This window comes from Rutilus rutilus (genome assembly GCF_951802725.1).
Source record: "Rutilus rutilus genome assembly, chromosome: 24".
Lineage (NCBI taxonomy): Eukaryota > Metazoa > Chordata > Actinopteri > Cypriniformes > Leuciscidae > Rutilus > Rutilus rutilus.
This window is the reverse complement of record NC_140228.1, coordinates 11,839,379-12,083,171: the sequence shown is the minus strand read 5'-3', so window position 1 is coordinate 12,083,171 and position 243,793 is coordinate 11,839,379. Positions and strand designations below refer to the sequence as shown.

Genomic DNA, 243,793 nt, shown 5'->3' with positions numbered 1-243,793 from the left:
AATAATTGGGCTGCGTCTTCTTTAAAATGAAAGCATATTATTCAAGAGTGTTTTCACCTCAACCATTGACCCAATGCTGCCTAAATCATTTTTATACACTAAACCTGTTTGTGACCTTCCCCATCGTCCACCTTATAACTGGAGAACGCCTGAGAAGTGTTTTGCTTATAAAGGAGGTGATGAACATCTGCTCCCTGTTCGATTACCTCTAGTGCAGTCCACCCAGCCACGCGCGAGGGAGACATTATTGAAGTGGAGCAGAAGCGCACTCTCAAGTGGAGGCGCGAGAAGGTCTCTCTCTCTCTCTCTCTCTCTCTCTCTCCAGAATTCAGAGGCGCTCTGCAAAGTGTCAGCCCTGTTCAGTGGAAATCATGTCTTTGAACACTATGAAGAAGAGACTCTGCCAATAAACGTTAAAAAAGGCGCCTGACTGGAACAAGTCTGTGTGAAGTTCACTCCATCATCTACTCCAGTGTAAGACGCGAGGATGCGCGTGGAACTCGGTATCCTTTGTGCTTTGACTTTCCTGGTCTCGTGCACCCATGGCGCGCGAGTTGTGAGCGGTAAGTTTCATTTTTATGTATTATTAAAGCTATTTTTATTCATCTAATTCATTTCCAGAGTTTCAGTCAGTGAGGACAATTGTATCAAAATATTGAGGTTTTTTTTTGTGTGGTAAAATGATGCTCAAAGGATTTGCTGTCTCAATTATTTAAGTTTAAAGGGATAGTTCAGTCTTTGTTTGGCAGAAAGGGGAAGTTAGGCAGAATGACATCCTCAGTCGCCATTCATTTTCACTGTATGGAAAAATTATGCAAAGAAAGTGAATGGTGACTGAAGCTGAACATCTTCTTTTGAATTCCACAAAAGAAAAAAGGCATACAGGTTTGGAACAATATGATATTGAGTAAATGATCACAAGATTTTCATTTTGGATGAGCTGTCCCTTTATAGCCATTGTCACACCAGTAGTCTGAATTAAAAATATTGCTTTCAGGAATATTGATAAAATCTATCAAAAAATATGAATGTGTTTAATTGCTCAAACTGATTTCTGGTGTGGCAGTCCTAAAGAACTGTTAGATGTGGAATGAACTCTAGAGGCTGTCATAAAATTCAAAATGGCATAATTTTTAATCTGTATTTAAGTGTTCATTATTATTCACCTCTACTTTAAAAAAAATTTTTTTATAAATAAAGCATCTCTCAAAAACATAATTGTATTATAAAATCTAACAGATCAGCTCATATTATTCTCTTGCCTAAAGATTATTTTTCCTGAAGATTATTCTTGAAGCTTGTCTCTGACTTTTTTGAAAACCGTTCTCTCTTGATGAAGAGATGGAATGAAAATATTAGATGAAATGAAAATGAAAGAGATGGGTAGAGACAGACTAATAAACAGAAAAAAACAAAACAACAGGTTTGTCATGTGTGAACTAAAAGGATGCACCAAGGGAAATTAAAATCGGTTGTGCAGTTCTTTGTGATGAGATCAGGATTTAACAAAGGTAACTAGAAAGCAGCAGTTTTGGAGAACGGAACTACAAGAACATTCCATGCTGGAAGGAGGAAAACTGCCACACAGAGACAGGAATTGAGGAAGAAAGCTAAGGAAGCTGGTTGAGAAAATGCTGAGTCTAGTTTCCCCCCAGTTAAACCCAGCCCTATTACTGCTCAAACTGATGATATTGCAGATCTGGACCAAGCAATTATTTAAAGTACCTCCCGGGCAGGGAGCTAATGTTATTATTAGACTTTTAACAGTCTGTGTATTAATCACAGTTCTCTTCATTGGGCCCATCAGTGTATCTTAAGTGTTTTCTATAATGCAATATGCTTTGTTTATGATTTCTTTCAAATAATAATTCCATGCATTATCTATCCATCTATCCGTCTATCCGTCTATCCGTCTATCTATCCATCCATCCATCCATCCATCCATCCATCCATCCATCCATCCATCCATCCATCCATCCATCCATCCATCCATCATCTGGAAAGTCATGCTGAACAAGAAATCTCTAAGAATGCAGCATGAATTTTGTGTCTTCAGGTCAGACGGTGTGTCAAGGCAGTTCTGAGCACCCTTGCTATAAGATCGCTTACTTCAGGGACGTGACGAGTCGCGTTGGCTTCTGGGAGGCTCTGCATGCGTGCGAAATGGACGGCGGTTCGTTGCTGAGCATTGAGAACACGGCGGAGCAGAAGCACATCGAACACCTCCTGCGGGAACTCAGCATCTCCACTTCCACTAGTGCTGCCACCGGGTCGGGCATCACAGACGGAGACTTCTGGATCGGCCTGACTCGCGTGGAGGGCGAGAACGCACAGGAGCCTGGCAGCTTCGCCTCATGCCCCAACCTGTACAGGTGGACTGATGGAAGTGTCTCACAGTTCAGGTAAGATGTGACTGATTTGGGGCCTGTTCAAAGCAGAGTTATGGATCAGGGTTATGGATCAAAAACAGTCAAACATTAGGACTTGTGTTCTAGAAACTGGTATGCTGACGAACCATCCTGTGGAGGAGAAGCTTGTGTGGTCATGTATCACCAGCCTACTGCTCTCGCCGGGCCTGGCGGGCCGTATCTCTACCAGTGGAACGATGACCGGTGCAATATGAAGCACAATTTCATCTGCAAGTATGAACCAGGTACTAGGTGATTTGCACTGTGAACTTTTTGAGATGACTGTCAAAAGTTACCTGATCAACCTGAACTCACTGCTTTACAATGCTTGTTATGTTGTTCTGAGCAGAAAGCTACCTGGTAAAGGAGCAGAGCGACAGGCCTGGAGGGCGTGATGTTGGTAAGCAGCCAGGTGTCAAATCCATCATCATTTGACATAAAGATTTAAAGATGTGTTGACACTAATCTGTAAATGTGCCCTCCAGATCTTTCAACAGAAGAACAAGAGGAGAGGAGAACACCTCCCGTCGACCAGGACGAGAGCCCTCAACTTATAATGCCAGGGCCCTCAAGTAACATAAGATTTAAAATTCTGAAAAGAATATTTTGTGCTCAGTACAAGTTAAGCTTATTCAACAGCATTTGTGGTCTAGTGTTGATTACCACAAATAATTTCCACTTGTCCTTTCTTTTAAAACAAACTAGGAACTTACAATGAAAGTGAATGGGGCCAATTTCAATTTCTCAAGTTTCAATAGAAGACTTAAAACTGCAAGCATTTAGCATGATTTGGTCCCACTTTATATTAAGTGGCTTTAACTACTATGCACTATGAAATGAATCATTTGATACAATGGACTTATTGTGTTCACATATGTTTTTACATTGTACTTATATTTAAAAAATACCTGCATGTAATTACAGCTGTAATTAATTTATGTAATTACATTTGTAATTACACTGTTGAACCACCACACCTGTCCCTAACCTTACCCGTATCACATCTCAATAGCAGCAAAAGTGTTTTACAATACAACATGAACACAATAAATACATTGTACTTATCTATCCATGCAAATACATAGTACTTAAAGCCACTACATAGTACTTAAAGCCACAAGTGGGACCCATGATTTTAGTGTAAAAATAGTTACTAATCTTTTCTAAAGTTATATCCACTTTTAAAACTTCTTCAACGGAATGCCTTGTAAACTTAAAACCTCAAAATAACTGTAAAATTATCATTTAAATAGCTTTATAGATCAAATAATACACATTTTAACAAAATAATTAATTTACTGTTCAAAAGTTGTTTTATTTTTATATTATTTATATTTAATATTATATTAATATTATAATTTAATATTATTTAATTTAATAAGGATACATTACATTGAACAAAAGTGACAGTAAATATCACCAAATCAGCATTATTTCTAAAGCATCATGTGACATAGAAGACATGCTGAAAATTCACAGGAATAAATTACATTTAAAAATATATCAAAATAGAAAACAGTTATTTTAAATTGTAATCATATTTCATAAAGGCAGCCTTCAAGGTAGGTGACTTTAAAACATTTGAAAAAATCTTGCCGAACCCAAACATTTGATTGATTGATAAATAATGTGTTTAATGTGCTGTTCATTGAGTTTCACTTGTACTGAACGCAGAATATTCCTCCAAAATAAATGCCTGAATGTTAACAGAAATCAAAGTGTTTTTTCTTTTTTCTTTCCCAGGTATGCTGCTAATCTACGTGATTATCCCTACCATCCCTCTTCTCTTGCTGATCCTGGTGGCTTCAGGGACGTGCTGTTTCCAGATGTTGAGCAAGAGGTGAGCCATTAAGATCAAATCACTGTAAACGCTGTCAGACTAATGCTAATGCGCTGTCCTATTATGCACAGTATCATCCAAATACTGCGACACATCAGGAAGTCAGTGTCTCACCAGCATCTTTATACAGTAACAGCCTTAGCGTCTTGATTAATCAAGGTTTTCTGCTCACTAGCCAAAATCTTTCTTTCACTAACCCAGAGTTTTTACTGTGATTAATTAGATTCTTCTGTTTATAACTGTGCCCGGCAAAACAGCTTAGCCCATACTAATCATCATCAACATACTCATTATAGCATGGATTTGGCATATTTGAAGGGGGAGGGGGTTTCCTGCCGCATTACATCACACTGCGTTGGAGACAGAGTCCAACTTGACTTTTATTCCCATCAATATCCAGATCGGCAGGGAACGGGTCTACAGAACTGCTGAAGCAAGCCATTCCCATACTCCTCTCCCGGCCCTCAACACAAACACAGTTCATCTCCCTTTAACCCTCGGCCCGTGCTTGGCAAGGCATTATATAGTGGCTTACTTGTGTAATTTATTATGTTTATACGCTGACGCTCCCACAAATTGATGTCTTTTTAACATATTTCCAATCACTTGGGCAGACGGGGATCCTCAGACAATACATTTAAATCACCAGCAATGACTGAGTGCGCTTTATTCAGTAAAAGGCTTCCTGGAGCGAGTTCAAAGCTTTTGGATAAATGTCTTAACTCCTTAGCAGATGATGCTTTTATGTTTTACGATGTTTGCCACTTGTTCTCGTGATTAAAAACCATCTTGGAGCATAAAACCAGGAGGAGTCACTTAACGGCTGCTTTGCTTCGGTCTGCTAATCGCGAATACCTTTAAATGTCTTCCATGCATTGTGCTATAAAGCTTTTCCAGTAAAACTCAGCAACAAATTATGAAAATTACAAAACCAAAGGGGAGATTTAAGTGGGGAAATTGAACTTTTACAATGCACACAAAAGCAATACATATTTACTTCCGTGCCCATATCAACAGATTACAGTATAACAGTATGTATTAACAGATAAAACTATAACTTATAAGTTCTCTCATTATTTACTCACCCTCATATCATTCCAAAACTGCATGCATGTCTTCAGTGCAAAACAAAAGATATTTAGAAGAATTGTTTGTGTCCATGCAATGGAATTGCATGTATGGACAATATTGAATTTGATTGCATAGACATAACAAAAAACAATATATTTCTTTTTTAAATATCGTCTGTGTTCCACAGAAGAAACTCATACAGGTTTGGAAAGACATGAGGGAATATTCATACATGATGAGTAATTTAATATACATTTTTGGGTGAATACTTTTATAAGTAAAATCAAAATGGAAGTGTACTCACATATTTTAAAGAAAAGTGACACTGACAGATACACAAACCTGTTATACAGTATATAAATACTGTATAATTGTGTATATAATTATATATTTTTTTTTTTAACAGTAAACCACGGACCAAAACAAGCGTTAACCAATCAACTCTCTGGATCTCCAAGACGCCAAAGACAGACAGTGGCATGGAGGTTTAAAGATCCATCTCCACGATGCAAGCGGCATCCTGGTTCTGTCAAATGGTGGTCAGCGACACGCTCGTCAGGTTGTTAGTTTAGTGTGTGATTTAATAAAAGTGCAGCACCAGAAGAGCAGCTACACACGTTTCGCATTTCTGTACAAATGTCGTGCTTATAGATGCTCCTCAGCCTCTCACAACCACGCAGTTTCTTGACCTTCTTCTCCATTTCATGTTTCATGTCAGATAGTCTGACCTGAGGGTACTGAGGGCTGCATTGGGAGGGTGAATGCTAATTGGCACCAAACACAGTGAGCAATTAAATTACTGTAATTAAAGCAAGTACAAGTGGGAACCACATAAAAAGTGTTCCTTCTAACAGCGAATGTCACACAAACTGAAGCTAGTGACACATTAAAGAACTGAATCACTTTAAGAGCATAAAAAAGCCTGCTTCAAACGGGTTCTGAAGAATTGGGAGTACTTTGTGTCTCATTCAAGAAATAAGAGGCCTATTTAATCTCATACATTACTCATGCAGTGTGATGCATTGCCTATGACGCCATAATATCATTTATAATTACCTGCATACAACTGATAATTTGATAATGATGAGACTTATTTGAAAACATACATGATCGTTACTTAAATTACTGGAACGACTGGCTTAAATAGTGACTGTTTTGCTCTGCAGCTTATAGGACACTGTTATCAAAAAACAGATGAATTAATCAGAAATGTACATATTTTTTTGTATGATGCTATTACAGAGCTGCTTTAAGCTGCCACTTGTATATGCAGTATTTTGCATGAGAATATTTTATCATCACCTTTTACAACACTGCATATAGAAAATATCTACGCTAAAAAGTATTAAACTGGTTTGCATCATTGTGAAATATTGTATCAGATATCGAAGTTAGTCAGTTAGACGTCTGGTTGTACAGGAAGATGCGTTTCTGTGAGTGTGGGTAATATTGTGTGTTTGGATTTAAAATGTGCTGTTAATACTTTTTATATTTTTGAGACAGGAATTGGACGTGTACAAACGGATTAAAAATATTTGATTGTGAAGATGTTTTAGTATGTTTTTATGTCTCTAAATTGATGCCATTTGTTTGTAGTACCACATACAGTAAATGCTTAATCGCCAACAAAAACACCAGTCTTTTGAGTTACTTGACGTCCGAGTTACACGAAATCTGTATTATGTTTTGTGATTCATCACAGATTAAAAAGCTGTATGTAGGTTCTTATCGATAAACAACTTTTAATGTGATTAGCAGATATTAAATATGAATAGGAATCGCGTTCAAAGAATTCACGTCCTTATCTCTGCTCCTCAAACACTCAAGAAAAAGGTTCCTTAGAAACATGGATCAAAGCTGAATATACAGATTACTACTGGCAATTGCACCATTTGTATTTGTTTAAGAGAAACACAGTTATGGCCATGAATTTAAATAGACACGGAGATCAGAAAGCTTTCAGGGGGTCCAGCTGGCAGGCAGAGTTAGAGCCAGACGTAAGACAAATGAACTGGACCGCATTAACACCGAAAAGATGTGGTACTTTGTATGCGATTTACCCTGGTCTGCAATTAGTGACAGCATAGACTTTAAAGCACACTGCTAATTACGGAGCCAATTAAACTAATCAGTCCTATGCTTCGACAGGAGAACTCACGTCACACACTCAGGATCTGGTAATTATAGATATGACTGTAATCACTAGTCTGGAGGCACAGGGTAGAATTAAAGAAACAAACCCTTTCCCATCTGGAGAGGGGGGTGATTTTAGCCTATTAGAGATACAAAACACAAGCATCTCATTCTCCACCCGACCAAGATCCAAAACAGCTCTTCACATCGCTTTATTAGAACTGGAATACGCTTCGTTTATGATGGAAATGGGGAGGTTCTTGTAAAACATCCTCTTAGTTTTATGTACAACAGTGCAAGCTCCAAATCAAATCTAAATGTCAAAGACATTACTATTACTAATCAGTAATGCCAAATACTAATCAATGGGGTTTGGCAATGATAATCAGTGTATGCAATAGCACTCAGGTGGGGTTTTACATATTTGTGATGATGGATGGATTTCATTGACTGTATTGATGGATCATATAGGTCATACAGTTTTATTTAATTCACCTGAAATTGGATGTAAGAGACGTAATCATCATAGACATTTAGAGGGACATGTTTAATATTCAGAGTACTGGTCAATCAATATGGGTTTTCAGTGACAGATTATTCCATTTTTAATAAAAGCAATTTAAATAAAAGCCCAGCATACTATCTAGTAATATCAAACAAACCATCTGTCATAATTTTCTGCTGCATCAGCTTAAGCCAAAAGTGAGACGCAAGCACAACTTTACAATTTGGGAAGATGCTTTAATATACATCTCAAGATCAAGGATACAAATATTACTGATGACAATGCCTTTAAAATCACATCAACCAAGAGTTTAAACTGCATTAGCACATAATCATTGTAGGTAATTAAAGATCCCACAGGCAATCAAGGCCTTATTAGTGCTATTCGCAACCGCTCTCCCAGCGTGTCATCTTACGGCCATTACAGTAACTATCCCAGGTGTCCCTGCAAACACAAAGATCAACATAAACATGTCAAAAACGCACATGCACGACAGATCAATACACTTAGATATGATGCAATATTAGGCAGAGCTTGAGGACAAATCTCTAAAGGAACAAGCAATGTGACAAATAAGCTCTGTCATTTGTGCCCAAGGATGTTTGTAATGAATACTTGCCATGCTTTCAGTCCTCCAGCTTTCACAATGACCTTTGCACATGCAACTGAAGCTTTCAGGTCATCCATAAGCAAATCTAGCAGATGGGAAACATTTATATACAAAATGTTATGATAAAGGACAATCAATATGTTGTTGGTCATATGGAAACCATTTAAAGAAAATAAAAGTACCTGAACAGGGCACATTGCACAAGTTCTGTCCACCCTGAGTGCCATCATCACACCATTTGAAACTGTTTATCTGGAAGATTCCATAGTCTTTCCCGGTATCAGCCGAACGCACTCTGTGGGTCTTAAACTTGCTTTCCCAGAAGGCCGTGCACACATCTATTGAAATTAAGTGAAAGGTTCAAACCAAAGTAATACAATATATTATGGAAGGTTTTTTAATAGCTGGATCTACTAAAAAAATACAATCTACAATCAGATATGCCAAACATTGCAGGTCAGTGATAATGCAAATAAGAAACAAAGTACTCACAATTGCCAACAGAGAATCCCTCAAAGCCATCAAGTCCCTCTGCCTTGAAGATACGGACAACGTCACAACGCCCCAGTCTTTTGCTCTCACAAGAGGACAGCCACATCAGACACAAGACCGCAATAGACACCCTCATATCTGCACTGCTGCTCACAAATTCACTGTCAATATCTGCTATCTGAAGAGGAGTTCAGATGGAGGGTGGAAGCTGTTGAGTGGGACTATTTATAAGTGAAATGAGAGGTTTGTGTCGCAACCAATTTTCACAAGTGCATGCAGTTTGCAGTTGCTCCAGTTATTGCAGCTGAGGCAATAACTGACTTTGGGATGGTATATTTTTACTTCTAGAACCAATTATTTTTTACTTTAATGAGCCGAAGAGCACACATCACACATCTCCTCATAAAATTGCACTGGTTGCCAATTGCATCAAATTCAAGGCACTGATGTTTGCCTACAGAACAACCACTGGCTCTGCACCACTATACCTAAACTCACTATACTTCAGACTTGTGTGCCCTCCAGAAGCTTCCCAAAGAGGCACAAAATCACTTTTATGGACCTTTACCTGGTCGAATGACCTTCCTAACTCAACCTGAGCTGCTGAGTCTTTAGCCATTTTCAAGAAACGGTTTAAGACGCATCTTTTTCAACACTTGACCCATTAATACTAAAACTTACTAATCTATATATGAAGACTTCAGATGCAAAAGCCTCTAAGTCCGTCTAACGTTTTGTCTTTAATATTGAAATTTTTATCAGGCTCCTATGTATAGGTTTCTACCTACACTCTAAAAAATGCCGGGTTGTTTTAACCCAATGTTGGGTTAAAAAATGCAGTTTAAAAATGGACAAATTGCATTTTGGACAAAATCAAAAATGGACAAAAATGCAATTAAAAAATGGACAAATTGCATTGGTTACATTAAAAATGTAACCCAACGGCTGGGTTTGTCCATTTTTAAATTGCATTTTTAACCCAACGTTGGGTTTGTCCATATTTGACCCATCATTGGGTTAAAACAACCCAGCATTTTTTAGAGTGTATAAGTACCGACATTTCTGAATGGGCTGAGGCTGGAATTTAGTGAGTTTGAGGTGAAAGTATTTGATGAACGTATACTATGTGTGGAGAGCATTCACTCAATATTATTATCTCATTTTTGACATAGGTGGCTTTTAGAAGCTTTTGCATCAGAGGTCTTCATATCTAGACTGGGACTAGTCACAGCAATTGCATAATATTGCCCTATTGCTTGATTGCTCTCCTCATTTGTAAGTCGCTTTGGATAAAAGCGTCTGCTAAATAATTAAATGAAAATGTCATGCAGAGGAGCTGGAAAAGATTTAGATAAAGACAACAGTGGACATAATAAGACGAAATACTCAATACAGGGGGAAAACCTCCTGTAGTCATGATGTAGCTAAAAAGAGCAGCATTTAAGAACATAAAAATTAATAAAAACCACATCAAATATATATTGCGTTTTGGATTTTATTCAGGAAATTTTCATATAGGTTTTAATATGCTATAAAAAAAAAGATGTAAACCTTAATAAACTACACTCTTGGTGAAACAACTGTCACCTGAAATGACCAGACCAAAGCACGAAAGGAAAGATATGGAGACAGTTACAATGTGGAAAATTGTTGTGAAAAAACCCCCAGCATCATAATGCAACCTAATGTGCAAATAACTGACAATAACTGCAAAGGAAATGGACACGAGGAGAATGTGTCAACAAACATCTCAAACGGCCAGTGTGCATAACCTCAAACAGCCCTTAGAAGGAAAAAAAAACTATAAGACCTGCTGTTGCTTATTATTTATCATATTGCTGGTTTAATTTTCAGTAACTCTTTATTGTACAGTGTCCTTAATACACGTTACATGTAGTTACTATAATGATAACTATAAATTGTGCATAATTACATGCAACTAACCCTAAACCAAAACCTAATCCTATAGTAAGTACATGTTAATTATTATTACTCTGTACCTATGTGTATAATTACACTGTAACACGGACACCTTAAAATAACGTGTAACCTAATTTTCATATGCATATTGTACTGCATTGTAAAACACTGACATAAGAGTATCAAAAGTGTGAAAAATATAATTTTGTTATAAATGATCAACTCTGATCTGACATCAGCTGAAATAAAACATCCTATAAAATTCAGTGAAAACAGCCCTTAGGTATCTAAGGAATTGTGAAACTTAAGTTAACATTAAATGTAAACTGGCATGTTTGTGTGCTTATGTGTGAAATTAAATATTTGTTTTAATTAAGTGGCAGAAAAAGCTACAGATATTATTGTAATACATTAATAAACATTCAATTATCAAAATAAATAATACATTACAAAAAAAAAAAAATAGAAAAAAAAAAAAAAAAAAAAAGAATAATTTAAATACATTTAAAATAACCCCCACAATTCACTATAATATTTCAAAGTCTGTTTGTGTTCCACCTGTCACTTATTTAACATTTTATTCAGTATATTCTGTCCAAAGGCATATGAAACATCAATTAGATTCAATAAACTGTGCTTTAGGGAAACTAATGTATGATGTGAAATTTATGTGAAACTTATTATTATATAAATAATAATTGTATTATTTACATTTTAGTCAGCAAAGAAACGAAAAGAATAAATGTTAACAATAGTTGGATGTACTGTAAGAGCAAGAGGTCTCATCTTATTGACTGAACAGTGGTCCCTGCTGGAAGACAGTGGAAGGGGCGTCAAACTTCACAGCTTGTCCATTATTCAAAACCAGCACCCTGAAGGAGTGACAACAGATCAGAAATGCCTTACTTGAATACTTGACATTTAAATGACAGGATGAGTCACAGGTTAAATAAAGAACTGTAGCTCCTGACCTGTCAGTGTGCATGACAGTCAGCGGGTTCTGAGCGAGCCACAGTACGGTGCAGTCTTTAAACTCTGTGTGGATCAACTGTCGGACAAGGCCCTCTGTTTCTATGTCCACACAAGGAAGAGCCTCTTCCACAAGCAGGATTTTGACCCTTGCAAGCAAGGCTCTGGCTAAACACAGCAACCTCCTCTGGCCAAAGCTTACATAACACACAAAAAAAAACTGAAATATTTAACCCATAACAACCAATTGTTTGTTGTCCCAGTACATAAAGGTTGCCATAGAGAAACCTATAATGTTTCATGCAGCAATAAACCAGAGTCACAGTCTAGATCTGGACTCATGATTGGTTCCAGCTAGACCGTGAATCTTTTCTCACTGTAGTTTGTTTTACACACAAAATGAGCAGCCTTTATACCAAATTGTGGGAAACAATGAATTAGCTCAGTTATTTCGGTTTGCCCAAACTGCAAATTCCAGTTAATGGAATTTGATTTTTAATATTCAACTGAGAAGCTTCTAAAAGCTTTTTTTCTAATAGATTTTATTTAAAAATTTTAATTTAGTATTTAATTTTTATGATCCTGTTTTTTGTGAATTGGATTAAATAACTGTATAATTCAATTATAATTCTATAATTATAATTAAATAAATAATATACTATTAATACTACATCAACCATTTATATAATAACTGTATGATGTTATACTCTGAATATTACATAAACATGTCAAATTGGCATCCAAAGATTTGCCATGATTCCCACACACCTGAAAGTGAGAGACGTTCTTTGAACAGGGTGCAGCAGCTGAGCAGGCAATTGTTGAACACGTTCCTTGAGGTGGCAGAGCTCCAAAGCCAGCCACACCTGCGCGTCAGTATGCTGAGCGAATGGGTCCAGGTTAGCCCTCAGGGGTCCCGAGAACAGTACAGGAACCTGTAACACATGGGACACCATAACTCATTAAAGAAAACAATATATAATAATGCTTGTTACTGGTGCAGCCTGGGTAAGGCAAGTTTAACATTATACACATTATTCGACAGCATTCCTTCAACCACACCCAGGAAAATAGTTCTGTTACCTGTCAACACTCCTTCCCCTCCAGACTTTGACTGATTTTGCTCTGGCTGGATCGAACTAGTTTGATCTCATTCTCTTGCAAATTGCAAATATAATATTGTTGGTCTAACCTGAGAAATGATTTGCAGACGGCTACGAAGGTCATGTAGACTCATGCGGGTAATGTTTACATCGTCGATCAGCACAGCACCGCTCCTGGCCTCCACTGTCCGGAACAGACAGCTAACCAAGCTATCGGTGTCTGCTTTCCCCCTGCTTATAACTCCAATCTGTGTACACACGCAAACACACCAAAAATCAACCTGAGATTTAAATTAGGGATGGCTTGACACCACTTTCTCATGTCCGATACAGATATTTGACGGCAAGTCACCAACCCAATTTTTTTTTCTTGATCAGTTTATAATATCTATACCTCACTAATTACACATTACTACATTATAAATAAAGAGAAAATTGTGCACGCACACATATACATACATGTATATAAAGAGAGCGAAGATATACTGTGTGCGCAACAGTGAGAGTTCTGCATCTGTCCAGCAGTTTACTGAACCTTTTTCTGTTTTAAATTTCAGTTATTGTGTGAATACTGTCCAATCTCATCCGATAGCGAGTACCATACCATTCAGAATCACTAATAAATAAATTAGTGATTTTTTCATCACTAATTACAGTAGTTTTAAACAGAAGAACACCTTTATGTTCAGATTGGGGTTTCAGATGAAGGTTGACTGACAGCTCGCAGAGGAGGGAAGAATTTCCGTGAAATAATTCAACCAGTTAATTTGGATCGGTCCCGTACTGACAGATACCCGATCTGGCAAAAAAGGTCCGTATAGGACCAATACCGATATTGAGTATTGGATCGCCGCATCCCTAATTTAAATACTGATATATTCAGTATGCAAATAAAATAAATACATTTAAATGTATCATCAGCTAATCTTAAATTATTCAAATTATTATTATAATGAATAGAAAATGAATAATACATGAAAAACAAATACAAACAAATCTATCATTAATATAAATATTAAATTTATTTGTCATTTATAAATAAATGAATAAATATAAAAGAATAAATAGTTAGATAAATGAATTCAGAATACCTTTTCCCCTTTTAAAATGGTGAGATTAATTCCTCTAAGAGCTGGTGTGCAGTTAGAGGAGGCTTCGGACTCATAGTTCCTGAACTTCACCTCTCCATGCCGGGGCCAGTCAAAGGGTGGTCTGTGGGTGACTGTCCATTCTGCCTGAGGTAAAAGGGGGCATTTGGTTACATTCATTTTCATGCAGAGGATATGACATATGAACTAGGTGCAAGGTGTGATTGCTCAAGCACAATGGAAGGAGTTTTTAGGTGTTAAATAAGTATTTTGTTACCCTGTACCTCCTTTTGTACTTTGGCAAATTCGCAAAATCTTTGCATGCTCAGCATGTCAATGTTGATATCAGAGGCGGCCTGAGGGTAACGGCGAAGAGCTTCTTTAATCTGTAACAAAATGTTTTCATAATTGTTATGAATTATTCAAACTCAGATTAGGTATCAGTACAGATAAACTTACATTAAAGGCACAGATCAAAGCCAGAGCCACGAGCCCTGAGTCAGGTTGAGTCTCAAGCAGAATCAGACTGACCAGGAACAGCACAATCCCAGCAACGCCATCAAACTGCAACACAGCCCAACTGCACACAGAAATATTGCTTTTGGTCATAAAGCAATCACATTAATCAAAGCTGTATATGCTGCAATAAACGTGACAGTTATTTGACAGGTTTAGTGGAGAACATTTACATTTAAAACTTAGTTTTACTGCAAAGGTATGTAAAATAATATTTTATTGGCTTGGAAATACAACATACTCAAAAAACAAAAACAGTTGCAAAAGCTAATATATCAGTCACAGATGCATTTTACACGATATTACACTCAAATGGCGCCCCCTAGTGTAGCGTAGTTCTCATTTTTTTTCATTGTGTTTTTCAACACAAATCTCTTTCTGTCCACAGACGAATACACAAAATTCAGCCTGAGATTTACATAAATAAATGTTTATTATCAGTATATCTCAAATAAATTATGTAAATATGATCTATAGACTTTTATAACTAATAATAACAATAAGAAAAAACGTTACAAAAGCTAAAATATCAGCATCAGCACCAGTTGGGACAACAAAAACAGTTAATCAAAATGAACATTAACACAATCAGTTAATTCCTTGTTGATTAATTAGTTGATTTAACTCACTCAGTGTTAAATGGTTTAATTCAATATGCTTTTTGTCAATTATAATTTTTTTTTTTTACTCAGCTAACTGTTAACTTGCAGAGCTTTCCAGAATCCTTCACAAATCACCAGCATAACACAAAATGTATGAAAAAACCTTTTTTAACCTTTCGGTGATGATTCTGTTGTACTTGACCAGCAGGTTTTGATGTGAGGCTTGGAGGCAGTGCGTCAGACACGCCTGCCTGTGTTTTGGCCCAGAAAGTGGAACTTCAACACAATGTGTCACACACTCCAGAGAAGTAATTGAAACAACAGGGTTTGCCTCAATGTGTCTGATTCGTATGTGACCTGAAGAAAAATGAGACTGAAAAGGGGGGCGGGGGGTTAGATGGTGGTTTATGTACTGTACAAACCTTCAGGTCAAACATTCATGGGAAATTGACGTACCTGAATACGGAGGAAGAGCATTATCAGCGGGCACACAGCTAGGCTGAAAACTGGCATGATGAAGATGATCAAAGTGATGGTGCTCAATATGTCCAAAAGACTCCTCAACCAGCTGTGCAAATGTTTGGCCAGTTCTTCATCAACCACTTGCATATCCTGAGCCAACATGAGAACACAATTAGAACAGATCTATGTTGGATTTCCACCATATTTGCTTGTGTCTGTTATTTAATATAATATCTACTTCCCCAAGGACACAACAGTGATGACCTGCTACTTGTGGGAATCAATATTTTCAGGTCACATGCTTTGTCCTCTGCTCTACACCGCCCTCTGGAGGATGACACTCACCTGAGTGAATGATTGCAGTGACCATCTGGCGTCTGTCTTCTGGGAATGTACAGGCAGGTGAAGAACATCTGACAGCAGCTCAGAGTGTAGCGTATGAGAAGCCCTGAGAGAACCGCAGGTCAGACAGTAGGCGGCACAGCACACAAGCAAGGCTGCAATACAAAAGCACATAAATAAGCTAAGAAGAAACACGAACTCTTGTCTATGAAACTACAGGTTGACAACAACCTTGCAGGAGTCCGAGCAGCGCGTACGCAGACAGTCGCGAGTTTCTGAGCTCTCTCCACTCCTCCAGGCCTTGAACTTCTTTGGCTTCACCCGTCCACACGCTCAGGACGGCATCCTGTGCTAAACTAACAGCACACACAGACAGGTAGACCAGCGAGGTAACGGACACCCAGTGCCAGCCAAAAGCCCTCAGATACAGTTTGCAGGCCTCTCCACTGCCCTGGAATTACATAACCACATACACAAACTGTATCATAGAGCCATTATTTACAGAAAATCTTGCTTTTATTTTATAAAAAATTATGTTATAGACATAAGTAGAACAGGGTGAGTAAAACATTTTCATTTTGAATGATTTATTTATTTGACAGACACTTATGACTTATAAATGAGTAATAAAACAAAGCTTATTAAGATTTTTTTTTTTTATATGACTATTTTCTTTAAAAATATTACATTAAGTAAAATAAAAAGAATAATTAAGATTTTTTTTTATTTATTTAAAAAAATTATTAAAATTACCATAAACATAATTTTTGGTACATACTTTTTGGAATAGAGAGTGATCTTGTTTCTCATCAGAATTACTGAGCTTATCTTTACACCTGTAAAAATCAAAACATCAAGAATATTTATACAATGTATAAAGGGTACTCTGCGTTGCATGCATGAACACAACAAAACAGGGTGGGTGGAGAAATAAGGTGTAGCTTGTTGATGATGATGCCACAAGAAGCTCATTAATCTGGAATAAAAAGGGAATGTCGGCGGCCCTGTTCAGTTAGACTAGAGGTTTTCTTTCCCATGAGGTTTTATCAGGCGCCATCATCCTGTGACCAACAATCCCTGTCTGTGATTCTGTGGATATCATCCTTTCTTAATCCACTGAAGGTGAGCTGAGGTGAACCCATGACCAGTTTATTTGCATAATCCAAAGTGAACAAAATAAGACCATGACTGGAACTAAACTAGACTTAGAACATAACGAACATGAATTTGACTTAACTAACATCAGAATACACAAACAACAATACTCGACCAGGAAACATGGCAAACATGAGGGCTTAAATACACGAACAAGGGAAAACACAAGACAACAACAACCAATAGAGTGGTGCAGGTCAGAACCCGGAGGTCTATGGGGTTATATAATGGGGGTTTTCAATTTATGAGTATATTAAAGCTTATGGTAAACATAACTTGACTATACTTTGATGGTTTTTTCTACAATATAAATTACACACACCCATAGCAAAAAAAACTAATTTTGATAATTTTTGAAAACGTACATTTTCTATAAGTAACTACATAAGACAGCTTGGGTCTGAGCAAGTTACAGTATGTTTACCACAGGCTTTATTTTATTCAGAAATTGAAAAACCCCATTGTAAAACCCCATTTTTGGTTCTGAAGTCATACCTGCACCACTTTATGACAAGTTGGAACTAATGAACATGAACCTATTAAATGGCAGAACTGATAACAGGATTGGACAATAAAGCAATGAGAACATGACACATGAACTAAAGAACCAATGACAAGATCACATAAGAGGAACAGGAAATCACATGATATTAACAAATTTCATGCAATGACGAAGCGGGCAGAGCAGGTGGCCACCAAGGTGAAGCAGGCGGAGCTGGACAACACCAAGGCAGTGCTGAAGACCACCAAGGTGGAGCAGGAAACCATTGCAGGGTCATGGAACTATGGCGGTGCATGCTGAGTTGGAGACCATGGCAGAACTGAAACACGGAGCTCAGAGAGTTCAGAAATGGCCTCCGTGGCCGTGACAAGAAGCACAAATAGTTCAATGGCGGCCTCTAAAGGCCAATTCACACTACACAGACAACCACCAACAAACTTCGATTCAGAGTGAGTGAAGTCTGACTGGGGGAAAAAATGGATGGTCCTGTAACCACAATCCAAATTTTACTGTTACAAATGTCTTTGCGTGTCATTCTTCGCCTGAAAAAACGCGAGCAAAACGAAAGAGGCTGTGGGTGAAGCCGTGGCTGCTGCGAAGGGGAAGACGGGGCGCCTTCTCGAAATTATGCAGTGAACTGCAGTCAGAAGATTTACAAAGCTTTAAATGTTTTGCTCGGGTGATCCCTAATCAGTTTCAGCATCTACTTCAGATGATGACACCAATCATTCAATGGCAAAATACAAATTTCAAAGATGCCATTTCACCTGGTGAACGCCTAATGATAACTCTTCGCTTCTTGGCAACAGGTAACGCAATGGCCTATGTTTCATCTTCCATCAATTTAAGTTATTAGCGGTGCTGATATGGTATTTATACAAGATATAGGTTTACATTTTCAATATTGCAATTCTAAAAACATTTCTTTTTTTTTATTCACAGGAATCCAAGTTTTTCGCATTGAATGCTCAACTTTAAGTGAATACTCTCCAAGACGGTCATTTTGACATATTTTTGTGTGCATCTGATCAAACGATCAGCATACAAAAGTATAATTTGCTTGTCTAGTTGTGGTGCGGTTTTCGGAGCACACACACAGAAAGCCGCCTTAAAGTTGGAAATCACATCTCTTTTGATTATTGTGCTTTTAATAGCTCTTTTTATTATCAAACACATCCTGCAATATAGCAACAGCAGAGACTGCATTTCACAATCACAGATTGTGCTGATTCTGACGTTAAGTTTGGGTTTTAGGGAGAAATGACAGCGCACCGCAGTGAAGGGAAGCAAGTTTCACTAGATGGAATGCCGCCTATTTTTTTATAATTTTACCTCAAATATCTTCTTTTTATAGTCTTTGGAAGCTAAAATTGAAATTGAAAATAAAATTAGATTAATTTCACAGGCCTAAAGTGTAACCAAACATTTGAATGTTTGGTTCTCTCGGCCATCGTCACTAGCCCATCGTTAATTACTACCTTGTAACATGCATACTACATCCTGCTGATATTTGCCATATCGCTCTGTGTTATCGACCAGGTAGAACAAGTATCCAAACCTCTATAGATAGATTCACAAATAACCTGCCTGATCTGTCTCAGATGTTCAGTGTACCCAAGCACAGAAATTAACTTGATGAAATGACTAGCAGTATGGGCATTATCTTCTATAGCATCTGTGCCAACCAACCCCATTGCATGTGCCAACTAACCCACATACTGGGGCTGGTTGGCACGAGTGCACAACATGACTTTAATGATGAATAAAACATTTTTAGGAATCATTTGTGAACATTAAATGTATCTATCTGTTGATTAGCTGAGATCTTAACCTTTCAGTTGTTACTGGTTAGATTATTTTAATATATAGCATGACTGAGAAATATGACAGAGTGAAAAGTGTGCCAAACAACCCCGCTCTCCCCTTTTAATAGGTAATTTTATTTGTACATTTTTTATTTATATATTTATTTATGTAGATATTTTTGTGGACCTATTTATTTATTCATTAATTTGCGTATTTATTTATTGGTTTTACAGGTTTCGTCCTCCATATGTAACAGAACTACCACAATAAAAATTACAATTCATAAATGCCGGGCAGCCTAATTCAACACGTAAATAAAACACAGTCATCGGATGTGCGGAGCCAGGACTGTTTGCATTATGCATGATAAATAAGTCCTATTTCACTAGTAAAACTTTCGCAACTCCAATTAAACAATAGGCTAAATAAATTAAATGTTCAATAGGCTAACTAATATCTGCTGAACATTTGGAATAAAAATATGCGGAAAACCCAAACAATAGCATTTGACAAACGAAACACGGCTCATTGGTTTATTATGCTGCTGTTACGAAAATGTAACATTTACAAGAATACAATCTATACCCCAAACCCCCTGCTCTCCCTGGTGCTTGTTTGAAATGCTCCCCAATTGCATTTCTCAAGTCGAACTCTTTTGCCGCCGGGAAGTTGGTCATCACGGCATCTGCCCAAAAAACTCGGTAGCTGAGATCCATAACTGTTGAATATATGATAATTAAAAAATTACATCATAATTTAATGTGCATCACTGTTACCGCTTAAGACATTTTTGACTACTAACATCATATGATTTGAAATTAAAATATATAGTAGATTTCTAATTAACATGATGGTAAAAACAACTTTTATTTTTATTTCATTTTAGTTTTTTTCCTAAATTTTAAGGCATTTATCACTAACCCATTTATGTCTAATGTACATGTAAGTATACTTAAACACGTCACGTTTTTAGCTATCGTGTTGCATTAGAACAACGAGATAGGCAATTGGGAAAGCTGCTTTTATTCCTTTATGTGAGTAATGCGCTGCCTGTAAATTTAAGTGTTATGTTCTGTATATCGTTGTGCTTAGTTGACTATGCTGGATAATTTGCATGAAACAGTGTCTTTAAAACCAAGAAAGTGGATCACATCTCTCCAGTTTTGAGGTCTTTACACCGGCTTCTTGTCTGTAAAAGAATTGATTTCAAAATACTCATGTTGGTTTAAGCACTGAATGGTTAAGGACCAAAGTACATTTCTGATCTTCTGCTTGTCTGCTTTCTGTCCCAGACTCCCTAGAGTCAAAACTAAACAGAAGCAGTGTTCAGTTATGCATCTCATATATCTAGAACAAACTCAACTTATTTAAAGTTAAGGCTAACCTTTAGCTTAGTTCCCTTTCGAGAATGGTCACTTCGTATTGCGTAGATATACGCAGTGGGGAAACTCCTTTTCCTCGAAAATTCTGAAGCCTAAAATGTAAAATGCATTTGCAGCTGCACAGCTAGCACAGTAAGTGTCTGGCTCACTCATTGGCTGTGCTGTGGCAACTGCATATCCAATGGCACGAGCCCGCCAAGGGGCCGTGGCCTAGCCTATATCAGTCCCCGAAAACGCCATTTTAGCAGATTCATCTCCTTCAGCGACACACTTCACGTCTCTGAATCCTCTGCAAAGCCTTCGCTGTCGAATCAAGCATCACACGGTTAGAGCGTGCAGTTCTACAGCGGACTACGCCTTCACCAACCGAAGTCGTCTTCCCCTGTCGCCGTTCTGCTGTCGCTATCTGGCGACCAACGCTATATCCTTTGCATTATTTTTTGCTAATTGCTACTGTGTTCGCCGCCGCGTTTACACAGCTTAAGGAGTGTGAGCGTTGTTACAAACGCCTCGCTCTACATGTGCCATGTGTGGATGCCATCTGCACGAGGCCGACGGGCACACGAAGTGTGTCACATGCCTGGGAACCCCCCATGCTGAAGCTGCACTCTCTGCCCGAGGCTGCTCTCTCTGCGAGAGTATGCCTGTTCTGTGACTGCACAAGCGGCTTGCTCTCTGCAAGATGGCGACAGAGGAAAAAGAAGCGGCGCAGACCGAAAGAATGGAGGTGAGCGAGCCCACGCCGGCCAAGTCCCCGCGTGTCTCATTCTCCCCATCTCAGTCTCACTCGCCGGTCCTGTTCACTCAGGCAGACCTGGGCCCCTCCCTTCGAGCGGCGGGTCTCGTCTCACATGGCGGATCGGCTTATTTACATATGCGCTCGCGGCTAGCTCTCCTTTGGGACGGCAAACCGCCTCTCGCGCTCCCCCCATTTCTTCCCTTGTCGAGTCGAACTTACATATCAACTGCCTGGAAATGAAAGCAGTGTGTTTGGCCCTCAAAGCGTTTCTGCCAAACGTCAGGGGGCACCCGGCGGTGTCAGGCCGGGCAGCCTGTACACCCTGGCGAGGGACCTCCTCATGTGGGCGCAAGCCAACCTGAGCTCTCTGAGAGCAGCACATATCACTGGCATTCAGAACACGGGTGCGGATATGCTGTCACGGGGCAACACTCCCCTAGGCGAGTGGTCCCTGAACCCTCAGACGGTGCGTCTGATATGGAGAATGTTTGGCAAGGCCGAGATCGACCTTTTCGCCTCAAGGGAAAACACTCACTGTGCAGTGTTTTTCTCGAAGGACAGGAATGCGCTGGCCCATCACTGGCCCAGCCTCCCCCTTTATGCATTTCCCCCCGTTTCAGTGATTCCCCAGGTCATCGAATGGGTCAGGAAGAGCGGATGCCCAGTCCTCCTAATAGCACCCCTCTGGAAATCCAGACCGTGGTTTCCAGAGCTGGTTCAAATGACGGGCGAGGTTCCCTGGCCTGTTCCGTTGAGGAAAGATCTCCTCACGCAGGCGAACGGGACGATATGGCATCCGCGACCCGATTTATGGGCACTCCATGTGTGGCCCCTCAATGGGTACACAGGGACATTCCTGACAAGGTCCTAAACACGATCACTGAGGCCAGGGCCCCTTCTACTAGGCGCCTGTATGCTTTGAAGTGGTCAGTGTTCTCCAGCTGGTGCTTGGACAAACACTTTGAACCCATGTCATGCGAGGTACCAGTGGTGCTCTCCTTCCTACAGGAGCTGCTGGACGCGGGCAGGACCCCGTCCACGCTCAAAGTATATGTGGCAGCCGTTGCAGCTTATCATGCTCCGGTGGCTGGCCAATCGTTAGGAAGAAATTACTTGATGGTACGGTTTCTGAAGGGAGCCAGGAGGATTAACCCCTCCAGACCTCCGTCTGTGCCGTCATGGGACCTCTCCAAGGTCCTTCGGGCCCTGAAGGGTCCATTATTTGAACCGCTCTAGTCGGTTGATCTCAAACTACTCTCGCTGAAGACTGCTCTCCTGCTGGCACTGGCATCTATCAAGCGAGTGGGAGATCGATCTGCAGGCACTCTCTGTGAGCCCCTCCTGTTTGGAGTTTGGTGTCGGTGACTCGAAGGTCATCCTCAAACCCAGACATGGTTATGTGCCTAAAGTGCTTTCAACGCCGTTTAGAGCACAGGTTATCACATTATTAGCTCTTCCCCCTTCCACGGAGGTTGGGGAGGCTAATCTACTCTGTCCTGTCAGAGCACTGAGAATATATCTGGAGCGTTCTGCGTCGTTTAAGACATTCATAACAGCTCTTTGTTTGCTTTGGTGGTCGATCCAAGGGGTCCCTTGTCACGAAGCAAAGGCTATCCAGATGGATAGTAGATGCCATTTCTTTGGCATATACCTCAGTGGGTCAGGTTTGCCCTATTGGTACTAGAGCTCATTCGACTAGAGGCATGGCCTCGTCTTGGGCTTGGTCTTATGGGTTTCCTATTCAGGATATTTGTGCGGCGGCCAGCTGGTCCTCGCCTTCTACATTTATGAAATTCTATAATATGTTGGTACCTTCCCTGCAGGCAAAGGTCCTTTCTGTATGATTTAGACCTGACAGGTGTCAGGTCTTATCTACATGTTATGTCAATGTCATAAGCACACATTCATTTCATTATATATATATATTATCAGGCCCGACGGTGTCCGGTCTTTTTCCATATATATTGGGTTCTGGCTTGTTTCTGTGAGCTCAGAGGTCTCGATCCGCAGTAGCAACCAGTTACTTAGTGCGGCATTTTACATGGCGTCTCCACTGCGTATAGCTACGCAATACGAAGTGACCGTTCTCGGAAGGGAACGTACTCAGTTACTATTGTAACCTCGGTTCCCTGAGAGTTAGGGAACGAGTATTGCGTAGCCGGCTGCACTATGGTAACAATAGTTACCATAGTGCAGCCAGCCTATATCAGTCCCGAAAACGGCATTTTAGCAGGTTACATCGACTGAAGCGGCATACTTGCCATGTTACCAAAGAGGCGCCCGTGCCATTGGATATGAAGTTGACGCAGCACAGCCAATGAGTGAGCCAGACACTCACTGTGCAAGCTGTGCAGCTGCAAATGCGTTTTACATTTTAGACTTCAGAATTTTCTAGGAAAAGGAGTTTCCCCACTGCGTATAGCTACGCAATACTCGTTCCCTAACTCTCAGGGAACCGAGGTTACGATAGTAACCGAGTACGTTTTGTTTGCCACTACCTTTTATCAATTGGAAAAAATAATTTCTTACACTGCACTGTAACTTTTACTATTCGGTTTTATTTGTTTTTGTTGAAGTATTTTAAAGTGTTTTTAATTGTTTTCTTATATAGAATTTTTATTTTGCCTTGCTGTTGAAATGTGCCATACAAATAAACTTGCCAAGTTAAAAAGTCCTATTTTCATATCATAATGATCTAAAGAAAAGAGTAAAAGATATTTGTGGCTTTCATAACACATTATAATAGGTTGCACGTGTTTACCCCTTTGAATTCAGATAATTAGAGTTTAAGGGCACATGGAAACGGGTTACAGTTCACTGTACACTGTTACCCACTAAAATGTCACGATTCCAACAACAACAAATCATTTAGATAAAAAAATGAGCACGTCAAAACGAAAACACAGATACTTACAAGACAAAAGTAGGAATGTCTTTTACCGGTTCTCTTTGACCGACAGATAAGTGAATGCAATGCTCCGTCTCGTTTAAAATGTTTCAAAATGGTGGAAATGTTTATCGTGCGATCGCGAGAAGAGTGATCTCTAGCCTACTAATTATCAAGTCTCGCTTGTCAGTAGTCATGTCTCAGTAGGGCTGTTGCCATCTAGCGGTTGAGAAATATTCAAATAATATCATAGATTGCGTATGAATGTTATGTGTGACAGCAAACATGAAGCTGCTTGGGCGAAACACATGTAAACAATTTTAAGACTATTGGCTATACTAATCGCTGGTCTAAATCAGGGCTATTGCCAAGCCGTTAAACGTTGACCACTGATTGCTTCAATTTTGCCGGGTGGGCTAAAAGCAGACTACACATAGCCTGTCCAATTCAGAGCTAAATCTACAGATCGACCATGTCACGAAATGATACTTGCACCTTGTAGATATTATTACCAACTGCTGGGACTCTTTGGTGAGAAGGTTTCCCTGCTTATCCCTGATAGGCCGGCTTGTGGTCTGTTTTTTTCCTCCATGCAGATCTCCTCTAGAGCAGTGATGTTTTGGGGCTGTCGCTGGGCAACACAGACTTTCAACTCCCTCCAAAGAGGAGGCATCTGGAGACTGGCTAGGCCACTCCAGGACCTTGAAATGCTTCGAAGCCACTCCTTCGTTGCCCGGGCGGTGTGTTTGGGATCATTGTCATGCTGAAAGACTCAGCCACGTTTCATCTTCAATGCCCTTGCTGATGGAAGGAGGTTTTCACTCAAAATCTCACGATACATGGCCCCATTCATTCTTTCCTTTACACGGATCAGTCGTCCTGGTCCCTTTGCAGAAAAACAGCCCCAAAGCATGATGTTTCCACCCCCATGCTTCACAGTAGGTGTTCTTTCTCCTCCAAACACGACGAGTTGAGCACTCGTGAAAAATCCTCTCACCGGCCCCCGTTCCCTCTAGTGAAGATATTACTGCGCCGAAGTCGAAGTGCTTCCAAGCACTTGCTATGGTATTCCGCCATACAATTTAGTTATCCATTTTACACGCTTAGAAAAGCACAACGTTTTGTTTTGTGTCACCGTCCTAGGTCGAGTTACACTACGCGAGTAACTGTATTTAAATGGGGAAAACGTGGAGGTGTTTGGTAGCTTCTCTGCTTGGCCCATATTGAATGAACTGGGCTAAGCTAAGTGCTAACAAAGTTTCGCCGCGCGCCAGAGCGATTTAGTGCACGCACTAAGACGAGAGAGGTATGTATCAACTCGTCTTATTTAAGGGAATAACATAGTTTAATATGAAAAAAACGGTGGAGTATCCCTTTAAGCCTTGCCTGTGAAACCGGGGGAATGTGTTTTTGTGATTTCAGTTGTGTTTCAGTTGGAACAGGCTCAACTGAACGGAGATCAGTTACATTCCTGAAATGAAAACTGATTCAGTATCTGTGTGACGCATCACCTACCGTTATAGCAGCATATTTAAGTGCGATGGAGTGGAAAACAAGCACACCCTTTTTTGTCAGCTTTTCCCAGGAAAATGAATCACAAAAATAACATGATACACTTGGATCTCTGTGCATGTATAGAGTAACTGAGTTTGGTCTTAGTTTGGTTTTCTGTGTTTCAAACCAAGTAAACCAAGCAAACCAACTTTTTTTTTTTTTTTACTGAAATGGTGCCCGTTACCCCCTTGTTTCATGTAGTTACAGGGTAAGGACAATAAATATACATACACAGTCTGATTTCCTTGACTTTTAAACCTTCATTTAAAAAAAACCAAACGTATGTGGCAAGGGGGGCGTGGTCTGTGACAGGAGAGAGGATCGAGAGACAGGTGCGGCGTAAAGGCGGGCATACACTGTGCGATGTCTGTGCGATTTCAGCAAGGTACCTACTCACACTGAACGAGTAGATTGCATGCGATGTAAAGCTAAAGATCAGGATTTATGTGCTCACACTATACGGTCCGAACGTCGAGCTGCGACTTCACTGCTCACACTATAGCCTACGTGTGAAATATGCGCGATTCAGCGCGATAAACCTCGTGCCGGGTTGTGCCTATAGACGATATCATGTATCCTATGGGGCGTCGTTTGTAAAGCGGCTCACGCTGAAAATAACAACAACATTTTGTCACATTTAGCTTCAAACAATGTTTAAAAAACAGGTATGAATTTTTGACGGTCACTTTTTAGCACATTTACAACAATATTTGTCAACTTAGAGATTTTTTAAAATAGTTAAATCTAAATATTAAATGTTACACCTAAATGTTAAATGTTAAATCTAAATGCTAAATCTAAATCTAAATGTTAAATCTAAATCTAAATGTTGAATCTAAATGTTTCGGGTGAAACTAAATATTTAACTAATATGCAAATTCAAAATGCCGGTAACCGGAAGTGCCAAAATAAAAGCTGGAGGAGGTCAGTGTGTGTTTATAGCATGGTTTATAGTGTCAAATAACGAATAAAAACCATCTCATCCGAGGAAATGGACTCTTGGACATGGATTATAGTGATAATAACTACCTAAAATAATAAACACGTTTGGAGAAACCGTATTTGAAGAGTAGGCTAGTGTCACTTTTATGAAAAGTGCGGGACTTATGACCTGTAGCCATAATAGTCAGCCACGAGGGGACTCACTTTGACTGAATGTCATGTCATCACTCTGTCATCACTCTCATCACGAAACTCTGCAGTTTCTCCAAACGTGTTTATTATTTTAGGTAGTTATCACGATAATCCATGTCCAAGAGTCCATTTCCTCGGATGAGATGGTTTTTATTCGTTATTATATAAATTCATACCAGTTTTTTAAACATTGTTTGAAGCTAAATGTGACAAAATGTTGCTGTTATTTTCAGCGTGAGCCGCTTTACAAACGGAGCCCCATAGTTTCCAGAGATATTGTCAAAACAAGCATCAGCTATCAATATCAAGATGATTTAGCATTTCCAATTTATGTATTAAATTATTATTAGTATTATTGTATTATTATTAGTATTATTAGGGAAGGCCTAGGCTATAGCCTACTTTTATTATTAAATTGATAGGCTATTATAATTAAATTGCCACGCAATAATTTCATAGCGCGTCGCCGCATAACCAACGCATACAGTGTTGTACGTCACACGCATTACACACATGACCAGTGCCGGCCAATAGTGAGCCTACGTGGTGACGTGTAATACAGACGCGCTGCGCAAAAACACTATGTGAAAAAACTCGAGGCCCAGAGAGAAGGAAATGAATAGTGGAATAAAGTCGTTATTTTTGTTGTTTTTGCGCACAAAAAGTATTCTCATCGCTTGATAAACTTAAGATTGAGCCACTGTAGTCACTTGGACTATATTAACGATCTCTTTAATAACTTTTCTGGGCCAGCAAGTTTCGGTCACCTAGAAGTCTATGGAGGAGTGAGCCAGCTCTCAGATTTCATCAAAAATATCTTAATTTGTGTTCCGAAGATGAACGAAGGTCTTACGGGGTTGGAACAACATGAGGGTGAGTAATTACTGACAGAATTTTCATTTTTGGGTGAACTAACCCTTTAAAGATCTCCTTTTTTGCTGCAGAAGAAACTTCTGTTTTCGCGCAGGCGCAGTGAGGGAAAAAACACTGAGTTTAGGGCAATCGGTTCGTAGCTCTGCTTCAACTGTGCGATATAGTCACGAGGAGCGACCAAAATTTCTAACATGGCAAAAATTCATCCGACCATCCGATTGCCGGTCGGGAGAGGTTAATCGCCTCTCCTTTCCCCCGTGCACTGCACGAACACTGCACGACAAACGACGCACGACAAAGCTGAAAATCGTCCTGACCCGAAAAAGAGTTGCACGAGTCAGAATTCGGCTCAAAAGCGAGATCCTTTGAGTTGTTTTGTTGCAGTGTTGTGTGCGCACCTTTTCTTTGTAATTTTATTTTGTTTTTTAAATAAACCACACAGTCTCCCAAGCCGACCCTGTCCTCTTCCTTCCCTACATATTGAACCGTACTACAACGCAGGGGCGTTACAAGTTAGGATGATTCTAAGGGCCCAGGCACTTTTGGGGGCCCCAGAGATCGATTTTATTAACGGAATGGGTGCGGTAGGGGGCCCAACCTCATATTCTTTCATAGGGCCCAAAATTGTTGGTGGTGCCCCTGCTATTTCAAAACAGATTTATAACACTTTTTCATTTAAACAAACTATTTTGAATCAACGTTTCATTTCAAATGAAAGTCTTGACAAGAAATTTTTTGCTCTTGCTTTTCTTTAAATGGGAGTATAGTTCCTAGGAAACTGCTGTTATTGCATAAATTGGTCTGGTTTTACTGGTTGTGTGACAGTAAATTCTAAATAAACACCAATGAAAAACCTGATAAATATGGCAGCAATTATTTTAGATCTCATTAAACCTGACAGTTGAGGAAACAGCAGTAATATCACAGACCAGAAGATAAGGATGAAGATTAACACAGCTTGGTATATTGCCGGAACCATACTTCTCAACATAGCAGGTAAAATCTATACCATGAAAAAATTTGATTTAAGTTGAATGAAGCATTTAATTAAATTGTTTAATAACTGACAAGCAATTGAATTCCTAAAAAAAATTTGTGCACACACCCACAACAGACTTGACTGAATTGTTATTTCTCATGATACATCTAAAACCTTTGGATCTAAAGACTTGTGGTTAAATGCTTGAAATTGCATTTGTAGGCTAGTTAACTTTTAGAAGCTAAAAGATAGTTTGATATTTTGGTCTTTTTATAAATCCCATACTTTTCAAATAGTGATAATAACAATAAAAATTCATAGTGTCCAAACTTTTGACCGTCTATTATATTACTGTTTTATGATTGTAAGTATACTGTATATTATAATAATTGTAATACTTTGATATTTCAATAATAAATATTGTATTTAACAGTTTAACTAGCTAACAGTTTATAACTAGATTATTTTTTCATAGATTGATTTAAATTGTCTAAAGTCAAGTCACATTTAAAAAAGTTTTTAAAGCATATTTATTTTATGTTTATAGAGCAGAATCAATTATGGAAACTCAACAATAAGGACTGTTCCGATTCTGCTGTAACACAGCACTAAATGACAAGTGTCATTATTTAAAATGATCAAATCTGTCAAATATGATAATATTAATAATTCTTTTTAAATTAAATAATAGAGTTCATGGTTCAAAAGTAATGGCATGATACACAAAACGATTTAATATTTAATACATTTTATACACTGCAAAAATACTTTTTTAGTATTTATATTTCCAGTCTAAATATCTTAAAATTCTTAAATAAAGAAGCATTTACCAGATAAGTAAAATGACATAAGAAATTCTATCTTGTTTTCTGATTAAAATTAAATTTGATTTGATTAAATTAAAATTGATCTAAATTAATTCATCTAAATTTTGCTTAAAACTGTCACAAATGCAGGTTGAAGCAGGGAAGGATGCAGGATCTACTTGCAGCAGCTTTTATTTAAAAAAACTCAAAACTAGACAAATAAAGACTCAGGCAAGGGAACAGGACTCGGGAACAGAACAACCCAACATAACACGACAACGACAGACAAGGAACAGACTAAAACAAAGGGCTTCAATACACAGGGAACAGATCAGGGAAAGGAGACACAGCTGGCACAAATGAACTCAATGACTAATTAACAAGAAAAACTACAAAAGGACAACAAAACATGGCACAGAACAGGGGCCTGTTTCAGAAAGGAGGTTCAACCAACTCTGAGTCAAAACTTAAACTCTGAGTTGACTTACCCTGAGATGAGAAACTCTGAGTTTTTGGTTACAGAACAGCTGAAATGAGTTAGTTCAATCAACTCTGAGTTGACCTACTCTGAGTTAAGCGCGTGCACCACAACTATAAAAAGCCATTATCAATGGAGCGCAGATATTATGAGTCACCATGGCAACAGCACCAGACAAAAAGAGGTCTGCATATTTCTCACCAGTACAAACATTATTACTGTAATTTTACAGTATTAGAACATTAATACTGTAATTTAATGAAAGGGATTACTCTTAATTCTTCTGTAATTTAAAGTAAAATCTGATGTAATTGCATTAGACTATAGAACAATTCTGTATATTTAACACACATTTTTAAAAGGTATATTTTTAATGTAAAATACAAAGATGGTGTGCACATCCCAAACACCCAAATTGGGCGCAGGTGCAGGACAACTAAATGATATAAAAAAAATAAAGAAGTGTGAAGTCCGCACACTGAAAATTACTCCTCCAAAAGAGTTTATTCAAGCTATTCAAGCTCAAGCAACATTTGACCCTCAGGTCTTCATCAGGCTCAGTGTTAATGTAATAGTGAAGTCAACTTTAAATAGATACAGGTGATCACCTTAATCAGGCACACCCAAGAAATCATGTGACAAATACAAGTCTATATTAATATATAATATTATGTGTCTACACATCAAACAATCTACACATTCTGATTATTTCACATTTTTATGTGGAGTAGCCGATATAATCAAAGTTTAAATCTAAGTATAAACAGGTATTCTTATTTGTTTAGAATGTAAATAATCTACTACTGTACTTTCAGTTGCCAGTTAAGGAGTTATATAGACTTCATCTTATTTATTTTTTTAAAACTGCAGTAAAAATAGCAACATTTTATTTATTAATAAAATATTAATTTTATTAATAAAAATGTACTGAAAGAATGAATGAGATGTTTAAACACCACTTCCTCTTTAAAAAAGGGGAGGAGAGTAAAAGAAACTCTGGGTTTACAGAAGAAAACCTGCTCCCGACCAGGTTAGGTTCACAGAGTAAGTTGCCATGGTAACTGACTCTGTGTATAAGTTACCTCTCTTTCAGAAACGGGCTTGACTTACTCTGCTTTCTCAGGTTTGACATACCTCCCATTCTGAAACAGAAAACTCAGACTTTCCCTCATTTCAGGGTTAACATACTCAGAGTTTTCACTTAACCTCCTTTTTGAAACAGGCCCCAGGAAATAACAAAAGTGCACACAAGACAAGAATCATGACAAAAACTAGCAAAATTATCTGCCAATGGGGTACGAAAAATGACCTTGTTTTCCATTTGAATTAAGATTTTATTTTCTTACCCCATTGGGTACTTAACTTCATTTAAATTATATAATTTATTATGTCATTTTACTTATCTAGTAAATGCTTCATGATTTAAGAATTTGTAGATATTTGGACTGGGAAACAAGACAAAAATACAAAGTAAGAAAAGCATTTTTTGCAGTGTAGTCTTTTAAGTTTATACATACATTTTTTTTTTTACTGTATTCATGTTATTACTATGAAATAATTTAACAGGGATTTTGGCTAAAAATCCATAAATACCATTATTCAGGTGAAGGTTTTATCTCGTTTTCATGCCAATGGTACGTGCCAGCACTGATGTTAGAGTTTAACAGTAACACTTTATCAGCTCTGTACAAATGACTGTCTTTGTCTTTGACTACCCACACAGGTTCCCTCTGCCAGTTAGATGGTAAGTTGTCATAATGACCATAAAACTCTTGTTCCACGCAGCATGTGTCTTCTATGTCTGTGAGGCATTTTAAGGAATTCTCATATTACTTTTTCTCTCATTAGTATGTGGCCAAGCCACCCAAAAAACTAGGATTATTGGAGGGGTGGATGCAAAGCGAGGGTCTTGGCCGTGGCAAGTCAGCATTCATCAAAGGTTCATTGGAGGCCATTTCTGTGGTGGGAGTCTAATCAATAAAGACTGGGTTTTATCTGCAGCTCACTGCTTCAATAAGTATGTTGGCATCTTAAATTAAACTTAAAGGGATAGTTCACCCAAAATGTACTCACCCTCAAGTCATCCTAGGTGTATATGACATTCTTCTTTCAGACGAATGCAATCGGAGTTATATTATAAAATATAGGCTACTGGCTCTTCCAAAGAGGCTTTGAAGTCCCTAACCCTAAGCTAGTTATTTTACTTTGTAAAGTTTTAAATATGGATATTTTTCTTACACAAACGCATTGCTTCACTTCGGAAGGCCTTTATAAACTCCATGGAGCCGTGTGGAGCACTTTTATGATGGATGGATGCACTTTTATGATGGATAGATGCAGTTTTGTGGACTTCAAAACAGAAATGGCCATTCACTGCCATTATAAAGCTTGGAAGAGCCAGGACATTTTTTATTATATAACTCCGATTGTATTTGACTGAAAGAAGAATGTCATATAAACTAAGGATGACTTGAAGGCGAGTAATCATCGGCTAATTTTCATTTTTGGGTGAACTATCACACTAAGATACAATTGTAAATTGATAATAGTGGGATTAAAGTAGACTTTCTCTATTTACAGCTACAGTGCGTCTGACATTGTGATGTACTTCGGGCGTCGGAGCCAATCAGGCTCAAACCCTTATGAGACATACAGGACAGCGAGTCAAGTTATCAAGCATCCTGACTATAACAATCTCACGTTTTCCAACGACATAGCACTGGTCCAGCTATCTTCTTCTGTGAATTTCTCTAACATTATTAAGCCAGTCTGTCTGGCGGCTGCTGGTAGTGTATTTGCTGGAGGTGCAGAGAGCTGGGTGACTGGATGGGGAACCCTTCAGTCTGGAGGTGAGTGAATATTTGCTTGCAAAACAACAATACTCTAGCTCAAAAATGTACTGTAAATGGACATTAAAAGCTGCCAAAATTGTCCTCTGATCTGTGTCACAGGCCAGTATCATGACATACTGCAGGAGGTGATGATACCAATTGTCAACAACGATGCCTGTTATAATGCTTATGGAGAGATTATCACAAACGAAGTGATTTGTGCTGGATTTTTAAATGTGGGAGGGAAAAGTCCATGTCTGGTAAGACATCATTCATTTTAACCCATTTTAATCTAAAACAATTTACAAAACTTATCTCCAGTTTCTGGTCACCTGCACACTTCACACTGCCAAACCTAGTTGCTCAGTTAAACTCAGTCTTTACTCCACTGATCATGAACTCATACACTACAACTGCTTTTTACTACACCTGATCTGCAGAGAAAAGTTGCAGTCCCAGACTATTATAACATTTGCTCTTAGTTTACTCACCCTCAGGCAATCTAAGATGTAGGTGACTTTTATTCTTCAGTAGAACAGTTAAAGGGGTCATATAATGGTATGCACTTTTACAAGTTGATTGTACTGAAATGTGTTTTAAAAAAAATCTTCTTATATGTTTTCCCCCATCTCAAATCAAGCCGTTCGATTTTGTGACGTCACAAAATCGACGCCCCTCCCACGATTGTTGATTGACAGCAGCGTTTCAACACAGACCCGCCCTCGCTCGTGAGCGAGCTGTCAATCATAGTCTGCGCGGACCGGCGATACGCTGGAGCACTAAGCAATTTCTAAGTACGCTAAGCGATTGTGGTGTTCTGTTCTTGGGTGTAATAAGGAACACAGCAGTCATTTTGATGTTCCTAAATCCGAACCGCTGAAGACGCAGTGGCTGAGTTTGTTTTCGAAGGGAATATTCCCCACGATCAACGTCAATGCTTTCATGTTTGCACGAATCATTTCACACACCAGACTGCTTTACAAACGAGGTCAGTAACATTATAAAGCTGGTTTTGCTAAGAAGCTGCTCCTGAAAAAAGGATCGGTACCAATTATTCGTGTTCCTGCTGCACCTCCAGAATAACTGAAGTGAGTGTAACGTTTTATTAACCTTTGTATTAATTTTTATATTAATCTTTGCAAATCGCTTGCTGCACGCTTCACGATGAATGCGGCTGTTTACACTCAGGGTACATTACGGCATGTTTTCTATATACGACGTTCTCAATATAATTCATAACCCCACGTTTATAATGAACAACGCGTTATGGTTATTGTGTTATTGTGTTACGGTGTACACACAGAACAGAGGGGCGGGGTGAGCAAAGCTCATTATCATTTAAAGACACATGCACTTAAACGGCGTGCTGAAAACAGAGCTGTTTTTGAACAGGTAAAATTGTCCTTTTCCAAAAAAAAGAGTTTTCTTACAATACTAATGAGAATTTTTAATTAAAGTATATTACAAACTTTTAATTTAGACCCCAAAGATTCATATTAGCTTGTACAAAAATGGCATTATATGACCCCTTTAAGAAGACTTTTAGTTGAAACCGTAGTCCTTGGTGATTCATAAAATGCAAGTCACTGGCTACAGATATTTTGAGAGTCAAACAGCAAATACAGGTATGGCAAAATTGATACCCGTGGCTCCTGACGACACATCAAGGTCTTATGAAGATAAACACTTAGTCTGTGCAATAAAACTAAACATTATTTACAATATTATTACCTGTAATCCATAGCCTCAACTCAGGCAAACGGTCCGGAGCGAGTTTACGAGATTGATGATGCAAAACAATTTGTTATTTTTAAGGAACTGGATGAACTATTTCACCAAATTGGACTGAACCATCTGAAACAGTTAGCAGCTCGAGTCAGCACAGATCTACAAGTTACCCGATCAAAACTCAAATGTATGTTTTTCAAATGTACACAAAATTTATGTTTTTGATGTACTTTGCTGAAAAGCATAAAGTATAAGAAATAAAACGTATTGGAAATATAACAGGTTTTCAAAGGTAGTAGTTCTCGAGTCAATAGAAGTTCGCTGATAATGGTTTCTCATGGTTCTCAGGTAAAAAGTAAGTTGATTAAGACTTGTTTATTGACTTAATATGCTTTAGACATGTAAAATATCTGCGTTTCACATCATTAGTGGGTGCTTTAATTAATCGGTTATTTGAACTTGTTCATTGAAATAAACCATTTCGTCCTATCACATCCTGTCCTCATGTGGCGATGTTTGCATATCTACCTATGCAGCAGCATGAGAAACCTTCCAACTTCCCCAGCTAGTTTTACTACAGGGTTATTTCATGAATGTTACATGTGCAGCAGCAGCATGTCTTATGCTCACAGCAATGTCTGTGAATGTATTGGCAGTAGTGAATCTCTGTATTTGCTCTGCAGCAGCATAGCAGATCTATTCCACTAAGACCAAATACATTAACATTGCCATATCCACCATGCTAATCTCTCCAGGAGTTGTCAAGACAGAAATATCTAAATTAAACCAAACTTATTCGAAAAAGTTACTTTTGAACATATGTCATCATAGTAAGAACTAGCCTACCTAAAATGACAGACCATCTTTGGGGAAAAAATTGGATTTGAAGCGCAATTAGAATTATTTTTTGTTTGGCTCGCGTCCCATTCGTTTACATGGAGAGGACAGGGACCTATACTGCAGCCAGCAACCAGGGGGTGATCAAAATGTTTGGCTTCACTTTTCAGGATGTGTGTGGCACACTTGGTTTTACCCAAAGTCGAACATTTTTAAACTCTTGATGATAACAGAAAAACACTTAGTGCTTCAACTGCAAAAAATAAATAAAAATGGTTAAAAAATCTTTGGTGGACATATGGCTGGCATACTTTTACCATTGGGCTACACTGGTGCATACTTGTGTCTGTAACAATTATTCAGTGTATTGTCAGAAATATAAATGCTGAATGTTTGTCAATAACAGGGAGACTCTGGAGGTCCATTGGTCAGTAGGAACGGCTCCCGGTGGATTCAGTCCGGCATTGTGAATTTTGGTAAAGCACGATGTGATGACCCCAAATATCCCACTGTGTATGCCAGAGTTTCTCAGTTCCAGAACTGGATCATGTCTTCCATGGGCAGCAACCCTCCTGGATTTGTTGTGTTCAACTCCAGTGGATTTAGAAGTTCACTCAACCTCCTTTTGCTTCCCATTTCTCTCACATTCTCCATCATTCCTTTCACCTTCTCCTTGTATCTCTCTTCCTAAAGATAGTTTTAACAGTGATTCTAATGGTTATTTGATGAAGAGGACCATTGTGCTGTACATGCTCTCACACAGAGGTGAAGAGAGCAGTTATATTGTTATTTTTGTCATTTATTCTTTATCTTTTCAAAAATGCACTATTCTTGAAAAGCTATCCTATTGACATTATGAGAGCATTTTTAATGGAGTTCAGCATGCTTGTGTCCTCTAGGATCGACTGATCTTGTTTGTTTTATAACAATACCGGTTATTTGTATGTTTTTATGTCTGATAACAGATATGCATAACTGAAATAGGGTCTGAAGCTCTGCAATGTGATCAGGATACTGGTAGTTGAAAATGTAATCAATTACCACCATGTTTTCCCGTCCTTCGGATGAGACGTTAAACCGAGGTCCTGACTCTCTGTGGTCATTAAAAATCCCAGGATGTCCTTCGAAAAAGAGTAGGGGTGTAACCCCGGCATCCTGGCCAAATTTGCCCCTTGGCCTCTGTCCATCATGGCCTCCTCATCATCCCCATATACTGATTGGCTTCATCACTGTCTCCTCTCCACCAGTATGCTGGTGTGTGGTGGGCGTTCTGGCGCAATATGGCTGCCGTCGCATCATCCAAGTGGATGCTGCACATTGGTGGTGGTTGAGGAGATTCCCCCATCTATGTAAAGCGCTTTGAGGTCTCAGAAAAAGCACTATATAAATGTAACGAATTATTATTATTATTATTATTATTATTATGTTGTAATCACTGTCTTAACAGAATAAATACAACTGGTTCTCTCTCTCTCTTCAAAATCTTTTGTAACAAAAAACTTTACTATCACTTTTGATCAATTTACATCCTTGCTGAATGAACTTATTAATGTCCTCAAACAATATCTTGCTGTCTCCATATTTTTCAGCAGTACTGTTCACAAAAATATTAAGCAGCACAATTGTTCAACATAATAAAAATGTTTCTTGAGCATTAAATCAGCAATTTTAGAATTAATTCTAAAGGATCATGTGACACTGAAGACAGTAATGATGCTGAAAATTCAGCTTTGATAACAGGAATAAATTACATTTTACAATATAAATAGAAACCAACTATTTTAAATTGCAATAATATATCACAAAATAGCTGTTTTTATTGCATTTTTGATCAAAGCATAATAATTATTTCAAAAAATATTTAAAAATCATGTATGTATGTATATATATATTGTGGCAAGCTCCTAGAGCAGTGGTCTCAAACTCAATTCCTGGAGGGCCACAGCTCTGCATAGTTTAGCTCCAACCAGCTCCAACTCACACCTGCAAGGAAGTTTCTAGTAATCCTGAAGACCTTGATTAGCTGGATCAGGTGTGTTTGATTAGGGTTGGAGCAAAACTGTGCAGAGCTGTGGCCCTCCAGGAATTGAGTTTGAGATCACTGTCCTAGAGCATTTGTCAGCGTTGTCATGGAAATGGAGTGGATCCAATTGCCAGGAGGCGGAGTCAGGGAATGAGAGCCACCTGAGAGCCATCAGGAGAAGAGGATTTAAGCACAACAGAAAGAAGCTTAGGGAAGATGAGATCTCCCAAGACCAGACTAACGCTTTCTCTGGTTCTTTTCTCCAGAAGGCTCCAGTGATTGTTAAGGAACCCAGGCTGCTGTTCACCAGCAAGTTGTCACTCTTTCACTTCTGCACTGAAGCCCCAGCTTTCCTGCACCTTGGAGCACTTGCACTAATTCCAATCTTTTGTCACTTAATAAAGATACTACATATAACACACACATATACATAAATGATAGTCCAGAGAAACTGCTAATTTTGCATATGTACAGCGGGAAGAACAAGTATTTGATACACTGCCGATTTTGCAGGTTTTCCCACTTACAAAGCATGTAGAAGTCTGTCATTTTTATCATAGGTACTCTTCAACTGTGAGTGACGGAATCTAAAACAAAAATCCAGAAAATCACATTGTATGATTTTTAAGTAATTAATTTGCATTTTATTGCATGACATAAGTATTTGATACATCAGAAAAGCAGAACTTAATATTTGGTACAGAAACCTTTGTTTGCAATTAGAGATCATACGTTTCCTGTAGTTCTTGACCAGGTTTGCACACACTGCAGCAGGGATACAGACCTTTTAGCGGATATATTTGAATCTAATCTACTTATCAACGCTTTTTTTGTTTAATAGCCAACTTGTCATTACAAGCTAACTTAGCGGCGTAGATCAAACAGCTCAAACAATGTAAACAAATGAATGGTGGGGAGGGGTGTGTTGATGCATTAAAAGGAACGATGGGTGAATGTGTAAATTATTTAATTTATGTACTGCATATTTTTGAAGTTATATTCAGTTCATACTAGGGGTTTATTTAAATGTTTGTATTTACACGTTGTAACGACTGAGACAAGTCAGACACAAGTATTTGTTATAGTTTAACAAATGATATTTAGAACTCACTTTGGGATCTCTGGCCCCATCCCCCCAAACAGGGCAAAAAGGTCTTAGTTACCATGACCACGATCAGATAAGTTGACTCTTAGCAATGTGAACAGGGGCCTCTGCCACAAGACCTACAGATATTAGAACAGACTCTCCTGCATTCATTTATCGATGAACTGATTAACATGAAATTAACATGCATTCCAGAACATTTTGTGAATGATTTACTGTCTTGTGTTGTGTCTTTTAATACTATTATCTCTTTGATACTATGTATTTTATTATAGAACCAACGGTCAATGTAACCTCAGCGATACCATGTTTGGTCTCTATAAATTGGTACTTTGAAGATCGAAATGATTGTGTACATGATATGCCGATAGCTAGTTTCGTCATCAGAAACCAATCCAGCTGCACATGCAAATGAGCATGCTTAGAAACAAAGATTCATAAATCAACCACAGAGGAATCTTCCCACTTGGAAATTCCACCCTTCTCATTGGTCAAGCAAACCCGGAGAGGTGGGGCCTTTCTCAGGCTTTATTAGAGACAAATCCACAGTGACCCTCTCTCTTTTTCTGGCCTCTACTGCTGCTTCTTCAGGTTGATTGTCTGTGGGGACCCCCCCAACTGGGTCCCATGGGCCCCGGCAGGCCGTGACCACCGCCTGCTATGCCTTCACTCTCCCAACAGAGTCAGACTGTATTTTCTTCAATCCAGAAAACTGCAACCTTACCATCACTGAATGGGCAACGATCAACTCTTGGCCTTCTCTGTACGTTCAGGATGCTGTGCTGTCCAGCGTGGCCTCAGCAGGCCCCAGGGCAGCAGGCTTCGACTCACAACAACCATGTGCTCTCTCAGGAGAGAGAGGACTCTCTCAACCACAACAGCATCAAGGACAACCTCAGGAGTTCAACGCCTTCATTCAATGCAGAAGAAGTCCATCGCAACTCCCATCATTTGCCCGGAGTGCTCTCTCCGGCCCAGGGCCGGCAGGCCACAATCTGCCCTCCAGCCATGAGAACAGCGTCAAAATAACCATGCAAGTTCATCATATCTTCTCAATCCAGCGGAGAAGAAAACGATTTCAACTTGTACAGTAATATTTGACACTCACGGATCCATCAACGACTTCCATTTTCGACCGCTTCAAGAATTGTGTCCACTGCACAGACCATGCAAGTATCAATTTTAATGAGGAGCTCTGAAAATGATAAGCTGATGGTTCTTTTCATAGTTAAATGGATCTTTTCCATAGTTCCATTTCCTGCTTCCAGTTCCATTCTATCACTCACCATTTTACCTATGCATGTATGTATGTATGTTTGTTTAGTTTAGTTATGTTTGTGATTTAGTTAATAAAACTTGTGCACAATATGTATTTGGCTCTGATTCTCTGTTTGCAACAAAGTCCATTTTACGATCTTGATCTTGTTACATGCTCTAAGCCCTGTACATGCTAAGAAATAATTATTTTTTGGTGACCATGAAAGATACACTTTTCTTAGAATAAATAAATAATAAAAAGAGTTTGTTGGAACTGATTAATTTATTTGTAATATTAATTTAGCTACCTCAAGTTAATCCAATTAACTGACCCAAATATTAATTATTAATCATAATTGATAATTATGAGTTATTATTAATATTTCCCCTTTGAGCCAACTTGTTACAATGTTTTACAATCTGATTTTGTCTTGTGTTGGAATTGGGGAGGCAATCAAAGACCTTAAAGGGCCCCTATTATAGATTTTTGCAAATGACCTTTCATGTAGGCTAGTGTGTAACATAGCTCTAAGTGAATGAAAACATCCTGCAAAGTTTTAAATCTGAAAGTGCACCGTATATAAAGTTATTGTCTTTTAAACGCAAGAGTCGACTCTGAGTCAATGAAATGAATTGTTTTCAAACGAGTCATAGGCCGTTTCGTTGTGACGTCAAGACGAAACATTAGCATATTGCCCGCCCACTTATTGCTCGTGCAGACACCAGGTCAAACTTGAACCTCAAACCGGCAGCTGATTCCTGTGGATACTGGATAGCATCATGTCGAGAAGATGCTCTGCTCTACAATGTGAAGGTAAAGCCAGTTTTTTTTTTTTCACTGCCCAAGGACGAGCATGTGAAGAATCAGTGGGTAAAGTTCATCTTTACCACAATACCACAGCAGTATAATCCTAAACTTTTTGCTGTTGCACCTGTGCCCTTTATATTACTGACGACTGCTTCTCAAATCTCGGAGTTCAATGCAGGATTCGCAAACCGCTTGCTCTTGAAAGATGGTGTTCAAAATACTTAGTTTTGAGTTTTATATTGTGTAACTTGGGTCTCCTGCTAACTGGCTAACTCATGTTATTACTGTCTTATTGAAATACTTCTGCTAATCAGTTGTGGGCCACGATTACCTATAACTGTGTCTATTAATGCAGATTGTCTGTCGTTCTCACTACTTTGAGCAGGCATGAAAACAGGTCAGGGGTAAAAAAGGTGAGAAGGATGCGGCATATATACCCCCCCCCCCAAAAAAAACAACAACAACAAAAAAACAACTTGTAATCTGCATTGGCATTGTAGTAGGCTACCAGTGTTTCTCACAGGATTTTTGGATCACTGTGATGAGTGGACCTCTGGCACTCTAGGGGGGTTCGGGGGCATGCTCCCCCGTAAGAAAATTTTGTGCTTTTTAATGTGAAATTCATCAATCTGGTGCAAATTAAACAAAGAAAATTTCAAAACTCTTTTAGTTACAGTGTCTGTCTACATTACTACTACAATAATAGTTATAATATTAATCCCATGATAGTAATAGCCATATAGCCTATTGTAAAACAAATGCACTGAAAAATAAAGGAAACTTTCATAATTAGTTTTGTACTAATTTCTATACTTGAAAGAGTATATTTCTATACTTCACATTAAAGATGTGATTGGGCTAGCCCAGTGTCAATCAAGAAAAGAACCAATGGGCCGCTGATCTACGTATTTCATCGGGTCTCAGAGAAAAAAAACTATTTACTACTAGGCTACTATTTATCACGCATTAAAAATGCCCCAAACCAGTCGTCTGTATGATAATCTGAAACAAGCACTGGTGAGCCGTTGTCCTGCTTCACTTCACAGATGCTGAGTGAAAGGAGAATTATAGAATGAAAGGATATTCATTTATATGACACTTTATTAATCAGGAGAACAGCTTGTTCAGCGCGTCATACGTCGTCCTTTCAGTTTCGGTTTTCAATCGATCAAGTTTTTTCACGTTCTCTCGATAAACCACCCCTTTCAATCCGATCGAAATAATTTGTAATAGAGCTGACACTTTGAGTTTTTAACGGGTTATGTTAAAGCGCTACTTGTTATGTTTTTATAAAATATCTATAGTGAATGCATTATCATATCACCGTATTATTTACCGCCATGCAACTGCGAGCCACAAATTAAAGCTTGGCGAGCCGCATGAGGCTCGCGAGCCGCGCAATGAATACTTGTTCCTGCTCGCTCAGCGCTCACGGCGCCCGCGCCCACTCGCGATATTATCTCGCCCACTTCTATGTCAAAATAAAAAATAATGACATTGGCAACATCGCTGTCTGTATCTGACAGGACAGTTAACATTGTAAGCTAACTTACCTCAGGCTTGCTTTCCGACGTGCGGTTCTTTGTTCGGCAGTGTGTCCAGTTCTCAGACTCGCGGTGTAAAAGACTTTGAAAACATTTCTGCCCTAGCGTTACTCTGACTCGTATTGGCTGTCATGTTTCGGCATTCGGAATGATGATTGTTTTTTAAAGCTTATAGTTTTGTAAAGTTTATAGGGGATAAATGCTGGCCTCGACCTCGAACACCCCCCCCCCCCCCCTCCTCCTCTCTAAAATATTTTCTCATCGGATCTGCACAAATCACGTAGGTGACCCTTTTAGGTTTTAAAACGGCGAATTTCGCCGAAAGGTGAGGAGTTTTCATGCCTGTTTGAGGAAATATTTGTTTTACCAACGTTTATGTTACATCAGATCATTCACTCTAGAGCTTGGCTAATGTATATCGTATACATGCACTGTTACTGATACAGTTTCCACGTGTTTACCGCAATATATTAAAAAAATATTCGGTAAATAAATTAGTACAAGTAAAATAATTGGTTTGTTGATTGACATGCACTTGTTAATACTGATGGTGAGAAAATACAGTTGCATCATCTCATATAATGTACCTCAAACTGAGTAGTAGTCCTGCTCGAGTCGTCCTTGCGATGGAGGTTCGGGTTGAATAACAGTTATTTGACTGTTTCATCACCGGACTTGCGCTCGCTTTGATATAGTTTACAGTGTAGGAAGCCTCAGGACAAGCAGAGCTGACGTTGTTATGGCAATGGGCGGTTTTGTTTTTGATGCGCTGTACACGGTAGGCCAATCACAACAGACTGAACTGTCTGGCCAATCAGAGCAGAGTATATTGCGGAAAGGTGGGATTTAGAGAGATTGATTCATTTGACGAGTCGTTTGAGAGTCATTGAAAATGTGATGATGTGCAAATGTATATTATGAGAAAATTAAACAGTTTTTTTTACCTTTGATGCATGTAAACATGTTGTAGGAGACTCCACAACAACATTAGGAAACTTTAAAATAGCATAATAGGGGCCCTTTAGGAATTTACCTTCTCATTCGAAGTGCTCACACGAGTCACACTGATTTTTTTTTGTTTTCTTTTGTAGCCTATAGTACAAAAGCAAAGAAAGGCTAATATTTTCAGTTGTGTATATATTTTTGAAAGCAAAAACATAATTTATGTTTATAATATTTACCGTCTCTTTTTTTGGGGGGTAATGAAACATTCCAAAACTATATATCTTTAAAACTAAAAGCGAGGACGAGGACACACACACACACACACACACACACACACACACACACACACACACACACGGTTTATAAGGACTTTTTTCCCTAAAAAGTTCCAACCTGATTTATGGGGACCCACCTTTCCCTTTGTCATAGAGATTACTAAGAAATATTAAACTGCTCCTTATGGCATGGGCAGTGGCGTAGCACTGGTTTTTACGGGCCACCCTAACCCCCGCCCCCCAAGTACATCGAAGAGACATTTATAGATGTTCACTGTAGTGTATCAAGAAAATACCATACCAAACAATACCATAAAAAAACACTCTACCCAACAACTTTTCACAACCAGAACGGAACAAAAACAAGTATAAAACAACCAGCCAATGTCAATAATAAACTACTGATCTTGGCACGGCGGCCCAAAATGTAAAAACATAAAATTACTCACTCATTTTAGTTGCATTCTCCGGGCCTTTCTTTCGACAAATTCATCCACGATGTCATTGGTGTTTAATTCACGGCTTCGTGCATTCTCGATGGAAAGAATTGCCAGTCCCAATAGTCTGTTTTGCGACATGGTGCTCCGCAAATAATTTTTTATTAGCTTCAGTTTTGAAAATGAGCGCTCCGCTGAAGCAACAGTAACAGGGATGGTAAGAAAGAGAACTAAAATGGTGCACATGTCACTGAAGCTAGATGTGATAGAGTTGTTCTCAACAATCATAAAACTGGCCAGATCTTGAACTGTTGTCATCCCAGAGATTTGTCTTTTAAAGGCTGCACGGAATGCAATCAATTGTTGTGGAAGGGCTGGAGACCAGTCTTGGTTGTATCTCTCCACTAACCTCTGTACCCCTTCGTATATTGCGTTCTTCTCCTCAGTTGCAAGTATACGTGGCTGGACAACTCTAAACAAATCGGCAACTGATCACAAAGCTGAAAATCGCCGACTCAGCTGGGAAATTATACCTTGAAGTAACTTTCAGGTTACCAAACGCTCATCCTGACAGAATTCATCGAAATGGCGCTTTGCCCTTCTAATTCTTTCCTTTTCAAAGGTTTGTTTCACTCCCCACTTCTCAGCCAGTTGCTTTTGCCTCCTTGAAATTTTCCCTGAACCTTGTCAACTCACGATGGCAGTGTCGAGTAATTCTGTAGCTTTAAGAAGATCAGCATCCTTTGCCTGTAGCATTTTTGAAATCACATTGATCTGTTCCAAGACTTCACTTTGAAGAACTATAATAAAAACAAAGTCAAATCTTTCCATCAGCTTTATCAAAGCCATAGACTCGTTGCACTCATCTGCCTTTTTACTGGTAAGTGAAATTTTGGCCAGGGCCTTCAACACGTCAACATATCTGTATCTGATTGCAGACACGGCATCATTGCGCGATGCCCACCTAGTAGCGCACAGTTTTTTCAGTGTGACACCCGCACCCGGAGTGGGTTTTTCAGTAATCTCAACCAATACATTCCACCTCTTTATACTGTGCGCAAAAACCACGTATAATTTTTCCATGGTGTTGTAAAACTTTGTCAGCTCTGTTATTGACTTAATTGAATCATTGAGGACCAGATTTAAGTTATGGGCAGCACAGTGTACATATGTGGCATTTGGTTGTCTCTCCTGTATCCTTGCCTGAACTCCCGTGTATATGCCACTCATGTTCGCAGCCCCATCAAATCCTTGGCCACGGCATTTTGAAATATCAACACCTTTATCCTCAACCGAACGTAAAATTTCATTGGCTATTGTGCCAGCGGACGAGTCAGGCATTTGCTGGAATCCCAGAAAAGACTTGTTGATTTTCACAGCCATTGCAGCACCCTGGCTATCTCTCTCTATGGTTACATACTGAAAGATTTGATTCATCTGATCCACTTTAGATACATCTTGATACAATATCCAGCTTTTGGCTCGTCTGCGACTGCTTCTTCGCTCCCCGACTCTTGGCACTTCATCAAGCTGTCAGCTGCATTGTTGTTCTCATCCTAAGACGTGCAACTGCTAATATTAGCTGACAAAACTCCCCTCTCACCTTCGACATCGTTGTCATTCGCACTAACGTTAGGTCGGCAAAAAAAAGGTCTATTTTGGGTAGTTTTTATGTCGTGACTAACTTCTCCACCTTCTCTTTTCTCTTTAAGGCCCCACTTTTATGTTTGTATTTGTCCATCCTTAATGTTCAAGTAGCTAGCTGCTAGTAACCTCTCACACTGTGTTTTCTTTTTTTTATTTGGCGCGGAGATGCGTCATGTAAAAAATGACGGCGTAGTTCTATGGCAGCCGCGGGGTGCAAAAAATAATAAACGCACACAAGAAATGACGGAGAAATTAGACATTACGGAGAAATAAGAAATTACTACACATGACATGCATGCAAAAATATATTTATTGTGGCCACAAATTAAAAATGAATTCCCTCGTTTTAATTAAAAGGTCCCCACGGGCGGGCCCCCTATCGGCCCGGGCCCATTTGCACGTGCATACCCTGCATGCCCAGACGTAGCGCTACGCCACTGGGCATGGGGTAAAAATATGACTGCTCAGAAATCAATTCTAATGAAACAGTCTGGAAATATGAAGACCTGACAAACTAAAGCACTGTAAGGACAGGGGAGGAGTTTCCTGATTTAATTATGATTTATGAGGACTACCCTGGTTTATCTGGACATCACTCACACACACACACACACACACACACACACACACACACACACACACACACACACACACACACACACACACACACACACACACACACACACACAGACTACCCTGGTTTATCACCTACTAGCACGCACATCATTAAACATGAGCATCATAGTTTAACTTTACCCATGAGAGTACCACATCACTTAAGTTTGTTTCAATGCCAGCATATAGAAAAACAAAACAAAACAAGAAATTATTATACAAGCAATTGTTCGACCTGGCTTAAACTTAAAAGAGATTTCAGAAAACAAACCTGAGTTTGTAATGTGAGATTTAGCAGGTGTGAAGTGAGTGAAGAGCAAAGAGAGGAGATGGGAAGTGAAATATGGAAATATTTTAGCTTTAAAAATTAAGAAATTTTAAAACCAAAAGGAGAGTTTACTATTTAACCATCACTGACAAATGCAGTCACTCCCCCCTTTAACTGGACATCATTAACCATATGAATCATACATACTCACTCAAACACCTAACTAACCCTTGATTAGGAGGACATTCTGGGTTTAACTGTACTTCACTCTCACATACACACTCAAACACCTAACTAACCCTTGATTAGGAGGATATTCTGGGTTTAACTGTACTTCACTCTCACATACACACTCAAACACACACTCAAACAACTAACTAACCCTTGATTACAAGGACATTCTGGGTTTAACTGGACCTCACTCTCTCACACACACTCTCAAACACACACAAACACCTAACTAACCATTGATTACCAGGACATTCTAGGCTTAACTGGACCTCACTCTCACACACACACAAACATCTAACTAACCCTTGATTACCAGGACATTCTGGGTTTGACTGGACCTCACTCTCACATACACACACACACACACACACACTCAAACACACACAAACACCTAACTAACCCTTGATTACGAGGACATTCTGGGTTTAACTGTTCTTCACTCTCACTCTCTCTCACACACACACACACACACTCAAACACACACAAACACCTAACTAAGCCTTGATTACGAGGACATTTTGGGTTTAACTGGACCTCTCACACACACACATGCGCACACACACACACGCGCACACATTCACCCAACTAATCCTTGATTACGAGGACATTTTGGGTTTAACTGGACTTCACTCCCACACACGTCTCAAACACCCAACCAACCCTTGATTACGAGGACAAACTGAGTTTAACTGGACATCACTATTAACGCCACACATATGCAGTACCTGTATTAGAGTTAACCTAACCATACTAAACCAAATCAACTCTTCTACATTAACCTGCATTAACCCTCAGGACTAAACCACACAAGGCTAACCTAGTGCAGAGAACACAGTGTAAGAAAAGCATGATGAATTCTCTCAGGGGGATCAGAAAGATATTAAAATCAGAAGCACTGCTAATGCTCTTAAATGCACGGATGTTTGTCTTGGATTAAAGCAATTTTAATATATTAATGCAGGATCAGTACTGGACAATGAGAGCCTACGGGTCAGGTCACACACTGTGCTTTAAGCATCGTGGACTCAGATTCTGGACTCTGCCAAATCAAATGGCAAAGGACAAGATAACATGAACACAAACATGCTGGAGACATAATATAAAAAATCCTCTAAACATAGTACATAGAAAATTTGGGGTCAGTACTATTATTTTTAAATTAATTTATAATTCATTCTGTAAAGATGCATTAAATTGATCAAAAATTAAATTTATAATGTTATAAAAGGCTTCCATTTCAAATAAAATGCTTTTATTCATCAAAGAATCCTGAAAAAAAAATGTATTACGGTTTCCACAAAGACATTAAGCAAAATAATGGTTTTCAACAATGATAATATTAAGAAATGTTTCTTGAGCACTAAATCAGCCTATTAGAATGATTTCTGAAGAATCATGTGACACTGAAGACTGGCGTAATGATGCTGAAAATTCAGCTTTTGGCATCACAGGAATAAATTACATTAAATTAAATTACATTAAATTAAAATACATTAAATTAAAATACATTAACATTGAAAATAGTTATTTCAAATTGTAATAATATTTCATAATATTACTGTTTTAATGTAAACTTATTTTTAAACAAGGACGTTCACTAGTCTAATTTTACATTATAAAATACAAATAAAAAAAACTACCAACTTACGCATCACATGGCTGTTGAGGGCTGGTAGGTGGAATGTCTTCTGTAGCACCTGAGAGGGTGACACTTTAGTTTTAACAACAATGATAAACATTTCCACTTATAATAATAAAGCAAATTTCTTTGTGCATCTGCGACTTTCAATATATTGTGACTTTACCTTTTGTAGTAACTAACTGAGAGGTGCCCAGGTCCTCTGTGAGAAATATTTTCTCCAGATGGCAAAGAGACTGCTGTGCCTTATTCATTAGAACAAAAATATTAAATCTAAAGATTCTTAGAATTTGATGAAAGGTTTTGATGTTGTCACATGCATGCTACCTGCTTGAGAACACACAAGAGCCCAGGGAGCTCCAGCAGAGGTGGGCGGAGCAATCTGAAGAAACAGAGGCATGTAAAGATCTGAGACGGTGTGAGAACATTCCCATCATCCACCAGGACAAACACACCAAGACTAGAGAAACCAACCTACATGGAAAGACAAAGAGTGTGGGAAATATGGGTCAAAGGAGATATCTAGAACAAACAGTTCATCTAGTCTTTAAAAAACACTGAGCAGAACTCTGGACTATGTCAGAGGTTTTCACTGATGAAAGAGGGCATGGAGCAGACCTCAATGTTCTGACCTCAGGTTGTAATCTATGACAGAGTTTTAATAGATGCTTTGAGTTTTAATCTCAGAGCTCTGTGGATTTGTTAACTTAGTAAGCCCCTGTGCATCTGGAGAAGAGAGACAAAGTCAAAGAGAGGGTAGTACTCTCTCTCCTCTCTCCACCTATAGCTGGTGTGTGGTGAGCGCACTGGCGCCGTTGTACTGTGGCTGCCGTTGCATCATCCAAGTGGATGCTGCACACTGGTGGTGGTTGAGGAGAGATCCCTTGTTATGAGTGTAAAGCGCTTTGGATGTACAGTAGTACATATGAAAGCGCTATATAAATGCCTCATTCTATTCTATTCTAGTTTAGCAGTAGCAAAAGTGAAAACCAGATTTTTAGGTAGGATGTTGAATATCTACACAAACCAGCAAGGCTTATTGACTAGATTAGTCAGCAAGACAAATAGCAAAACCAGAAAATAAACATGTTGGTCAGTCTAGCAAAAAAACAGCCTGGGAATTCATGTCCAGAATATCAAGCACTCACCAGGAAAGGCATACAGATAGAGTCGAGCATAGAGAAGGCTGTCAAATATCCCAGAATTCTTAGCACCTCCAGCTCCCTGGCCCGTGACTCTGTAACTCTCTGATGGAACCAAGACTCCCATGCAAGAAGCTTCAGCGCCTACACAAAGGCAGATTAAAGTTAGCATAAAATTTAAGTTCACCCTATTTTCTGAATGCACATTATTTTGACCAATTCATCCATGCATACGTTTCTTTTTTCCCCGTTTTTTAAACCTTATAATTCTTAAGAAAGAATCTGGCGAAACGCCATGCACCACTTAAATCCTTACAATCGACTGCAAGCTCACATTCAGGTTTGCCTCCATCTAATCAACAACAGTTGAATTGAACCAAGTCCCCTACATTTTTTTCTTTTTTGATAATCAGTTTCACTCTTATGTACATCAAAATAAGGAAGAAAAAGATCCGTCACTAATTCTGTTTCATTGCGACTTAAAACTGAGAAGTTACAAAACTAGTGAAATACAGAAAGAGGTGGTGCCATGCCAGACTACTTTTCCTCAGTGCCTAATCAAAAACGTTGCATTTATGCATTTATATCTCGTTCTAACTAAATCAAAAGAGCTTTTATTAACCAGCTAGCACTATGCAAAACTATAGTAGGCTCAGCTGTCAACTTGCTAACTGAAAATACAAAGAAAGGAAAGTGTTATTTGACACTTTTTAGCTTCTGTAATATAACGTGATGACATAAAAAAGGCATAAAAGTTTTCATTTTCAAAGACATACACACAGTTAAGTAATTTTCTATCATTACTAATCAGGCACTGAATAAAGTACACATTAAAATGCTGTGTTTCTGGACAAACTTTATACTGAAGCACTGACCAAGTGCAAACACAAAAATAATATCATTACTGACATACATCTGCTGTCAAACACATTTGATTGTTTATTGAAAACTGGCGTGAAAGGGAAATTGTAATTGTATTTTCTTCCCTATTGTTATTTATATCCGAGTGAAATGGCTTCACAAACCAGGAGGAGGAATTGACTCCATTGTTGTTGTTTGCTAATTGCGTGGATCTCATATGAGTGACAGGTTGCTGGAGGGGATGGATTATTGTTCCAACCCCGAGGGGTAGGGGAAATGAATGTTTTTAATAAAACAATGATGTGCACAGATAAATCATTTATAAAAAAACATTGCAATGTTCCATAAAAAATAAGAATGGTTAATTCTGATTTCATGTGACTTAAAAAAAAGAAGAAAGAAGTAATTTATGAAAAAACTGAATCTGACCTTTTTGCACTTAAGGCAAGAAATATACCTCCAATCCAAATCATGCTCGGATACATGACTAAGACTGAAATCCTATCACCCGATTGGGGTTAAAACAAATTCAAGAGAGGAAGTACTATATATGACATGATCACATGTAAGGATCAGGAACAGAAAATACCTGGTATTTATGCAACATTTCCTTGATGAGCTGTTCACTCCTTTCCCTGATGATCTGCTGAGTTTTCTGAGGGACAACAAACAAAGATAATGAAACATATCAGCAACAAAACACAGAAGACAGAAATGTACTGAGATGCAATGAACATCCTTCATCTTTATTTTATGCATGCGTTATGCAAGCAAATGCTTGAGCAGCCTGCACTTACTAACCCGAAGCTGTTTGGCTTTGTGCTCCAGTGCGGAGTTGACAGGGATGAGGACTAGTAGCAATACCACCCCCACCAGCACGCCAGGGCCCAATTCTCCCCACAGTAAACCCAGATAGAGACTGACTCTCAATGGGCAGGACCAAAGACAGGTCAAAGTGACCACCAGCTCTGCTACACATTCAACTTCGCCTAATACATCCGTCCACTGAGTGGTGTTGGATTGTCGCTGAGAACTATGGGAAAGAGACAATGTCTTCAATGTAAAGGAGGAGGGGGAAATGGAAGAAACCATGGAGGAAGAAGAGAAACCTTTTAGCATATGAAAAAGTAGAAATGTACTGCTTACTTACAGTGTTTTTGTTAGGACTTAAAAAACACATTAATAGAGCAAATGAGACAGTCAATGATCTTTACCTTCCTGTAGAGGGCACAAGCCAGAACCGCTTGTGCATTGGCTGTAATGATCCTACTATGTTTGTCAAAGTGATGCTGAGAAACAGCGCAGCAGCAAACTGCTCCCAAAACCACCAGAGAATGTGTGTATCCTGCCCAGTCAAACACAGCCTGTCTCTCACAGAACAGGATCACCCATCTGAGGTTAAAAGACATGTACATAAATAGATTATAAATATATATATTATTTTATTGCACTTTATCTATTTGCGTCTGTAGATTTTATTTAAAATACATATCTTTAAAGGCAGTTTTCTCTAAATGAGTTTTATCTAACGGACTGAACCAGAAATCTTCACTTCAGTAGCACTTGCATACACCAAACATTACAGTTCCCTTTCAAAATTAACTATAGTGAGTCTGGGAGAAGTGCCTTTACTCAAGTCAGGGTATGAGCTATGCTCCCCTAGCCACTCCAAGGTTGTTAGAATGGAGTAGAAGCTCCAAAGTAGAAGCTCAAATACTGGTGAGATATGCCTGACATATCTGAAGCTATGTTTGGTATTTTCCCCTTAGAGGCCTGTCCCGCAAGGGAGGGAGGAAGGTGCACAGCCAGGACTTCCCTTGCTGTAGAGCATAGAAACTTGGGGATCTTTCCTTGTATCGGGAAGTATTGGCTTAGGGAGTAGCACCACTATATGAGTCACATGGGATGCACCCATGGGGTTCACATGCTTCTGACTCCAACTGGGTAATCTGAGTCAGTTTATGCTATGCCCACTATGTTTGTGCATATTCACAGCCTAATGAGGCAGGCATTCCCTCAGCATTGCGTATTGGGTATTGGTTTCCCATAGCACCAATACCAAGACGCAGCGTCGAAGTTCCACTTTCGAAAGGGAACGGCTCAGGTTACGACTGTAAGCCTGGTTTCCGGAGAAGGGGAATGAGGTGCTGCGTCTCGTTGCCATACCTCGGGCACTGCCTGTGCGTCTCCTTCAGACAAAAGGCCACTCCGTGTGTGACGTCACAGACTGCCATCTATATTCTGAAGGTATTTACACAGGGTTTTGTTCATATATTATTTGCCTGATTTGATATATTTTATTCCTAAAAACATGGTGATTTTTTTCTAACTGGTGACAGTATTTTCTGATTTATGGAGTGATAACTAGGGATTTCCAAAATCTTTGACTTTAATATGTCAACAAAATGTAACAAGACTTTTGAAACTGGCTTTATCCATTGTTCAGATTTCTGATATGGAAATATATGCAAATGAGTGAATATTTAATTTGATTATTTCTTTCTTTCCAAAAACTTATAATACAAAAAATACATATTCACACAAACACAAACACATTTTTATTAATAGTCATAGTCATACCTGAGTGTCAGAAGACCTAAAATGCTAAAAAGATCAGTTGACAGTCTCAGGAGCACAACTTTGACTAAGGCTGGATGGAATGTCATCCATATCGCATAAAGGAGAGAGTAACCAGCATTGGTTTTCCTGGAGACCAGCAGTAACTCTCTTCCAGAATCTTCTTCTAGGTCTGACCTCTGTATAAAATATTAACATTATTAGCATTACATCTCATAAAAAACATGCTTTTCACAATGAAATGAAACAATAAAAACAAGTCCAACCAGGAGGGTTGTCCCTAACCCTTATTTATATTGTGTATTTTTACAGTTACCTCACTGTAATTCTGTTGTTTTTCCCACTCACGCTCAAACACTGAGCATAGGGTGTGGACAGAATCCTCATTATACAGCTTGCAAAGGTCAGACAAATGCCGTGGTCCCCTGTGACCCATTACAACCACCCTGAAAACAAAAACTGTTAAAGGTTGCTGTGGTTGACATTATAGAATACCTCCCCAGCTATAGACTTACCTAGATTACCTATTTAACCTAAACAGGTTCATACAGATAAGGCTCCCTTTTCACTGTGAGTAGAAATATCAAAACACAGATGTCAGCAAAGACATCTTAGTCAATGGAGAAAGGCAATATACATTTATGAATGGACATATAGAAGGCTAGACAGATAAATCTACTGGTCTGTTCTTATATGAAAAAGAAAAACTTAAATCAAATAAATGTGTACTACTGAATTTTTTTTTTCTTCAAACTAATACATGGCAAATGAATTAATTGTGAAATGTCCACGTTACAATAACGTGAACTTTGCTTGCGTCCTCTTGACATATTAAAAATAGAGACATTAAGTTCATGTAATGTGAAAAAAAGCATCGATTAAAGTTGTGCTTACCTCATTTCACTAAAGCTTACGGCGTCTGAAAACAATATTGTCTTGCAGCGTGTAAATTACATCCTGCAAGACTGCATCTGCGTCTCATACAGCTAGAACAATAGCAGCTTAGAGGAAAACATATAAAGTAGCCCACAATTTATGTTATTAACGCTTGCCGACGAAATTCACGTTTTAAATGTCCTCTGACATGTTTTGGGATCATTAAAGCTGGCTTTCTGTGCTGAATTAAACCGCGTCTGGAGCATAAACAGTGGAGCGTGCAGCGTGCGCACATTGTCCAATCACAGCGGCGATTTCAGCTGGGGGCGTGGCATGTTTCAAAACTGTCAATCATTTTGTTGTGCAATCCATTTCTGTACATTTTGAGAACACAACTGAAAAAGCTTTTAATTGAGCATTTTACTATTTTAATATACTTTGTTTTCATTATACAATATATTTTCAATGCAATCATTTGAGTAAAGGTTTTTGCAAAGCCAGTAAATTTTCTCCAGGTATAATACAATTTTAAATTCCAGATTTTCATGTGATCTTTTGGATTTCACGTTGAAACTTATACTTTCTAAGGTAAAAAATGTCTTGATGTTTTTTTGTGTGTTTTTTTTTGCGGTACAATTATAATAACAAGAGAACATCTTAGTTAGAAGATGTTAATTAATTAATTTATAATAAAAAGTTTAATAATATAACTTAGTGAGAAACATTTATAGCATGTTTGCATATTAAATAGCACCTGAAACAATACTACAATCTGTAAAATCGTATTGTTTCAGATTATTTTGCACACAATAGGATATTATTTTCGTTGTCACAGCAGGTCTTTACTCATATCCAAAAGAAAACATTAAGAATTTAAAAAACAAGTAAAAAAAGAACATTAAAGAACATTGAATAAGAAAATCTAAGATATTACCGGTATAATAAAGACAGAGAGAGATAAAAGATAACTTAATTTAGGCCTTATATTCTATTCAAATACTCTCTGCATTTGAACAAGAAGAAAAACAAAACATTTGTTCATTGCATGTGTAAACAAAAAGAAAATATATGATGATATTTGATAAGGCCTCAAGGAAGGAAGAATGAGCAAACGAGTAATTGACTTTCAGGTTTAACATGAGCTCAGTTTTGTTGCTTAGCAACATGCCATGCAAATTTCCATGTGTTGTGTGTGAAAATGGGCGGTAATGGAAAAAGAGAGCGTATTTAATTCACCTTAAATATCTCACTCAAAGCACATTTTAACAGTACTACAGAAAACAAAAACTGCTAACCATGTCTATAATGCTGTCTTCTCCAAGTGAGATGTCCAGTAACAAAATTGAACCTCCAGCAAATGAAGAGAATGATACAAATTTCCAGTCAGGTTTGCGGAGTTTTTTTCTTCTTCTTCTTCTTTTTAATCATATATTTAATCAGATAATTTTAATGTCGTTGAGAGACTAACTTTTTACCTTGGGTTTAATCAGGCGGTGACCAATCCGGGAACTCTGGGTTCTGCGGATACCTCCTTTCTTTCTTTTCCTTCCTCCTTGTCTTTCTTACTTTTCCTGTCTCTGTGTGGTTTTGTATGAAGGTAAGATAATTACTTAAAACCTACTTAAAAATCACACATACTGTTATCAAAAGAATCAAATCTGACATAAACATTAAGATATTGTAGTTAATCACACAATCAATTCAATATCTGCATTTCATCTTATTAAAAGATTGTCCAGGAATATGAAAGAGCAGTTATTTTTCGCTTGGGACGACTCCTTGGCGGTGCTAAAGGACCTGGTTAGTAATTAGCCTACCGTTATTAAAATCATGAATAATTTGTTAAACATAGTTTAGTGCCAATGCAACAAGCAGTACTTCATCTTGACTGTTTTTGAAGGTTTGTTCTGGATAATTCCATGTGTGGATACATTTCGGAAGGTTGACTTGAGGACAGTGTCTTTTGAAATCCCTCCTCAAGAGGTGAGTGATTCATTTGAATGAAAAATGTCTAAATCTTGTTGGTTATTTTGCTATGAATACCTATTATCTAAATAGCTAACATTTTATTCAAAATTCAAGGTTATGCGTTTAATATAATCTTTATTGAAGAGTTTTATTGTTGTTACACTAAAAAAATGATATTATCAATAAGTTATGACCACATATGTTTTTACACTGCTTTAACTCTTCAAAATAATTTAACAATTTTCAACTTTTTCAACTATCAATTTTCGCCTATACAAGATTCAACTAATTTTTTAAAAGTTACTTCAATGTAATTTAAGTTGAAATGACTTAAACATCCAAGTTGATTGTGCGTAAAATTTAAGGCAGCAACTTTTTTTTTTTTTTTTTTGTATATGTAACATGCATTACATTTTCGACATTTCTCCTCAGGTGCTGACCAAAGATTCTGTGACTATCATGGTGGATGCGGTGGTCTACTATCGTATCTTTAACCCCACTGTCTCCATTACCAAAGTGGAGAATGCTAATCGAGCCACGCAGATGATTGCACAGACTACTTTACGAAACATGCTGGGAACTAAGAGCTTGGCAGACATTTTAAAAGACCGTGAGGAGATGTCAGAACAGATGGAGGTATATGGCAAGCCGTTTTAACTTTTATTCATTTCCAGGATATGAATTGTTGATATCAAGAATTACATTTTTGATATCAACAATTTACTTGTTGATATCAACAATTGAATTCTTGATATCTGTAATTGTATTTTCACTAGTGAAATGTCACCATAGGCTGCCATTCAAGAATTGATTTCTTACTAGTAGGAATATAATTTTTTATATCAATAATTACATTGTTACTATTAAAAATGCAAATTACTGATATCAATAATTCATTTGTCACTAGTTGAAATGTCTATTCTTGATATCAACAATTGAATTGCTACTAGTAATTTTTTTATTTTTGATATCTGAAAATGTATTTCTGATATCAATATAATTTCAGATATCTAAAATGGCTTTCTTACTAGTAACAATCATGATATCAGAAATGAACATTGTCACTAGTGAAAATGGAATTATTGATATAAAAAATGAACATTGTTACTAGTAGTAATTCAATTGTTGATATCAAGAATAGACATTTCAACTAGTGACAACTGAATTCTTGATATAAACAATAAAGGTTTTTACCAGTAAGAATTGTATTTCTGATATATGAAACTGGAATTTCAAAACTGGATTTTGAATGGCAGCCTATGGTGACATTTCACTGGTGAAAATACAATTACAGATATCAAGAATTATAGTTTTTACTAGTTGAAATTAAATTGTTGATATCAAGAATTAGCATTGTTACTAGTGGAAATGTAATTTCTGATATCAAAAATAGTCATTGTTACCAGTAGAAATCGAATACCTGATATCAATAACTATCATTTTAACTAGTGAAAATGTAATTGTTGATATCAAGGATTCATATCCTGGAAATGAGTAAAAGTTAAAACGGCTTGCCATAGGTAAGATAAACCTTTGTAAACACCTCTGAATCTTAAGTTATAGCACTGTTTTAGGTCACTCTTAAAAATAAAGGTTCTTTATTGGCAGTGATGGTTCCATGAAGAACCTTTAACATCCATGGAAACTTTCCATAATAAAGGAAGTATGGGTTCTTTAGATTATAAAAAATGTTCTTCACACTAAGAAAAAATGCACTGTAAAAAAAAGTTGAGCAAACTTGAAAAAGTAAGGCAACTACACTCAACTTTTTCATTTAACTCAACTAATTCGCTCCAGATCTTTTAAGTTAGCTCAATTCTTTTTTTTTACAAGAAAAAGTTCTTTAGGTCTTTTAAGAACTGTTCACTTAAAGGTTTTTTGGGGGAGCCAAAATGGTTCTTCTATGGCATTAGGGCAACTGAAAATCCCCCTTTTTGGAACCTTAAGGGTATTTCCTCCAGAGTCAACATTTACTTCTGGATAGGAGCATATAAATGCCTTAAATATAAATTGTTCATCTTTTCATCATCTTTTGCCTGACAGGCTGTGCTTTATGCTGCATCCAAGAACTGGGGTATCAAAGTGGAACGGGTCGAGCTTAAAGACGTCAAACTGCCCACCTCTTTGCAGAGAGCCATGGCAGCTGAAGCAGAGGCCACCAGAGATGCCCGGGCCAAGGTTGGTGTCTGAGCACTAAAAGACTGTTACATGCTTCACACACACAAACAAACACATGCTACGCTGTCTGTTCTGCCGAGCCTGCCAAGTTTAGTCTTATCAGCTTTGCAGCTTTGTGTTCTGTCTGTCTGGGGAAACACGGTTTTCTATGATTGGATGTGTGGATGAACACCTGCAGCCCCTCACACTCGCTCGGTCAGGGGTGTAGATGAACTGTAACCTTCTTAAGCCAATCAATTTCCAAAACAAAACCAGCTGACCAGCAAAGCACTAACAGGTCAAGACATTAGCCAAGACATACCGCTCACAGAATCTGCAAGATGTTTATACACAGCATGTATAATACCTACATAATTGAATTTAACTATAACTTAATATTAAGTGCCAAAAGTTAGGAAACATGTGCGTGCCTGTATTTTCATCCAGCATTTTAAATAGCCTAGGCAAATCAATGACCTACATGAAAGAAAACTTTCAAAGATTGTTTATTCATTTATCTGCCATTTTTTTCATTAATTTAACCACCCATCCAAAGTTCAGAGAAGTGTTTGCCTTTCAGTGAACACTATACTAATGTCATATTGTTGACTGGAAACCTGAGCCTTTATGTCCTCACACTATGGCACAAGCGCAGTGGAAAAACAAACTGGGATTTGCTCAATGGAAATTTCCGAGTAATTAAAGGTGTGTGCCAGAGCCTAGAATGTGAATTGGGATTGTGCTCATATGAAGAATGAATTGTGTTGAAGTGTTGCCTTTGTAAAATGATCATATTTAAGTGTGTTGTATACTGAACAGGTGATCGCAGCAGACGGAGAAATGAAAGCCTCGCGTGCCCTGAAGGAGGCGGCGGACGTGATGTCAGAGTCTCCGTCAGCACTTCAGCTGCGCTATATGCAGACACTGACTGAGATCGCCACAGAAAAGAACTCAACTATTGTCTTTCCTCTTCCTATAGACCTCATCTCTAGTTTCATGAGAAGATGACCACATATGAGGATTATATCAATAAATATATTCAAATATCTCTGTACAGACATTACAGCTATATATCCCATCTCTTAAAGCACTCATTGCTTTACAAGCAAAAAATATTCTGTTTATATTGTTGATGATTTGACCTTTGCATGTGTCCTACACTCTCTGATGAAAAACATGTTTAATAAAAATGTAATTGTTCAAAATGTTCTTTTGTATTACATTATTAAATCTAACAAATATTATAACTAAGTTCTTCTATTATACTCTGATCGTATAGCTTCTTGGATTATTTTATATTAAAGTAATCTTTTAAGATGTAAATCTCATTGGGTATGCATGTAGCCTGTTAATCTCAAAGACAGAAGAACACGCATAAACAGTGAACATGCAAGAACCATGACAGTATGACTCTTTAAACTCTTAGCGCTGAGAGAAGACTTACAGTTAATCTGTCAGCCCGATGCAGAAAAAAATGGGTACAATGAGCCCTGATCAGTGAGCACCATAATAGGATTGACTGCATCAGATGCAGGAATGGGTGGACAGTTTAGTAGAGTTACTGTAATCTGGCATCTAATCTGTTTCAACCGCGCGTAGACAAAAACAGCTTCTGTTCTGACCCTTAACCCCAAAGACACACTGTCATGATGCTCTCATTTCTAATTTCATGCATGGCATCGTTTTGGAGGAAACAAGGTTTTAAGGCACTCAGCAGGGAAGCAGAGGAACGTTACATGTACTCTGGATCATTGCTTCTCTATGGAGACTATTACAACTATATGCCCCCGATGCTCAACTAGATGGGTGCAATATGAAAATGACGTGTGTATTGGCTGACAGGGTATATTTTGGTAAACCACAGCTTGTGTCTGATGTACTATGAATATCTGTGCTGATGTGGCCCTTTTACTAGAGTTTGGAAGGAGAACCACTCCTCTAATTGTGACCTTTGATGCGGAACAAAACAACTGGAGGGCAAAATAAACCTGACCATAGAGAAAAAAAATCTAAAAAAGATTTTAGTTCACCCACAAATTAAAATTATGTCATCTTTTACTCGCCTTCATGTCGTTTCAAACCTATATGTCTTTCTTCTGTGGAACACAAGAGAAGATATTTTGAAGAACATGGAGGTTCAAACAACACTGGACCCTATTGATTTTCATTGTATTGACATATAAATATGTAGTTCTATAAATTGTTCTCAATATTAAAGAATAGCAGTTCACAGCACAGCTATAACGATGACGGCACAGTGAAACAATATCATTTGAATGACTTTCAAAATGATTTCATCTGGGTGATGATAAATATTGAGAGCTGATCAGAATCCATCCTACTGTAATGAGCTCGAGCCTTTAAGCGACAGACAAGCACGCGCTTAGAATAAACAGAACAATATCGTCCGCTGGCGTGGACGCTAATATTCCGGTAGTTGTCTTTATAGTTAACGTTCTCGGTGTGAACGGACCTTTAGGCATCGTTCAAAATATCTTCAGTATTCTAAGAAAGAAAGAAAGAAAGTCACAACATGAGGGTGAGTAAATGACTGTAATTTTATTTTTGGGCGAACTATCCCTGTAAGGTTGTTTGGTCATCACTAAATGTTTCTTTTCTGTAAACTTCTGGAAGTCCTAAGCTGGCCTGCTGACTTAACCACATTGTGACACTAACCACAGGGTGAGCATGTGTGATTTCATCCAATCTCCTTCGCCCCACCCACAACTCCTCCTCCATGGGCTCTTTTCTTTACTACACATTCTCTAATGTTGTTTCTTAGTCTTCTTGATGTTCCTCGAGTCTATCTCTCTCACATCTTGTGTTAAGGATGTCAATGTGGAGTTTCCTGACTTTAATGAGCATCTTTATGCTTTGTAAAGGTAAGAGATAGGACATGACTCTACAGATTACACCAATTTAATTTGGTTAAACGTTTGATCCGGTGACTTTGATTGGGAACTTGGAAAATTAGTTTTGAGAAAGATTTAGTTTTAGTTTGTTTTTTTACAAAAAAATTGAGGCATATTTAACCTGGGATGTTTTTCATTTCTGATTTAACATTTTGTGAGTCTTCTTTTATTCAACTGTGTGATGAGCTTCAATATGGGGTTTAATCTTCATGTTGTGTCTGTCTGGGGTCTGAAAGAGATTACCTTAGAATAATTATTGTGTCTAGGACCAGAAAACAGCAGAATCCAAGGACTTGAGGATTCATTTGTGGCCTATATTTACCAATGTTATCTCAGTAACGTAGTCATTAACTCTAGATGGCAGAAATAGCAGATCAGTGTGAAAGAGGGTTAAATACAACAATCCCCCATCCAGCTCATGTGACTGACACCTGTAATCATCTCAGATCTTTCTATTGGGGAAAGGGGAGAGGGCAGAGAAACATGTGGAAGGAGAGGTGGGATGATCTGCTTTTTTATAGAAGCATGATCCAATTGTGACTTACTTGCAGGCTAATTACAGAGCAAAGATGACCTCTATGGTCGGAAATCTACAAGGAAAACATGAGAGGTTACATGCCTTACATATGTGGTGGACAGTGACACATCATATGATCTACAGGATGACCAAAAGGATGTAGTGCAGATTGACGAAAAAAATGGAAGCATGAAACTTTGATGTTTAGTGGAGAGGACGGGCGCACAGCAAGATTGAACAGCAAGTGGGTCGCTAAAATCCAGGCTTACTTCACTTGAGGATCAGTCTGTGTCAATTTCGGGAAAGAACAAGAGAGGGAAAGGACAGCGATTACTGACTTTTGTGAATATTCTAAATGTAGGCTACAGAACAAAATTAATTATTATTCAGTTTTCAGAGGAGCTGGGACTGGGAATATGTTTAAACGATCAACTAAGATTTTATGATGAAACAAAGGGAATCATGGATGAATTTCAATGCAATAATAGAACAACAAATGGCATATGCAAACAAAGGATGCAACATTATTCTCAGAATGTACTTAATTTATCTGGACCATTTTTGACATTTTTAACCTCCTCAATGTCTGATCAAAAACAGTGTGTTATGGATATATTTTTTATAGCTAATCAAAAGAGCCAACTAGCTTTTAGCTGGCTAACTGTAGGCTAAATGAACACAAAGAAAGGAAAATGTTAATATTGTGTGATATGCAGCCTAATTTAAAATATATTATTTAACATATTTGTGAATAAGATGCAAAATAATTTTTCTGTAATTTCTAAACAGGCAACAAATACCCCTTAAAAGTTGTCTTAGCTAATTGAATTGCTGTCTAATGTGACTGAGGCTTAATTAGGAAGTATCCAAATACTTTGTCTTTATTTAAAAGGAAATATTGTTGTATAATTTGCTTCAACAAGCTTCTTTTATATTTTGCTTGAAATGTGTTACAATATTTCTTTAAAATAAATGCCACTTATGATCCTCTGTCTGTGCTGGAATGTTGTTTTAGTATTATTATTACTATACTATTATAACGTTTATTATTTTTAACTTTTATTTTTATATATTTTTTTTTTTAAAGTTTCAGTTTCAGTAATTTTCCAATGCACTTTTGTAATTATTTTTTTGTTTTTTTCTTAATATTCCTATATAGCTTTTAGTCATTTTTATTTCAGCTGCCAAAGCAACATTCGTTTAAGTTGGTTCAGTAATTAACACTGTCATTATGTCATTAGGTGAGGACAGTGAGTGTGACAACTTCACCGATCTGGATTTCCATGAGTCTTTCATAGGGACCAATCTGGATGTGCGGCTGCTGCTCTACACTCGCGCAAACCTCGAGTGCGGTCAGGAGCTTCCCCACCACAACTTCACTCAAGAACCCCTGTTTAATGTAACCAGGCCCACTACCTTTGTCATACACGGGTACCGACCCACAGGGGCACCGCCTATCTGGATCAACCACATTGTGCACTTATTAGCGGCACAGAAGGACATGAACATCCTGGTAGTGGACTGGAACAGAGGGGCGGCCAACCTCAACTACTTCACGGCTGTAGCCAACACGCGGGGTACAGCTGTGAACATCACAGGCTTGATAGAAAGCATGGAGGTAGGGTCAGTGGTCTGAAATTGCTTTGGTTAGTAATGTATGCCAAATTATTGAATGTGCTGAAAATATTGTGTTCCAATCAGAAAGAGGGAGCATCTCTTGACTCCATCCACCTGATTGGCGTCAGCCTGGGTGCACACGTTGCCGGGTTCATTGGTGCGATGCTGGGAGGACGAGTGGGCAGAATCACAGGTGAGACTCAGGAATATGAGCCAATGAAACAAAACCAGTCGTAACATCTTCAGTTAGTTAATCTTGTCTAATAAATTTCGTTTGCTAAATGTTTCACCTGGTCAACTCTAGGTCTAGACCCAGCAGGGCCAATGTTTGCCAGTGTTCCCCCTGAGGACCGCCTTGATCCAACTGATGCCCAGTTTGTAGATGTGCTGCACACAGATATGAATTGTAAGTATAATACATTTGTGGCTAATGATACCAAAGAATAAAAAATATATATTATTTGTTTATATTATCTATTATATGTTCAGAATGGAAAACTAATACTTTGCAGTTTAATGTATGCTACAATGTTTGATTGTTTTTTTTCTTCAAAAAGTTGTATTCTATTTTGTTGTCACATAATTTTAACTATGTTGCATTTAACTAAGTGAGTGTGATACAATCATCATATAAAAAACAAAAAATCCAATTAATTTTTTTTTAAATCTGGGGTAATTTGTCACATTAGAAATGGAAGGTCAGATCAATGCATTGCATTGAATATTTGTTGTAAACTTCACGTTCTTGCAAATGTTTAAGGTCAAACAGTTATTCCATGCATACAGAAAATCTCCACATTGTGAACAGTATGTTCTAGATTAAAAATACTAAAATAGAACTACATATATGCTATTCCAAACATAGCCTAACAATCCCACACTCAAACACTGTTTCCTGTGACAGCCTTTGGCCTTAGAGGAACCCATGGCCATATTGATTTCTATGCCAATGGAGGATTAGATCAGCCTGGATGTCCCAAGACCATCTTCTCGGGTCAGTATGTTAAGATTAACTTTTGGGAGAAGTCAGGGCTGAGATCCAAATAATTAATGATTAATGAATGCTCTTCAAATAAACCCAAAATGCAAAATGTTGGCTGTGCAATTTAGATTCTGTCATAATCAAATGATGCAATCCTCCCAATGGGATTGAGTTCATTATAAGGTTTTGCTAACAGGGCTAAGATCTAATCTCACTCCTTCTGTTCTCCACAGGGAAATCTTATTTTGTGTGTGATCACCAGAGGTCTGTTTTCCTGTACCTGTGTGCTCTGAATCACACCTGTAACCTTACAGCATACCCGTGTTCCTCGTACAGCGACTTCCTCAGTGGCCAGTGTTTGCAGTGTGAGACCTTTAAGCCTGCGACCTGTCCTGTTCTGGGTAAATACAGTTTATTTAGTAATTAACAATATTCAAGGCAAATATGAATACTGAGTAAAGATTTCAAGTGTGATTTTGCTTTTATACAACAGTTCAATAAATTAATATACAGAGTAACTTATATTTTAGACACAATATTTGCAGTTACTTTTTTTTGTTCTGCCAACAAAAACATTTCCCAAATTCATTTAGTATAACGTTACGTGAATTAATTAATATGCAAATGAGCCCCACCTCCACTTATTCAAACAGGGTCATCTACAAGTCGATGTATCAGAATGGTGATGCGTTTTATGTATCGCTCTCTAACATGTTGGACACATAACAGTTATTAATATTATTAGCCTTTGGCTTGACTACGTTATCAAACAGATAAATTAGTGTGTTGCTAATGTTACACAGCTCATGTTCCCGTTCGCCACCTCGGAGTCAAACAGCTGCCGTCTAAAAACGTCAGTGGAGAAAGGCAGTTCATAATAACATCGCAATATACATAATTCACCCGCTATATTGCTAAATGTACCCGATTTTTCATTTCAACAGAAAAATATACAGGGATAACCTGAGACTCTCCTGCTCAGCAGCATAGTAATGATGATATGCTAAAGCCCGCCGGCACTTTGTCGTGATTGGTTACGGAATACGGATAAGGTAGTTTGTGACGCGATTTCAAACCGCGTTTTTGAAAGTTTTTCACTGCAGAAAATACTCAACAAAGGTGTTGACTTATGAACTTGCACATATTATGTCTTAAAGCATTTTTTTTTTTTTTAAACCACATAGACATATAAACAACATTAAAAAGTTAAGCTCAAGTATTTAAAACAGCCATACGTAAACCAAAATCCTTCAAAAAGGTCTCCTCAATATAACCGATAAATAAAATAGCACGTAAAATTAACTAGTCAAAGTCTACTTGTGCTGGTTTCGGCCTCATCATCGACTGCAGTCATAACTTTATCTTATAAATCAAACACAATCACAAATACCTGCTAATGCTACTACTAAATCACTGTGCTATCAACACTCTTGGAAACTCACTCAGCCAATCAGATCTGAAGACCATAACTAACTGTTATCTAACCTTTTTCCTCAGGTTATGACATGAACCCGTGGAAGGATACTCTCTTGAGGTTAGGGCAAACAAGAGCATATTTCTCAACTACGGCAGAGCTTCCCTACAGCAGTGAGTTATCAGCACTATAACGGCTCATTGCAGAAGTTTTCTCAAAGGCATTTTGTGCAATATTCTGATTTCTTATTTCAGAAACAAGCTACAGAGTGGACCTAGTAACCTGGAACCAGTTTCTACGGTGGGGGGTGGTCATACTCCGACTGCACAACGGAAAAAACGTAATAGAGGCCAAGATGGATAAGTATGTAAACTGAAGTAATGAGTTTATCTCCTTCAGACTTTGACTTGCCATTCTGTAATGCTTATTCTGTATGTTTTGCTCAGTAAGCTGTTGAGGTTTGAGCAGTATACATCCACTCGACTACTGGCCCAGTTTGATGAGGATCTATATCCAATTCAGAAAATATCTTTACGGATTGTCACTGGGAATGTGATTGGACCTCGATACAAGATAAGGCTGCTCCGTATTCGGATAACTCCACTGGAAAATCCAAACAGGTGAATAACCACACAACATTTGCTTTTCTGAGTTACTGCTCATACACTGCCACTCAAAAGTTTAAGTCTCTTATGCTCAGCATAGGTGCATTTAAAATACAGTAAAAATAGTGATTTTGTGAAATATCATTACAATTTGAAAGAACTATTCACTATTGTAATATATTTAAAAATGCAATGTATCATTACTCCAGTCTTCAGTGTTCATTTCTTACTATTATCAGTGTTGAAATCAGTTGTGCTGCTTCTGTGTAAATCATGATGCATATCTATATTCTTTTTGGATTTCTTGATAATTAGAGTTCAAAAGATTGGGATTCATTTGAAAAGTTTTTACTAATGTTTCACTAACTTACGCATCCTTGCAGAATAGAAGTATTCATTCATTAAAAAAAAATCTTTTGAACGGTAGTATATGATTGTAATGCACTCAGGCAAAAAACAGGCATTTAATCATGTTGCTCTTGTCCCCAACAGGGCACTAATGTGTCGATATGACATTATATTGGAGGAGAATGCGGAGGTGTCTTTCAAAGCTTTGCCCTGTCATTAACCTTGAAAAATCACATCGGAATGCCTGAACTAATACAGACATTTTAAGAGGGTCTAAAAAGTTTAACAACTTTTAGTGCCTTTTCTGTGAGATTACTACTGTGATTCTTTTGTGGACTAGTATAAACCTATGTTATACCAGACACATATTCCAGTAGAATTAAAGTGCAGTTTTACAATATCAAATTCTGACCCTTCCTGTATAGTTTTGTTTTAAACAATACCAATATAAACAAAATATTTAATTGTATATCTGTTTTACATGTACAGTTTTTGCATTCTTTTGTAAAATAAATTATGTGGACTGAAAACACCCGAAGCTTCATTTGAAAACATTTTGGCACCAAATGATTTTATTTACAGAAGAACTTCTACTTTGAGTTCACACAGCAGAATACAGTGAATATGAAACTATTTAGCATCATACATGAAGGTGGTACAACAAAAAAGTCTGTATTTGCATACTGTTATGAAATTTGTGATTGCATTTGTATGAATTGTTTTGAATTAATTGAAATTAGTGCCTTGTAAATGATGGAATATCATAAATCAAAATCTAAACTCTAGTCAACTGACAATAAAGAATAGCAATGTTTTAGGATTATAGCAGGGAAACATCTCCAAGGTGATATGTAATTTTTAATAACCTATTTTATTCTTTACAATCCTCAAAACAAACAATGTTTACAAGCGGTTTCTATACAACAACAGCTCGTCTCAAACAAATAGTAGGTGAATCAAAAATGGATAAAAAAAAAAAGATCAGTGACATGTACATAAAGTTATCTGAAGCTTCAGAATTTAAAGGTTTTAGTGGTTCTAATATCAAAACAGAAAAACATTGTGTCGTGCGCAAGTGACCTCAGATTTGAGATGCCGATTTTCTCCTTGCTCACTGCCACCTACAGGTGAAAAGACAAAATATAGAGAACAGAAAAATGAAGAGCCAATGTACACTAGATAAAATTCTTCTGTTTGAAAGTCAGACAAAAATGTATAACAACATATAGAGTAGATATATTTATTGTGTGTGTGTGTGAGATATATATAAAAACACACACACACACGTATACACATACAGTTTCCTCACCACTATTTCAAGTCCTGCGTCCACGTGGTCTGCTAATTCGATTGGAATTCCCCCTTGGATTGAAGTTTTGTCTGCTAGGTTGTGGCATTCTTTGACGAGGACCATCCTGGAGGGCCAAAAAGCGTCATAGTTTGACCAATCAAACTTTTTTAAAAATAGATGTGCTCCACATTGACAAAAAACAGACTAAGACTCACCCACTGCCTTGGATGCTCACGTTCTTGTTCAGACCATATAAAGTTCTCTTCCGCCTCCTCAGCATCGTCACTCATGTAGGGAAGCTCACTCTCATGACTTTGGAAAGACATTAACATTTCAAATCATGGGAGATGCGGATGCCAAGCACACAATTTTGTATTTGTTCAATGCAGAAAATATGATTGGTTGAGATGTTGCATACAAATATTTAATCTATTAGATATATTAAACACTTTTCAGTCCATACCTGTCAGGAGCCCTTTGAGCTAAGCTTCCCCCAGCAATGGTGATCTTCACACCCTCCAGTCGCTGCTGTCTTCTTCGTTCCAGGTCATATCTGAGGTCACTAGGGTCAGGGACAAGCTGTCGCCTCTGAAGCTATCAAAAGAATCTACATTTGAACCAACATTTTTTTTAATTCAGTTGATTTTGATTGACCTGAAAAATATCAACTTACTGGATCCGCCCCTATGTTGCAGAAGATCTGAGTTTTTGATGAAGCCATTCCGAGCTGCCTACAATAAGAGAAAAAAAAAAAGTCATTTCTGTACCGCAAAAGGTTTGGCACAAGTTACAAGCTAAGGACTAAAATTTAGAAAAAGGTGGTGATTAAATCTTTAATCTTAAATATAAATAACAATAAAAAAAACAGTGATGCTTACCTTTGCAAGCTTCACTTATGAATAAAAAAACTAAATAATTGGCATGTGTACCTATTCATGACCGGTCTCACATTCCCCATCTCCTCCTCCTCGTCCTCCTCTTCCTCTTGCTTAAACTCATCCTGGAGTGAATAATACTGTTCATTTGCAAATCGTTGATTAAGTGTGATGCCTTGGCCCCTAAAGTAGCTTTCTGCAAAGCAAACGGTTAACCAAAATCAATTCTGTGCTATGTAAGATACATCATATGCTACCAGGCTAATCCACTGGTTCCTAACCTTTAACTTGATGCACAAGGGTGATGATCTCTTGGGCAAATGTCCCAGAATGCACCGCTGATTCCCTATAAGTCCCAGAATGCTCCAGCATGGGCAGGAAATCAAGGCGTTGTCGACCCACATTGACTAAGTCCAATGATAACTGCCTATCTGAAGAATATCCTAAATGACTGAACAAGAGGTCACATGACATACAGAGATATAAGGATACATTACAGCTTTACATTTTCAAATGAATCAGACTATAATACTTATAAATAAATACATGTTTTAGAAAAGTTATTGCTTACTACTCCTGTTGGAATAAAATCAGGTACAAAACTCGGGTGCAAAAGTTCAGTATTACTACCATATTAACCATAAACATGGCAATGTTTATTTTAATGAAAAACAACTGGTCTGGTCATATAATACCTTTTATCTGCAAATTCACCAGCACTACTTAGATTAATCTAAAACACCTCTTTCAGTGAAATTAAAAAGTGGTCTCCTTTTTTGGAAAGCAACTTTAAAACCTGGAAACTCAGGGTGTTTACACGACAACTATGTACAAAAAAGCGGAAAAAAACGCTCTTCTTTACGTTTTTCTTGTACAGGTGACAACTTTGTCAAAAAGATCCCCAATCACATGAGTCCGGCTAAAAACGCTGTAATATTCATGCCAGGCCAGTAGTTGGCGATATTACTTTGTAGAAAAAACAACAACTATGTGCCTATAAACTGAACACCTACAGTAATACGCATGACATCACTGCTTTCACAAATTAGCATTTTTGTAGTTTACACGAAGACGATAACGGTATCGTTTTCAAAAACTTGCACTTTGAAACATGTTTTCAAAAGTTAAAGAACAGCCAAAATGCATAAAAAGTTTTGTCGTGTAAACCGTTGATTCACTGTGATCCAGTGAATACAAAGCAGGCACACATATAGAAAATTCAAGATACCGATTTTGGTCTGAAAACTGCAGTTTACAGTATTCAGATTAATTCAATTCGAGTCGTGTGCTCAAGATTAAAATTTTGGTCTGATCAACCTTAATTTATCTATCATATAATAAATTTGACGATACATAATAAATATGGCAGGTCGAAGTTCATGCCTCTCCTCTCACTGTCATTGTGCATTTCCATTCATCAGAGGGTCCTTCAGTAAACTCATTTGTTCCAGATTGTCAACACGCGGTGACCGATCAGACAACAAATCTCAAACGTGATCGTAAGGTATGTTTCCTTGTAGTGCAAAATCTTGATTGTGAGCTTGAGAAATGCAATGGATGCATTGAACCGACGATATCAACTTCTAGACGAGTTTTGAAGATCTCCAGTGGGTCTTCACAGATCCCTCTCCTCCTCACTGAATAAAATAACACACCCTTCAAGTTCAGCTGTGCTCCTGGACTTTCCCTTGGCATATGGCAGATCTGTAGTATGCAAATCTGATATGATGAATCTCGCTGATCCGCTGTCTTTCAGATAAAATCAAATGTCTATTGGCAGATGGTTCAAACATTGTCATCTGTGAAAAGTTATTCTTGTGGAATTAACAATTGACACTTTGTTTCTTTGCTGACATCTCCTTTCTAAAAAAATACTTCAAAATAACAGGTACGCATTTGGGAAAAATGGCAAAATTGTATTGAAGAGTCTTGCAAATGACTGTAAAATACTTCCAAAGACATGTCTTCACATGACACAGCCATGTACACGGAGTTCTCATCATTTATTGAAAAAACGTGTCCAAATACGGAAACAAAAAGCAGAAAGAGTTCCTGTAGCTCATCTAGTAATGCATGGCACTAGCAATGCCAAGTCCATGGGTTTGCTTGGCAGGGAACACAGTCAACTCTTGAAGGTACTGTACAATGTAAGTCACTTTGGAGTGTCTCCCATCACATTCCTGTTGCTCTGTCCATTTGAGTAGAATATTTTGAGTATGCTTCTTTGGTTTCATAACTCATCGAGAAGGGAAGGCTGTAGGGTCTATACAACAGAAACATCAAAATTAGGTATCTTCTTCAGCCCAAGCATCTTTGCTGCATCCACATGTTGGAGTACGCAGGATGGATAATCGCTGGATGAGATTTTCATCAATAAATGCAAGTTATTCATGGTTAAATCTGTGTCTTTGTCCATCTGCTTCAGATTTGTTTGTATATGCAGTTTTTGCCCATGGTAAATACATCAACAAATACTTATTACATGGGATAGTACAAGCAAATCGACTTGGCGAAAGTCAAACGCATCCAAGAATTTTCTTATTGTGGTGTGACATTTTCTGCTCCAGTCCCATCTTCTTACTTTCAAATAAGGTCATACTTCTTCCCCACAAGAAAAACCATCTGCAGCGAATGACAGTCTGAACGCTGTGGACATCTGGAAAACGTGTGGATACCTACACGACTTCAATTCAATTGTATGGTTGCTGACTTACCTTAAGTCAATACAGCTCTGAAAGTAGAAGAGCTCAGACCCTGTGGGGCACTGGTATTTTGGTGGAGACATCATCTTGAAAAGCCAAAAAAGTGGATGAAAATAGGGGGACTGATTTTCCTTTGTCTGGGTGAACTGGTGGAGTACATTATCCTCACGTTCTTAAGCAAATTAAGTTGAGATCCATGCAACTGCAGTCTAGTATTTCAGACATTTGATGAACCATTTACATGCAAGAATTAGCAGCAGGAAGATGTGTTTTTTCCCGCTGGATTTACTGTCCTGTGACATCCAATTAAATGAAGAGTGACACTGAAAAGCAATTCAAATCACATCCTCTCCAATGACAAACGACGTAAGACAGAAGAACCCAAACCCAGGCGTTTTGGCATTGATGTCAAGGAATAGCACATTGTAACTTCCACCAACTTCTTGTGCAACCTGGGATTTTATACAGCATTTGTAGTTTCTTCACATGCCTTCTGAAACTTTTTCTTGTGAATGATCACATGTAGTTGAACTTCTGCTGTCCTTCTGCCGGTCCCATTTTATGATGCATTAGCCATGTCACAGCCTTGAAGTCATCAATGTTCCTGACATTTGAAGGATTGGCTGGTAGCTTTCACATCCAAACATTTGTGTGCCAACACAACAGCACAAGATGAATACTTCAGAAATGTCAGATCAATCCTTAATACATCCCAATACTCCATGGTTTGAGAAAAAATGTTTTATTCACAAGGGATGACACTGAACTTCAGTGGACGTATCCTGGTATGCAAATCCTTCCCCTTTTAAAGCTGTTCAGAGCCGTACGGGATATCCTGGGAATCTCGAACAATGGTTGTCAGATTTTAGCAATGGATAATTTGCCCATCCTGAAATAACCATATCTTGGTATGATCTTCAATACCCATGTACATGATGATAGACAAAATGGCTCATCAGTGGCTTTTCTGGATTCAACCCCACACTTTCATTGAATCTTCTTGTTGTTCACAAGCTGTAGATTGTTGTGCTTCAGGTCTTCATGGTTTGGCAACAGTGGACAGGAAAAGAGGCATGAACTTCTGACTCTAACCAAATGTGGTATGACAATGATACTATACCTGGTTTGCCCAACGGGGCGACTCATGTCCACCTTGATCTTGAGGGTCTCCTGTTCACTGAAATCCATTCTAGGCGCAGGACCAACATTAGCGTTTCGATTCCTGTGATACGGAGCTCTTTGGCGAACCTCTTCTTGTCCCATTATCCTCCCATGATTCCGTTGTGGTCTCTCTTCCTCCCATTCATGGACAGAGCCTCTTTCTCTGTTCCTCAAATCAATATCACTCACATCCCTCAAATTCATTTCCCTCCGTCCTTCTGAGTCTCTTGAATGTGACTCCATTCTAGATTGATCCATGTGTTTTGGTCGCTCTCTCCCTTGACTTTCTCTTGCATGAGAAGAGTAGTTCTTCCTTGACTCCTCTCGGGGGTTAATATTTGGTCGTCCGGGGTGTTTATCTTGTAAGGTACGTGCATGGTGACCTTGGTCTCTTCTATCTCGATGAGGTTCCCGGTTCCTCTGCGTTTCAGCTGGCCGAGGTGGATCTCTGCTCCTCGGATAGCCACTTGTTTTCGGGGGATCGCGGCTCCTCGAATCTTGTTTTGTGATTCCATGATCGTGTTCCACAATGACAGGTGCACGACGTGGGCTGAAGCCCCTGTGAGGCTCAATGAACTCATCCTGGAGACCCAAATCTGAAAATCCTTTAGAAGAAGGGTGGTGCTCCCTATAATCTGACTTTGATGACCTGTATTAAAAAAAGCAAGTAACATTTGTCCAAGATTAGAACGAAATTACAGAAACACCTAATTACTAGCAACGTTTTAGTGAACAATACAATTAACTGGATCAATATATTCCAATTGACAATAATGACATTTAACTGAAACTAATCTGAATGAACAAAATAAAAAGTAACAAAGATTAAATGTAATAAATGTAAAATTAAAGGCATATAGTGTAACAGATGCAATTAGAAACAATTTTATCCATCACTGAATGAGATGGATAGTGATTGAATCCTTTCTTCTGTTCTTCGTTCCTCTCTGTCCACGTCAGACGTATGAAGCGGGGAAAGGATTGTATTCTTGTACCTATCTGGGAAGGAGCCTCTTTCATGATACTGATCGCCATGTTCTTCATTGTGATATCCATAATCCGTGTGTCTTCTTCCTTCTTGATATCTTGGATAAGATCGGTCCCTTGATTCTCTGTGATTGTGCTGTGAACTGAGCTCCTTTTCAACACCTTGATTCCTATTCCAGCTTGGCGACGGCATCCTGTATTGCTCTTCCATACCAAAACGTGTGTTATCAGGGGAAGGTAACCTCTCCCTGGGCAGCCTCCTTGGAGAATGGGCCTGTCTTTCTTCATCACCCTGTATGTGGTATCTGGTCATAGGTGAAGGACCTCTTTTTTGAGCATGCTCTATCGCATCTATAAATTTGGCCCAGTGGTCGACATGTTGTTCTCCTTGATAGGAATCTTTGTTCCAGTGTGTGTTACTTTCTACCTTGTTGACATATTCAGGGTTTCTCCATGCATCAGATTGTACCGATGAATGCATCTGGTCACCAAATAATCCTTCCGCTCTCCTCCCATGAAGGGTTGGAATTCTGTTGGTATTCGAGAGGTTCAAGAAGCTGTTAATACTCAGCAATGCAACATTTTTTTTAAAAAGTGTAACACTGACTCAAAACATCTACTTTAGATTAAATACCTTGAATATATAGGGGATCTCGAACGCGGACGTGACATTGTTTCCTTGAAAAACAAGAAACTGTTAGCCATGAGACCAGATTTATGCAGCCGAGGTGTCCATTATGAAGATTTACCATCGTTTTTGCATAGTAACTATAGTTTTACTTGTGGCTACAGCAAATTTATTGGCCTTTGTTCTAAAAAAAAAATAGCAGCCTTACAATCAAAAGTTTCAATAAAAATCACAGAACTCTTCCTCACTTTTCCAACAGATATTTAGTATGTTTCAATAATATTTTCAACAAAACACTGTAGCACAAAATTAAATACTGCAGGCATTTTTTTACATTTAAAATGTATAAAAATCTATACAAAATTGAAAATAGAAATAGGCACTAAATGTGATCATACATTTAAACGATATACTGGTCTGAAGTGCTATTGAAAATAGAAATATTAACCTATGGCTTTCCCCACACATTTTGACCAAAAAATAATGCAAAATGTTCTATTACTTCTCTGGTTATTCATGATAGCTATTATTATTTTGTTTATTATTATTATTATATATTTATGGGGCTGTTTTCCATTTGTATGCCACATACCAATTCTTGAAAATAATATATTTGATCAAGTTTATTAATAATATCAAATTTTGTTTTTTTTAAAAAAAGGAAACAATCTTTTAAGATCCATGTTGCCGTTTGTCCTTCACGCTTCCCCATTGTTTTGTTAAAACTATAAAAGTAAACACATATTTAATTTTACATAAAGATACCACAGCAACTGGAGTAAATAAATGTTACTACAATAAAACCATCGTAACATTTATTATTAAGGGGTCAAACTAAGTCCATTCCAAACCACAGAATACACGTGTTATCAATACTGCAAAACTTATATACTCAATGAATTGAGTTTTCAAATGCACTTAAAATGAAACAGTAACGCATTACACTACATTAATAATTAAAAGTCCTCGACATGGGCTATTTACAAGGCCTGCACAACAAAATTACATGCGATCAATGCTGATGCTAGACTATGGAATAATGAATGAAACATTTTAAAGAAAGGAGAAAGATATGAATATTGAAATATAAACATCATATATAGAATACAACGACAGTGAATAATGTTACAGTAATCAGTATTAGCCTCACATACCCCTCGCGAAATGGCTTCCACACACTGCTAGATGATGCGTCCACCAAAATACCAGTTTCTCGCGGGAAAAAAAAGGACCAAACTGTCATACAGCGAATTACATCACAGACTGAGAAGCTTTCAGAATCAGTACGATGAATCAAAAATGGTTGGATTGTTGATGTACGTATTTGGTATTTTATCACACGACTAACTTGACCCTGCGATCCACACACAAGATTGACCCGGAAGAGAACCAATGTCTCGTTTTCGTCTCTATGGTTTCCGTCAGCAGCTCACAACAGCGAGTGTGAGCGTCACTGCCCCCTACAGACACCTCTGTAGATTGTCACCCACGTGTTCTTAAAAGGGATAGTTTACCCAAAACATTTTTGCTTTTTTTTCTTCAAAAATTCAGCTACTATATCAACCATTTACCAACATTCTTCAAAATATCTTATTTTGTGTTCAACAGGTTTGGAACAACTTGAAGGTGAGTAAATGATGACAGGATTTTAATGTTATCCCTTTAATGAAAAACATACTGTATATACATTATACCCATGCATATTTTTAAACTTATTTATAGAAATATTTTAATATTATCATATTTTTGTATAAATATAAACAGTAAAGTATTCAACAAAATGATTCATGAAACAATGTAAAAGGTAATGTACAAAAAACCCAAACCATTGTTTTGTACAATATACACTCACCTAAAGGATTATTAGGAACACCTGTTCAATTTCTCATTAATGCAATTATCTAATCAACCAATCACATGGCAGTTGCTTCAATGCATTTAGGGGTGTGGTCCTGGTCAAGACAATCTCCTGAACTCCAAACTGAATGTCAGAATGGGAAAGAACGGTGATTTAAGCAATTTTGAGCGTGGCATGGTTGTTGGTGCCAGACGGGCCGGTCTGAGTATTTCACAATCTGCTCAGTTACTGGGATTTTCACGCACAACCATTTCTAGGGTTTACAAAGAATGGTGTGAAAAGGGAAAAACATCCAGTATGCGGCAGTCCTGTGGGCGAAAATGCCTTGTTGATGCTAGAGGTCAGAGGAGAATGGGCCAACTGATTCAAGCTGATAGAAGAGCAACTTTGACTGAAATAACCACTCGTTACAACCGAGGTATGCAGCAAAGCATTTGTGAAGCCACAACACGCACAACCTTGAGGCGGATGGGCTACAACAGCAGAAGACCCCACCGGGTACCACTCATCTCCACTACAAATAGGAAAAAGAGGCTACAATTTGCACGAGCTCACCAAAATTGGACAGTTGAAGACTGGAAAAATGTTGCCTGGTCTGATGAGTCTCGATTTCTGTTGAGACATTCAGATGGTAGAGTCAGAATTTGGCGTAAACAGAATGAGAACATGGATCCATCATGCCTTGTTACCACTGTGCAGGGTGGTGGTGGTGGTGTAATGGTGTGGGGGATGTTTTCTTGGCACACTTTAGGCCCCTTAGTGCCAATTGGGCATCGTTTAAATGCCACGGCCTACCTGAGCATTGTTTCTGACCATGTCCATCCCTTTATGACCACCATGTACCCATCCTCTGATGGCTAATTCCAGCAGGATAATGCACCATGTCACAAAGCTCGAATCATATCAAATTGGTTTCTTGAACATGACAATGAGTTCACTGTACTAAAATGGCCCCCGCAGTCACCAGATCTCAACCCAATAGAGCATCTTTGGGATGTGGTGGAACGGGAGCTTCGTGCCCTGGATGTGCATCCCACAAATTTCCATCAACTGCAAGATGCTATCCTATCCATATGGGCCAACATTTCTAAAGAATGCTTTCAGCACCTTGTTGAATCAATGCCACGTAGAATTAAGGCAGTTCTGAAGGCGAAAGGGGGTCAAACACAGTATTAGTATGGTGTTCCTAATAATCCTTTAGGTGAGTGCATATTAGCCTTATTATATAGTCAACTGTGACAACACCCCCCACTAGTGGTAGAAGTGTTTAATAAATGGTGTACATTTTTCCTGAGCAATTTGGAAATATATATATATTTTTTTTGTGCCAAATTTCTTCATATATTACCAAATATTCTCTGACATAACATGTGTGACAACAAGCCATGTCTGTTCTACTGTACATGCAGGAATAATGCAAGCACATAGATACTTTAAACCAGCAAAACCAAGGAAAGCTCATGGTGTGATACATGTTTTATTGTTATGTCAGTATCTCAGGGTTCGGCAACTTCAAAGCAGTGGATTCATGCACCTTTTCTCAAATTTCATTATGAAGTGCTGAATTTCAGTAGTAACCCATCACTCTCTGTATAAACGAAAATGTAATCAATCCAAATCCCAAGTCTTGTAATGATAGATAGATAGATAGATAGATAGAAACTTACATCTTTCAAGAAATTGGTTCCTTATTGATCCCGAAGCAATCCAGTGCCTCAGAAGTTCTACACAACAGCATCATGATGCCATTGAGATGACCACCAAACATCAAAAATGAGCTCACATGCAAAGCTCACTAGCACCCTGAGTATACAAGATGGTAAACAGTGTGTTTTAAGCAACATATTCAGCAAGTACAGATCTTTTTAGCCACTACTGTACAGTTGTGGGATGCTGAATTACGTTGATTTGTGTTGCTGTTTTGTGGTTGCTTGGTTTTCTTGATCTGAATAGAGCTGTGTGCAATAATGTCATGTAATAAAACAATACAGAAAAAGTCCATGAAGAATTAAAAGCACTATGCTATTTAACACAATGGAATTGTGCACTTTTAATTCCCTTTTTAAGCTTTTACACAATAAATGACATTTATTTTTTTCTGCATACGTCCCCATAACTTCTAACTGCCGACTAATAATACATTAATGCCAGTATAACAGTGTTATGATAGAATAATTTCACACTTTACATCTATTCAGATCCACTTTCAGACTACAAAGCTTGAATTGCAGAGAAGTCATGGATTTACACAATTTACTGCTTGCAAACCCCAGCCATTTAATACAGCACAATTATCAGACTCAGCACACAACTGCTCGGTTTGCTGGTCATTTATGCAACCCAAAATAAAACAAATTACACAATGGAGCTGCTACAATTGTCACGGTGTATCACTCATCAATGCTACAGGTGTTTAACAGGACTAAGACGACCACTAGGACTGCGCTAATACAGTTGCTTTGTCTGGTGATACTACGGTGAAATGGTGTGAAATATAATATCTACGAGGAGCAGGCAAAACTTTATTTTATGTGTGGGGAATCAACCGTCAGGGTGTCTTTTCATTGCTATTAACACATGGTTTGACATTCAGTCCTTATTCTCCTGTTCAAGAGGATATTCAGGCTCTAATGAAGATGCTGAGGCACAAAGGGCCGGTCTCATTGTTCAGCTCCACTCCAGTACATCAGTTCAGTCCAGCCCCGTGCTTCAATAGCGTCTAAAACAGAAAAGACAACAATATGAGACGGTTAAAGGGATAGTTTACGCAAAAATAAATATTCTGTTCCTCATTTGATCACCTTCATGTTCTTTAAACTCGCTTGACTTTTTTTGAAGAATGAAAATGGCCAATTGAATGAGAATCTTTTTAATGAATCCATTGCTCAGGTTCACAAAACTAGTCTGAATGATTCATCTCATGAATGGATTATTTTGTGCTCCACAGAAGGAAGACAGTCATGCAGGTTTGGAATGACATGAGGTGAGTAAATGATGGTAGAACTCAGAGTCCTGCAACGGGTCGGGTACCCGCATAAAAGTGGCTAAAACGGGTGGATTGTGACATTCCTAAAATTCACGGGCGGGGATGCGGGCGGATAATGAACTCCTTGCGGGAGGGTAGCGGATGACAAATATGTGTTTTAGTCAGGCCATCCTTAAAAATATTCTTGTTTGCCGTAACCCGACCGACCCTGTCAATTTAGGACCGACCCAATTTATTTTTAATGACTTTTTTTTTTTTTTTTACCGACTTGCCGGTTGTAAACTTGCGTTGACCGACCGTTCTTTTTTTTTTATACAAATGCAATAAAATGATATTAATTATATTTTAGTAAGTATTGCGTATATAAATTGCCCATATATAAGCCTACATACAAACGTAGGCTACGCTCTTTCTTTTAAATAAAAACCCGTGGCATCATCTATGATTATAAGGGCTGTAGGCTATATGCGAAATGAAACCGAAATCGCAACACTCAGGGCCACGAACTTTCACAGAGATCTCAAACAGGCATTTAAAACACCAAATATTAAGAATTGGCATATCAAGCAAAATAATATTCAATGATTGATCGAAAATTGTATCTCTCCCTCTCCCCCCACATGCTCACTGGCAACGCTCCGACATTAAATTTCTCTGTACTGTAGGGCAGACTAATAAGCCTATGTGTTGTAGCCCAGTCATTAAAAAACTATTTAGTTTCATATTCATGTTTAAAAAAATTTTTTTCATTGATAGGGCTATTTGCGTATAGGCTAATGTTATCAGGTTCCATAGCCTATTTATGTGCCGATGGTAGGCTACTTGAATGGCGCAAAACAAAGCGCACTTTAGCCTGTTTCATTAGCCCATTCATGAGGCTATTGTGATGTTGAGAGAGGTGCGAGATAAAAAATAAAGCACTTTAATTGGAATTTTAGCTTGTGTGTGATTTATCGCGGGCACGGGTCGGGTAATGGGCCAAATATTAATGGGTCTGGGCAGGTGCGGATTTAATTTTGATATTATCACGGGTGACGGGTCGGATCTGGTGCTGAACTTTGCAGGTACGGGCGGGGGCGGGTCTCCAAAAATGGACACGTGCAGGACTCTGGTAGAACTTCCATTTTTGGGTGAACTATTTCTTTAAGACACTACAGGCAAAAACATAGGTTTCCTACCCTGGTCAATTTTGATCTATTTGGCTTATCATAACATTTTGTTTTAGTCTAGTGCACAAAATCATCTAAAATACACATTTTAAGTGTTTATTTTATTACACTTTATCTATTTACATACATATACATATCTTTATCGTTAAAGTTTCGCAGGTTTCTCAAAATGATTTTTTAGCACTAACATACACCAACTTTTATCTATATTCTGAATAGATAAAATTATGGTCATACGCCTGATTTTATACAACAATTAATTCCTAAAAAATTGGCTGTTGACTATATTTTCTGATTTACGGAATGACAAAAAATATCCAAAATTTTCTCTGTCAAATAGGTCAACAAAATGAAACAAGAATTTTAAACCTGGCTTTATACACTGTTCAGAATTATGCTCTGGAAATGTATACAAATTAGAGCATGTTTAATTAGATAATTCCTCATTTGCATATTTACATACATTTCTGAAAACTTGTAATGCAAAAAATGTTGGCAATCCTTAATGGAACCAATCAACTGGGAAATCATGCTGATATCTATTAGTTCATTTATTTTATTAAAAACAATTTTTTTTTTTTTAAAAAGAAGAATAATCTGTAGTTTTCAGCAATCACCTTTATATTAGATGTTGAGCTTGTCTGAGGTCGGTCTAAGACTCTGGAAAAGTGATGAGTCAATAGCAGCGCTACTGCAATCCTGGATCAGGTTCTTGTTGCAGTCACCAAAAGCTGGAGCAGCAGACATTTTGGGATGCGAGACCTGCCCGGTCAGAACAAGGATGTCGCCCAAAGCCACAGAACTCATGCTGTTCTGTGAGATCTCGCTGACGGGGGAATCTCTGGACACAGGGCTGCAAGGAAATGTATTTTGGTTCATACAGGGACTGCCAATATTTTATCAATATGGTAAGCAGGCTATAATCTGACCTATTTTCTCTGAAATAACACTTTGTTGAAGGCTAACCTGACATCCATGGACTGGACCCCATCAGAGAGATCATCCACCCCGCTGCTCTTTGCCTCCAGTGGCTGAAGGCATATGATTGGAGAATCAGAGGTTGCCTTTGGTGGATGGCAAAGGCCTGTATTACCTGTTGTGCAAGATTAAAGTAGTTTAATATACAATAATAATAAATGCGTTATTTTACCAGAATACCGACATTATGTTTTTGTGGAAGAGGCTAAACACTAATTTCAGTTCTTAATTACACCACTTGATGGCACTCTTTCATTTTTTATATAAACAATATAGATTTTCCACATGCTGAGTCACTCAGCAACAAGAAACAGATTAATGAGTGTGTATGTTGCAGTGAATTACAAGGACTGATGCTTTTACACAGTGGAAAGGAAAGTTCAGTGTTGCTACGTGCCCACTGTAGATCTGTATAGTGATACGGGTCATATGACGAGTCAATACCTCTAGTTTCCAAGGGAGATGGTGAGATAGACTGGGAAACAGAAATGGGGGATGGGACTTCCATCTGCGCCTCTTCTTTCTGTCCATAACATGACATGCAGTTTTATTTGCTACAGTCAGTAAATCGATGTTATTTGATAATGCAATTGGCCTGCAGAGAATTAATTTACCTTTTCACCATCTGGTTTTCTTGTCCTTTTCATAATCTCCTCAATACGCTGTCAAAAAAATCACAGATCACACAATATTACTAAACATAAATAAATAAACAATTGTTATGTGAATTATTTTCATTGACCCAAAATAAGTAGTGGAAAAGGTTATAAAGCACTATCCAGTATGAGCTGGTCAACATGAAATCAAAAGTGACTAATTTTTATACACTTTGAATATGCCTTTTGACATAGATATTTGTCAGATTACGAAACTGCAATGGGTTGCAAACACTTTCATTTTGACTACACATGCAGACCCCGGATTCAACTGCTCTGTTGCACACTCTCTAAAGTTTGAATTAAGCTTTAATTAAGAAATAAATCTGTGCATAGAAAAGTAGCCCTTAGAGATTACCACTTCATAATTACTTACCACTAAACTTTTCTTCTCATAATGTACTTCACATTGCATAATCATTGTAATAGTGTTATTATATTTTCCATTGATTTCTTGATTATTAATGTAAACGGACAGAAAAGAGAAGAACCTTCTTCCTTTGCAGTCTTTCCTGCTCCTCCTGAATTTTCAGAAGCTCTCGCTCCTGCCTCTTCCGTTCGGCCTCTCTATGAACGCGCTGCACGGCTTCCTCCCTCTGCCACACATTATGACACATCACATTTCCAACTATATCACATTCATCCCTACAGATATCCACAGCTACAGAAGACAGATTGGTGCTGCACGTGTTTGAGTAAGTGACTGGATGGGTGAGTATGCTAAATGTGTCTTGATGAGTCAGTTTTATTTCTGTGTAAATATTTATTATAAAAATATTGTTTGTTCAAACGTTGAGGTTCAAAATTCTGAGACCAGTGCAGAAAATATAATAGATTATTTTATTTTTCAATACATTTTAAATATATAATATCATATAATATAATATAATATAATATAATATAATATAATATAATAAATTATTAAATTTAAAATAATTTATTAAATGAAAACTAAAAAATATATTATATGTATATATTTTATTATATATTATAAAAAATATATAAAACATTATATTAAAGATGTATCTAATTTTTCATCTGTGGTCTCAGACTTTTGGACCCCACTGTTTGAAACAAACAAATAGTGAGTCATTGTTTTTTTTAAATAATATAATATAATCCTTCTGACCTGTTTCTCCAGCTCATCCTGGAGATCCTTCCAACGTTGTTCCTTTTGGTGTCTGTCCTCCTGCTCTCTCTGGCAGCGCTCCTCCTCCTGTCTCTGTCTTTTCTCCTCCGCCTGTCGAGCTGCCTGCACCTGCCGCTGTCTCTCCTCTTCCTGCTGCCTCTGGAGCTCCTCAGCCCTGAGCCTGAGATTCATGGAGAAGATAAAATATAATACAGCAGCAAACACATTAATGTGACACACAGACCCTAGAGACACACAATATCTCTACCTCTCCTCTTCCAGTCGTTGCTTTTCTTCCTGCTCCTTCTGTACTCTGGCCAGGCGTCGTCTCTCGGCCAGCAGCCTGGAGGCCTCCTCTGCATCAGTGGTTCCTGCTTTCCCAGTGGGAGTCACTGGAGACTCTGAAACACAAGACAGGAGGCACTTAGTCCACGTCACGTGATTGAGATCCCATGAGAACTGCTTTTAAAGCAGAAGAAAGAAATACATATGGATTTGTAACTAGATGTGGGTGAGTAAATGATGACAGAGTGTGTGTTGTTTTGGCCAAATTAAAATATAAATATTAGAGGAAAAACATACACTTAAAAGACAAAAGTTATAAATGTTGTCTTGGAATCCCTGAACAAGATATTTACCTGCATTGTGTCCAAATTCCTTGCTTGTAGATTTTGGGATTCTCTCTGCTTTGGAGGTCTTTCTCTCTAGAGTGCTGTAGCCTTTACTCTCCAGCATCCCTTTCTCTTCTCCTTCCCACCTCTTGCTCTCTAAACTTGGTGTGGTGGCTCTGTGCCTCATTGGGGAAGGGGGGTATTGACCCGGGGAGGCCGGGGACTGGATGCGGCTCTTACAGGACCTTGATCTGAATTACAAATGTAAAGGCAAAATATACACTCTGCCTACAGTCTTTCAATAAACAATGACAACAAGTAAATGATTTGATACAAAAAAACAAACCTTTTCGGTGTACTGGGGTTCTTTTGGGTAGAAGAACTTCGGGTGGGTGTTGTTGGAGACTCAAGTTTTTTCATAGATGAGTCGGCTAAGGTTTGGGCGATGCTCTTTTCTGTTTTCTCAGTCTAAACACCCAAAACAGACACCAGAATTATATATTTGTACAATTTACTGTTCTAACAAAGCCACAAAGATAAGCTTAGTCTCTCAGCCAACCCAGAAAACCCTTAATATAAAAACATTTAGATTTAAATTTCATCAATTTCATAATATTTGGTATCCTGCACTGAAAATCAACAACAATTTGTAGCATTTATTTTACTAGGAAGTTCATTTATAACTATACTATTGTTCATGGTTAAATCATATACCTTTACATTAGCTAATTTATACTTGAAATAACATAAAATGCATTTTTATATGTACAGTATAAACTAGCATTAACATTAATAAATGCAGCAAACGTATTGCTTATTCACAATTACTAATGCATCAAAGGGATCGTTCACCCAAAAATGAAAATTCTACCCTTATGTTGATAAAAATGTTTATGACTTTCTTTCTTCTGCAGAACATAAAAGGACATATTTTGAGAAATGTTTCTCAAATATCTATGAGAAAGAAAGTCATAGAGGTTTGGAACAGGATGAAGGTTAGTAAATGATGACAGAATCTTCATTTTTGAGTAAACCATCCCTTTAACGAATTGTAAAGTCTAATCAATTTTACTAATAATAGTGACAATAGTATTCACAATAGTATTCACCATTATGTCTTGACACCTTTTAGACATAATTAATGTACGATTTAAAAATATATATATTTCTGCCATGACAACTCTCTTAGTTAGAATGGTAATGAGTATAACAATGTGTTTGGTCTTGGCAGAATAAACCAGTGTGATAAAAAAGTAACTTCATACCTGCACCAGTATACAGGCAAGAATCTGAATGTTGATCAGCAAGCTCATTGGCTACTAATACAGTGGGAACCAATCAGTTGTGCCTTATAGAGAATGATGTAATTGCAAGCGGATTGGGTTAAGGACCTATGAGGCTGCGCCATCTAGAGTTTCGTGACAGAACTTTGTATTTATTTTATGTTTCATATATCTGCCAACATACCCCTTGCTGGACATTCACAGACCCCTAGTTGAAAAATCTATGGCTATAAATCCACAACCGGACCTGGACATGTACAGATCTGAGTGGTGTAGTTGCTAGGAGACCAGCTCCTCTGTGGGCTGTGTCCCACTGTGCTTTGCACCAAATACATTTCTGAGCTATCTGACAAAATGTTGTTCACATCCATGCAGATCGGACCTGAGGGGTTTTCGGGGTTGTGGCTGCCCCTCTGGAGTCATTCAATGGTCCACAAAACGATGCGCTACCCTTCTTCCTCTCGGCTCTACTGGGTGAAGCCCTGTAAGGAGACCTGTGAGGGCTGGAGGAGGCTATTCGGGAACAAAGACAAGACACTGAGGGGCCAGAGGTCATAGGAAGACAAAGGGTCAAATAGGGGCAGGGCAGAAATTGAAAACAATTAAATAGTGAAGCTTAATGCAAAAAAACTTGCCTTTCTCTGTCATATTGGGCAAAGCAGTGGATGAGGACGAGAGATGTCTGCTCAGGAGAGAGTCTGGGGACTCAGGCGGAATAATAAAATCTTGAACTGCAGTGAAACATATTATGAATAGTTCCAGGGAGAAAGAAAACAGGCACAAGTGATCAGACACAATGATAATGATATTCAATCACAGTTAATTTTGAAGATAAATGCCAGAGGCTTTCTTTCTGATTAATAATTAGTGGCCATTTGGGTATGAATATTTACACTGATCAAAGACTTTCATGGAAAGCAGCAGGCTCATATTCATATGAGGTAGATTTCTGTACAGACTGGCAAAACTAGGATGTTTGCTAAGCTCGGATGCTGCATTTAAAATGAGCCAACAGATTAGACCCCCTACGCATTCTTTAGGGGGTGCAATGCAGCTCAAGGCGGATCCAGACTACACATCCTCTCCTGTGCATCCGGACCCCTTACTGGGCGGGGACGAATATGACGGTCTCCATAGCTGATGCATGTAATCTCCATGGGACCTATGATTGGTTCTAAATCCAAACATTTTCATTTCCTCATTAATATAACATTTACATTCACCTTAAAAAAAAAAAAAAGACACAGACAGTAAAAAAAAACGACTCCAAAATACAAAGGAGGTGCCTGACCATGCAAAACCTGATGATAGGGTGTTTCCAAGGCGCTGCAGCATAAATATAACGTACAAATGCACATTCACCACAAAGAATATTATGATGGTTACAAGTAGACTTTTACATTTTACGAAGTCAACATCAGGGTGCTGTTATGTGGCTAAACCTCACTCGGACATGCCAGTTTGAATCCCGCTCGGAGCAGTGCGAGTAGAACCAGAAAGGTTACACTAATAATAATGGATAACACTACTATATTCTTCTGATTTTCTTTTTACATGACATTAACATTTTCCAGATATTTATTTCATTTCATTTGGCTTTAGGACAATATAAATACTATATACAGTATATAAAACTACAGTTTGTATGCTAATATAAAGTAGCATATTGCTATTTGGTTAATTTTTAGCATATTGCTATGCGGAAGTTGAGGGTTTTGAGTAGATTTCAGCATACTGCTCTAGGGTGTTTTGAGTGGTTTCTTACTGGCGTGAATCCAAAGTGCCGACACACTATGTTATTCTCGTCCCTAGATACGCTCATATTCCTCATTCAAAGTCAAAGGTTTTTTTTTCACCCGTTTTATCATCTGCCAGGCAACAATTTTAAGTTGGATTATGTAGAAATTATGATTTAACACATTACAATACAGAAAAATAGCAATAGTTATGTTTGCCTTAGCAAGCACCAATAATAAAACTCACCACAGAAATAAACAAGAAAACAGAGCAAAGCCAATATACACTACCGTTCAAAAGCTTGGGGTCAGTAACATCAGGAATGAAATTGATCAAAAATGACATTAAAGACAAATAAATGCTGTTCTTTAAATCATTCTATTCATCAAAGAAAGAAAAAATGATCATGGTTTCCACAAAGACATTGATTATAATAATAAATGCAATTTCTGAAAGATCATGTGACACTGGAGTAATGGCTGCTGAAAATTCAGCCTTTCCATCACAGGAATAAATTACATTTTAAAATAGAAAAAAAGTTCTTTTAAATAGTAATAATATTTTGCAATAATACTGTTTTTACTGTATTTTTGATCAAATAAATGCAGCCTTGGTGAGCATAAGAGACTTCTTTCAAAAACATCAAATAATCTCACTGACCCCAAACTTTTAAACAGTAGTGTGGATCTTAGATCGCAAATAACTTACACCTATGTAAAATCTCATGCACATGCAAACCGTCACAAATACAACATCTGAATCACTGTGACTCAAACTTCATGGAAGTGAACGGGCATGACACATAAAGCAGCATGAAGTCAGTACCGTTCCTGGATTTGCTGGCAGGAGGAGGAGCGGGGTCATTGGCTAAGGAGGCTGAAGCAGGAGGAGAGGGTGGGGCGATCTTAGGATCACCTGTGCGGCAGGTGATGCAAAGCAGAGAAAGCACAGGTGCATGAGCACGATAGAGTATTTCACAAGCTCACAGTGAATATTATGAGAAGTCATAACAGTGTGTCCCTGTGAAATACTGATATACCCAGTCAGCAGATTCTCTCTGACGGGAAGCTGCATAATTTCCAGGGGTGCATTTTTTTTATTTATTTTTTTAAGTGATTTCGCTAATAAAGCAGGATGGTAATATGAACCACTGCCAGATGAAATAACCCAGAGCATGCATCTAATGCAATGATATCAGGTTATCAAAGAGCCTAATGTTCTCCAAGGGCAACCAAACTCATTCTCAAACGTTCGCCCTTAACCACAAAGCAAATAAGGCGTTACATGCATGTTATGCAGATATATTATCAATCTGACTCAGGATCAGGTTAGAGCTCTGCTCTTGGACAGTATAAATAAATGATGTAGTTATGAATGCACCACAGATTCAGGGTGGTGCTTTTGTGTCTGTCTGTCTGTCTTAAAAGCAGCATTTTTTCCCTAGAGTTGATTTGATTTAGCCGAGCCTCAGGTCTACTGCTTAGGAGAGTTATAGGTTTGTGTAATTGAAACATTGGGGGGGGAGGGAAGCATTGTTTGAAGTCAGAACGTGGCAGTGACAGAGCAAAACGCCCTTCAGCTGCGCAGTCTAATATGCCCCGTGCAGGCACAGTGACAGCACAGTTTATGGTGTTTGTTCTCCAGCCAAAACAGCCCAAATTGACCCTTGCCCCCAGGCAGAGCTTTTGCACGGATGATTTATAATGCCTATGAGTCTCTGATCAGTCGCTGACAGCGCTAACCTTGAGGCAGAGTGTTTTTCTGCGACTGGGGCGACTCCTTGAGATCAGCAACAGCTCGATGCCTGTGTGACACTGCAGCTCCCTCATAAAACAGCTGCATCTGTCTGATTTCCATCCCACAGCTCCCGTATCAGTCAATATCGCAGTCGGTTTTAAAACAAAAGGGCTGCAGTGCAGTTCCCACACCCTGTTTTCCTATCTCTCCATCTGAGAGGTCCCTCCACACCCTCGCAAACGCACACTCACCCTCGCAGGCTCCGGGAGGTCCGCCCCAGGTCCATCGTTTCGGCCTCTGGTCCACCTGCAGGTTCCGCTCCAAGGAACGTCGCATCAGGGCCTCTAGTCGCTCCTGTTCGTTGCGTTCCAAAACAGGGAAGAAAAGAGACTCTCTGACCGAGCTGTCGCTACGGCGGCGTGAGGACGGGGATAAGGCTGGTTGCTCCATGGCGACCACCTCTCCTATCCGTCTCCGACTCTCTGTCCCTGTTCTTCCTTCCTGTATGTGTGCGAGCAAAACGACGAGGGCCTTGCCTTCTGTTTCTGCCTCTCTCTCCCTCACCCTCCCTTGCACTCAGCGACTCTCTCTTTGTATCTCTCTCCTCCCAGGTGACTGTGTGTCTAAGAGAGCGTATAGCCAGACGGAGGAGAGAACTGCCATGCATAACTCCACCCACACCCTCCCCCCTCAGCAGCTGACACACACAGACCGAGTATTATAATGACACAGGTTGCATCAGTGAAAATAAGGAAGCCTATTTGTATTTTCCTGAAATTCTCTCTCTATCTACCCCATCTCTCTGCATTTCCTCTAACCTGAATAACCTTGTTTCTCCATCTGATTTTGACATTATGATTGATTTTGCATACATGGGCATTATCCTTCCCAAAACACTGAAATTTACACATACAAAATTGCACAATTAAACAGCCTTCCAGATTCAGGGGAGTACAACACATTGTCAATATAATCATAACAGTGAAATAACGTGGAGTAATTCATTCCGATTGATCAAATGGAATTCAAATACTTTTGTATAATCGTTAAACGATAGCCTCTTTGTTTATAATAAAGATGTAGCAGACTTTACAAAGGGATCCCTTGTGAAAAAGAAGTGTGCTTAATTGTATTGAATGTACACTTGTAGTGTAATTCAAGTACTGTACTTGCAAATAATATTTTTATATCTTTCTCAAAAGAATTAAGAACACTTTCAAAAAATAAATAATTTAAAGTACACTTATTTAAATACATGACATTACTTGAAATTACATTAGTTTGGCAGTACACTTTAACAATATTTCTAATACATTAAAAGTAATTATTAACATAATGTTATACGCAAGTCAAAAAAGCACTACAAAGTTCAACTAATTGCATTTAATATAGTATTAAAATATATTAATATATTAATTGTGATTAACAAGCAGAAAGTGCCTGAAAACATTACATTCAGTTTGCACTTAAGTATATTCTTTTAAAGTATACTATTTTTGTAATAGGTACTCTTTTTAAAAGTATGCTTATTTTCACAATGGATGGTTCACTCAAAATTCTGTCATCGTTTACTCGCACACGTCATCCCAATCCCCCATGTTGTTCTTTCTTTGTGAAAGTAAAAAAGTGAATTTTCTCAGAACATCCTGGTCGTTCTTTTCCATATAATGAAAGTGAATGGAGACTGGGACTCAGTCTGGGACAGGGTCAAGATTTATATATAAAAAAAAGAAATAAAAAAAGACCATCATAAAAGTATCATATAAGCAATCTGCATGACTTGTATACTATATTCCAAGTTGAGTGAAGCCATATGATATAGCTTTGTGTGATGAACAGACCGAAATTATTCAAATCATTATTCAGTCATATGCCAACACATTTGTCAGCAGACACCATTTTTCCTCACACAAAGCTATCGTATGACTTCAGAAGAAATAATACAGTGCATGTATTGTATGGACCACGTTTATTGTAATTTTATAGTGCTTCTTTGTCATTTTGTAGCTTTACAGATCCTGTCCCTATTCACTTTCATTATAAGGAAAAGTGCAGGCAAGGTATTTGTCAAAGATCCACCTTTTGCGCTCCACAAAAGTAAGTCGCACAGAAAAGACATGAGGGTGAGTAAATAATGACCAAAAAGAATTCGCAAATGGTAAAATAACCTAAAACCAAATGCAATCAACAGATTATAAAACACACAAACAAGAAAAAAAAAGCCATTACAACGTATAACTTGATTTCATCATAATGAGCCTCATAATCAGCAAGTGTAATAATGTACAATCATTAACGAAAAATAAATCCCTTTAGGGTGATGCAAACCCCTCATATATCTTACATTCTCCTCTAACATCTCATTTTTTATCATTTGATTAATCTGATGAAAAAGACTGCAAAAAAAAAAAGAAAAGATGAATGACTTTGAGTGTACACAAAACTAGGTGGCGCCTCATGCTGCATATTGTGTGGACATAAAGAGGCCAAGCTACTGCTACAGATTTGATAACACTGCAGATACCGAGGAGTCAAAATTAATTTAAATCCAAAAGCTGGCCCAGATCAGAGTCATCTGAGGCAAACCTAGATATTATAGTGCAGAATGCTAATATAGTGCTACCATGCCAGAACACAGAAACAGCACCACACCCTGCATACAATGATGCACTGCCTAACTGCAGTCTCTGATAGTAGGCATCATAATGACACCATACAGTATTTTGCATCTGAGTTTCCTTTTAGCTTCTTCAAACACGTCCTAACTATGTCACACCACGTTTTTCTAAGGTAATTTGATTTGTACATGTCAGTTAAGGATGGATATCGGGAACAGTGAGGTCATTTGAGCACTCCAACGAGAGTCACCAATCATTGCAGCATCTGACTGGCGGTGGCTAGTTTTCAATCAATAAAAACAAAGACTTCACTCTCCTGCTAAGACAAAGCTCAATGTCACAAAAGGTGGGAACTCTAGGAGGTTAAATTCGACAAGAATAAAGACACAATTATGCACAGATAACAAAAACTATTCCCTTCATAAAATCTAATCAAAGCCCACTCAGCCCAGTAAAAATGTCAACCTTTATGGTATCACCATCACATATGGTGTGATATATGGTGTTATTGATTCAAATATCTTGAATCAAATGACTTGCTACACCTAAGAAAATGATATTTTGGCTCAGGCTAAAAGATGATGTGTGTAATTTTTGTGCCACCAGCTGATTTGCTAAGATAATAATTGTCTCCAAACAGATTTCCCAAATGCTTCCTGGATCTTCCATAAGACAAAATGGCAGTCCCACCCCCAAACTCACGCCATTGGTTGAGCGTGTGTTGTTGTCTTGTGATCAAGGTTTTTTTATGTTTATGAAAGAAGTCACTTATCCTCACCAAGACAATAAAATCAGTAACACTGTGTAATATTATTACAATTTAAAATAACTGTTTTGTATTTTAATACATTTTAAAATGCAATTTATTCCAGTGATGGCAAAGCTGAATTTTCAGCATCATTACTCCAGTCTTCAGTGTCACACGATCCCTCAGAAATCATTTTAATATGCTGATTTGGTGATCATATTAATTTTTAAAAACATTGAGCTGCTTAATATATTTGTGGAAACCGTGATTAAGAATTCTTTGATGAATAGAAAGTTCAAAAGGACAGCATTTATTTGAAAAAGAAAACTTTTATAAATGTCACTACTGTCACTTTTGATCAATATAATGCCTCCTTACTGAATAAATGTATTAATTTCTTTTTCAAAATATCTTTACTGACTTCTTCATTTTTAACAGTAGTGAATATATTACTTATGTCATTCCCTTTCTGCTGCCTTTGAGCCCACATACTGTATGTTAAATATTATGTTTTAATAGCTACAAAATTACACACTCCACCTTTAAGATTAAACCAACTGAAGAGAAAAATAAACGTATGCGTAATCATAAAAAAAAAAAAAAAAAAGGATGCAGAGATAATATGCATGAAAAGCCTGTGCTAATGAGCAGATACCCCAAAGAGAGTAACCCCTGACCTTTTCCTCCTCTATGCGCTGCCTCCTTTTCTCTTCCACGGCCGAACGACGGTGCATCTCCTTTTGCCGCTGCTCCTCCAGTCGCCTCCCTCGCTCCACCACTGAGCGTTCATACTGCTGCTGTGCACGCTGTTCCTTCTCCCAGAGAGCTCGCTCCCGCACAGCTAAAGAAACGGTGGGGGTGGACACGGATAAGTCTATAGATTGCCCTGATACGGGAAAGGCCAAGCCTTTCCCAACTTGCTGACAATACTGATTCATTTTGCTAAGCACTTAGTGGCATTACAGAAGTCTTCCGCTACTCAAGAGCCATCAGATTCAGTGATGAATGGAGCAGTAGTCTATTGCCCTGAAATAACCCCCTCCTTTAATTTATCCACCAGATTGTCACAAAATCCATGTAGGAATTAAAAGTAGTTCTAAAGCAGGCAAGATGTTCTAGGCAATTCTGAAAGGAACATATACGTTCATGTTTCTTTGTTAATATCTGAATCTTAGTAGGACAGACTGTTTAATAAAAGACTTGCAGCTAACCTTGGCTTCTGTCTTTCTCCTCTCTTCTTTCTTTGGCCAGTCGAATTCTGTCCTTTTTCGAGCCTCCATCTTTGAGTGCGAAAAGACGTTAAATGTTAAAATGCACAAAAACAGTGAACACACCTTGTATAGAGTCTATTGAATCATGACCCAAGCCAAGGATGTAACCAAATATTCAGGCCCCCCTCAATATCTATGGTGGTGTGGGCCAAACAGTGGGCTGGCTTTAATTGTGTAATGGTATGCAGATATATGCAAAGACAAAATGCTCAAGGCGAACTCAAACGTGGTTTTTAGCTTAAAATCTTAAGCACATTTCATACAGCTGAGGAGAAATTCTTGACAAGACATTCGGACAATATGTATTATGATATCATTACAAGAATCCGAATTTAAACGTAGGAAGTACAAAGCATGCCTGAAAATCAATAAACCCAACATCAAACACATTTATTCTGACCTGTCTGTTAGACAAATAGATATAAATAGCTTATAGTGGAGACCACAGCTGGTTGTCACAAGGGCTGTCGAGCAAATCACTTCTAGGCTGTTTTAAACACATGCAGTGAATATATTAATTAACATTTTTGTTGGCTAAAACAATGGTTTGATATTTTTGCTGTTTCATGACTGTTTTACTGTTTAAATTTAGCTGTAAAGCCTACCTGCCTAAGGGCAGGTACCAACTTACCCCATGTAATGTGACAGCATGTCCTTCTATTGGGGCATGTTGTCACAAAAGATCAATGTGTTTTAATGAACTGCATATTTTCTTCCCTGGGTAAATCTTCAATTGATTTTTGCAGCCAAGACTTTAAGGTATGTGTAGAAACTGAAATTTAACCAATGCTGAAAAGTAGGCTATTTACTGGCGTAAACAGTGACAACTAGCCCTGGTTTTCCCTATGATATATAGACACTCACACACACACACCCATATATTATATGTATATATACATGTATGAATGCATGTATGTATATATATATATATATATAAATATATATATATGATATATACATATGCATACATTCATACATACATGATACATACATACACACACACAAACACACATACATACATACATTTGTGAGCTATGATTTCTCTCTCTCTCTCGGTGTATATACTATATATATATATATGGTTCGCAAAAACGTCTATTTGATTTTCATAAGGGTGTCACTCTTCACCTGGACAGGTCAGTCTTTGGTTCCCCATCCTGCTCTCACCTCAGCAGTTTCCATGACAACAGCTCAAAATGCTCGCTTTCCCAGTAATCCGTTCCTCAATACTGTCATATCTGGGTGAGGCATATCATTTAAAGCATGACAATATAACATAACGTACCTGTCAGGTTTTCCAAAATTGTGGCCATACCGGTTTATCTTTTGGTGTATTCGACGATTAATATCCAGATGACATTCCGACCCCACACACTCAATTATCACTATTTAGTGGAAAAATCAAAACGCGACGGAAAACACAGTTCACCTCAAGTTTTATTCATCCGAACCTCATCACGGTCTTCGACCAGATATCACCAGTGAAGGCTGAAGGCAGAGCCACAAGAGCGCGAGGTTCTAATAAATTACAACACGCTCGACCAATCGCCGCGTGCCGAGCGCAAGCGCGCGTAAGCAATGCGCCCAGGAGCAACGCATTACGTCATAGTTTACATTGCGCTATATATGGAAGGCTCGGCAGCTGCGCACAGGGCAGACATTTCCCATTTATTTCCTCTAGAGACGTTTAATTTAATCTGCCTAGAAATATATACCTATTGCATACTTCATAGAACATCAAAAGCAAATTTAAGATGCCATTTAACTAACTAACAAAATGGCCATTGTCTTATAATTGACCAGTTACATTGTACAGACTGCTCAAAATATGCAAATATATACCTAGATTATGTCTGGACTGTGTATATGCATCCAAAATGTGCACAATCAGATCACCAACAGCCTATTTCATGAATTTAAGTGTGGGGAAATAGGCTGGTTTGTAGAATTTTAGCGATGGACAATTTCAACCACAAGCCAAATACGATATTATTAAGAATATATACGCATGTGCATTAGGCTACCTTTGTTTTTCACACTGCAACACACGTGACAAGGCGAAAAACAAACAGTGACTAATATCACTGAAGCCTGTGGCTAGACATACACTTACTATAATTATACTGCCTATTTTATATCCACATCAAACACAAAATATCTGCAACAATAAAGACAATATCGTATATGGTCATTTTGTAAATTTGACAAACACTGGAGGTAAAAAGTGAATATTTTCAAAGGCTTAAAATACACATTTCTAGGATACTGAATGTTGTTGAATTTTATTTCAAAATCACAGGTTTTCTGATCAAAATCAACAGAGGACAAAAAGCAACCATTGTTAGCTCATCAAAACAATACACATAAAATGACAAATTATAACCAACAAGCTCAGTCAAAAGGGCCAGTTCTTGCAAGAATACAATCAATAAACTTTCATTATTCTTGTATTGATTAGCCTATTTGCATACAAAAATATTCGCTCATTCTGGTTACTTGCTTTGTGAGCTATCATTTTAGAAAGTAAAAAATGTTTCCATTTTCATCTTACAAATATTTCAGTTGCTGATGTTTACTGTAGTTTAGTATTGAGCTGTAACTGAGTATCAGCTGAAGTAATACAGAGCTTCAAGATTAGTTACTTTCATAGATTCAGTTTCAGCAGCCCTGTAAAATTAGTATTATCATCATTTGAAGTAGACAAAAACACAAAAAAGAAAACTAGGATGGATTGAAACAATGCTAATCAGAGACAAGCTTTTTTTGAATAAATGCATTGTCCATCGCATCAATTTTGTGACCAGTAAATCTTAAGAGACTTTTCAAAACATTCAAAAAAGGCAAGAGGCATTTTAGAGGTATCAGCTTTGCTCATAAGAGTTTCAATCACCTTTACAGAACATGTGAACATGTCTATTAGGATACAGACCGCAAGACCAAACATAAAATTGGTTATCTTTTTTATTGCGAATCCATAGATTCTGTACTTGTAACTAAATTCCACTTGATGTGAAATCAATATAAATACATTAAAAGATAACAAAATGGATTGAAAGTGAAAATGCAGTCATGTGTTTAGTAAGAGAAACCCAAAACTTGAGCCTCAGTGTACATAATGATGGAGGGGCAACTTCATGGGGGGGGGTGTGTGTGAGAATATGGTCGCTTCAGGCTGAAAAACATTCACTTCTCTGCTTCTTCCTCTTAGATCTGCAGAATAGACATATAGTATTGTCAGAACAAACACTAATGAACACAGATAAAAACTGATGTACTGACTACTTGCATCATTTCAATGAATCACTCAAAACATTCAGTTTTTAATTCATCTTAATCTTCTGATGAATACAAGACTGCTTCAGTACTTACATCATCAATGTCTTCATCATCATCACCAATATCATCAAACTGAATCTCATCATCATCACCAGGCCCGAAGGTATCAGTCTCGTTGATTTTGGCTGCAAGGCACCAAAAGTGAGAATTTAATGACATGACGTTTAATACAGCGCAGCAAAAAGATCAGCATATTGCAAGCCAAGAACCTCTTTTCATCAAGAACTGTCTAGCAGAGGTTACGTTTCTCTGAATATACTCACCGTGTTCTGGAAGCTCTCCATAGGCTTTCAGACTCCGAGCTTCATCAGCATTATACTTCAAAATGACATCTGCTTTGTTATCCTGACAAGAGATTTCAGAATTTAAAGTGTCAGATATTCACTTCATAAAATAAACCTTGCATTAAAGAACTCTGTAGTTTCAGAAGCAGAATTAGTTTTATTATTAAATTACAAGAGTAAAGCTTTTAAGTGATATTGGGAATTCATATCTTTCCTGGCAAATAAAAATATATTATATGCAGTTATATATTTTATTTGCACTATATAGCTATATTATTATAATATATAATTGTTAAATTAAGAAATATTTAACAAACCTGCTCCTGCCAGTCGCATAAACATAGCCATTTCTTGTCTTAAGTACAAGAAAAAAAAATTAATGACTAACTTGTAAAACTAGTCTTAGCAATTTATGCAAACGGCCCCTGATAGCCCATTAATCCAATGACTATAAATAATTATATCTATAGCTATATTTATTATATTAGTAAAATTATTTTAAAAAAGAATATTTAAACAAACCTGGTAGTCTCTTAATCCAATGAGTATAATGTCTGACGTGTTAATCCACACCTAAATTTAAGAAACAAAAAGAATAAGACAATAAATGACAAGACAAATGCGTCTTTGGATTTCTTGTTAAAGAACAATATAATCATTTTAAGCAGATACATTTTCATTTCAGAACATTATTTTGTCCTGTGCTTAAGTTTTCCAGCATATATAAAAAAAAATCCATACACAACATTAGTTACATCAATTATTTAGTTTAATCAAACAATGCTGACTGATTGGCCTAAACTTTTGATAATCAGTCCAGTCAAGCTCATTCACAAAGTGATGAAAACGCTGAATCTGCATTTAGCCTGAAAAGTAAAGCGCACCTTTTTCCGGAGCTTTCCTCGGATGTGACAAAGCCGTTTGACTCCATCAAAACACATGGCCTCCAATCTCCCATTTCCCAACATCTTGATGACCTGAGCATATTCTAGAAGACAACAAATGATCAAACTAAAAGCATTTCAAGGAAAGGCAGAATGTTTATTAAATGGAAGAGTATTACAACATACCTTGTCCATCCTCTTTAAACACCAGCTCCCTTTTCTCAGATTCATTCTCATTCTTACCACGCCGCCGATTTTTTCCTCCTTTACCTGGATACAGAGATATAAGATGAGATCAGATGACATCATACACATGGAACAAAGTCTCCTCATTAACACTACACTGCAAATGTTGCCTAATGACAGAGCAAAGTACATCCAGCATGGATGATTTTGATCTATTGTTCATTTCATGTTTATTTGTTGGGCAACTTAAGCATGTAGGAGCCCTCCTAGACATATTAGTTTGATAATTATAAGTAACAATATTATAAGTCTTAACTGTAACACTAAATGTATCTGTAAGTTAACTGCGTAACATACAGCGGCCGAGAGCATCCCTCTCATTACCTGACAGACTCTTTTATTTCGTTTTATGAGCTTAAAGGGCCAAACATTTTTTTTTTTTACTTTTTTTTTTTTTGGCAAAATGGAAAATCAAACATTGACAATGAGCTGCTACATTGAATATCTGGCGCAACACCTCACGTTACCTTGTTTGCTAAATTCAAGGCTAACATCTCTTACAATTGTCTTAATAAACCACCTTACCTTTGTTTTTCGGCATATTCTTTCAATCACGTCGACGACTCTCGTATAATGTTTCGAAACGTCAGGAAATTATAACCATATGTCAAATAGTTTACTTCTCAAACATGCTATAGTGAGCTGTTCAGCGCCGCTAGTAGCGAGAAAAGCTGAGAATGACGCATGCGCAGATTGCTTGCTTAATTCAAGATTCAACAGCGCAAAACTTTATTCACATCACAACCGCAAACCCGATCAGGAACTGAGACCATTTGTTTTTATAGCAGTGGATTAAATCTAATTTATTATGATCTTATCTGTAATATATTATAAATAATAATAATATTTTTTTATTAGGTCATTGGAACAAAAAGAGAAAAGGAAAAAATATATTTCGGGAAGGTTCCGTCCTCCTATCCGGTAGGGGGCGACAATTTCATCGTTAACGTCAGTAACATCTGAAGAAACCGCATTGAGGTTTGTTTTGAACATTTTTGCCTGTACTTCTTAAAGTAGGATTATCTACTATGATCAAGAGATAGCAAGCAATCTGAATGCAAATATCATATTGTTTACATAGTCTAAACATTCCATATTAAAGCCCAAATCCAGTTAGATCGTAAACATTATGGTACATAAATGTGTGGTAGGTGGTTGCCCGAACCGATCGGAAACCATTATTCATTACATGTTACCCGAGGATCCGAAAAGACGCAAACTTTGGTTAAAGTTTATTAAAGACAGTAAAGCTGACGAGGAAAACGCGAGCCCTTCATGTCGGGTGTGTGGGGATCATTTCTCCGAGGAGAACTACTTCAAAATGGATGTGGGTTACACCACATGTATGATACTAAGCGTGGATGCTGTTCCTACAGTATATACTGTTCATCGAACATCTGAGACGGAAAAGGAGATACGGGTAAGATGGCTAATTATTATTATTTTTTTCCAATTAGTTTTCATTCATAGGACATTTATATTTTAAGGTTACACTTTATTTTAAGGTGTCAATTGTTAGAGTGTAATTATATATTTAAGTACTGTGTAATATTATTTAACAACATGTACTTACTATAGGGATAAGGTAGGATTAGGATTTGGTTGTAGGGTTAGTTGTATGTAATTATGCATAATTTACTGTTATTACTATGGTAAGTAGGCTACATGGACACTGTAAAATAAAGTGTTAGGCCTACCTATTTTAATTATATAGTTATATTTAATGTACAATTTCATTTAGATATAATATAGATATTAAATGTTTATATATATATATATATATATATATATATATATATATATATATATATATATATATATACGCATATATTAGTATCAGTCAAAAGTTTGGAAACATTACTATCTTTAATGTTTTTGAAAAAAAGTCTCTTATGCTCATCAAAGCCTGCATTTATTTGATAAAATACATAAAAAAACAGTGATATTGTGAAATATTATTACAGTTTAAAATAATGGTTTTCTATTTTAATATAATAATAATTTATCTCTGTGATGCAAAGTTGAATTTTCAGCATTATTACTCCAGTCTTCAGTGTCACATGATCCTTCAGAAATTATTGTAATATGCTGATTTAATATCAATAATTAAACAGTATATATATATATATATATATATATATATATCACACACACATTTATTTTTTATGTAATGTACACATTAAATGTAATTACATATAATTCAACATCCATGTTTTATATAAAAAAATCTCTCTCTCTATATATAGCCTATATATACTGTATATAAACAATTCTGTTTTGTAATAATGTACTGGATTCTGTTTTATCTGACAGGAAGCAGAAGATGAAAGTGTGGAAGATGAAACATGCAAAATCACAATTTCTGAGCCCATTTCACTTGCTTGTGTCAAAGAGGAGCCTCTTGAATATGAGCTGAGTGCCAACATGACATGTGGACAAGAGCAGGATGAGTGTGTTAAATATGAGGAGAGCGAGCTGGCCGTTACAGAAGACTGTATTTCGACCGTCATCTTTGAGAATAAAGAAGATCATGTCAAAAGAAAGTATATCAGCTGTTTAACTTGTGGCCAGAGGTTTCGTAGTAGACGCAACCTAATGAAGCATCAACGTGCTAATCACGGTAAGAAGAAAACCAAATCTGAAGTTAAAGAAAGGTTGTTTATGTGTTCGACTTGTGGGGAGAAGTTTAATGAAATGCGTCTCCTTTTGCGGCATCGAGTCATACACACTAGGGAGAATCCCGATGGAAGGTTTGGGTGTCAACAGTGTGGAAAAGGCTTTGCCCATCAGGCTTTTTTGAAAGCTCACCAGAAAGTTCACGAGGATGCAGAGTCGACCATGCCGTTCACCTGCCACTTATGTCCCAGACGTTTCGGCTACAAAGTTGCTCTCGTTGCTCACATGAAGCATCACTCATCCAAACTTACGTGCACCTGCCCCATCTGTGAAAAGACTTTTCAGTTCAGAGGTTCCCTCGTTCAGCACCTCAAATCCTCTCATGCTGGAGAAAAACTCTTGTGCAAGACCTGCGACAAGGGTTTTCTAAGAGTCAATGGCTACATCAAACACATGGACAAACACAATGTGATGACCCCGTACTACTGTGACATCTGCAAAATATATCTCTCACAGCGAGGCTACGCGGCACACATGCTCACACATGAGCAGAAGCCCGAAGAGTCTGCTGAGAACCAGCCAAACAATTCAGAAGGAGGAATCGAGCCTGTGACCGCGAGGCAGGAAGAGGCCATGATGGAGCCACTCAGCGAAGATGAGACGGAAGTTCTTGCTGAGAGTTCAATGGATCTGTCAACGGTGGAGGACGCGGAGTCCAGAATGGTTCTGGAAAAGGAACTTCCTCAAGATAACCATGAAGAGGAGAAGAAGAGCGAGGACAGCGCTGGCACACAATGAGCCAATGAGATTCAGTTTAAACTAGTACTGTATACATTTTGTTAAATTAAGTATAAACCCTTTAGTTTACCCGAGGCAAACTATTTTTTTATTTCAATAGTCAGGATTATGATGAAATCTAAGAGCCTAATCCAATTAAAATGTTTCAATTTTAGTTACACTGTTAACTAAATATTGTAGTTAGATTTCTGTATTATGTCTCTGTGGTATTATTAATAATGTTTAGCTGCTATTAATGTTTATAAACATTTTATGTGCATATTCACATGTAAGATGCATTTCTTAAAATCACAATTAAAACTTTTGTCTTTCATTTAAGAAATTGATATGAAGAGATGCATTGGACAGATTTTCTAAATTTAAGTTATATAGTTATAGAAATTAATACTTTTATTCAATAAGGACGTATTAAATGAATCAAAAGTGACTGTAAAGACATTTATAATGTTACAAAAGATTTCTATTTCAAATATATGCTGCTCTTTTATGGATTTATCAAATAATCCTGAAAAAAAATGTATCATGGGTTTCACAAAAATACTAAGTTGCAAAAATATCAACATTGATAATAAGAAATGTTTCTTAAGGAAACAGCATATTAGAATGATTTATGAAAGAGCTTAGCCATCGCATGAATAAATTGCATTTTAAAAATTCTAATTAATATTAATATTTTACAATATTAATGTTTTTATTATTTTTGATCAAATAAATGCAGGCTTGGTGAGCAATAAAGACTTTTTTTTTTTTTTTTTTAAATCAAAAGCAATCTTACTGACCCCAACATTTTGAACGGTATTGTATATATATTTAACAATTTTAGTCTCGCACTCAAGCACGCAAAATTATTAACAGATTTTATGAAATAATGTTAAAAAAAATACTGTTTCCAGCAACACTGTCAGCCATGTAACTTTGAAGTTTGTATTCTTTGCATAAGGTCAATATGTGACTCAGATCCTCAAATGTGCTATGCAAAATTAGAGTTCAGAGTTCACCAAATCTGAATATTTTACATGCAGCACAAGACAAAAATCATTTTCTTTGCTTGCACTTTGGCTCACCCACGTTCGCAAGTATTGTGTGACGAACCCTTTAATGTGGTTTCTAAAAAACATTCACAGTCATATTAAAAAATGGCAAAATTTATTTTCTACATGTACAAAAGAAAGAACAGGATAGCAGCTTTTATGGACAGCAACATTTCTAGCTCTCTTCCAAGACAGGAAAAATACAACTGAGATGAAAAGAAAATGTACAACTTATTTAAAATTGCTCAGAAAAAGAAAACAAACACAAACCTGCAAGGAATTAGAAGTGGTTAAAAAAAAAAGGGGGGGGAAAAAACATAATCAGTCATGCTCATAAACATGACCACTTCCACAGAGCTACTAGCTAATATAGCATCTTGCCCATGCACATTTATAAAAATATGTCAAGGCTGTAAGTAGTCACTTAAAAAAGTCACTACATATATCTCTGTACATCCCTACATACAAACAAATACACAGGTCAGCAGGTTTTAGGTGAGGCGATACAGCCGTATACATTTCCGTCCCAGCTTATTTAATTTTTTTTATAATGTATTGCGTTTCACCTGAGTTCTCTATTTGACATTCTGTGCCGTTTACATGTAGGCCTCCACCGCATGTTTTGTGCTTTGGACCTCGTTCACATTGACACCAGCAGCCGTCACACAAACATTCAGACTCGACTTACAGTCTTGTATGGGTCTGCTGAGAGGGTTTTGTCCTAGTTTGTTGTTAAAATCTGACAGGAGTACAAGGTTTGCTGGGATACACCATAGCAGTTATGGTTTGGTGGGGTTTAAATATGCTATATGGCATTCCTGATGTAAAATAGTAGAGCAGAACAGGATACAATTTCAATAATCAGTGTCGAACTGAGAGGAACGTTTCCCATACAACTGGAGCTTTTCGCAACTGTGTTCACGGTTTGGTGCAGGAATTTGTTGTCATCCTCCAAAATCCCTCTCCTCCCTGAATACATTAACAGCGTAGCTTTTTTTTTGTTTTGTTTTTTACAGTATGCTTATATTCATACATAATTAGCTCCTCAGAAATAGTCCACAGATTCTTCAACGGTTTGCGTTTGGAAGCAGAGGCATGATTGTACAGGGCGAACTGTTTCTATTGGCCCTCGAAGTAACCGGTGAAGGAAGATTTTGAGTGTCCACCAGGGGTCCTCAGAATCTACACTTGATTCTAAAGGCCTCGACACCAGGTGGGCAGCAAGCAAGCCGAGTTCAGGCTGTGCTCAAACCAAGCTAGAGGTCACGGGGGTTGGAGGTGGAAGGTGTTAGCTCATAAAGCAGTGGAGGTCAGTTTTTTCACTCCTCTGCGCTGAGCAAGAATAGAACAGCCCACGGGCTCCAGCACGGGAGGAACGCTCCTATTCAAGGCAGAATATGTAGCAGCCATCGCCCCCTACAGGAGAAAAGATTTCACACAAAAATAAACAAAACAAAACAAAACACACAAAAATAAGTTTTCTACACCTTAATGAAATTCTTTCCATAATTTCCCTAACATAAATATATATATATAAATATATATATATATAATTTAAGATATAATTTCTTTCTGTGATGAAAAGCAGAATTTTCAGCATCATTACTCCAGTCTTCAGTGTCACATGATCCTTCAGAAATCATTCTAATATGCTTATTTGATACTATCAGTTATTATTATATATTTTTTTTTTTTGTTAAAAAGAACAGCATTAATTCAAAATAGAAATCTTTTCTAACAATATAAATCCTTACTATCATTTTTTTTATTTAAAAAAAAAATCAATTGAACACATCCTTGCTGAATTCTTCAGTGGTTTGCGTTTGGAAGCAGAGGCGAATTTTTTTTCCATTTCTAAAAAAATAAAAAAATAAAGACTGACCCAAACCTTTTGAACTGTAGTGTATATAGTTACAAAAGATTTCTATTTTGAATAAATGCTGTTCTTTTTTAAAAACGTTTTATTCATAACGGAATCCTGAAAAAAGTATCACAGGTCATAAAAAATATTAAGCAGCACTGATAATAAATCAACATATTAGAATGATTTCTGAAGGATCATGTGACACTGAAGACTGGAGTAATGGCTAATGAAAATTCTTAAAGGAACACTCCACCGTTTTTCATATTAAACTATGTTATTCCCGGAATGGCGGAATAGCACTTGGGAGCACTTCGACTCGGCGCAGTAATATCATCACTCCTGAAAAATCCTCCCCCCCTCTCCCTCTCACTTCAGTCATTAGAACCAACGTGACTTTTTACTGCGCCGAGTCGAAGTGCTCCCAAGTGCTATTCCGCCATACATTATAGTTATCCTTTTTACCCGCTTAGAAAAGCGCCACGTTTTATTTTGTGTCACCATACTTGGTCGTGTAACTACTCGTGTAACTGTATTTAAATAGGGAAAACGTGGAGGTGTTTGGTTGCTTCTAACTTCATCTCTGTTTGGTCCCTAATGAATGAACTGGGCTAAGCTAAGTGCTATCAAAGTGTCGCCGCGCGCCAGAGCGATTGAGTGCACGCACTGAGACGAGAGAGGTATGCATCAACTTGTCTTAGTTAAGGGAATAACATAGTTTAATATGAAAAAACGGTGGAGTGTTCCTTTAAAGCAAATATTTTTAAGCATATTAAAATTGAAAACAAATATATTTATATGCAAATAAATTTTCTAATAAATGCAGGCTTGATGAGCATAAGAAACTTCTTTCAAAAACATAAAAAATAGTAATGTTTTCAAACTTTTGACCGGTAGTGTATATTTTATAAACAGAATATCTAGCCGATTCAACAGCTGAGCAAAAAACCTTGGGAACCTTGTGAAGCATTTCAGGGTCAGAGTAAAATATTTATGTGAACACTTTTAGATATTTAGGTTTTATCTAAAGCACAGTGTGCAGACAGGACCAAACCTTAACCAGATGGGGGGCGTCGTGTCTGTTCAGCTGGTATTTGGGGAGCTGGTCTTTGTGCACAATCCAGGGATGTCTCAACACCTGTGCAGCTGTTAGTCTCTGATGAGGGTCTACATGCAACATCTTAGACACCAAGTCCTGTAGAGAACAACAACGAATGATTATTTTTGTCTGGTGGTTCTGTTTTGAAGTGTATATTCAGATGCTCTTCTCAGGTGGGCACCTTTGCCTCGAGCGAAACAGAGTTCCAGTATCCCCCAGTGAGAGAAAACTTCCCACTGCCGATCCGAGCCAGGATCTCCTCCGGCGTGTCCTCGGGGCCATTAGCAAATGGCGTAAATCTGAGAAAAAGCTCGGTGTCAATTGAATAGAAACACATTTTGTAAACTATAGTGCTAAGTTTAAATACTTACCCAGTTAACATTGTGTACAGAAGGACACCTAAACTCCAGATATCACAGGCAGCATCATAACCCTGTTTCTTCAGCACCTGGGGACCAAAGTGATGTTCTCCGATCAAGAAACTCACATTTATTTGATAAAATATTGTGCCACCTGAAAAACGTACCTCTGGGGCCACAAAGTTGGCAGTATAACATGGCGTCATCAGCAGTCCGTTTTCCGCTCTCAGCTGCTTGGCAAAGCCGAAGTCGCAGATCCTGATGGACTCGGGATTCCCAGATTCATCAACATAAAGAATGTTACTGGGCTTTAGATCCCTGTGAACCACCTGAATAGGAAGTTTAAATTAGAACCAAGGAGCTCAAAATGTGCATATGATTTAGGCCCATTATTTTACAAAACAACAGTAAAATTACAATAATAACATGTATGGTTGTCTTAATTTCTTTGCGTTCATTTAAGTGGCTTTTATAAACGTGCCATATAAAATAAAAACAATACTGGTTTGCATCTTGAGAAAACAATTGCACTGTAATTTTAAAATACATCAGTGCAAGTTGCTTTCAGTTAAAAGAGCTTAAACATGCATTTTAGTTTGGGACTAGGCTTAAGCCTTGTCTCTAAAACCAGGCATATATTTATATAATTACATCACAGTTTGATGATCGCACTAAGCCGTATCACATTCTCACAACCATTCATTGTCAAAATTCATTAAAAAAAAAAAGTTATCGGGCAATTGGCGAGTAACACCGTTTTAATGCCAGCTTTTACTTGCATTTAGCCCATTGACCTGGCTAACATGCTGAGGGGTGTCTGGCAGATGGCGGCGCGAGCTCGTGCAGGGCTGTCAGAAGCAATCCGTGCATGAAATTAATATATTAAAAAATTTAATATTTGAGTTGGTTTAGTAATTGATTTCAATCATAAAATACAGTAATCACCTTCCCACCCCATGGAAATCCGTATAAATACAGAAAAATCACATCCCTGAATTAAATTTTTTTTTTATAGCTTTTGTAAAAATGAATATTATCGTTTTATTTATAGTAATAATAATAATAATGATACATACACACACACACACACAGTACACACACACTTATTTTTATACTGTAAAAACTGTTCTTTCCCTTTACACTAACCCTACACCTAAACCTACCCATCACAGAAAACCTTCTGCATTTTTACATTTTCAAAAAACATAACTTAGAATGATTTATAAGCAGTTTTCCTCATGGGGACCAAAAAAAGTCCCTACAAGAATATCAGATATTGCCATCTTTGTGGGGAAATTTTTTAGTCCCCATGAGGAAAACAGCTCATTTTGTCCCCATAATGAAGTGCTTAATAGGCCCCCCACACACACACACACAAAATATGTCTAAAAAAATTTGGGTCAGAATGATTGTTTCAAAAATGTTGGGGTCAGAATGATTTATTTTTTAAGAAATTAATACTTTTATTCAACAAGGACACATTCAATTGATCAAAAGTGACTGTAAAAACATTTATAATGTTAAAAACTATTTCTATTTCAAATAAAGGTTGTTTATTTGACCTTTCTATTCATCAATGAGTCCTTAAAAATGTATCCTGGTTTCCACAAAATTACTAAACAGCACAACTGTTTTCAACATTGATAATAATAAGAAATGTTCTTGAGCAGCCATATTAGAATGATTTCTTTAGGATCATGTGACACTGAAGACTGGAGTAATGATGCTGAAAATTAATTTTATATATATATATATATATATATATATATATATATATATATATAAAAAAAAATTATAATAGAAAATAATTACATTAAATTGTTTTGGTAAGTATTGGTAAGCGTTAGAGATATCTTTCAAAATATATTTAAAAAAAAATCGTACAGACCCCATACTTTCTAACAGTAGTGTATATTACAGTAGTATCTATTGCGGTCTGAATGTGCCCCTCTTGAGTATCTCTACATTAGAGCCATTATAAACCAGTATGTGGTAAGACACCAGAGGCACGGTCTCACAAAGCTTCATTTGTTTCCCAAGATCACAATCTTAACGTACTTGAGCTGGGCTTTAAGTTTCAACATATTGAATTGCGGCACACATTTTACAGTTTGTTCTTTCCTATAGTTTCAGTGGTTTCATACCCCTTGAGTGTGCAGGTACTCCACAGTCTTTGTGATGGTGTACAACACAGCGCTGGCCTCCCGTTCTGAGAAGAACTTCTGCCTGAGGATCTTATCCAGCAATTCCCCTCCCTTTAGCAGTTCTGTCACCAGATACACTGAGCGGCCATCATCGTACACCTGCAAACAGCGACATAGTTATATTAGTTTATCATGGATAATCTCTTCTATTTTATTACTACCTTCACTTTTCATTAAATGCTATTGCAATGTGTTCTGCATTACATAACAATATGATTAAGGATATTTATATATGCAACAAAATGAATTTTGCGTTTGAAACCAATCAAGGAACACTTGAATCAGATGCATTTCTAATGTGTGGAAACATACTGGAAACGATAATGGATAACCTGCTCTGAGTAATTTTCAGGAGAGACGGTAAGAGCAGGAACTCATTACACTATTCCCTCATTCCGGAAATGTCAGAGCAGAATCGGTTTCAGGTAAACACATCAATGCTCTTTGAAAAGAACAAGACATTATCTTAATATAATTGCATTCGGCCAATAAGACAAAGCTCGGAGTCGGCCCCCGCAGACTATTGTTTTCCATCCTGATTGATGAAAATAAAAAGACTGCATCCTTGTTTTTAAACACTCACATCTTTCAAGGTGATTATATTTGGATGTTGTCCATAGCGTAACAGAATTTCCACCTCATCCGTTGGATCCCGTTTAGCTTTATTGATTATCTAAACATAAAATATATAGAGACATTAATCACAATGTCCAAGAAACACAGCATAAAAAGGGCCAGGCAGGATAAAATTGTCTTGGAAAAGGCCAGAAATGCTTTTAAAGAACAGTTTTAGTAGGGATGGGCAGAAATAAAAATTCTGTCCAATAAGCTCATAATTATTTAATTTATTATGAATTAATTAGCATAGAAATTCTACTAAATAATAATAAAAAATTTTTTTAAATGTCTAATAATAAAAAAATAAAACCATGCAACAAATTAATTTTGCCATTATAATCTACAAAATGAAAAATGGATATTCATTTTGAGTTTTGATGAATATTACAAATCAAAACAGTGTTATTAAATTAGTAGTGTTTTTAAAGTTATTTAAAGTATAATAATAATAATAATAAAAAAAATATTTCTATATTTAAAAACGTTACTAATTTAATAACACTGTTAAACTGTCATATTTAGCAAATCTCAAAACCAAGTATGAAATATCCCTTTTTCACTCTTCACATTTATACTGGTTTTAGTTTTTAGTATTTTATTTTGAATCTAAATGTAAGCATACATATGGGAAATCAACATGCACAATTAAATATCCAATATTGACCAGTACCGGTTTATGTTGCTATCAATTTGCCAAGGTGTTCTGGGCGGTCTATTTGAGATTTACTGCCTTAATGAAAGTGTGTTGGTTTAATATAACTCTCTCCTCACCTTCACGGCATACTCCATGCCTGTGCTTTTCTGTATGCAGCGTCTGCAGATAGAATACGAGCCAACTCCGATATCCTCCTTCACCTCATATGCGTCATTAAACTGTGACACGTTTCTGTGAAGCTGCTACAGACAGAAAACAACCAGATGTAATGCTGACATACATTATGACTCATAACCAGACCTTAAACACAGTCATTATTACAGCATATACTATGAGGAAAGAGGCTTAATTTGGTTCTCCATAAGAGTGTATACCTGAACTATAGAGCTCATACTGTTCTGCAGGGGTTGAGACTCTTCTTCTGAGCTGATGGCCACAAAACTAAAACCTCTGAAGAGTTGATTGGCATTGGCACTAGGGGGTACACCTGGTGAGTCTGAACAAAAACACAGCGGTTTTGATCTACTCATTAAATACACCATCAAATAATCCGACAGATTTCAAAAGGCCTAGAAGCATTTAATTAAATAGGTTTTTATATATTTGTCTGAAAGGGGATTAAAGACGGACGGCAAACACAGTCTACCTGATCTAGGGTCAGACACAGTCGGTTATAAGCTGATGTACCTTTGGGAGTTTTTGCTGTAAATTCTGGGTCAAAGTAGAAAGTGTCGTCTGGTCTCCCAGAGGCTGGTTTGAAGGGCGGGTGAAGCTCTCTTCTAAATAGTTTCTTAGACAAACAAGGCATGAAAAAACCTTTAAAACCACCACGCATAGTGTCACTTCTTCATTGTAAATGCACTTTCCTGTAAATACTTACATTCCAGTCAATGGTAGAATAAAACGGGTGTCTCTTTATCTCTTCAACTCCATCTGCGCCAGCACCTGCAGACAAGCATAGTCAAGTTCAAATCAAATATGCAGAACTCAATATACAGAAATGAATGTCTAGTCAGTCTAATACACTACTGTTCATAGTTTGGGGTCGGTAAGATTTTTTAATGTTTTTGAAAGACTTTTAAGGCAACTAAGTCTGCATTTATTTGATCAATAATACAGTAAAACAGTAATATTGTGAAATATTATTATAATTTAAAATAACTGTTTTCTATTTTAATATATTTTAAAATGTCATTTATTCCTGTGATGGCAAAGCTGAATTTTCAGCATCATTACTCCAGTTTTCAGTGTCACATGTTACTTCAGAAATCATTCTATTTGCCGCTCAAGAAACATTTATTATTATTATCATCATCACATTTTTTGAGGAAACCGTGATACATTTTTTCATGATTCTATGAATAATAAAGTCCAAAAGAACAGCACTTATTTGAAATAGAAATTTTACTCTCACATTTGATCAAGCATTATTAATGCATTATTGCTGAACAATAGTATTAATTTCTTCACAAAAAAAAAAAAACGAGTGGGCTTACCTAATCTATTGGAAGGGTTTCGTTTGAAAAGACTCCTGAGGAGACTCTGAGCTTCTGAGCTCAGAAACTGAGGCATCCCCAGCTTCGCCCTACAAAAGGAGAGGTCAAAAGTCAAGATAGAGGTCAGAGAGTCAGCACACGCATGGAAAGTTCACATACAATTTGATGCATAAAGAAAGGTCATCCTGATGGACGTTGATCATCCCTTTATGGTAAGTGCTGGTCGTTGACCAATCAGATTGACATACTCTCATTTTAATGTTCTGTCCAAAAAACTAAAGTGTTTTTCTATATCATAAGTCATGCAGGTAATTTAATTTACATGTTGGCCAGTTCTAAGTGGGCAATTTTTCTGACCACAATGTGCTGCAATGTGTGTCAGACCTTGTGGTGATATAGTCAAATTATGGTAAAATATCTGTCTACACAAGCCTAGAGGTCAACTTACAAAAAGGAGGACAAAGACATAGTCAGACACTGTCGTATGCAGTGATGTCACTTCCACAGCTAACACTTTGTGTATTTATATCAGTGACAATTGTCTGTTCTTATCAGTCCTCAGCAGAAGCCTCAAATGAACACTGTAATTGACAAACCCTCATCTCGCCTTCACTCTGAAGGTCTGCAGTCATTCCACTAAAACCACATTACTAGTTTATCAAAGCCATCAAACTTTGATTATAATCATCCAGCACAGCAGTGCTAATGTGGCGCGCCTGAGCGTTATTCACCCCTCAGCGTGTGTTATGTGCGGTTCCATGTTTACTGATGGTTAAGTGGTTAGTCTTTAGGCTAAACAGCACTGTCAGCTAAACCAAGGGCTTATCCTCGTCACTTCAGCACTTAGCATCCAGATGTTATTCAGACCAATTCCGCTGGCTTTCCCACTCAGACTGGATGACTGTGTTTAGATTATAGTGTTCCACCGAGAAGGCGGAAGGATAAGGCCGTCACACACTCACTTTAGAATCATAGTCATGGTTTCCTTGCGGTCCTTGCCTTGGAAAGGCAGCGTTCCAGTCAGCATTTCAAACTGAGGATGGAGAGCAAAACACGTTACTGATGGTTGAAGGTGCTGGAACACTATTCCAGGTTGTTCCGGCCCAGTTTAAGAAGTGTTCAAGATTTAATTTATCATAATCGTAATTTAATAATTATATTTTAAAATCACAAAAAATTCATAAAATAAAATAAAACTTTTAATGAGGAAACAAATGATCAGCTTTAATGGGTATATACAGTATATAAAATGCACAATAGACAAAAATAAAAACAGGAAGTGACACTCCCTCACCATGAGTACACCGTAAGACCACCAGTCAGCACTATAAGTGTGTCCTCTTCGGTTCACCACCTCGGGAGCCATGTACTCTACCGTCCCGCAGAAAGAATATGCTTTATTTTCATGATCGATCGACTCCTTACTGAGTCCAAAATCTGAAGACACACACAAACACACTTTCAGTACAGGAACATCAATAGGCACGTTTCCATTACAGATTTGCGCAAAACTTTTGCGATTTTTTTCTAAATGTCGACAAAAAACGATTGCGAAATGACGCCGTTTCCATTAACCGATGTTATGCTACTAAAACTAAACCTAACATTTTTTTCCTCTCGCGATAAGTAAAGTCATTCCAAAAATCATGGCAACGGACATTGGTAGGTTTATGTACTATATCCCACAATCCCAGCCACTGCACTGGCCATTATTATTAATCAAAGGAGACGTATGTGTGTTATCCAATCATTAATGATAAGGAAAGACCCTTATACTTGAGAGCGGCACATATGAGGTGTTTCTGGGTGTTTCACTCATTTCTGCATCGAGGTCTTTGATTGTGGCATTTATTTGAGGTTTAGAATCCAGTATTCCTGTAATTATTTTGTCTTTTATGAATTTAATAAAGAACTGTCTCGTATTCTGTCCAAACACACCGCGTCATCTACGCCAGGTGACCTGTAAATGCGCAAAAACTGTTTCCAGTGCAGTTTTGCAAAATATTTCTTTTTCGAATTGCCTGAAAAACCACCTCATGCGAGCGTAAAAACTTTTTGCGATAAATGGGAGTTTTTGCGAAAATTACCTGTTTCCATTAAGCGTATTTTCAATTCGCAATTTCAATTTGCGCTCTTTAAAGTATATATAAAGATATATATAAGCTTAATATAAATATTTATAAATGCTATATTAGTATATAAATCATGCTAAAATAGCACTGGGCCCAATCTCAGTTTCCAACAATCATTCCTCAAAATCGAATTTTCCCCATATTAGTTCTGTGCAGTTCACTTTCTCATTTAGTGTAGTTTAGATGGTCATAAACCTCTACAGAGTGAAGGTTAATGCGTATGTCTGTCCTCCCATGAGGCTGCAGTTTAACGGTATCAACACAAAGCCCTAAATGCTCAAGGTGGCACCATGCTGATGCAGCCATTCCAGCAATCTGAAATTACCTACCTGTCAGCTTTATGTGGCCTTCCTCATCCAAGAGAATGCTGAAATTACACAGAATCACAGCGTTAAAAAGCCATTTAACAGAGCATGAACACATTCGTACAAAGGGTCCCCTTACTTTCTATCGCCATTCCCACCCTGCGCCATAAGGACATATCTCTATGTGTCACGGCTACAAGACTACAACCATTATTTTTATAGCCTTGTTCTCTCCAGACATAAAAGTGATTTATGGACGACCTCAAAGACGGCAATGAGGTAGGATTAAAAAAAGGAGAACAAGTGAAGGTGTTTTGACTGACAAATAATGAAAAATAAAAGGACAAATGGAAGTATGGAAAGAAAATATATACACTACTGTTCAAATGTTTCCCCTCCCCAAAAAAGTCTCTTAAGCTCACCAAGGCTGCATTTATTGGAATTTGTTTTTGAAATATTATTACAATTATAAATAACTGTTTTCTATTTTAATATATTTCAAAATGTAAACCTGAATTTTTGCAGCTTGTACTCGTGTATTCAGTGTCACGCGATCCTTCAAATGCTGATTTGATGCTCAAAAAACATTTCTCATTACTATCAATCTTGCAAACAGTTGTGCTGCTTAATACTTTAGTGGAAACCCTGATACATTTTTTTCAGGATTCTTTGATGAATAGAAAGTTCAAAAGAACAGCATTAATTTGAAATAGGAATCTTTTGTAACATTATTAATGTATTTACTGTCACATTGGATCAACTTAAAGAATCCTTGCTGAACAAGTTTTTTAAAAATATATTTTTCCCCCACAAGAATTCTCTCCCTCAGACAAAAAGTCTAAAAGTGTAAAAGACAAAGTCTAAACAATGCTTAAATAAAGACTTATTTTTCCATTTTATGCACTTTTAAGAAGTCTGGTTTCTGTGTTTTAAAAACTTTAAAATGAAATAATAAATAATGACATTTTTTATCCATTTGGGTGAATTATTCTGTGTTTATTTGAGAACATTCAGTACTTCTCTGGTTTCAGATCTCTGTAGATGATGCCTAGACCATGCAGATGATCCAGAGCCAAAGCCAATTCAGCCAGATAAAACTTCACATCCTCCTCTGTGAACATCACCTGAGGAAAAGAGAACAGATGCTTTAAATTTCAATCAGACATTCTCTTCCTAAGTGTGCAGTCGTGGCGAAAATGGACTTGGCTATATATGAGACTGTGCTTGGGGCAACCATTCACTATTTACCTCTTTTGACAGTCGAGTAAAGAGATCGCCTCCTCTTAAAAAGTCCAGAATCAGATAGAGCTTTCCTTCGGTCTGGAATGCTGCAGGAAGTACACAAGAAGAGTGTGAGAAAGAGGGAATGGGTTCATGGTTACCATTGATTGGCTGATGACCTGCACTTACCATAGTGTAGCTTAACAATAAAGGGATGATTAACCTCCACCAGGATGTCCCGCTCCATCTTAGTCCTGACGCGATCTCGTACTGAAAACACGCATAAATAACAACACTTTTGTTTACTTCTATTGAGTTCACTAACTACATTTTCTCTCCCCTCTAACAATGTCCCCCCGCCCCCCGCCCAGAAATCTGGCACAGCAGAATTACGCAGATGGCACCGGATGACTAATTAAATAAAGGAGGGAGAAAAATGCAGTGCAAGAGAGACGAGCAAAGCTGAGAGCTGTAAGGGGAGGAGAGCATTTTACTCATGTGGATGTAGATGTGTTTATCATCTGGAGTGGCTGTTTTTTGTAGTTGAACCTTTGCACGAACACCGATTTACATTCTTAAACAGCTACAAATGGGAATTAACCAACCAACACGCTGAGATAAACAGAACTTAAACAGGTTATTGTGAAAAGAGTAAATACTTAGGAAGTTTTGTTAGATACTTAGGAAGTTAATTTAATATCTTGCTTTCACACCTGCAAGACTTCCTGTCGAGGGCAAAAACAATTAATTCATACTTACGGAAAAGGATTATAGCCAACTGGAACTAAAAGCCTTCCTTCTTGTTTTATTGCCTTTGTTTCAAAGAGTGAAATTTGCCAGCTCATGCTTCATACTATTCATAGATGATATATGACCCATGTCGATATGTGACTATTCAGAGAGCATTGGATATGTACAATAATAGAACTTAGAGAAGTTGGAGTGTAACAGAATTTGCTCTTTGTGTCAATATCAAATGTACCTATGTTAATGGATGATACCATAGATGATACCAGAGACCCTACAAAAAATTACAACACAATTCATTGGTTCTCTCTTGTTTTTGCGTGTTTCATTGCATTATCACAAATAAAACAATCGACTCAACGACTAGCACAACTTTGCAATATGCTTGTAAAATTCTTTACACATTTGTTTTATAATATTTGAATAAGGAGTGAATTTTCCTAGGCCGCACATCACTCTTGGCCACTACAGCATAGGCCCCGATCACCCACGGAAATAGCAGAGCACCTACGGAAAAACGCGAGATAGTCTCCATTCATTTTATCAAATAATAATAAAAAAAAAACGATTGAAAATCGAGACCCTCTCTGATTGGTGGATCTCACATCGGGTCCCGACGTATCGTAAATACACACAATTCTACCGTTATATTTAGCATTACAACATAACCTTGTGCTTTCTGTTTTTTGCACAATGATAAATTGCATTTTACAAAATTAACTCCAAACTCATCAGGTATGTCAGCGAGATAGCAACATTATGTCAGCATTGGCCACTGAAAAACCGCATTGGTCGACTTAATACCTTTTAGTGTGGCTTTTTTCAGCACTTTCATTGCGTATAGCTGTCCAACATCTGGGCCTGTTGTCTTCCTCACCAAAAACACCTGCAACACACAACCAAAATCAAGTCTTCATTAAAACAACAGTAAAAAACACAATTAGTTCTGTGCTGTACTGTGACACTGCAACCGAGGTGACCGTGACTAGTTCCACTTTTCCACTAGGCTTTTATCTGTGCTGATTATTTCTCAAAGCACAATACACACACACACACCAAATACTAAAAATATACTCGTATAGGTGGGCGGTATGACCAAAATCTTGTATCACTGTATGAGTAATTTTAAATCACATAAACAATATTTACACAAAATAGTCACTTTCCCAAAATGTTTTATTTATCACTTAATCTAATGACTTATTTACTTTAAAATTAAACAGATTGCATCTCATTTGAAAAAATGTTGTGCTATTTTTTGGAACGAGATGGATGCATACCAAAAGGTAAAATTATTCATTCATGTATTTGTGAAAATTTTAAAGTATGGGTTAACATGTATTAATTTAGACCATGCTTAAAATATAGCACTCAACTTTCTCCGACATGTAACAAAGGGCTAACAGGTTTTTAATATTATTTACGTACAATACTGAATTTATTAATATTCTGAATTAGCTTTTATTTTTATATTCTTAGTTGTATTATTTTTTAAGTTAAGTTTTAGTAATTTTGTTATGTACTTTTTAAATTCATTTTTTATATTTCTAATTTTCTATATAGCTTTTTATATATTTCTATCTAAATTTTAGTACTTAAACGGAAATTAGAAATGTTGCCTTGGCAACTAACCGAAACAAATTAAAAAAAATTCATCTAAAATTTATATATTTTATTTTATTTTACCCTTGGTATAAATGGTATAACAGAAGCTCCACCTGTTTATATATTTCTACCAACCTATATAATGTAAATAAAATCATACTTCACAGCCCAATTTGACATGACGTACCTTTCCAAAGGAGCCCTGTCCAAGCACCTTACGGAGCTCAAACTGCTGTGGGTCGGCCTTCTCCGATCCCTCCTTGACAAGATGTGTGATGCTGATCTCTTTAACAGACACTTCTTCCTGGAGAAAAGATGACAACAAGACACAGAGAGAATCACGTCAGCGAGAAACATGAAAACTTTGACAATGCCGTAGACGGTACAAATAAAAATTCAGACAAGTAAGCCGGAGAAAAGTTGGTCACCAGCCAGACAGAAAACACTTCTAGTGAATTCACTCGAATCCAATAATAAACCTGGACATGCAGCATGAAGTTAATACACGGATGGAATAAGCGGGAATGTTTGCGAAGCGGTCGCAAACGCATCACTCTCACCCACGCCACGCACATCACAGCAGTGCCCCATGGTGTCCCACGTGTTCCCGAGCCCGACCTGGGGCTCGGCACCCTGCTCCATACTCGAGGGAGGAGGGGGTTGAGCCCCGTCAATCCCCCTGCAGCGTGCGCCTGCTGCTGGGCTTCTGATGCTCAGAGAGAGCAAGACCAAACTCAGTTGAAAGCTTGTGTGACGGACAGCTTCCCACACGGTTGCCATGACACCGCCCCCAATCCTCCTGCTTCATCACAGTACCGGTGGGCGTGGAGAAGGGTGACTAAAGACACAACGTTCAAGCTCTTCTTTCCTCACTCTCTTCCTCCCACTCTCTCTCTCTCTCTCCATCCATTTCTCTTTGTCTCCCCCTCTAAATCCATCTGCCTTCAATCTCCACATGGTGAGATGATGTCATCCTACGTTGGCGTACCAGCACAGTGTCTTTCATGAAAGTGATGAAAGTTTATGGGCACCGACGGTCCTCAATCACTCGATATACGGAGACCCAAACAATAACAAAACCTTCACTATGATGCATTCAGATACAGTAGTAGCTTAGACAACGTTCAAAATCATCACAGCTATATTTTGGGTGCTTGACTGTGCAAAACACGCCATCAGGATGCTGTGGGTGGGGCTATGTGGTTGCTAAGGTATGCTAGGTGGTTGCTAGTGCTCACCCACTAGTCTCTGTCAAGATATTCTGGTCAGTAGATATTACATTTTTTAAATCTGGTAGCTTAGAACCAGTGTGGTTACTGTTAACTAAAACTACTAAAACCTTTTTTTTTGGTATATAAAACATAGCTGAAATAAAAAAATAAAAAATTAAAATATTAGATGGAAAAACCTGAACTTACCTTAAACAACAAAGAATTAGAAACTTTGCTTTTTCAACTAACTGAAATAATAATAAATGAAGTACATATTACTTTAAGGGCGCTTTCACACTTGGTTCGATTGCCTGTTCCGAATCCGAGTTCGAGTTCGATTGCTCCCCCCTCCCCCTGCCCACGATGGACTGTGTTCACATTATATTATTTGTATCCGAACCGCGGTACGCTTGCGTCATCAAGCTGCAGCTGGCGCGTAATCGTGTTGCTTGGTAACCGCTATGAATGAAAATGTCAGCATTTTTATGTGTGTTTTCCAGTTGGAAAGGTTTCCAAGGTTTCAATTTGTTCTGATGACCAAAGTAAACCCTTTCCGCTCATCATAAAATTGACGTGTGTGCGACTGACGACTGTCCTGTCGACCACATTATACGTCATCAATAGCGGTTCACTTCCGCGATTTGGTACGATTGCGTTCATATCAGCAGCGAACCGTACTGGAGTTCACATGAACTGTACCCTAGACCACCCTTTTTAAGCGGACTCGAGTACGGTTCGTGGGTGCGCACCCGAGTTCGGAAGACAGCTTTCACATCATCCAAACGAACCGAACTCTGACGTCATTCGAAACCGGGTGCGCACCAAAAGTGCTAGTGTGATAGCGCCATAAAACTAAAATGGAAACGCTAAGACACATTTATACTGTTAGATAAAAACAGTAAAGCTGCGTCCGAAATCGAAATACTTCCCAACTATATAGTATGCAGAAAAAAAGTATGCCAAAAGAGTAGTATGTCAGAATACATAGTATTCCAAAAACAGTAGGCGAAAAGTCCCCGGATTGCCTACTACTTCCGCCGAGATTCTGAAATGCACATTCGATGGACACTTTATTATCCCATGAGGCCACAGGAGGAGATTTATGAATGGAGGTGAAGCGAGGTGATCTACATAATGAGTCATTTGATTGAACTTCCAAAAGTCAGGACATTTTCACACAGAATGTGTTCAAAATTAACATTTATTGTTGCACACTATTGCATTCTCTTCTCAATACAATTTTGGAAAAAAGGCTGAGCAGTATGCAGCATGTTTGTAGTCCATTCCGAACACACCCTAGGATTTCCTACAATCCCTTGTGTAAAGCTCACAAGAGTTATGTAAAGTCTACTTCCACGAAGATCCCCAAATTCCCTCTTCCTCCCATCTCCAGTATCGCTAAAGCGCATGGAACCATAAATACCTCAGAGTCCCACGGAGAGCGATGTGGAAGCGAGGCCAGTGAATCCTCCATCCTGTTCCAGCCCAAATCACTCCGGCATCGTGTCAGTCTGGGATCCCTCAGAGCAGCCAGCATCCTGCCATGAGGTGCCGGATCTCCGTCCAGCCCTGACAGCGTTCCTAACCTTTCAGTCACTTCCTGAAGCCCCGTGGGCAAGTCTGTGGTATAATGGTGTAGCTGTCTTAGTCTAGTCCAGTCTGGAGAGTTTGTCTCTAGCATTTAAACCACGTGTTCCCCTGAAACAAGGTCGGTTTAGATAGTCAGAAAAATAATTAAACCAGTTGCACTCCACTTCAGATGCCTTCGCAAGTTCTTGCTGAAAAGCATGGGAAAGGGTGGGAAGGAACTTGTAATCTTCCTTGGAAGCATCCAGAAGTCTACAAAGCATCAATGCAAGCTCCGGTTTCCTGATATATGACAGAGAAAATCATCGAACCAATCGATGGAGGAAAGGAAAAGCTAAATGGAGGGAGGCAGGATCACCTGCACCATGTTAAGCACATACAAGCATCCAACCAGCAGCACCTCCCCGCCTCTCTCCTCGGCTCTCGCTGAGCAGAATTCACACCTCATCTCAATGTCGCCAAGAATGGAAACTGATACTTCAGAATGAGAATGAGTCGCTAACGCTTTAGAGTCCAAATGCAAGTTGATAGAAACACAAAAGGAGGCATTTAAAATCAGAGCCATGTGTACTAAAAAGATCAAAGGTATACGAAAAAGTGTTAAAGGCATGAGGCTTGACTCCAGCATGCTTTACAGTGCGTTTGTTTCCAGAACTGTATGTGGATTGTGGTGGAAGTGTTGTGTGCTTGTGGTGGTAATTTAGAGACTGCAGAGTACAGATGGTGACAATACAGGATGTTCATTAGTGTTCATTTCGTTTAACGAAATCTATGACGAAAAATGTTCGTTGACAACCTTTTTTTCCATGACCAAGATGAGACGATGACAAGGCGACACCATTAAACGATAACTGTGATTATATCAACGTGAAATATCATTGACGAAAAAAGACGAGACTAAAATGTAGGTAAAAAAAAATAAAAGAGTGATTTTGGTCAAGTTTTGTTTTCATCAAATAAAAGAGAAGACAAGTTTTTAACAAGCCGCACACAATATTTCTTTACGCCACGTCAGCAACAAGGCTATTTTCATGGCGAAAACAGAATAAACAACATAATTCATACAATTAACAAAAAACGATACAAGACATTTCAGGTTAATACAAGATATAAATCCTAAAATACAGGGTGGGCCATTTATATGGATACACCGTAATAACATGGGAATGGTTGGTGATATTAAAGTCCTGTTTGTGGCACATTAGTATATGTGAGGGGGCAAACTCCTCAAGATGGGTGGTGACCATGGTGGCCATTTAGAAGTCGGCCATCTTGGATACAACTTTTGTTTTTTCAATAGGAAGAGGGCCATGTGACACATCAAACCTATTGGTAATGTCACAAGAAAAACAATGGTGTGCTTGGTTTCAACGTAACTTTATTCGTTCATGAGTTATTTACAAGTTTCTGACCACTTATAAAATGTGTTCAATGTGCTGCCCATTGTGTTGGATTGTCAATGCAACCCTGTTCTCCCACTCTTCACACACTGATAGCAACACCGCAGGAGAAATGTCAGCACAGGCATCCAGTATCCGTAGTTTCAGGTGCTGCACATCTCGTATCTTCACACCATAGACAATTGCCTTCAGATGACCCCAAAGATAAAAGTCTAAGGGGGTCAGATCGGGAGACCTTGGGGGCCATTCAACTGGCCCACGACGACCAATCCACTTTCCAGGAAACTGTTCATCTAGGAATGCTCGGACCTGGCACCCATAATGTGGTGGTGCACCATCTTGCTGGAAAAACTCAGGGAACGTGCCAGCTTCAGTGCATAAAGAGGGAAACACATCATCATGTAGCAATTTCAAATATCCAGTGGCCTTGAGGTTTCCATTGATGAAGAATGGACCCACTATCGTTGTACCCCATATACCACACCAAACCATCACTTTTGTTGTTCCAACAGTCTTGGAGGGATCCATCCAATGTGGGTTAGTGTCAGACCAATAGCGGTGGTTTTGTTTGTTAACTTCACCATTCACATAAAAGTTTGCCTCATCACTGAACAAAATCTTTGGGGTCATCTGAAGGCAATTGTCTATGGTGTGAAGATACGAGATGTGCAGCACCTGAAACTACGGATACTGGATGCCTGTGCTGGCATTTCTCCTGCGGTGTTGCTATCAGTGTGTGAAGAGTGGGAGAACAGGGTTGCATTGACAATCCAACACAATGGGCAGCACATTGAACACATTTTATAAGTGGTCAGAAACTTGTAAATAACTCATGAACGAATAAAGTTACATTGAAACCAAGCACACCATTGTTTTTCTTGTGACATTACCAATAGGTTTGATGTGTCACATGGCCCTCTTCCTATTGAAAAAACAAAAGTTGTATCCAAGATGGCCGACTTCTAAATGGCCACCATGGTCACCACCCATCTTGAGGAGTTTGCCCCCTCACATATACTAATGTGCCACAAACAGGACTTTAATATCACCAACCATTCCCATGTTATTACGGTGTATCCATATAAATGGCCCACCCTGTACATTTAGGTGATACTTTTTTTTAAATACATCAGTTAAACACATATCTGAATAGAAACATTGCAGTCCAGTAAAATATGTTTAATAGTCATTGTAGTTTGACATGAAAGGCATGATGGTGGTTCTTCACCTTTTAATAAATAACCATGTGTAAGTCTCGTATGACCTAAACGGCATTTAGTAAAAACAACTTGATCATACCTACAGTAGATTTTAAATGAGTAAAAAACATTCTTCTTATACTAGGACTATATTCCTTTTTCCTATTTTATTACAGGTCTGAGATCAGAGGGTGGAATTTGACATTCTGAAATATTAAAGTTAAAGTTCCTTCACACAGATTAAAAATGAGTAAAAACTGCACCTTTAGGGGTACAACAGTTTGTCGCTAGGGCAGTGCCCTTAAAAGGACATCTTTGTACCTTTTTAATCACTAAAAGGTTCATAGTACCTTAAGGTACGTATTGCTACTCTAAGGTACTAATATGCACCTTTTATGGGTAAAAAGGTACAACAATGTCCTTTTAAGGGCACTGCCCTAGCGACAAGCTGTTGTACCCCAAAAGGTCAAATGTACTCACTTTTTATTATGTTTTGAAAAGAGATAAAAACATACTTTTGAATGGTGAATTTTGTATGTATAAAGATATAAATAAAAATAAGATTCATTCATTTATATTTAATCTTTTTTAAAATTTTAAATATATATTTTGGCAATGAAATGGTTGCTAATAAATTTTTTATACTCATTTGCAAGTATTGATAGTGTGCAGGAGTTCCTTGTTTTTTTTAAATATATATTTAGAATTTTTTTATTTTACAAAATGCCTACAAATTGTATCTAAGAGGAAAAACACCCTCAAACTCAAAAACTATATAATTAAATACATCATCATAAAGTTTGTTTTGAGTGTCTGATACATGCCTTCCGGAGGTACACGTCAGCTCTGGGGCAAAACAGAAACCCGATCACTGTCCACACTACGGTAGTAGTACTCACCGTTCTGCTGGGGAATCTTTCAGGCTGTCTCTGAAACAACCTCCGTAGAGCCTTCAGCCTGCATTGAAGCATGTGGATCACTGCCTCAGCAAAAACAAGTGTCCAGGGCTTAGTGGCCGCCATACCGCTAGTGCCCTGCTTCTGCCTCTGGTCCGGAGGAACCCGGTCCAAGTGTATGTGTGTGTGCCAAGATATGCAAGAAGTTGTAAGGAGTGAGAGCCTGGATGACAATCACTGACTCACAGGGGGGAAAGCCCAGTCCTGAAGGAGGGAGTGTTAAAGCCAAACTGGGAGATTCCCCTCTGCGAACCCACCAATCCCTCTGGTACATAGTCCAGGAGATCCCAACAACACTTTCTCAGCTGACCATTCACACAGAGACACATACACGCCTTGTTTCAGGATGTTGGGCTACAGCTGAGATTAGCAACACCTGTTGTAAAGTCCAGTGGTGCAATACAAGAACTGTCCCCTTCAAACAGAGACCATAGGTGTGCAGAACACACAGTGAACTTTCAATTAGCTCCACAAACACCTAAAAAAAACCCCCACAGCTGGTTACAAAAGTAATCAATGTTGATATCTATAGACTATTGTGGTTTATGGCTGTTTTAATAATACTAAGTATAATATATAATAATCACTGCGGTGTTTGATATATACACACAAACCATAGCAATATAAAACGGATATATAAACGTTCATATCTGCCCGGCCAAAAAAAAATAAAAGTCGGGGCTTGGATTTAAATAGGCAAATGCTTAAGAGTCTATGATTGGATCATTATTACAGTAATTATTATGTTTTAGCATGTTAAAGAAAGAATGTAAAAGAATGGTTGGGAGGGAGCATGAAGAATCATTTTCACACATGAATAGGCACCTCAGAGTCCAGACCTTAAAATCATTCAAAGTCTTTGGGGTGTGCTGGAGGGGACTTTACAGAGTGCTGGACTTTTGCACCGTCAATACAAGATCTTGACCAAAAATTTACGCACATCTTAATGGAAATAATGTTATTTCCATCAAGAGATGCATCAACTTTTGGTCAAGATCTAGTGTGATTCATGTGTGAAAATGATTCTTCATGCTCCCTCCCAACCATTCTTTCACAATTTGAGCCTGATGAATCTTGACACTGTCATCATGGAATATGGCCATGATGTGTCTTCCTACATGGTTGTTTAAGAAATGAAAAGCTATACACTCCATCAAGTAGGGTTAGAAGAACTGTTGCCAAAACATATAACATGCTAGAACCATAATAATCACTGCGATAATGACCCAATCATAGATTCTTAAGTATTTGCCTATTTAAATCCAAACAACGCCTTTTTTTGGGGGCCGGGCAGTGTATATATTTAGTTGAAAATGACAAGTAATGGTTTTGCATCATGCCATCTTTTTCCAGCAAAAAGTGTTTTTGTGGAGTTACACTGTAATGAGTATTATCCATTGGCAAGTTTGGTACATTTTGGAACCAACAGAAAATTGACTAAATATTGTCTGAATAATCAAAAAGTAAATTTCCTTTACACCATTGGTTACCAAAGAGGACATTACAGAGGGACAATACCAGCTTATGGGGATCTCCAAAGAGGAACATACAATCCACTCAAACTCTATTTTCCACCTCTCCATGCTCGTAGATCCTGTCAGCTGCACGTATGGAATTCTGGGAGTCAGTTTCACTAAAGCCGCTTGCGCAACACAATTAACAGCTCTGCTGGCCTGGCTTTGAGGACCTTGAAGTCAGAAAGGCAAACTCTATGCTCCATAAACAGGACGCCACACTCCCCATTTTCCACTCGGATGACACAAGCTCATCCAACAGCTCTGAAAAGAGTACATTATCATAGTACGAAAAGAGTTTCCTATTACGATAAGTCAGGTGCCAACAAACAGAAGCAGACCGTGGCAAACTCCGATTTGAACTGTGCTCTGGGTTTGGGTTTTGCGTGAGTGTGAGCACAATGGGTTATGCAACTCAACGGAGTACGTTTCTCAGTTCAGAGAGCAGCTGTGAAATCTTTGAGGATCCAGTTTCTCTCATTATACTGATGAATCTCAAGGTCAGACGTAGTGAATGACACAAGTGAGAGTTTGACGCTCCATTCTAGAACATGAGATAAAACATCTTAAAACTCAAAAGACATCAGAGACAGGTGCACTGTGGGAACTCGGAGTAGACTAATATATAAGATATAAAACATAAGGACCTAAATAAATCAAAACATGACAGCCTAATGTTAATGTTAAATAAAAAAAATATGCTTTATGCTGACATATTGAGCTGTGAAGCTCATGTGGGTGACAGAAGTTTGAATACATTTCCTGATTCCTTTTGCCTTCATTAATTTCAATTTTTTCCACTATTTTTAGTAAAAATGGCATAAGGCTGTAAAATTAAAATAATTTAAAAAAGTTTCTAAAGTAAATAAAGATTAAACAATATGCATTGATATATTAATATTTAATAACATAACTCTGAAAAAGTATTTTCTTCTAGTGCATCAACAAATTCCTTCAATAACATATCCAATATCAATCTATATTCTTAAGAAAAATGAAGTTTGTGCATTTTTTAAGAGACAAAAAAAGATTTCTACATGAAGCAAATGGAATGGAGATGGAGGCATAATTTATTCATACATTTCCGAGAGGGGGACAGGAAGATCAATAGAGCTAATCAATTATAAGTGAGCTAGTGTCCTCGACATGGTCCAACTCAAAGCTTTGGCCCACAGCATTAAGCATTCTGTAATATTTCAACTGACAGAAACACTTACGAGCTGAATGACTAATCCAAAAAGATGTCTGAAGATAACTAGGCTAAGGACCCACAAAAATCAAAGCATGTATTCTGGGTTTCTGTGGTTTTTAAAGGTCAGAGGTTTGAATTGAGCCATGACAAGTCAAAAAAAAAGATTATCTGGTTTCCAGGATCCTCTGGGTGGAATACCGACTGTGTTCAAACTGAGTAATATTATTTTAAATGTTTCCTTTGTGCTTTGTGTTCAACTCAATCTCAACTTCCTGACAATTTCTGTGCTCCCTGTGAACTCGAAATGCACGGAGAGCAAAGAAAACATAAAAGAGATTAAAAAAAAAGGACAAAAAGAAAGAAAGAAAAAAAGAAATGAAGGCTCTGTCCTCCTAGACGAGACAGAGAATTCAAAATGTCAATCTGATTCATCTGATTTTGACAGATGTCAGAAAGAACAGGCGCACAACACACAACACCAAACAGACAGTCAACATTGAATGAAACATGTCAAAAAACGCATCTGATTTCTGAAGGATCATGTGACACTGAAGACTGGAGTAATGGCTGCTAAAAATTCAGCTTTGCCATCACAGGAATAAATAATTTTAATATATATTCAAAAAGAAAACAGATATTTTAAATTGTAATAATATTTCACAATATTACCGTTTTACTGTATTTCTGCCCCAATCTTTGGAACAGTAGTGTATACTAATACATTTTTATTTGATACAACATTTAAAGTAATGTTAAAAGTAAATAACTTTAAATTATATGTATAATCATATTAAATACATCAAATAAACTGTTTTAATGTATTATGGCTATACATATTAAATGTAATGTATCATTTAAATTAAACATTAATTCAATACAATTTTCTTTAGATTTTAAGGTGAAATACAAGCCGGATGTGTTCTTGACAGGTTCCATTAAAGCCATATACACACTGTGCAACATACAAACACTCAAAACCATGTCTCAAACATAAACACATACGTCCTCCCTATTGAAAAAAAAAGCATACTAAAATGTATTTGAAATACTTTTTCTGTGCCAAGTATACTACACATAAATTTACATACGTATGTGCTTAATAAAAATACCCTGCAATTGTACTTTTGGTATACTAAACTGGTATACAACTACTTTACTTAAAGCTAGGGTAGGTAATCCTGTTCAGAAACACTTTTTTTTATACTGGGTGAAATGGTCCTTCCATCCTGAGAGTAGTCAATACATTATGTGTTCAGAAAAAGGAATGAAAACAATCAGACCTCTGTAGCAGCTGCAGGACAGTAAAAACTCTGACCAATCACTGCCACTCGGTCCGAGTGTAAAGAACCAATCAGATGCCTTCATGTCTCGTGCCCGCGCCCCCACTGCGCGCGCTGCCCTGCGTGCACTCATCACATGTCACCGTTCCCGGAAATATTCAGCTCAAAGCACCTGCATATGCAGTCAGCGAAGGCAAACAAGGCAAAAACTACTTCCTCGGACCCTGCCCGCACTCTTGAACGACCTCCTCTGCTTCGCCCTCAACCCCGGACCTGTCCTCGAACCGACGATGCGGTACTTGTCTCCGGACTCGGAGTGTACGTTAGTCTTCATTAGAGTCAACAATGTTTTCATCATGGAAACTCTTACATGCAAAACACCGTATATGTTATGAATCTTACACGAAATTCACCTTCATCACAGTGTAACTGATGGTAATGGAAAAACGTGTATCAATGCAACCTGTTTTTAGTTTTGCCTTATAAATATAGCTTGTTAGCTATAAATATAGCTCGTTACCGAATCAAACTTTACCAGTATCGATATGCTTGCTTGATAGTGAGTACTAAAAGAAATCTTATTTGTTTATATTCATAGTGATAAAGTTAGGTATTTTATTACATGTGATTCTGACATGATGTCACTGTATGTACTGCGCTCCTTCCTCTCCACTCGTCTCAGGTAATAAATGCGTCTTCCAGCTGAGCCTGAGCGTTTGGCGTCGCGCGTTCATGTGTTTTGGGGGCGTGGCTTTGGAAGGAGCTCAGAAGGGAGGGGGTGGGAGTGAATGGAAATAATGAGCTGTGTTTATTGCAGATTAAAAGGTCTACAGTCACTCGATTTTTATATTCTCTTTTTCAGAGTACTTACATTTTAATTATGTATTGGTATATAAAGACAGTTTAAACAAATTTGGAATGTTTTTTTTTTTAGAAAAATCCTACCTACCCTGCCTTTAATGCACTTTAATTGTGTGGAAGTAGTGCTGAGGTCCAACTAAAGATATACTTAAGTGTATTTGATTGTGCTAAAGTGGAACTATTACAAGTATACTTTAGGTACACTTTAAATATCCTTCATTTAATGACTTATATTATACAGAATTAATACAAAATCTATATTAATATTGATATAAAAACACATTTTAGGCGTAATATTAAGAAATGTGCATTGTGCAATAAAGAAATACTTCAAACAAAGTTTACATATAATTTTATATCACATATAAGTCTTAAGTGATATGTCAATAAATATGTTAATGGATTTGAAGTATACTTAGTATGAAATAAATGTATTTTAAATAGATGGTATAGGTTTTATTTACTAGGGCTGGTCTGAATAAAGTCATTGACAATGTCCCTATTAATGTTGCTTCTCTGGGGGCTTTTTCTGGAGCCAAGTCCACTAATTGCGAAGTTCAGACCATGCTGAACTCTGTCTCTAGGGCACAAAGCCTTTGCTCATTAGAGAAAAATGCAACAAAAGAACACATGCACAGCAACACAAAATCCAAAATAGAATCCGAGAAAGTGTGGCCAATGCTTAAACAGAGCGAAACCGAGGGAGATTCCTAACTATTTATTGCCATAGACTCCAAAAGCATTCTTCTGAAAAATGAATGCATCAGCCCTTGATGTGGTTCTTCCTGCTCAGAGCACCAATGAGCAAAGAATCCCCCACAAAGACTCAAACTACATTGTTCCATCTACACAATACATCCTTAGTACATCATCAGTTTCCTCCTTTCTGCCCTCTTCCCTTAAAGTCTCTCCCTTAAAAATAAGCTAACGCTTTATATCAGACCTGCTTAACCTTTAGAAAGCATGTGTGAGGTGAATATCTGCACATGCTGCAATATTCTCAGAAATACTACAACTTTTACCTTAATCTCGCTAATATTTCAAACTGACAATACCGAAGGGCTCCTACCCGCGTGTTTCTCGGTCTAATCCGCAGGGGGAACATTTTCAGCATGGTCCTGTCCGCATGTCAGTCCCTCCACGCCGTGGACGGATAAACCAGAACCCTTGTCCAGCGTGGCAGGAGTGGTCTCTTAGGCGGTCTGACCGTGGTGGGATCATACATGCATACAAAAGACAGGCAAAAGGAAACGCCTGCCCAGGAAGGGCCTAGAGCTGCAGGTCAGCACTGAGATTAGAGCATGTCCTGCCCTGGTTTCCTAGGCAACACCTGCACAGGAAGAGGCACATGTGTCCAAAGAGAGCATCAATAATATATCAGCCTTGAACATACATGCTCATACACTCAAGTGGGGCTGTATAAGAGTGTGTATACGCTATATATGCAAAAAGAGTCTCAGTTTCCTGTCGCTGGGTCTGGCACACATTACAAGATAATGGCTAGGAAAGTCGCTAAAAATCATGTTTGGGACAAAATTATGTGTGGTGCCCAAAAACAAAAAGATACAGTTCAAATGTCAAAGAGCATTTAAAATGTGTGAGACATTGAATAATAATAATAATAATAATAATTCATTACATTTATATAGCGCTTTTCTCAGCACTCAAAGCGCTTTACATAGAAGGGGGGGATCTCCTCAACCACCACCAATGTGCAGCATCCACTTGGATGATGCGACGGCAGCCATATTGCGCCAGAACGCTCACCACACGCCAGCTTACTGGTGGAGAGGAGACAGTGATGAAGCCAATCAGTATATGAGGATGATTAGGAGGCCATGATGGACAGAGGCCAAGGGGCAAATTTGGCCAGGATGCCGGGGTTACACCCCTACTCTTTCGAAAGACATCCTGGGATTTTTAATGACCACAGAGAGTCAGGACCTCGGTTTTACGTCTCATCCGAAGGACGGGAAAATGAAAGTTGAATGAATGAAAGTTGAATGATTTCTGAAGGATCATGTGACACTGAAGACTGGAGTAATGATGCTGAAAATTAAGCTTTGCCATCACAGGAATAAATTACATTTTAATATATATATATATATATATATATATATATATATATATATATTCAAAAAGAAAACTGTTATTTTAAATAGTAATAATATTTCTGTTTTTAATCAAATAAATTCAGCCTTGGTGAGCATAAGAGACTTCTTTTAATAATATTAAAACAGTAGTGTTATGAATGTGTCCAAAAAAGCAACAGCATAGTAATACATTACATATAAATATATGAATTTGGATTTTAGGGTGAAATATGAGCCTCATTTCCTGTCGCTGGGTCTGGTGCACATCCCTCACAGTAAAATAATGCTTTGGATGGCTGTTGCTAAAATTCATGTCTGGACAAAAAGATTTAGCCTATGTGTGGGGCTCTTTTAAACATAAATGTGTTGTTAAAGGGGTCATATAATGGTACATGCACTTTTACAAGTTGATTGCACTGAAATGTCTGTTGGCAGTGCCTGTACACAACCATCCTATCATGATAAAAATCCATCCAGTGGTTTTGTTTTAATCTCCTTATATGTTTGACCATCACTGAAATCAAGCCGTTCGATATTGTGACGTCATAAGATCGTACGCCCCTCCCGCTATTGTGATTGACAGCCGTGTTTCAACACAAGACCCGCCCTGAGCGAGCTGTGACAGCCGTTGTCATAGTAGTCCGCCATTGTTGATATGCTGGAGTAGAATGGCGTCTAAGCGATTGTGGTGTTCTGTTCTTAGATGTAATAAGGAACACAGCAGTCATTTGGATGTTCCTAAATCCGAGCCGTTGAAGAAGCAGTGGCTGAGTTTTGTTTTTGAAGCAATATGCCCAAAGGATTGACGCGGGGATTCCCTCACGGGGATTCCCCACGATCTTCTGTGCTTTCATGTTTGCGCGAATCATTTCACACCAGACAGCTTCACAAACGAGAAAAAACGGATCGGTACCAACGTGTTCCTGCTGAACCTCCAGAAGATGTGAGTGTAATGTTTTATTAACCTTTATATTAGTATTTATATTAATCTTTGCGAAATTTGCAAACCTTGCTGCAGGCTTCACGATGAATGCGTCTAAGGTTTACACTCAGGGTACATTACGGCATGTTTTCTATGTACGACGTTCTCAATATAATTCATAATCCCACGTTTATAACGAATAACACGTGGTTATTGTGTTAGATACGGTCAGAGAACGGTGTACCCACAGAACAGAGGGGCGGGGTGAGCAAAGCTCATTATCATTTAAAGACACATGCACTGAAACGGCGTGCTGAAAACAGAGCTGTTTTTGACCAGGTAAAATTAGTGTTTTCTTACAATACTAATGAGAATTTTTAATTAAAGTATATTACAAACTTTTAATTTAGACCCTAAAGAATCATATTAGCTTGTACAAAAATGGCATTATATGACCCCTTTAAAATGACAAAGAGCATTTAAAATGAGCGAGACATCAAAAGAAAGATCTTAAATAGCAGATCTGTTCCAGCTGAGATTGAGTCTACGTCAGATCATCCTGGGCTGAACCAGGTCACGTGGTGCCGGATCAAGTTCAAAGTTGTGTATTATTTTTTCATCTGCTTCACCCGACTTCCCGTGCTGAATGACAGAGCAGGAACCCTCCTGTCTGCTCCCTGTTCTTGGAAAGCTCTCAGGAAGTTAGACACCCTGACGAGGACATTACATCACCTTCAGATCCTGACCTCAGATGTAAAATCCTCCTCTCACACGTGGAACCGCGCCAAGACTGCCTCCCAACACGCCTTCAGTTCAGATGTGGAAAAACATCATCCTCGTCTCCTTTCCTCAGAGGGAAATGTGACATCAACTCTACTGTTTCTCTGAGTTAGAGAATGATAAACAGCACAGAGTGCCTAACTGAAAGATTTAGTGCTCCAAAGGTGAAATAATGTAAGAACAGGGTCCAAAATTTTCGTTTTTCCAAACCTGCCAATGGTGGCTGAACTGAGAAAAATTCACTAGCCATGAATATTTCTTACTGGCCAATAAACTACATTCTGCAATATTTGTATATATATATATATAAAAAAAGTGTTTTTTAATATATATATATATATATATATATATATATATATATATATATATATATATATATATATATATATATATATATATATATATATATAGAGAGAGAGACCCTTTCCAAAAAAATTGTTAAAAAAATTAGTTCAAAAAAGTTTATTTATTTCCATAATTCCATTCAAAACGTTAAACTTCCATAGATTATAGGTTCAGGGCCCACAACTTAAACGATTTCAAGTATTTAGTTGTTTATTTGTACATAATTTGGGCTTCCAGCTCATAAAACCCACGAAAACAGGATTTCAAAAAATTTGCATATTACATGAAATCACACAGTAATTACACAGTGATACCATGGTCATTGAACCAGGTTTTGGTTCTTTTGGCAGTGTGGGCAGGTGCAAATCCTGCTGGAAAATGAAGTCAGCATCTCCATAAAGCTTGTCTGCTGAAGGAAGCATGAAGTGCTCTGAAAATGTCCTGGTAGACGGCTGCGTTGAGTGGACAGCACAGTGGACCAACACCAGCCGATGACATGGCTCCCCAAACCAACACAGACTGTGGAAACTTCACACTGGACTTCAAGCATCTTGGATTGTGTGCCTCTCCATTCTTCCTCCAGACTCTGGGACCTTGGTTTCCAAATGAGATGCCAAATTTGCTCTCATCAGAAAAGAGGACTTTGGTCCACTGTGCTTTATTAAATCCAGAGTCAACGCAGCCGTCTACCAGGACATTTTCAGAGCACTTCATGCTTCCTTCATTTTCCAGCAGGATTTGCACCTGCCCACACTGCCAAAATAACCAAAACCTGGTTCAATGACTATGCATTACTGTGTAATTACTGTGTGATTTCATGTAATATTCTAATTTTTTGAAATCCTGTTTTCGTGGGTTTTATGAGCTGGAAGCCCAAATTATGTACAAATAAACAACTAAATACTTGAAATCGTTTAAGTTGTGGGCCCTGAATCTATAATCTATGGAAGTTTAACGTTTTGAATGGAATTATGGAAATAAATTAACTTTTCCATGATATTCAAATTTTGGGGAAAGGGTCTGTATAATGTCATATACATTTATATATATACATTTATTACTGTGATGGCAAAGCTGAATTTTCAGTGTCACATGATCCTTCAGAAATCATTCTAATATGCTGATTTGCTGCTCAAGTAACATTTCTTATTATTATCATTGTTGCAAAGGGTTGTGCAGCTTCATATTTTTGTGGAAACTGATAAGTTTTCAGCATTATTTGATGAATAGAAAGTGCAAAAGATTTTATTTGAAATAGAAATATTTTGCAAAAATGTCTGTCACTTTTGATCAATTTAATGCATATTTGCTGAATAGAAGAAAATCTTGCAGACCTAAAACTTTTGAACGGTATATTTCATAGCCTTACTTGCCTTTGACATGCCTAATGAACTTGTGTCCTTCATACAGCGCAATGGACAGCACTTACTCATCCTGACACAGCACAGACTGCACACTGCAGAAAATAGCAGCATTTTCTCAGCGATTCTCTTCTGCTGCTTCTCAGACGTGTCCGTCTTATCAAAACACTCACTGGAGTCATACACAATTATTGTCTTTGTGGCACTGGGCCACTGATGTAAAGGAGATGGAGGGCGTTTTAACTGCAGAGTGAGTGCCGGTGAAGGAGACATTTGCACTAAAGCCAGCAGAGACAAGATTAATGGATCCCTCTTTCTAGATCTCAATAACATTTCAACAACCACCCCCCTCCACAATCTCTCTAGTAAAACAGCTTCTCTTCCTCTGCCTTCAATTTCCTCTCTGGCTGCCACTTTACTTTCCTTGTTTTTTCACATTCCTCTGTTATGTGTTCATCTTGGCAGTGCAGACCAGGGCTTAATGATAAGAATGGCCCAATGGACCAAAGTCAATGTCAGAGAGTTTTAGACCACTTGACAAAGCTATCATTGCCTGTCTGAAATAGAATGTGCGTTCTAGCTATCTTACATTTGTTTGATTACATCCATGTAATGTGATCTATATAGCAGGGTTAAAAAGACGTTTGCACAATATGCCATCATTTTTTTTACACCAGAGCTGTCCAACTATTACTGCAATAAAATAATATTATAACATGAGATCATTTCTTTTTACCTGATGCATACAGATGTGTTAGCATTATTTTTTATATATAATATAAAATTATATTATGTGTTTAAATGTTTTGGGTCTCAAAAATGCAATAAAAACAAAAATATAAGGAAATATTATACAATACCTTTTCTATTTTAATATATTTTTTTTTATTAATGTATTCCTGTGATAGCAAAACTGAATTTTCAGCAGCCATTACATCTTCAGTGTCACATGATCCCTCAGAAATTATTATAATATGCTGATTTGCTGCTCAAGAAACAATTCATATTATTATCAATGCTGAAAACGGTCGTGCTGCTTATTAGTTTTGATGGATTCTTTGATGAATCGAAACCTCAAAAGAACAGGATTAAATTAAATTAGGAATCCTTTGCAATAATTATTTTAAATGTCTTTGCCGATCAATTTATTGTATCCTACAGCATTATGAATTTCTTCCCCTCCCAAAAAATCTTAGTGACCCCAAACTTTTGAACGGTAGTGTATATTAGGTCTATATATATATAATTATATTTTTCCTTCACACATAAATATTTGTTGCTAAAAATGTATACGGTCAAGCGGCAAAGGTAGGGCAAATCATTGTTGGTGCCCCCTCATCATCACCTGAGATACAGAAGACCTTCCGGGTCCTGACCGAGCCCCCTCCCCACTTGTAAGGTTCTGAGTCTGCCGTGATAATGAGAGCCTGTCCTTAAGGAATGAAGATGAATCAACTCTCCCACACTTATTCAGCCCGAAACAAAGAGCAGAGTTTAACACAGATTCCGAGGGTCTCGAATCTCTGCGCAGTCACACGCCACGTCTCTGACACACACCCACTCTTGCTCTCTCACACATACAAAGTGTCGTCACACCGCTTTTGTGTCCAGGTTATGTGGGACGTTAGAGGAAAGAGTGATCACAATGAGAGATCCACAGGAAACCTTTAGTGAGAATTAATGGCATTACCCAGCATAACCTCTGTGTGTGTGTGTGCACGCGCATGTAACGCACATAGATCCACAGACCCGGTGAACAGGCAGAGAGGGCCATCACTCCCAGCACGCTCTATTGATCCTCAAGCATTAGAGGACTGTAAGTCACCAGCTGTGACCCATCACGATGCCGCTGTAATGGAGGATGGGGTGGGGAGGGATTGTGACTGAATCATCGCCTGGTCACGCCATCAGCATCATGTGCAAACGGGTCTTAATAGATCTGTCAGTAAACAGGACAGTGTTGTTAATCAATTCAAAGGGCATTATGGGTATTTTACACCAATTGCTGCAGGATCATATGGCCTATTACTGAAAATAGATGGACTGATTTCGGTGGGAAACAGGAAGAAACACAGCAATGGAATAAAATGTAAACCTGAAAAAAACCAAAGCTTTACATAAATATCTTAATGTGAAAGTGTTTACTGTGTTTGTATACGGGTATATACAGTGCACTCAACAGACTCTCTAATGGGATCTAATTTGCCTTGAAAGAAAAAATACATTCTATATTTACATCAATAGTCAAATAGAAGTATATATAAAAAAAAAAAGGTCTACTTTAAAAATGGTTAAAACGGTTAGCAGAGCTTGTGCGGTTACTGAAAATGCGACAAAACACATAAAACAATGGTGTGCTCGTGTGCACGTCATGAGTATAAGCCTGGTCCGAGTAATATCCCATTTTCCACTCTTTGCAATCACTGTCAACAAATGTTATATTTATTTTCTGAAGAATGTGTTGTGGGCAAGGCTGTAACCATGTCTTGAACATTGGCGGTACCAATTTTTGGTTGGTAATGTAATGGTCTTAAATTATATAATTTAAAGAATTTAAAAATGGATTTAAGGGAATAATGAAAAGGGGGGAAAAAAGAAAAGAAAAAAAAACATTAGAACAAACAGAAATTTCACCTCAAAAAAGCAAAAAGTCAAGTAGTTTGCATGATTTGTCAAGTGAAATTGTATGTCCAGTCACCTTAAAGGGTTAGTATTTCTGTCAGTAATTACTCACCCTCATGTTGTTCCAACCCCGCAAGACTTTCGTTCATCTTCCGAACACAAATTAAGATATTTTTGATGAAATCTGAGAGCTCCTCACTCCTTCATAGGCTGCTAGGTAGGCTAATCAATATCTGCCAGCCCAGAAAAGTTAGTAACTACTACTACTACTACAGTGGCTCAACCATAAGTTTATAAAGCGACGAGAATACTTTTTGTGCGCAAAAAAAAAACTAAAATAACGACTTTATCTCTCAGATTTTGTATCAAAGATGAATGAAAGTCTTAAGGGTTTTTGTGTGAACTAACCCTTTAATAACACTTCTCTGCAACTGCATGAGGTATCATTCAAGTCTGTTTAGTACAATATTCCAATCCGCAACTTTAACTTCAAGCAATAGTAATAGTGGTTCTTGCTTAATAACTGAATCTGTAGCTAATTAAAATGCTATCTGAGTCATTTTTAAGCTGAGGTTGTTATTTAACCACAGTCAGGCAAGTTCTGTGAATCAGGTGTGCAGGGCCATGCTGGAAGAGTGAGTCAGAGTAGATACAAGGCAGCATGATGTCTCGGCACTCTCTCACACAAATGACTGCAGAGAGAGAGAGAGAGAGAGAGAGAGAGAGAGAGAGAGAGAGAGAGAGAGAGAGAGAGGTAAAAAGAGGCAAGAGTGGGTGTCCGCAAAGCGAGAAAAAGTCAGTCCAGATGGCCAGAGAAGATTAAATACCATCTGCCAGAGAGATCTGGAGACATAGCCAAACATTAGCACAAACAAGCGACACACCACACACACCCCGCACATAGACATGAATGATGCTGGACACATACAGTACATCAGTGTCAGGGTCTGATCACGGCACCTGGGAAGACGACGGACAGTCATAGTTACCCAATATGGGGATAGTTGTAAAGACTGTGAGCGAGCGTTTCAACTCATTTTGAATTATGGGAGAAAAAAAATGTATTGTCTCCTCTTCTCTGATGGAGTTGCATTGGTCGTACAAAACGTGTTGGTCATTTTTCACCAGCATTTCTCTAGTAGATTTTCTCTAGCATATACCAAGGGGTGGTGCAGTGGATGGATAAACATCTCAGCTTGCCACCAAAAATTCTGAACTATGGAGACTCGTGAGTCATCATTACTGTGTGCACATAATCCTAGGTCACTCCAGGGAAATGTACTAGGTGTAAGCATAGCATTGGATTAAAAAAAACCTATTTAAAAAGTCTACAACTACTACTTTTCTTAATCACTTTGGAAGTGTGTCTGCTAAATGCTTTACATCTATATTTAAATGAATCCCTTTAACATGAGCTATATTTATTCACCAGGGGGAGCCAGTGAGCTGCTAATTGGATTGATTCACTGTTTTGCATCTGTGTTTTGGGAATGAATTTAAATATGATCCTGTTTATAAACTCTCAAATGGCTTCCAGATAAAGTTAAATGGCTGATTGCAAACTAAATATAACAAGCACATTTTCACTCCTTCCTTCCCGTTTTATTTGCCGTTCTGAGAAAGAGAGCTGCTCAAAGCCCATTTAACAGAGCACATGACTAATGCATTCACACACTCTCCCAACTCATTAGCTCTCATTATGCTACTGAAATACTGTTTACCATCATACGCCCCATTAAACACAGGGATCGGAACATGTCCAGGTTGAACACGTACGCAAAGACAAAAAACAACTACAGCAGTCTACTAAATAGACAAAAAATACATTTCTATTTCTGCGATGTTGTGGCTGGAACTACAACTGTCACTACAAATGTCAGGTACTGATTATGTTAAAAGAATTTAATGCGAACTGAATATCATTTTGCATGACCTTTATAGCCATACTGAAAGTGTTACGAATGCAGAACGCTTGCAGAGAGACTCCGCCCACACGCTCTTCTGATTGGCTGTGTTTTTTGATTGATCGTGTCAAGTCTGGTGTAAACAAACAAATTGCTTGTCGTTGGAATCTTATCGCATCGAATCTGATTAGGACACGCTGTAATGTATGAAAAAGATATAATTTAAAATATGTAGAGAGAAACGGTGCTTCCCATTTTTTTTATGTAAATTACTGTGACTGTTTTGTGTTTTCATGACATTTTCCAATACAAGGCCAAACACAATTGTGCAGACAAAAGGAGCGAAGAAAGAAACCGTGTGCATTTAACCTACTTCTATCACAACATTTGCAAAGGAGCAGCTTTCAGATACTCTATTCGTTTAAGTGCGTGCTTATGTGTGGGGACGTTCAGGGGGGAAAGCAAATACTCTAGAGAATGTTTTTGATGGACCAGCTTTCTAAGCAAACAAGATCCATAGGTCCATCTGCCCTGCATTTAAAAATCAATGATTCTCAGCACAAGCTCGGGAGGAAGACCGGAGGAGTGTTTTAGTGGGAGAGGAGACCTAAAAAGTCTTCGTCGTTTCCTGTATGAGGTCAGACTGCATGATGTCATAATGGACTCGTTACATGCGTGTTATGGAAACTCATTAATGGCCTCTGAGTGTAGGAAGAATCCTTCCTGAACTAGAACAACCGTTACGGCTTGAATAGAAACGCTCCCACAAACAAAAACAATGAGTACTTTGTTATCTAGGTTGGTATCTTTTCAGCTGGGACACAGGAATTCTGGGCCCAACACAATGAGTATGATACAGTACAGTACAGTGTCACTCAATTTGACTGTAAAACAATGTAACAAGCCGGATTTCCAGCTTCTCCAACATGCATACGGCAATCAAAGGACTAATCGATACTATCGCCTTCTATGGGGAACACATGATCAATAGTTATCATTTAGCACCAGCTCCCCTGACAGATTCACATGTACATGGAGGGACCTTCATAGAAGAGCCACTTCTCTATGCTACATCCTTGAAAAAAAGCTCCTTGAGAAATGTCAAGTGCTACAAAACACTGAACAGCTAAAAAATAAGAAGATCAAAGCCCATGAGGGGACACGTCATGAAAAGATGAGAAGGACACGGATTAAAAAAGGTAGAAAGAGTTTGAGAAATAGGCAGCTTGAGAAGACTAAAAAGAGAGAGAGACATAAGAAGAGAGGAGAAGCAGGGGGAGGCATGACACTCACTTGACATGATAGATTTTCATCTTCTCCTGTCGAGTCTTCCAAGACATGATGGGGCTCCGTCTGTCATGTGAGAGAAATGTGAATATGGAAAATCAGTGTCTCACGAACCATTGCGAGTAGAAAATAAAATATGTATAATGTGTTAAAGGTCTGAACTGCACCGAACACAGTAGCGCATAGTCAGACCTTTCACTAACAGCATAATGCTTGGTCCACATTGCTGCTTATTCTGGCTAAGAACTGCAGACTGCAGGAAGAGACCACCTGACCAGCACAAAACAACCAAAGTTCTGGATTTTTATGTGCCAGATAATACCATAATAAACAATCTTCATGAGCTTTATAGGTCAGATTTTCTGTTTGTCCAAAAGTAATAAGCTCTTATTATTTCATTTCATAACTCAAAACAGAATATATAGTTTGTGTGCCTCAGATAAAAAAGAATAAAAAAAAATAATAATAATAATAAAATAAATAAATAAAAAATTATATATATATATATATATAAACATTTTTTGGCAGTTTAATTCCTATAATGTAATTTATCTTTTTAATAACTATTTTCATGTTATGGTCAAAACCCAATAAACAGCCAATATTAAAATGTTATACTTTTTATTTTCGTCTAAATAAATTACTTAGGCATCAAAATATTATAATGTTTATTAGTACGTTACATAATTATCAGCATTTTTAAAGATTAAGTTTGAGTCAGTGTTAGATGACTATGAAAGCCTATTTCCGCAACATAAGAAATAAATCATGTTTTGGCAAATCATAAATATGAAATACTAATTCATAATTATGGAGTTAAGCCAAAATTATGACATAAAAAGTTAAATTATCACAGTCTAAATTATGATAAAGACATCCTAATTATGATACAAGTCACTTTTTAACGTCATATTTTATGTCTGTGTTTTATTTCATAATTCTGAAATTTTATGTCATAATTTGTTTTATCTCATAATTCTGACTTAGTATATCATAATTTCAACTTCTATGTTATAATTACGACATACTAAAGTATGATTGAAACGGGCTTCACGGTAATACTGATCGAAATGTAAAAATTGTTTAAATGAGCATAAAAATGAAATCCAATATCAACCGTTACTGATAAATCGAAAAATCTTTAATATCAGTCAATTACAAATGCACCATTAGTCACTGACCTGACCAACTTTATCAAATAGCCATATCATCATCCAGGTACCTGAAAATTATTTTGTTTCCCAACACATGTTGTGCTGCTGTCAGATATCTGATTGAGGCTTGTGAATTTCACAAGTGCTTTTCTTTTCGTGAAATATGAATCATCAGACAGTCATCGAACTGATTGTGGGCGGTCTGTAGGCAGTCCGTCTGAGGCTGAGACTACATTGAACAATCGCAGTGTGGATCAGTTTCTAAGAGCGATACAAAGCCTTGATTACTACAGCAGACACACACTTGTGCCAATATGAACGTCTGTTCCTCTGCACCAAATGATAGTGGAGGAACGTCTCGTTAGACTACATGCTGTCATTGACTGTTTAGGGTTAATTAGTCAGGGTGGCGCCTCAGACGGGCCGATCTGCCACGCGAGAGTGAAACTGAGGGATGGCTTGTGATCATCTGCTAGCTGGAAGGGAACAGTGTGTTACCTGCCACTCTTTTCTCTTTCTCTTTTACAATACCAATCTCGGCAGCTTTACGGCAGACTTTATTACATGTGGATCAAATGGGTTGTAGCTGTAATTTCTGAACATTGTTGTGTCATTCCAGAGTAGATGACAGAGCAGGCTGGATTGAATATGAGTTTTTTCTAATAAACCTGCAGTAATTTGCATGCATGATTTCATGCAAACCCTTATCTTTTGCAAATCATCATAAAAAACAGTCAGGGGTATTGAATTCTCAGGAAATCTGCAGCAATGAAACTGATCAAACTCAGTCTGAGAGAGTAAACAGTCATGGTAAAGCGATGAGGGTTTGTGTGTGACTACAGTACATAAATGTTTAAACTTTGTTATGGGTAAAGTAACCCTTGGAATCCTTCCAATGCATCTTTAGCCACACAAATTTTGTCTAAAATTGATAAGATTAAAAATTTGTTCTCCAACATTTGATACATCTCATTATATTATATTCTAGGCCTATATAGTAATGGGTTTAGACACTCACTGTAAAAAAAAAAGATAAAAAAAAAGATAAATAAGTTATGACAACATATGTTGTTACATTGCTTTAACTCAAAATAAGTAAACTTTTATTTGTTACACAAGATTCAACTCATTTTTTTAAAGTCAGTTTAATGTGATTTAGGTTGAAATGACTTAAATATCCAAGTTGATTGTACTTAAAAATGCAGATTAAAAGATCAAAAAGGATTAGTCTAAAAGATACAGTTTACATGAATGATAGAAACTCATAAAACAAAGAAATGCCCCTAAAAATCAATTCCAAGGGGGAAATTTTGCCCCTTAAAGGGTTAGTTCACCCAAAAATGAAAATTATTTTATTAATTACTCACCCTCATGTCTTTAAAATAGTCCATGTGGTGAACTAACCCTTTAAGGGACAGTTCACCCAACAATACTAAAAGATCAAACATAAAAAAAGTCATGAAACATGAAAAGGCAATATTAGGCAGAACAGCCTCAGTCAACAAACATTGTCATTTTGCTCAACATCTTTTGTGCTCCACAAATGAAAAAATGTAATAAAAAGTCAAACAGGTTTGGGACAACATGACGGCAAGTAAATTATGTCATCATTTTCATTTTCAATGTTTGGGTTAGGTAGAATTTCTCTTTAGCATTATCTGGAACTGGAATGATCTTAAAAATGTAAAATAATTGTATGTTTTTCTTTTTTTTATCTGCCTCATCTCATGACTCAACGCATGATAACAACCATCAATGTTGGTTACATGATGTAACTAGTTACATGTAACAGAGTTAAGTAATTTAATTACAAAATAAATGTAACTATAATCTGTTATTACTGAGAAAAAAATGTGTAATTAAATTACAGTTACTTATGAAAATGTTAACGATTACAAAGGGGGTTACATCAGAATATTTTCTATAAAAAGCTAGAATATGTTTAATAATATTAATTTGTTGCTTTGCCTGTTTTTGATGTTCACGATTCCTGCTGCCATTTAGAGGCCGTTTAGTAAAGCGATGCGATTCTGATACTTTTGATTGGTTCTCTTGTTTGAATTTGCAGCTCACCACGTCTGACAATTGCATCAATCCACATTTCCGCTGAAAGCTTTAGGCTACAACCTTTTAGAGAGTTGCCATCATGGCGAGTGCTGGAAATTTAAAAATCATTTATCCAGAAATTAGAAAAGGTTGCAAATATAACAATTCAGTGCAAAATATGTTTGCCAACTATTAAAATGCTATCGACATCGAAGGTTTCTCAATGTTGAACCTGAGGAAGTATCCGCAGGTATGAAACTTAGCCTACAGTTGACTGTAAGCAGTCATTAAATAAAGTAGAAAAGGTATTGCCAACTCCCGCCTTCCACACCATGCTACTAATGTGTATTCTAGATGTATTTTAGCTCTGTATTGCTTGGTATTTATGAACATTTTGACAAAAAATATATAAAAAATTTTCTCCTTGAATAAGGTTGGTAACCATGCTAGATCTAATATTAGTTATTTCAGCATTGTAGCATAATAACCACACACAGAATAGGACACACTTATTTGGTAACTGTTTTATTTCCCATTTGGGTTTATGTAAATGCTTTATTTTTTAAGATTAACTGTTTTTTTTTCTTCGAGGTATTGTTTGATGTCAGTGTTTCCTGTCATAGCTATGCAAAGATTTGATTTCAAAAACAGTATCATAGCTATTAAACTATTTCTTGTTATGATTTTAAGTCAGTATTTAACCCCAGAAGGACCTCAAAGTAAAAAAAGGTGCTAAAGTCTGGTTATGTGGTGGCTGTGCTTGAAAATTAAATTATAATCTTAATTCAAGTGATGAAGGATTTTGAAAGTCTGACAGTAATCTACTACTGTAAAGTTAACCATGCCTGGTTTAAATGTTTGAAAATGATAGAGATAGAAATTTAGACAAGTAATCAAATGTGTCCATTTGATCTTCCCAACACTGCAACTAATAGGCTACATATACACACACAGGTTAACTAAACTGATTACATTTCTCAGTGATAAAGCAAAGATTCCCACAGATGAACCGATTCATCATCATCATCACTGCACCGGCATGAATCAGACATGGATTCATGAACATTACGTCGTCTCATTCATAAAACTTATGTCTCTATTGACAAAACACGGTGAACAAGGTGAACTCAAATTCTATGTACAAAGTAACTACAAGTCAAAAAATGCAAAAAAAAAAAAAATGCAAAGGGCCTTTAGCAAACGGAACGTTTAAAAAGCATTTCGCACATACACTACACAGGTCATACTTTATAACCGCTAATCCTCCAACATCGGATAAAGATCTGGAACAGGTTGTACAACAACGGCACAGAGAAACGGCCTCAAGAAAAAAAGAAAAAAAAAAAAAAGAAAAAAAAAAGAGAGAAGTCATGCTTTTATAACTAACATGTCAGTGATATAAACCTTCATATGCGTTGGAGACTCACCTCACTCGCCGCACTGCCGATTGCCATCTTTCGCCAAGGGTCAACTAGTTGTGCCAGGGGCATCTTCACTTTTTGGAGGTTCCTTGCTTTATGAATCAGATTCAACAGAACAATTCTGAGCTACTTTGAAGAGATTATGCCTGTTTGTTTCTACGCTCTTGACACTGATAGAGAAAGCTGGGAATCCGTTACGTGCGTAACGTATCCAAAAGCGCCGCCACCTTTTCCTCCACTCACTTCTGTCAGTCAGTGCAGCGTTTCCATAGAAATAGAATGACCGTGCCCTGATCTCGAGCCAGTCGCCCTCTCTCTCTCTCTCTCTCTTCGCTTTCCCGTTTGACAGAAAAAAACACGTTTACGCGCTATACTCACTTCCGCTTCTTCCAGTATGACGCATCGGATTGGTTGATGTGCTTGTCAATCAATTATAGAGAGGAGGGGCTAAATCTGTGCGGCTCATCGTAGACGAACAGGTGAGAGTGCAGTGCATTTGATGCCCCAACCTGTGATTCGAGTAAACACGTATTTTTTATAATAAATAAATTTATTTAATATAATACTTTTACTGTATGGAAGCTAGTAAATTAGTACGGTCACTCAGAAATATGATCTGTAAATAGGATAATTACCTATTCAGACTCGAATTATGGACACAAAAAGCTTTATTTCTTCTCTACATAAAGCTCAAATGAAAATAAGTTTATCATCAGTTTAAAAGTTATTTCTAATATTTATTCCAATGGACAATAGCCTATATCTCTTTTGCTTATATTGAAATCCACTATGGACACAATTTCTTTAATAAGTGTTGCTCATCAGTGTGATTCATCATCAGCCATCATCATCTTTTCATGGCATCATATGACACTGTAATGTACGTAAGAATGTACCTCCAATGAATTGGCATCTACTGTACCTTGTCAGTGATTTGACACTTTAATCACGTAAGTGGAGAGTGCGACACCTGCTGGGTGATCACTTATCATGCGTGATTCAGTGACTCAGGACTTTGCATTCTATCTAGCGAGCAATCTGAATTAACAACTGACGCAAATATCAGTCAAATTATTACATATTTATTAATTCCATTCTTAGTTAAATATATAAACGAAGTAAAAGTCTGCGAAACTAATTGCTAAGTAACAGCTGTTATGGAATGTATCTATGAATATATGGATAACACAAGTTTCATCCATCTTTTTGTGCGTATAGGTTTAGGAACAGAGCTCCTGTACTATTAGGATGAAGTGCTGAATCCTCAGCAGGTTCTTTAGCTCATGGATTTCAGCCTCGTCCAGGGGTTGGTGCCTCTGACCTCTAAGGGTGCATCATTGTAGAAGATGTGGTTGCATAAATCCTCCAGTGGGGGTTCTGGATCAGAAGTAGCAAACTGAGCTGCTTCTTCGATCTCCTTACGAATCTCTGCATCAATGTCCTGTTGTGATTACAACAACATAATATGGTGATAGGGTGAGGTATTCCTCACATAGGGATCACTCTTGTGATCCTCAGCAGTTAAGAGTGAAGACAATGGGTGCATCTCAATAAACTCCCTAGCTTCCTAGGTCGTGAACCAGTATATCGTGTACATGAATTCGGGCACTGGTAAGGAAAGGACAGTAAGGACCCTGGCTCACTACACATTGGGACATCGATGACTCTATTTCCAGTGACATGGCAACGTTCTCTTTGTACAACATCACTACTGTTATCACTTATATATGAACAACTGCAGAAATTATATCTTTATTTTTCTTTTTTCTTTTACAAATATGTGCAAAATTTCAGCCATAAATACTTTATTAATGTTAGCTAGATTATGTTCATTACCTGTCTGGTGATGTATGTTTATGCTGACATTAAATTAAATAAGGGTTTGTATAAAAAAAAAAAAAAATGTTTTATTGCGTGTCATTATGTGTAGTGAGTTGGCTCATATGATTTATGTTTCTCGCTTTTGAACTTCCGTTAAGGGAACATAGTGAGCATCAATGCTTCCTGGTTTTCATAGTGCATTGTGGGAATTTTTAGGGCATGCACATTTCAGTGTTCAGCCCTTAAAATAGCCAACTCCCTGACCAGTGCCCTGACTAGTGAACTAGGGAGCTGATTGAGATGCACACAATAAGTGAATCAGTTTTTTTATGAAATTAATGTACTTTATTTTTTGTTTCAATAATATTTATTCTTTAATATTTTATATTTTGAGAGGATTTAATAGTACAAAACAATATTCACATCTAAATTATGCACCATTTATTTCTATATAAAATCAAATATTAGTAAAAAAAAGATATAATTTCATTTTGTTTCCAATTATTACAGTTTAAGTAAAAAAGTCAGATTGGTGCTATATAACTGGAGAAATAAAGAAAAGCATAATGCTGTTTATTCCCCAGTCGCTTATAAGAGTATTTTTAGACATAATTACTTACTTTTATTAGGTATTGCATTTGGAATTTGGATTTAGACCGTATCAGAGACCCCATGAAATTGTTCTGTATTTTCTCATTTTTCATATTTCCCATTCATTTCCTATAATGTTCCTTTTTTGACCGTACAGAATCAGAAGTGTTCTTTTTTGTGTGTTCATATTGCAAATGTCACAAAAGTCACAATGTTTGGCACCATTAGATTACATTTAAAAAAATTAAAAACATAAATCAAAGGATTAAGGCCTGTTCATCTCTTGATAAAATAAAGAGTGCAATAGACAGACAAAAAATTAATCATGTAAAAATGAAGTACCTTGATCTCCTCCACCCTAACCATGTTGCTACTAATCATGCGGTCCTTTAGCATAGAGATGGGGTCATTCTTACTGCGAACTTCCTGGATCTCTTCACGTGTGCGATAACTAAGGGCAGAAAAGCACTGATTGAAGGTACAGCGAATAGTAAGCTCACTGAAATGATGTGCAAACTAGCTAAAACTAAGGAAAGAATGTGATTATGGAGGTTAGAAGATGACGACATGGTTTTAAACACGACGAGGAAGGATGATCGCCTGCCACGGGGGGAAAGGTTGAAGTTCAACCTCACCTGACCCCAGGATCGCTCATGCTGTGGCCATGGTAACGATATGTCTGGAGCTCCATTAGTATGGGACCCTATAGAGAGCACAGGCCAAACATTTGCCCACCAGTAACAACCTAGCCCTTGCTTAAATCTATAAGCCATCCTTGACTTGTTAAAGGGATAGTTCACATAAAAATGAAAATTAGCCCATGATTTACTCACCCTCAAGCCATCATGGTGTCTATGACTTTCTTCTTTCAGACGAATACAATCAAAGTTACCCTGATGCTTTCGAGCTTCATAATGGCAGTGAATTGCAACCATCAGTAAGCTCAAAAAAGTGCATCCATCCATCATAAAACAACTCTACACGGCTGCGGGGGGGTTAAAAAAGGCCTTCTGAAGACAAGCGATGAGTTTGCGTAAGAAATATATTCATATTTAAAACTTTATTGAACTCCCGGAGCCGTGTGGAGTTCTTTTATGATGGATGGATGCACTTTTTTAAAGTTCATACTGATGATTGAAATTCACTGCCATTATGAAGCTCGGAAGCGTTAGGGTGTTTATTAATATAACTCCGAATGTATTCATCTGAAGGAGGAAAGTCATATACACCTAGGATGGCTTGAGGGTGAGTAAATCATGGGGTAATTTTCATTTTAAAGTGAACTACTCCTTTAAGTTAGTAAAAATATGTCATTTTTTCTTTTACCTTTCCAGATCTGCAAAAATCTGCTGCAAACCTGGTTGCCTCTCTCACACCAAGAACATCCATACCATCCACCTGGAGAAAACAAAGAAAAGGGCTTGACTTATTGTGACCTTTTATGTACATCTGTAAAAAATTGCATTCACTGGTGAATATAATAATAACATGGTGAGGCATCTAGAAAAAGAAAGAAAGACAGTCACCCTCAGGCCAGGAATGTAGTCTCCTCTCTTGTAATAGTCTGTACTGGCTGAGGCGCGTTCCACTGATGTCCCCATGCCATATTTATTATTCTCACAGATGAAAATGCAGGGGAGTTTCCACAAAGCTGCCATGTTAAATGACTCAAAGATCTGGCCCTGATAAGGGGACAAAACAGATAAAGCGTTATTTTGCAACAGCAGACCTGTGAGCGCATGTATGGAGGAAGTTGCTCTCACCTGATTAGCAGCTCCGTCCCCATACAGAGTAACACAAACCTCGTTTTTACCCTGATACTGGCATGCCAAGGCAACACCTGCCCCAAGAGGAACCTTTCAAAGTGAGATTTAGATTAAGAGATGCTTGATAACACTGTAGTAAGATATGATGCGTGCATCTCACCTGGGCACCAACAATACCATTCCCGCCATAGAAATTCTTGGCATACATGTGCATAGAGCCGCCCTTCCCTTTGGCAACACCACCCCTTCGGCCTGAAATAGATTGTGAACATGTTCAGATTCGGGCTGGTTATTACACATTTCTTGATTTGATTCCAATTCATAACCTCTTAATTTGAGTCAGTTGGGTATTTTCCAGTTTCAGTCCATTTTACTTATGTAAGAAATCTTTCATTTAATAACAGTTCAACTGCTATTTACACTATCAAAACAGTATGGTGCTTTAATGTTTTTGTTAAAAATTGCTCACCAAGGCTATATTTATTTGATAAAAAATTCATTAAAGACAATAATGTTGTGAAATTATTAACTGTTCTCATTTAATATGTCTTAAAATGTCATTTATTCCTGTGATGGCAAAGCTGAATTTTCAGCATCCATTACTTCAGTTTCACATGATCCTGAATCGAGTTATTGTACTGCAGATAGCATTAAAAGCCCAGCAGGATTTCTATTTTAAAGGGATAGTTCATCCAAAAATGAAAACTTCTTTCTTCTGTTGAAGTAAAAATAAGATATTTTGAAGAATGTTGGTAACCAGATAGTTGAAGGTAGCCAATGACATCCATAGTAGGATTTAACATTCTTTAAAACATCTTCTTTTGTGTTCAGTAGAAGAAAGAAACTTATACAGGTTTGGAACAACTTGAGGGTAAGTAAATGATGACATAATTAAAATTTTGGGGAATTTAAACATCCCTTTAATGCAGTTTTATGGAGGAAGTCCCCACCTGTGAGCTCTGCCATGATCTCTTTCACAGGCACACCTCTGGTGTAGGTGTAACCATGAGCCCTATATGCCGTGATCACATGATCCATGGGACTGATACCAGCCTCAATGCCTACAGCACAGGCTTCCTGACAGGTAACCAGAAGACAAATCATTTGACACTGACTGTGTTATGTGTGTAAACAGCTGTTATAGACTACAAGGTATTCAGTTTTGTATTACCTGGCCATCATACAAGTGACAGAAGCCTCGTATGATCTTTTGCTTGTAGAGCTGATCTGCCTTCAGCTCCATGCGTCTCATGGTCTGCATAGTGCGGTAGTACCTGAGTCCATCCTCTCTGGTGAGCACCGTCTGCACCGAAGGGCCTTCGTCCAAGCGATGAAGGTCACATCTCTAAAATTGAACCATGTTTTACTTTTTTCTTGAATGAACAAAGTTTTGTGTGCATGCTTTAAGCTAATATGATAACTTTACCTTGATGTCAAAGCTGGCCTGAGGTGTGAAGTCTGCAACAGAACGTGCCGATACCACCGCTCTGGAGCCCTGGAGAAGAGTGGAGTGCAGAGCAGTAATAAAACTATGAAAAAGCATTTTAAAACAGATATACTGGAAAAAATGCATTTCATTTGACAAGAATCATAATGTGAGATATTGAAGGCCATTCAATACTGTGAAACGCTAATGTACCTCAAATAAACACACTAGTGTTCAAAAGTTTGAGGTCAGTAAGTGCTTTTTTTTTTCAAAGAAATTACAATTTTTATTCAGCAAGGATGCATTCAATTGATCAAAAGTGTCAGTAAAGAATTTTACATTGTTAAAAAAAGTACTTTTTTCATAAAAGATTCCTAAAAATAATATATCACTGTTTCCACAAAGATCTTAAGCAGCACAACTGTTTTCAGCATTGATAATAGTAAGAAATGTTTCTTGAAGCCGCAAATCAGCATTTTAGGATGATTTCTGAAGGATCATGTGACACTGAGGACTGATGCTGAAAATTCAGCTTTGACATCACAGGAATAATGTACAATTTAAAATACAGTTATTTTAAATTGTAATAATATTTGACCCACTATTTTAGTTGATGCAGCCTTGGTGAGCATAAGAGACCTCTTTCAAAAACATAAAAAATCTTGCAGAGCCTAACTGAACCCAAGCTTTTGAACAGTAGTGTTACAGTTGGTCAACAATATAATAACACAGACATTCCATAATGTGTATAGGTAGTCTTTGAAATTACTCAAGATTAAAAGTAAACAAAACGTTTTAGATCTGGCATGAATGATTAAATATAATCTGATTGAAGACAAATATACTTTTTCTATCATTGATAACATAATGAACACTAATATAGGGTGGTTGAGCTGGTGTTGCTGGATCACATGGAGAAGTTAAGTCAATGTAGAGTCCAAATCTTACCTCGGACACTGTCTGGGCACCCTATAAAACAACCAAAAAGATAGAAATCATTAATGGGGCTAACTGCACTGTATACATTTTGTACATTACTGAAATAACTATATTATAAAGAAAGTATAAAGAAAATCATATAAATAGCTAAAAGACTATATATCAGGAAAAAGACCACAATATGGTTCGTAATGATGTCCATGTTAGAACAAACATCAATTCTCATTTCAATATATTACAGTTGGACTGTACCACAGCCTCTGAATGGCTAAAGCAAACTATTATGGTAAGATAACAAACAATAGAGGGACTAAACCAGGGCAGACTCTGCCTTTTAATCAAATACAATCAGTTCAGTGTCCATTTCATTTACAGTAAGCATGAATTTGTATTTACTGAACACCATCTACAAGGTCGATGAGACTACAGAGATCTAGTTTAGCCTCTTGTAAATCTTTTAATGCCCCTAAGCTAAACAGAGCTTGCATCTTTCAATGCCTCTGTCTCTTTAATAGCAAACAGATAAGCAAACAGACACTTATGATACCTACATTTATTTTGGCACCGCCCTTGAATGCGTTTGCAATTACTGTCAGCATGTTCTGCATGCTCCAAACCCCAGGCTGAGTGAACAGGAGTGTTTCATGAGGATCAACACCACATAGTGAGCTGAAGCCAGAAACACACACACACACACACACACACACACTCTCAGTATGGCTGAGGATTTGACTACACTCTGTTTCAAGAATTAAAGTTCAACTTAACTTTGCACAGCAACATCAACAATAAAGTTGAAAAATAATTGATAAAAATGTAAACAATAAATATTAATTTAATATAACGATAGTAAGTCATATTAAGCATATTTGTAATAATATGATGGACACAGCAAATCTTTGTGGGGTTCCCTAAGGCAAAACATTTTTTAAATGTAGGCTCATTTGCATGTTAGCTCAAAATCAAAGAATAATCAAATAATGATAAATAGATATGTATTATAGATATAGAAAGAAAGAAAGAAAGAAAGAAAGAAAGAAAGAAAGAAAGAAAGAAAGAAAGAAAGAAAGAAAGAAAGAAAGAAAGAAAGAAAGAAAGAAAGAAAGAAAGAAAGAAAGAAAGAAAGAAAGAAAGAAAGGCAACTCATTAGGTAAGCAAGAAAAATGAATAGTCTGGCAGAATGACTGAGTTACACTTTTATTTTGTAATAAAAGTGTAGAAACTATTTATGACACATAAATTAAAAGATAGACTCCGTCTCCTTGATGAATGCAAATGTTCATGTAGTTACTAGGCCTATATTTCTGATTGTTCTGAGTTATAAGCAGTAATAGGACTTTTATTTTGAAGACTTGTAAAGCTCGTCATTTACGGTCATGTTATTTTCGTGAAATAGAATAGTGTCACCAAGCGGTAAAGAACAGTTATAGCAGAATGTTGTCTTTTCATGGGGATATTTTTATTTCTCAGTCTCACCCACCTCTGTTTGGTTATGCACCCTAAATATTAAAATGTATAGAAATGCTTTCTTAATTATTGTGTAAAATGTTTGTAATAATGAACAACATTTACAGAGTATAACTGCTTAAATTACAATTAAAAAGGGTTTTATATTATTATTTCTTACTCTGTTTTATTTTTGCTTTAACAGTTGTACAAAACATTATATTGTCATATATAGTGATCAATATATGAAGTCACGTAATGAATAAAAGGTTTTGAATGTAGTCCATTTGGAATTTCTGCATAATATTAATAATTAAAAATGTGCATTTTTTAAATTGTTATGTCCCATGGTCATTGAAATATAAAATTATATAACTTACAAGCAGTTATAAAACTATATTTTGAGAGAAATTATCTGTTAGTTGAAGTGTTTGAACTGCAAGTGTTTTTGAACTGTATACATTTTTTCCTCTGTGTACAGATTTGTTTTTATTATTGGAATAATACAATTACAAATAAGCTGGGTATATTAGGATAAACAGGAAAAAAAAGTTTTATTATTATTATTATTATTATTATTATTTTACAAATATTAACACATTTCACAGCTTTCTTTTTTTCCCAAACATAATATTGTTTTTAGGTATTGTGAAATATTCTGCCTTTAAAATGAAAAACAAAGGCTTATTTCCCCCCAAATGTGTATATCCCTATGAAAAGACATAAGTAAAATAATCATTGTGTAAAATGTAAAGATCACTTTCATACAATATCACCCAATATCACCCGCTGTAGTCTCAATTTTACCCAATAAAAGATGGGTAGTATTTTGTACTGTATGAAAAGCAGGCGCATGTCTCCTCTTTGACGTCAGCGGCGGAAGGTCAGCGCTCAAACGGAAGTGAGAGTCAGATCCCATCCGCCATTGTGGAGCAGAGCAGGGGTAATATTCTCTCCAGACGTTAACACAGTGTGTGAATGTTTCAGAATAACTAAAACACATCACACAGCCGCCAAGCTCCCCCAACCGTTTGACATTCGCCGTCACTACCGCCCGAGAGGACCGCTGCCGACCGTTTGAGACCGGGCGAGGAGATCAACGCCTGAGGAATACGCTGTGATTATAGGGCAACCCGGAGAGAGGAAAAATAACGCGAACCCGCAGCGGTGGCAGGAGAGACCGTGGACAGTCATAACAGCGATCAGTTCGGGCTCCCGGAGGATGTCTGCGACAACTGTCGATCAGGTAACGTACGCGAGACGGACGCGTTCCCATCTATAAAACTATATAAACATGATGGTGCTGCTCAGGTAACGTTAGTGGCTGTGTCTCAAACCATAGCGAGCTACCTACCTAGACAGCATTTTGGGGTTTCATTGGCGCGCTTTGAACGAATGAACGCTCCAAAACAAACGAACGCACAGGAAGGTAACGTTACTTCATTCGGTAAAAAAAGAAAGAAAGAAAGCCAACATCAATCATAGTCAAGCCGCTTCTCCACAAACTGAGAGCCCTTGATATTTGATAGCTGTTCCTGCTAGGCCAAATTATTGTGTACATGGTCTGTTCCTGATAAACTGGTGTTCACTTTTTTTTTTTCTTCTCTCTTTGTCACTGTTCACACATCTTGAACCCAAAATCAGAGACCTAAAGGACAAGGAAACAAAGGTAAGTGATGCAAACACTCGTTTTCTTCAGGAATGTCCAAAGGGACCTTAAAATGAGCCTTTCACAAACTTTGTTTCTATTTTCTATGGAACAGAATATTATCCACAGCGTTACATCCTTTTCCTTGCAATGAAAGTGCTTGTGAATGTCATTCAGCCAAAGACAGTCATATGATCATGTTGAAGATGAACTGTCCCTTTAAGGGTGTTTAGTTTACTGATGTGTTTCTCACTGTCTTGCTTGTGTGGATTTATAAATAGTCACTCCTTCCGTGAATCATATTTTATGTAGTAGACCGGTCTTAATGTTAATCTAGCTCTCTTTGTGATTCCGTAGTCCTGACAAGCAAGCAATTTACTGTATTTAATTTACTGTATTTAAGAGATTTTTAGATAATCATTTCAAAATTTAATTTACTTGTGTACAATTGCTGTCTCATTATTTCATATCAACGTCATGGTGTATTGAAGTCAAATTAACTGACACTCTGTCTTTTTTTTTTTTTATATAATTTTGTTTAGTGCAAAACGGTTCGATGCATCAGAAGGATGCTGTAAACGATGATGACTTTGACAATTATCTGAGCAGCCAGACAAATCAGGTGAGTTTCTGTCATTATGCTGTCATATTAGTTGTCTGCATTCTGAAAATATTATTAGTAATTTTTTTTCCTTCCTTTTCAGTGTTACATTACATTAAACTACAGTTTATCTTTGTACAAATGTCTAAAAAGAATCTGTAACAGATCCCTGACCTCTTTCATATTTATTTTAATTTTTTGTAGATACCTATATATTTATGTTTAGTTACAGTTCAAAAGTTTGTGGATGGGAACATTTTTTAAAAGTGATTCTGAAAGAAGTCTCATATGCTCATCAAGGTTGCATTTATTTGAACAAAAATACAATAAAAATAGTATTATTGTGAAATATTATTACAATATATTTTTATATATTTTATAATGTTATTTATTGCTGTCATGGAAAAGCTACATTTTCAGCATCATTACTCCAGTCTTCAGTGTCACATGATCCTCCAAAAACATTCTGATTTGTTGCTCAAGGAACATTTCTTATTATCTATTTTGAAATACTAGAGACTACATTTTTTGTGTGGAAACTGTGATGCATTTATTTTTTCAGGATTCTTTGAAGAATCGAAAGAAAAGCATTTATTTGAAATATAAATCTGTTGTAACATTACAAATGCATTTACTGTCACTTTCGAAATAGTTGTGCCCTTGCTGAATAAAAGTATTTGTTTCTTAAAACAACAAAAAACTTTTGAACAGTAGTGTGTTTATCACACTTTTTTCACCTATTATGTTTTTGTCACATCTTTATTTAGCCATTTGTTCGTTACATAATCATTACTGACTTATCTTTAATTACACCCTACAGAGTAATAGCTACCCACAAATGTCTGATCCCTACATGCCCAGCTATTATGCTCCCTCTATCGGATTCCCTTACTCCTTGGGAGAGGCTGCATGGTCCACCGCTGGAGACCCACCTATGCCTTACCTGACCACATATGGACAGATGAGCAATGGTGAGCATCACTTCATTCCTGACGGAGTCTTCAGCCAGCCTGGTGCTTTAGGGAACACGCCCCCTTTTCTCAGCCAACACGGATTTAACTTCTTTCCTGGAAATGCAGACTTTTCCACCTGGGGCACCAGTGGTTCTCAGGGACAGTCTACACAGAGCTCAGCGTACAGCAGCAGTTACGGATATCCCCCGAGCTCTTTGGGCCGGGCCATTGCCGACGGACAGGCTGGATTCGGCAGTGACACGCAACTTAGTAAAGTTCCAGGGCTCAGTAGTATCGATCAGGGAATGGCCGGGCTCAAGCTTGGCTCCGACATGTCGGCCGTTACGAAAACGGTCGGGTCTCCTTTAGGAGGGACACCGGGTATGAGTAGCATGGCTGCCAACAGCATGCCGCCTGTCAGCTCCTCCGCACCAAAACCCACGTCTTGGGCGGCCATCGCGAGAAAACCCGCGAAACCACAGCCCAAGCTGAAGCCAAAGCCCAACATGGGTTTGGGAAGCGGCCCAACGATCCCCCCTCCGCCGATAAAGCATAACATGAACATTGGTACCTGGGAGGACAAAGGCTCCATCACCAAACCCCCTCTTGCGCAACAGATGCTTCCCCCTCAGCCGTTGGTGCAGCAGCAACTCATGGCCCAACCTCAACCCATGATGCAGAGTCCATTGCCTCCTCAACCCCAACACCAGCAGCTCCATCTACAATCTCCTCAACACCCTCACCAGCTGCCTCCAGGTCCTCCCCACCCTCACCATCACTCGCAACCAGGTCCTCCACAGCCCCTGCACCCATCTCAGGTGCAGAATCCCCCACCCCAAAATCGCTGGGTTGCCCCTCGGAACCGAGGAACCACGTTTAACCAGAACTGCGGCATGGAGAACTTTGGCCTTGGGACGGGAGTCCCCATGAGCTCGGCACCTTCTTCCGGCGAGGTTCACCCCGTGCTGGAGAAGCTCAAAGCCCTCAACAATTACAACCCCAAAGACTTTGACTGGAACTTGAAAAACGGACGGGTCTTCATCATCAAGAGCTACTCTGAGGACGACATCCACCGCTCCATCAAGTACTCTATCTGGTGCAGCACAGAGCACGGAAACAAGCGCCTGGATGGCGCCTACCGCTCGCTCGGTGCCAAAGGTCCACTCTATCTGCTCTTTAGTGTCAATGGTAGCGGACACTTCTGCGGTGTGGCTGAGATGAAGTCCACCGTGGACTATAACGCCTATGCCGGCGTCTGGTCCCAGGATAAGTGGAAGGGCAAGTTTGAGGTAAAATGGATCTTTGTTAAGGACGTGCCCAATAACCAACTGAGGCACATTCGCTTAGAAAACAATGACAACAAGCCTGTCACCAACTCCAGGGACACTCAAGAAGTGCCCCTAGAGAAGGCAAAGCAAGTGCTTAAAATTATTGCAACTTTCAAGCATACCACCTCAATCTTTGACGATTTTGCACATTACGAAAAGCGGCAGGAGGAAGAGGAAGCAATGCGAAGGGTAAGCGCAGCTTTCTGCCACTCTTCACAATAGCAGAAGGCAAGCACTGCACCTTTAGATCTCGTAATCATTGTTATGTTTTAGTGCTGTCAGCATGTCCATCTATTTCCAAAGGTAGGTTTTTTAATAGCAACTCCTATCTAAGCCAGATTAGTCTTTGTTTCTCTTTCTACTGCCTATTTCTGAAAAACCAGACAAAACCAGAACAGTCAGTCATAATTAGAAATGAAATGTCTGATCTGTTAACTCGGTACATAATTACTGGAGGTTATGTAATATGTTGTTTGTGTTTTACTGCTCAACGTGGCTTGCTCATAACCCATTGCCCCTATATTTCAATTAACCAAACTGCTAAAGTCTCAGCGTATACTAGGTATTGTGAAATAAATGGTGTTAAAAAACAACTAAGAAGTCTCTGCCCATCTATTGAAAAAAAGGCTGGTGTCGAGCGGTGACGCCAATCAGTATCTCTGCTCAAACAGCAGGCAGATGTCCCATTAATAGATTGGACTTACATCATTTCCTGTCTAACCAACACAAATAATTGATGTCTGTGCCCATTACCTTGGCACCAGCTGCATTTTATCCTTGTATGTGAGTTATGAACACAGCATTTAGATCAGATTTCACACTATTTGGGGGGTTTATAAGGTCAGACCCTTAAGGATGAATGTCTTGCAATGGAGTCATTTAGTATAGAGCTTAAATTTGTTTGGAAGTTGTTGGAAAATGTTTGGCAATAGGTTTAAAACCTACATGACTCATTGGCATGACTTTGTGCTACTGTGGTCATGTACTCACTTCAGAGTTTTGGGAGTGACTCCCAAACATGTGATGGCTGACTTGGTAATAACAGTAGCAACATTTTACCATCACATGCCTGTAAAGGAAAAAAAATTAAAACCAGCAGTCTAACTTTTATTTGTATTTTTAGGTATTTTGACCAAAGCTACCAGAAATGTTTGAATTGTCTGGCAATTGTTAATAAACTCCCACTGGACAGAGTTCTGTGATTTATGCATGTTAACCTGCTGCTTTTATTCCTGTTAATAACCAAATAGTGAACTGACTGAATTTAGCTGCTACATGCATATGGCTTGTATGCAGAACTGCAACTCTATTGGCCTTATTACATCAGGATGTCCGTTGTATTCAGCTGATTGAGTATTTGTCACTCATACAATATATTGTGCATCTTTACGTAAGCCACTACAGGATTGTTAGTAAAGACCTTAAATGGAAAAATTGCAATCAAAATGGCTTAATCAAGGTGTCTTGCTGCACTTGGACTAATTTAGCTTCTTTTCGTGAGAGATTATCAAAACCTCATATTTAGTTTTTCTCCAAACCTAATTTTCTGTCTATTTCATTATCTTGCCAATCATGTTTAGATTGCCAAAGCCATAATAAAATCAACTATTTAAATTAAAACGGTCTCCAAGGCTTGTGGTTTAAATTGTGAAATCTAATGCATTATATATATATTATATATTTTTATTTATATAAATATATATATATATATATATATATATATATATATAGCTGTGTGAATTTTTTTTTTTTTATCATTAGAAATGTCAGCTGTTTATTTAATAAAGATTAAGTCATTAGCTCATCAATTTGACATCTGATCCACTCACCAACTGTTAATTTTATTTCCCCAAACAAAGCATTGTGTTGTAAAAGTGCTGTCTATAATATTATCAGTAGCTCCAGCTAAGAGGAGTAAAGCCTTGTAGTGGCACGTCTTCATGTTGTTTGGAGATACTAATGAGTCTAGCTGTATTCAGACATATTCAGCATGTATTCATAGTCTCCTGATTTAGCTAACATTCACATTAATTCATGTTCACTGGCAAAGCAGTGGTAAGCACATTATTGTCGTTTTTTTTTTTTTTAGCTTTTAAATGTTTTGTGCCCTCTGCCTGTTTTTGCCCAGTAAGCAAAGTAAAAGTAAATTAAACTGGCTTATGCGTTGAAATATGTTAAGTTGTTTCTCAGCTCTTCAAGATAACATGAACATTTAATGGAATTTGCCTCCTTTATACTAACACCTGTTGATGTGGTTGCAGCATCATTCAGAAGCAAGTTTTCAGTTACTTGATGACATTGTAGAAATACCCTGTTCACAAGCATATTTGTCATCCATGATTAATTTATTCTTCAATAAAATGTTCAAAAGCGGTTACTAAGTGAGTGAGTAGTATTCAGCTGTTCATATAGCAGCCATCATGTGAGGTAACCACCCCGATATAGAATAAAATGGCTTTTTATATGACAGGTCTTCCAACTCCTGTGAACATTTACTTGCTTCTTTAAGAATTGCTTTAAAGGTGCAGTAAGCGATTTCTGAGAAACACTGTTAATATTTGAAATCGACACCCAAAAGAAACACCCCTACTTTTATTATCAGCTGTGATTCAACAACAAAACAAACTGGTGTGATGCCATTTTTGAACAAAATCAGGCCAAAACAAAGCTCATTTTGTGTTCCTTTTGGAAACTCTACCATCGGTTTTGTTTCGTTTGTTTCAAACTACCATTGGTCCGTGGTGATTAAGTAATAGGTAGGTGTTTGCTGAGGCTCCGCCTTCTTTGACATGGAAATCTTCTCTGGTTCATTTCTTCTATTCAGTCCGTCGAGGTCAGATGCAAGTAAAAACATGAACACACTTGAGAGCTGCTTTGTAGTTGAAATTGAAGTAGTTCTTCTAATTGAAAGAGACACTAGCCGCGTTTCCATTACCCTTCAAATTGCGCAAATTGAAATTGCGAATTGAAAATACGCTCAATGGAAACACGTCAATTTCGCAAAAACTCCCATTTATCGCAAAAAAGTTTTTGCGCTCGCATGAGGTGGTTTTTCAGGCAATTCGAAAAAGGAATATTTCGCAAAACTGCAATGGAAACAGTTTTTGCGCATTTACAGGTCAGCTGACTTAGAAGGCGCGGTGTGTTTGGACAGAATACGAGACAGTTCTTGAGAAGAGAGAATGACAGAAATACTGGATTCTAAACCTCAAAGAAATGCCACAATCAAGACCTCGAAGCAGAAATGAGTGAGAAAAATCCAGAAACACCTCATATGTGCCGCTCACAGTATAAGGGTCATTCCTTGCCATTAATGCTTGGATAACACGCTTACGTTTCCTTCCATAAATAATAAGTTTTGTGCAAATCTTTAATGGAAACGCACCTGAAACTGATGCTTTTTTCATATTTAATACTGTAGAGCTGCTTGCTTTTAAACAATCTATTGTATAAAGTGCTGAACGTGAAAGTGCCGAATTGCAGAGCTTGTGCAAACATCCACATCACTAGGATCAGATGCTTTTCTTAGCTGCTGTTTTCTCACCGCTGTCACTTTAGTTGTTTATTTTATTTTATTATTGAGAGGAAAGCACACAGCGCATATTCATTCATTTACATATTCATCTAAAAGCCACTCTCAGCAGGATATTGGTGCCTTTACTCACGTATTGAGCACAAACAAAGCAACCTCTGAAGTCCAAAGCTTCCGTTTTCAGGCCTTCCCGCTCTCTAACGCCTTTCCAGCGCTGAAAATGATATATGCCCCCTATCGCTGATTGGCTACAATGGTGTTTTGGTGCTCGGTGGATCGGTCCAATTGTTTTTTCTCCTATTTACACAGCCAGGATTATGTACAGACACAATCCTTTAGCACACACAAAGAACAGATATCTAGTAAATATTCACTAAATTGTTTGTTTGGGTGTTGATTTCAATTTTCAAAGCGTTTCAATCGCTTACTGCACTTTTAAGGGTGAAAAGTTTTACTCTGCAAGTCAGAGAGATCTAATCTACCTAACTGTTTGGAAACCACTGTCCAGATACTCTACTGTTTTCTGTTACATGCATCAACACAGCAAGCATTTGTTGGACCTGCAGCTTTAGTAAACATACATTTTAGCTTAGAAATTTTCTCAAAATTGCTCACTTCATGACCCACAACATTCATGTTTCTTTTTTTTAATTCAATCTAATCTTTGTTAGATTTCAAAATTAAATTAATTTTGACAAAATATTATAGAATTTATATCCGCCAATTTAAATGAAAATAATTCTCAACTAATTTGAAGCGGCTTGAATTTTAATATCAGTTCATTCCTACGGTTAATTGGATTGAATTGTGATCTCAAGAACCATGAGCCAATTCACAACAAGCAGAAAAGATTCTAGAGCATCTTGCAGCGTTGAAACGATTCTATTGACTTCCTGAGCAAGTGAAATACCACAAGTGTTTTTAAAGACACTTCCGTTTTATCACCTGAGTTTACACAAACTGGCTTAGTAAAAGACAAAGATCTTCTTGATGGCTTCATGTTGCATTTAATCATCTAATTTTGTCTTTTCTCTTTTTGTATTTCTTTACAGGAGCGAAATAGAAATAAACAGTAGGTTTACAGAGATCTCCTTGGTAGAACATCAACACTAATGATGTAGTACCTTAAATATTGTGTAACCTCAGAGGAAGAACGATGTACGAACACCTAATCAAGACAGCGGACTTTTCTGAGTCAACTTCTGATGGATCTGCCCTTACGCTCAAGTCTCGCACGAAACGGATAGAAAATCACTCACGTAAACTGTATCTTAAAGCACTTTCAGACCTTCTAAAAAGCTTCTACCAGTACCCTTAACTGTCATCGGACATCTGTTTGGTATTAACTGACTAACCAGTGTAGCTGGTCCTGAGGATTTCAAATGTATTTGTAGGCTTATTGTTTAGTGTGTTTTGTTTGTTTTTGTAAATCATACAAATTTTAGCACTCTATACATTTGAGCACCCTCAGAGGAGACTAGAATTATGTATCCAAGGAAAGACAAATCTTTACTTGAATCTACGTGAAGCTGTAACAAACGTAATTGAGATGCAGAAGCTTGCGTCCCACCTCACTGAAACTCAAGTCAGAATAATCACATCCGATATTATAGACTGACTCCACAGTAGCCCTTTCACCTTTGTGTATCAGCATCTATTTCTGTGTACCAAAAGATAATTTTGCAGCTTGGTGCAAAATGACACCAGCCAATGCACATGTTTTTTTTCTTGCAATCTTGTAATTCAAAAGTGCATTTGTCTTAGGAGAAACCTGCTCAAAAATGCCATAAGTTCCTCTGAAGTCCATCATCCTCAGACGTAAACCAGGCCTGGTGTTCAGGATAGCCTCTTTAACGCTTTTTTTTTTGGACTGATCAGGATTCTGATCTGCTGCTAATCAGGATTTAGTCCGAATTGCCGAAGCTCAGCGAGAATGTGACAGTTTTCTCCTATAGGTGACTCGCTAGCTAAAATAAACATTATACATGTTTAGCGATGCCACGTTTTGAGTTTTTCATTTCAGAATGTGCTGTTTACTCCTTTAATTAACGGGCGCAAGATATCGTCCAAATTTGTATTGCATGAGAACTTTTGTTTTTTGCTGTTTGCAACTATATACTGAGCATTATTCAGAGGCCATGCAAATGAAACAATCTATTTAGGTCTTGAGTCTATTGATTGATTGAATGATAAAGTAATATTATTGTTATGGACTGACGTTACAGTCCGAATGTTTCCCCGCTGGGGTCCAGCTGCGCAGGCTGCCGGTGTCTTGAGATCACACTCCCACCATAAGACATGATCTTCTCAAACATCTGTGAGTAATGCAAAGTAATTACAGTCTCTGCCATTTCCTGTTTGTTCACTGGAAGCTGCCTTCTCCACAGGCCACTTTAGGCTGTTCTTGCTTCAGGATGATGTGGGTAAGAAGAACTGGTCCCAGTGATGAACCAGGCATCACATCTGGGTTCACGTTCTACTGTTGCGGGACGATGACACTGCTGCAAAAAGAGACACCTTCCGCGCCCCTCCTCTGTGTGCTTTGGTTTAAGGCCATGCTTGTATAGGTTACTGTAAATCAATGCTTCTTAATGATGCTGATGCTAACAGGTATGATGTGATTGATTAATCTGATTTGAAAAATAAATATAGATTTATGAAAACATTCTGAAAATTGTCTTGACTGCAGCAGGTTTGGTTTTATGTATGGCATGGCAGCACACCAGATCTAATCTTAAATGACAAACTAAACCTGAGTTATGATAACTCATTTCGGTTGAGGGAACTGATTGTCTCAATTCTTTTAAGTTTAGAAACCAACAGCAATGAGTAATGTGAATTTGATTTCTCTTGAGTTCGCTACAATATTATTTTCTAATACAAAATTATAAACTCCATTAAAACACTTTGGCCTGGTTTCACAGACAGGGCTTAGATTAAGACAGGGTAATAATAAACTTTTAATAAACGTACCTTAGAAAAAAAAACAAAAAAAACATTACCGGTTTGAGACGAAACTATGGTAGTGACATTTTAAGATATATCAGTGCAAGTTGCTTTCGGTTAAAACAGCTCAAACGTGTATTTTAGTCTGTGACTAGTCGGAATTATTTTTGACAGTGATAGGCTTAAGCCTTCGAGTTGCTGACACGTAAATAAAACATGAACTCTGCTATATTTACTTACTAGCTAGCAGGCTAAAGCGCACGTGCTATATTAAAACATAATATCACCACGTCGGAAAGAGCATTTAGCCTACTACTGTTGTTCAAAGCAGTATAAATATAAATCGACTATACTCTTCAGCACAGATAGCCTAATAACGCAGACATAGCATAAACCCTTTTAAATCCCGACATAACATTAAACACTAACATCTCTCCCAATATCAATATAGTGCAAAAACATATAACATAACGTTTATTTTCAACATTTACTCTCCTTACAGAGTTTAAGCAAAGCATGCTGGGAACTAGAAATATGCTGAAACTGATTCACCCTGAGCTCTGCTTAATATAATCAGTTATTGAGTTCACACAACTTTTTTTTGCATATAACTTACAGTAATAGTCGAGTGAAATTAACTTATGTAATTTAATACGTCACTGTTTTTTTTTTTTTTTCGTGCCATCACTTTAATTTTAGGGAAACAAAACTAATGTAAATGTGCTGTAATATTACTCTTTATCTCATGCAGATTTCACACACAAGTCTGAATGCAACATTTTCACGTGGAGTCGTTTGAGATGAATTGTAAACATTTAACAGGCTGATTATATTTTGCCTGGAGTTGTTGTTTAATAGATCATACATTAGGTGGCGCTATTGCCCATTCCATTTCAGTTCTAGTGGCTAAACCGCTATTGTGCTATAATAGATATAATCAGCCAGGGTCAGTAATTAACCAGGGATTTGAATATCCCCCCCCCCCCCCCCAAAAAAAAGAAAGAAAAAAGAATTGTAGTTATTTTTTAATAAACAGTAGGTAGTTTAAAACAGGTAATGTTTTTATTAATATAATGAAATAGTCTAACTATCAAGATGTAAACTGAAATAATTTTGTTGATGTAAACTTTTTATTTTTCTCCTTTAATATTTTTTTTAAATATACAGTTCTTAAAAGTTTTGGATAATCTCTTTTTATTATAGTTCATTCATATATGAATGAATATATCTCCCAGTTTATGCTTCTTTATACGTCATTTAGAGACTAATACATCTAGATTCCCTTATTACAGGGATTTGCGAGGGTGACTAACATCATATCTCCTCTTGGTTATCTTTTGCACACCTGTATGTTACATAAGAGCGATGGCAGTGAAAAGAAAATTACATTAAAAAGAATTCTGTTCCACTACTTGTAGAAGAGTCTATGTTCTTGGTGTTTCAGGAAGGGAGAGAGAGAGAGAATGTGCGGCTACATGAACACAATGACAAGCCCTTATGTCATTTAGGTGAAACGACAGAGCTCTCTCTCGTCTCTCGCCCAGAGCCCCTTCATCTTTAATCAGGCAATTACAACATGAACATAGCACTTGTTGTCCAATCTGCACCTTGGGTAAAGTCAATTAATGGTGGCTTGCCAAGAGAATCCCTTTGCGTGACAGGGGAAATTTCTTTTTGTGTGGTGCTGCTGTATAAAAAGTTGTAATTACTAAGATGAAGGCTTTGAATTAAGACTTTACCATGTTCACCGCATATGTATCAGTACACCCATCTGGCTAGAACTGCTAAATGCTTTCTTTTACTTTTTTTTTTTTTTTTTTAGGTGAGTTTGTACAACACAGTGCTATTAATAACCTTTGCTTCACTCCCTCTAATTGCCAGTTTGGCTCACAGGCATGAAAAGAACAAAGGCTGAATATGCAAATGATGGTTTTTATTTCAGCCTTTGTGCTGGCTTGGGGTTTCCTGGCCCTTGTTTTCGAGAAGTCGGAGCAGATCACAGCAGGCCTCTTGAACTAAACATACATTTCAGATTAATCACAGCAAATCAATAGACCTGCAGAACTGTGCTATGTGCGTATGAAGTTGTTTTTATAACAACCACTGTGAAAATGTAAATGCACCTCTAGAACAGTTTGTATCATATTATGGCCATTTTCATGAGCGCATCTTGATCTTAGCTTTGCAAATGATTGCCAGTGAACTTTCAAAGAGTGCTCAACTTTTAGTTTCGCTCCTTTGCATAGGATTTCCAACATGTAGATTCTGATTAAAGTATGTTTAACACATTTAAACAGCCGTAATGTGCATCGGCTTATCTTTGACAGTGAAACAATGAGTGGTACTGCAACATTGTATCATGTGGTGTAATTGTATCGTGCATCCTAAAGGGTAAGGCTACAGTCAAGACTTATCAAGATGGACAAACTGAGTGAGAGATTTTAATCTTTTTTTTATCAGAAGAAGCTGATTCATTCTGATGCAGTTTGAATGGTGTTCTGTTATTCTACAGATGTTCCTTTCGAATGCTCAGCATAGCCAATTAGGAAGAGATGAGAGCCACAGCCAAAGGCCTTTGATTCTGCTCTCTTTGAAGCAACTGTCGTATTTAACTGCAGAGAAATGGCTGTGAGCAAGGTTACGCTGAAGCTTTATAAAGATGGGTGCCTGTTGAAAAATGATTTTACTTATCCCTCTGATACGGCTTTGCAAAAAAACAAATAACGATGTTTAGTGTGGTCTAAAAAGCATTTCATTTGAATCCATGGAGAACTCTCTCCACAGGCAATGCTGTTTTCTGGGATAGAATTTTGGTAACACTTTATTTTACTATGTTCTTGTTACATGTAGTTAGTTACTGTAGTAATAACTATAAATTATGCATAATTACATGCACCTAACCCCAAACCTAACCCTATAGCAAGTACACATAGTTCATTAGTATTACACTGTAACACAGACACCTTAAAATAAAGGGTTACAGTTTATTTTAAGGTGTCTTTGTTACACTGTAATTATACATTTAAGTAGTAAGTAATATTAACTACATGTAGCCTACTTAAAATAGGGTTAGGCTTAAAGGGATACTCCACTTTAAAATGAAAATTCTGTCATCATATACTCACCCTCGTGTTGTTTCAAACCTGTATGAATTTCTTTCTTCTGCTGAACAGAAAGGAAGATATTTAGAAGAATATCAGTAACCAGACAGTTTCTGGTCTCATTGACTTCCATAGTATATTTTTTTCCTACTATGGAAGTCAATGAGACCAGAAACTGTCTGGTTACTGATATTCTTCTAAATATCTTCCTTTCTGTTAAGCAGAAGAAAGACATTCATAAAGGTTTGAAACAACATGAGGGTGAGTATATGATGACAGAATTTTCATTTTAAAGTGGAGTATCCCTTTAAGGTTTGGTTTGGTTTAGGGTTAGTTGCATGTAATTATGCATCATTTATAGTTATTACTATAGTAACTACATGTAACGTGTAACAAGGATGCTGTAAAATAAAGTGTTACCAAATAAAGTGTAACCATTTATTTTATTCTAATATAGTTCTTATATAAATAAAAATAATATATACAAATAATATGCTGGGTTGTTTTAACCCAACGTTGGGTTACATTTTTAATGTAACCAATGCAATTTTTGATTTTGTCCAAAATGCAATTTGTCCATTTTTAAACTGCATTTTTTAACCCAACGTTGGGTTAGTCCATATTTGACCCAACATTGGGTTAAAACAACCCAGCATTTTTTATAGTGTAAGATAGGAGTTGGTTTAATTATTTTATAAGGAGTCTCTTATGCTAAAGGCTGCATTTATTTGAACAAAAATACAAATAAACAGTAATATTGTGAAATATTACATTTTAAAATAACTGCTTTCTATTTTAATATAACATATTTCATGATAAAAAAATCCTCATTTGGTGCTCAAGAAACATTTCTTATTTTCAATGTTAAAATAGTTAAAATAGTTTATTAGTATTGCTTAGAATATTTTTAACATATAAACAATTTTAATGATTCTTTGATGAACAGAAAGAATTTATTTGCAATATAAATCTTTTGTGACATTATAAATATGTACTGTTAATTTTGATCAATTTAATGCATCCTTGCCGAAGAAAAATAGGCTATTATTTTCTTTAAAAAAAAAATGGGTAACACTTTTTCAGTGTCCTTGTGTCATATGTTAGCCTACATGTACTTACTATTGTAATAACAGTACATAATCATCCTGAAATTTAGAAAGAGAGAATCTTCCTCACAAAAGCAGACACTCGGAGGGGCTTGAACCTTCTTTCCTCTGACTTCCCCTCTAAGACCTAATGGAGATTAAAGGCCATTAAAGGCTCTTTGCTGCATGTGCAGTTTCTATTGATCCCATCGACTCAGCTTGTTTTAGCCAATGATCCGATTACAACTGTTGTCACCCCTCCCCTGGCCCTCTTCCTTCTGTCCCCTGCTAAAGTTCTCTGTTGTGCCATAGAACCATATGCTGACATGTGCATTTCCTAAAGCTCCATACCTAGTCCGAGGCAGGCCAAGTGAGCCGGACTGCAGCTGTGCCAAACTAGATTATGACAGGTCTGGGTTACAAGGTCCAGCAATCAGACAGCCTTGATTGCTGAGGATGTGAGAACGGCCCAGACGAAGTGAAGCTCGACAGGACTGCTGGATCGAAAGACGCCTGAGGGGCAGCGCTTTCAAATCGTTGCAGTTATTAATATCGACATAACTTCTCATTAATCTGTTTGGATTTTAATTTACACAGTGTCCCACGGGTATCAGAGTTCTCTATGATTCTCTGCCTCTTTCTTAATCTGAATGATGACAAAATAGCCATTATAGCAAAAACTACAAATGCAGCTGTGGTTTCAAGACCAGAACAGGAATATTCTCACAGTAACAACTTCATATTGCAGTAAATTGATGAGATACTATATATATGCAATACAATCAATAATTCTAATAACAAGCATTTTATAGTGTTGGGCATTAAACCATCAGATACAAAAAGTCACAATATAAAGAATACTTTACAATAATTAAAGGGACAATATGTTTTATAATTTAAAAAAGAACTGCCCTACAATGATAATTTAAAAATAAGATGTATTTTGCTAATTTAAAAACAATGTGGGGTTTTGAATGAATGAGCTCAATTAGGCTGACAGTATCAAATCTGAATGAGTATATTTAGACTAAACACAACAGAAACAACCTAATTTACATAATTGAGTCAAAAAGTACATAGTCCTGGGACTCTTGGTGAATCATTTGTGTAAATCTGTTCATTTAAATTAATCCTACATTTTTATTTTGTATTATTCATTAGAATCTGTCATGTGTTTTGATTCATGTTTGTATTTCAGTTCTAGTGTAACTGTCAGTCTGTTAATTAGTTCAGGTCTCCTCCGTTCTCTCCCTATTTGTCACTATGGTTTCTAATTGATTGTTAGTTCTGTTCAGGTGTGACTTGTTAATTAGCTCCTCAGTTTTCTGTCTATTTAAGCTGTCTATTTTTGACCTGTTTAGTTATCTGTTGTCACTGCGTATTAGCTTGGTTGTTTTGTTCTTGCAAAGAGTCTGTTCATAAGTGTTTGTTCTTGAAAATAAACCTTACGCTGCTGCAACTAGGACTGTTCAGGATGAACCGATTCATTGGAATGAACTGGACATAGACCGTTCAGGACAAAAACGATTCACTAGAATGAATCGGAAATGGACATTTTTACTAGATATAAGAGGGAGGACAGTTGACAGTTTCAGACACTGAAATGTATTGGACATTCTTATGAGAGAGAGGACATGGACATTCTTAACTAGATATGAGAGAGAAGACCGTTCAGGATGGACCGATTCTCTAGAATGAATCAGAGATTCAAAACTCTATATAAGTGTGGCAAAAATAGAACGTTTTAAGTTACATGCCAAAGTTTAATACTTGGGGTTAAAGGTTTGTTGAAATCCCTAACCTTAGCAGCCAAGCATCACTAAAATACTTAATCTTAATAGTTAACGTAACCTAATGTGTGCATGTTTCCTATCCAGTCATCAGGGGTAGAATTACAGACTGCTCTCTGTCTGGACCTGAATGTTGGATCTCATTCTAGCAGTCTCTATAGTGCTCATATAAGACTTTCTGAGGAAAAGCGTGACAGAACTGGGTCTTATCCCACAGAGTGGATGGTGCTGGTTATTACCGCACTCTGTCTCTTCCATCCTTTTGGTTTTTATACTCTAATCTGTCACATAACACATGATTGACAGATCCAGGACAAACAAACAACGTGCCAAATAAACCCAAAAGATTGAGGGAAAAAAAACCTCATAAAGTTCTCAGAACTTAAGTACAGCAGAATTTTTTGTGAAGTTCCATGATCCTCAACAGTGGTAGAAAAAGAGAATTTACCACAGAGAGTCCCTTCCCAAGTCTTACCACAATAGGATTTATTTCATTTATCAGAAACAGACACTCAATGATGCTTAGAAAATGTGTGAATGTTAAAAATGAAGGACAGAGCCTGCACGGTGTTGCGTTTAGCATGCATGCTCTAGTCTGTAGGGATATGGGAATCGTAAACTATATAGCGTTTCCAATTCAGATTCCTCTTAACGATTCCATAGACATAAAATAATGACAAATCTCATAATGTGCATCTTTAACTACACGTTGTCTTATGAACAACCACTCAGTAATACATAATACAACAGCATTTTTGTAGGCTATTACATCGGTGGATGAAAGCACGTGCAAAAATCGTTAACAAAAATAATCATCATGTAGGCTATATTTCAACACTATCTCACGACCAATTCGTACGAATTCGTACGAATGATAAAAAGTTGGCTAATTCGTACGAATTCGTACGATCTCACTCGTACGAATTTGTATGATTTGTCTAAACCCACGTGATGGGTAGGTTTAGGGGCGGGGTCAGGTCATTCGTATGAATTCATACGAATTGGGCAATTCGTAAAATATGTACGATTTTGCAAAAATCTTCGTACTAATTCGTACGAGTGAGGTCGTATGAATTCGTACGAATTAGCCACCTCGTAGAATTTGTACGTTTTCCCGTGAGATCAGGTTGTATATTTAGATATTAAAGTCTGCATGAAACGGAAGTTGCCAAGTTCCTTCCTACTGTGACATTTGTCCAATTAAAATGCTTGTCGAATGTAGGGCGGGACTTGATTTTGTCCATCGGGAACTGATTGGATTGGTGGATGGTTGTGGTTTGCTATTGCTGTGATGTTATTCTATTTAAGTTATTTTGATTAATGTTGTGCAGATAAATCATTTATAATAAATATTGCAATAATCCATGAAAATTAAGAATTGTCCATTTTGAATTCATGATGACTTTAAGTCAATTAAGCAGGCATATATTTACTGAATATGTCAGCCGGATCTCAGGTGGCTAAATCGTACGAATTCATACGACCTCACTCGTACAAATTAGTTCGACTTTTGCTAAATCGTACATATTTTACGAATTGCCCAATTCGTATGAATTCATACGAATTACCTACCCCTGACCCCGCCCCTAAACCTACCCATCACGTGGGTTTAGACAAAGAGTGAGGTCGTACGAATTAGCCACCTTTTTATCACTCGTACGAATTCGTACGAATTGGTCGTGAGATAGCGTTGAATATATTGTGCAAAGCCATTTGGGACAGTTTATGTCTATGTGTAAATTAGTTTAACCGCTACAATTGATCTCATCACTGTGCTAACTAAAATTTTATCTTGCACAAATGAATAACAGTCTATCATAAATATATAGATAAAGAGCTTATCAGTATGTGAATGTGTGTTGTGAGCAGATGGTCACAAAGACAAAGAAAGTCATAACAAGAGAAGGAAAGAAGCAGTTCTGTCCTGAATACTAACACGTGTGTAGAAGCCACAGCCTGAAGCGTTATATAACCATCTTTTTCCAAATTGCGGAGCATGTGCTAATCTCAGGAGTTTTTTTAGCACTGAAAAAGTGCATTTCACTTTCTTTTGTCAAAAACAAGCTAGTACACAGAGGGGTGTGGTTGTTTTATTTTGTATTGGATGAACTCTGTGCCACGGAGGCACTCAGCACTGCAATTACATCACAGAGGAGGGCAGCCGGCACAGCACTCATAAATATTCATGCCAGGGCTGGAGGTAGAATGGACACCTTTGATTCGCAGGGATCTGAGCTTCCCGATGCATGACGGGCGGCTGCAGACACAGAGTGCATATAATGGCTTTCTGCTTCAGGACGGGACCCGTGTTTATCCTCCGATCGGGAAGGATCAAAGAGCTACACACACACACCGCTAGCAAGCAGAAAGTGATGCAAGTGATGGGGATGAGGAGGTGGAGGGTTGTATGAAAAGAGAGGGGGAGGGGGGGTGTTACTGGCATGTAATGAGCAAAGTAAATGCAAGATGTGTAGCTAAGTTGAGTATGTATTTTAGTAGGTTTTATTAGCTTACCTGCTGCTAAATTGAACTAAATTGAATGGCTACTCTCTTCAAAATGAAGGTTCCAAAAATGGGGTTTTGCAACAATGCTATAGAACTGAACCTTTCAGTGAACAGTTCTTAAACTTTTTTTTGTTGTTGCTTAAAGTACATTTTAATTTTTTTTTGCGCAATGAAAAGGAATGTTAAAGGTTCTCCATGGAACCACAAATGCCAGTAAAGAACCCTTCTTTTTTGAGAGTGCCAATGTGAATCAAGGCCTTTTTAATTCATTGCTTTGGTGGAATCATTCTTAACTTGGAAAATGAATGTGTTTGTATTATCTTTCTAATTATTCTAACTTAAACACTGACAAATCAGAATTTGTCAATTTGTTTCCATGGTGCTCAGAATTTGCAATTCAAATGAATATTGACAGATGAGTGTGAGTTTATTCCTCCCTCTGCAGTTGTGGTGTAAGTGCTGGATCTTGACCAACAGAGGTCCTCCTTGCTTTGAAGCCGGTTTCTGAGGACTGTTTCTGCTCTCCAATAAGCACTCGAGGCCAGCTGTGATGCACCGGCTCAATCACTAGAGGTTTATCCTGGATTTCGAGGCAACACTATTGTCTGTTATAGCACTAGAGAATTTCAAAATACAAATCTGCCATTTTAATCCATTAAAGCACAGTTCTATTTCAGTAAATCAAGTCAGACAACATTTTAATACTGTTTAACCAAAATGTCGTTTCATCCAGACCCATTGCACAGTGATCAAATTGCATCGTGTGTGTGAGCAGATGAAGGGACGCATCAGAAGCAGAAGCACATAGTGTGTGTGTTTCATTAGTGATTCGTCTTGTCCTAATTACTGTAAAATGAACAAGACTCCATCTGGCTCCAATAACACTTAATAGCAAATGTTTAATCTAATCCAAATATGCAGCGTGAGAGAGGGACATGTTTTAACAGACTGCTCGTTTCATATTTTCACACAAGATTTGATGTACTTCATGACCACATCTGCTTTTTGGCTCATTAATAAGGGTAATTTTTTTTTTATCATGGAAGGACCCTTTGAGATACAGCTTAGAAACAAATGACTAAATGAAATCTTTCACAAAATAATAAGACTGGAACAGTATTATCATGAAAGAAATTGGGCAAAAGGATCATTTGTTTTAATATTATCTTATTCAAATTATTATAATTATAATTATTACAATGAAATGGTTTCTTCTAGACAGCAATTAGATTAAATTACGGGCAATTTAAGACTTTTGCTTCTCACATTTTTCTCCTGAAAATGACACCAGAAATCTCAACAATGTCTCAATCTGTGCTCACATTTGACATGTCAGAAGTAAGAGATTAAAGTATGAACTCGAACATTTCTCGTCAAATTCTGTGCTGTGCTATTCAGAGACATCTCTGAGTCAAAGTTGATATTTCACTGAAGCATAACTGAGAGCTTCATTAAGTCTCCAAAGCTCCAAACAATAAAACTGTCCTCTAGGAATGCATTCTTCACTAATGCCCAATATTTAATTCTCTACTATTGCCCAAAGCCATTCAAAAGATTTTGGATCACCAATGTGGGAATACAACTATTAATATCCAAGGAGCTACCCTCATATTTACATACACACTCTCTCAGCTTGTTGTGGAAGCACTATTCGCTTAGTCTTGATTTATAGCCACGGCAAGCGAGTCAGAGAGTGAGTGTTTACAGAAGCCATATCGATCCAGCAACAGGAAGATTCTGCACGGCTGTGGTTTCACAGCTTCCTGTGTGCTGCCCACTGGAACATAGATCACGCTCTGTGGACTGAGCTTCTGCCTGGTCCATTGATCCCAGCCTCGTATTCAATTCATTCATCAGCAATTCAAGTATTAAAACCACCCGTCTTAAATTACCAACACAGTCCAAGCTCTTTATATAGAGTGCTTGAATCAAAAGGCAGACCCTCAAGGGCCTTAAATAAAACTAAAAAGGACAAATATCACATAAACATTTGAGAGCTTTGCTGGATGGATAAATAGTTAGTGATGTTTGTACATCTGTGTGATATTTTAGGGGAGAATACGAATATGTGAGTTTATACAGTACAATAATTCAACCCAAAATGAAAATTCTGTCATCATTTACTCACACTCATGTTGTTTCATATCTGTACGATCTTCTTCTGTGGAACACAAGATTAGCAGAATGTCCGAGCTGCTCTCTTCAATATAGTTAGTGAAAGAGCTCTTCTGAAATCACATGATAGCTTTGTGTAAAAATCACTAAAATGTCTTCATGTACTAAAATCCTTGCTTGACGGTCACCATTCACTTTCATTGGAAATGACGTGTGGATTTGACAACATGATAACAGTATTTTGATTTTGGGGTGTTCCTATAATACAAAAAACATCCTACTTTATAACCAGTGATTATGTTTTTACATGCTTAAATATTTAAGCATAAAGGAAGTCCGGAAAAAATACAACCAGTAATTGCAGCTGTTATCAGCTCATAGGCTTTAACTATCAATCAAGAGAAATAAAATCATAGACCAAATCTCCTCTGGACCATATAATACACACATACATACTTATGCCTTAAGAGACATGAACACACAAAACAAATACTACCATTTACATATTGTCAGCAGCCATCTGCTGTAAATGATGGGCAATTAACTCAGTGGCTTTGTCTCTCCTCTCACTGTTTGGTTGACATGTATGGACATTTTTCAGAGAATATATGAGGGTGAGATAATAAGAAAAATGGAATGATGGAGAGACATGGGAGAGAAAATGATGCGAGATACAACGGCCACATATCTGTCAGTCTATAAACCTGGAAATGAACAGAAAGTTTTAGAATTTGGGAAGATGTAAAGAAATAAATATTATGACATATTATAAAAATCAACCAAATACAGTCTACTGTGACTACAATACTTACAGTAAATATAGATATAGCTAAAAACGTATTATCCCAAATATGTGTTGAATCTGACATGTGAAATCCTCAAATGTAAAATCTATTCATAAATAAAAATTAAAAATAAAAAAAATTCTAAAATGAAAAAGTATTTATAATTAAGCAGTACCACACAATCAAGAGAGCTGTTTGCCAACAAAAAGTAGAATGAATCTTTGTGCAACATACGTTAGATGCATTCCTGAAACAATCAATGTTTTAAAACGAGTCAGTTGAGTAAATGATTCAAAGACTCATTAGCTTATACTTACTTTAAATTCAATGACTCGCTCATAAAAACAGTTGCTTATTTCATTCCTGAATGAATCAGTGTTTGTGAACGAATCGGTTGGTTGAAAGATACACTGACTCGCTCATAAAGACAGTCATTTGTTTCGTTTAATGAAATCGTATAATAAGTTCGTACTCATGAGTTCACGCTCATTCGTAAGACGGTCGCTTGTTTCGTTCCTGAATAAATCAGCGATTTGAGCAAATTTTGAGTTCACGCTCGCCACATACTGGTGAAATGATGTAACCTGCAGATGGAGTCACTGAAAAATCCCCACCACTAATGCTGTATGATTAGCTTCTCTCATTCACAGTGGGATACAATCAGCAAAGGTAGAGTAAGAGAGAGAGAGAGAGAGAGAGAGAGAGAGAAAGCATGACAGTCTAGACTCTATATTTTTCTAAGCATGCTGGAGGTGTTTCCTGCAAGTTTTATGTGGTAATTATACAGTGTAGATGTCTCTCCCCGAGGCAAAGGTGAGAGGAACTCACTAGATTAACCGTCTTCATAGAGGTGCCCTCTCTGATTCACCACACAGCCTGTTTGCTGTCTAATAACACACTCTGTGACATGGATTGGCGAGAGGAGAACTGCCATATAAAAGGAGGTCACATCTACGGAAAGGCTGATGGAGGAAATTACCTGCCCAGAGATGCTGAAGAATCATAGATGGCCCATTAATCTATATATAATATCTGCTTTACTGCTGCTGCTGATGATTATTCAGTCCATGCCACTGCTAATAGATGCACAGACACGCTTCTGTGAGCATGTAAGAGATGCTGCTGCTGCATGAATAGACAAAGATATCCATAAAACCCGTAGCAGATCTAGGCAGGTGGAGCTGGGGGAGGGGGAGGGTTTCTGACAGCACGGATTATCTTACATCTAACAATGAACCAGACTATTTAAACGATGAGCAAGCAACCTCATTGGCTGCAGGATCAGCCGAGGCCAATCAGCTTGTGCAACACTGCAGGTTTTCATGTGTGTGTGTAATAAGTTGCGGGTTAGCAGTCAGCGTGAATGTGTGCCACAGTCTTAGCTCCCGCTGTGAGGGCCACACAGAAAGAAACAAACATTGTAATACGACAGCCCAAACAAACAAACAGCATTTTTGTGGTAATAGCTGTGATTAAGAGATAAGGGAAGTTAGAGAGCGATAAAGGCCACCCCCAGCGCTGACCTTCAGAAATGGCACAGCTCTTTCAGTCAGCTGCCGTTCATACACTCCAACCATGCAGAGTCAGGGTTAAGCAAGAGAGCTGCTCTCATTCTGTCTAAGACTCGCAGTTCATGCAGAAACAAACATCTAACATCTCGATGCATGTAATTGGTCAGAAATTGATCACAAATTTACTTCTAAATTACAAATTTGCAACCATGTGCTGGTGCCTAATTTTAATTTGATTTAGAAAATAAATACTTTTTCTATACTGGTAATGTTATTATCAAACCTCTAATTTTGTTATTTTCCACATTTTTACTCTAACATTATGAAGAATTTCTATTATTTCCAGTGAACCAGATTCTTCACATTTCATCTGAGGAGCAAAACTAATACTTACAAAAAATAACATTTATCCATTTATCTTGTCACAATGATTTCTGTTATTTTTACTTGATTTTATGAATATTATGAGCCTCGTAAGTTTTCTGCAGTTAATTAATGTGGTCAAACACATGCAATGAATTCAGGTTGAATCTGCATGTTGTAACTATAGCACAGAATACTATATCCCAAAATACAATGTGATTAACTTGGCCTTCCATAGAGGAAATATTAGCCATCATCACATTTTTCTCTATAACATTTTGACACAAACTGGATTAAAAAATAACATAAATCTCTATTTCCAGGATGCTAACTGAAAGCACATACTCCAAAGAAAAAAATCATTTTTTAAAACATTTAATCAACTTGCTCTTCCTTTAAAACAACAATTATTTTCCATTTTTGTCACTTAAGATGCATAGATTATTGGATAATGTTAATCAATCATCAAACAAATTGTTTTAAACATTTTTTTTTTTTTAACTTGCATTTGGTCAGGCTCCATTCTAGCATACACTACCATTCAAAATACATTTTAAAAAACATTTTAAAAACAGTAATATTTTTTAAATATCATTACAATCTAAAATATCTATTTTCTAATGTCATTTATTCCTGTGATTGTAAAGCTGAATTTTAGTAGCAATTACTCAGTGTCACATGATCCGTCAGAAATCATTCTAATATGCTGTTTTGGTTTAAGAAACATATCTTATTATTATCATCAATGATGAAAGCAGTTTTGCTGCTTCAAATTGTTCTTGAAACCATGTATCATTTCAGGATTCTATGATAAATATAAAGTTCAAAAGAACAGCATTTTGATCAATTTAATGCATCCTTGCTGAATAAGACCATTCATTTTTCTTAAAGCTGCAGTCCGTAGTTTTTCCAATATGTCGCCATCTCTGTTCGAAATCTGCAATTGCAGTTATTCGCGGAATTATCAACTTTACGTGGGTTGTGTCTCGGCACGGTACAGCACGGATGAATCCAATGTTTTGAGGAGAATGTGCGGCTTTCAGTCACCATGCCGGTGTGGATACTGGCATTCGGAATCACAGATTCTACTTTTTGGAAGTATGACCAACATAAGAATTTTCACCGGAAAATGTCATCTGAACAAGCAAGTAACATCCACTTTTGTTCTGACCAACTTAGGAAAAAAAAGCATTGCAGTAAATTGCGCAGATTAAATCTAACGATCGCTTGTCATATCACGTCAAACCGTGCAAATTATACTATGTTCTCAAATCGTTAATGTTAACAACATCAGCATTGCGTGACTACATTTAATGTGTATTAGGGCTACCTGTAGTTCAGTTTCCATTTCTGTGCAGTCTAATTTCTAATTGTCATACCAACAAATTAATGTTCCTTAGAACTGGTTCTTACCTGTCCAGCAGAAAAAAGCCGTCTCTGCGTCCTTTTTGAACCCCTTCAAAAGCCCTTCCGATATTTATCCTTGTTTTCGCATGGGCCCGGTTGCAGTCTCTTTTTTTCCGTAGCCACTCCGAAGTCTTTCGCATTTTACAACCGGTGAATCTCCAGTTGTCACCGGTGATTGTCGTTTGAACCTTTCTGGATCCGCCATCAAATTGATAAGTTTAATTATATCAAGTGCTGTGAGAAAAGGCTATAAATCTCCACCTCCAACATCCTCACACGCAATATAGCCTACTAGCCGAGACTCCTTCTTTATGTGTGCAGACGTGACGTAATGACGCAAAGACATGCTCGAATTTCCCGCGGAAATCCACCAGTACCACTGGAATTAAAAACATTTTTACAAGCTTACCGTTTTGAATCGAGCTAAGTCAAGCAGGTAGTTTTGAACACTGGCTGGTTATGTACTTTATCAAAAATTTATTTGGGATTATTTTTAACCCAAAAATGTTACGGACTGCAGCTTAAAAAAAAAAAAAAAAACACAAAAACACAATTCCAGAGGGATAAATCAATTTGCCTCATTGAAAATTCAGTTTCACTTAGAAATATGCAAAATTATGCAAATAATGCGGACTGCAAACAGCCATTCATGCTGATATCAAACATGCACACAATGAGACAAAAAATATAGCATATATTTGAAACATAATACCTATTTTTCCCCAAACTATTTTTAAAAGAATGCACTGCAGTACACTCTTATTCCAGAGTCATTCCAACACCCAATGTCTTGAGTCAGATGTGATATAAATCTCCCTCTGTAAGCCTTGATTGTGGATTGTGAATTTTTGAAGCAGCAATTGCTCCTGTCCTGTGATTATACTCAAATCAATAGGCTTCCCATGCCAGCACTATTGATCCGCCCAGTCATGTGTGCTCGCCACATCTGGAGGAAGCAGGCTGGATTGTTTCAGCATTGCAGCATATATCGGAGATGCACAAAGGATTCCACCTCCCTCAGCCAGTGGACAGATTACAGCAGGACTCAGAAACGCCCATGTATGTCAGAAACAAATTCCACCTGCCATCGATTTGTGATAGCAGTGCTAACAAGTCATGTTGCAATCACGTGAGATGTGGTGATGGCATGTGTCGAAATTAATATGTAATGTCAGGAGTCTGGCAGTTTGATTGACACCTCAAGATATGTGGATATGAATGCAAGAGGTGGGTTGCTCTTTCAGCTGAGAACAAAACCTGGAGAGAGAAAAAAAAAATGGATCGATTCATTAGCCAAGAGTCAGAGTTCCTGAGAGACAGCAATCTCAAGTGAGTTCTATCGATTTTCTTTTTCAATTATGTAGTGAAAGGTAAATCACAGTCTGTGGCGTTTAAAATGAACAGTATAAACATAAACAAAAAGAGTGTGTGAACCTAAAATTACACAAGCAACTACCAGACAGCCACAGTATATTACACTCTTTGCAGGCCTGTTATCGACTCAAAGACAGGCTTGTGTGCATTTGTGTGAATCATTTGTGTCTGAATATTGGACTGTTGAGGTCTGTCTGCGTGTTTGATTTCAAAAGGATGCTTAAAAACCAGGACTGTAAAATGAAGGTGTACGATTAATTATGCAAAAAATACAAGGCTTAACATAATTTAACTTCAACTTTAAAGTCTATTCTTTTAAGTTTATAGGCGTCAACATGGAGAAATTCCAAACAATATAAAGGCTCCCCTCTGGGTCACATTGTTCCTCAAAAGAATTTGGTACGGTCTTACTAATGCATTCATTTAGTTTGACTTGAGCATGGTAATAATGGCAAATAGCCTGCCACAAATATCACTGAAGCATCAGCATTATTGTGGCAACATTAGAGTGAAAAGAATTGCTCTAAAATGAAGCACTTCATTATGAATTAAACTGATTTTAATGCTTTTAATGCCAGTGTTCTAATGGGTTCATTTGTGTGTCAGAATGTGTGGGTGGATTCAATAAACAGGTACAGAAAAATGAAAGGAAAATAGGCTGAGTGTTTATGAAATGCTAATAAGAATTAAATGAGGACTTCTAGTAATTTTGATAATGATAATAGGTAACACTCAGCCTTTCATTTTTCCCTTTACGACACAAAACAAACAAAGCATTTGATTAGAAGAACCAGTGATTGTTGTTAGTCTGAATTCAAATTATGTGTATTTTGGGACTGGGATGCTTTTTTTGGGGTCAGAATTTAGAGATTTGCTGGATGCATGTCCTTCTGGTACCGGGTGATGGCGCTGTTTTATCTAACCTGACTAGACTAGGATTTCCCACACACTGCTTCAGTACAGGAACAAAAACACTTATTGCACCACAATGTGTATGTCAACAACACACACACACATATATATATTTACCTAAACATTTTGAGCACACTATTGCAGTTCAAAAATCATCAGCCCGATGAAATACTGTATGTCTCGTGCTCGCCCTCATTTTTCCCCAAAGACAGAGTCCTAGCCTTCCACGTGATAACGCCACGCTCAGTTAACTCCTGCAACCAACACTGTAGCCTTCATGCTGGATGGATCCCCGCAGAGGCCTTGGCCCCAACGATCCACAGGAGCCCTGTGCCGAATACAGTGACAGCGCGGCGCATGCCTCATTTCCAAGGTCGCGAGGAGGACAGCGCAGAATGGGCGACATACGACCACTGTTTCCCTGACACAAGACAGAAATGGATGAAAAGAGGAGAACAAATAAAGGTGGAGAAGGTTGGAGAGGGATAGTGAGAGAGGAAAATGCTTTGCAAACATGTAGCCAGAAAGGAAAGAGCACTACTGGGGAAGCCCAGAAATAGATGGGCTAATGTTTCAGTGCAGTGGCCTGACCCCTGCATCTCAAGTAAAATGAATGAAAGCAGAAAGAGGAGAATAACAGTGTCTCTGCTTCTGTGTCACATCAATACACTCATGTCTGGGGAGGCGGAAAGGGGAGACAGGGTTTCTAAAATGAACCTAGATAGTATGGTACAGTATACGATATTTAGTGAATAAATATTAAACATTTACACATTTATGAGAATTTGCCTTTAAACCGTATGCGAGGAGAGTAAGGCTGTGTTTCAAATGCAAACAGGAATATTTGTCTGTGCATCTGTGGATTTCAGCACCTGCTGGTGGACAGCTCCCTCCCCCTTACTAGTGTTATTATAGGCACATCGCTCTCATTCACACACACACACACACACACACACACACACACACACACACACACACACACACACACACACAGTAAAACTCTATCAACATAACAGATGCAAATTTGTTAATGTAGTGAAAATGGCATGTGTGTGTGTGTGTTCGCTAGTTGCTTTGATGGATAACGATGTGTATTTCTCCCAGGTTCGGACATCTGTCCACACAGCTGCTGTAGCTCTTCTACTGTACTCCATTATCAAAGTTTAATAGTGTTTGTCAAATCTCTCTCAATTTAATTTTAAAAGCCAACTCATTTAAAGACACTGCATCAACCTTTAAATGACGATAAAATGTCAGAGTAATATGTCTTAATACATGACTCTCTGTAATTCTTGATTCTGATTGGTCAGACGCAGCACTCTGATATTTGCAAAGGCAAAGTTGTATACTGGTTCGCTCATCTGGGTAACTGAAATCTAAACTACATTTATGTTTCTTGTATCATTCGTCTCATTTCATACACTATACAATTCAATAAAGATCTTGTCTTGTTGCTAGACAATGGACTTGTAATAGACTATTTTTAATAGACTAAGATAATATAAAGGTAAAAATATAAAATAATTTCAGCTTAAATAAATTTTACTTCATGTTTACGCATATTATGTATATTAAATGATCACTTACAGTACATGCTACAGAGGCAACATGAAAATAATTAAAGGTACACTATGCAACTTTTGGCCCTCTAGCGGTTAAAAAACAAAACTGTATGCATTTTGTGGAGGAACATTGTTTTGGTTGTGCTTTGGCTCTGCGTGACTATGGACAAATAAGGTTATCCTACTGCTCATAAAACATTCACTACAAGGCTTAAGAGATATAACCAGTTTAGATCCCAGACAGCAACACAGTGCTGGCCCAGATCCGGGCCACATCTGGTACATGTGGATTCCACGCATACCAAATGTGGGCCGGATCTGGGCCGACACAATGTTGCGGTCTGGAATGGAAAGGATCTCAAGTTGACTAGCTGAAGACATTACTGTAGCTACACCCATTAATAGACACGGTACTTCCTTGAGAATAAATTCCAGCACAGCGCTACAACAACCACAATGAAATGACCCTTCACAATAATGCTTCACAATGCACTCTGTTAAAGAGCTACATATGGCAATTTATCTGTAAAATAAATAGCTTACACACCTGCTGAGTAATAAAAATACCATCTCTGTCATTTTTTCAACATTTCAATCTCTCAGTTCTCTCCATCTACGAAAAGCCAAGCCAATGTTGATTCATGTTTTATTATGAGCTCTGTCCTGTTCTCTTTTTGCCAACAGACTCTCCTCTGTTAAATATTTTTTAACGAGTGATTCCCTGGAAGTTTGAGATTTAAGGCCAAAGTATACTTCACTTTTAACGCATAGGCTAGGGTCAGCATACGCAAATTGTATGCGCATTTATTATTATTTTTTGGCAATAATTAGTTTATTCACAAGGTGGCAGCTGTGATCTGTGGGCGTCGATTCACAAGGTATTTCATGAAAAACTGCATAAACAGAAAAGACCGGAACGCATGCGAGCTACAGCGACAATGGAGGCCTACATAGACGAGAGATTGTGCGAAGAGGTTAGAAAGTACCCTTTTTGAACAACTATAGCATGAAAGAATACAAAGATATTTACATGGGTTGTAACTCGTGGCGAGAGATTGCTCAAACTGCGCAAAGTGCGCATGCGTCGAACGCCTGTGTACGCATACGAGTCAAAAGAAGTATACTTTTCAAGGCTGTGCGTTCGCGTAAAAAGTCTGCGTGCTCCTTGTCAACCTTTCTAACTCGTTGTGACAACTAACCAATGCCACACCATACAGGCGTCAAACAAGCCGGAGCAACTTTTCTTTATTTATGGAAATGACGAGACATGCACGGGTGAGTGACGTGTGTACGCAATTTCCTGCGAAATCCTGTCAGGTCTCAAATATAAACACTTATAACAGGCTTACCACGGTGATTCGGGGTAAGACAAAGCACGTTTTAGAGGAAGGATTAATGATGTATTGACTCATTATTTAAATTCGGATAATTTTAAACAAAAAAATGTTGGGTGTACCTTTAGCAAAAATGTCAAAAGCTATGACATAATTCCTTGATGTATGATTAAGACAACCCCAAAAAGAAACAGGCCTTCACGGCTCCTTTTATAAGTGCATGATCCTGAATGGATCCTATCTAATCCGTTTAGAGCTATCTGGGTGTCTCTCTGAAATGAAGTGATCTCCTACTGCTGCAGTAGAGAGATATCCAGACATAAAAGATGGTTATCCTGGTATATGACTGGCATCTTCCTTTGGTGGGCCTTTGGAGACCACTTCTACAAATAACACTCACATAAATTATGATATAAATAATAAAACAAGCACTAAATAAATAAACAAATAGGCTACAAAAAAAGAGATTATCACTTAGATCTATAAAATGCATCGACAGAGACAGAAACTTTTACAAACCTTCGTTAATTTCATTATTTCTTGCTAAGCTAAGTCAATTCATCCTTAATGAGAATCTCACACATTTGCAACTTTCTCTGCTGAATACAACTTATTTTAACAAGACCACAGGCAGAATGAAGATGCAGCAAAAATAAAATGCAATAAAAATGCAGAAAATGTTTAGCTGTGTGTTTTCATTTTTTAGGTCTATATATATATATATATCCCCCAATTATGAGCAGAAACTGCTAACTATTTGGTGATGTCGAAGCATTTTGAAAATAAGATCGTCTTTTCTATAAAAAGCAATACATCTTCCCCAGAAGAGCAGTTAATTGGCACCAAACAGTTCTTCTTGTTTGTAAAGGAAATGCAAAAACTTCCTTTCCTGTGTTGGTAATTCAATACAGATAGGACAAGTCAAATCCAAAGTAATGTCACCTGAGGACATTTATGAAAAGATGTGGTAATGAAAGAGGTCAGCTTTGTTCATCCAACAGTATAAGCCAATATTCAAATGCTGCCCGTATACATTAAAATGCTCTCTTCACCCTGAAACAGTGAAATGCCCTTGAAGGACACACTTTAAAGTCAGCTGAAATTCCGCTCTAATCCAGCCTTTTTAAAACACAATTGTAACATTCTCTTGTACATCAAAACATCATAATTAAAATCTGCCGGAAGGTAAAACTTAATGAATCAAAAATAAAGGACAAGTAGGTTTCCATAGAAACATGTATAATTATGATAATTAGGCAGCCATGAATGTTGAGTTTATCTGAATTAGGTAAATATGCAGACAAACACAGATAAAGAAGAACAATCCTCTTTGACGTTTTCAGTGTACACTTGAAGCTTCACCTGTTTATGGAATCCGTCTGATAGACACAAGCTCTTCTGCTTTCAGCCATTATAAGAACAAAGGACCCTAGAATTATCATAGCCTACTCTAATTTTTCTCTCATGAATATTCATGCAACCATGTCATTATACGGCCATAAATCTTTTTTTTTCTCAGTAAAAGTCTACAGTTCTGACCTCTCCAAATCATAAACGCTCCCAATCACGAGTAATACATTATTCAGGACCTACACTGATTGTCTAAACAACATAATCTAAAAAAAAAAAAAAAAAGGAAAAAAAGGCAATTTAATGAAAAAGTTTTTTTTGTATCAACATGATGAATGAGTACATAGCACAACTTTGTTTCTTCAAGCATGACGAATGATAACAAATTTTGTTAAAATTGGGATATATATATATATATATATATATATATATATATATTTATTTTTTAATCATACATACATACATATATATATATATATATATATATTAGTACTGTCAAATCGATTAATCGCGATTAATCAATTCTAACATAAAAGTTTGTATGTTTATATAATATATGTATATATGTACAGATAAAGATATATATATATATATATATATACTGTACACACACACACACACACACACACACTCACTCACTCACTCACTCACTCACACTCACACTCACTAGCTGTATGCGTTGCAGTTCTTGGTAATATTAATAAATTACATGGTTTGAATTTAAAGATATAAAGATACTATTTGGGTTGTCATTTGATGTCTAATATAAAATCTGCGTCCTGAAGTAAATTGACAACCAATTCTTTAAGTGAAAAAGCAATATCTTTCCTGTTTTCAATTTAAACAGTTTGGGGCTGATCCTTTAAATTCATGAAACAGTGGTCTGAGCCACCTGTGAAAAGTTTAGGAGCTTGTCGTTAAAACAAAAATCAAGTTGGCATTACTTTGACACACTCATCTCTGATTGATAAAAGAATACTTCCCATATTGTAATCAGTGAAACAAGCATTTTCTTTAAAGCTCCTTTGAAACTAGTGAGAAGCGCTACAAATAAACTTGAATTGAATTGAAATCTAAACCTAACTGTCCATTTTCTTTCCATTTGTCCAGAAAAGTTCCCACAATATTAATATTCTATTTACCTTCAAGGATACCACATGAAAATTATGTAAAATGGCTCGCAAGTAATAATACAAATTGTAAAAAGAATGGTGTTTCTACAATAACTATTTCTTTTCTCTTACAAAGGCGAACTCTGCAAAATGTCTGGATTAAATTTTCTTCTATGGTTATTTCTGGCACTAATCAAAGGTTATTTTAAGCCAACACTCTAAAGTACAGATCAATACTCTATTCACATAAAATGTGAAAAGAGACACTCAAAAGGACCAATTCACCAGCCAATGGGAAAAACAAAATGGTTTTGTGACTATTGGAAAATTGACTTACACAATTGACAGCCACCAGGCGATTTTAAATTCAGGAGGGCTTGAAAAACAAGATAATCCATTAACATTAATGGCTTCAGATTCCAATACAAATACAAGGATATAATGAAATTGCGAATCATCATATCATGTTGTTATGAGAACCAGCTTTTCCTATTGTGCAAAGTGTCGTTATCAGGCTAATATTCCACTCCAGCTTCTTTAAGGAGTATATGTAGATATCTGTGGTTAATTGAAAGCTATTATCATAATGCACCACACCTTGTGTTATTCATATTCAAATAGTCTAATTTGAATTGAGTACATCGTACACCCCCCTGAGTGATTGCAAATTAAAGCAGGAACAGGGGGATCACTGCTTTAAATTACAGCTGTGATGACACAGGGGTCCATCTCACATACGTTCCCATTGTTCGATTTGCAAATGAATGTGTGGAGTATTTAAGATTTAAATTTAGATAAGGAGATTGATTGTTTCAGTTCAAACAAGTAGGCACTGCATTTGTAAAGGTTTCCAGAGAACATTTGACATATACAATAAAAATAAAAACACAGGTTTCACGTCAATTGAATGATCCTCAATTCGCAATTGTAGTCAAATTGGCAGATGTGCAATCTAATGATCAATCTAATGACCACATGTGGCTTTTTTGACCAGGTTCCACTTGATGTGTGTCTGATTAGCTCGGTTCTTCAGGCTAATTTCTTTCAGAATGAAGACTTTTTAAAAACTTTTGAGGCACTTCACCACAACTCCAAGTGATTCCACCTGTTCCTCAAGTGTCGCTGAAATACAAACCACTGCTTTTCTTTTTTTTCTTTGTATAATTATATCTTAACCTATGGTTCTTCATACTGCTGTGCATCGGACAGATGTTTGGAAGGAAGAAAAAAAGAAAAACATCAAAAGAACCCAGCCTTAAGTCACATATGATGGTCTATAAATGCAAGTCTGTTGAATTATTGTTATTATTTATTTTTGCCAGTTTCTTAACCTCCAATTTCTCAGAAAAGCATATCACTAAAAGTAATTAGGGAATATTTTAGTATAAAGAAACACAATTATGTTTTGTATCACACAGCTGCATCATCTATTCAAAATGTTTTGACATCATGCAATAAATGTAACTTTGATATGAAACTTGACTGTGATGATTGTAAAAATGGTAAATGTGAACACTGCAAAATTGTTTTTTTGTTCAGTAAAATAGCCTATTTAAACATCATAAAATCAGATACATCATAAGAGATATTACTGTAAGAAAATTTTATTTTTAAAATCCAATAAGCATTTTTTTTATCTTGCCTTAAGCATTAATCTGACACAATTTATAGTTTACAAACAATTTGACAATGCAATGTAAGAAACAAACTTAATTAAGGATAAATTGTCCAAAAACAATTCTTAATTTAAAAAAAAAAAAATCTTATTTTGATTCTCAAGTAAATGTAGGCTATCTTGGATTCAAAAAGTACTGATATTTTACTTAACAATGAGACAAACATACTAGTTAAGTAGGCTACATGATTTTTGTCTTATAAACGTACATGGGTCAGGATCAGTGTAAATAAAATAAATATAATCTAAAAACTGTATATAAATATTATAACCTATCAGATCAAATAAACCAAACTAATGCATGCACTGTAGTAGTCACTCTCTTAATCATTAATGTTCATACTGAGCTTCTTGTCCACATGCATCAAAAGATTGATAGTGACAACAGCTGAATATGTAGAAGAAGCTGTTTTGTGCCTGCAAAGGCAGGGCGAAGGATCTTGTCTTTGCTTGGAAGAGAGCGAGCAGCAAAGCACAGAGAACTTCAAACAGTAAACGTGAGAACATCAAATGTCAAGGGATTATGGCTCTGCAAAACCGAGAGAGAGAGAGAGAGAGAGAGAGAGAGAGAGAGAGAGAGGACGACGAGCAGAACAACAGAGGAAATATCAGCCTCCACATGATGCCAAACTATCGACTGAAATTCAGGTGCTGCCTTGAATTGCTTCTGGGATTTCACCCTCCTTCAAATCCACATTTCCTCAAATATAAAACAAAAGTGATCAACATCAAATATTTAAATAAAAGAGGTCTGTATCTGTTCAAATCAATGATAGCATAAATTGCTTAAAATTGTATTTAAAAAATATATAGCCTGCAAGCAGGGGCAGGTTGTCACGAGGGTCTCTCTTACATGTAAACAGTTGTACACAAACGGAGCGAGGTTCAGTTTGTCCATTTGATCTCGGACTAGCCAACTATACCTTCCCAGAGGGCATTTACTGCTCTGCCCAGAGATATTATCACAACTTAACTCCACAAGCACAGAGGAAGAGAACACACACACACATACACACTCACAAACAGGCAAGCTAGGCTAGTTAGCATGTGAGAATTCATTGTGAGTGTTTGTAGTCTTCTGCTCTGGACTGATTTCTGTATGAAATGCCAGTTTTTTTTAGGTTAAAGATGGAGTGAAAAAGGCACAACAGTGCTAGTTTTAATCTGAACTGAATCCCCACTGTGATCAACATGATAAACTGTGTTTACTGAGGAGTGATGTAGAGCCTCTTGTATTTGTTGTCATATAAGCTCTGTGAGCTTCCTCTGTGTCGTCTACAAGTGACTAATTTAGAATGCTCTATTTAGGCAGAAAGGAACAGACCACAAATAACGAGCAATTTCAATAGCTTGATATAGCACGTTGCTAAGCTAATAGTGATACTCTAATAGGCCTAAGCCCAAATAGCATTACTAACCTTTTCACACTTCCATGGGAGCACAAAATAAAGGCCAGTGTTTACTGTACCTAAAATTAACACATAGAAAATGTTGCTTTGATGTTAATTACTGTGGAAATGGGTCAACACAGTGTGTGTTTTTTCTTTCTTTCACCTTGTTCGCCGTCTTGTTGTTGTTTTTTTCCCACAGAGACAGTTGCAATGCATTTTAGGATTGCCTTCTCCAGGAAGATGCTGCCTTGTTATTTGTCTAAAATGCTGCCTACATCTCATTTAGTTTTGGAACAGTGCAATAGACTATCTTTCAATTTCAGTTAACACCATAGTTAACAGTTTATACCTAATCTCAAGTTCAACTTGGTAAAGAGTACACTACCATTCAAAAGTTTTTTTTTAAAGAAATGAATACTTTTATTCAGCAAGGAACAGTAAATTGATCAAAAATCACAGTAAAAACATTTATAATGTTACAAAAGATTTCATTTTCAAATGAATGTTCTTTTGAATTTTCTATTCATCAAAGAATCCTGAAAAAAATTACACAAAGATATTTAGCAGCACAACTATTTGCAACAATGATAACAATAAGAAATGTTTCTTTAGCAGCAAATCAGCATATTAGAATAGTAATGATGCTGAAAATGCAGCTTTACCATAAAAGAATTACATTTGAAAATATAACAGTTATTTTATTTCATAACATCACTGTTTTACTGTATTTTTGATCAAATAAATGCAGCCTTGATGAGCATAAGATACTTATTTCAAAAACATAAAAAAAAATCTTAATTGCCCCAAACTTTTTTTGAATGGTGGTATAGCCTATAGTTTTTCAAATTGTCCCTACAGTCATATTTTTTTTTAGGAGTTGCATGCATTAGATCTGCTGCATTGCCGTCCATGCGTCTCGCCTCTGCTCTTTCTCTCTCTTCACCAAGCTCTTCTCCCTCCATTACAAATTCTCGGCGCTGTGCGGGAAAATGGCCGCCCTGCCTTTGCTGATGTCATAGGGAATCGAGGCGACGGGGGGGTCAGAGCTCTGGGCTCCGTAATGCAGATTAAGATTAAATCCGCGTGGGCGCGGTCGCTGGCAGGCCGGCTCTTCGTTATTAATAGTGTGTTTTAATCAGGCACTGTCCCAGGGCTCTGGATCCTGCAGGACCTCCGGCATCTGTCGGCTCCATAGAGATGTGCAGTGGAAATGAGAACACCGTCCTGAGGGAGAAAAAGAAACGACTGCGGCCCGACACTCTGCACTGTATCTAATCTCCCAGCACTCCTAAAATACACCGTTTACTTTTTGTTTGGTATATTATTGTTATTTGAATGTAAATGCTTGGGTTATGGTTTATCAGAGCTGAACGGAAGTATCACAGCTCTCTTTCTCTCTTTCTCTCTCTCTCTCCCAATCTGTGACAGGCTGGAGAAGGAGGTGAATGAATTATTAAACTGACTATGAAGTGTTGGGACATTTTCACATTCGCTGTAATGCATGTTGTCCCATTGAGCCCTGGAGATAAACAGTCACCCGGGCTGGCTTGACAAAAATCGACTGTGACTTCCACCTCCCCAGTCAAAACCGGTTTTAGCCTGATTGCAGACACTGCTGCAGCTGGCAATTTCTAGAATAATCTGCAGCTAAGGCTCAGCCCCACCCCCCACCAATCCAGAGGCCCCACCCCCACTACCCCTTCTGCATCCTTTACACCCCCCACGTCTCCCCCTCTTTCTCTTTTGGCATCAATATTATAGACCGGAGCATGCCTCTTTCTGCTGAATCAAAGCTCTCCTGACCACTGCTGACAGAACATGCAAATGAATGGTGACACAGGGGGAGAGCGCACACTTCACAGAATTGTTGCATTGTTTTGCAATTTCGAAAAGATTTCATACATTCGGCTCGAATTCGATGTGGACAGGAGAAGTAACGCATCACATAAAAAGCAATAATTGTTTTAATATGAGTGAAGTTTTCGTATTAAACTGTAATAACAGCTCACTTTCTTGGTAAAAATTCCAGTTAGGTTTATGGAAGTTAAAATAATTTTGCACCAACCAATACACATGTGCATGGTATATCTGTAATTTACAATTCACATAAGAAAATAAAAATAAACGAAAAATCAAAGAAATTATTTAAATAAATAAATATAATACAAAGGCTAGATAGATGGATGGATGGATGGATGGATGGATAGAGTGAGGGACGGAGAGATTGATAGATTGATGAACTCATGCGGCACTTTCCTTCAGTTTCTATGCATTTTTTGTAGACTTAGCATAGCAATGGATCAATACTCAGTGCTGATAAAATTCTGGCCTCTTTAATAGATCCTGTGTGTCGGTCACATCCGACCATGTGTGTGAGGATGGCCAAAACATTCCGAACATGTGTGTGAGGACAGCCAACACATTCCGACTATGTGTGTGAGGACGACCAACACATTCCGATCATGTGTGTGAGGATGGCCAAAACATTACGAACATGTGTGTGAGGACGGCCAAAACATTCCGAACATGTGTGTGGAGGACGGCCAACACATTCCGACCGTGTGTGTGAGGACGACCAACACGTTCCGACCATGTGTGTGAGGACGACCAACACATTCCGACCATGTGTGTGAGGACGACAAATACATTCCGACCATGTGTGTGAGGAAGGCCAAAACATTCCGAACATGTGTGTGAGGACTACCAACACGTTCCGAACATGTGTGAGGACGACCAATACATTCCGACCGTGTGTGAGGACGACCAACACATTCTGACTGTGTGTGAGGATGACCAACACATTCCGACTATATGTGTGAGGACGGCCAAAACATTCCGAACATGTGTGTGAGGACGGACAAAACATTCCGAACGTGTGTGAGGACTGACAAAACATTCCGAACATGTGTGTGAGGACGGACAACACATTCCGACCATGTGTGTGAGGACAACCAACACATTCCGACCATGTGTGTGAGGACGACCAACACATTCCGACTATGTGTGTGAGGACGACCAACACATTCTGGACCAACACATTCCGACCATGTGTGTGAGGACGACCAACACATTCTGGACCAACACATTCTGACCATGTGTGTGAGGACGACCAACACATTCTGACCATGTGTGTGAGGACGACCAACACATTCCGACCATGTGTGTGAGGACGACCAACACATTCCGACCATGTGTGTGAGGACGACCAACACATTCCGACCATGTGTGTGAGGACGACCAACACATTCTGACCATGTGTGTGAGGATGGCCAACACATTCCGACCATGTGTGTGAGGACGACCAACACATTCTGGACCAACACATTCCGACCATGTGTGTGAGGACGACCAACACATTCCGACCATGTGTGTGAGGACGACCAACACATTCCGACCATATGTGTGAGGACGACCAACACATTCTGACCATGTGTGTGAGGACGGCCAACACATTCCGACCATGTGTGTGAGGACGACCAACACATTCCGACCATGTGTGTGAGGACGGCCAACACATTCTGACCATGTGTGTGAGGACGACCAACACATTCTGACAATGTGTGTGAGGACGACCAACACATTCCGACCATGTGTGTGAGGACGACCAACACATTCCGACCACGTGTGTGAGGATGACCAACACATTCCGACCATGTGTGTGAGGACGACCAACACATTCTGACCATGTGTGTGAGGACGACCAACACATTCTGACCATGTGTGTGAGGACGACCAACACATTCCGACCATGTGTGTGAGGACGACCAACACATTCCGACCATGTGTGTGAGGACGGCCAACACATTCCGACCATGTGTGTGAGGACGACCAACACATTCTGACAATGTGTGTGAGGACGACCAACACATTCCGACCATGTGTGTGAGGACGACCAACACATTCCGACCACGTGTGTGAGGATGACCAACACATTCCGACCATGTGTGTGAGGACGACCAACACATTCCGACCATGTGTGTGAGGACGACCAACACATTCCGACCATGTGTGTGAGGACGGCCAACACATTCTGACCATGTGTGTGAGGACAACCAACACATGAGCTGGGATTGATGAGGAAACCTTCATTATACTTAATTTTATAGCCATTCTTGTTATCTTATGGCTTTGTGTTTCGTTTATTTCCTTTCATGGTTAGGGGATTGTAAGAATTCAATTTCAAGGAACAATAGACTTCCGCGAGATGCTGTTTATGCCTCTGTAAAAAAGTAAAATAGTTATTTTGCTGTAAATAAAAAAGAAAGGCTATTGCCGGTGTGCATGGGTGAATTTGACACATACATTATGCAGTTTACAATTCGGTTCACATTATAACAGATGCAATTTTCGTTTAGCACAAAGAGAAAGATGGCAGAAGAAAAACTAACAATACGCTTTCTAATTAAATGGAACCTCTTTAGGGAAATGAGGGAACGTAGTGTTAACAACCTTATGCCTGCGCTAATCACCGTGGGTTATGCATGCGACTAATTATGAACTTGTTATGAGGGCCTCTGCTCATGCCACACGAGAGGGAGCATAACGAGAAGATTTCACATTCAACTGATGTCTTCATATTCTTTTAATCCCGCTATTTATCAAACCAAGGTGCTTGTTGTGGATTAAACAGCTTTGTTTGTCATCAGCGCTCAGCGAGGAAAGTCATATCACGCAAATGAACGTGTAATGCGCAAACTAATGCATTAAGCTTAACGTGGGCCCTGCTGCAAAGTCACAGTTGTGATGGGAAGGAGTCAAAGAACATCCTTGGAGAAGGAGACATCAAAACTAATGCAGCTTTCCAGGTTACAATCATACGAAAAAATTATAAACACAGTTTAGTATAACTGCAATGCAGCAAAGACACAAAATCCCAAACAAAGTGTCTAACACATCTTATCCGTGCTATGCTGCAAAAATAGTAAGGTAAAGTCGTAAAGCTGCATCTTTAATATATTAGCATCTTGGAGGTTCTTGGTTGTTGGAGGGAAAAGTGTTAAATCCTTTCCTCACATATATTCTCTTAAAGGCTGGAAGGTAGATTTATCATTACACTGAGGTGATCACATCTTTATGAGTCAGACTCAATAATATGAAAATGTAATAATACCTAGCAGCAAGCAGCATGGTGTAGTTACGCTGCATGAGAGATTGTGTGAATGTGTTTGGGTGTAAGAGCCAAAAAGAAAGTGAGTTGTTCAAAGATTACTTTTTACTTTTTCTTTAGCACGTTCCTGGTTTTTATTTTGAACGGACGATGTTAACCAAATGCTTAATAGCTATTTAAACATCGTTTTAGCAAACTATCATTAGTTCTGGATCCATTCTGGAATGTAACACCCACTTTTCAAGATCCAGTCAAATCCTGGCCTTCACTTTGCTTATTGAATATTCCGTTTCAGTGTAAAAAACGTAACATTATGGAAGTAAAATAAAGACGAATTTCGTATTAGATATAGAAGAACCGGAATGAATGTAGAGGAGAAAAAGGAGAACAAGTGCACATACTGTACAATAGACACATTTTCTGAGCAAATTATGAGAAAAAAATATTAATTATAGGGGCAAAGAACCTTATTTAAACATTGATAGCGGCTCTAAAATTCGGTTGGCTTATTATCAGTGGACTTTTTTGTCAGTTTAACTAAACCCATGTTGATTAAGTATTATTTTACTTCTTTTCATTAAAGGTTGTGCAATTATAGAAATTCTGTTCATTTGCAGATAGTAGAGAGGAATAAAAATGGCCTGATTTGTATTTAAAATGGAAAAAGTGTTAAAAAAAAGCATTGCCCTATTGACTCTATTTTCATTCTCTCCATTCATACTTCACTTTGTTCTTATATTTCTTAGATCTTATCCACCTATCTATTTAAGCTTTCATGTTTCTAATTATTGATGTCGTCTTTATTTAAGGCATCTTTTATTCCACTATTCAAATCTTTTCCCATGGCTTTACTGAGCTGTAAAGGAAAATTCTTCTGCAGAGCACAAAAAATTATATTTTAAAGAATGTTTCATCTGTTTTTGTGCACAATGAAACTCAGTGGGGTCCAAACGAACAATGGACCCAGTGACTTTGTATATATATATATATATATAAATCCTTTTTGTGCTTTGCAGAAGAAAGAAACACATACAGGTTTGGAACAACATGAAAGTGAGTAAATGAAGACAGAATTTTCATATTTGGGTGAACTATCTCTTTAAAGACATTGACATGTGGTAAGATTCATTTGCACTGGCAGTAACTGCTATCCATGCACTAAACTGGATTAGAATAATTACAAATATAATGCATTGTCTTAATCCCTAAAGTCCTTCTACTCAGTTAATGGCCAAAACAAAAAAAATATCATCTCAATTCCACCATCTGCATGAATGATGCATGATGGGAGTATGTGGGTTTGTGGCCTTTGGCTTTAATTAAGAATGCACTGTTGGCCTAATGCACACGTGCCAGACACGTTCCCTCCACTCAATCGGGCGAAATCTCACAACTCTGAGGCTTAAGATGTTAGTGGCCTGTGGGTGTCAAAGCTAATGCCCGTGATGTTTACAAATTGGCTGGAGAATTAATGGAGACTCAGTTAGTCAATTGGTTCTTTGTAGGGTCTGCTGGAAGCAGGACAGGCGTGTTTGGTTTACTTTTAGGCACTTGTCCCAGTAATTGGCGACAGCCTGACAGGACCATTCTTGCGGCATGGAGCCGTGTATAATACTGGGGTCTGCCTTTCTGCCATTCAATGGCGTTGCAGTAGTGGATGCCATGACTCATAGAGCAAATTCACTCACTCACTCCAGAGTCGCAGCACAGTTGGCTTGTAACACTTTTTTTTTTTTTGGACCTCCACTGATTTAATTCATCAGCAGAATTCCTAAACTCTTGTTGTACTGTGTGTGTACTGAAAGTTACTGGCATCAGCTTAGAAGCAAGACATGTTCTAAAATCACATAATTTTCCATAGTCCTTAACTGTTTTAAAATTATATATAAGATACGTATATTATATTAAATAAAAAATAAGATCAAATAAAACATTCTTTTATAATAATAATATAATTATGCATTTTTATGTATGATATATTTACACACACACACACACACACAAACTTGTTTTAATATCTTAGACTTTCCATAGACATAATGATTTTTATACTGTACAAACTGTATATTCTCTCCCCTTACACTAACCCTACCCCTAAACCTACCCATCACAGCAAACTTTGCATTTTTACATTTTCAAAAAACATCACTTAATATGATTTATAAGCTGTTTTCCTCATGGAGACCTAAAAATGTCCCCACATGGTCAAGGATTTCAGATATTGCCATCTTTGTAGGGGCATTTTGTCCCCATAATGTAGGGATTACCAGGCCACACACACACACATACAGTACACATATGTATGTATGTGTGTATATATATCCAGAGAGGCTGGTTGAGAAACCGAAATGACAAATTCTTTAACAAACATACATTCAACATGTACACAGTAGCTCTAAATCAACTCCATTAGTAGGCTGCACACATAGCTGAATATCACGTCCCACAGGAAGAAGGCAGAAAGATCGCACACCAAGAGAGATTGGCCCATTTCAGATTTCACGGATGGCCTCACAGGACACACTTCATGTTCAAACCCTGTGAGTCACACCTTATCAAAATTACATCTAAATGGTTGTATTACCTTGATACATCCTTAACATGTGAAAACTCAAAGATCTATGATTCAAAAACATATATTGTAAAAAAAAAAAAAAAAAACGTTTTCCAATCTAAAGAAACATGTACAAGGGATCTAAATTGCCTCTCCATGTCTGCTGTCTATAATTACTTCCCGTCTCAATAGCCTGCCTTAGATCACCGAACCAACCTCACTGCCAAGGTCTCCATCCTTCAGTTTCCAATCACCATGCTATATATGTGTGAGGGTGAAATATCATGTCCTTAGTTAGACGTATAAGAGCAGGCATGTCTTTCTGCTATATAAAGGACGAAACCTTCAACGGAAAACTCCCTAAGCAAACCAGACCTGTAGGCATATGCTATAGGCTACATAACAGCAGCTATTGTGCACTAAGGTACATAGATGGATTGCAGCTAATCTGACTGAGTGCTGGCACATGCGAAAACAACACCTGCTGCTCCACAGCGGATGCATGCATGTCTCTGCGTGCAAACGCTCCGGCCTAATGCAATTAAAGCCCCAGCACGCAATAAGCGAAAATTGCATTATGGCATTTCTTACATTTAATCTAAAGAGCATGAAAATAAAATGGAGTCAACTCCAAGGAAATAACGAGGCTGTATCGGAATCCAATCAAGGTAAGTGTGGCAACAGCTGACACGGACAAACCCAACCAGCACCCGATCAATCTGTTCTTCACCACGCCGTCCTACTGTATTGTGCGGTGGAGTATTTGAAGAGGATGTAATTAATGAAAGACATCGGTCTGTGTCATTAAAATCTGGTCGGATGATGTTCATCTTTGCCTTGTTAGATATTTACGCTCGACTGGAAAAGGGAAATGAATGGGAGGCAGCGAGAGAAATGAACCACTGCAGTGACTTCTCTGAGGCCTTTGATAAATAATTTACATCCCTGCTGCTCGTCCCATGGCCCTTAGACTCTTTGCAAAACCACACCAGCTGATCTCACACATACACACACACACACTTCACAAGACCATTGGACTTATTTGGAGACCTCTTTAACGAAAAATAATTTCATTATTAAGCGATGAATCATCACTGTAAGTTAACTGCTGTGGTCTGAAAGCATTTGGGCTTATTAAATAGCAGCATTATTTATAAAAGCATTTGCAACTCCTAAAGCTCTGCATAATGCATGCAAAAGAAACTATGAAACTATCCCATAAACTATTAAGATCATACCAATTATTACGCCTAAAATAGTCTTCATCTTAAAAGCAGATGTACAGTTTTGTACAAAGTTTGGGGTGTCAGGTTTTTAGAGGGATGAGGCGAGGACTCAAACAGAGAGATCAAGGGGTAACACCCATTTACACAACAGCGTTTTATGCATTTTGGCTGTTCATTTATTAATTTTTTTTAATTTTTTTTAAAGGTAGCTTGGTTCGCAATTTCATTTGACGAATATGGTTAAAATGTTAGTACTATATATAAATTAGGTCTATTTACTGGCAATTTATTTGCATGTGCAACTGTTGAGATTAGCCTTCATTATTGCAGGTAAAACTATTTGACAATATACAATATTAGAATCTGTGAATATATTGCAATCATGATGACTCCTTTCCCATGGCCTCATTATGGATTATTATCCAGGACTCTGTGACTTCCAAGGGGGCTGCAGAATAACAAAAATGATTTGAATAAATTGTACAATGGTGACCCTTGGAGTCATAGCAGCTCCACTGCTCTATATTATTACATATAGACAGCATGCATTATGAGTGTGTGTTATGTTTGTGCCTGTAAGTGTGATATTTAGTTGCATAGAAAATAGGCAGGTAGGCGGCATGCCTTGACTCCTGTTCAGTTGCATGAGCATGAGTCTCATTTCTCTTCAAATGGACCACATGCACAACAAAACGGATGCAAAATATTTTCTCATAATGACACTGACTAATGTCCTTACCGTAGCTGATTTGTTTCCTGCTTTTTAAAAGCAGATTATTTCCATGGATGAGACTTAGGATAAGCCATGCCCAAAACACAAGTACTGCACTTCATCTTGGGACTGTAGCCAAGATTAATCTGATTAAAACACTGTTTCTCTCGCTGTCTTTCTCCAACATGCCACACAGTGCTTTCACAGTCGTACACGGTGCCCAGTCCAGGCTGAAAGTCAGAGGAAAACACAGAGATGCTCAGACTAGTTAATTCTGTTTTGCAGGAGTGATTCGTTCTTCTACTGCTACTTTAAACGAATGTGTTTTCCTTTAGTTATACTGAGACTGAGATGAGTTTGAGCTGACCAAGATATACTGTATGTATATGATATGCAAATGTATGGAAACAACAAGCAAAATTCAATTCAAAACAAATTATTCCATTACTATTGGTACTATTTACTATTACTATTCTATTACTCCTATGGAAATAAAGTTTGAGGCAAAAGAAGGCAGCAAATTATGATTGATGACCCATATGAATTGAATTTAAAGGAATAGTTCTGTCATCATTTACTCTCCCTCAAGTTGTTTCAAACCTGTTTCAATTTCTTTCTTCTGTTGAACACAAAGGAAGATATTTTGAAGAATGATTGAAACCAAACAGTTGATGAACCCCATTGACTTCCATAGTATTTTTTTTTCCCACTATGGAAGTCAATGGTGTTCATCAACTGTCTGGTTACCGACAATCTTCAAAATATCTTCCTTTGTGTTCAACAGAAGAAAGAAATTCATACAGGTTTGAAACAACTTGAGGGAGAGTAAATGATGACAGAATTTTCATTTTTCTAAATCAGGAACAGACCCATCAGGCCGCCACACTAAGGTAACCTGGATATATCAGTATGAATTAGGTGCACAATACTCCTACGGAGGGTCTCAAATTCACTTCGCTCAGTGTTCCTGTCTTATAAAACCTTCTTTAAAAAGGGTCTGCCATGGTTGTACAAAATATATCAGTCCCTTTCAGCCTCTGGGAACTATGTCGAGCAAAAAACAAGAAAAAAAATAATCCTAATGAAAAATACAATCCCTCTTGCATTGAAAAGTCAAGTAAAAAAGTGTTGAATAAGAAAGCATGCTGGGCCGGCCAGAACTCGGCCTGAGTTCCGTGTGCAGTCATGCTGCAAATTCCATCAGTAGTTCGGTTATTGATTTGAAACCTCTGAGACACAGGACATAATACTGAGAGAAATGGGAGCTGCATACAACTCTTTGGCTAGCAAATAGCTAGTGACCAACTGCGACCAAAAATTCTAAAAGTAAATAATAATATAAAATAAAAGTTTATTCGTCAAGGACGCATTCAATTGATCGAAAGTGACAGTAAAGACATTCATAATGTTACAAAATATTTCTATTTCAAGTAAATGCTGTTCTTTTGACCTTTCTATTTATAAAAGAATCCTGAACAAAAATGCATTACGGTTTCCACAAAAACATAAATCAGAATAGTAGAATAATAAAAATGATGATAACAATAATACATGTTTCATGAGCAGCAAATCAGCATATTACACTCTCAGAAAGAAATGTGTATTGTACCCTTAAGAGGTACAACAGCTTGTACTTGTTATTAACCCTTAAAAGGTTCATAGTAGTACCTTAAGGTACATATCGCTACTCATATGCAGCTTTTAGGGGTAAAAAAGATGTCCTTTTAAGGGTACTGCCCCAGCGACAAGCTTTTGTACCTCTAAAAAAAAATTCTGAGAGTGTAGAATGATTTCTGAAGGATCATGTGACACTAAAGACTGAACATTCTGCATTGCATCATAGGAAAAATTACATTTAAAAATGTATTAAATAGAAAGTTACTTTAAATTTCAATAATAATTCCAAATTTTTTACTGTATTTTTGAACAAATAAATGCAGCCTTGCTTCTTTTAAAAATATTTTACAAATCTCTCCGACCACAAACTTGATCATAAAATCATAAAAGGATTTTTTTCACATATAGTTATTAGAAATATAAGTTAACCGAGCAACATACTAAATTCATAGACTGAAATAGCTAATAAAAACAATGTTTTATTGTACCTTACCATTTATTGTAACCGTTTTGAAAACAGCTGTGCTAATGTCGCTCTACTGAAAAAATGTAGGTTAGTTTAGTTTGGAATTTTCAACCAATTGGTCCGTTTAAGAAGATATCAGAGGGAAATCCACAACAAACTGCCTATCAGGCAAAAGCAGCTTATAGAGAATGTGAGGAAAAGCGGCTGGTGACAGGCTTGAGCGAACAAAGAGCTCTCCAGATATTATGGGATGGCAGCCAGGCATTCACAGCTAACAATAGATGCCCACAGATTCAAACCTCCGAGGCCTGTGTTTTGTTGAGTCCATCTCTCTATTAATGGTGAGCATTACCGTCAGTCCAGAACTGTTTGGTTACTTCAGCCACAGAGAAACATGAAGGTCCTTTATATCTGACATCACTGTTAGCTTCAGGCTACATGTATTTCTCTGAAAAGGGGTTTGAAAGCAAAGAGCAAAGTGAACACTTTCTCAGCCAGCATCTCAAAAGCATAAATCACCACACTGAAAGTTACATTGACAAAATATAAAAAGAGTATAACCTGACAATTTGCCTCCAACCTTTTATGCTTTTGACCAATTACATTTACAAAAAGATGATATAACTATATGGATGATATTGTGTACAGTTAGCAGAGGGGAAGATAATTCTCACTATTAACCAGTTGCTTGTTAGCATGCATATTACTAGGATATTGGCTGTTTATTAGTACTTATAAAGCATATTAATGCCTTATTTTGCATGACCATACTCTACATCCCTTAATCCACCTAAACTTAACAACTACCTTACCTATTATACTAACCTACTATTACTAAGCAGTCATTAGGAGTTTATTGAGGCAAAAGTCTTAGTTTAATAGTTAGTGAATTGGACCCTAATCTAAAGTGTGACTAAAGTCTCATTATGTTTGTTGATTGTGGTGTTACAAACTCTCCTAAGTCAACAAAGCTCTTCACAACTTAACAACTTCAAGACGGCTTTTACAATTGAGCCTTTGAGTATCTTCGCATGACATGACACAGTGCTAATATAAGATTTTTTTTATTATCTTATCAATAAATCATGTCTTTTGAAAGACATAAAGGAGAGTAAATGATGACATAATGTTATTTTTCCGGGTGAACTGGCCCTTTAAATTTGAATTGTTAAGCCTTGAAACACTGTTTATCTCATATGATGTTTTATTTACTTTCTTAGTGAATTTGCATCACTGAATTTGGACTATTTGTGCATTAAAAATGACTTTATTATAAAGAAAATGAATGGAACAAAATGGGTCTGATTAGAAGAATCAAGAGGGTGAATAGACCATTACTGAAAATTATTCCAAAATGAGCTGTTTCCAGTTTAAAAAGGAGCATGTAATTAAATGAGAGGGCATGGAATCGGATCTATGATGGTTGTTGACCTGGGTCACAGAGTACAGGCTCAAGCTGGTCAATCTGCCATTGTATTGACTTATCCTAAATCTATTCTATTGTAAGGTCATGTGTCTGTTCTCCTAGAGGTCCCATTAAAATGCATGGCCCTCGGTTCAAGCTTTGATTATTAGATAACCCACTCGTTTGGGTGCATATGCGAAGCCTATACGAGACGATGATGCTTTGTTAAGAATTATGCATGATGATGGTGTTGAGATTTAGTTATTGTCACCTAAACAGTTTAACATCACTTGCAACGATTCATGTTTTTTATTGGAAGGTTACAGTAAACAGTAGACTTTTTAAACTGTCTTTTATGTATAAAAATATATATTTTACCCTCATCTCTATAAAATATAACAATTACATTTTTAAAACAAACATTGATTTAAACAAAGAGTGAAATATTTTAATAATATAATCAGTTTTTTCACAGATTTCACTCCACTTTTCACTTACAGTGCCAGAAGTGCTAGAGATATAAGACATGATGCATGAAAACAATCAACATAAATATCAACAGAATATTCATTCAACCGTGTATCATTTCAAGTAATAATTTCAATTTTTTTGCATAATATGAAAGAAATAGTGGCAACACCTTACAATAAGGTTTTATTAGTTAACATTAGTAAACTACATTATTTAACATGAACTAATAATGACCTGCACTTCTACAGCATTTATTAATCTTAGTTAATTTCTTAGTAAAATGTACTAATACATTATTAAAATCAAAAGTTGTATTTGTTAACATTAGTTAATGCACTGTGAACTAACATGAACACAATGAACATTTTTAGTGCTGGGCAACGATTAATCGCATCCAAAATAAAAGTTTGTGTTTACATAATATATGTGTGTACTGTGTATAATTATTTTGTATATATATATATATATATATATATATATATATATATATATATATATATATATATATATACATGCATGTATATATTTAAGAAAAAATGTGTTTATATATATATATATATATATATATAAATTATATAAATATATATACAGTATATACATGCAAATATTTCTTAAATATATTCATGCATGTGTGTGTATTTATATATACAAAATAATTATACACAGTACACACAAATATATATTATGTAATCACAAACTTTTATTTTGGATCCGATTAATCGTGATTAACCCAGTAACAAAGATGAATAAATACTATAACAAATGTATTGATCATAGTTAGTTAATACATTAACTAATGTTAACAAATGAAATCTTATTGTAAAGTGTTACCATTACAGCTTAGTCAAAGTATGCAAATTGTGTGAAAATATTATTTAATTGTATGTAGCATACATAAAATGCTAGTTATGAATTTAGCCTCGGCAAGACAAAGGAGTTGGGTATTTTATCCCAAAAATGTCTAAAATGTAATTTCCACCACATTATTCTCACAATACTTCAAAATTAAAGAATTATTCTGTCATGCACTGTTGGATATTGTTAACAGACAAATAAACTAGTTAGTGTGTGAAAAGTCCACAGGAAACACCCATATACACATATGCACACATAAAATGCATGCACTCTACTGGGACACACGCATGAGCACAGGTGTGTGTATTTGTGTGTGTGACAGAGAGAGAGAGAGAAAGCAGTGATGCTTGGTAATTGAAGAACATGCCTGTCATTGCTGACCTGTAGGAGGCCAGGGATGAAATGTATTCCAGTCTCTCAGCTTTGTGTTGGCATTGACAGGCTGCTGAGCTGCAGGTCTGACAGGCCTGACTGAAAAACAGACCATCCTGATCGTTACCCTCTCCCCTCAGCATCACCGTTCTCACCTGCTCCCTGCCTGCGCACTCACACACACACACACACACACTCCTCTGTGTACAAACACTCACATATTCAGCCATTGACGATGTCATTATAACGATGTCATGGATCACCTTCATAAATCGGTGTCATAAATAAGTAAATTGTTCTTATTTCGCACACATGTCCTAAATCATGGCATGGCCTCCATTTTAATCCAGCGATGTCGCTGATGTATTAAATTGTGTGTTCATTATTTTATTCAATTTCAGCTCCGTATTATGTCACCTTCCATTTTGGCTAGTTTTATGACTAGCGCCGTAGAATGGGAGTAATAAGGCATTGGACGTGTACAATCTGAAAATGTTTTAATATTCATTCGGGCAGCTCTCCGGAATAATCTTGTGTGTGTGTGTGTGTGTGTGTGTGTGTGAGTTAAAACATCCAGCACTAGAGCCCATTACCTCTCTCTCCTGCAACCAACCAGAATAATGCTGAGAGCAAATAATATATTCAAAGCCTACGGCTTGTGCACTCTGTGTCATCCTGATGATTTGTTCTGATGTGAATATCTAATCTGGGATTGGAAAGCAGATTATGGTGCATTAAATTCTTCTGAATGGGCCTAGTTTAATACCACTATCGTGTGGGAAAGGGACGGCCAGATTACGGCTATAAATGCAGCGTACATCTAAAGTGAAACGCAGAACAATCCTTTCAGATTAGACATGCACAAAATCAAAATGTATTCATAAAACACACATAAATAAAAAGAATAGTCTTACTACACAAAACAAGTGAAAACAAATTAATTGGGCACTATTTGTTTAGCTACTAGTCTAATTAGAAATTAACTGTATAGCTTAAATGGCATTTTTTTGTGTGTGCAGATTGTTATATAAAAGTGATTTAAAAAAAAGGCATGTTCATGATTAAATAAAATAGTTATTCATACATTACAAACAAGGTTAATTAAAAAAGCATGGTGCTGCATTTAGCAGAATGTTTATTGAAAATTATACACTTTCAGAGTATTAATAAATAACATTGATTTCAGAAATACGACTCTCTGTTATTTAATGTGATGTTTTTGTTTGTTGATCTGTACTTCAAGTCTTTATAAGAGCAAATGCTGTCTCAAAATGGATGCAATCTATTGTCCTTGTAAAGTAAATTCTCATACATTGCATTTCTAATATGCGCTCTTAGAAAAAAGGTTCAATGGGATTCAACTCAATTTTAAAGAATCCTTAACGCCAAAAAGGTTCTATACAAGGAGAAATGTCTGAAATGATCGCATGATACTTTCATGTTTTCAAGTAATAAAATGTTTAATTCGTGAAATTTAATCAAAGTAAAAAATGTATTACAAATAAATCCACAAGTGCCTGACAGAACCCTTTCTTTTGTATACGGCAGATTAATAATCCCATAATTTTTCATACCACGGAATACCCTTTGCATGCAAGGTGTACAAAACTATCCATAAACTGCTTCAGTATGACTTATGCTCATAATCTACACCGGTAAATAAATATGACAGCAGTAAAGAAACTGGCCAAAAGAGCCGAGGGGCTTATGTCAGGTTTGGAAATTGCAGTCTCACGGCACATGGAGTCCCTGGAGCAAAACCTGTCCAAATTAAGAGCTGTGGGAACAGTCCTACACACAGACAGTCAGCGTTCAATCTCATTTATGATGCGCCTACAGGCGAGAACTACCTCTGCTCTACATTAACCTCGGAGTCCGTCTGAGAGGAACTTATTAAAACAAACACTGCTGGAAATGTAATCCAAGGTGCTAAAAAACAGGAAAAAGCCAGATAATGCAGCCAGCAGCACTTGAAATGAGAGTTACACAACCAATGGTAAATAAGACATACATTATTAAAGCTAATATATATGTTAATATATATATATATATATATATATATATATATATACACATATATTATGATCTAATTCTTATATATATAATTTTTATATCCACATTATATTAAGTGTCTTTAACTAAAACATTTTTTTAATGAAAGTAGTCTATAAGATTACAAATATTTCCTCTAAAAATCCCCTGATCAAACTGAAAAAGCACTTTTTTTTATAGCATGACTGTTTTATAGAATTTCCTAGAACTGACTCATTTATTAGCCAGGTCTGAACATCGTGAAGGTCTTTTGCCAAAACGTGCATCTTGAGCTCTGTCATGTATAATCATTTATACCCTATCTGAGCTGTTTCTCAGATCCGGCAACACAGAGGCTTAAGCCAAAAACCAACCAATCACGGTCCACTTGACTGACTCATGCTCCTCCCACACCCCAGTGTGTATGGTGCCATACACGTGCATATATATATATATATATTTATACATGCGTGAGTGCATTTCAACACACACACACACACACACACACAAAAAAAACACACATGCACACACTTTTATGCAAAAGCATAGCAAGTTGCACCAATATTGCACCAAAACTGATCCGTTTCCGCATGATAAATAATCCCAGATTATGGCCTTTGAGATTAAGACATGCTGATGCACAGGTTTTGATTCATCTCTCGCTCTAGCACCCTATTCGGGATGTCAGCGGCTATGCATTAATAAATAACCTATTTACCAGATCAGATTGGAGGAATAGTGAAATAAAATTGACATGGGTATAAATGCATGTGTAATTCGTCATGTTACTCAAGTTGGAAGAGGAAATTAAGTTTCTCTTTCCTTTCAATTCACAGGAAGCAGAGAAGCCGAAACAAGGCTGTCTATTCACCTACCCTGCAATGACAAATGACTCCACAGAGAACAGACAGCCGTCAGAACAGGAAGTGTTAACAACGTCAAAAACGCACACTGGTTTTATCTCGAACACAACCCACCAAAGCCCACAGGCTATCTGGGCCATCCCGCACTGAGCGTTTACCTACGTACAGAATCAGATCATTCATAGCTTAAAAGTTTTGGTTCTATCAAAGCCACTTCATAAAATGCTGATGACCTTTTAGGTCAGAGACATAACAGACTGATTGGACTGTATTGATAAATGCCTGAATGTTTATGAATCCCCGATGCATGAACGTACTTGCACACACACACGTTGCGCATAACACACAAACTATTAAAACCAAAATGACGTTCATTATTATAATTCATATATCACATGGTGACGTGTCAATTAGGGCTACAAAGTCAACATGCATGCCGAGCCGGCTGAATAATTAAATTGGAATATTAATGACTGAAATGTCCATGTGGGCCTACAGCCTGTGATCAATCTACAGCTAATGAGTCATTCATCTTGGTCCATTCAGTACCCCACCCTCACTCCGAGGACAGCCAGAGCTCGAGGTCGCTGATGAACCCTTTGCAGATCAACATCTAAACAAAAGCAATTTGTCCTCAGTAGCATTTCTGCATTGTATGTGAGTGGTGCTGCAACCAGTGTGAATGCAATGTTTGCAGAGCAGGATGAGGTGGAGGGGGGTAAATCTTTTTTCTTTTCATTAAAGTAGAGTAATATCTAACAAAATTGAACATGCTTTGGATTTTTTGGGATAACTGTCCTTCAAATGTCCATCATGATTCTAAACAATGTGCTGCATGTCAACTATCATTCAAATCAAGGTGGTCTATTATACCTGGAGAAAGCTATTTGTAAATGCAACGTGACCAATTGGTCTGGACACGCAAGAAAAGTACGCAATTAAAATGATTCACTGATGGCACATAAGAATGTGCACAGTCCCCAAGTCCTTGACATCAAGCAAAGAAAATAAAAATAAAAATATAAAAAAAGGACAAAATGTGCATCACACATTTAACAGCACCAAATAAATAAATAAATACATGGCTAGTGAATTATTATTATTTATTATTATTATTATTATTATTTAAAAAAATCAATTGTAATAATTAGGAATAGTAACTAGTGAATTATTATCATTTATTAAACAACAACAACAACAATTATTTATTTATATAATTTATAATTGTAATAATTAAGGATAGTAACTAATGTTTTATTATTGTTTATCATTAAACAAACACACAATTAAATAAATGGGCTATTTTTTTTTAGTGGTGCCAATGAAAAAAAAGGGTGTTTTGGGGGTCCAGATGGTGTAGTTACGACACCTACCAGCAGGGGCTCATGGCGTTATGTTCACCAGCCAAAACCAGAACCCTTGATTCAGGTCTTCACCTTTCCATCCATTTCTGGCCTGCTGGTGTAACATACTCTCTATCTTTAGAAGTGTTATGGAAGGGTTTGCAACTAGAAAGATCAGTTGGACGGAGTATAGTTTGCACTTGTTTTAAGCCAATTGGCTATTCTGAGGCTTATTAGTCTTGACCTGTGAAGTGCAGGTCTGCTGCATCCTATCAGTGCAGTCAGAGCTGATTCTTTCTGGCTAAGTAATAGGATTTAGTGATTTAGCACTTAAAGAGCTAGCTGGGTTCCTTCTGTGAAATAAGTAATCTAAGTTTAAACCCTTTACCCACTAGCAAAGTTGACATGATGTCCTTCTAAAGAGGGACAGACACAGTGACTCAAGCTATCGGCACTTATTCCGTCATTTACTCGCACAAACTGTGGACAGACAAGTTGGCAAACATGGGGCTTGAGCACGCTTTTGTTTGAATATGCATAACCTCCCAAAGGGCAAACAAATTAATGAATATTCACACTCAATCTATAGCCCAAGGCTTACTATACATTATTCATGCTTGGTGCGCGAAATGCAGGCGCATCATCTTTGTCATGGCTAATGATAATTTCATTTTTTTAAATAAACAATCTTGAACTTTGACCATTTTGTAAATTTATTTACTTTTATTCCACAGTTACAGAGAGTTTCATAGCAGCACACAGAGTAATCCAAAAAAGCTTCTATTTACATGATACAGAGCTGTGTGGGTTGCTAAGTATGGGGGGGAAAAATATCAAAATGAATGACTTCACTTGCATATTTTCAAGCGATTCTCCTGTGAGATCAAGAAACAAGAAGTGGAAATAAACAAATTGATAAAAGGAGCCACTCTGAATCATGGCTGACATCTCATCTCCCTCAGGCTTAAAGGAATCATTCACCCAAAATGAAAACTCTTTCATCATTTACTCGCTATCTTTCTTCTGTGGAACACAAAAGGTGAAGTTTTGAACATCTCGAGCAGTCTTTTCCATGCAATTACAATAAATGGAGACTGAAGCTTGAAAGAGGATGCAAAAACCCGAATCATAAAGAATCATATGTATCATTAAAAGCAGTTTATGACTTGAATTCAAGTCGTTATTAACTGATAATGTACCTCCAGAGTCAGCGGGGTGGACTCAAGAACCGAATCAGTCTAATTTGTGAATGAATCCCAGACAGAATTGTAAACTGAATCAACTGAATTCACTCGAAATAACTCGAACACTCAATTTTCCACCAATTTATGTCTTTTCGGGGTCATTCAGAGAGTCAGACACCTGGAAACCAAAGATAATTGCTGTTAGAAACTTCTAAAAATAAATCCTAGACTCCAAAGAATAATTTGTTGACATCACACAAAGCTATCTTAAGTCTTGAAATACACTGTGCAAGTCATAGACTACTTTTATGACATTCGTACTGTGATTTGCATCCTTTTTGAAGCTTGAAAGCTTTGAACAGCTTCCCGTTTATTGTAATTGCACAGCAAAAGAGCATGAAAAGAAGAAAGAAATGCATGTTTTGGAACAACATGAGGGTAAGTAAATGACATTTTTTTTTAGAGTAAGCTATAAGACTCTCAGAACGGACTGAGAAGCGCATGGTCTAAAGCGCAAGTGCACTTAGGGCGTGTCTTAATATTAAACATTAATAATATTTTACATTGTAATCCTTTTATTTAATATTTGGCATGTTTGTGTGCTGCTGCATTGAGTGTACAAGCGTTGTGGACCCGCCTATAGGCGCACATTACTAATGCGCTCTTTAAATAACAAAAAATACATACTGCGCCATTGACTTTAGACCAGGTTTTTGTTGGTCAATGGCGCAGTCTATATTAGTTGCCTCAAAATAGCAACGCGCCAACAATGCGCCTGAACACACCTCGTTTTCAGACCAGCACGCCCACGGGCACACAGATAGGCGCAAATGCATTTGATATTTAAACAACGTGGCGCAGGACGTGAAAATGATAACTGCGTCGGGCTGAAACTAGCGAAAAACTGACTATACATTTTTACCATTACTTCCATTCAGTCTAGTATCTTTCCTTTAAGAGAATGAGACAAATGCTTAGAGGGTGAAAAAAAACAAAGATCGTCACCCTATTATGGGAGGAGGAGGCACCGTTTTTCCACCATTAGAGAACTTAGGCCAACACGAGGACATTCCCAGTTAAAAGGTTTCCTCTCTGGAAGGGAAGACAGCTGAGGTGACAGTTTAAAAGCTTCTCCCCTCCCATGAAAACGCGCTACCTTCTTCCACACAATTGCTCGGTCTAGTCAAATTGCATTAGTGATGCACTTGGTCTTTATATTGTGACACAATAGGCCTTAAATGTGTTGTGAGTCTATTCTGAAAGTCTTTGCCGCCACCAACAAAGATTACAGCGTTGTGACATTTTCTGTCAAAACACAATCAAATGCGTCATCATCAGGGAGATCAATACAGACCGATTAACTGGAATCGTAGGTGAAGTGAGATGGAGCTACTCTCCACCAGTGTAATGATGCTTAAATATAGCAATGCTGCATCTCTCTATCCCTCAATTGAAAGTAAACAAATAACCGTAAATGAAGCCATTGGAGGGTTACGAGCTACATGTTAATATGGAATGAAATTGAACAACTTTGATATTTTGTACCTCCACCTGGGCTTTGGAGGTCAGACATCCTTGTGGCGTACTATTATGGGTGGAACGATTAGATGACGGATGCATTTATTATATTGTACAAACTTCTAAAAGAGCTTCATCTTCAACGACCCTTTAGAATTTATAAAACACATGCATATGCAAAATGTTAGTTCTTGCAGCAGTCTTGGACCAAATTATTTATATGCAAGGAGTCTTTATTGCCACGAATAATTGGGGGATATTAGCATTTGTTTATTTGCATCCATGAAAGCTGATCTTATTATTCACAACTCCAGATCTATTGAGGTTAATTTTGCAGTTTACATCATCTTTATATCGCATTCAGACATGATCCAGATTTGCTGCAGAAATGGGAATAAATATATCGGTCTGTACGAATTTTTAATGTTTTTGAAAGAAATCTTTTATGCTCACTGCATTTGTTTGATTAAAAAAAACTGTAATATTATGATAATGTATTATAATTTAAAATAACTGTTTTCTATTTTAATATATTGTAAAATGTCATTTATTCCTGTCATGGCAAAGCTGAATTTTCAGCATCATTAATTCAGTCATCAGTGTCACATGATCCTTTAGAAATCAGTCTAATATGCTGATTTGGGGTCTTATTATTATCAGTTTAAAACAGTTGTTTAATATTTTTGAGGAAACCATGATACTTCCCCCCCCCCAGGATTCTTAAATGAATAGAAAGTCCAAAAGAACAGAATTTATTTGAAATCGAAAGATTTTGTTACATTATAAATGCATTTTACTGTTTTTATTTAATGCATTATTACTCAATAAATGTAATAATTTCTTTAAAAAATTACCCCAATTTTTGAACGGTAGTGTATCACCTCAATGGAGAAAATAAGATCATATTTGAGTGTAATATGTCAGCCTGTTTATAATTAAAATCAATGTTGTTGTTTTTTCTTCTTTTCAGAATTAAGACTTAAATAACTGATAATTAAGGGTCATAGGGTTGGGAGATGGAATACTCCATTTTCTTTTCAGGGCCATTCTGAGAGTCAAACACTAATTTTGAAACAAAAAGAAAATTGCTTTTAGAAAAATTCCTGAGTTCCTCTGTTTTCAGTAAGGAAAAAAGAGTGGAAGGTGAGCGGGACAAACACACTTCAGTTAAAACTGCAATCTGGATTCTATTTCTGTGCAGGCTTCAGGGTAACAGTGTGTCAAAAACATGGCAACATAGTAGATCTCAGAAGATATTTTGCTTTCTAGCTATTATAACTACAAATGACCTCTTTAACACCACAAACATGTCATCAGTACATTTACATGATGCTTTTTGTATTGTGGATGAACAGTGACTGTAAAAACAAAAGCGTTTTTTTCTGCATTTAAATATTTAAGTGGTTGCTCTCTAAATAAAGTAAATCATGATGTTGAACTGAATATAATCTTGATAACATCTTTCCCACACAGTTGAATTGTGAAGATGGAGAGGTGTGTGCTATGGAGAAGAGAGAGGAAGGTGAGATGACAGGGGACTCTCCACTCTCTCTCTTTCTCTCTCTCTCATACACACACACGTTGGGTTTGGGTTTTTATGGGGATTTGCTATAGACATAATGATGACTGTAACGGAGCACAGACATTTTTTCTTCACTAAAATCAGAGTTATAAAATACCAATGCCCTCTTCAGATAAATCTAATGTTTGTAAAATATTCCACGCATATCAAATCAGACCTAAATCAGAATGGCACACATTCGCTCTCTCGCTTGCTTTCATTCTCCCTGCCTATAACAAACGCTTGCCTTAATCGTTAAATCGGACAAGCTCTAAAAATAAAACTAATTGTCAAATGCCTTGGCTGGAGAATGTTCTCATTTGCATGACTGCAGAAGGGAGCGTTTCAGTGTGTGGAAGGGGGTCTCTGCCTGCTGTAGGGCTGAAGAAGTGACTGCACTGCTGGGGAAACCTTCAGATTGACCCATAAATCATTCATGCTTTTCCTTCGGTATCGACACAAAGAAAATCCGCTCTTCCACCGCTTTAGATAGAGCAGAGCTCAACCAAACAGTACAAGGAACACAAAAAACAAACCAAAAATCGATTGCCTTGTTCGAGAAAAATGTGTAAAAGAATTCAATTAAATAATAATAATAAAGAACAAATGATATATATAAGGATTTAAGGTTCTTAGATCATTTCTTGTAAATAATATACGCCAAAGACAGATCACGCTCAACTACTAAATTTTACATTTATTTTAATAATGATAAAGTCATTTAACTGGTCAGTGATCTATTATAAAATAATGATTTCCGTGCTGTAAGAGAGGAGTACAGCGCAATTGATGCATTCTGTTCTCTAGAGATGGGTGTTATTGTTGAGTGATTCAGTGCTGATCTCAGTGTAGCTTTAGACCCAACGCAGCATTAATAAATAGGTCATAGAGCTTTTTTACCCTCTGAATTTTTCAGGCTCGGCTTGGCAAATTGAACATAATTAAAGCCCAAGGCAAAGGTTGCACTTTCCTTGAAATAACAGGCTGTGTTGCAGCACAGAGAGGGACGGACAGATAGGAAAGATGCTCCAAGGATCTGTGCAGCTAGGCAAGGCAGCGTCTTTTAAGGACAAAAGAGGATAAGAAGAAAACAGGCAGCCATTACACCAAAACCGACAGCTATAAAGCGTTCGCCTTCACTGCGATTGTGTATTTTAATATGGTGTATATTTTTGCGAATATTTTTGCACGAATAGTGTAATTGAAAAGTGCATGCATAGGCTTTGGAGATTTCTTTGTACAGCGCACGTGTGTGTGTGTGTGTGTATGTGTACCTTTAACAGGAAGGGCATGGGGGGGGGGGGGGGGGGGGGGGGATGTGTGTGTCAGAAGACATTAGTGTCAGTATCCTTTTTGAGGACAGTACCTGGGCCAGCCTGGGTCATGCCAGCATTTTAGCCAATAAAGATGCAAGCAGATTATACTCAAGCAGGATAAAAGCTTCCTCATTTGCACCAATGAAGCAGCTCCACTAATCAGCTGAGAGGAAGCAAGAAGACTTTTCTCCAGCACCTGGTCATGCTTAACCTGGACTTGGACCTGGGTGATATAAGACAACAAAAAGAAACGAGAGCTTAATGAATGTGTTTGATAACTAAAGGATGCACATGATATATTTAACAGAATAGACAGAATACATTTTGAGCACCATAAACAACATGTAAAAAATTGCTGTATAATGTTTAGCAAAAAACATTTAATTTGATTATTTTTGCCGACAGAATTCAATAAGGTCACCAGATTGGGATATTTAAGGGGATTTAAAAAAATATATTATCATTCACTCTCTAACATTTCTACGCAAACCTGGCTTTCTTTCTTCTGTGAAATACAAACAAAAGTGCTCTTTTCCATGAAATGTAAGTGAATAGTGACCACGGCTATTAAGTGAATGAATATAGACTTTCAGTCTGTTTCTCACACAATGCTGAAAATAGCTTGAGAAGATTTCCAGCACTTAGGCCATATGGAATGATGCTTTTATAGTGCTTTTTTGTCCTTTTCGCACCTAGTCCCTCTTTACTTTCATTGTATGGAAGCAGCTCAGACATTCTGCAAATAATGATTGCGTTCCACAGTTATACAGGTTTGGAAATTAAACGTTTCTTTTTGGGAGACCTATCCCTTTAAGGAGCATTTAAGGTTTTTAGGAGAATGTAATGGGAAGGACATTGAACGTTTTGCCTTCTATTTGGCAGCCCCAGCTGGGTTAAATGCCTCTTCCACATCCTCAGAAAATTAATGGCAGAAAATCTCAACCTGAAGGCTTTGATCCGCCATAGGGCGCCTGGGCCCTGATTAATATGCAACATTATTAACTGTCTGTGAGAGCCAGTGAGCACACACACACACACACACATGCTCATGAAAGCATGCAGGCGTACATGCATGAGCACTGTGTGCATACCAATACAAAGCAATTTGTAAACAATATTCTTCACCTTAAATGTATTAGTTAAATTACATTAGATCTCTCCTATTTTAAATCATCTTCTACACTAGGTGATATTTTCCTGCATATAAACACACAGTCAAAAAGAGATTAATTGAACCTTCAGTGCAGTTTATGCTGAAGTGGTGAACGCCATTTGCCAAACAGAGATATTATTTGACTTTCATTATCCATTGTGTGTCGGTGTATATGAAACGAACAGGAGATGGAAGATGGAAAATTGGAGTGAAACCGAATGTAAAATTGGAATAAGAGGAAATAGAGGGAGTGACAAGGACAGAGAAAGGCAAAGAAAGAAAGACGCCATCATCTTCCACCCCTCCTCCCCTCCGTCTCTCCAGCTCATACGCTGCATGTGTGCAGGGGTCATGATAGCGGCACAAAATAATGACTGTGTGTTTAGTGCATAGGTATGGGAGTGAGGGATGAAAAAAAAATAGATATAAATATATAACAATAATAAATCATTTCTATAATAGTGGCATATTTATTACAGTGTAAAAAATGGATAAATCAAAGAGTACATTTTACAAGAAAATACAATTTAATTTTTTTACCTTCAAACGTTTAATTCAATGTGTTACTTGTCGTTTCTTTGTGCATATGTATATATATAAATGAATACTGTGCATCTCAAATGCAAATCATTTTAATTGAATACCTTCATCTGTAATTAAAATGATCTGCATTTAGGCACGAGTAGCACAGTCTTTTTGTTTTTTTATCATAATATATTCAACATAAACATTGCCTGCAAATGCATCTCTAATATGTTTGTAATAAATCTGTATTAAAATATATAGATTCCGTGTGGTAGAGAAAATGACAGTTGCTGTTTTTTTTTTTCCAGATAACCACCATGATTAGAAGAGATAAACGAGCCAATCCTGCATAAATTATCTGGCAATATTATGTGGGTGAGCAGCGTTTCAGCTTCAGTTATCTAGGTCATCCCACGACGGCTTTGTGAGTTTTTCGTACAGCACGGCTATGTTTAGGTAAACCACACACATGCAGAATCTTGCATAACCATAAAATAAATCAGCAGAGATCAAAACCGAGCTGCTTATTTGTAACATATTGACAACGTAATTGCGTCAAATTAACACATAGCACAAACAAAAACAGATTTAGAGATTTGGACGCAGTGGCAGGGAGGTCGGCCCGTGGGGTTCAGGCCCACAGCGCCACTTCTGATGATATTGCTTGGTTCTGTGCCTGCTGAGTTTGACCTCTGTCTGCTGTCACAATGTCATACGCTATCTGCCCTATACTGCCTGCTATTGCTCTCCTTCTCACCATCTCTCTTTTTCTCTCTCTGTCCCTCCCTTGGCAGCAGATGCACCACATGCATGCCAAGACTAGGGGCAGGCGCCATGATGGACAGATGGAAAGGGTACGTTCAACAAGTGTAAAGTGCAGAGGAAGTTAGCTGGAGCAGCGCCGCACGGAAAGAGAGAGAGAGAGAGAGAGAGAGCTGGAGGTGGAGTGTGTACCTGTACCTGCAGATGGCTGGCAGGCCCATAGGGCCCTACTGTCATTATGCTCTCTCGGCAGGGAAGAAAAACAGTTTTATCCAGAGCCCTGAAACTCAGGCAGCTGCTCTGCGTGCCATGGGAATCTAGCCAACCTCGCCACAGACCCAAAGCTATCCTGTGCCGAGGAGGACAGTAATGCAAAATTTAAAATGAACCTGATCAAGACACAATTCTTTTTAGAAACGTGTAAAATTACAAAAATTAGCCACACAGTAAAAAGTAATAAATAAATAAATAAAATAAAATAAAATAAATTGCACTAAAATGAAATAACAAAAATACAAAGTATATATATATATATAATTCCTTAAAACATGCTAAATTTCCTTGAGAAACTAAATTGTGATAATATAATGTTATGTATTTATAATGACATAAATAATATGTATATATCACATGTAAATATATGTATTTGTGCATTTGACAGATGTATTTATCCATCTACTGCTTGAGTTACAGGTTTTTTTGCTTGTTTTAAATTTCATTTAATTCAAGATATACATGCATATACATATACATACATACATATATATATATATATATATTAGGGCTGTCAAAAGATTAATTGCGATTAATCGCATCCAAAATAAAAGTTTGTGTTTACATAATATATGTGTGTGTACTGTGTATAATTATTTTGTATATATCAATACACACACATGCTTGTATATATTTAAGAAAAATGTGTAATTTATATATAAAAAAATTATATTTATATATAATATAAATTATATATAAATATATACAGTATATGTATGCATATGTATGTATATATACATGCATGTGTGTGTATTGATATATACAAAATAATTATACACAGTACACACACATATATTATGTAAACACAAACTTTTATTTTGGATGCGATTAATCGCGATTAATCTTTTGACAGCCCTAATATATATATATATATACTAAGTTATAGCAATTTTGTTTAGATATTTTACTGGAAAAAAGGCAGAAAAATAAAATTATTTAATTAAGATTTTTTTTCAAGTGTCTTTATCTTACTTTGCAGTAAAACCATTACATGTAAGCAAAAAAAATGTGTTAACTAAGAATAGATTTTAAATAAACAAGAATTGTCTTGTTCCATTGGCAGATTTTTCACTTGTTTTAAGCACAAGCCTCACTAAATTAATGACTGATTATTTTATTTATTTTATTATAGTATATTGTTGCAGTGTAGCAGCATCTAAGTTGCTGTCGAACCTATATCATGCCAGTTATTTCTGTGGGCACCAATCATGAACCCAAACAAAATGTCAGTACAAACATTGTAAAAAATAAGATCATCACCTCCTGTGAATCACTTTTATTGTTGTGCATACAGCGAATTGCTGCAGACAAAGAAATGCCAATATTGCTCTGTATACCTGTAAACCAAACCAGATGATGACTTATGCTATACTGCACACTTCTGTTTCTGATAATAATGAACACAAGTAAATCAGAATCAGAGTTATTATGAATGGAATGCTATTTGAGGCAGGTGGCAAACTAGGTTGATTTATATACTCTGTGTCTTTGATTATACACACGCAGCTGAGAGGCAGCAGCATTTTACACACCGCTTTTGAATTGCTCTGAAACAATTAGAGAGGAAGCAAACTGGCTAACAGACTCCTAAAACTGACCGCTTCGACTTAAATCAAATCTCAAAGCATACAAAAGTCCATTACAGGAAATTAGAAAGAGCGAACATCTAGGAGAGGGCATCATTCACTTTTATCGAGTCAGGGCGCTTGCCTTTGGTGCATTGTGTACCTGTCAATGAACTGCAATTCAGAGAATGCTGCTGTCCTGACAAATTGCTGTGTGTTAACGCACTCTCTCCCTCACTCCGCCAGAGCCCAGGGGCATGCTGGGATGCATGGACAGACTCGATCTTGCCCTTGGGAACAATGCAAAGAAAATGTCACAGGCCTGGTTGGTGTTTAATGCAATGGAGAGCCTGTATAGATGTAATCGAATATAATTCAGATCTATGTTAGAGCAGCAGGGGGCTTTGTTAGCTGTGTGCTTTAATGGGCTGATTAAATGTAGAATTTCCATTTATTTTTTTACATTAGAAAGAGAAAAGAGAAGAGAGCAGCAGTTTCAATTCCACCCCCTCCAAAAAATCTATTTTCCGCATGCCGACAAAGTAAAGGCAATCAGACATTATCTTGCGCACAAATGGTTCACAGGCTAAATAAACACCGATAGAGGAAGCTTCAGCATGCTGTCAGCACTTTATTTCTGGTAGAAGAAGAAAAAATGAGGGGAAAATGAGAGAAAAGAACAAAGCACGTGCGCTAAACAATCAGCCATGTGTGAAGTACGCAAGCACACCTCTCTAATTCACCATTCAGTCTGGCAGCACGGGCAGCGCCAGTGATTTCTCTGAGCCGGGCTTCCTTGTTATCTGCAGTTTGAATGCAAACAAAGCCGGCAAGCACCACCACCCCTCCTCATATCCCCCCAGGCTTTCCTCGGCAGATAAATGGGGACGGCCACATCCTTAGGCCTAGATCACGTCCACAGACCTCACCCTGACAAATCCTTCACGGGGAGCCGGACCCGAAACCTCCATGTGCACCTCGAAAGATAATTTGTGCGGCGAGCGAATCAATAATGCAACAGTAAATTCATTTAAACACACATTACTGATCCCGTTTAATTAATGGTGCCTCAACTGCAATTTGTCAGTGTCACACACAGTCATCCCTTTGATATTTATACCGATATTCTTTTTTTTTTTCTTTTTTCTGCAGGACGACCCTGACTAATGCTAATCCTTAGCATGAGCTCCCACATCCCAGAATTAGATAGCGCAGCCTGAAAAAGACAGCATGTTTCTGTGTAGCCTAAACAGCGGAAAGTAATTTAGAAAGTAAATCACATTAAAAATCATAAAGGAAGAGAAACATTTAAAAAATGGTAAATGGTGAATATCTAATTAAGGCTAACATATACGAGCCACCCGATCAAATGCTTCAGAAATCATAAAAACGGTCTGCGCCATATGCTTTAAAACATCAAAACGCTAAAGAGAGCTCTTTATGTATCTATATTCTTAAAGAGATAGTTCACCCCAAAATGTCATCATTTATTCATCTTCATAGTAAGCCCATTTCTGCCACATAAGAAAAGAAAAATCATGCTTTGGTAATCATAATTATGAGATAAAATGTACCTCAAATTTGAATTGTGTAAATTTCAACTTTATCTTATAATTACGGCTCAGTATGTCATCATTTCGACTTTTATCTCATATTATGGCTTAGCATGTCATAACTTTTTAGGCCAGTTTTGCCATGTCATAATTCTAAAATCATAATCTTTACTTGTTGTCATAATGACTCCTTATCTCTTAATTATGAACTCAAATGCACAGACGTATATATAGTTATAAAATAGCATGTTCTTCAAAATATTGCGTTCCACAATAGAAAGTGGGTTATACAGATTTGGAAAGACAGTGAGTAAATGATGACAGAATTTTCAATTTTGGGTGAACTATCCCTTTAAATACTCAATATATAGAATCAGACTGCAGAGGGATAGTCCAAATAATGAGAAAAACTGAAACCACAGGCTTTGATAAAAGCATATTGCTAAGAGCAGAGAAAACTGAGCCAAACCCTCTTCAAAAAAAAAAAAAAAAACCCATGCATTTTAGGTTTAATCCAAAAGTCCATTTTGGCTAAACTATTGCCTCTTTGTTCTTCACAGAATGGAGAATGTGCCAACAATGATCACAAAAGCAGAACTATTTGTTTAACTGTGCTCAAAAAGTAATGTCAATCATTGTTGGTAATACTGGGCATATGAAATGTTGTGTCAGAGTTATTTTTAGGGAAAGCAGAAATGTGACACTAAGAAAAACACCCGAAGCTACTCTCACACGTGCTGTTCCATCAATTCCGTGGCAACAAAGCTTGCAAGAGGGTTCGAACAGCCTTAAGTATGCTATCATGGCATCTCTTGTGTGGGGCTTTTTATTTGCCATCGTCAGGTTAATGAGCCCACCAGCCCACTTGATGTCGAGAGGCCTGCCACAAAGACGCGTCTCATTAGAGGCTGTCTGGCACTGTGCGCAGAGACAAAAAGCACATTCACCCACTCTGAATACCGTCATGCTCCCCATTGCTGCCAGCCTGTAGCGTTGCACCCATGGCATCCATCCCGCACGCACACGTCCTGGCTCTCAGCCAGTACCACCTCAGCCCTCTTCTGCATGAGAGAGTGCCTGGCGGGGCTTGGCCGAGCAGCGGATGCACGGGAACATTGCGGGCACACGGCAGAACTGGCACCGTGCCAGCGGCTGCAGACCAGCCCAGTTCGCTGCAGTGACAGCTTAAGCTGCACGTGCATTAACTCCCCCTTCAGTGCCAGAGAGAGAGGGTTCGCTATTGTGTTCTCGGCAGAACTTGGTGTGTGTGCGTGCGCGTGTGTGTGAGAGGGAAGGAATCAAGTGACTATAATCAGTCAGTTACTCAGGTCTGAGAGCCATTATCTCCTGAGAGGGGATCAATAGTGAAAGATAGGAAAGTTGGCCTATCCACTGTACGGCTGAGGCGTTATCAGCCTGCAAGCAGGTGCGCCCCTTCACCAAAGCCTCCATCGTGGCATGCTGGGAAAATAGCGGATATTCTGAAGCTGGTCTGACGGGTCCTGTGGTTAAGTCTTTAAATGGAAAAATATGTTTCTTTACTGGAAAAACAAAAAAACAAAATGCAGAAAATTATTTAAAAATGTAAAATAATTTGTCACAATAAATGTACATATCTTTCAAAAAAAATTGGGGTTAGTACATTTTTTGTAAAGAAATTAATACTTTTATTCAGCAAGGACGTATTAAATTGATCGAAAGTGACAGTAAAGACATTTAGAATGCCACAAAAGATTTCTATTTTAAATAAATGCTCTTTTTTAAACACACATATATATATATATATTTGTATATTTGTGCAGTCAAATTGATGAATCGATTAATATATGTGTGTGTATATATTATTATATTTATACATTATGTTTATATATTATATATGTTTATGTTTGTCATACACACACACACTCACACACACACTGTATATATACAGTATACACACAGATATATATATATGCACATACATATATATTATGTAAACAAACTGTTATGTTAGATGCGATTAATCATGATTAATCGATTTGACAGCACTAATCTACTGTCCATACATACATACATACATATTGTATACACACACACACAAACATACATACATACAGTATATATATATATATATATATATATATATATACACAAAATATGTATCATATTTTAAATAACAGTACATTTTTGTACGCATGGTAGTTTCAGTGATGTTATTTTCTATGCACAATAAATGCAATAATTTGAAACTAACTTGAAAAGTGGGTCAAATAAAAATAAGATTTCAGCTCTTTTATGATTGTGGACTATTATAGTACAGTATGTGTAAAGCAAGAGAAAAATACGGATCATTGACTCCATCAAGCCGCCTCATCAAAACACAGAACAGCTTCAGAGACAAAACCTACTAAAGCCATCCTTAAGAACTGCACACAAGAGAATATACTTCACGCATCTCGTGGTATCTTTCACAATATGGGCCTGAAAGGGCTTCTACATTAGCCCATCTCACTCTCCTTCACAATTTCTAGAAGAATGTGGGCCGAAACAGCTGAGCTGACTGCAGTGATGTCACTTGCACTGATGGAATGCTTTGTTCCTCAGCGTGTGCGCATGCCACCTGGGTCTGAGCAAGAGCCTGCGAGATGCACGCTGAGTGTGCTGCAAGATGGCTGACGCTTCATTCAATTACACCAGCCACCAAAGGCTTATGCAATGAATCCGAACGCTGTAAAAAACACAGGCACGTCTCATCGCATATCTGACATCTAGTGTTAGTCACAGTGGATGTTCAATTATTTTAAGTCTGATTTAAAATTTAGCTTTAAAACGTTTATGTATTTGAAATTACAATCCAAATTCAAAGCGCCTCTTTTCCAACCCTCAGCGAGTTGGTTTGTGCATCTTTGACCGTCACTGTTGGTAAATGCAGTTAGGAGCAGCAGTAAAGGTAGCTGAAGCATTAATGGGGAATTATACTCATATATTTTTAGTAAGCCTTTGGGCACTTCCAGTGTCCCTAAAAGAACGTGGTTGCTAGGCAACCATTATTGTTGCCATGGAGATTCACGTGTTGGCAGCTGCTGCAATCAGCATTAACTCAAGGCACATATTCTCATTCCAGCAGTCAGGCGATAGCAGGCAACTAGGACAGCAAGTCACTAGGATAGTAATCGCATAAAAACATATGTTCACCCATCGTTCGCTGCATTAATAGCATCATAAATGGCCAAAATGATCACCAAAGTTTGGTGCAAATAATGCCTGCTAGAATCAAAGATTCACTTTAATGTCTGATGGCCATATATTAAAGTGGTTTATGGTTTACACCCGTTTATGGCTATAAAGACAACCTATGCTTAATGAAAATAGTGAAATGTTGCATATGATGAGAAAAAAAACGTTTTTATTTTTTATTTTTTTTAGGTAAAGACAAAACGTGCTAAAACGTGCTTCATGTTATTTCATCTAAATCAAGCAGTTCTATTGAAGTTGAAAATATGACTAACTCAACCAAAGTACATTATTTACACCCACAAAACAGATTTTTTTTATACTTAAGAAAGCATCTCCTTGTAGTAATATCTTTTTGCTTTTAAGAATTAAAAACAATGCATCAATCAGATTTCAGTTAACAACAGACCTGGCTCTCAATTAAATTTCTTGCTTTTACAGAATGTATGCAAATTTCTTTACAACCACATACAGCATAAATCTGCCATCAATTCATTTAAATTTAGCTTAAGCCTTTAGATCCTTTAGCAGACCCACCAAAGCACATGAAGATTCAGTAGCGCGTGTGGGTGGATGTGCAATGCAAAGCTTGAGCAGCAATTGAAATTTCCAGCCCCTTTGGTTCTATCTGTCTATTTGTTTATGCTGACAAATTGACTATTTCCAGTGGAACTGCGTAAGCCGGTTGTACAGCATTTCAAAATCTGTGGGGGTTAAGTGATATTTTCAAAAGATTAAAATGTTTGTTGCAAAGCTATATGCAAACCTATTGGAACAATTGTGGCATTTGATGAAAAGCAGAACACACACACACAAACACACACACACACACACACACACACACACACACACACACACACACACACACACAAGCGTATATGTGTTTACGGGGACATGTTTATATATTGTACAAACTGTATATTCTATTCCCCTACACTAACCCTACCCCTAAACCTACCCATCACAGAAAACGTTTGCCTTTTTTTTTATTAAAAACAAAACCACACACAAAAAAACACTGTTTAGTATGTTTTTTAAGCCATTACAGTGAGTGTCCCTGTAAAGCATGTTTATGTTGTAATACTCTTGCCATTACACATTTGTTTTATTATAAACCATATACAAGAACCTACACACACACAGAGAAAGCATAATAACTGTTATTTGGGGTGCTGATATATCTGTCACTTTGCAGGTGACATCACAGTCATTGAAATAAAATGACAGATTATGAGATATTCCCATGCTGCCTTGTATCTTTGATTAAAGGTTTTTTTCGCTAGATATCTGGATATTTATTTATTTATCTGGATGTAGTTCAGTGCTGACGGAGGTTAGATGAGACTGCAGATGTGCTTAAAATGTTCCTTACATGGATGAAACCTTAAAGGGGTAGTTCACCCAAAATGAAAAATTCTGTCATCATTTACTCACCCTCACGCTGTTCAAAACCTGTAGGACTTTTTCTTCTGTGGAACGCAAAAGATGATGCTTGAAGATCTTTTGAAGGTATTCCAGACGACATTAGACACCACAGACTTTCACTGTATGGACAAAAAGCACAGAGACAATGATGATAACAAATTTCATTTTTGGGCAAACTCTCTTTTTAAGAAGGTCTATAACAAACAGTTAGGCCTATTCCATATTGTTATGTAAATATTACAGCATCATACATTTTGATAATGTTTTAGCAGACAATGCGCAGAATAGTACACAAACATATTACTCTTAGTACTGTAGTGTTTAGTGTGTATACTCTACATAGTATGCAAATTTTCTGTTTTATCAATAACTGTTTTTAATTCCAAGATGATTATTGAATGCCTATCTCCATCAAAGAGGCCAAAAGAACATTTATAATGCAATATATATAATAATGCCAACTGTTTCACCTACTAACAATAAATGTAGGCATATGCCCTTTATAATGCACACACTGTAAAAAAAAAAAAGTGCTGCCTACATTTTTAAGTACAATCAACTTAAATGATGTATAAGTCATTTAAACTTAAATTATATTAAACTGGCTTTAAATGAGTTGAATCTTGCATAACTTGATGAAAGTTTCTCCTACTCACTCAAGCCCTTGAATATAAACAATGGCTCATTTTTGCAAGGTGAGTTAAGTGTGTCCAGGTGACCAACGGGGGCGTTCACATAAGTCGTAGCACTACTGTTCAATTTCTTCTCGTCTCCTTTAATTGTCAGTCAAAAAAAAAAAAGCTGAAGCTGGTAGGGAAATAAAAGTAGTGAGGCTCCTGAGAACAGACTGTAATGGCCTTCATTATCTGTTCTTTCTGACATTTAACAGCTCAGTGTGAGAGTGGCTAGTAGATCAGATGCCTCAACATGCATGTTTGACCCTAAGAGATGTAGGACATGAGAGGCCCAAACACAGTCATGAGCTCTCTCGACCCGCCAGGAAAACAACAAAGGTGCTGGATGCTCAAACCTGACAATGGTTCATGCATATGAATGGTACACACACATATGCTTAGCATGTGAGTGAGTGCTAATGAAGATCATTTTATATAAAACACAGAGCTTAATCAACGCAGATTCAACCATGATATGTGTGCTAAGTGCACAGTGCAAAATACTTAAAGGGCAAAACAACTCTTAAAATGAACTTCATAGGCCTGTAGTGCATCCTGATTGGTTCATACATCCTGACCTGGCTCAACTCCTCTCCAGATAGACTAAAAGGGTCCAGTGCATAGAAATCCTCTAAAGAAACACTCATCAGGAGTTTTAACAGCTTATTAACAACTAAATTAGGTCACAGTGGGTGAGAAGGAAAAACCTTAGTTACATTCTTTTACATAGATGAGGACCGTATCCGTTATTCAGAAAAAAGAAAAAAGAAAAAAGGAAGACCCCCCCCCCCCTCCTCCTCCTCCTCCCCCCAATCCAGCTGAGAGCATAATGTGGAGGGTGAGGAGCACAAATCTAAACAGGGACTTCATAAACATCATTCGATCACTGATCCGCTGCAGTTTGCTCAGCACAGATACAGTATACAAACGCTGAGGTCTGATACTAAAATCCATAGTGGACATTAGCAGGGTTGAACAGGTCTGATACATAAACATTGCTGCTAACTGCATTCCTCTTAAAACAAATCAAAATGATTCAGTTTCGCTTATGATGATTTAGATGCAGTATATTGCATATGACAAACAATTAAACCAAATGTTGCATTAAATTGATAATTCCACAGCAGTAACTAATACAGATCATGAAGTGATTAGCTTTCTACACATTAATTTAGATAAAAGTAGATATTTGATATTGTAAACAGCATCTGTTATTTGAAACTGCAAAATGCAATTGTAAGAGAAGGTCAGATCTCCTCAAAAGTATGCATTTACAAGCTCATAAAATCAATTACCTAGTATAGCAAGATAGTTTATCTGAAGAGACTTTAAAGATAATACTCCGTGTGCCATGTAGAGTCAACGTAGCTACACGTTAAGAGATTTAAAGGGGGGGAAACGCTTTAAATAGCCTATATTATTATTATAATTTTTAATCGCACAGAATATGACGATAGCTCGGTCGGTAGCTGAAGGGAGCTGAGCCATGATGCCCGTAATCTAACCACAATGCATTTGATTTGTGACGGAAGCACAGCAGTTTCCATTCGCAGTCTTGAAACTGATTGTTAAGCAATTTGTTTCTCGCGTAAGAATTATGCATGTTAAATTTGCACAAATATAAAGAAATTTAAATCAGAGCATCAGCGTCTCGTCTCGTGGTTTCAAGTTGTGCGATTTGCATTTCGGAAAGCTTAGAAAAATAAACGCACCTAAATATTTTTAATGCACAAACCAGGTTGCATAATCATTCGAACAATTATTTAGCCTCGATGAATAGTTCAGAGCACGGTTTGAATTGCTGTGACATGCGTGCTTGTGTAAACTAATTTACAGACTCAATAGTCTAGCTACTATTTCACTTAGCTGCAACACAAGTTCACTTAAATGTTACTTTGATTATAGCGTATTTCGTTCAAATAGCCTGATGTGGTTCTGACGTCCAGTTGACAGTTGAATTAATTTATTAAATCCCATGTTTCCACTCATCTTCAAAAAAATGTTTCATGGTCGGTGCATTGCCAAAACAATACATCAATTTAAAATGACGCGACATATAAACACAAGTTAGATTAGCATGAGACGAAAAACTAGCATAAACAAAACGTCATGAAGATTTTTAAGAATGATTTTGGGCCTGTAAAGAAAGTCATCATTTAACTCTTTAAGGCTTAATTCATATCGTCAAGCTAGTTTCCTATTGTATTTTTCTTTTGTATCCTTACACGACATAGCACTGACTTCTATGGAAAAAAACCTGCAGTAAAACATCGTGTGTTCACGGTTAAAACACAGAAATAATAGGCTACTATATATGCAAGTTAATGAAAAGCTGCACATTGTAAACATCTAAAAATTCGTCCTTACTTGAGAGCGAATATTTGAGGTCCTTTCATCCTGGAAAAGATAATCATTGACTTCTAATATAGGCTACCCTTATTCATACACAACATCAGAAGTCCTTCTGGCACATAGCACTCGTAGGTACAACTTTACCCCACTTTTTTCCTGAGAAACAGGGCCCTCTGGCCAGCCTTGATTAATAAATGTTTATCTGTTTTGAAGTGCAGAACAATAGGTGATGCCCTGTGACCCCGCGGAGCCTCGACCTCGCGCAGGGTCATTGTGGTGCACGGGGAAAGGAGGCTTTTGGGGCCTGAGACCCAATGCACTGACCCGGAGCTTCAGTCATTCATGCCGCCTCACTGCGGTTGCCTGCAGCTCCTATTGTTTCAGGACGAACAATGGCGTTTTCCCAGGGAAAATAATCTCTTTAAAAATTCCCTTTAAAGTTGCAGCAGTAGCAAGATTTGACTGACGATGCAAAGGCAAATGAATTGCTTATTAATTGAATATGAATCATTATGTTTTAGTTTTATTTGTTCCATTTGATCAAGTTGTTAAATCTGCCTGCCAGCTAGTTCTCCATTGCAGACAGAAACGTTCTGATCAAAAAATAGCAAGTGTGATAAAAAATGAATTTAGACACTCTAACCTCTGTAGCTCCTCCTAAAAATAAAGTAGGCTACATTAAACCGTAACCTGTGCTATTGCATCAAGAGGAAGAAAGTTATTCTCATTTTGTCTGTTTTATATTTCTGCGTTGTTCCTGTTTGAATCCTTACGTGTCGATGCTAAAAGTAAAAGAAATACAACCACTGACATGGTGGACAACGGCAGGATACTTCGATTAATTATTAATGCAACATCACGTCTCACTTGCTTTTCTTGAAGAACCAAAAGCATTTTTTTTTTTTTTTTTTTTTTTTTGTCCAAAAGGATCTTTAGAGAAAACTAGAGAAATTAAACCTAATCGTTTTAAGATTTTTTTCTTTAATATGACAATACATTTAATATGCACCAAAATGTGGTGTTTTTAATTTTGACAAAAAATTGCTACGATTTCCATGATGTGTTCTGATTTGGTTTTCTGTGTGCAATAATGATAACTGCACGTGCAGAAATTATATAATTATCATTTGGGTATATAGGCTAGGTTACTGCAGGGGATAGGCTATAGTGCACTACAGCCTGGATATCCCGATTGGCTGTGAATGTAACCTTCTTAGTAGCATATATTTATATAAAAAAATAATAATAATGAAGCAAATGAGCCTGCTGTTCCCATTTAAGTTATCTGACTTACGGTTGCGCAACTGATTCCAGTGCGCGTGGAATAAAACGTCATTTGTCTATCCAAATGATTCATTTGAAGCAACAAAATGTACTCTAACAAATACAATGCGACTGAGCATTGATTCTTCCATAGGCTATAACGTGGACAACTGGGGCGTCGTAATGGACTGAACGTGACAAATTGCGTTCAAAACACTAACGCAACAATTCGACAATGTGCACAAGAAAATCTAAAATGAGATTATGGCTCAGGCAACACATCTGATTGAGTTTTATATAATACACTGATGAATGTAATATCAGTAGATATGTAGGCTATATACATTAGACACAACGGGTTGGCACTTCCACGGTACAAAAGCTTGATGTTTTTGTTGATAGGTCTATTGCAATTTTAAATTTGCAACTGTGTGTGTGTATGTGTGTGTGCGTGCGAGGGGCAGAGCGAAAGAGAGAGAGATTTAACTCATTATAATGCATAGCGACCTGCCCTCTTTTGAAAAAAAGAGAAAAACGCAGCCATGCTTTGCAGGGGCTCCAGCCCCTGACTCACTACAAGATAGGGCAAGTCGCTTAGCGGAGGCATCCAACTACACATCGACAGAAACCTCGGGAATACAATTAAGTTTCTTTATATTGCGAAAACAGCCTCGTGAAAAATGAATGGATATGAATGCAAGGAAAACCAACGACCTCCTGCTGAGGCTGTGGAGCGAGCGAGCGAGCGCGTAAGTGTGGAATAGCTATAGGATACATATGTGGGATTACGAATAGAAAATAAAGCAACACATGCATAAAGAGAAGGCTAAACGTGTCTGATATTAGACCAAATGTAGCTAATTGTTTGCATTGGCTCGCGATCGGCATCATCAGAATAACGGGGAAGCTTTTTCCCACGTTGCACTTGCTATTGTTTTTACAGCGCAATGGATAAAACGCATGCAAAATACAACCACGCGAATGCTTCTAACGGTTTATTAATCGTTTATAGCAAACGATAACTGTTTTTTTCACGCAAAACGCACGAGGACTCGTTACGTGTTGGTTTCGCTTTGTTTGTACCCGCTTGATTCCCACAGACAATAGATTAATGGACGCTGGGTCAACTAGGTCATATTTTACTGCTCATTATGAGAGTACAAACATTGATAAATCAGAAGCGCGTGGGCTTAAGACCAGGATCGAGAAACATGCACGAATTATAATGCAATGCATAAACATTTTTGATCAAAAATGGCGTTTCCCTTTGTTTCTCGATTCCATTCATTCGACCATCATATGCAAAAAAATCAGCTTAAAGCTGTTAGCTACTAATGACTGAAAGAAAACTGCGTGACATAGAACATAAAAACACGAAATAGAACATAAAAACTAAGCAGTAGTCCCATGGACTAAAGATGTTAGGACGGCTGTTGAAGTCTGTTGGTATGGATGGCAATGGCGTTCTTTAATTGTCAATGTTTTTGATTATTGAATCTGTATTCTTTTGGTATCATAATTTCCTATTCCCATGAACATACACCACTGACATACAGTATCCTTGCAAATTAAAAACAGCACACAGTAGGTTTTTGAGAGGTCTATTGACACTGATGTAAACAGAATGCGGATTACTGCGCATACAAACTCGACTTTGAGATTATTCTCAGGCTGTTTGCTGCACCAGGGCTGAGGAATATGATCAGAGAAAATGATCTGCAAGTTCGTTAATGACAGGTTCTTTTTTAATGTATGCATATAGAATAGATTGGACACGGTGCAGCAAACTGTACTTGTATCTGAGCGAGTAAGACAAGCCTTTGCATTTCAAGCAAAACTATCCGGATAAAACTCTAAAGTAATCTTATCTCAGTCTACATACACGAATACAGCGTTCAGAAATCCGTATAAGGAATTCTGCACAGAAAATGCTGATGATGGCAAACTTAAAAATTTCAATAGCTAATTCTTTTCCCTCTTAGTTCTATAGGCCTATACGCTGATCGATTGACAATGATGACAGGCGTCTTGTAAGCAGAGGAAGGCTAAAGGAGGAGTAATTATTAAAGGGAAACAAAAAGCGCGGTTATGTCAGAGCAAACGTGCGCTCCTTTTACTCTCAAGGACATAAGGAGACGTTCAGGACGTTGGTCGCAAACATCTGTTTGCCCAGTGACGTCACCACCCCCAAGCAATCCTCTTCTGCTAAAAGCAGATGCCTTATTTGTTTGGCTGGAGAGCCATTAATCCTTAAGTCAGTCGGTATGGGGAAAAGACTGGACAGAGAGAGACCGGTACCGTTTAACAGCACGGACATTGGGAATATTCAGCCCATCTTCAGTCCCAGAAGGAGCTGTGGGAAGTACGTTGCTTTTGTCGCTTGTTCCTTGCGAATGGAATACAGTTATGCGTCTTTTTCGAACGCATTTTGGATGCATCTTTTCTCGAACATGCGTATTAGCTTAACGCGACGTTTTCCTGGAATATATCTGAATTCTTTTTGACGTATTCGAGGGTTGAGTATTTTGTTTCACATTTAACTGGAAGCCTATCATGTATCTAATATGTATTTTTTTGTGTTTTCTTCTTGTAGGTGTTTGAGTACGTACGGACGTGGTCGAAGCCCCTGAAGCTTTTTTCCCCCTTTTTCTGAGGTCCTTTCAAGCAGATCAAATGGTCAACCCCCCCCCACCATGTTCCCTCTTTGTCCCAGACTGGCTGTCATTTTGATACCAGCTACAAAAAATAACGAAGGCCTTATCCCTTTGCTGTCATCATTTCATGGCCATATTTCATCATTTGGTGGTTAAGTAATCCTTTTGAGCATTCGCTTCGCTTTTATCAGATCTGTGCTGTTTAAACAGTTAACGGAATGGTTTCAGTAGCACAGAACATCTCTGAGATGGGGGTTTGAAAACCATTAATTTAATAGTGAATCCGCCGTAGTAGGCTACTCAAGTCATACGCGCCGGGACACTAAAACCAGAGGCTGAGGAATGACTGGATAAACGAAGGATTTCATGGTAATCCAGCTGCTTTGCGATGGTTACAATGATGGAGAGGGTTTGTAGCATATTTTAGACAGGCTTTGCGTGATTTGAGACTCTGGCTCTCCGTGTTCACAGCGGACCTTGATTTAATGTCTTACAATTAAGGCACGCGGTGAATGCCAAGAGCGGAGCCTTCCGCCAGCAGCAGGCCAAAAATACTGCAAATTCTACCTGAACTTTTCATTTGATTAAATTGCATTTTACCAATAAAAGCTGGTTTTGATAGTTCTGGTCTGTGTGTTGTGGATATTGTGCTAAATAATTGCTAAAGTATGTGTGTACTGCAATCTGTAAAAGTATAAAAAGGGAAACTATGCGATACGCTGCGGCTTGAAGGTGAGGCGCTGTCCAATACGCGTGGTGCTGAATTTCTCTGTGACGAAAAACCGCATCACAGCTAAGCGATAAAAGGAAACAACTAACAACTAACCATATGCACACGTGCAAGCGAGTGTGTTTAAGTGTCAAAAGACAGCTGATATTTTTAAAATCATAAAACAGCATTAATTGTATCATTAATTTGCAAAAGAGATCACGATATTGTTGTTTTATGAATCTGAAATGATATAAACCAAACATGTATTAACCCAACTGGTCACGTTGTTTTGCATTTTACACCACAAATATTCTTGAGACCCTGAGATGAATATTTTATCAACCTTCACTTGAGAATCTTAAGAGAGAGTGGCATTAAAAGCAATATGTCCACAAATGTATCTTTGTTGAAAGAAAAGCTGGGAACGGCCTGCTTAGAGTTGATTTTCACCTACAGTAATCTTCAATCCAATTGAATGATCCCTAAGGAGATGTCGACCCCTAACGGCTAAAACCGTAGTGTCTTATCAAGACGAGAGAAGAGAAATAGCTACTTAAAGAGACAGTTCATCCAAAAAGGACAATTCTGTCATAATTTACTCATCTTCATGTCGTTCCAAACCTGCATGACATTCTTTCTTTTGCAGAACAGAAAAGACATTTTGATGAATGCTAGTAACAAAACAGTTTGGGTAACTATTGACTTAATATGGGAAAAAACATAGTAAATAATGACAGAATTTTTATTTTTGGGTTAACTATCCCTTTAAGACAAGCATACAAATCTACTCAAATGATGCTGCGTTGAGACTAAATATGAGGATCTGAAATAAACCATGAAGAGGTGGTGTGATTATTGTTATTATTTCACTCTAATGCTAAAACTCTGTAAGACAATTACTTTATACATTAATAAATGTAAAAATATATTGTCGCTGTCCTGCAGAAACCGTCCATTATCCTTTTTTTTCTTTATAAATCATTACTATTTTTTACCCTTTACATCTGTCTGTGGGTTTTTGCAAATATTTAACCAATGAAAAGTATTAAAAAGAGCTTGAATAAACCTCATGACTCATTGGATCATCAAACTCTCGGCGAAACATCATAATTCCACCCATGAAGTGCCGCACGCAGCTTGGACCGTCTCTGCTTGTTTGCAATGCAAAGGTAAATTAAAAAATGGTTGTTTGAAAAAGTACAACGTATTCTTTACTCAAGAAACACCATATACATAAAGGCTATAATGCTTTATGTATTTGAGGATCGAAGAAGAGTGTCTAGTCTAGCATTTGCAGTCGAGTCTGTCCTGTCTTAAATAGCCTGTGCGCAGCACTTTGTCTTTAATAACAAAAACAAATAAATAAAAGAGAGAATAAATAACCTGCACAGGGTTCAAGGACAATTAAATAAGTCGTACTAAAGGAGCAAGGCATCATACTGCTGCCCCAGCAGTTACATAACACACGGCGACAGAACATTTCAAGATGTTGGCGGAATTAAATATATTTATATCCACATCGAATTCCATGGCCCTTTGCTACAAAAACGTAGGCGTAATAAAACGCAGTTTTCCTAAGAACGTGGCTTACCTGGTAAATGTACGCTACATAACTTGCATTAAATAAGAGTAGACGCTCAATGCAGTAACAGTAATGCATCACATAAACTGCCATCATAATTCAGATCACGCGCGAGCCTTGACATATCAGCACGCGCGGCCACAATTGCGCGAGGCGAGCTACTCTCGCATCAGAAGTATGCAGTAATTGGTATGAAGTGACCACTTTGAAATGATAAAATTGCTACTCACTAAAAAAATAACATGTCTCGGTTCTTTGTGTTGCTATGCAACCAGTGTTTGTTAAAAGAACGAAAAGATCAGAACATAATATGGCGCAAGAGGAGAGTTGAAATGGCATACATAGAGCAACTCTGCCACCTGCAGGAACAGCAGGATTTAACGGCGCATTTAAATCATTACTTGCATGTAAACACATTCATTCTTGGAGTCGAGCATCTAAGCCGTTGCTAAGTGATGTATAATAGGCTAATACTTATTAAACGACAGGCAGGCCGAGGGTGAGTGAGAGAAAACAAACAGAGGATCAGGAAAAGAGACTGAATTAAATACTAGCGGTATGCTATCTGAATATTGCCCCTATATTATTTATGGTAAGTGATGGTTTAAAAGAGTAGTAGGCCTACACTACATCGTTGTCGCATGAGATCACGTTGCATGTTTAATAAGTTGCGTTCGTGTATCATTTTGGAAATAATTATAATAGGTCCATAATGTTCCTATGTGTTGGCTAAAAAAATCCAATTTTGTAAAGAAAAAATTGGTTTACGTTCGGCGGTCCTAAATACAGAGTTTAGAAGGAGATGGAAAATACTTCCGGTTCATCCATCACACTGGAAACTGTATTGCTCATCAATACTGCAGCAACAGTACCACATGTGGACAGCGCCTGAATTTCTCTTTGCAGATATCTTACTGCATCACTGGTAAGATAAAAGTGAATAACGAACAACTAACCATATGCAAATGTGCACGCGCGTGTGTTTTAGTGGCAAAAGACAACTTTAAAATCATAAAACATATAGCCTATAAAAAAAAAAGAGATCCCGATATTGATGTTTTGTACATCTGAAATGTGAAATTATAAACCAAACATGTAGGCTACTCACCCAACTCGTCACGTTAGCCTTTTTTTTTTTGGTTTGTATTAGTCATAAATGTAATATTTGTCATGAATAGCCTATTACATGTGAGTCTGTCCTAATGTTTAGTAATGAGCGCAGTCTGAGACCATGTGGCAAAGGACAGTAATTGGAATTTTATGTTTTGTTAAGTAAAAAAAAAAAAAGTATCCTAAATGTAATTTATGTTTTTAATGTAACCTAAATGTAATTTATGTTACAAAATGTAGTTTTGTACACAAAAATGTGTACAAAAAAAATGTTAAGAGTTTATAGGAACAGCTGAACATCATTACTGAGATGATCACTACTCAGACCTACAAAAGATGCCTATTGCTGACAAATAAGTGAGACCACCTAAAAAATACGAGTGAGCGCAAAATTCATTATGGCCACGTGAGGGAGACTCTCGCTCATAAATGTGTGCACTTTATTTTTAGAAGCATTGTCCCAAAAGTTCGCACACTACCATTGTCTGCCACTGTGATGCAAAGTAGCCTATACAAAAGGGCCAAGTGAAGATAAACTTTATGTAGGCCTGCCTATACCCTGTAAGAGTAGCCTATACTCCCAAATGCAAAATTACGATTATCCAAATAGTTGCTGCTCTCTGTGTGTTTATTTAATGCAGCAGATGTGAATTTCTAAGAGTACATTTTTTTGAAGATATATATATATATTTTTTCATATAATCCAAGGGGTTTATTTAATATAGTGAATTCTTCGTTTAGAAAAATTAAATGATCAATAAGTTACGACAACATATGTTTTTACATTGCTTTAACTCATCAAAATAAATTATGCAATTTACAACTTGTTTTATAAGTTATACAAGATTCAAATCATTTTTTAAAGTCAGTTTAATGTAATTTAAGTTGAAATTACTTAACATCCAAGTTGATTGTACTTAAAAATGTAAGGCAGCTACTTTTTCCCCCAGTGTTGTTACCAGGACACTTGATCTAAATATGTGCCCCCTTTTTATTATTTGCATTAGAAATTAGGCCCACACACTCACTGTCCCTGCCTCAGCCTATGAAAAAGACTGCAACATCCAGAAAAACAAAACAAAAAAACATTAACATTAGAACATAAAACAAAGCTCAAGCGGCTTGAATACAGTTGTTCATTGGGTGTACACAGATGGGCATATGAATGAAGGAGCTGTGGTGCTTTTGTAAAGCTGTGAGAAACCCGTTTGGATTGTTTGTTACCGTTTTAATCCCATTAATTAAAACGTTAACCTGATTGGGTAGCGCGCGCTCAATCCCGATAGGCGAATCTTCTTCACATTAATAGCCCAACTTGAGATAATGATGTAAAAGACTCCCCCTTCTGCTGCTGATGCTGATCGCTGCCGAGATCTACAAAGTGTGTCTCAACACGATAAACGCAGTGTAGAGCACTTTAGGAGGAGCTACTGCCTCTACACCTCACTTGACAAGTGGAGCAGCCATCAACATCAACTCCACTTCATAGAGTAGAAACTTAAGGAGAGGACAGTGGCTGAGTGAAGCCCCACCATCGCGTCCGACTTTCTGGAGACTATGGACAGGAGATTAAACTTGGGTGGAGACATTTTTCACAAAACTCTCAGCGCAGTGTCGAGCAAAAAGATGGACTCGTTTCGACCGGCTGCGGGTATTGATCTTGGTTCCCGCGACAGCCAGTCGCCCATCAGCTGTTTCGACCAGACCGACCCAGACCCGGTGCAGCCCGGGGGGCGAGCGGGCACGCTGGGTCTGCCGACCGGATCTTTGTGTGTGAAGTACGGCGAGAGCGCAAACAGAACTTCGACTGCGGAGAGCAGCGGCGGCGAACAGAGCCAGGACGATGACAGTGACGACCGATGCGAGATGATGCTCATGGCGGACGGGAGAACGATGGTGCCCGGCGCAAAGTCAGAGGGAGGTAAGAAAAACAAAGAGCAGAAAACTCTGAGACTAAACATCAACGCCCGGGAGAGACGGAGAATGCACGATCTGAACGATGCGCTCGATGAGCTGCGCGCGGTCATCCCTTACGCGCACAGTCCGTCTGTACGGAAACTCTCCAAAATTGCCACCTTGCTCTTAGCCAAAAATTACATCCTCATGCAGGCACAGGCGCTGGAGGAGATGAGACGGCTGGTTGCGTATCTCAACCAAGGCCAGGCTATCTCTGCAGCCTCGCTGCCCGCGACCACAGCTCTCGCAGCACCGGGTTTGAGCGCATACGAGCAGCCGACTGGTTACCCGTTCCCCGCAGGAGTTGGAGCATCCTCCTGTCCGGACAAATGTGCCCTTTTCAACAACGTCACCTCCAGCCTCTGTAAGCAATGCACTGACAAGCCTTAAACTCTGCAGCGGTACTGACTCTGGTAGAAGCACATGCGCAACGTTTGACTCTGAAAAAAAAAAAAAAAGAGAGACTGATGTTTTCCAGCAGTTTTACAATGAGCTCAATATAGAAGAATGCTAAAAACTTTTCTTACAACTTCATTCCAAGAAAAACTGATTGTGTACATACGGTATAGCCTATACTTTAAGTGCTGGTGAGAGTGGGATAAAATCCAAACTAAAAGTCTATGTCTGTTTATGAAGAATGAACAGTCAATTAACGTGGACCCTTCAGAATGACGTGTATCACTGACCTGACAACATGCAACCACGTTTTACCTTGTTTATGATGCCAAACGTTTCAAGGTTTTTAAACTCTAACTTGCAATAATACGTATTCTTGCTACTTTGAATTTATGTTATGTAAATGTTTGCTTTCAAGTGCATCCGTGTTTTAAAAAGCAGCAGCTGGAAGGAGCAGCGTTTTTGGACTTTATTCCAAAGTAGCCTACGTGTTATTTCGAAAGCATAGTTGAGATTGTTCATTTTCAAAATTGTAATATAATATATTGTTAGTTTGGTGGAATCTTAAAAAGTTGTTTTGCTTTGTTTCATTTCTCTAAATGGATGAAATCAAGTGGGTCTGCATGCCTGGTCTGATTAAGCATTGTCATAATTGCTGTAAATCTCGCCGATTTGGCTTTTTACAAACACACATGCAGTTTGACTAGGGACGTGGCGGTTTCAACTTGTTGTCAGGTCGAGGCTGGAAGCAATGTAGATATATTAGTTTCAATATGACCACAGAGGGCCATTTGTATGTGTTGATGTATTGGAAAGCTTTATTAAAATATTTTGATCCAACATATTATGCCTGGTTTATGTTGTGATGCCTCTGGTAGTAAAGTGATTCATGGCTCCTGTTGGATTACGATCAATAAGTCGCCGGGAAAAAAAATAAAATATTTTACGGAAGAGAGTTATTTGTGAAAGGTTAAACTTCGGCATCTGACAGCAATAGTGTTATGATTCATTTAACGATTAAGAAGCAAGATGTTTAATATTTCTCTCACTAAATTAGCAGTGGTTTGTTGAACATGAGTGTTTTTAATTTTCTGCTCGTTTACATAAACGGGCGAAGCCCTGGGAAAAAAGACCAGACGTTATGGACAGCAATGCCCTTCGGCCAAAGGAGGATGTCTGTTAGTATTACAAGATAAAGCTTAGTCACCCCGATCATGATTATTAAAAAAAAAATCCGTGACGTTGTCTAATAATGTTAATTTGAAAACAACAGTGTATCAAAACTGTCGACTGCAATACCTATATTCCTTTTAATTAAGCACATCGTTAAGGCAATTAAACTCCTGGATGTGATTAAGGAACATAATTACGACACTGTTCACTGCCGTAATTGGGTGTCTTTAATCACAGGAAACAGTCATGAACATCAGTGTCAGTGTCATTATTTTGCATTGTTCTAGTTCTGGTGTCCACCACATCGAAAGAATTAGACCCGTTCACACGATGCTGATACGAAGTGCAACAGCAATACCGTTTTCACTTAAAAACTTCACTTCTACAACAAACAATCACGTTAATCATTTAGCTTAAGATTTTTTTCTAAATTTAAATAAAGTTGAAGTTTCAAGAATGCTGAAGTAAGGCATAGATCAATTAATTTATGCATTTTAAAAACAGTATAGAACTACAAAGGCTGTATATAAAATCACTAAATCACTCAAATTAATTATTTAGAATGAATTAGGCCTACTGAAATAATTCTTAAAATCAGAACAGCAAAGGATAAAAAGCTTATTAAGACTATAATTAATTAAAATATCATGAATCAATCACTAACACAATAATAATATTAATAAACGGGAAAGTGAGGCGAAAACGCTAAAGATCGTTAACATTAAAGACAGTGAATTATATATTTTCCCTTACAAATAAATGGGTTGATGCAGCGCCTGCACGTAAAATAAAAACAATTCGTTTATTTAACGACCTCACATGTATGTAGACCGATGTAGCCTATAAGATAAACGTGTACTTTTAAACATTACAGAGAACCTCGATTTATCTATCGAAAGGAAGTTTTAATTTGTCTTGTCGCTGGACATTTTTAGAGATCTTTGTGGAGGAAGAATGAAACATCTAATCTTCAATCCAATCATCAAAAAAGTGAGACTTTTTGGGGTGTCAAGGACAGAACCGTTTCTTGCGAACACTTTTAACAATTACAAAATGTTTTCACGCACCCCATATAACTCGTTTAGTTCAGTACCATGGACAGCACCATCACTAGCAGCATCACATCACAACCTGTGAACTACGTCACCGGAAATACCTTTTCAGTTAATGGGGGATAATAAAAAGTACTATAATAAAAGGAAAGGATTGTTAAGGCCATTTAAAAGCTTTTTTTTTTTTAAACCAGATTTTCTCTCAGTTTTATATGGGACGACCTGGTAACCCTGCCCAGCCACCGTTTAATGAGACAAAATCATCCATAATTTAAAAAGCCAAGACCTAACTAATTTTACACATTAGCCAATTACAATAATCACATACAATTGGATTCGAGGTAGGGGGAAACGGTGCGTTTTTCTCAACCAGTGAAATTTTTAATGGATCACAAAACATCCAAAAAACATGGATTCAATGACTAGCTTGCATAATAAAATTCAGAGTCAGATGGGGAAAAAAGGCATGGCTAACCCTTATAGCATGCAATTACTGAAAATTAAAAAAATACTATAAAACAATCAAAACGCACAAAAAAGTTACCCAACCCAAAAACAAAAGCATATTACTCAACCACAAACCAGAAGGGGGGTATAAAACATCTTAACTCTCTCCAATGTTTCAACTCTGTACATTAGCCATTTGGAAAGCACTAGTATTATGGTATTGCTCTGTCCCCTCTAATTCTCTGCACAGCACAGATGTGGAGACACATGCAGGAGTCGTTAATCAGGGCCAGCAGTAATCAGCCATCACAAAGCCTTGCCTGGATAAATACTGTCAGCAATTACTGTGTGGAGTCAACTACTTTCAAGACCCCATTTACATGATTTCCATCATGTTCACCAACTTTTTATTCGCCAGTTCCACATACCTTAACAGGCAGCATCAGCGCCGAGACAATAACGAGAGTGCATTAATTATAGATTGCACTGGGATGCATTATTTAATACAGCGATTAGCTTACGACAAAGGGTTTAATTCAAAAGAACTAGGATGGGATCCATCAAAAGAAGTCTGAACTCTCTTAAGAGGCATTGCTATCACACAGATCCTTGAGTTTAATCAGTGAGCATCACTGTACAGCTCAAACTCACATAAACTCAAAACCAATGAGGCAACTAAGAGATAACCACCCTTACTAGTGACACAAAATCAAAGCAGTGTTTGTATTCATGAACCTAATAACGCTTAACCTGTCTTTACAATGTCTGCATTGGAGCTTCAGAGGTCATGAATAAAAGTGAAAGATAAGAAAGGCGGCTTTTCATAAACCATAAAATATCCAATTTACCATATCAAGAGCTACCAGGGCACCTATTTGTTATATAGATGTGATGTTTGCTGGGGGTGATAAACAAGGATATACAAAGTATACATAAGAGTACCCTGTCAGACCCTCTTCATATCAGCATCAGGCTCACAGCCTAGGAATTGAATCATCTCTCTGTTCTTGTACCAACTAAAAGAAGAAATATGCTGTGCATGCGACAGTAGCCCAATGTCACGCGCCGTAATTTACACTTGGCTGTGGGAGAGCTGTGCAAATGATGTTGTTAAATTAAAGGAACAGAGAGCGAAATTCCTAGTGTTAAGGTTAATTGCTCTTCACATGAAATATGTAATGCTCAAAGTCATTTTGTCAATGTTAAGTTGGACTGGCATGATTCATTTGCAGGTTAAAAAGATTGAAAAGTTAAACACTACTTGCTCTCTCTAAACATTTATACACAGTAGGCAGACGATTGATAACTTGTCTTGTGAAAATAACTGGAGAAATGGTGAGCCTAAAATTACACACACACACACACACACACACACACACACACACACACACACACACACACACACACATACACACACACACACACACACACACACACACACACACACACACACACAGGTCAGAAGTTTGGAATAATTAAGGTTTGTTTTTGAAAGAAGTCTCTTGCTCACCAACGCTTCATTTATTTATTAAAAAATACAGTAAAAACAGTAATATTGTCAAATCTTATTACAATTTAATTAATTGATTGCAGTCATTACTTAAGTCTTCAGTGTCACTTGATCCTTCAGAAATTACTTTAATATACTGATTTGGTGAACAATTTTTATCAATTATTATTGGTGCTCAGTTAATAATAATGTTTCTTATCATTATACATTTTTAAAACATTTGTGCTGCTTAATAGTTTATTTGAATATTGTTAATAACAAGAAATGAGGATCATGAAAGAAAGGATCACGTGACCCTGAAGATTGTAGTAATGGCTGCTAAAAAAAAAATCAGCTTTGCCATCATGTCACTTTCATATATATATATTGAAATAGAACAGTTCTTTTAAATTGTATTATGTATAGACAGAATTTATATTGAATTTAGGTCCTGTTTAACAAGTATGCATCTTATTATGCATTCATGTATTTGGTCTAGACTTCAATCTCTTCAATCTCTCATTATGCCAGATGTGTCAGGGAAAGTATTGGAAATCTTTTAAGAATCATGGTCTAGATCTGTCACTGGTGATTACGAGCTATTCTTTAAAACAGGAATTACTGAATTACATTTGTTGAGTATTGTCTATTGTCTGGATGAATGAGATTAATGGAGAGTTATAAGATCTTAATCCCTTTCCAACACTGTCCTTTTCTTTAAATAATGATGTTCTTGGAGTTGTTTTCGGATTACATCTTTGCTCAGACAGGGTTCTAATTCACAGTGCTGCTAGTAGTGACAGATTAGTATTGCACAAGAGGTCAAAGGTAACGGACCAGCTGCACCAATAACTAGGGTCTCGTTAGGCTTCCAGGGAGAATGTTTCAATTTGCAACAAACCCAGTGTTTGGTTCAGCCCAATTAGAGACAGTTTGGGGGTTATGGCACAGAAAATGTGTCATTTGTTTTTAGTATACCTAATTAAAAGCAGTGCGGATATAAGCAGCACGTATCTGAAAAGTAAAAAAAAAAAAAGTACAAATACTTTGGCATCGGAGTTTCATTACATCACATAATCACCATATGTGTCCGGAACAGAAAAAAATGACAAAGTGTGATCACAGTCTGATTCTTGCCATATCAAATGACTCATTTATAAAATGATTCATTTTTACCTCTGTAAATGGCACATGAATATTAATGTGTATATTCAAAGGTACACTTATGAGCTAAATAGAGCAGCACCTGTTCAGGACGATCACAACGTGCACATCGAAGGGATACGGTTATGCTCAACACTTGTGACCATCATATACTTTGAAATACAAACTTGTGGCTGTGGGGGAAGGCCTAAAGTGCCAGCGGGACAACATCATTACCAGGGGAGTCAGTCAGAGAAACATCCACAGCCCTGCTCTCTCTCTCGCTCCATGAGGCAGTTCTGCCCAAGTGAGGCAGGCCAGGCATCCAGCATCAGCCATATGAGGCACAGAGCGGACATATGGAGTTAAAGCAAGCCCCCTGCTGATTGTGGTTCAGGATTAATGTAGACATTCATGTTCTACATTACGCATGCCGTTTATGTAAGGCTTTGTGTTCCTAATGAGAAGGGAATTAATTGTTCTGCAGCCTATTGATATTTTTCCTGGCTTTTTCATAAGCGAGGACTATGTTTCTTGGTTGAGATCTGTCATTTGAATTGATCAACCTTAATTCGTTCAAATAATGAAAGAAATTTGGGGTAGAAATTAAAACTCTAGAAAGATTGAAAACTTGACCTCTTATTTGTAAATTGTTTTAATGTTACTGTAACCTAATCAAAAGCAATTTGACAGATATTATTGATGTTCCAACATGTTCTGTATCTACACAAACTAGGCATGTTATTCTCATAAATGTGACTTTTCTATTACAGTAACATTGCTAGAATAAACAAATAAATAAAAAGGTTATTTTAACCTCTTGAAGCTGTCTGTTTATATTTTTTTTATATGCAAATGAACACCTAAACATTGACAAAATTATTTCTAGCAATAATTTGAAGAGCAACTAACCCCAACACACACACAGTTCAATACTGTAACTGAAGAGCAGCTATATATATATTTGTGTGTGTGTGTGTGTGTGTGTGTGTGTGTTTTAAAATGTCTTAAGATGTTTTAAAACATCAAATACTAAAAAAATACTAAAAATACTATAAAACAGAGTAGTCAAATAGACAAATGGTATTTTTTGTGATAACAACAGGCTTCTGGGGCCTCGCTGACCGGAACATGAAAGATTTATTTCTATTGTTTGGAGATACATTCAAACTCTGAATCAAGTCATATCTTTAAAACTCTTTTATCAAATCAACTTTTAATGTATTTAACATTCAGTTAACAAATCTTAATGTAGGTGCTGAAAAACAAACCTGTTAATCAAGATGTCAACTGATCAGTCTGCCAAATAAGATAATAATCTGTTGCAAGATAACATGAATGAATGCTACAACAGGAACTAACAAGGAGGGGTGCGTGCGGGACACAATGAATGAGCAGCTGGGGATTCATTTTAGTGTAACACTCATGGACATTACGCTTCTCATCATCTCACAGCCTCATTATCAAACATGTGACTGAAATTCTCATCAGTGCGTTAGTAAAGGAAAATCCTCTAATGAACACTTCGCTGTGTATTCGCATCCACGAACGCCACATGGACTAAACACCAGGTTACCACACACACACGTGCGGAATAACTACAAGCCAAGTGTCCTTGGCTTCCTAGTGGCCTTCACCTTGCACTCCAGACACAGTGAATTTTATGGCTAATTTCCGGCAATTTCTCCAGGCAGTTTCGGTGGAAATTCCTGCAGGAATAATGTGCATAATTTGCATGAATCATTCTGATAGAATGCATATCAGCATGTAGACCCTCCCCCGTCTGGCAGCACGGCACTTAGTTTGTAATCAAAGCTGACTTCTCTCCACAGAATCCGAAGGTCTGACCACAAAAGCCTTAGCCTCATCTGCTTAATAATCTGTAGCAGCCACCAATAAATCCACAAAAGACATGTAATGGAATATGATGTATAGATAGGCCTACACTGATATGGCCGATACGATAACGATGGCTGATACAATACGATACAAAATGTTTTTATATTTTGGAGCATATAATCAATATAAAAGTCAAGATCTACGGTATATGTGCTTCAAATGACATCAAGCATCAGTTAGAGTGACAACATTTTTTTCTAATTTTAAAACCGGTGCAGCTGCAGAACACATCTTTTCTTTTCTCACAACCATTTAATAAGTGTATAGGCCTATGCGCGATATTATCGTTGACTAAATCTATATATATATAAAAAAATCTTGTTAATTGAAATAAAATTACCTTTAACTGAAATAATATTTTTGTTTAATTTAACTTGTACTAAAACTGAAATACAAATTCATAAAACCTTTATAGATACATTTTAAATAATAATACAGTAAATAACAAAAACACAAAACAAATTGTCTAAACCTTGAAAATTACAATCAAGTCAGACAATATAAAATAACTAATTCAATTATCAGAAAACATTAGTAAAAACTTTTGACAATATCTTGATGCTAAAATAACAAAAAAATAACAAAAATAATGAACTGTCCAACTTTCTTTTTCAACTTAAAAAAAAGAAAAAGAAAATATAACTTCCAAATATAAGAAAGAATGAATGAATTTAAATGATTCATTATTATTATACATTTTATGAATGAATCCATGTATTTAATTGTTATGCAGTTTTTTTTATTTATTTACAATGTTTAAATAATTTATTTAACTTAATTTAAATTAATTAATCATATTAATATACTTAATAAAATACACATTAATATTTAATTAAACATTTTATTTGATTTATCTAATCTATGAAAGCCTAA

The 243,793-nt window shown here is 37.5% G+C and overlaps 15 protein-coding genes and 1 long non-coding RNA gene across 30 annotated transcripts; 6 read left to right on the top strand and 10 right to left on the bottom strand.

The window, feature by feature from the left end:
* Window positions 1-210: 210 nt before the first annotated feature.
* On the top strand, window positions 211-6,865 carry chodl (chondrolectin). Its single transcript, XM_084398948.1, has 7 exons — window positions 211-563; window positions 2,057-2,402; window positions 2,496-2,653; window positions 2,758-2,808; window positions 2,894-2,980; window positions 4,152-4,248; window positions 5,726-6,865. Exons 1-7 carry the CDS (start codon window positions 488-490, stop codon window positions 5,808-5,810), a joined length of 900 nt encoding a protein of 299 aa, XP_084255074.1. The 5' UTR covers window positions 211-487; the 3' UTR covers window positions 5,811-6,865.
* A 1,307-nt stretch (window positions 6,866-8,172) lies between these two features.
* On the bottom strand, window positions 8,173-9,263 carry lyz (lysozyme). The gene is made up of 4 exons (XM_084398952.1): window positions 9,060-9,263; window positions 8,750-8,905; window positions 8,577-8,652; window positions 8,173-8,401 (listed from the first exon to the last, which is right to left on the bottom strand). The coding sequence occupies exons 1-4, from the start codon at window positions 9,193-9,195 to the stop codon at window positions 8,338-8,340; spliced, it is 432 nt and encodes a 143-aa protein (XP_084255078.1). The 5' UTR covers window positions 9,196-9,263; the 3' UTR covers window positions 8,173-8,337.
* Window positions 9,264-11,644: 2,381 nt separating this feature from the next.
* Window positions 11,645-14,748, bottom strand: LOC311284062 (ATP-binding cassette sub-family C member 2-like; the record flags this gene model as incomplete). Its single annotated transcript, XM_084398894.1, has 7 exons — window positions 11,645-11,851; window positions 11,951-12,145; window positions 12,717-12,883; window positions 13,141-13,299; window positions 14,143-14,286; window positions 14,424-14,525; window positions 14,599-14,748. 7 exons carry the CDS (start codon window positions 14,746-14,748, stop codon window positions 11,767-11,769), a joined length of 1,002 nt encoding a protein of 333 aa, XP_084255020.1. The 3' UTR covers window positions 11,645-11,766.
* Window positions 14,749-15,302: 554 nt separating this feature from the next.
* LOC311284061 (ATP-binding cassette sub-family C member 2-like) lies at window positions 15,303-31,707 on the bottom strand (the record flags this gene model as incomplete). Its single annotated transcript, XM_084398893.1, has 7 exons — window positions 15,303-15,630; window positions 15,714-15,869; window positions 16,065-16,216; window positions 16,293-16,512; window positions 16,840-16,897; window positions 25,028-25,135; window positions 31,703-31,707. The coding sequence occupies 7 exons, from the start codon at window positions 31,705-31,707 to the stop codon at window positions 15,382-15,384; spliced, it is 948 nt and encodes a 315-aa protein (XP_084255019.1). The 3' UTR covers window positions 15,303-15,381.
* Window positions 31,708-48,551: 16,844 nt separating this feature from the next.
* LOC311284060 (multidrug resistance-associated protein 1-like) lies at window positions 48,552-51,958 on the bottom strand (the record flags this gene model as incomplete). The annotated part of the gene is made up of 7 exons (XM_084398892.1): window positions 48,552-48,604; window positions 48,713-48,791; window positions 48,874-49,020; window positions 49,695-49,832; window positions 51,139-51,204; window positions 51,351-51,602; window positions 51,764-51,958. 7 exons carry the CDS (start codon window positions 51,956-51,958, stop codon window positions 48,552-48,554), a joined length of 930 nt encoding a protein of 309 aa, XP_084255018.1.
* Window positions 51,959-52,630: 672 nt separating this feature from the next.
* LOC311284104 (stomatin) lies at window positions 52,631-59,328 on the top strand. Of its 2 annotated transcripts, XM_084398950.1 has the most exons (8): window positions 52,631-52,796; window positions 55,325-55,389; window positions 55,493-55,599; window positions 55,733-55,802; window positions 55,903-55,985; window positions 56,403-56,606; window positions 58,014-58,148; window positions 58,947-59,328. In XM_084398950.1, the coding sequence occupies exons 2-8, from the start codon at window positions 55,329-55,331 to the stop codon at window positions 59,133-59,135; spliced, it is 849 nt and encodes a 282-aa protein (XP_084255076.1). In that variant the 5' UTR covers window positions 52,631-52,796; window positions 55,325-55,328; the 3' UTR covers window positions 59,136-59,328. The 2 variants fall into 2 exon arrangements, with proteins under 2 accessions (XP_084255076.1, XP_084255075.1); XM_084398949.1 differs by lacking the exon at window positions 52,631-52,796 and having other exon boundaries at window positions 55,236-55,389.
* Window positions 53,017-54,242, bottom strand: LOC311284110. Its single transcript, XR_014626160.1, has 4 exons — window positions 54,021-54,242; window positions 53,642-53,694; window positions 53,443-53,572; window positions 53,017-53,305 (listed from the first exon to the last, which is right to left on the bottom strand). It is a non-coding gene; the product is annotated as an uncharacterized lncRNA (long non-coding RNA).
* A 1,579-nt stretch (window positions 59,329-60,907) lies between the features above and the next one.
* Window positions 60,908-67,048, top strand: lipib (lipase, member Ib). Its single transcript, XM_084398940.1, has 10 exons — window positions 60,908-61,009; window positions 62,798-63,174; window positions 63,258-63,366; window positions 63,478-63,579; window positions 64,078-64,167; window positions 64,389-64,556; window positions 65,653-65,742; window positions 65,824-65,932; window positions 66,016-66,189; window positions 66,667-67,048. The coding sequence occupies exons 1-10, from the start codon at window positions 60,958-60,960 to the stop codon at window positions 66,740-66,742; spliced, it is 1,347 nt and encodes a 448-aa protein (XP_084255066.1). The 5' UTR covers window positions 60,908-60,957; the 3' UTR covers window positions 66,743-67,048.
* A 314-nt stretch (window positions 67,049-67,362) lies between these two features.
* LOC311284091 (uncharacterized protein) lies at window positions 67,363-75,558 on the bottom strand. 2 transcript variants are annotated; one of them, XM_084398933.1, is made up of 11 exons: window positions 75,321-75,557; window positions 74,173-74,216; window positions 73,547-74,068; window positions 72,511-73,200; window positions 68,970-69,139; window positions 68,743-68,884; window positions 68,487-68,544; window positions 68,277-68,407; window positions 68,029-68,125; window positions 67,832-67,937; window positions 67,363-67,643 (listed from the first exon to the last, which is right to left on the bottom strand). In XM_084398933.1, the coding sequence occupies exons 2-10, from the start codon at window positions 74,208-74,210 to the stop codon at window positions 67,839-67,841; spliced, it is 1,947 nt and encodes a 648-aa protein (XP_084255059.1). In that variant the 5' UTR covers window positions 74,211-74,216; window positions 75,321-75,557; the 3' UTR covers window positions 67,363-67,643; window positions 67,832-67,838. The 2 variants fall into 2 exon arrangements, with proteins under 2 accessions (XP_084255059.1, XP_084255058.1); XM_084398932.1 differs by lacking the exon at window positions 74,173-74,216 and having other exon boundaries at window positions 75,321-75,558.
* A 1,927-nt stretch (window positions 75,559-77,485) lies between these two features.
* On the bottom strand, window positions 77,486-94,533 carry map7d2b (MAP7 domain containing 2b). Of its 5 annotated transcripts, none has more exons than XM_084398831.1 (17): window positions 94,233-94,501; window positions 92,888-92,956; window positions 92,354-92,517; window positions 88,562-88,664; window positions 87,399-87,488; window positions 85,472-85,567; window positions 85,219-85,349; window positions 83,900-84,021; window positions 83,581-83,804; window positions 83,211-83,343; window positions 82,943-83,123; window positions 82,305-82,409; window positions 81,772-81,819; window positions 81,602-81,680; window positions 81,146-81,272; window positions 80,797-81,032; window positions 77,486-78,743 (listed from the first exon to the last, which is right to left on the bottom strand). In XM_084398831.1, exons 1-16 carry the CDS (start codon window positions 94,258-94,260, stop codon window positions 80,804-80,806), a joined length of 1,929 nt encoding a protein of 642 aa, XP_084254957.1. In that variant the 5' UTR covers window positions 94,261-94,501; the 3' UTR covers window positions 77,486-78,743; window positions 80,797-80,803. The 5 variants fall into 5 exon arrangements, with proteins under 5 accessions (XP_084254957.1, XP_084254956.1, XP_084254959.1 ...); XM_084398830.1 differs by having other exon boundaries at window positions 85,219-85,373; window positions 94,233-94,451; XM_084398833.1 differs by lacking the exon at window positions 87,399-87,488 and having other exon boundaries at window positions 94,233-94,533.
* A 677-nt stretch (window positions 94,534-95,210) lies between these two features.
* Window positions 95,211-98,416, bottom strand: eif1axb (eukaryotic translation initiation factor 1A X-linked b). The gene is made up of 7 exons (XM_084398397.1): window positions 98,223-98,416; window positions 97,638-97,721; window positions 97,452-97,555; window positions 97,090-97,140; window positions 96,547-96,628; window positions 96,317-96,408; window positions 95,211-96,157 (listed from the first exon to the last, which is right to left on the bottom strand). The coding sequence occupies exons 1-7, from the start codon at window positions 98,236-98,238 to the stop codon at window positions 96,152-96,154; spliced, it is 435 nt and encodes a 144-aa protein (XP_084254523.1). The 5' UTR covers window positions 98,239-98,416; the 3' UTR covers window positions 95,211-96,151.
* A 223-nt stretch (window positions 98,417-98,639) lies between these two features.
* On the top strand, window positions 98,640-101,442 carry LOC311283639 (uncharacterized protein). Its single transcript, XM_084398177.1, has 2 exons — window positions 98,640-99,117; window positions 100,011-101,442. Exons 1-2 carry the CDS (start codon window positions 98,827-98,829, stop codon window positions 101,109-101,111), a joined length of 1,392 nt encoding a protein of 463 aa, XP_084254303.1. The 5' UTR covers window positions 98,640-98,826; the 3' UTR covers window positions 101,112-101,442.
* A 794-nt stretch (window positions 101,443-102,236) lies between these two features.
* rps6ka3b (ribosomal protein S6 kinase, polypeptide 3b) lies at window positions 102,237-143,966 on the bottom strand. 7 transcript variants are annotated; one of them, XM_084398170.1, is made up of 22 exons: window positions 143,586-143,966; window positions 138,965-139,024; window positions 116,632-116,748; window positions 115,644-115,725; window positions 114,282-114,362; window positions 114,120-114,199; window positions 113,889-113,995; window positions 112,896-112,933; window positions 111,729-111,871; window positions 111,397-111,467; window positions 110,435-110,523; window positions 109,819-109,883; window positions 109,626-109,728; window positions 109,313-109,434; window positions 109,055-109,180; window positions 108,249-108,338; window positions 107,606-107,764; window positions 105,629-105,790; window positions 105,474-105,550; window positions 105,284-105,401; window positions 105,058-105,198; window positions 102,237-103,558 (listed from the first exon to the last, which is right to left on the bottom strand). In XM_084398170.1, the coding sequence occupies exons 1-22, from the start codon at window positions 143,646-143,648 to the stop codon at window positions 103,436-103,438; spliced, it is 2,217 nt and encodes a 738-aa protein (XP_084254296.1). In that variant the 5' UTR covers window positions 143,649-143,966; the 3' UTR covers window positions 102,237-103,435. The 7 variants fall into 7 exon arrangements, with proteins under 7 accessions (XP_084254296.1, XP_084254299.1, XP_084254298.1 ...); XM_084398169.1 differs by having other exon boundaries at window positions 102,239-103,558; window positions 109,055-109,177; window positions 143,586-143,924; XM_084398173.1 differs by lacking the exon at window positions 138,965-139,024 and having other exon boundaries at window positions 143,586-143,926.
* Window positions 143,967-144,641: 675 nt separating this feature from the next.
* pdha1b (pyruvate dehydrogenase E1 subunit alpha 1b) lies at window positions 144,642-150,760 on the bottom strand. The gene is made up of 12 exons (XM_084399287.1): window positions 150,674-150,760; window positions 150,132-150,152; window positions 149,184-149,252; window positions 148,929-149,102; window positions 148,708-148,834; window positions 147,918-148,009; window positions 147,755-147,847; window positions 147,518-147,673; window positions 147,318-147,389; window positions 146,627-146,694; window positions 146,334-146,442; window positions 144,642-145,020 (listed from the first exon to the last, which is right to left on the bottom strand). Exons 1-12 carry the CDS (start codon window positions 150,728-150,730, stop codon window positions 144,856-144,858), a joined length of 1,203 nt encoding a protein of 400 aa, XP_084255413.1. The 5' UTR covers window positions 150,731-150,760; the 3' UTR covers window positions 144,642-144,855.
* A 1,620-nt stretch (window positions 150,761-152,380) lies between these two features.
* On the top strand, window positions 152,381-161,627 carry ythdf3 (YTH N6-methyladenosine RNA binding protein F3). Of its 3 annotated transcripts, XM_084399630.1 has the most exons (6): window positions 152,381-152,469; window positions 152,556-152,814; window positions 153,213-153,237; window positions 153,759-153,838; window positions 154,638-156,287; window positions 160,683-161,627. In XM_084399630.1, the coding sequence occupies exons 2-6, from the start codon at window positions 152,791-152,793 to the stop codon at window positions 160,704-160,706; spliced, it is 1,803 nt and encodes a 600-aa protein (XP_084255756.1). In that variant the 5' UTR covers window positions 152,381-152,469; window positions 152,556-152,790; the 3' UTR covers window positions 160,707-161,627. The 3 variants fall into 3 exon arrangements, with proteins under 3 accessions (XP_084255756.1, XP_084255755.1, XP_084255754.1); XM_084399629.1 differs by lacking the exon at window positions 160,683-161,627 and having other exon boundaries at window positions 154,638-156,691; XM_084399628.1 differs by lacking the exon at window positions 160,683-161,627 and having other exon boundaries at window positions 152,407-152,814; window positions 154,638-156,691.
* A 73,148-nt stretch (window positions 161,628-234,775) lies between these two features.
* On the top strand, window positions 234,776-236,549 carry bhlhe22 (basic helix-loop-helix family, member e22). The gene has a single exon (XM_084399631.1). The coding sequence runs from the start codon at window positions 234,923-234,925 to the stop codon at window positions 235,709-235,711; it is 789 nt and encodes a 262-aa protein (XP_084255757.1). The 5' UTR covers window positions 234,776-234,922; the 3' UTR covers window positions 235,712-236,549.
* Window positions 236,550-243,793: the final 7,244 nt, after the last annotated feature.

What these genes read in the sequence shown, in the direction of transcription:
- lyz (XM_084398952.1), bottom strand. Translation starts at nt 9,195, where the DNA reads ATGAGGGTGTCTATTGCGGTCTTGTGTCTGATGTGGCTGTCCTCTTGT. An exon ending in GGGATTCTCTGTTGGCAATT is followed by an intron (nt 8,906 to 9,059) that starts GTGAGTACTTTG and finishes TAATTTCAATAG; the next exon opens with ATGTGTGCACGGCCTTCTGG. An exon ending in GCTGGAGGACTGAAAGCATG is followed by an intron (nt 8,402 to 8,576) that starts GCAAGTATTCAT and finishes TTGTGTTTGCAG; the next exon opens with GGACACCTGGGATAGTTACT.
- LOC311283639 (XM_084398177.1), top strand. Translation starts at nt 98,827, where the DNA reads ATGGTACATAAATGTGTGGTAGGTGGTTGCCCGAACCGATCGGAAACC. An exon ending in AGACGGAAAAGGAGATACGG is followed by an intron (nt 99,118 to 100,010) that starts GTAAGATGGCTA and finishes TTTATCTGACAG; the next exon opens with GAAGCAGAAGATGAAAGTGT.
- rps6ka3b (XM_084398170.1), bottom strand. Translation starts at nt 143,648, where the DNA reads ATGCCCCTGGCACAACTAGTTGACCCTTGGCGAAAGATGGCAATCGGC. An exon ending in ATATAATCACCTTGAAAGAT is followed by an intron (nt 107,765 to 108,248) that starts GTGAGTGTTTAA and finishes CGCTGTTTGCAG; the next exon opens with GTGTACGATGATGGCCGCTC. An exon ending in CTGTTTCGCTCGAGGCAAAG is followed by an intron (nt 105,199 to 105,283) that starts GTGCCCACCTGA and finishes TGTTCTCTACAG; the next exon opens with GACTTGGTGTCTAAGATGTT.
- pdha1b (XM_084399287.1), bottom strand. Translation starts at nt 150,730, where the DNA reads ATGCAGAACATGCTGACAGTAATTGCAAACGCATTCAAGGGCGGTGCC. An exon ending in ATGGTATTGTTGGTGCCCAG is followed by an intron (nt 147,848 to 147,917) that starts GTGAGATGCACG and finishes TCACTTTGAAAG; the next exon opens with GTTCCTCTTGGGGCAGGTGT. An exon ending in ATTTTTGCAGATCTGGAAAG is followed by an intron (nt 146,695 to 147,317) that starts GTAAAAGAAAAA and finishes TGCTCTCTATAG; the next exon opens with GGTCCCATACTAATGGAGCT.
- LOC311284091 (XM_084398932.1), bottom strand. Translation starts at nt 75,409, where the DNA reads ATGACAGTTTGGTCCTTTTTTTTCCCGCGAGAAACTGGTATTTTGGTG. An exon ending in CCTTGTGCATCAAGTTAAAG is followed by an intron (nt 68,885 to 68,969) that starts GTTAGGAACCAG and finishes TTTGCTTTGCAG; the next exon opens with AAAGCTACTTTAGGGGCCAA. An exon ending in GTGAGCATCCAAGGCAGTGG is followed by an intron (nt 67,938 to 68,028) that starts GTGAGTCTTAGT and finishes TTGGCCCTCCAG; the next exon opens with GATGGTCCTCGTCAAAGAAT.
- LOC311284104 (XM_084398949.1), top strand. Translation starts at nt 55,299, where the DNA reads ATGTCTATAATGCTGTCTTCTCCAAGTGAGATGTCCAGTAACAAAATT. An exon ending in TGGCGGTGCTAAAGGACCTG is followed by an intron (nt 55,803 to 55,902) that starts GTTAGTAATTAG and finishes CTGTTTTTGAAG; the next exon opens with GTTTGTTCTGGATAATTCCA. An exon ending in CCAGAGATGCCCGGGCCAAG is followed by an intron (nt 58,149 to 58,946) that starts GTTGGTGTCTGA and finishes TATACTGAACAG; the next exon opens with GTGATCGCAGCAGACGGAGA.
- chodl (XM_084398948.1), top strand. Translation starts at nt 488, where the DNA reads ATGCGCGTGGAACTCGGTATCCTTTGTGCTTTGACTTTCCTGGTCTCG. An exon ending in GCCTGGAGGGCGTGATGTTG is followed by an intron (nt 2,809 to 2,893) that starts GTAAGCAGCCAG and finishes TGTGCCCTCCAG; the next exon opens with ATCTTTCAACAGAAGAACAA. An exon ending in TATAATGCCAGGGCCCTCAA is followed by an intron (nt 2,981 to 4,151) that starts GTAACATAAGAT and finishes TTTCTTTCCCAG; the next exon opens with GTATGCTGCTAATCTACGTG.
- bhlhe22 (XM_084399631.1), top strand. Translation starts at nt 234,923, where the DNA reads ATGGACAGGAGATTAAACTTGGGTGGAGACATTTTTCACAAAACTCTC.
- lipib (XM_084398940.1), top strand. Translation starts at nt 60,958, where the DNA reads ATGTCAATGTGGAGTTTCCTGACTTTAATGAGCATCTTTATGCTTTGT. An exon ending in ACGAGTGGGCAGAATCACAG is followed by an intron (nt 63,367 to 63,477) that starts GTGAGACTCAGG and finishes GGTCAACTCTAG; the next exon opens with GTCTAGACCCAGCAGGGCCA. An exon ending in GGCAGAGCTTCCCTACAGCA is followed by an intron (nt 65,743 to 65,823) that starts GTGAGTTATCAG and finishes TTCTTATTTCAG; the next exon opens with AAACAAGCTACAGAGTGGAC.
- eif1axb (XM_084398397.1), bottom strand. An exon ending in GAGGAAAGCTCCGGAAAAAG is followed by an intron (nt 97,141 to 97,451) that starts GTGCGCTTTACT and finishes TCTTAAATTTAG; the next exon opens with GTGTGGATTAACACGTCAGA. An exon ending in TTGGATTAAGAGACTACCAG is followed by an intron (nt 96,629 to 97,089) that starts GTTTGTTTAAAT and finishes ATCTCTTGTCAG; the next exon opens with GATAACAAAGCAGATGTCAT.
- map7d2b (XM_084398830.1), bottom strand. Translation starts at nt 94,260, where the DNA reads ATGGCCACAATTTTGGAAAACCTGACAG. An exon ending in ACCTCCCGGAGCCTGCGAGG is followed by an intron (nt 87,489 to 88,561) that starts GTGAGTGTGCGT and finishes CCTGCCGCACAG; the next exon opens with GTGATCCTAAGATCGCCCCA. An exon ending in GGAATTTGGACACAATGCAG is followed by an intron (nt 83,344 to 83,580) that starts GTAAATATCTTG and finishes CTTGTGTTTCAG; the next exon opens with AGTCTCCAGTGACTCCCACT.
- ythdf3 (XM_084399629.1), top strand. Translation starts at nt 152,791, where the DNA reads ATGTCTGCGACAACTGTCGATCAG. An exon ending in CTGCGACAACTGTCGATCAG is followed by an intron (nt 152,815 to 153,212) that starts GTAACGTACGCG and finishes ACCCAAAATCAG; the next exon opens with AGACCTAAAGGACAAGGAAA. An exon ending in TAAAGGACAAGGAAACAAAG is followed by an intron (nt 153,238 to 153,758) that starts GTAAGTGATGCA and finishes AATTTTGTTTAG; the next exon opens with TGCAAAACGGTTCGATGCAT.